The sequence below is a fragment of the Mesoplodon densirostris genome, chromosome 1, assembly GCF_025265405.1.
Source record: "Mesoplodon densirostris isolate mMesDen1 chromosome 1, mMesDen1 primary haplotype, whole genome shotgun sequence".
Lineage (NCBI taxonomy): Eukaryota > Metazoa > Chordata > Mammalia > Artiodactyla > Ziphiidae > Mesoplodon > Mesoplodon densirostris.
In genome coordinates this window covers 27,612,308-27,831,617 of record NC_082661.1, presented here as the reverse complement: position 1 = coordinate 27,831,617, position 219,310 = coordinate 27,612,308, and the positions used below count along the sequence as shown (strand labels likewise).

The following is a 219,310-nucleotide window of genomic DNA, read 5'->3' as shown; positions in this document are numbered from 1 at the left end:
AGCACCTAAGAAGGTGCCTAGAACCTGATATGTGTCCTATAACATTTACTACATGATTATAAGAATTCTGATAGGATTTATCTTTCCCTGCTCCAACACGTGACTCCTTCCCTTCTTGTCCATTTACCATCACCATCACCATTTACCATTACCATCCCTCTCTCTGCCAAATCAGTTTGGCAGATTTGGTCAAATAAATATGTAGAAGGCCCCATCCTCGTGTGGAGGAAACATTACGTCTGGAGGAAAGGGATCTAGAAATCTGCATTTTTTTTTTTTTTTTTTTTTTTTGCGGTACGTGGGCCTCCCACTGCCGTGGCCTCTCCCACCACGGAGCACAGGCTCCAGACGCACAGGCTCAGAGGCCATGGCCCACGGGCCCCGCTGCTCCGCGGCACGTGGGATCCTCCCGGACCGGGGCACGAACCCGTGTCCCCTGCATCGGCAGGCGGACTCCCAACCACTGCGCCACCAGGGAAGCCCAGGAATCTGCATTTTAAAGAAGTGCCTCAGTTGGTTCTTACACATGCCAATATTGGGGAATAGTTCCTTCTAAAAGGGTCCATGCCCCTTCAGAGCATTGCCACCAAATGGGATGAAACCTATTCATTCATTCCATAAGCAACTGCTTAGTACAGTGGAGGATACACTACTAAGAACAGAGGAACCAAAGAAAACATAGTCTACTCTATTCACTGTGTGCCCCTGGGCATATTGTTTAACCCTCCCTTAGCCTCAATTTCTTCCTCAGTAGAATGTGGACAATAACCCCTACTTTTCTAATTCTTCCAGGGATATTGCAAGGAGACAGCAAGCTGAAGACTGTAAACCATTCCTCAAATGTGGGTTGTTTGGGGCTAAAAATAAAGCACTAAAAGGAATATTGCCTGAAAGTTTGCATCTCCCTGAAAGAATAACTGTAAACCAGGTATATTAATTATCTATTACTATGCAACAAGATACCCTCAAATTCAGCATCTTAGACAACAAACTTTTGTTATCTCCCTTGGTTTCTTTTTTTCTTTTTTTTTTTAAATCTTTTTTCCCTCAGTTTCTGAGGGTCAGGAATCCAGGAGTGGATAAGCTGTTGGTTCTGGCTCAGAGTCTCTCACAAGGTTGCAGTCAAACTGTTGTCCAGGTCTTCAGTCATCTTGACGTTTGACTGGGGCTAGAGAATATGCTGCCATGTTCACTCTAGTGCTTACTGGCAGGCCTTAGTTCTTCAACGGCTGTTGGACAGAGGCTTCAATTTTTTGCCACATGGGACTCTCCATGGGGCTGCTCACAACATGGCATGCTGCTGTCACTAGAGTAAGAGATGAGAGAGCGAGAGAAACAAAAATACCTGGGCTGAAGCCTCAGTCGTTTTATCATCTAATCTTGGAAGTGACATATCATCACTTCTGCCTTATCTTATTAGTTACACAGACCAACCCTGGTACAAATGGGGAGAGAACTACATAAGAGTGTGAATAACAGGAGGCAGAGGTTATTGGGAGCCATCCTGGGGGTTTTCAATGACAACAGGTCTCGTCCTTAGTGTTGCAGTTCTGGAGGTTTAATTTAGGAGGTTAATCAGAATTCATCAGATTCAGGAGACTGATTCACACAAATTAAATACACATGAAACATTATCTTGGTACTACTCTGCCTCTTTTCTAGAACTCCTTAGTTAAACTAGTCTTCCTTTTGAAAACAAAAAAAGTGTTGTTGGACTTCCCTGGTGGCACGGTGGTTAAGAATCCACACAGGTTTGAGCCCTGGTCCGGGAAGATCCCACATGCCACGGAGCAACTAAGCCCGTGAGCCACAACTACTGAGCCAGCTCACCTAGAGCCTGTGCTCTACAACAAGAGAAGCCACCGCAGTGAGAAGCCTGCACACCACAACAAAGAGTAGCCCCCGCTCACCGCAGCTAGAGAAAGCCAGCAACGAAGACCCAACGCCGCCAAAAAATAAATAATAAATAAATAAAATAAATTTATTTAAAAAAATGTGTTGTCACTTGAGAGCCCATGCACTGGCTGTTCTTCTTACCATAGAATGCTCTTTGAATGGCTAGGTCTTCCTTGTGATTCAGGTCTTAGTTCAAATATCTCCTCCTCCTTACCTGATCCCACCATATGAGATAAAATTGTCCCCTCTTACCTTTTAGTCTCCATCCCATTTATTTTCTTTTTTTTCCCCATGCAGGATTTTAGTTCCCCAACCAGGGATTGAACCCATGCCCCCTGAATTGGGAGCACAGTCTTAACCACTGGACCGCCAGGGAAGTCCCATCCCATTTCTTTTTTTAAAATTAATTAATTCATTTATTTTTGGCTGCGTTGGGTCTTCGTTGCTGCATGTGGCTTTCTCTAGTTGCGGCGCGCAGACTTATTGCGGTGGCTTCTTGTTGCACAGCACAGGTTCTAGGCGCGCAGCCTTCCATAGTTGCAGCACACAGGCTCAGTAGTTGTGACATGCGGGCTCAGTAATTGTGGCATGCGAGCAGGCGGATTCTTAACCACTGTGCCACCAGGGAAGTCCCCCATTTATTTTCTGATAGCCATTCTGGTGCTCTGAAATTATTTTGACTCTTTGTTTACTTGGAGATTGTCTCCCCACTAGAATGTGAGCTCTGTTAGGGAGGGTTTTTTTTGTTTTTGTGTGTTTGTTGGTCTGTTTTGCCATTGCTGTATCTCCAGTGCCTAAAACATTGCCTGGCGCATAGTAGGCACTCAATAAATAAACCAGAATGTTGATTTGTTAATTCACACTGAGAAATATATGTCATGTGAACTGGGCATTTTGTCTCACTTGATCATCTCACTCTCCCCATAGAAAATGATATGGGAAATCAGTTATTATAATAAGATGAGTCTTTGGTGAATGTGGAGTCAGGCAAAGATGTGATTGATACCCAATATTTGGTGGCCTGTGTCTCTGAGGTTTTCCTTCCTAGCCCTTAGGAATGCACCAGCCAAGGGGACTAGTAGCCACAGCACTCCTGTCTAGGTGGCAGTGGAGACCTAGAGATATATTCTTTTCTTTTTTAGTAGATTCCATGCAGACACCACATGTAGGTGAATATTGTTTTGTCATATGCTGAATAAAGAAAAAAGGGCACAGCTTTCTGCTTTCTTTAACATTACTCTTCTTCCCAGAGCCTAATCCTTATAATAATGACCATAATTAGTGTCCAAATCACCAGCATTTACAGAGCATCTCTTAGAGAATGTTTCTTCAACAGAGGAAGAATTGTGCCACCCTGTATTGGTTCTTACTGATTTCTCACTGGCAAATTATTTCTAAGTTTATTGGAAATAAACTTTATTGTTGCCCTCTCTATTTTATAGGGAAAATTGTGAACAGATTCACTTCACCCAAAAGGTTAGTACGGGACTTCCCTGGTGGTCCAGAGGTTAACACCCTGTGCTTCCACTGCAAGGGGCATGGGTTTGATCCTTGGTCAGGGAACTAAGATCCCACATGCCTCGGGGCAAGTAAGCCAGGGTGCCACAACTACTGAGCTCGCGGGCCTCAACTAGAGAGCCTGTGTGCCGCAAACTAGAGAGCCCACGCACTCTGGAAGCTGCACGCCACAACTACAGAGCCCATGCGTGCTGCACCACAACTAGAGAGAAGCCCTCACACCATAACGAAGGGCCAGGGTGCCTCAATGAAAGATCCCGCATGCCTCAACAAAGATCCCACGTGCTGCAACTAAGACCCAACACAGCCCAAAAAATTAATTAAATAAATAAATAAATAATAAAATTTTTTTAAAATTAAAAAAAAAAGAAACTAACTAAAAGGAAGTTGTATTAGTCTTCCCAGGCTTCCATAACAGGATACCACAGACTAAGTGGCTTAAAGAACAGAAATTTATTTTCTCACAGCTCTGGAGTTTGGAAGATTAAGATCAAGGAGCTGGCAGGGCTGGTTTCTAGTGAGACCTCTTTCCTTGGCTTGCAGGTGTCTCTTCCTCTTCTGCAGCCAGTCCTAGTGGATTAGACCCCCTGCCTTTATTATGTCATTTACCCTTAATTACCTTTTTTTTTTTTTTTTTGCGGTACACAGGCCTCTCACTGCCGTGGCCTCTCCCGTTTTGGAGCACGGGCTCCGGACACGCAGGCTCAGTGGCCATGGCCCACGGGCCCAGCCGCTCCGCGGCACGTGGGATCTTCCCAGACCGGGGCACAAACCCGTGTCCCCTGCATCGGCAGGCGGACCCTCAACCACTGCGCCACCAGGAAAGCCCCCTTAATTACCTTTTTAAAGGCTCTATCTCCAAATATTGTCATATTGGGTGTGGAACCCTTCAACATATGAATTTTGCCCATGGTGAGGGGGGGATGACACACACAATTCAGTCCATAACAAGAGGTCCTCTCCTCTCGTGAATTTTTTGTGGGAATGTGTATGATTTTTTATTTTTTTAATACTTTGTGCCCCATGGCATGTAAAATCTTAGTTCCCTGACCAGGGATTGAACCTGTGTCCCTTGCAGTGGAAGCGCAGAGTTCCAACCACTGGACCACCAGGGAATTCCCTGGGAATGTGTATTAATACAACCTTCCTGAAGGGCAATTTGGCATTGTCCACCGGAATTTCAAATGTACATACATATATACCCTTTAACTCAGCAATCTCCTTTCAAGGAAACTATTCCATAGAAAGAGTGTACAAAAACGCAAAGATTAAAAAAAAAAAAGGGAATTCCTTGGGAGTCCAGTGCCTAGGACTCAGCGTTTCCACTGCAGGGGGTGTGGGTTCCATTCCTGGTCAGGGAACTAAGATCCCACGGCAAAAAAAAGGAAAGATACATGTACAAGAATGTTCACTGTAACTTAATTTGTAATAGTGAAAAACTAGAAATCACAGATATAATTTAAATAATGATAATGATATTAAATTATATATTCAAATAATGATATATTCTTTTAATGGAACTGGTACTCACCAAGATCTCAGTATATATTGGTTAACGAATGGACAAACATATTGTTATATGAAAAAAAAGCAAGTTATAGAACCATACACGTGGAATGGTCCCATTTTTGAACAAAGGTCAATATGTGTCCCTATACATTTTTTTTAAGGTTAAAAAAAACACTTTTGGGCATTCCCTGGTGGTCCAGTGGTTAGGACTCCACGCTCTCACTGCCGAGGGCCTGGGTTCAAACCCTGGTCAGGGAACTAAAATCCCACAAGTCACGCAGAGCAGCCAAAAGAAAAACAAAATAAAACAAAACCTTTTTATTTAGAGGGGCTGAAATGATTGTACGCTAATTAGAACAGCTAGGTTGTATAACAAATTACTTGAAAATTCCCTATTGATATTCTCCAAGAGTTAGATTCCATTACACGTGACTTGTTCTTTCTTTGGGCCTGGAAAAAATATACACAACTGCTCCCGTTGCGGAGCATAGGCTCCGGACGCGCAAGCTCAGAGGCCATGGCTCACGGGCCTAGCTGCTCCGCGGCATGTGGGATCTTCCCGGACCGGGGCACGAACCCGTGTCCCCTGCATCGGCAGGCAGACTCTCAACCACTGCGCCACCAGGGAAGCCCTACACAACTGATTTTTGACGAATAATTTATTCCTCCCTTTCCCATGTTTAGAAATCCTTATGATCCCTCAGTTCCTTCTGGAACAAACTTTCCTCTTCTTCTCCGGCCAGCCCCAGTGGGTTCACCTATACAGGCTCTGGGACTAGGACAGGAAGTAATGTTTGAATGTTTCTTCACTGGGACCTATACGTTTTTATATACATAGAAAAAGTGTGGCTGAATACACACCAAAGGTGACAAGGGTTAAATCTGGGGACTGGAATTTGTAGGCCAAGTATATTTCTTACTTAAATAGTTTTGTACTCTTTGAAGTGATTTTTAAACTTTTGTAATACAAAACTTTTTTTAAAAATAAGAAAACAGGGACTTCCCTGGTGGCACAGTGGTTAAGACTCTGCACTCCCAATTCAGGGGGCCTGGGTTCCATCCCTGCTCAGGGAACTAGATCCCACATGCATGCCGCAACCAAGAGTTCGCATGCCACAACTAAGAAGCCCGTGTGCCACAACTAAGGAGCCCACAAGCTGCAACTAAGGAGCCTGCCTGCTGCAACAAAGACCCGGCACAAGCACATAAACAAATAAATATTTAAAAAAAAGAAAACAATATGAAGTAGCTTCTAAAAGGCAAATGAGTAAATAATAGACATAGTGATGGACTGTAGAAATACAGAGAGGGATCAAGGTTGGCTGGGATGACCAAAAAGTCTTTCCAGGATAAAATAGGGCATCAAAGATGTTTTGAGGCTAAAGTTTTCCACAAGGCAGGAAAACACCTGTTGTATTTGGAAGATAGCAAGATAATCTGCAGTAGCAGGAAGTAAATTTGGTAATGAGACACCAACGTGGGTTTCTGAGTAGCTCAGAGAGACACCGATAATGCTGTGTTCTAAGATTAAACTCACGGTAGTGCTGCAGTGTAGCGGGTGAGGCTTAGCTCCTGGAGTGCGGGTGCCCACGAGGGGGTGCTGTTTCAAAACACAGGCCCACTTGGACCAAGGAGAAAGGAACGTGTAGCAGGTAAAACGTCAGACAAAGAGGGAGTTCTGACAGTTGGACAAATTGGGAAAATAAAAAGATACGCAAAAGGTAATTATCCCCTTATTACCTCGCGCTCCCCAACTAGGTCCCCCCGCGCAACACAAAATTATGCATTACAGTATGCCTATACCACGTGCCACTCAGGCTCTGCTGAATGCGACTACTACTCCCAGGCTCCCTCGTGAGGCCAGTGCGCTCTTCCTGGGTCAAATGGGTATCGGCGCTCAGTCTTCTGGGATCCGTAGTCTTGCAGTGTCTCTCGGGAGTTGTAGTTCCCCTCCCACAATCGGTTGGGCGAGGCGGCGCCGGCGGTCAGAGCTGCGCCGGGTGTTCAGGGGCCAAGATGGCGGCGCGCCGGGGACTGAGAGACGGAGTCGCGCCGCCTCTGAGTGGGGGCTCCGGCCCCGACCCTGGCGGTGGAGTGCGCAGCAGCGGTTGGGGGAGTCGGAGCCAAGCGCCGTATGGCAGTGTGGGCGCTGTGAGTGGCGGAGAGCAGGTGAGACTGGCGGGCGGCCCGCGGCTGGCAGCAAAGCGGCGTGTGCCGGGTGGTGACACGTGGACGCCACAGGAAAGGGAAGAAGCGTTCGGGAGTCGATGCCGGGTGGCTGCGGAAGACGGATTGGACCGAGCGGACCTGGGTCGTTTGCTGGGGGGATGCGGGCAAAGGCGGGTCCTTATGGCCATTCCTCCGGAACGCCGGAGGGGCAGAGCAGGGTGTCGGAAACCTGGTCCCTGTGAGGGGGGGGACTCGGACTTAGAGTAATAGAGTAAGACCTCCCTCTAAGGATGCCGAGTGGGGACTGCCTGTAGCCCAGCGCCGCAGTGCCTTTTCGGAGCCACGTGGGGTGGGGGGAGCGATTTTCCCGGGATAATTTGTCTGCTTCCCCTCCCCCTCTAGGCGGCCCCGGCACCCACGTGGGTTGGGCGGGGGGGTGGAGGCCCTCGGGTCCACGTGGGGGCGGGGAGGGGATGTCCACGTGGCTCCCGCTCCAGGCTGCCGGGCATCTCGTATCGGCGTTGGAGCCGCACTGCCGGGAACTGGGTGTGTCTCAGCCGGTCCCGCCATCTCCGATCGGCGCTGGGGGCCCCAGGCTGGGAAGGAAGGAAGGTAGGGGCTGCTAGAATCAACTTTGCCCAGAGCCTTGGAGGAGTTTTTTTCTTTTTTCTTTGGTCCGCATCGCCTCTCGACAACGGATGGTAAAGGACTTTACAGGTGTGCGGGTAGTCTGTTCCCTGCGGATGGCGGAGTGTGTTGGGGAGGGTAGGGGGCTGAGGTTGAAGGGCTGTGGAGTGGCGGCCTCTGTCCGACCGGCTTGGGGTGGGTTGTGAGGCATGGGCACTGGCGTTTTTGTTGCCTGCAGTCCTGCCTCGTTCGTGATTCAAGGGGCATGGGAGGTGTCAACATTTACATGGCACAGGCTTAAGTCAGGAAAGGGAATCCTCTCCTTCCCTCACTTTTCCTCAAGCATCTTTTTTGAGGAGGCAGCTAAGGCCTGCTCCTGTGAATTGATACAGACAAATTTGAGATGGTCTGTGTTTAAGCTTCTCTGGAATTTGTGCTGGGGATGGCAAAAGTTGGAGGCGATCTGAGAACTACTCAACACTAGTTGAACGTTTACTAAATGGTTGGGGGGGACATTCTTTGTCATACTCTTTTTTTCCTGGTCTTCAGTTCTCCATACTTGAAAGTGTTATCGTCCCACTCCTCACCAGGGCTTCTTAAAAGTTCCCACCCAGAGTGGAGGTCGGCAAGACTTAGTTTGAACTGTTATCTCTCTTAAGCAATTAAGCTGAGTCCTTGAAAGCTTTTTTTTTTTTTTTTCTTTTTTGGTTTCTAGGTGGGAGTTGGGCTGCAGGCTGCCAGGTAATATCAGTTCTAGCAGACCAATCCAGGCCCTGGGGGTGGGGGTGGGGAGTGGCTTCTGGGGCTCTAACTTGGGAGCTGCCCACCTGCTCTTCCCTTATTTTCTCAGAGGCCACATCTTGTGGGGTTGGTGCTGCCCACCCTTTGGGGGAGAGGCAGGAAGCATCCATGATCCAGCTGCAGTCCAAGTTAGGTAGTCATTTGGGGTTGGAGAGGGTCTTATGGAGAGATTGTTCACCACAGACACACACACACAAAGATGAGTATGTGGAAGCTAGTCAATCAGCCAGCAACTTACTGAAATTCTGTTATGTTTAGACATAGGGGGATTCTGTGGTAAACCACACATGGTCCCTGTCCTCCAGGATCTTATGTTTTAGATAGACAATAAATAATGATGAGGGGGACAGAAGAAAGTGCAGCATATTATATAATCAGCAGTAGTAATCTACCTTGCAGGGTCTGGGAAGAGACATTTTAAGGTGAGATTGTGGGGGGCGGAGGGAAGGGGGAGCTTTCCTCAGAGGGAACAGTATGTGAAGGCCTTGAGGTGGGAGAGAACATGGCTTATTGGAGAAACCCCTATGGCTGGTGTATACAGAGACAGAGTGGTGAGAGAAGACATGCTGGAGGAGTCTGGTGGGGAATACCAGGACCACTGTAAGCCATTTAAGGACTTTAAACCTAGTGCTAAGAGCAGGAAGATGCCCTTGGAGGGGATTAGAGAGTGTCTCAAGAGGTGATCAAATGTGTATTTTCAGGTTTGTAGCTGGTTTTGAACCCTGCAGGGACAAGCCGGATATGGGAAAGCCAGTTGGGAAGTTGTTAAAGTTAAGAGATGCTGGTGGCTGGCACACTCTTAGCCTGGGCTTATCCTCTCCATGATCTTGGTACTCTGGGAGCTGTGCTGTTTGGGGTTTGAGGGGAGGGATGGGTGAGGTCAGGTAAAGAGGGGCTTCTCTGACTGGGGCTCCAGTACCTGCCTGATGGAAGTGGTGATGAGTGGTTCATAAAGCTGGACATTGTCTTGAGATTCTGGCCTAGTAGCTGGGTCAGGTAGGTGGCAGGGCAAGAGATGCAGCCTCTTTGCTCACCTGGGAGTGTTTGCTGAGCGAGGTGCTATTCAGCTGCTAGTTGTAATTACAGGATTGTGAAGGCTTGGGAGGAATTAGTGCCTAAAACCTGCCACCTTTTACTTCATCTCTGGGCCTGGTCTCCTAAAGTGTCTCTATCCATCCTTTTCTCTCGTTGGGCATTGTTACTCTTCAGCTTGATTAGGAGGGTGGGGGGGTGCAATCACACCTGTTGCTTTTTTTTTTTTCTTTTGGAAGAGGTACAGAGTTTCCCTTTGCTGCCAAAGGAGAGGTAAGACTGGCTTGTCCGTGTTTGTTCCTGTTCTCTGGCCTTTGCATCATCTATAATTTCGTATAGTGGAGATACCCCTGCCAGCGCTTCCAGCCACTTCTGGTCCTGCCCACGCCCACACTCTTGACAGGCCTGGGCGGATGACTCCCTACCTGACAAGGCTGAAGATGTTAGTTCTCAGGGAAGAGGTGGGGTGGGGCGGGGCTTTTCCATCCACAGAATCAAGCTTTCTCTTCTTTTGCTCTAACCTGGTTGGGGTAGGGAAGAGACTTTTCCCTTGGGACTACCTTTGAGAGGTTGGGTGGCACACTGTAGAGCCTTCAAAATAGAAGTTCAAAATAAGTGTGACTCTCAGCTGTGTATACTGTGATGCACTGTGCCAGGCATGGTGGGTGACCAGGAAGTATAAGCACAGTTTAAACCCTCCCAAGAGCGAAAAAAAATATAAGCTAATAGAATACAAAGGGTTATTTGCCCCAAAGGAACTTGGAATATTGTTTTAGTAATGATGCAAGGAATGTCATGGGGTAGGGAAGGGGGTAGGATGTGATTGCCAGAAAGGTGGGCGGTATAGGAACACGTATGAATTTGGGGTGTGAGGAGAGATGCATTGGGGAAGCCTGAGGTGTCTTCTTGAAGAAGGTGGGATTTGAGCTAAGCAGAGAAGAGAGGCCTAAGTGGGATTTGAGGGAGGTAAGGTGGTTGTAATTGGAATTGCCTGCTTGCTGACCTCCTCTCCTTTGGTGTGCCCCTCAGAATGTCTGTCTTCATCACTGCCAGCAGATAACTCTTCTGAACAATCTTGGTCTTTTTGATGTTTTTATTCCCCAGTTTATCAATCTCTTGTGGTTCCAAGTGTTTCTGGATGGAGTCTAAACTTTTTTTTTCCCAGAAGGTTCTTGAACACTGCCATCTGGTTGTGGCTGTGGCTCATAGTTTGTACTTCTCTCTGCCCAGCAAGTCCAGAGTGTGTTGGGGCTCCTGCTGAGTCTGAGGCCATTGGTGGAGGGCGTGGTACCTGGTTTACAGAGTGTATAAATCAGCTGCCCCCGAGGGCCCATGCCCTGCAGCCTTCACTGTGCCTTTCTGACCTTATCCCCTTTTGCCCCAGGTGCTGCTGCATGAGGAGGGGGATGATTCTGGCTTTGTCAGTCTATCTCGGCTGGGCCCCTGTTTGAGGGACAAGGACTTAGAGATGGAGGAGCTGATACTGCAGGATGGGACACTGCTGGGGACCATGCACAGCTATATGGATGCCTCCCTCATCTCCCTCATTGAAGATTTTGGTGGCCTTGGAGAGGTGAGCTGGGGCTGAGCTTGGAGGTCTTCAGGCAGGAGCTTTGGCTCAGTGGCTCTGTTCTCCTAGCACCTTGGTTCCTAGATACTCAGCCTGAGCCCTTGAAGTGTGTTTTTGTTTCTCAGTGAGAGTTGGGCTGCATCCCATGTAAGAGGATGCCCTGGCAGACTTGGATTATCATCCAAGGCCTTTCACCCTGCCTGGGCCCCTGACTTACATGTTCAGAGGGTTCTGATCTTTGTTTTGAGTCCAAGTCCAGCTTACCCAAGGGTTGTCTGCTGAGCATCCCACATCTTACCTGAGGGTGTAGGGAGTATGAAACATAAGTTCAAGACTCAATTTTGACAGGTCTCTGTTGACACTAGAGAGATGGTGGATGGTAGTAAATGAGATTGGAACCCATGCCTCCTGGTACTAACATCTCTCTCTGGCAAATTGAGCTGAACTGAGCCTGGGAGAGGGATTCTCTTGGCATCCAGTCCTTCTCAGTGGCCTGGTAGGTCATAGGGATGGTGGTGGGACCTTCCTGTTGTCTTTCCTGAGCAGAGCAGGTTATCTCTGGAGGACCAGAATGAAGTGTCACTGCTCACAGCTCTAACAGAGATCTTGGACAATGCAGACTCCGAGAACCTGTCTCCATTTGACAGCATTCCTGACTCAGAACTGCTTGTGTCACCTCGGGAGGGCTCCTCTGTAAGTGTGGGATGAGGGGAAGGGGGTGTGTGGTTGGTGCAAAGGTTAGAACCACATCCACGAGCCTACTCATAAAGTTCTGAAGCACAAGCACATTTCAGGTCTTTTTCTCCCTTTTAGCTGCACAGGCTGCTCAGCCTCTCTCGGACACCCCCAGAACGTGACCTCATCACCCCGACTGACCCACTGGGGCCCAGCACAGGCAGTAGTAGAGTGAATGGGGTAAGCCTCACCTAGGGAACCTCATGGACTCCCAGGGGGGAGGAGTATATGGGGACAGGTCTGGAAAAAGATATTCCTGGAGAAAACTCCTGTCTTATCTTCTCTCCTGTAGGTTGAGATGTCTCTCACAGATCCTCCTTGGGACTTCTCTCCACCCTCTTTCTTGGAGACCTCCTCCCCCAAGCTTCCTAGCTGGAGACCCCCAAGGTCAAGACCCAGATGGGGCCAGTCCCCACCTCCTCAGCAGCGTAGTGATGGGGAAGAAGAGGAGGAGGTGGCCGGCTTCAGCAGCGAGATGCTTGCTGGGGAGCTCAACAACTCTGTGAGCAGCATCGCAGACTTCCCCATGCACCTGGCCTGTCCCGAGGAGGAAGATAAAACAGCAGTAGCAGCAGAGATGGCAGTGCAGGCAGCTGGCGATGAGAGCATCTCCTCCCTGAGTGAGCTGGTGCGGGCCATGCACCCATACTGCCTGCCTAACCTCACCCACCTGACGGCACTTGAGGATGAGCTTCAGGAGCAGCCAGATGATTTGACGCTGCCTGAGGATTGTGTGGTGCTGGAGATTGTGGGCCAGGCGGCCACAGCTGGCAACGAGCTGGAGATCCCAGTTGTGGTGCGACAGATCCCTCCTGGACCCCAGCCTGTCCTCCTGGATGACTCGCTAGAGGCCAGTCCAGCCTTGCAGCTGCTCATGCCTACACTAGAGGCAGAGACAGAGGCTGCTGTGCCCAGGGAAGCCCTCTGCCCCGAGAAAGAGGGGTTGTCACTGGACTCAAAGGAAGAGCTGGAGTCAGCCTGCTTGCTGGAGCCCAGGGAGGTCATGGAGCCAATGGCACCCAAGGGGCCTCAGAACCCACCAGCCAACGCAGTGCTAGGTTCCCAGAGAGCTCGGAAGGGCAGGAAGAAGAAGAGCAAGGAGCAGCCAGCTGCCTGTGCAGAAGGCTATGCCAGGAGGCTGAGGTCAGCCTCTCGTGGGCAGTCTACAGCAGTTACAGAGCTGACCTCTCAGGGAGGCAGCTTGCCTCAGGAGGACCTTCAAAGAGAGGTTGTGCCTCCCCGTGGCAGAGGGAAGCCCCGGGCTTGGGCTCGGGCCTGGGCAGCTGCCTTGGAGAAGCCTGGCTCTGGGAACTTGGAGAGTAGTGCTGGACAAGCTAGTCCTGCTAAAGAAGCTCCTCTAGACCTCTACCCCAGCCTGGTTGACCCCATCCAAGCCAACCCTGTTTCAACCCATCTCTCACTGGTTGACTCTGCTGAAGCTGACCCCATGCCACTTGACTCTGTGGAAGCTGATCCCACTGCGGTTGACCCTGATCCCACTGTGGCTGACCCTGTACCTGTTGACCCTAAACTGGTTGACCGTGCTTTAGTGAACTCAGAGCTGGTTGACCCTCTCCCAGCTGACCCAGTGCTGATTGACCCAGTTCTGGCTGACTCAGCAGCAGTTGACCGTGCAGTGGTTGTTTCCATCTCAGATGACTTGCCTCCAGTTGACCCTGTCCTAGCCAGGACAGTACAAGTTGACTCTCTTCCCAATGACCTGGCTCCAGTTGACCCTGTACTAGTTAAGTCTAGGCCAACTGATCCCAGACGTGGTGCAGTGTCATCAGCCCAGGGGAGTCCAGCCCCCCAGCTCCTCCTGGAGTCAGAGTCCTCAGACCCCCCAAAGGCCATCAGTCCTGAAGTCAAGGAGGTCATGGGTCCTCTGAAGGGGGAAAGTGGTACTAGTGCCACAACCCAGGAAGCCAGGCCTCGGCCTCTTAGCCTATCTGAGTACCGGCGACGCAGGCAGCAGCGCCAAGCAGAGGCAGAAGAGAGGAACCCCCAGCCCCCAGCTGGGAAGTGGCCCAGCCTCCCAGAAACTCCCACAGGGCTGGCAGACATCCCTTGTCTTGTCCCACCAGCCCCAGCCAAGAAGACAACTCTGCAGAGAAGCCCTGAGGCTCCTTCTGAGGCTTGCTTTGCTCCTGTGGGTCCCAGCCCTGCCTCTCCTAGTCCTGAGCCACCTGCAAGCAAACCTATGGCCTCAACTCCCACTGAGCAGGTGCCATCCCAAGAGATGCTACTGCCAGCAAGACCTCCACCTCCTGCTGTGCAGTCCAAGCCCCCCACAATGCCCACTTCCCTGCCTTTTCCCACAGGTGGGCTGGGCATGACCCCCATGCTGCCCCTTCCCACAAATGGGCAAAGTGTCCCCAGTCTGCCCCCACCACCCTTGCAGCCTCCTAGTGTTCCGATGCCTGCGGGGCCAGTGCCACCTGATCCCTTTACTCACTATGCCCCTGTGCCACCCTGGCCTTGTTATCCCCCCTTGTCCCCTTCTGGCTATCCGTGCTTGCCCCCTCCACCGACGGTGCCCCTAGTGTCTGGTACTCCAGGTGCCTATGCTGTGCCCTCCACTTGCAATGTGCCTTGGGTACCTCCTGCCCCAGTCCCACCTTATAGCTCCAGCTGTACCTATGGGCCCTTGGGATGGGGCCCAGGGCTGCAACACCCTCCATTCTGGCCTGCTGTTCCCCCACCTCCTTTGCCTCTAACCTCTGTTGGAAGAGCTGTTCCCTCACCCAAGGTGGAGCCCAGTGGCATCCCACCTGGCCCTCCTGATAGTGTACTGACTGTGCCGATGGCTCCTCCCCTCAGTCTTGGGGCAACTGGCCAGGGAGCTCCACAGATAGAGCCCACCAAGGTGGAGGTCAAGCCAGTGCCTGCATCTCCCCATCTGAAACACAAGGTGTCCTCCCCGGTGCACAGCCCTCGGATCAAGGCTCCACCGTGTCTGTCTGCTGAGAGTGTGGCTGTTGAGGAGCCTGCATCAGAGAGGCTGAAGCCTGAGCCCCAGGAAGCTAGGCCCAGGGAGAAGGCACCCTCTCCTGTTGCCAAGGCTGTTCCCACATCTGCACCAAGGCAGAGCACTACCACCAAGCTGCCTGCTGTCCACCCCGCCCGTCTAAGGACACTGTCCTTTCTGCCTACGCCACGTACCCAGGGTCCTGAGGATGTGGTACAGGCTTTCATCAGTGAGATTGGTGAGTGCCACACAGTTCTGTTGGTGTGAAGAATGGCATGGGGGTTGTGTGAGGAGTGTCCTCCATAAAACAGGATAAACTACCTTGATGGGGCTGGCCTATGTTGGATTTCTTTGGAGAGTTCTTGAGAGGTAGAAGTCTGGGTTGGTTTGATTCTTCTTTGTGTTGCTGCCTTGGTTTACTTAGTACAGTGGGCATGGGGAGCCTAGGGGAAGAAGTGAGGTGATTTGAGACTTCTGGGACCTGTGTACTCAGTTGATAGGGGCTGTGTTGTATGCTTCCACAGGAATTGAGGCATCAGACCTGTCCAGTCTGCTGGAGCAATTTGAGAAATCAGAAGGTGAGGAAACCTGGGTAGCTTTGCTCCAACCCTTTTTTGTTGATGTTTCCTTTGGTCCTAGCCCTGTAGTTGCTTAAACTGGGGGGAGGGAGAAGGGGAGTCTCAGCCACTAGAGCAGCCCCCTAATTGGAATGGGAAGACAAGATTTACCTGTGACACAATCTAAGCCAGGGAGAGTGCTGGGTACAGCATGGCAAGAACTATAAAGAGTAGATGGAGGGGGAGATTCAAGTGGGTTGGGTTATTTGGGGAGGTAGCTCTCCAGGTGAGCCTTGGAAGACAGGAATTCAGAGACTGGTGAGTAAAGGCAGAGATGTAGGAAAGATTGCATGTGGTATATTTGAAAGGCAATGGATAGCTCAGCTTCTCAGTACAAGGAATGGATCTAGGTGCTGCGGGAGATATTACGTCCTGTTCTCAGATGCGCTTATGGTCTGACTGGGGAGAAGAATTTGCAGAAATGACTGCTGAATTAGTAACAGGTATCTGTAGTACAAGGCAAAATAGATAATATAAGTGTAGATCAAGAGTAGGTTATAAGACTAGGAAGTTAGTTAGGTGGGTTATGTAGAGCCTGGAATGCTAGGCTTAGAAGTTTGGACTCCCCAGATTCAGTGGGGAGTGTGCTTGTTTCTGAGCAGAGGAGACATGATTAAAAATACACCTGGATACCCACTGGAGGAGAATGGATCTCTCTGGGGAGACCCAAATGGAGTATGTAGGCAAAATGGATTTTCCTCCTTTGGGTCTCAAAGCCAGCCCTTCTGCACCTCCTCAGTATGGAACATCTGGTTGGGCTTTTAACTAGTATGGTTTCTTTGCAGCCAAAAAGGAGTGCCCTCCCCTGGCTCCTGCTGACAGCTTGGCTGTAGGAAACTCAGGGTAAGTATGGGGACATGAGTGAGTTACCCTAGAGCTGTTGGTCAGCAGCTGGCCGGTACTCCAGGACTGTCAACTGGATGCCTCTGTTACAGGGACATTTAGTCCGCTCTAGTCTTTCCCTGTTCCCCACCCCTGGCTCAGCCCATCACTACAGGGTACCGTCTTGAGTGGTGAAGTAGGAGGATATATATGTACCATTCTCTGGCTGATTCCAGTCTGGGGTTCCAAATGGTGATGCCTTTTATCTTCTGGCAAGTCGTGCTTTTGGGGATTTCTTTCCTTTATTTAACAGGCGTTAAGGTTGCTCAACACTGGTAATGGTGTAAGAAAAAATGGGGGAGGATATTCATGGCTAGGGCTCCCCTGACTCCTTGGAGGGCACAGGCATCCTGGGCCTCCTTGTTCCCCATTCTTCCAGCACCAAGAGGCCTTTTTTTTTTCCCCATGTTCACGATACCCCATCCTGTTTGGCCAAGCATTTTTTCCTCCACGTTGATTTTGGGTTGGTTTGAGCTGGGCACGAGAGGCTCCTGGCTTGGAGGAGGTGGGGGGTATTCAAGGTCATCCAGGAATTGGGCAGAGCTGAGTTGAGACCCAACCTACATAAAGTTCAGTCACTAAGACCCCTTTTGTGCTGAAGGAGAATGATTGGGGCAGTTTGTGCCTCCCATTCCTCTCTGCACGCACCCCTCTCCCATTGCTTTGTGAGCAAAGCAGATGTACAAGATGTTGAGGAGGCAATGAACCAGGCTTTCCCTTTTCCCCCCCGCCAGCAGCGTTGACACTCCCCAGGAGAAGAGGCCCCTAGACCGGTTACAAGCCCCAGAACTGGCCAACGTGGCAGGTGGGTTCAGGGTGGGGAACTCTGCCTTTGATTAGTTTATGCAGCAAATGTTTTTAGAGCCTGCTCTGCACCAAGTGTGTGTAGGTGTTGGGGATACAGAGATCTGATCCTCGTCCTTGATGTTCTCACAGTCCAGTGGGCAGATGTCAGATGTGTAAACAAATGAGCATGTTGAGTATCAGATGTTGTGTGTTAAAGAAGCCTGTGTGGCTTATAGTGGGGTCTGAAGAGGGACAGTCAGGGCAGGGTTATATAGAAGGTAATCCTCCAAGCGGAGGCTTGAGAAAATCACTGATACCAATCAGGTGGATTTATGGGCATTCTAGGTAGATGGAATGGCTTGAGTGAGCTGGAGAAGCAAAGCCAGCCCGGTATGTTTTGGGAAATTGTGAGTGGTTCATTTTGGCTGGAGTGTAGTGGTTGATCAGGGTGCTGGGCAGAGCTAAAGGAAGAGAGAAAGCTGGAGTGGAAAGCAGGAGGTCAGGTTATGGGAACTTTGAATGCCATGTTAAGCTGGTTGGACTTTATACTGTACATTGAAGAAGCAATTGAAAAAACTTTACCAGTTTGGTTTTTGGGTGCTCCCACCAGCAGGAATGTAGAAGACAGGTGGACAGGTGTGATGCCCGAGGTAGGAGGTTATTAGGAGACGATTACATGAGTTCAGGCGCGATGCAGCCCAGAAGTCAGGCAGTTCTGAGGGCGGGGGTGAGTCTAAGAATGAAGAGGTAGGACAGACAGGACCTGGCCACCAGCTAGGTTTGGGCAGTGAGAGGTTGAACAGTTCAGGAGGACTGTAGCTGGTTGGGTTTCTACTGCTGGTCTCGAAGATGGGGAACTCAGGGGAAGGAGCAGTTGTAACAGTGGGAGAAGTTGGGCTGTTGATCATTGTTAGTATACTCTGTGAGATGCAGTGGGGATCTCTGGAGCCTATGTTCACAGGGTTTGGAAGTGTAGAATCGGATCTCATCCTGCTGTCTCCATCCTCCCTCCCCTCACAGGGCTCACCCCTCCAGCTACCCCTCCCCATCAGTTATGGAAGCCCCTGGCTGCCGTCTCACTGCTGGCCAAAGCCAAATCTCCTAAGTCCACCGTCCAGGAGGGAACCTTGAAGCCTGAAGGAGTTACAGAGGCCAAACATCCAGCTGCAGCCTGCCTCCAAGAAGGGGTCCATGGCCCTAGTCCAGTCCATGTGGGCTCTGGGGACCATGACTATTGTGTCCGGAGCAGGACGCCCCCCAAAAAGACACCTGCCCTAGTCATTCCAGAGGTGGGCTCCCGATGGAATGTCAAACGCCATCAGGATATCACCATCAAACCTGTCTTGTCCCTGGGCCCAGCCACCCCACTGCCCCCATGCACAGCTGCCTCCCAGAAGCCACTTGATCACAGGACTAGCAATGATCAGGCAGATCCTCCAGCCCCTTGCCTTGCCCCATCCACCTTGCTGTCCCCTGAGGCCTCACCCTGCCGGAATGACATGAACACTAGGACTCTCCCTGATCCCTCAGCCAAGCAGCAGTCAATGCGCTGTTATCGAAAAGCCTGCAGGTCAGCCAGCCCCCCAAGCCGGGGCTGGCAAGGCCGCCGTGGCCGCAGCAGCCGTTCTGTCAGCTCTGGGTCCAACCGGACCAGCGAAGCATCTTCCTCCTCATCCTCATCGTCGTCTTCCTCATCCCGGTCCCGGTCCCGGTCCCTCTCCCCGCCACACAAGAGGTGGCGAAGGTGAGCTCTGATGGCCTGTTAGGTTCTCTGCACTTTGGAAGTTCTCTCCTCTGGTTTACTCTGAAAGCTTTAGCACATCGAATTTGATACTTTCAGGCAGTAAGGCTTCTATTTCTGTCTTTGGCTTTTGTCTTCTCCCCCTTTACTGGATTTGAAGGAGGCAAGCTGTGAGAAGATAGCTTCTATCCCCTGTTGGAGATTGGGATATCTCTGAGGTCTCCTCCTTCCTGGAGACCTGCCTTGGGGAGACAGTTAGGGTTTGATCTTAACCACGTTGATTCCTTTGCATACTGTATCAATCCTTATTTCTGCTGTTTTCCTGGTAGTATGTGGGATGGTGGGCTAGTGGGTTGTTAATGGCAAACAGTCCTTCCTTTAATCATCTGTTGAGGAAACAGCCTGGAACAGTTCCTTTGAGTGTCACTGGCCTCAGCTATTTTCTGGCAGTACCTTTTTCTCAGTAATAGACCCAAATTTTTCCACTTCATCAATGAAGAATTCTTGGTTTTTGATGCTGAAGCTTATCTTCAGAAATGTCCCCTACTACAGGTCTAGCGCATCCCCTAAATGCCATGTTCATAGTACTCCTATGAGACATATGAGGGGAGCAGGATCCCAGAGACCCAGGCCTGCCCCCTCCCCACCCGCAGCTAATTGTAAGACCTAGGGCCCAGCCCTTTATCTCCGAGTCTCCATTATTTTTATTCTTTCTGATTTGTTAAATATTTTTCTATTTTTAATTTCATAATTGAAAATAAATATGATCTGTGCCCAAATACTCTAGAACATCTAAAGTTCATGAGGTTCTCGGTTTGGTCATCTGTGAAGAGTTCTTCTAGATCTCCTCTGCTCTGCTTTGCCTTTGGTCCTGAGCTTCCTGACAGGGAGGCAGGGCTGGGGCCCAGGTGAGGTAAGTGGAATATACCTGCACTGCTCCCAGCATTCCTTTGTGCCCCTTTGTTCTCCAGGTCCAGTTGCAGTTCCTCTGGACGTTCCCGAAGATGCTCTTCCTCTTCCTCCTCCTCATCTTCCTCCTCATCTTCCTCATCCTCATCATCTAGTTCCCGAAGTCGGTCCCGCTCTCCATCTCCTCGCCGGAGAAGTGACAGGAGGCGGCGGTGAGCATGTTTTCAGGGAGTCGGTGCATCTGGGGTGCAGGTGCCTAAGAGTTCTGAGACTTGAGTTGCCTAATGTCTGGGGCATTGATGGCACCTTCTTCTCTTGTCAGGTACAGTTCTTATCGTTCACACGACCATTACCAAAGGCAGAGAGTTCTGCAGAAGGAGCGTGCAATAGTGAGTAGAGGAACAGGTCCTGGGAGGAGAGGGCTTGTCCCTGAGCCGTGACATGAGCTCAGAGAGCCGTCTGCAGCTGTGGCCTTGGCTCATGGTGTGTCAATTTTCCTTGACCTAACATAGGAAGAGAGAAGAGTGGTCTTCATTGGGAAGATACCTGGTCGCATGACTAGGTCAGAGCTGAAACAGAGGTTCTCTGTTTTCGGAGAGATTGAGGAGTGCACCATCCACTTCCGTGTCCAAGGGTGAGGTTGGGCCCTAAGGTCAGGATGTCCTGTCTCATTATCTATCTTGATGCTTCTTTGTCTTTCCCCCTTGCTCTGGTGTGCTAGGCAATATAGGCACCTTCATTTCTACAGTTAGAGGGCTGGCAATTTGGGGAATGAGAAGAACCACCCCAGTCCATTACTGTACCCTGGTGAGCTGTCTCTTCTCCATGGCATGTGCCCAAATAGCCATGTCAGCCTCTGTCTCACCCTCCCCACCAGTGACAACTATGGCTTCGTCACTTACCGCTATGCCGAGGAGGCATTTGCAGCCATCGAGAGTGGCCACAAGCTGAGGCAAGCAGATGAACAGCCCTTTGATCTCTGCTTTGGGGGCCGCAGGCAGTTCTGCAAGAGAAGCTATTCTGATCTTGGTGAGTGGAGGGAGGCCCTGAGCCTTTGGTATCATCTCCTCCCTCAAAAGGTCCCCAGCCTTTTGAGAGGGGCGCTAGCTAGGCAGACTTGTCTTCCTCTGACATGTGAAGAGCCTAAGGGGTGGGATGAGAGGAGAAGTGGGTGCTCACCTGTCTTTTGACTTAATATCCAGGTGATTTTAGCTCCATCCATTATAGACATGAGAGGTAGCTAGCCATTTGAGGATGCTGTGGTCGGGAGGTGTACTCAGAGACCTTGATGTTTGTCTCTCTCTACCTTTATAGACTCCAACCGGGAAGACTTTGACCCTGCTCCTGTAAAGAGCAAATTTGATTCTCTTGACTTTGACACATTGTTGAAACAGGCCCAGAAGAACCTCAGGAGGTAACCCTGGGCCCTTCTCCCCCACCCCCTTTTCTTTGGAGGTGCCCAACCTCCTCCATTCCCTCCCCCAGTCTAGGGGAGACAGCTGCTAGTGAGGAGATGACTGTTTTATAAAGAAATGGAAAAAAGTGAAATAAAAATGTGTTAAATCAGATTTTTTTTAAGTGGTATTTTTTTTTTTATAATAGGCGTTGAAACACATTAACTTGCATTCCTATGTAAGATGGATGGGGTTGAGGCGTTCCCCCAGTGTGTGGAAAATCGAAGTCACTATGCAGACTAATAAACATGAACTAGAGGGAACTGCCAAGTGCTGTTGTGCTTCTTTCTATGGTAGTAGTGCCAGACAAGTCACTTTTCCTCTCTGAACACAACAGGGACATGCTTACCTCCATTTAATTCCTAGGACCCCTCTTTGGTCAGGTGTAGAATCCTGTTGTACTTGAAACTGCTCCTCAAGAGTGTTGTCAGTGAAATCAGTCATCTAGGAGTGCCTCCCAAACTTTAAAAAGGGCAGTTGAATCATCTGGAGATCTTTTAAAAATGCAGATTCTGACTTCTGGGATGGGGCCTGAGATTCTGCATTTCCAACAAAGGTGGTGCTACTGGTCCAGGAAGGAATTTTAATATCAAGGACCCAGAGGACGCTCACACTTGTTGCAAATAATGGTTTTTGAAACCGAGGCTTGTGTGTATGTGGACCGTAATAGCTTGAGCACAATGCTTGGCATTCAGCAGGTTCTCAGATGTTTAAAGAATGCATGCAGGTGGATAGACCTTTGGGGAAGAGGGAGATGTAGGAATTATACCAAGGACAGGGGACTGCCTGAGAAAGGCAAAGGAGAGGTGTGTCCCTTGAGAAAGTGGATTCTTACCTCCCTGAGGGGCATGGATGGGAAATAGTCAAGGGGTAGTGCATGGGATTGCTGTTTGCTAATATGAACTGACATAAGACAGAACTTGGAATTAACTTGGCAGGCCTGGGCATTGATTGATAAATTTTGAGTACTCATGACAAAAGGAGGGGCAGTTGAGGGGGTTTCTAGTTCTTCCACAGGGAGGGTTCATAGTGTGGGCTGTGCCCCAGGAGGTAGAAGGGTTATTTTCAGGATTATAGGTTTGAAGAGACGGCTGCTGTCACTCAGGTTTGGTGCACAACCCCTTTTTCCCTTCATGGAGCTGACCTAAGGCTGTGTTATGTAAGAGGAAAGGGTTGTCTCATGGGCACGTCATGATTGAGGTAGGGGCAGTTTAGAAGGTCAGCGCCTCACCACTACCACAGATAATCTGAAGCGTCCTCTGTAATGGAGGTTGGACTGGAGGTTGGGGTGGTATCTTGAGAAAGGGCCTCCCAGGGTGTTGGAGGCAGTGAAGATGAAGAGTGGGAGTCCACGGGCAGCGCGAATAGGGTAGGTTGGGAGATCATGTGACCAAGTTTAGAAGAATTCAAGGTCAGCTCGGGCCCGCCGGCCCACTCATTACTCTGGCATCCAGATGCCAGGGGCGCGGGTAACCGCAGCACTGAGAAAAGGTGGTTCCATCAAAAAGGCAGGGCGCGGGAAGTCCGAAGTTTTCCCGCCGCGGCTGAGGGCGTGACCCCTGACGTCAGGGTTCTGCCTTCACAAAGCAGACCGGCGGGCTCCGCCCTTACCAAGATGGCGAAACTCGCGGCACCGGAAGGCGTTAGTAGATTTCGCCTTTACCCTGCCTCGGGGGTGTGGGCGGGGCTACTCTGCGGAGTGTGCCCGCCCCTTCCGCCGTGTCCCGCGCGGCGCGATGGCGTCACGCGGGTCCGCCCCTACCCCTCCTCTTCCGGGTTCCTGAGTCGCGTGCGTCGGCAACGGTAGTGACGCGTATTACCGAGAGGATGGCTGACGCCGGCTTGCGCCGCGTGGTTCCCAGCGACCTGTATCCCCTCGTGCTCGGCTTTCTGCGCGATAACCAGCTCTCGGATGTGGCCAACAAGTTCGCCAAGGCAACAGGCGCTGTGAGTCCCGGGCATGATTCATGGGCTGGGGTGGGATGACCACAGGGGCTCCGGGCCCTGACATGCTTAGGTTTGCAGGTAGGGAGGTCTGTGGGGTCCGCCAGCCCAGTGTCTGCCAGGCCTTTGTGCCGAGCTCTCGGCGGTGGCCGGAAAGCCTGGAGTCTCAGCGTCTCTTCCACGATGTCTCACTACATGGCGCTGAGCTTTGTTGCTTTTTTTCTGGTGAGTGGGGCGGCGGTGGCAGCGTGGGAACCTCGTGGCCTAGGTCACGTGGCTGGCGGAGTGCGGCGAGGCGGCAGCGTCGTGCCCCACTGGAGGCATTGGAGGCTCCTAGTTCTTTCTTTGGGCTTTATGTTGGCTGATGCCGAGCGTGACTTGACCTCAATCGAATTTACCCGGGACTCAAAAGATAAGTAAAATTGCTTTAGAAATAATGAAGGCTGGGATTTTTGTTATTAAAGAAGAAAATGAACGAGTAAAGGCAGGGTTCTGCTTTTCGTTTTACTGAAGCAGGATTGAGCATCATAGTTCTCTCTACAAAGCAGGCATAGCTGTTGGCTTGAATCTTTGATTTCTGGCATCAGACAAGCCTAGGTTTGGGAACAGCCTCTGCCACTTTTGAAATGTATGATCCAGGCAGCTTGCTTAACGTCCCTGAATCTGTTTCTACTTCTATGGGGATGTCATCATCCACTTTTTGGATTTTTGTGAGTAACATGATATGTACATATACAAAGTGGCAATACCGGTGCCTGGTGCTCAGGAAGCATCAGTGAGTGAAAGCTGTTATCTTAGTTATCGTACCTTAGGATGTTCTAAAAACAAGTAAAAGGAAGATGACCAGGAATGTGAAAGGTTTGGAATCTACATCTCAAGGAAAGCAGACATGACTGCATGAGAAAACACCTTGAGGGTAGAGTGGAGTGGTATGGTAGTCCTTAGCGGTCTTAGTCTTTGACTAAGAAGATAGACTTGTTCTTTGTGGTAGAATCAGGCTACGCAAGTTGAGAGTCAGATCGGCCTCAGAAAGGGCTACCTTAAGCTGGCACAGCCTGCCATGTGATCTGATACAGCTCCTTTCATATTGGAACTGTTTTGACTGTTAGGGAGGCTGCAGAGAGTGGGCTGGATGGAATTGGGCCTTTCAGAATCAGAAATCTTTTTTATGTGACAAAAACTAATCTCTGTGGAGGGTTTACTAAGGGCAAGATGCTATTTCCAGATGCTAAGCCCCTTATATGCATTATTTCTTATCTTCTCAACAAGTTAATAAGATGTGTAGTGTCGTCAATCTTACAGAGAAGGAAACAGTCTCAGAAAGATTAAATGATTTATTTTTTTTTAATGTTTCTTTATTTTTTGCTGCATTGGGTCTTTGTTGCGGTGCGTGGGCTTCTCATTGCGGTGGCTTCTCTTGTGGAGCACGGGCTCTGGGTGCGCGGGCTTCAGTAGTTGTGGTATGCAGGCTCAGCAGTTGTGGCTCGAGGGCTCTAGAGCACAGGTTCAGTAATTGTGGCACACGGGTTTAGTTGCTCCGCGGCATGTGGAACCTTCCTGGACCAGGGCTCGAACCCGTGTCCCCTGCATTGGCAGGCGGATTCCCAACCACTGCGCCACCAGAGAAGTCCCAGATTAAGTGATTTGCTCAGGGTCACACATTAATAATTGGCAGAGGTGAGTTTCACATCTACTCATTTAACTTTGAGCCTGTATTTTTGTATATACTCTAATGCCTTGCCATTTTTTTGGACACCAATTCATAATCTATAATCAGTGTAATAGTTGAATGCAATTATGTACTGAATATGTAACATAGATTTTTACTAATCTTCTCTTGGAGAATGGTTTCCAGTGATTGGGAATTATAAACCACGTTGCCACAAACATCCTCCTGTGTAGATGTTTGTTTCATGGGTGAGGATAAATTCTTAGTACACTGCTAGAGTAAAGGGAATGTACGTTTTTAAAGGCTTTGATAAATAGGATTGACAGGTGGGGGAATAGATAGATGGTGCTAGAGACTACAGGGATAGCCCAAGTTTTTGATACCAAAAACTGGGAAATACTTAAATAGAATATTTTTCTCCTAATTTATGCAAGTAGGAGAAGTCTTACAGAGATGTAACGTTTATATCAAATTAAAACTTTCGTACCCTGCTCTCTCTCTTTTCTCTTACAGACCCAGCAGGATGCCAACGCCTCTTCCCTCTTGGACATCTATAGTTTCTGGCTCAAGTAAGTCTTCTATGTGCTAGTGTGGCTGTTTTCTCCCCCCAAGTAGGCTGGACTGTGTTCTTTGGTTTGGGAAGGTCCTGATTCCCCAGGAGTTAGCCTAGTCTACCTCAGCAGGTCCACCAAGGCCCCAAAGCGGAAGTTACAGGCAAATGGACCAGTGACTAAGAAGGCTAAGAAGAAGACTTCATCCAGTGACAGCAGTGAGGACAGCAGCGAGGAGGAAAAAGCCCAAGGACCTCCCGCTAAGAAAGCTGGTAAGACCCAGCAGGGAGTTGTGGTTCCAGGAAAAGGATTTGGAGCCTGTCTGTGCTCCAAATGGCTGGTTCTTACTGGGACCTGTACTTTTGTTCAGCTGTACCTGCCAAACGGGCCAGTCTGCTTCAGCATCCTGGAAAGGCTGCAGTCAAGAAATCAGAGAGCAGCAGCAGCAGTGAAGAATCCAGTGATGATGATGAGGAGGACAAAAAGAAAAAGCCTGTCCAGGTTTGCAACTTTGAGAAAGAAAGGGATTGCTAAGGGATTGGAAAAGAAGAAACTAATCTTGGCTTTTAGCTTGATGGTGTTAGGTATACAACAGGTGATTACATGGTTTTTCAAGGAGGTTGTAGAAGTATGAGGTTTGGGAAGGATTATGTGAGGTTGAAGTTGAGCCCTGAATCTAGAGGAAATTCAACCCGTCCTGCTTCCCTGGCAGTATTGGGTTTCTCTGGGATACTGTCAGGGACTCCAAGAGTAAGAGAATATGTTTTATGGACAGGTACAGAGAACTCTGGACAGGGAATGGCAGGGACAAGGCCTAAAAAGAGGGGCACCTAGGAAGCTTTCTACCTTAGGATGTCCTTTGGGTGCCCTGAAACTCTTGCTGATTCTCCTGGTTGTGTGTTTTCTCACAGAAGGGAGTTAAGCCCCAAGCCAAGACAGTCAAAGCTCCTCCTAAGAAGGCCAAGAGCTCTGATTCTGATTCTGACTCAAGCTCAGAGGATGAGGTGCCAAAGAACCAGAAGCCAAAGACAACACCCATGGCAGCTAAAGTTCAGGCTAAAGCCCTAGCCAAACCAGGTATTATTTATGTTCCTAGGAGGCTGGACTGGGGACCAGGTTGCCCTGGGGACTGATGTGAAAATTCCTTAATTCAGCACAGGAGTGAAATGGCACTGGTTGTTGAACTAGAGGTATTGACTGGTGTCGTTTTTTTTTTTTAAAAGAAACATTTTCCTAGTAAGTAAAAAGTTTTATAGTTAGGGACTACTAACTACAGAAATAGTCTGCAGTGAGGGAAAACATGTTTTAAAAACTTCAGAGGGCATATTCAAATAATTTGCATCATTTTTTTGGAAGACAGGTTTATTCCTGAAATTGGGCAAGAAATTCATCCTTTGATGTAGTAAACCACAGCATTCTCCTTCATGCTTCCTCCAAAGGCAAGAGAATTGACAGACTCCTAAGTTCCACGCTAATAGGAAGGTTTTTATGGCCTTTTAATGTCTTGATACTCCTTTTTATTATTGTTCATTAGTTCATGTCTTTTATTAACCAGTATACGGTTACTTGTCTTTTGGTTTCTTGAAACAATAGATCAGACAACATTTGCCACAACAGTGTCTGTCAAAGTGGCTGGCTTTGGAAACTCCAGCACCACATTCATCTGAAGGGCACTCCTGACGCAGGCGACTGATTTTGCCATTTTCATCCACCTTACAGTATTCCAAGACAGATAGCTTAGCCTTCTTTCTCTTATGCTTGTTCTTCTTGGGAGCGGTGTAAGACTTCTTCCTTTTCTTAGCACCACCACGAAGTCTCCACACAGATGAAGAATGGACTCCTTTTTTTTTTTTTTTTTTTAATTTATTTAGTTTATTTTTGGCTGAGTTGGGTCTCCATTGCTGCGTACGGGCTTTCTCTAGTTGCGGCGAGTGGGGGCTACTCTTCGTTGTGTGCGGGCTTCTCATGGCAGTGGCTTCTCTTGTTGCGGAGCATGGACTCTAGGTGAGCGGGCACATAGTTGTGGCACACGGGGTTAGTTGCTCTGCAGCATGTGGGATCTTCCCGGACCAGAGCTCGAACCCGTGTCCCCTGCATTGGCAGGTGGATTCTTAATCAATGTGCCACCAGGGAAGCCCGTGGACTCCTTTTGAATGTTGTAGTCAGACAAAGTATGGCCATCCTCCAGTTGCTTGCCAGCAAAGATCAGTCTTTGCTGGTCAGGAGGGATTCCTTCTTTATCCTGAATCTTGGCCTTTACATTTTCTATTGTATCTGAAGGTTCAACCTTGAGAGTGACGGCCTTCATGAAAATCTGCATCTTGGCGGCGGCGCCACTGCAGATGGCAGATCCGAAAGCTGTCTTTATACTCGCTTACATTATTTCTTTTTTCTTAGGTACACCAGCTCGTCCAGCACCTAAAGTAGTCAATGGCAAAGCAGCTGGTAGTAATAGCAGCAGCAGCAGTAGCAGCAGCAGCAGTGATGATGACTCAGAGGAGGAGAAGGCAGCAACCGTATCTAAGAAGGTATGGGCCTTAATTTCTAGCAGGAAAGAAGGGACTGGGGATGGAGGTGATTGGGGGGTCTCCATTGCATGGCAGGATTGGTTGGGTCAGTATTTTCCTGTGGTAATTGATTTTCTCTGTGTGATGCAGACTGTACCTAAAAAGCAAGTTGTGGCCAAGGCCCCAGTGAAAGCAGCTGCCACTCCTGCCCAAAAGAGTTCTAGCAGTGAGGACTCCTCCAGTGAGGAGGAGGAGGAGGAAGAGCAGAAGAAAAAACCCATGAAGAAAAAACCAGGTGACTGGACACGGGGAGTCAAGCTGCACGACTGTGACCAGGGCCCAATGGCAGGAGGACCTCTGCAGTCACCACGTGGACCTTGGCATGTGTCAGCCAGCTTCTCCCAGAGAAGGGAGAAAGCCACGTTGCCTTTTATAACCTAGACTCAGAAATGGCATGCCATCATCTCTGCCGTAGTCTATTTGTTAGAAATGAGTCACTAATCCTAGCCCACCCTCAAGGGATAGGGAATTAGGCTCCATTTATAGAAGGAAGCAGTATCAAAGAATGTGTGTACATATTTTAAAACCACACTGTCCCTTTTAAACAGGTCCCTATAGTTCAGTTCCCCCGCCTTCTGTTCCCCCACCCAAGAAGTCCCTGGGAATTCAGGCTCCCAAGAAAGCTGCAGAGAAGCAGCAGCCTGTGGAGAGCAGTGAGGACAGCAGCGACGAGTCTGGTGAGTCATCACCTGTGGTGAGTGGGTCTGGGGAGTGTATGAGGAGTAGGGAGGGAAATGCTGCTGTCCCTTGTGCTTTTTTTTTTTTTTTTTTGGCTGTGCCACGCACCTTTTGGGATCTCAGTTCCCTCGCCAGGGATTGAACCCAGGCCACAGCACTGAAAGCCTGGAATCCTGACCACTAGGCCACCAGGGAACTCCCTGCATCCTTCTTTTCGTTGCCCCTGGTTGGACTGGGACTCTGGACCCAGCCTAATGCCATAGGTTCTCTCCAGATTCAAGTTCTGAGGAAGAAAAGAGACCCCCAGCTAAGGCAGTCATCTCCAAAGCAACTACTAAACCAGCTCCAGCAAAGAAGGCAGCAGAGAGCTCTTCAGACAGCTCAGGTAAGGCATAGGAGGCCCTCAGGGCAGTGGGAGCTCCAAGGGCTCCCCTCAGTCTGATTTGGGGAGAAATTCACTCCATTCTCTCTGTCTAGACTCCGACAGTTCTGAGGATGAAGCTCCTGCTAAGCCAGCCAGTACCACCAAGAATTCCTCAGGTAAGCCAGCTGCCACTCCCAAGCAGTCTGTGGTTAAGCCAGCTACGACTCCCAAGCAGCCTGCAGCCAGTGGCCAGAAGCCTCTGACCAGAAAGGCTGATAGCACCTCCAGCGAGGAGGAGAGCAGTTCTAGTGAGGAGGAGAAGACGAAGAAGAATGTAGCCACCCCTAAGTCCAAGGTGATGGCCAAAGCAGCTCCATCTTTGCCTGCCAAGCGGGCCTCTCAGGGTGGTGGGGACAGCAGCTCTGATTCAGACAGCTCCAGCAGCGAGGAAGACGAGGAAGAGAAGACGCCTAAACCCCCAGCCAAAAAGAAGCCACAGAAGGCAGGGGGAACTGTAGCCCCTTCCAAACCAGCCTGTGTGAAGAAAGCAAAGGCCGAGAGCAGCAGCACTTCTTCCTCTGAGGACTCCAGTGAGCAGGAGGAAGAGGAGAAGCCCAAGGGCAAGGGCACTCCAAGACCACAAGCCACCAAGGCCAATGGCACCTCTGCACTGACTGCCCAGAATGGAAAAGCAGACAAGGACAGCAACGAGGAGGAGGAGGGCAAGAAAAAGACAGCAGTGGCAGTTGCTAAGCCAGGTCTGTATCCAAAGAACCTGCCTCCTGGGTTTGTCCCCCAAATCAGGATGTGCTCTACTCTTGGGGGTGGGATAGGGAGCTGAGGCCCATGACTGGCTTCCAGTTAGTTGGGGGCCCTCAGTGTGGGACCCTGGGACGAGGGACAAGAAACTGATCTCCTGAGTCTGGCTTTTTGTTTTGTAGGTTCAGGAAAGAAGTGGAAGCAGAATGAGGTTGCTAAGGAGGCAGAGACTCCTCCAGCCAAGAAGATAAAGCCCCAGACCCCCAACACATTTCCTAAAAGGAATAAAGTAAGTTGTCTTATTTTCCTCTCAAGAGCCAGCGTTTAGAGTAGAAAGAAAAATTGCAAAGCACCTTGACAGCTCTTTGCCTGGCCTGGCATACGTGCTGTGGGTGTAGCTCAGTAGGGCCTTCCTGTTACATGACCACTCCATCCTGAATTTCCTACTTCATTCTTCTCCAGGCAGAACGAAGGGGATCCTCCCCATTCCGAAGGATCAGGGAGGAGGAAATTCAGGTGGATGCTCGAGTGGCAGACAATTCCTTTGACGCCAAGGTGAGGAGAGAGAGGGTCTTCACCATTCTTGAGGGGGTGGGGTGAGAGAGGGGGTAGCTTTTGGTTCTGGTTGGTAGGAGGTTCTCTGGGTTCGGGTTGCCTGGAGCAGGGAGAAGAAACTGACAGGGCCCTGGCCTTGTCCTTCTGCGTGCTAACCACCTGTCTCTACTTACCAGCGGGGTGCAACCGGAGACTGGGGGGAGCGAGCCAATCAAGTTCTGAAGTTCACCAAAGGCAAATCCTTCCGGCACGAGAAAACCAAGAAGAAGCGGGGCAGTTACCGGGGAGGCTCCATCTCTGTCCAAGTCAATTCTGTTAAGTTTGACAGCGAGTGACCTTGGACCATCTGTAGCACAGCAGGGGTGATGATCTGAGACCACTCACTTTCCCCAGTGGACCTGGGAACCCTTAGCTCTATCGGGGGAGGGTCTCGGTGAGGAGAGCAGTTTAGATTACTTCTGAAGGCTTTGCGTTGTAACATCCTCTAAGGTCCTTTTCTGTGTTTGTGGTTTTGTACAGATTTGTTTTTGAGTGTTGGGTAGCAAGGACAAGGTAAGGGGAGTGTTCTTTTTTAAGAAAAATTGTTTTAGTTGTCATTCTCCCTGTTTTGTGGACGTTCTCATACTGAGAAATTTGTATATTTTACATTAAATCATTTCTTATTGATTTTTGTTGTGGTTTTCAGAGGTGGGTTCACAGATTAAAATCTCGGCTATCTTCCTAGATGTGGTAAAGGTCACATGTATGAATTTTTATAATTGGAGAATTCTGTCTATGGGAGTGCTTGTGACCACATTTCATCCTTCCTACCCGTCAGGGCCCTGGTGAGGGGTGGTTAAGAATGGTTAATGTATGTATCTGTTAAGCATGAACTATGTGCCTCATTCGTGGGGTCTAGGACTGAAGTGTTCAACCAGCATGGACCTACCTACTTGGGGGGATAAAATTTACTGTTTTGTTTCAGGCAAAATTCTGGTGTGGTGTGAATGCCGTGGGGTCAGTCTGAATATTTCATTTGCTGTAATTTTATTATTACATAATGTTTGCAATATGTGTTTTTTAATTTGAAAGCATAAACCTTTTTATTGTTCAAAGACAATTTTTGATTGGCTTGACCTTTAAGAGTGTCGATTACTAAATTGAGGGCTACATCTTATTTTTTTACATTTTAGAGAACAAAATAGCGTTAATTTAATCTGAAAAGCACATATCACTTGGTATTTCTGTCTTGGTAGCAGTGGTGACACAAAATTAGTTTCTTGGTTTCATTAACTCCTACATGGTTGGGAATCACTGATCAAGAAAGTGAAAGAAGAAAACCTATAATTAAAAACCTTAATCCTCAGTAGGAATTGTTACATTATTCAAGTGAATTTATAGGTAACCTGTAAATGGAGGATGAGAAGAATCGTTACAAAGCATTTTATCTGGTAATACTTGAGTTAGAGTGGTGTTGCGAGAGCATCCTAACAGGATTATTGTGTCTTGTAGTTGGTGCACGGGAGCAACTGATGTGCCCCCCTTCAGAACCTTGACTCTCAGAAATGGTGGAGGTAACAGTAAAAAACAGTGAGCAGAGAGATGACCCTTAGGCCAAGCAGGCTGATGATAAAGCTGTAGGAGATGACTGTTGGCAGTGCTCAGCCAGAGTAAGACGGGGAGGAACGTCAACGAGTTCTCCAAGTTCTCTGGGCCTGGTCTGTCCCTGTGTTGGGAAAGTGTGCCCTAGCTTTATGGATGAGGTGTAACTGAAGGTTAGCTTCCCCTTGTTTGGGTTCCACAGATAACCTGGTTTTCTGTGTCACTACCTCTAGGAAGAAAATGTGCTCTTCATGCTGACATACATATGCAGTCTGCATGGTAAAAGTTCTACATCTTACTAAAAAGTAATAAGCTGGCTGGTTTATAATGTATCTTGGGAGTTTTATTAATGTGAGTCCAAAGCTCTCCCACCTCCACTCAAAACAGAACAACTTGGGTGCCAGTTGGAGGGCTGGGGCCCAGACCTGTGGGTTCACTGTGGAGCCTTCTTGACTATTCCTTATCTCATGGTACCTTGTCTCATGGTGCCTTGTCCAGGCAATAGACCAGCCTGTGCGTAGTCTAAATTGGGGATTGGCAAAATGGCCCATGGACCAGATCCAGTCCATGGCTTGTTTTTGTGTTGCTCAGGAGCTAAGAGTGCTTTTACATTTTTTTAAAGGCTTTAAAAAAAAAATGACAGACTTTATGTGACCACAAAGGATATAATGTTTACTATCTGGCCTTTTACAGTTTGCAAAACCCTGGCCTAAATCAGCGATTTAACAACACTGGCTGAAAATTAGAATTATCTGGGGATCTTTTAAAAACATTGATACCCAGGGACCCATCTGCTGATCGGTTGAGTCAGATCCTGGTGCTCTCTGGTGGATTCTGGGAGTTAAGATTTTTTAAAGCTCCTAAAGATTCCAAAGAGCAACCAGAGCTGAAAACCACTAATCTAAGAGTATTTGAAAAGAAATTAGTTGGTAATTTTTCTTTCCTCCCCTTATGTTTTCATTTTCAAATGTACTTGTTAAATCTAATAGTATAAAGTAAAAATTAAATTTCCGTTTTATCCCCGTTTTCTGGGACTTGATTCTTTTGTCTCTTTCCAGAGAGTTTCTCTGTGTGTACTACTACATGCATCCTCTCTCCTTTCTCCTCACACATATGGAGTAGTTTGCTATATGCAGTGTTTCATAACTTTGGAGCTCATATTTTTTTAATGACCCCATTGCATGGAAGTAGCATAAATTATTTTAAGTAGTACCTTATTGGTAGCTGTTCAGGTTGTTTTAGTGTTTTGTTATTATAAATAGTGCCATAGTGGATATTTTATATGTGAGACATTGAGTATTTGTGTGGGCATTTTGATAGGAAATAGTCTAAGTGATTGTTGGGTCAGAGGATGTGTACATTTAACGTTTGTTCATCATTGCTCTCCAAAACCATTATACCAACTTGCAGTTCCAACAATACTTTATGACAAAGTACCTCTTTGCTTGCCCTCTTGCCAACAGTTAACCAAGTTGATCTTTGCCACTTGGATAAATGAAAATGCTCAGTTTTTTAAAATTGTGGTAAAAAATATAACATTAAAGTTGCCATCTTAACCACTTTTAAGTGTATAGTTCATTAGTGTTAGTACTGACATTGTTGTGCAACAGATTGCTATGATTTTGACTACTTTAGATATTTCATATGAGTGGAATCAGACTTCATTTGTCCTTTTGTGACTGGCTTATTTCACTTAGCATAATGTCCTCAAGGTTTACTCATGTTGTAACATGTGGCAGGATCTCCTTTTTCAAGGCTGCATGATATTCCATTGTATGTATATACCACATTTAATTTATCCATTTCATTGTTTAGTTTCAGGGACCTGAATTCCTACCTATGCTTATGGGTTCTGGCAGTGTTGCTGAAATCCACACGTTAAGTGAATCACACACATGATGGCTCATGCCCATCTCTAGTGTACCTCATATGGACACAAAGCAGGAGACTTTCCAGTATCCTTTTGTGGCTTTATGTTTCACAAGTTATATCCTCACTACCACCCAACCCTGTTAGGTGGATATTAACTAGATCATGGTGTCTCAGCCTTAGTATTTGGGGGCTCTGAAATACTAAGAGTGTTTGAATGCCTACTGTGTACCAGCCATAGAACTCCCTGAGAGCTCAGTGTCTAATAGGGGAAGTCAGAGATGGGAACAGTTCTGTACACCATGCTGAGTCCTGTCACCAAGGGCCAGAGTAGCACCCCCAAGGGGACAGCAACAAAAGACTGACCTTGGCCCAGGATTCTGAGGAGAGTAGCAGTTGCCAGGTATGAAGAAGGCACATACCATGCAAGGAAGAGGAAATGTTTCCAGTGGGAGAAGAGAGCCTTTAGGATGGATCAGGTGGAGGGTGTGTGGTAAGTAGGGGCAGGATAATACTGTCTGAGGATTCAATAGCAATGGCCTTTTGTACCCAAGTGAGGAGTTAATACTTTATTTTGTTCTCCTGAGTGTGTTAGGGGATTGCTAGTCCAATGCAGTGCTCCTGGCACTAAATACAGCTGCAGGGAAAGCAAAGCCCCTACTGACAACTGAGTTCTCATCCCCTGCCTCATGCCAAGCTGGTTTAAGCTGTCTGCAATTACTGAAGAGGCCAGTAGGTGGGGCCCTTGCACACTGCAGGGAGCTGGACTCTAGTTGAAGCTTGGCATTGTCTTACCCCGCTTAACTTTAAACGAATTCGGAGCACCTGCTATGAGCCTTTGGATACAGAGATGAATAAGACATAGGCCCTCATTTGAGGACCCTTGGTTCTGGAGAGTGGAGAGGAGAGTCTGTCATCTATGAGAGGTCATCTGTTACCTGAAAACCAGCAACAGGCAACATGGCTCATAGAGGAACCCTGATGTTCATGTGGAACTCCCAACTTTCCCCTCAGGTCCAACAGGGCACTGGAGCTCCCATAAGGGGGGCCAGCCACAGGTCCCACTGCTTATGGAAACTGCAGACCTGTGTCCTGCCTATGCCTGGGAGCTCAGAGGCCCTGGTGCTCTCTCGACTCTCTCCCCTCCTCTCCCAGCAGGATTGAGGAGAACATATGCCAGGCTTCCATCTTCGAAGTGTGTTGGAGGGTAGGTAGGGTACAGAGTATTTCAGTAAATTAGCCTATCAGACACAGAAGTTCATTCAGCAAATATGAGTGTTTACTATATGCCAGGCACATAATTTGTGAGAGATGTTGCAGACACAATCATGAATGAACAAAAAACCAGACCCAGTCCCAGCAACCAAAGTTTACCCAGTCTAATGAGGGGCAAAGATATTAATCCACACAAATAAATGTATAAATATAAACTTCAGTACAATGAGGGCAAGGTACAAAGAGCTATGAGCACGTGTGACAGGGAAAAGTAGCCCACATAGTGGTGAGACTTCCTCACGGACTGGGTAGCCATGTAATTTATCATCTAAACAGGGATGCTTTTTTTTTTTTAAGATTTTTTTTTTGATGTGGACCATTTTTAAAGTCTTTACTGAGTTTGTTACAATATTGCTTCTGTTTTATGTTTTGGTTTTATGGCCTGGAGGCATGTGGGATCCTAGCTCCCTGATCGGGGATCGAACCTGCACCCCCTGCACTGGAAGGCGAAGTCTTAACCACTGGACAGCCAGGAAGTCCCTAAACTGGGATGTTTTTGAGAATGAAGGGAGAGAGATTGATAATTAGGCTGAGAGGAACAGGTGTGGATTGAGACTTTCCCAGGCAAGTCAGGACATAGGGTCACTGTGGTAATAGATGTCTTCACTGAGGAAGTGATGTTTCAGCCCAGACTTGAAGGTGAGAGTTAATTAGGTGAAAGTGTTGATGTTACTGACTTGGGTCCTTGGACTCTTTAATCAATAGAAGTTGATAAGAGGCCATACGAGGTATTCAGGCAAGGCTTTATTGGGACTCAAGCTGTAGCACAAGGGAAGGAAAACAAGTAACAGGTTCCCTTGCTCACTCTCCGAGGAGAGTGGGCTTGTTCCTTAAGCTGTGTGAGGGTGGGGGCGGATGGGTGGGTTAGGCTGAAGGGGTGGCTTAGGTGGTCTGCCCACCCGCTTGGCAGTGCTGGGATCATGCACAGTACCCTGCTTTTGCTCCCGGCTCCTCAGAAGTGGCAGTTGGTTTGTCATCTTTTAGTGTCTTATTGTTCATAGTCCCTTATAGTTTCTTGGTATTCTGTGGCTTGTCTAGGTGCAAGCACTCCAGTAAAGGGTCCCAGGTCCCAGCCTATCTCAGTGGTGCAAGATGAGCAGGGCTGTGTGTTTTTTTTTGTTTGTTTGTTTGTTTGTTTGTTTGTTTTTTGCGGTATGCGGGCCTCTCACTGTTGTGGCCTCCCCCGTTGCGGAGCACAGGCTCCGGACGCGCAGGCTCTGGACGCGCAGGCCCAGCGGCCATGGCTCACGGGCCCAGCCGCTCCGCGGCATATGGGATCCTCCCAGACCGGGGCACGAACCCGCATCCCCTGCATCGGCAGGCGGACTCTCAACCACTTGCGCCACCAGGGAGGCCCAGGGCTGTGTGTTTTTTTCAGTGAGAAGGCACAGCATGTGCAAAGGCCTTTTGGTGAGAGGGAACATGATGGAGACCCCAGAATGAAAGAAGGCCTATGCAGCTGAAAGGCAAAGGAAGGAGGAGAGCAATATAAGATGAGGCTTGAGAGGGAGGCAGGGACCGGGGCATGTAGAGCCTTGTAAGGCATGTTTAAGGTTTTATTCTGAAGGCAATGGGAAGCTGTTGAAGAGTGTGTGCGTGTCTTAGTCATCTGGGGCTGCCATAGCAAAATACCGTAGCCTGGGTGCCTTAAACAACAGAAATGTGTTTCTCATAGTTCTTGAGACTGGGAAGTCCAAGATCAAGATGCAGGCCTGTTTGGTTTCTGGTGAGAACTCTCTTCCTGGCTTGCAGAAGGCTTCTTGCTGTGTCCTCACATGGCAGGGAGAGACAGAGCCAGCTCTCTGATCTCTTTTTTACAAGGACACTAATCCTATCACGGGGCTGTACCCTCCTTACCTCTTCTAAACCTAATTACCTCCCAAAGGCCCTGCTTACTGTTACCATCACGTTGGGAGTTAGGGCTTCAACATATAAATTCTGGGGGGCAGAGGAACACAAACATTCAGTCCGTAACAGTGAGTGTATGTGTGGGTATCATTTTTTTTTATTAGGGAAAATTTCAAATATATAAAAGAATTACCAATACAGACAGTAATCAACTAACATTAAATATTCCGTCAGTATCACTGCATATGTTAAAGGCTGGTGACAGATTTGCATGCTGAAAAGCCAAATGTGGTTAGCATGAGAATAGACGGAAGGGATTTGTAGTGAATATTTTGAGACCAGTTAGGCTACTACAGTAGGCCAGGAGAGAGATCATTTTGGTGACCTGAATTAAAGTGGTGCCAAGATAGAGAAGATGGAGAGAGGTGGATAGATTTGAGAAATATTTAGGAAAAAAACTAGAACTTCGTTGGTGGGGTGGAGATAGGGGAGCAGTGAGGAAGAGTAAGGCATTAAGAGTGACTCTCATACAAATAATAAATGCTGGAGAGGGTGTGGAGAAAATGGAACCCTCATACACTATTGGTGGGAATGTAAATCGGTACAGCCACTAGAAAACAGTAGGGAGATTCCTTAAAAAACTAAAAATAGAGTTACCATGTGATCCAGCAATCCCATTCCTAGGCATATATGCAGAGAAAATTCTAATTCAAAAACAGGACTTCCTTGGGGGTGCAGTGGTTAAGACACCGCGCTTCCATTGCAGGGGACGCGGGTTCGATCCCTGGTCGGGGAACTAAGATCCCACAAGCCATGTGCATGTGGCAAAAAAAAAAAAAAAAAAAAAAAAGATACAATGTACCCCAGTGTTCATAGCACTATTTACAATAGCCAAGACATGGAAGCAACCTAAGTGTCCATCAATAGATGAATGGATGAAGAAGATGTGGTGTATATATATAGTGGAATACTACTCAGCCATAAAAAAGGATGAAATAATGCTATTTTCAGCAATGTGGGTGGACCTAGAGATGATCATACTAAGCGAAGTAAGAAAGAAAGACAAATACCATATGATATCACTTATATGTGGAATCTAAAACACAACACAAACATATCTATGAAACAGAAACAGACTCACAGACATAGAGAACAGACTTGTGGTTGCCAAGGGGGAGAGGGGGTAGGGGAGGGAAGGATTGGGAGCTTGGGATTAGCAGATGCAAACTAGTATATACAAGATGGATAAACAACAACTTTGTACTGTATAGCACAGGGAACTATATTCAATAGCCTGTGATAAACCAGAATGAAAAAGTATATATAGTATAACTGAGTCACTTTGCTGTACAGCATAAATTAAACCCAGCATTGTAAATCAACTATTCTTCAATTTTAAAAAATGTTGGAACTATAAAAGTACTGGCTAAGATGTCAAGAAGCTTAAGAAGATCAAATTGGTGATTAGGTCTCTATTGCCAAGAGATTGACACTTTCTTAGCACTTGATGATTTGCTTCACTCAAGGATAAGAAATAGATGACCTTTTTTTTTTTTTTTTTTTTTTCTTTTTGCGGTATGTGGGCCTCTCACTGTTGTGGCCTCTCCCGTTGCGGAGCACAGGCTCCGGATGCGCAGGCCCAGCAGCCATGGCTCACGGGCCCAGCCGCTCCGCGGCATATGGGATCCTCCCAGACCGGGGCACGAACCCGTATCCCCTGCATCGGCAGGCGGACTCTCAACCACTGTGCCACCAGGGAGGCCCTAGATGACCTTTTTTGTGTGTTTAAAAACTATAGTCAAATGCTGTACCAGAACATTAAAAAACACTCTTCCAGTTATTCATTTGTTTTTCGTCTCCCAAACTGAAATATTCAACCTTAGAATTTAGGATATGCTCATCAACATACTAAGGAACTCAAAGTAGTCTTTCCTTTTTTTTTTTAAATAAATAAATTTATTTATCTATCTTTGGCTGTGTTGTGTCTTCGTTGCTGTGCACTTCGTTGCTGTGCTTTCTCTAGTTGCAGCGAGTGGAGGCTACTCTTCATTGCAGTGTGCGGACTTCTCATTGTAGTGGCTTCTCTTGTTGTGGAGCATGGGCTCTAGGCACGCAGGCTTCAGTAGTTGTGGCACACGGGCTCAGTAGTTGTGGCTCGCGGGCTCTAGAGCATAGGCTCAGTAGTTGTGGCGCATGGGCTTAGTTGCTCCGCAGCCTGTGGGATCTTCCCGGACCAGGGCTCAAACCCCTGTCTCCTGCATTGACAGGAGGATTCTTAACCACTGCGCCACCAGGGAAGTCCCAAGGTAGTCTTTCATCATTGATAAATTAGTCTATAATTTCTGAGTCTCATTTAACCAGAGAGAATCATCTGACAGCCACTCAACACTTGCTGTCTTTCCAGATGCCTTATTCTTGTGAGTTAGAATTTTTGTGATTAGGAAGAAATAAAGTGCTTAAAAAAAAAACCTAACTTAAACTGGAGCTCAAATTCTGTTTTCAAGCTAGATCTCAACTTGACGAACGAGTACAAAGCACATAATTCCTCACTAACATGATGCAATTAATAATATTCTTAAATTTTAAACTGTGTCTTGGGAGTTCCCTGGTGGCCTAGTGGTTAGAATTCTGGGTTTTCACTGCCATGGCCCAGGTTCAATCCCTGGTTGGGGAAATGAGATCCCGCAAGCCGTGCAAAGCATCTTATTTTTACTACTGTAAACTGTGACATATATTTTAAGTGAAATTAAAATGTATTAGTTAATATTTAAGAAATGCAAAAAGGTATAAACAATAATTTATTGAAAAATTGCATACCCATCTCTCAGCCTAATAAGCAGAATGTTGCCAGCACAGTTAAATTCCCTTTCTGTATGTATGTTAAGGCTGAATGTTAAGCCAGTATTAACATTAATAAGTACCAATTGTTAAAATATTGAAATATATTAATACTGGTTGGGAAATAGTTGCTGGCCTGTACCCTCTGAATATCTCCTCTCATTTCCAAATCCTTGACCTCTTCCTAAGACACACACACCACCTCCCTTGAACTGTTCTATAATCCAACAAATAAAGGGTTAATGCCTGGCACAGAGGGGCCTTTTCCCTAAGGAATATATAGTCTTGTTTTTAAACTTTATGTAAATTGTACCACACTGTATTCTCCTATGACTTGCTTATTTCTCTGATGTGTTCTAGTTCACTATACTTCCATTTCTTTACTAATTCACTTATTAACAGGCATTCAAGTTGTGATGCTGCTGTGAACAGTCTTGTATCTATTGGTGTACATGTGCAAGAGTTCCCTGAATTTACACCTAGAAGGGAAAGTGCTGGTCATAGGGTAAGTGCATCTTCAATCTTCCATATAATGCCAATTTTCCAAAGGTATTTACTAATTTACATTCCCACCAGCAGCTCAAGAGAGTTCCCTTTGTTCCATAGTTTCCCCAGCACTAGGTAAGTCACGTCAAATCAAAATTTTCTCCAGTCTTCTGGGTGTGGAGTGATATCTTATTGTGGTTTTAATTTGAATTTCCCTGACTACTAATGAGGTTGAACACCTTTTCATATATTTAGTGACTGTTTGGAGTTCCTTTTCTGAAGGTGTCTACTTAAGTCTTTCATCCATTTTTCTGTTGGGTTTTCTGTTTTTCTCTTATTGATTTTTGGGAGTTTTTAAAATATATTTTGGATATAGTTCCTTTGTTGGTTTTATGCTGTATAGATATTTTCTCCAGTTCTGTGTCTTGCCTTACTTTCTTTATTGTATCTTTTTTTTTTGATGATTACTTTTTATTTAGTCATATATGCCAGATATCTTGCATTTGTCTCTCTATATACACTATCCACATTTCTCCACTGGCTCTTTGCCTAGGGAGGTTGACCTCTAGGAATTGCATCATTGGGCTCTCTGCTCTTTGGCTCCTGATTGGGTTTTGGCCAATGGGGTCCCCCTGCAGGAAATCAGAAGAAAGTGGAGAATGAGAGTAGGTATTTATTTTTCCTAGCCCCAAACTGCCGTGTTCTCAAATGAAAAGTCACTGCTGGGCTTCCCTGGTGGCGCAGTGGTTGAGAGTCCGCCTGCCGATACAGGGGACACGGGTTCGTGCCCCGGTCCGGGAAGATCCCACATTCCGCGGAGCGGCTGGGCCCGTGAGCCATGGCTGCTGAGCCTGCGCATCCGGAGCCTGTGCTCCGCAACAGGAGAGGCCACAGCGGTGAGAGTCCTGCGTACCGCAAAAAAAAAAAAAGTCATAAATTCTCACTATGAAATCACAACAGAATCTGATATATTCAGAGAATCTGTGAGTGGGAGAGAGCCTCAGAAATCATGTTGTGTATCCCCTCACTGGACAGATGAGGTCACTGAGGCCCAGGAAGGTCAAGTGTGGGACTCTGGGGTCTAACCGCAGGGGGAGAAGGCAGGCCTCCTGAAACTAGTTCAGGGTGCCCTTCACTTCCTTCCTCTTTTAAAGACTCTCAAAGGTAAAACGTGAAATACACCACACGATAAAGCACACATGCTGATGCAAGTCAGCGATTTGGTCTGGCAATGGCGTTCCTTTGGCCATCGGGCAGGCATGTAACCCACCTCGGGGCGGGAATTCTTCACACGAGATTGTTCAGCGTTCTGATGGAAGCCGTGTGCAGGTTACACACGACTTCTCGGATTCGGGAAGGCTCTTCTTGGCTTTTAGCCGGTGGTGGGCGGTCGGCTGCACAGCGGAATCTCGGATTCCAAGCGGAGCTGTCGGGTGTGTTCTGGCTTCGAGCAGCACAGCGACACCTATAGGCAGTAGGATTTATGGCGCACGTAGGATCCACCTTTCTTCAACTCGTCTTTCCCAGAAGGGGAAAGCCTTTTGGGTTAATCGTTTCTTCAACAGAATGGTAAACGGTCCACCAGTCTGAAGTCCACTTTCAGGCGTCCCTACTATATTGCATAAGCCATAACCATTGGGAGGAAAGGCGTCAACAGGCGCGGTTCCTCGGAAAGCCGTCCGCTCCGGTGTTCGTCACAGGAAACTCACCCTGCCAAAAGTTGGTATAATGTTGGCTTTTCGGCTGCAGTTTGTTGCCTCAGGGGAAAAGTCTATTTTTCAGGCCTCGTCGACAGCTGTATTCTCACTCAGCTTCCATGCGCAACCGCTTCCCCATCCACGTGCAGTAGGAGACGTGATGATCTGGCCCGTGTAGAACAGTAGGGTCGGCCCCTTCTGGGTGTCTCCAGTTAGCGCCTTTAACAGGTAACTAGGGAGCAGGTGCAACTGCCTGTTGGATATCAGACTTCACTTGCTCACTCAACATTTCTTCAAAGACAAAGGAGTCACCGAACTTCTCAGCCTCTGTCAGATAGACAGAGCTGAGTTCACAAATTCTCAAATTCAGCATTACTGACTTCATAGCCATCCATGTAAAAGACATCAATAGCAACTCTCCTCGCAAGTGCTTCCCCATCCTACTTTATCTGAGGATCATTGGTGCCCACTGTAAATACTCCGGCAGGGATGGGGATCACCTTGGTGCGTAGGAACGGCGGCTCTCCGGGGACCGGGCCCCGGGCATTCGCCTCGCGGTGCGCGGCCGCCGAGCTGCCATGGGCCCCGGGCTGCTGGGGAGTGCCAGAACCCCAGGAGCCTGCGAGGGAAGCCGCGCCCACAGCCTCTCCCTGGCCTCTTCGTCCCCCTCCCCCACGCGCCGCCCGGCCCAAGAGCAGCGGCAGGAGGACGACCTAGATACAGTTTTAAATATTGTTTTTCTTTCACGTTATTTTACAAACATGGTTTCACGTTTCTCCATGTTCTGGTAGCTGCAAGCTGTTTTGTAATCTTAGTATGTAATATAGTATTTAATAATTTAAGCATTCATTAGTGGATTGTTTGAAGCTCTTTTAAGTCCCAGTGACGTAAGTATTTTAGTACACATAGATATTTTTTTCTTTTGTTCTATTTCACTGGGTTTTCAATTCCTAGGTGAGAGACTGCGTCAAGGCAAACTAGTTGGCTCTTGCTAAGTGTGACCTAAGTGTGTCTCTAGAAGGATTATGGCAGTTTACCTGGCCACTAGCCAGGTGTGAATGTATCTGTTACCCAAAGCTTGGACCAGCGCTGGGTATTTAATTTTTACTTGGTTTAATGGCTGTTAATTGGAACCATACTATGCTTACAGTCTTTAATTTGCATTTCCCTAATTACTAAGGAATTGAGCCTTTTTTAAAATACACATGTTTATTGTTTGTTTTTCCTCTTAGGTGCCTACTCAATTCAAAGCAACAGACATATTTTGAGTGCCCACTCTGTGCCAAGAGCTGTGTGCATCCCTCAGAGGGGGAGTGACCTAACAAAAATGACCCTTTGAGATAGGGTGTGGGAGCCAGGATAGTATAGGAAATATATGGTTAACTGTACTCCCTCAGTAGAAGCACAATCTTGGAAGGCTGTTTGGGCAAAGTCCTGTGGGTGGAAGACAAAGAAGAGAAGGATTGACCCTGTCTGAAAGAGATTAGGCTTTTGCAGGATAAGTGACTTCAGAGCTAGGGCGGAACAATAAGATTTGTCCAGGTGAGAAAATGATGTGTGGGGAGAGGGAACAATATGGAGAGAGGTAAAGGAGCTGAAAAGTCTGAAAATATGGTGCTGTGTTATGGGGTTGCGACTCTTCCATTATAGCTAAAATGTAGAACGCTGGGGCTGAAGAATGGTGGGACATTGGCTAGAAAGGAAGTCAGGGCTAACCTCAGGAATCTGACTTTTTCCTGAAGATTTTTTTGTTCTTAAAGAAGAATGACATGATCAAATGTATGTTTTAGAAAGACCTGTTAGCTAATGAGAGGTAGACATATTCCTTGCATTTATGGAGCTCAAGGACTAGTAGGGGAAACAAGTATTAATCAAGAAATCATAATTATAAACTCTCATTGAACGAAAGAAATGCCATGCTATGAGAGCAATTTATATATAACAGGGGTAGCAGACCAGTCCAAATGTCAGGGAAGGTTTCCCCTAGGAAATAATTTCTGGAGGTTTTTCTTCTTCTTCCCTTCTTACACACACCCCTCCCTCAAGCCTCACCATTAAACTTCACAGGGAAAGGCAATGTAAAATATCTTTATTTGAGAGAAACCCAGGACTGTGTATACATACTCATATGCATTTGTAAACCTCCCCAAATGTTTCACCCTGACATTTCCATGTGTCTAGTCCATAATATCCTTTCATTGATATTATATGACCTGTATACTGACCCCAGCCTTGTGAGGTAGGCAGGCAAATATGACTATCTACATTTTATTGAATCTGTGTCTCAGAGAAGTTAGGTAATTTGCCTAAAATCGCATGACTAATGGTAGAGCTGATATTTGAATCCAGGTCTTGTAACACCTAGGTGGAATTATTTTTTTTAAGCTGTTTTGTTTTGTTTTTCTTTTTTCAATTAGTAAAGATCCCAACAGGTGGCCACACCTATGTTTTTAATTTTTTTAATTTAATTTAATTTTTTTGACTGTACTGTGCAGCATGCAGGATCTTAGTTCCCCAGCCAGGGATCAAACCTGTGCCCCTTGCATTACAAGCACAGAGTCTTAACCACTGGATCGCCAGGGAAGTCCCTAGCTGGTATTATTCTTGCAATGTTCATTCTTTAATTTGTTCATTGATCCATCAAACGTGTGCTGATCACCTTCTGAGTGTCAGGCTATGTGTGAAGCAATCGAGAGCCAGTAAGTTTTTAAGCAGGAAAGCAGCTTGATCCAATTTACGTTTGAGAACCCTCTTTTGGCTGAGAGGACAGAAAGTGGTGGTTTTCAAAGTATGGTCCGAGACCACATACTGGGTCAGAGGCTCTGGGGTTGGGGCTCAGGAATGCTATGATCAGCCAGGTTTGGGTATTCTTTTTTGATTCTAATGCAATAGAAAGCGCTATATTAGAGAAGGCGGTGGTGCAACCAGTTATCGTGACTAAGGTAGTGGCTGTAGTAACCAGGTGAGAAATGATGAGGAACAGAGACAAAGGGATGCACTTGAGAGTCATTTAGATAGAATGGGCAGGACTTCTCACTCTACCCTCAGCTCAGACAGTAGCTGAGAAGTGGAGCTGGAATTCCTACCTGGGTCCTCTGGCTACAGAGCCTGTGGGCTTTACTGCACATAGCCATTTATAGCCACTTTGTGGTTTTAAATATTTTATATTTAATTATCTTAGCATTTGTTTTGCAAATCTCCATCTTATCTCAAACTGCCTTCAAGCCTTGTATTTCTCCCTCACTCTCATAAAGACTAGGAGAGAAATAAGTAAGGCCTTAAAAGTTTAAAAATATTTATTTGCTCGGGGCTGGATATACAGGCAAGGAAAAAGTAGATTTGATTAGATAAGCACAGACTAGGGGAGAACACAGGACACTGGGAGATTCACTGCATCTCCTCTTCTATAAATCCCAGGAGGTCTCCAGGAAACCTGAAGACAATAATCCCAGAAGCCCAGAGGGTGACCCCATTCCCTCCCCAGGGTTATTACTGGGTGTCAGGCTGGAGCAGTTCAGGAATTCAGGAAACTGTAAAGAAACCACAACAGCCCCAACAAACATCAACTACCTCCACAATAAAACTCGTTATAATTCATCTCCCTCCCACCCACAACTACAGACCTGAGCGAGGCAGGTGGGACTACGGGAGGGGCTCTTTGCTGCTCCTTCTCCAGCCTGACCCAGCCTCATCCCAGGCCTGGTTTTCCCAGCGTCTCGGGGAGGTGGGAAACTGACACCCCTATGTCTGGCACCAGAGACTGAGGACACCTCCATTCTCTGCTCACTGCCAGGTAGGTCAGGATTAAAGCAAACTGAGGCCAAAGTTATAGTCGGCAGTGCCAGGTGAAGCCTGGCAACTAGCAAGGCCACAATGGCTAAGCCAAGCAGGTGGGAGTGGAAGTGTTGGGGGAGAAAAAGATGGGGAGGTGGGCGCGGCGAAGGCCAACTGTAGTGCGAGGCTTCTGGGGAAGGCTCATCCATTGAATGACCAATCAGAGAGCGGGCTGAGGCCCAGGGGTGGGACAGGGGCGTATCTTGGTCGGGATTGGATAATGGCCGGGCTCAGGGAGGGGGCCGCGAGCCTCCGAGGCCTGGCTTTTGGCAATTCCGCGTTATACCGCAGTGGCGGCGGTGGTGGAAGCCGGCTGGACTGCAGCGCACGTTCCTGGATCTGACGCTCTTCGGCTTAACGCGTAGTTCCTTGGGTTCTGGATCTGGTCAGTCCTGCCCCAAGGTTCGCTCCATCCTCGGTCCCCTAACTCTTGTCCAGCTCCCTAAGCTCCCGACCTCAGCATCTGCAGAACGAAATGGTCACAGCCATGAATATCTCAGATGAAGTTGAGCAGATGTTCCAGCCCTACAACTTCGAGCTGTTCCAGGACATAAGGCCCGTTTTGGAGGAGTACTGGTGAGACCTGGAGAAGGGGAAGAGCCGTGTCAGGGGCCCAACTCTGATGACTGCTATTTGGGGGGATTGGCGGAAGAGGGGGAGGGCGATACACAGAATACCCACAGTGATTTTGCTAAAGAGCAAAGGTATCGGGCTCCCCAGTACTGGCTTTACGTACCCGTTGTCCAAGGTGCAGGTAGTGTGGCACCTCAAAGAGGTTAGGTCTGGAAGAAAGGAAGGCAGAAAGAAGAGGATGGGGTGAGGAATGTGAGAGAAGATAGAAACCAAGAGGAAAGAGTGTAGTGAGAACTGGTCTCTGAAGAATGGAGCTGATCTGAACTTCTACTCGCACCCACCTTATAGATGACTCTCCATCCTTTGTGGCCGCATGTGTGCGCATGCGTGCATAGTGCTGGTACCCGGGGACAGCCTGCCCCTTCACAGTTATCATCTTGTTCCTCAAATGCTCCATCATACCTGCTGTGGAGAAGGAGACAAAATCTAGATACTCTTCCAAAATTTCCTCAGGCTTTGCCCAAGAGCTCCCCAGAGGTGTTTGTGGGTTGACTTTGTGCTCCAGCCAATTTGCCATGACCCAACCAGGCAGAAACTGTTGCCACATTCTTCTTACACCACAGTCCTGGGTTGCTTCTAGGCATGGGTCAGCAGCTGTCACCCACTCCCAACCCCACTGAGAGAGCAGTAATCACAGAAAACTTGGACATAGCCCCTGCCCTGTGCTAGGTACTTTATATATATTAACACTGTCAGGAGAGGAGTGGTATTCCCCTCTTACAAAATAAGGGGAATACTAATGCTCAGAAAACTAAGTAGTTTTTCCAATGTCACACAGCTAGTAAATGGCAGAAGTAGGACTCCAACCCAGAGCACTCACCTAGAGATATGAGTGGGCATTCCTCTAACCAGCATCTACCCATAAGCCCATCCCCTCTCCCTTCTGCCTGCCAGGGCAACCTCATTCACCATAGCTCTGATCTACCTGCTGCTCGTCTTTGTGGGGCAGAACTACATGAAGGCACGGAAGAGTTTCAACCCGCAGGGACCTCTCATCCTTTGGTCATTCTGCCTTGCAATCTTCAGGTAAGACCCCCCCCCAACCCATCTTATAGACCCTAGACCCACATTCTATCCCTAAAAACTTTCTAGAAACCTCAATTGTATCAACTCCCCAAGTTGCCCCCTAACTCTCCCTATCCCATTCTCTCAGCTCTAACTTCTCTCCTCAGGTTCCACCCTCCTCCCATATTCCCGTTTTCCTTCTCCAGTCCCCAGACTGGCCGTCTCTGCTCCTCTCACAAGTCCTCCTGTGCTCATGGAGTCTTGGTGCTTCCAACAGTTTCCCCAGCCTCTAATACTCTCTGCATCTAATACCCTCTCCCAAGACCTTCCAATAGCTTCCCCAGCCCCTTCTTTCCATATTCCACCCCTCCAAACTCCTTCGATCACCCCCCATCCTGCCACCCATGTCCTCCCATCCCATGAGCCCTATTCCCTAACTCAACTTTCAGTCCCAACCTCCAGCACTCCCTGGTCCTTCCCTAGCCTTCATGTCTTCTAGATTACTGGTTGGCTCTACCAGGTTGGCCACAGGATCTCAGAAGCTGTGACCCATCCCCTATGGAGGGTGGGGAGGTGGTGGAAGTTGACCAGGGGAAGCGTAGATTGATGCCTGGGAATGACCCTTATACCCTTTTCCTCTGTCCCATTTCAGTATCCTTGGGGCAGTGAGGACATGGAGCTATATGGGGACCGTGCTACTTAGGGGGAGCCTAAAGAAAACTGTATGCTTCTTCATCTTCACCGATAATCCCATAATCAAATTCTGATCCTGCCTCTTTGTTCTCAGCAAGATCATTGAACTTGGTGAGTGGCAAGGCTTTGTCTCTCTGGTGTCCAGTCAACTGCACCCCTCCTCAGGGCCCCCCCTTACCCATCACATGGAAAGTCCCTTCCCCACCCCTGGGTCCTAACAACACCTCTCACCCAAACCCATCCTTAGATTCTCTGCCACAAAGACCCCTCTCCCTGCCCTGATAATTCCCCATATGCCCCCACGTCCTGTGCGGAGGGTGGTCCCAACACTGGGTGGTATGCCAGCTATGACTCCCCATCTCCCAGGAGACACGGCCTTCATCATCCTGTGTAAGCAGCCACTCATCTTTGTGCACTGGCACCACCACAGCACAGAGCTAGTGTACAAGAGCTTTGGATACAAGAACAAGGTGGCTGCAGGCGGCTGGTTCATGACCATGAACTACGATGTACGTGCCATTATGTACACCTACTATACTCTGAAGGCTGCCAAAGTAAAGCCCCCCAGGTGGTTTCCCATGCTCATCACCAGCCTGCAAATCCTGCAGATGTTTATGGGAGCTACTGTCGGTATCCTGACTTAAATCTGGAGACAGGAACAGGGATGCCATACCACAAAGGAACACCTCTTCTGGTCCTTCATCTTGTATACAACCTATTTCCTCCTCTTTGTCCAGTTCTTCCACCAAAACTATGTAATTACCAAGGTCAAGGCCAAGACCAAGAGCCAGTGAAGGGCTGCAGAAAAGAAGGAGCCCCAAGCTCTCTCCTCCCCAGGGCATTGAGGGGCTGGGCTTAGGTTTGGGAAAATAATTAAGATGCCTTTTCTGCATGGTTTCCCCACGGGATGTGTACCCCAAGGTGGCAGGAGGTTATGACAGTCAAGAAGTGTCACCCCTGGGGTGGGGGTGTGATCTAGTACTTTGCTGTTTCTGTTTTTAATGTGAAGGCCAAACAGTCCCTGGGATGGAGTGGGACTGAGGAGGCTCCCCAGAGCTGAGTGATCTATATTTCCAGAAATCTTTCTTCTTCTTGCTCTATTTTTTAAATTAAAGATTTCAACAAGGTTTTGGAGGTTTGGGGATTTGGAGGAATAAGGGGACTGCTGTGATGGAGGAGGGCTGCTGGCAGTGGGTGAGAAGCTTAAGAGGGTGTGGTGTGTGGAAGGATGAGTCACACACAGACACTCAATAAGAATACTAGGCCTGGTAGGCACTTAATAAATGTCTGTTACAGACCAGAAGTTTATTGCTATTAGAGGCCCAAGCCCCTCATAGGAACAGTGAGAAACAGGTGAAGAAAGGTGGAGTAACTTTTTCTAAAGTCATAGGCTTCCTAAGCTGCAGAATTGACATCTTTAAGTAAGCATTCGAGATCAGACCTTCCAGTTATCCTCCATGAGACCACGAGGTGGCGCTGCAGTACCAGCTTTGTCCAAGCCATACACACCTACACACGCACGCACGCATGCATGCGTGCGCCGCTCAGCTCCAGGAATCCCCAGGCTTCCCCATCTTGGTGATGGTGGCCTGGGGAGGACTGAAGCCCTAGAAGCCTGGACCCCTATCTCTTTCCTGTACACCCAGCTCTCCTTTAGACATGGGGAAGGATAAGGGGAGAAGGCTCAACCGCAACTCCGAATCATCAGGCCTTTGACAGTCCGCGCACGTTTATTTCATTTATCTTTGAAAACCGGGGAAAGGGAGTCTGGAGAAGGTGGGGTGGACCACGGGTGAGTTGGCACCCCGGGGAACTGGTCCCTGTTCCTGGCCTCAGTTCCAGGGGCGCGGACTAAGGGCCCAGTCCACCCCTCAGGCCTGGGAGGGGGAAGGCTCTCTCCTAAGCCGGCCGCCTCCCCAAGCCCGACTGCCCCAGCACCCCTCTCAGACCCCGGGGCGGGGGCAAGCCAGGCAAGACGACCCCAGTCCGTAGAGGCCGTAAATTATCGCCCCCGCCCTCAGGGATGATCGACGGGCGGGGCCCTTCACACAGGCCGTTCCACTGCGTACTGGCACGGACTGAGGTTGGCGGCCGGGGGCGGCCCGGGCACGGCAGGGTAGCTGAAAGTGGCGTGCTGTTTGGCCTTGAGCCTCAGGCTGGCCAGACTCGAGTTACACGGGTCCCGATATACGTAGGGGGAGGAGGCGGCTGCTGCTGCGGCTGCTGCGGCCGAGGCGTAAGGGCAGGATACTGCCCCGGAGGACACTGCGGCCGGAGCCAGCCCGGGGGGCCCCCCACCTAGGCCCTGCAGGGCCCCAGGCCCTGGCACAGTGCCCGGGGCAGTCGCGGCCGAGGGGACCATGGAGGCGGCGATGGAGCTGGGTGGCGAGAAGACGGGCTGTGACGCCAGAGGCCCCACGTTGACCGAGTTGAAGGCGAACGGGAAGGTCTTGGCGGCGAGCGGCGGGCCCAGCGCCTTGGGTGGCCAATTGCCGTACGAGTAACCGGGGTACACCTCCTCGTAGGGCGGCACCAGCCCCCCGAGCGGCGCCGCGAAGCCGCCCTTGCACAGCTCCGCCTGCTGGCTGCGCTCGCGCTTTCGCCACTTGGCGCGCCGGTTCTTGAACCACACCTGTGGGCGTGGGAGAAAGGCTGTCAGGGCCCGGCCCCCGCAAGCGGCTGGTGGGTGGGTCGCCCAGGCAGGGGACCAAGCGGGGGCTGGGGCCGGGCGGAGCATAAGCGAGAGGAGGTGGTGGAGCATAACCACCGCAGAAACGGGAATGGGGTGGTGGAGCAGCCGGTCGGGGTGAGGGAAGAGCTCACGGAGTCAGCGAGCTGAGAAAGAAGCAGTCTGCCACAGAACTGAGTCGGGGGCGACAGGGCTGCGGGGGTGGGCAGCAGGATCGGGTCTAGGAGAAGTGGAGAACCAGAGACAGTGCCAGGGGAGAGGGAGCGCGCCGTCTGGAGTGAAGGGGTGCAGGAAGAGCAGAGATTGGAGGCTGGTGGAAAGAAGGCCGTGTGGGCATGGGCCGGGGCCGGGGGACGTCGGGTGTTGGGTCCGAGGATGGGGCAGGCAGGGCAGAACTACAGGATGATGGTTCCGAAGCTACTTGCTGAGCGGCCCGCGAGAGGGAGGCCCGGGATGGAGTGAGGGTGGCGGCTCTAGGGGTGGGGGGCGGCGTACCCGCACGCGGGCCTCGGTGAGGTTGGTCCACACGGCGATCTCTTCCCGCGTACTCATGTCGGGGTAGCGGTTCCTCTGGAAGGTCGCCTCCAGCTCCTGCAGCTGCTGGCTGGTGAAGTGCGTGCGCTGCCGCCTCTGCTTCTTCTTCAGCGAGCTGTCTTCGGGGGAGCCGCCGGGCAGCGAAACCGAGGCCTTCTCCGAGTCTGGGGGCCGGGGTGGGGTCGGTCACAGCGCGTTCTTGCCTTGCGGATTCCCGGGCTCGGGGACTTCCTCGGCGGGGCCCCTCACTCCCACCTGGGCTTGCACTCCCGGGTCCCACCCTCGTTAGGGATGGAGCTGTTATTTCCCCCACCCCCAGAAGGGGGCGCGCTCACCGCTGTGCTCTTGGCCCTTGCAGCCGTGTTCCGGGATTGGGGGGTGGGGGGTGCCCGCATCTGACAGCGAGAGGGCGGGGCTCCGGGCCTCTGCCTCGCTGAGCAGGCCGAACTCCATGGGGGGAGGACTCTGGAGGGAAGCGAAGACACAGACCTGGTTAATGGGAAGAAAATCTCCGGGTTATTCGGTTCCCAGTAGCTTTTCCCCACTAGTTCTCTGCCCCCTTTCTCTGCCACCGACATAAAGCTACCCCTGTGTAGGGTGCCCTAGGATAGAATGGGGAAACAGCAGCCTAAGCCGGGGATAGGTGTATACTCAAGAGATTTTATACACAGTTATACACACTAGACTTTGATTTCTTCAGTGTTGGGCACCTAGAACCCTGCCTGGTGCACTGTTGGTGTTCAACAGATATTTATTGAATTAATGAAAACCACACTGTTGCACACCGCATACCATACACACCACAAACTCAGAAATTAAATTCCCTCTCACACGAGTGCCCAATATCCCCTTAAACTCAAACATGCCTCTCAGCCAGTCACACCTGAGACGCAGTCTGAACCTGTGTTATTCACTCTCCAGTGGGACAGATTTGATTTTGAACCAGGCCTGATATGTCTCCCATAAGGAGAATCACTGCTATCATTTATGAGTACTTACTATGTGTCTTCACCTCATTATCTCTCCCCTCACAAGAAGGAATCAATATTAGGTATGATCACCCTTTTTCAGGTGAGGAAACTGAGACTTGAAGTAATGATTAAGGTTAAAGAGCTTGTAAGCAGTGGAGCTGGGATGTGAACCAGGTCTGGGAGATTCCTAAACTGTGCTTTTCTTTGTTTGCTTTTTCAGACTGTGTTCTTTGGGGCCCTCCTCACAAACCCCCTCAGGGACTGGAACTTAGGGTTAACCTCAGGGATAGAGATCTAGCCTGATCTTACTTGGGTCTACTTCAACTAGGGCAGCCCTGCTTTTGTCCGTTTTGTTTATGCTTTCTGGAGAGATTTCATTTGAAGAAAGTCTTCCAGGATCAAAAACAAGTTTGAAAATCACTCTCTTCTATACGTGCCCAGACACACACTGCACCCTACCAGTCACCATTGTCACGCATGGCTTCTTGCTGGCCCACCCCAGGCTGTGGATGTGGGCTTCTTAAAACCCCCTTCCTACCCTTACTCCCTATGCCAAACCTTACCTGACATTGCCCAGGAGCCTGCCTGTGTCCCCCTCCAAGTGTCCCCTGCAGGGTCCCCTTTCCTTCTGGCTCTCCCAGGCCCCCTCTGGTCGGGGGAAGGGAAAAGGGCACTAGTGGGGCTCAAGACTCCAGATGCCTCTTGGTCAGAGGAGAACCAAAGGAGGCTGGGGACAGAGAAACAGGGATGAAAAGCTGGGTAGGAGGGGTCCATCTGCCTCCCCATTAACAGGGACTTAATGCAGGCTGTGCAAGGTGGCATTAATGTGGAGGATTAGCCTAGATTGAGACGTGTGTCACTTGGCTGCTCTGAATTTATTAGGAGCCTTTCTCAGGGAGGCGCAGATGGGCAGCGGCCTGTATTTGCACATGGTAATGCCCCCTTCAACCAGCTCAGAGATGACAGCTGTCCCCCCACCTCTCCACCTCTCAAGCTAGATTGGGGATGGGTCAGAGGTCAAGGCAGGAGGTTGAGAAACAGTCCCTGTTCTTTCCACAGGCAGAGAGGACTAGACCTTGGACCCTCTCCTAGGGTTGGAGAAGCAGGGCTGAATGGAACCCCGGGAAGGAAGAAGAGAAGTCAGGCCAGGGGTGGGGCTGCACTGCTTCCCTCCCCTTCCAGATCTGAGGACTGGAGCGAGAGGCTTAGGGCTGGCCCAATGATGCTCCAATAGAAGGGAGAGGCCATTGGGAGGGACCTGGAGCAGCCTTGACTAGTAGCTCTTCCCAAGTAGCTGGGGAGGCTTAGAACTGAGAGCTGGGAAAAGGGGTGCTCTGAAGTCTCTTCATACCTAAGATGCCCTCAAAATTGCAAACCATGCCCCTGACCTCTCCAGATGCCCACAGGAGCAAGGCAGACCTGGGAAAAGAGGGACAGTTGGGTTTCCCTGTAGGGAAAGCTGAGTCCCACCATTGCCGTTCATCCTTCCAGTCTGCTTTGCCTCCAGACTTCCCATTTTCCAAACTCCCGTTCCCCCAGCATTCCATACCTGTGTCTTGGTTTCACCCTTTATTTCAGCAGAGGGAGGCAGGGTGAGGAGAGATAAGGGCCAGAATAAAAGACGAGGCTGAGAAAGCAGAGTTCAGGCTGTGTGTTCTCAGAGACAGACAGACACACATGCAGACACACACGGGCCCCCACTCAGACAAAATAAGCACTAGGACTTGGAGCTAGAGGCCTACAAACACACACTCTCCCACACGCGCTCCCACATTCAGGCAGACAGACACACCGTCACACAGTCTCCTCTCTCTGTGACAGGGACAGCTGCCTCGGCTGTTTTGGAGCTAGCCATTATCCTCCCCCTTCCCCTTCCTGGCCCCTTTGAACCTCAGCTCTCAGTCCCAGGAACTAAGGACTCTGTGGGGGAGGAGGAAGCCAAAGGAGCCACGGGAGGGAGTGGTCTACACTCAGTGGCTGCTGGAGAGAGCCTGTTTGGCTGAGTGGGGAGAAGGTATGAGGATGCTGGAAAAAGAGGATGGGGTAGCGGTGGGGGGCAGAAACTGATGAGGCCCCTCCTGGGAAAGTAATCTGGTATACCCCAAAGAAACTAGGATTGGAGTCAAAAGATCTGGGTTCACGTCCTGGCTTCCCAACTTACTAGCTGTGTGTCCTTGGCAAATTACCTATCTAGGCATATTTTTTCATCTGTAAAAGTGAGATTATAACCCCTTCCCTATCTACCTTCAGTATTGTTACAAGGTTACAATAAAACATAACATTTAAAAATGGGTATGGGGCTTCCCTGGTGGCGCAGTGGCTAAGAATCCACCTGACAATGCAGGGGACACAGATTCGAGCCCTGATCTGGGAAGATCCCATGTGCCGGGGAGCAACTAAGCCCGTGCTCCACAACTACTGAGGCCACGTGCCACAACTACTGAAGCCTGTGCGCCTCGAGCCCGTGCTCCACAACAAGACAAGCCACTGCAATGAGAAGCCCGCGCACTGCAACAAAGACCCAACACAGCCATAAATAAATAAAATTATTTTTAGAAATGGGTAGGGGTCAAACTCTATCCAAGTTGCTGTTGTTCATGTTGTTGTTTTCCCCCTCATTCATTGAAATGATGTTTGTTTGGCACCTTCTGTGAGCTGGGCGTTGAGTAAGGCACTCAGGATAGAGTGGTAAATTAGATCTCATTCTTGTCTCTGCCATTGCTTGAGTGGTTCACCTCCCTAGATCCTGTGTCTCCCAGTGAAAAGTTGCTCTGAATAAAGGGAAGCATGCTGCATTTTAGAGAGGGATGCAAGTGTGTGTTGTGAGCACTCTGTTCTAAACATAAAGGAGGGTCCAGTCAATAAGGAAACAGCCAAATGGGCAGAGTAGCCCAAGCTGGGAGCCATTTTGGGCACCAGTGACTGGTGGTAGAGGAAAGAATAAAGGCTTCAGGCTCTTGGCTGGGTTAGTCATAGCAGAAAGAGGGGGTGTGGCTGAGAAGGGCCCTGCCTGTGGAGCTGAAAAAGCAGGAACACTAATACCAGGCAGGCAACAGAGAGAGCGGGTGGGAGCAGAGGCCTCTAGCAGACTCGTGTCCGGTGGGCTAGTCAGGCAGAGGCTGGGGGCGCCAAGCTGTTGTCTGAGCTGGAGACAGGCTGGCTGAGGATTAAGCTACCCCAAACTGCTGGAGGTCGGGAAGCTGGGGAGTTGGGACTGCGGCCAGGGACTTCGCCTCACTCAGTGGACAGGGACAGGCAGTAGGTCTGGAAGCCACAGGTTTGGTTGATGCTGGTAGGAAATACCAGGAAGGGCCAAAGAGAGTCAAGAGCTAACAGTGGTGCTGAGTCCAGCTCTTGGGGGGGCCTCCTGCCCCACCCCAGCCTTTCCGACACACCCTGCAGGGGGTGCATGGCCCAGGCCCCACTGGTGTCAGGGTGGCAATCCCAGCCCTAGGGAGAATAGAGGGCCTGCAGGTGACCTCTGACTCTGAAGTACAGCATGGAATTACAGGAAGCTGTCATGGACTGCAGCAAGAACAAAATATCCAAGATAATTAAGGAGGAGATCAGAGACTGTCACAGACCAGCGAGGCCATAGTGGGGAGGCCATGGTTTCCAAGGGACACAACTCATGACAAGAAGGCAACTGCCATGTGCACCCACTTTTGTCCTGAAGCCAAAGGGGTAGACCAGGTTCACAGCCAAAGAGCCCCCAAGTAGTTGCAATAATAATACCCAAGGCAGGAGGCACACCCTGGAACTGAAATGGGAGAAAACCTTTTCTTGCATGGGCTGAATGAAAAAGAAGATAAGAGGGGATGGAGTTGTGATGCTGTGGCTCAGCTCAGCAAGCAGCAAGTTGGCAAACAGGTGTAAACCAGGGCCCTAAACTAGGACGGAGCCATCCTATAAACCTAAAACTAAAGTGAGGCCCTTAAGTGCACACAGCCTCATGCTCATTAGGGATGCCGAGCACCCACACTGTCTGTCTGAGCTGCAGTGAGCAAATGAGGGCAAATGAAGACAGCTGTAGACAAGGCTCACAGCCCCAAGAGGAAAACCTAAGACTCAGGTAGAGGCAACAATGATTTGATGCACTTAATTTATCAAGGGGTAAATCAGGGATCAGAGAAATGGGCCTCCACACCCTTTCCCTCCTTCCCTTCTTCTTTCCTTCAACAAGCATTAGGTGCTAAGACAGATACCCAGGAATGGTAAGGCACAGACCCTAACTTCTAGGAGCCTACAGTCTAGGGGGGCAAACAGAGCACAGGATGGAATGGTGGTCTGCATGGGCCTGATTCTCAGATCGTGGAAGATCAGAAAGACGGTAGCGCATGTAAGGTGGTATCAAGTTTTGGGGCTCAGAGAATGTAGCACCTGGCTGATCTGGAAATTAGGGAGGCAGAGAAGGGGGCAGAGGCTTCTAAATAACAGAGCAGTAGGTTCAGAGGGTAGCAGGGAGCCTAGCTTGGCCAGGGTCTCAGTGTGGGCAATGGGAGATCATCAGAGAAGAATGGTCAGACTGAGAGGGTGTCCAATGAGGGGCAAGAGGTGGGGGTCCAGGCTTGATACAGTGTAGGCTAGAGCAACTCCAGCTTTTCCACCAAAACAACCCTAAGACTAAGTAAGAGAGAAGATAGTACAGGACACTAGGGGCACAACCTGAAACAGTGGCCGCCAGTATGAAATTTCTTTGAGATCTTCAGCCTTATATTAAAAATCAAAGCAAATTTTGCGTTCCATTCCATACTTATGTTTGTTTTAATATAAAAAATAATGTTTTCTCTCCAAATCTCCAAGAGACATCTTCAAGTGACATCACCACACCAGGAAGATGGGGTTGGCTTAGCCTGCAGAGTCATGCCACTCCCACTCCTATACTGCCCTCTCCCACCTCACCCCCCACTGAGAAGCATTGCTCCCAGCAGTGGGAGTCACTGGAGGCTTGTAGGCGAGGGAGTGACATCAAAGCAGTGTCTTTGGGATCTTTATTTGGCTGTGGTGAGCAGAATGGATTGGGCAAGGGAGAGATAAGAAAGGGGAAACTATGAGAGGTGAAAAGAAGGCCCCAGGGAAGCAAGAGGAGTGGAGAGAGCTCTGAAAGCAGCTTTCTCACCCCACTGCCTTTTCTTTTCTTTCCCTATCACTCTTATCATGGGTCCCTGTCAGTGACTAGGGACTAGACACTCTAGATAGTCCCAAAGCTCAGGACCTAGTGGACCCTTCAGATTAGCTGCCATCTCCCTCCCTCACACTCTAGGAAGCATCATTTAGAGTAAATGGAGAAGAAAAGATTTGGGTGGTGTCTTTCTCTTGTGCTCATCCCCAACTCAGCTCCAGCTTGCCTCCTCTGCCCTCCCTTCCTGGACCTGGGTTCTGGGTCCATATTCACATCCTTGAGCAGGAGGCAGGCAGGGATCAGATCAGGATATTTGGTCTGGTAGAGGAGCTAAGCATTTGGGGAGCTCCCTAGAACTCTTCTTGGGGAGGGATAGTGGCTGGCATCTGAAGCCTAGGATAGGGTGTCTCATCTGTCATTGAGAATCTTCCCATGACTGGATCACGGATGCTAGCAGGCTGATCTAAGGCTTGAGACACCACCCTTCCAAACGAAGATTCTGTGCTTACAGGGGACCTACAGCTTGGGCATAATAATAGCAATAATGTTTCTTATTTCTGTGGTGCTTCTCCATTTGCAAAGGGCTTTCAAATATATGATTTCATTTAACTCTTAAAACCACTTTGAATGGCAGGAATGACCATCCCTATTTCACCTCTAAGAAGACGAATTTGTCCACGGTTACACAGATTGAAGAGATTCTAATCCAGTTCTCCTAAGACCAGGGACTGAGCTCTTTCCACTCCTCGCCCCCTTCACTCCAGCAACCATTTGTAGCTCTGACATGCATTGATCCTTCCAAGCCCTTAAGGATTCCTTTTCTACTTCCTGCCTCTACCACCTCTCTGGAAAAGAGCTCTGGAAGTTTGCTGCCCACAGTGTGCCAAGGAACATTTTTCTATTCATCATGTGCTTGCATCATTCCAGTTCTAAGAGGCCCCCTCGTCTCTGGTTTCAGGATTTGGGGAGCAAACAAATCTGCTTATCTAGGCCTTTCCTTATTTTGTGAATTTCCATCCTATCTCCCTTTCCAGAGGCCTAAACCTTCAAGTTTGCTCTCTCCAGCAGCCCCTGGCTCCCCCTTCTGCCACCATTCTCTGACCCTTCTCTAGGTCCATGACATTCTCCCTAAGAGCCAGTGACCAGGCATGCACTCAGCTAAATGGCTTTATGCAGGGGCAGGAGGTCTGCCTTTTGTTTCTAGTCATCTTTCTTATAATGCCATTGCTTTTTGGCCTTTTTGGCAAAAGTAGAACTTAGGGCTATGGTTTTCAGGTAATGCCTTCCCTATTCCTTTCCTGACTCAGCCTTTAATTTCACCCATAATTTCAGTGGTTTTCAAAGGTAATGGGAGCACAAGCCCCTTGAAAAGGGTATCAGAATGTGATGGGGGTAACTGGGATATGACTCTATATTTATCAAAAAGGGGAGAGGGACAGAAGAGTTTGGAAAACAATGTTCTAGCTGATGATAAGTGAATTTAAAAGTAAGGAGTGGAGGTGGGAGTGTGGGGAGGACGTATTATATATCATTCATGGTTGGAGGGTGAGAAAGGTTGAAACCCACTTGTTTAGATTAGTCATTGCTAAACATATTACCCTGCACTTGTCCCCATGAAACTCAGTCGCCAAATGGGCTGTTTTGCTTACTTACATAGACTGGGAGAGTTCTCTCTACTCTGTTCCCTTCAGCTTAACTGGGCTCTGGTTAAAGAGTTGGAGTCAGGATGGGCGGTCATTGTACGGGTCCAAAGAAATCAGGGCCCTATCCCAGCTGTAGAAAAAGCAAACAGGGTAGTTGGGTAGGGCTGAGACATCCTTCCCAACCAGAGATGGAGGGCAATAAAGTCCCATGTTGGATCCCAGTGTCTGGATTCTGTGTCTCCTTCCTACCTCCTCTCAGCCGCCAGAGTGGTGTGGGGATTGGTGGGACTGAGGAAGCAAAAAGGGAAACAAGACCACAGGGTTTGCTTTGCTAAAAGGCTTCAGTTTTCTCTTTGGGCCTGGGCTCCTGCCCACTGTGGGAAAGGAGACTTTAGCCTGCTGACACCCAGGCAGAGTCTGGGGTGGGGTACCTGGTCAGCTGTATTGGAATTAGGGGTTGACTCTGAGTTTGTGAGGGAACTGAAGCTGTCAGGGGCTTGTGCTAGGGTCTTCTTTGCCCTCCCATTACCCTTTGTGGTTCATTCCTTCCTTTCCTGGTCTTGGTTCCCACTAGCAGTCCCACCATTGGCTCTCCCTCCACAAATTTGGATTCTGGAAGTCCGGGGTGATGCTCAGATCGCATCTAGTCTGGGTTAGAGAGGGAATGTCTCCCGGGCCACTCCAACCCAAGGCCAGGCTTCAGCCTTTACTCTCACTCCCTGCTCCATGTCCCACAGCCCCTAGGAGCAGAGACAAGTTTGAAAAGTGTGAGCTGCGATTCTAGGCAACCCACCACAGCAAACACCACCGTACACGCAGCAGCTGGGCAGGCGCTGCGGGGTAAATGGACATGCCACTCGGCCAGGGACATTCTGTCCACCACTGCCCGACACAGCGCCTGCTCCGGAGAGACCAACCTCGCTGCGCCGGACATTCTGTCAGCCCTGAGCCCCGCGCGCCGCGGACATTCCGTCCAATTCCGTGGCTGCCCCAGGTAGGGACCCATCGGGGTCCTGACACCCCAAGCAGACACACCAGACCCGCCGCCTGGTCACTCGGACTACCCAACCTCGGCCTTGCAGCCCACACAGCGGCCATCTGACCCGGTCGCTGTCGTGTTCTCACAACACGGTTCCTATCCCAACTGCAAAGCAGCTGGGAAGAGAAGCTTGTGCGACTAAGGCACCCCTGCTCCCGGTCCCTGGAGTCTGAGACCCAGCCGAGGGGTGTTGGGCAGTGCCAACTGCCGCCTTGCTGGGCGCCCGCCGCCAGCTGCCCCCACTGGCCAGGGCCTCGCCAACCCCTTTGGCTCCCTGGCTGTCGGCCCCGCGCCCCCGGATTCCAGGGCGCTTTCTGGTAATGGTTTCCCGACTCTACTCCCTGCTTCGCGGAGCCCCTGTCCTGACCTCATGTCTCCGACTTCTCTTCGGATCCCTCGAGTCTTCCCCTTCTCTGTCCCCCGAGTCCTGGCGCTAAGTTTCCCTTTTTCTAAGTCCTGGCCCCAGGTCTGCAGTCCGCCCTCCCTGTCTCGACCCGTTCCCCAGGCACCTTTCTCCAGTTCAGCAGCCCTAGGTCCCGTTTTAGGGATCCCGAAGTCCGGTCATGGCCCCTCGGCCCCGTGAGCCCCTGTCCCCCGCATGGTCAAGCACTCACAGTGAGTCCCGCAGCAGGCAGACTCCCGGCAGCGGCGGCGGCGGCCGCAGTCTGGAGGGCAAGCAGGGGCCAGAGGCCGGGCACCCGGCCGGGGTGGGGGCCGCCCCCCTGCGCCCGGGCCGCCGCTCCGCTCCGGCGCTCCCGGACTCGCTGGGAGAGAGTAAGCCTCGCCGCGGACTGCCACCCCCCGCTGGCGCCCATTCACTTTATGGCAGCCCAGGGCGCCCCCAGCCCGCCGCTGCAAGCCTCGCGCGTCGGGCCCCGCCCCCTTCCAGCTGCGCTACCGGGGCTCCACCCTTTCCAGCTGTGAATTTTCTGGCCCCGCCTTCAGGGGGGTGGTCCGGCCGGCGCGCCGCCAGGAACCCCGCCCCCTAGCCAATCGGAGGCGCTCCTCAGCAACTGGACCACGCCCCTCCCCACGTGGCTGATACGGCTCTGCTGAAGAGCATTTTGGCCGAACCGAGCGGGCGAGCGTAGAGTGGACCGGGTATCCCCGCGGAGCCGGGGCCGGTTGGCGGCGAGGTGGGACCAGGCCGCCACCCTGAGCGAATTGGAACGGTGCTGGGGGATAGGACCAGGTGGGAGGGCGTACGGGCCGGGAGAGGCCGTGGGGTTTCAGCGCTCAGACTTCGTTGCCGCTCAAGTTTCGGCGCTTTTCTCCACTTGTCGCTGTCTGTCTCTCTGCCCTTTTGTCTGCTCCAATCCTCCCACGTCTCGCCTTTCTTTCCTCTTTTATTTTCTCCGCCACCACTCTGCTCCTGCTGTTTGTCTCACTCCTCCATCCCTTGCCACTTCGAAAGACTAATTTCGCTTTCTGATCCTCTTTTTCCTTTTTTCCTTGCATTTTTCTCTCTTCCTTTTCTCGGCTGCGCCCTCCACCCCCCCATCCCCACCCCCACCCCAGCCCTTTTTTCCTCTCCCCCAAGGAAGGTAGCTTCGTGGAGAAAGCAGAGTTTGGAGTGCGACAAACGAAAACAGCATTCTAACCCTGCCACCAGCTGCAACATCACTGAGTGACCTTGGACAAGTAACTTAACTATGACTCCCTTACTCCCCCTTCCCCCGCAAAATTAAAAGAGGTTCTAGCTGGTTCTCAGGGCTTGGGCTGGGCACTCCTCAGAGGCCTGGGCAAGTTCCCTGTCAGTCTGCACTCTTGTCTCACACAAGCTACGTTCTCCCAGCCTTACCAGGGTTACCTGCTCCTTGGTGATACCAAGTTCAGTTCTGTGGGCAAGGTGTGGCCTTGGTGCTTGCAGGTTAGGGAGTTGCAAGGGATAGGACAGATGTCCCAAGCAACATGTAGAGTCAGGCTGGGTTTCTAGGGTGTCCCTGAGGGCCCTAAGCCCTATTATGTAATATACTCCTAAGGTGAATCTGACCAGTCATGTCTCTGCTTAAAACCCTTCAGTGGCTCCTGTTTGCCCTCAGGATAAAGGCTAAGCTCCCTCGCGTGGCACAGCAGACTTTCAGGACCTGACCCTGGCTTAATCTCCAGTCTCCTAGTGGTTTTCTGCACACCTCTGACAGTAACATATTTCTAACCGGTCTTCATTTTGTCAACTCCTACTCATCCCCCTAAGCTCCACTCAGGCCTCATTCTCTCTGGGAAGCCTTTCCTGAATTCCCACGTTAGCCAGATGTGTAGTCTCTTGCTCCCCCAGCCCTGCTGTGTGTGCCTCTATTACCCCACCCATGATATGGAAGAGATCAGCTTATGTGTTGTCCCCTATGATGCTAAGATTTGGGAGGGCAAGGACCATGTTTTCCTCATCTTTCTATTCCTAGGCATGATGTAGACACTCAGTACTAAAATCTGAGAGGGAGATGTTTTGTCTAAGATGATGGAGGTTAGAAGGGGCTGGGACATTGTCGTCTCTCTCCTCCTTATCTCTAACACACAATTCCATTCATACTTTTAGGTTGATTGACTTCTGGAGGTATGTAGGAGTGAAGATAGGGTAGTAGGGAGTTTTGTCCCACTTAGAAGATTTTTCAGTTGGTTATGCAGGACCTCTCAATCTGAGATAAGCCCAGGAGACCAAATCCCAGTTTTCAAGTGAAGGTGGAAAATGGCTCAGAGGTGGGCTGGAAAGACATGCTATGGTGGTTGTATCCTTTGCCCCTGACTCTCGTTGGGTGAAAAAGGCAAGATCCTCAGCTGGACCCAGAGATCAGGAGCCCAACATGTAGGTACAGGAAGCTGTCAAGGAGTTCTTCAATTCTGATGTCAGGCCTGATGGTTTATTGGTATTAGAGCATTCTAGCACAAGGATGGTCTTTGGATGTCTGGTTTTGAGACCACAGTCCTATGGGGTTAGGAATGGAGCTTCCCTGGACTTGAGTCATCCATAAATGGGAGGGAATGGGGAGAGAGTTGGTATCTTTTTTCATTGTCTCCTAGCAGTCTTTTCAGGTCTGCAGGGACACTGGGATTTATTCCAGCAGATGGGCTGGGAATTCCACCATTCAGTCTGCAAGGAGAAAACTCATCCTTCTGTCCTCTTTCTACACACTCTCACTTCTAGGTAATTCTAAATATCCTAGCAACCTCTATCATCTCTTGCCAGGGGAGAGGCAGCTGGGGGCAGAAGAGTGAAGACTGCGGTGGGTGTCTTGCCCTCAGGCCTCTCAGCATTTCTAAGGCTTCAGGAAAGCCTTCAGTTTCCTGTCATTGGTGATGTGGACTACTAACCTGTGTGATTAGTTTTTTTCTAGGTAGGTAAAGAGTGTCCAAGGCTTAGGATGAGGGTCAGAGCTGGGAGTCACAATCTGATAAACTAAAGCAAAAGAGGTATCGATGGGCAGTGAAAAAGAGAGCTGGACTGGGGGTGAGGACACCTAGGTTTGTTTCTCTGCTCTGTCATTAACTAGCTATACAAACGTGGGGGCCATCTTTCCATCCTGGGATTCAATTTCCTGCTCTGTAAAATGAAAGGACCTGGATTAGATATCCAAGCTTCCTGTCACCTCCCATTGTCTCTATTTCAGGATGATAGGAATGGGGCACAAGACATAGAAACAAAGTTGGGATGGGACAGACTCATTTATGAGAAGCCAAACAGGGCAAGCAGACGCGAAGGTGGGGGAAGGGAGGTTGGAATAGATTGCTCCCTCCATCCTGGAAGGAGCTCAGAACTGCCTAGAAAGGCAATGATCCCTCAAGGGTCACAGTATTGGCCCAGGTGACTTTAATAGGGAGTGGCGGCGGGCTTGCGCGTAGGGGTACTAGGGTCGTCCACTCAGGCTCTTAGAAAGGACTCCGCCCCCTTTCCTGCAAGTCGTAGCTTTCTTCCCCATAATGCCCAGCAGCCACTGCCAAGTCGTGCACTGCAACCGAACTCTACCTAACTCCACCTCTCCACTGCCCAGCGCACTTTCTTCTTTTTTATTGGCTTCTCAGTACTGTCACTCAGAGAGTCCTCATATCCGTTGGTTATTCCCTGCCTACCCTTTTCTTTCTCTTGTAATCTCGCCTCTTTAGGCACTACCCGCCTCCCGAAGCCAATTTCCTTTCTTCGATTGGATTGCTGGAATGCCACTTTTCACGATGCAAACCTATGATTGGCTGTGCGCGGCAGGGCTCGCGCAGTGACCAGGCAGCGGGCTAGACTGAGGCTAGTTACCACGTCAGTGAGCTGACAGGGAAGGTACCCGGCTCCACCGCCCGTTCCGGCCGACTCTTCCTGACCGACTCTGCGGGCCTTGACTTCGGCCTCAACTCCCAGAAACGGGCTCCTTCCCTGCTCCCATCTGCCACCAGAGCCGGGAGAGCCGCTCGGAGACGCCTTCGGGGCCCGGGCTGGACATGAGCAGCGGCTGCCGTTCCTGGGACTAGGCCCCGCCATTTTGGATCCGCTGACAGGTCAGCGAAGTCTCTTCTTAGAGTTCCAGTGTCGTGAAGGCCGCCCTGACATCGCGAGAGGGAATAAGAGGAGGAGGGCCCTTAAACTGAATGAGCCGGGGTGGGTTAAGGATGCAGGGGCAGGAACGAGACGAGGGAGAGATTGCTGTGGGAGGGAACTGGGAGAGGTGTAGGGGGCAAAGGTCAGGCCCCTGCCGCCGGAGGGACGATTTCAACTCTGGCTTTTCAACCCTTGCGGGTACCGGAATCCTCCCTGTGTTTCCAGGCTTAACCTAGCTGTCAGTTCCTCTCTTCTGGAGCTTTTTGCATCCTAAAGACTCCAGTCCTCAGAAGCTGAAAGCAAATCTGAAGAGTATTGTATCTACTTTTCAGGGTTGATTTTTAGACCTTAGATATGAGAGTCTCTCCAGATTTTGTGCAGCGCCCACTTCTGTGTGACTGCCTCATTAATTCAGCTGAACTGCTTCATTAATGATGATGAACTAATGCAACCTAGACCAGGTAGTGAGAAAAGGTGTGGAAGGACTGAGGCCAGCCTCCTGGGGACCTGGGCTAAGAGAAGGCTTTCCTTTTATGGGACTGCTCACCTGCCAGTCTGGGACTGTATGTAAACACTGGATTTATCTTCTGAGCCTGTTTTTTCTTTTACACAGTCTTTTATATTGTGTAATATTCTCTTCTGGTGTATGTTCTTGGTTGGCATTTCCTCCCCAGGTCTTCATTGGCCTAAGGAGATGAAGTTCAGTCACAAGGAAGCCACTCTGTTATGACATATTTGGCCGAGAGCAGAGAGGGATTTGAATACCTGTGAAGTTAGTACTTTGGCCTGTTATTTTTAGTGGGTAAGAAGAGTCATGAGAGGTGTTCAGTCAAATAAAAAGTGGTAGGGTCAGGGCTGCAGAGTGAATGATGGAACAGAACCCCAAAGAGTATAGTTTATGGCACTGTGATGATCTTTGATAAACTGCTGTATTGTAAAGCTATAAAAGTCCCTCAAGGGTAAAGAATGCCTTTAAAAATGAGGAGGAGTGTAGGTACAGTGTCTTTTAATACACGACATAGAAATTTGTATGCCTTTAAATTAGGTACACAAGGCACTCCTCTGAGCCCTGTGGAGGACGCAAATGGAAAGGTCCATTTGGGGATTACTCTGCTCAGTTTATGCGTTTCTTAAAAGCAGTAGCAATGTATGTGCACCAGTCTAGCTAGAGCATGTCAACCTAAATGCTTTTCAGCATGTAGTGGACACTCAATAAGTGTTACCTGTGCCTATTTATTTTATTTTTGGCTGCACTGGGTCTTTGTTGTGCGTGGGCTTTTCTCTAGCTGTGGCGAGCGGGGGCTACTCTTTGTTGCGGTGCGCGGGCTTCTCATTGCGGTGGCTTCTCTTGCTGTGGAGCACAGGCTCTAGGCTCACAGGCTTCAGTAGTTGCGGCACGTGGGCTCAGTAGTTGTGGCTCGTGGGCTGTAGAGTGCAGCCTCAGTAGTTGTGGCGCACGGACTTAGTTGCTCCGCAGCATGTGGGATCTTCCTGGGCCAGAGCTTGAACCCATGTCCCCTGCATTGGCAGGCAGACTCTTAACCACTACACCACCAGGGAAGCCCCCTTAGGATTAGTTTTAGTATGTGATCCTGACTTGTGGCCTGATTCTAGCCCTGGCAGTCAGGACCTTTGCATGGTGAGCTAGTAATAAGGAGGATCAAAACCTCATTGTGTTAGAAGGGAAAACTATCTAGGTTCTAGAGTGACTAAACTCTGCTCTCCTGAAAGTGTGTGTGTGTGTGTGTGTGTGTGTGTGTGCGCGCACACGTTGGTAGGGGAGATAGCATTGTTTATATATATATATTTTTAAATTGGGGTATAGTTGCTCTACAGTGTTGTGTTAGTTTCTGCTGTACAAGGAAGTGAATCAGCTATATGTATACATATATCCCCTCCCTCTTGGGCCTCCCTCCCACCCCCCCATCCCACCCATCTAGGTCAAGACAGAGCACCCAACTGAGCTCCCTGCGCTGTACAGCAGGTTCCCACTAGCTATCTCTTTTACACATGGTAGTGCATATATGTCAATCCCAATCTCCCAATTCATCCCACCCCCCTTCCCCCACCCCGTGTCCACACATTAGTTCTCTACATCTGTGTCTCTATTCCTGCCTTGCAAATAGGTTCATCTGTACCATTTTTCTAGATTCCACATATATGTGTTAATATACGATATTTGTTTTTCTCTTTCTGACTTACTTCACTCTGTATGATAGTCTCTAGGTCCATCCACGTCTCTGCAAATGACCCAATTTTGTTGCTTTTTATGGCTGAGTAATATTCCATTGTATATATGTACCACATCTTCTTTATCCATTCATCTGTTTATGGACATTTATGTTGCTGTATTGATACTTACTGATTTAAAATAAGTGGGGTGGGACTTCCCTGGTGGTGCAGTGGTTGAGAATCCGCCTGCCAGTGCAGGGGACACAGGTTTGATCCCTAGTCCAGGAAGATCCCACATGCTGTGGAGCGGCTAAGCCCATGGGCCACAACTGCTGAGCCTGCACTGTAGAGCACGCAAGCCATAGTTGCTGAGCCCACGCACCACAACTACTGAAGCCTGCACAGTCTAGGGCCTGCGTGCTGCAACTACTGAGCCTGAGTGCTGTAACTAATGAAACCCGCGTGCCTAGAGCCTGTGCTCTTTAACAAGAGAGGCCACACGACGAGAGGCCTGTGCACCGCAACGAAGAAGAGCCTCTGCTCGCTGCAACTAGAGAGAGCCCGTGCGCAGCATCGAAGACCCAACACAACCATAAATAAATAAATAAATAAGAAAGTAAGTAAATAAATAAAATAAGTGAGGTGGAAATGGTATAGGAAACTGTTTGCATTTTAACTTGCTGATCTATATTGTAGAATTTCCAAAAAAGTAATTTAGAATGGCTAATGAAATGACATAGTCACCTCAGGAAGTATCCAGGTTTGATGGGTCTGCCTTTCTCATCTGGGTTGATATGCCCTGTTGAGCCCTGTTGAGTTGATAATGCTTTGCATAATAGGCAGTCTAGTCTTTGGGTAAATAGTGTGACCAGTTCAGCATCTTTTCAGTTGGGCCTGGAGGTTAAGTGAGGCAACAAGATTTTACCTTTTCTTACTTTAAAAAGTCATTTTCTGGATAGGAATAGTTCTTTACTCCCAGCCCCCATCCCAGATCAGAAAATTTGTTTTTCCTTCAAGACTTGTATTTGAGCTTCTTTTTTTTTTTTTTAGCTTCTTTTTAAAGGTGGCGGTAGACAGTATGTTCTAACCTTGACATTGATGCTCATTGGCACAGTCGGAACTCAGGTTGTAGGCACATCTCCTCATGGGTAGCTGGGCACCAATCCCAGTTGAACTCGAAGTTCTCAGAGTTACACTACTAGTTCACTTCCCCATGTTCCAGAAGGCAGAATGATTGCTACTTTTAGATAATAACTTCATTGGTAGGGTACTTAGACTGGCTAGTGTGAGCAGCTGGAGAGGAAAAAGACGCAGCTCCTGCTTTTGAGGAGACCCATTGTATTTATACAGTACTCACTGGAAGGATCAGCCTAGGCTATTTACACCACTTCTGTTGATTGATCACAGTCTGTCCCTGTGGTTCAAGGTGACTAATTAGAGTGATTCTGCTGTTGGGGTAATTGTGGAGTTGAGTTGAAGGGAGAAAGGGAGGTTCATTTTATCTCTGGCTGCAAGAGCTTTGTAAATGTAATTGGCAGGTGTTTAGCTTTTATTGTTCCTCTTTTTCTGTATTTCAGTATGTTCCACAGCAGTTGTTTAATTAAATGAAAATGTAATAGGGTACTGTGGTGATTTGGAGCCCCAGTTGCAGTGGATGTGATCGTGGAAGTAATGATTTGTTGCCATCATGTAAATAAAGCAGGGATTACAAGCTCAAATGCCTGAGTATCAGGCAGGTAATGTAAATGAGGGAAGTGAGCCAGGAGGGAATGTATTAGGATGTAGTAGTGACTGTAGTGTACTGGAATGTGGGCACAGTATGACCATTCTTCCTATTTTTCAAGAGAAACTGGGAATTCAGATCATTGTGTTTTAAACCGTTGGCAACTAGTTAAATTATTTAAAAACCTTTTACAGGAGGAAAAATGTATGTCTGTGGACTAGATTCTGCCTGATGACAGTGGAGGATGACCCCTGATATACAAAACGGGCAGGCCTTATGAGACGTAATCACTGCAATTCTTTACGTATAATCATACAGACTCACTTTTTTTTTCCTTTTTATTTATTTATTTATTTATTTATGGCTTCGTTGGGTCTTTGTTGCTGCATGCGGGCTTTCTCTAGCTGCGGCGAGTGGGGGGCTACTCCTTGTTGCAGTGTGTAGGCTTCTCATTGCGGAGCATGGGCTCTAGGCGCACGGACTTCAGTAGTTGTGGCATGAGGGCCTAGTAGTTGTGGCTTGCGGACTCTAGAGCACAGGCTCAGTAGTTCTGGTGCACGGGCTTAGTTGCTCCGTGCCACGTGGGATCTTCCTGGACCAGGGCTCGAACTTGTGTCCCCTGCATTGGCAGGCAGATTCTTAACCACTGCACCACCAGGGAAGCCCACAGGTGGATTCTTAACCACTGCGCCACCAGGGAAGTCCTCCAGACTCACTTCTTTTTTTTAGAGAACGATATGGGGGTGTTCTTTTTATTTATTTATTTATTTATTTATTTATTTATTTATTTATTTAGCTGTGTTGGGTCTTAGTTGCAGCACGTAGGCTCTTTCGTTGCGGTGCGCGGGCTCTTCATTGTGTGCAGGCTTCTCTCTAATTTTGGCATGTAGGCTGCAGAGTGTGCAGGCTCAGTAGTTGCAGTGCACAGGCTCTCTCATTGTGGCGCACGGGCTCTCCAGTTGTGGCACGCAGGCTCTAGAGCACATGGGCTTAGTTGCCCTGCAGCATGTGGGATCTTAGTTCCCCGACCAGGAATCGAACCCATGTTCCCTGAATTGGAAGGCGGATTCTTAACTACTGGGCCATGAGGGAAGTCCCCAGGCTCACTTTAAAAAAAAAAATAGATTTATTTATTTATTTATGGCTGCGTTGGGTCTTCGTTGCTGCCCCCAGGCTTTCTCTAGTTGGAGCGAACGGGGGCTGCTCTTCTTTGCAGTGCACGGGCTTCTCATTGCGGTGGCCTCTCTTGTTGCAGAGCACGGGCTCTAGGCATGTGGGCTTCAATAGTTGCGGTGTGTGGGCTCAGTAGTTGTAGCTCATGGGCTCTAGAGCATAGGCTAAGTAGTTGTGGCACACGGGCTTAGTTGCTCTGCGGCATGTGGAATCTTTCTGGACCAGGGCTTGAACCCGTGTCCCCTGCATTGGCAGGCGGATTCTTAACCACTGCGCCATCAGGGAAGCCCACCAGGCTCACTTTTTAACCTTTGTTCTACTCTGCCAACTTTCACCATTAGTTGTCATGTTGGGTGCCCTGAGTGGTTAAAAGATGAGTGGGGGAAAGATGTCTTGTTTCATTTTTCATCTCCAAGCTGGCAGAAACGGCATCTTTGGACAACTTTGAGCTTATCTCAGTAGCTCACCTTGCATATAATTCTTGGGATAACATCAGAATCTCCATAGAGGGAGTAGGGAGAGTGGCAGAGCTGAGGTACCTGGTCACCTGATTATCAGGTTGGGAGAATTTTCCAGTTGTATCCTGTCAGGGCACCAGCTTTTTTCTTGGTTTGATTTTCTCTTACCTCTACCCTTTGAGTAAATTTCTTGAGTCCAGCAAGTTGTTTACTAGTTTAGTAATTTTGTGTCACTCTCAACAAAACACAGGAACTATGGCGCGTTCCTTGGCTAGCTCTGGAAACCTTAAAAACTCGGCGTCTTTGGTGCTTCTCTGGGATGTTTGAGAGATAGAGTGAAAATAAACCTCAGAAGGGCCAGCTGATGGTTGTTCAGCTCCCTGGTACCTTCTGCCCTCTCAGAAAGCCCATCAGGGTTTTCGTGGTTTACATAGCTCTGTATTAGACATCAAAGCACCATGAAAAAGAAAAAAAACCTGAGTCTTTGCCTTTGGAGAATCTAATTTCTAATTGAATAAGGACAACTTTTAAGCAATGAAGAAAAAAATAACTTAATGGTCTACTAATGACCTATTTAGAACCAAAGAAAATAAGACACATATATACATATGTGAAGAATGGACAATTACATAAAGAATTGTATATTTCACAGAAGAAATGTGAACATGCAAATAGCATATGAGGAGACTTCAGGAAGATACATGTGAAAACAGAAGCATTATGATTTGACTGGTGGATAAATAAATGTGGGTTCTTTTTGTCCATAGAGTGGCTAATATGGAAGATTTGTAACTTCTAGTACAGAAACAAACATGGGATACAGAAAGAAGGTTTGCCTGCCTGGCTCAGAGTCCTTGTCTTCTATGAAGTAATTGTTCTCACAAGAGGTGGATGTGAGCTGCACCAATACCGAAGAGTCAGTCTTGATATTCTTTAAGTTATTCATTTGTTCATTCAGTATTTATCATTTTTCTTACTATATGTTAGGCATTGGGGATAAAAAGGTGATAAATTATGGTCTCTTTCTGAGATGCTCATAGACTCATGGGAGAGACAGATTAAATAAATAATTATAAGTGAGTATAAGATATGTTTAAATAAAGGTATGTACTGTGCCATGGGGTGACAAAAAAGGAGTACTAATACTCTCTGGGGGAGTGGGTTAGCCAGGGAAGACTTAACAGAGCAGGCATTATCATAATAACAGCCAACCTTTTTTTGGGTTTTAATATTCCTAATAGCATGCCAGGCCTTACAACAAATGGGTGAGGAGGTACTGTCTCCATTATGCAATGCAGAACTGTAAACTGGGAATCAGAGAGGCTAAGAAACTTGGCTAAGATCATATAGGTAATAACAGTCAGGAATACCACTGTGGTATTCTGATTCTCTCATTGACTTTTGGATGGAATGAGTAGGGGTTTGGGTTTATACAGCATATAAGGGACATCAGTGTCCCCAACCCAGCTTAAAAACAGAACATTACCGGGCTTCCCTGGTGGCGCAGTCGTTGGACCTGCCGATGCAGGGGACGCGGGTTCGTGCCCCGGTCTGGGAAGATCCCACATGCCGCGGAGCGGCTGGACTCGTGAGCCATGGCCGCTGAGCCTGCGCGTCCGGAGCCTGTGCTCCGCAACGGGAGAGGCCACGGCAGTGAGAGGCCCGCGTACCGAAAAAAAAAACCCCCAAAAACCCAGAACATTACCAAAACAGGGGCAGCGGTTATGCCCTTCCCTATTAGTCACATCTCCCCTCCCCTTAGCCAACTGTTGTAAATTTTTTGTGCATTTCCCTGGGGTATAGTCTTAGCAGTGGAATTGCTGAGGTATAGCATGTGAAGTTCTTCAACTTTGCAAGATAATGCCAAATTGTTATCCAAATGAGTTGCATCAATTTACAGACTCAACAGCCACTTGGTCTGTATTTTTACCAACTTTTGGTATTGTCAAATTAAAATTTTGTGCTATTTTGGAGGTAAAATGGTTTCTCATTATAATCTTATTTTGTAATTTTATTGACTATTAATGAAGCTCATAATCTTTTCATATATATATTTACTGTTTGTATTTTCCTTATTCTGGGAAATGCCTGTTCATGTCTGTTGCCAGTTTTGGGGAGGGTTTATATGTCTATCCTTATAGTTTTGTAGCAGTTATATTATGGAATCTGCTTCTTTTTTTAAAAATTTTTATTGGATTATAGTTGCTTTACAATATTGTGTTAGTTTCTACTGTACAGCAAAGTGAATTAGCTATACGTATACACATATCCCCTCTTTTTGGATTTCCTTCCCATTTAGGTCACCACAGAGCATTGATAGAGTTCTCTGTACTATACAGTAGGTTCTCAGAAGTTATCTATTTGATACATAGTATCAACAATGTATATATGGCAATCCCAATCTTCCAGCTCATCCCTGCCTCCCAACCCCCAGCCCCTTTCCCCCTTGGTATCCATACGTTTTTTTCTCTATGTCTGTGTCTCTATTTCTGCTTTGTAAATAAGATCGTCTATACCATTTTTTTCAGATTCCACATATATGCGTTAATATACGATATTTGTTTTTCTCTTTCTGACTTACTTCACTCTGTATGACAGTCTCTAGGTCCATCCATGTCTCTACAAATGACCCAATTTCATTCCTTTTTATGGCTGAGTAATATTCCATTGTATATATGTACCACATCTTCTTTATCCATTCTTCTTTGCTTCTTTATTATATGTGTTACATATATTTTCTCCCAGTTTGTGATTTATCTTTTCCTCTTTTTTATGGTGTCTTTTGAATAAATGTCTTTAATTTTAACATGGTTTAATTTACCAATTTTTTTAATGGGTTCTGCTCTTTGTTTCCTATTTAGGTACGTCTCCCCTATGCTGAGATTATAAAAATACTCTCATATATTTTTTTGGCCACGCCACGTGGCTTGTGGGATCTCAGTTCCCCAACCAGGGTTTAAACCCGAACCACGGCAGTGAAAGCGCTAAATCCTAACCACTAGACCACCAGGGAACACCCTCTTATATTCTAAAAGTTTTTAGGTTTTGCTTTTTTACATTTAAGTCTTTAACTCATTCTAAAGAGAATTTTTGGTATTCTGTGAAGGATCCAATTTATTGTTTCTGTTTCTCCTGCTTTTGTTTAGATCTAGAGGGAGTTGCCAGTTATGGGATGCCACAAAGCACCATTGTAATCCTATAGGCCCAGCTTTAAACAGATCGTGCTTTCAAAGAATATATGTTGCTCACAGTCTCTGAGCAGATAAGCCACTAGCTTATTTGGCTGGGGGATATTCATTGGTGTGTATTTGGTCGTTCCTTCTCATATTATTTCTGATAAAAGGTAAACTTTTAAGTTCTTCTCTACTCTACTCATGAGGTCTCTGCTGGCCTTTGTGACCTTATGGCAAGGGGCTCTAGGCCATTGGCTACCAGACAGCAAGTGGTTCATCGGAGCTTCCCATTTGAGCATCAAGGGCAAATTCCCTTGGGAGATTCTTGGGTGAGGAGACATGCTCAGAGGCTTGGAGGGAGATTAGGCAACTCTGCATAGTCCTTGAAAATAATTCCTCTTTATTCCTGAGATGTTTCTTTTTTACTAAGAAACTTAAGACAATGATTTTTTTTGCTTAGATCTTTGCTATCTTAGAAAATTGTTAGCTTTTGATGCCTAATGAATTTTGATTGAGTGTTAGGTTGATTATTTCAGTTAGTATCCCAGTTCAAAATTTATTTCCTCCAGAAAGCCTTCCAGATAGCATGTAGATCCTATTAGGTCTCAGTTAAGTCCTGTTGACACTTTTGTTTGCAATTTGTAGTGTAGTGTTGTTGTTATTCACTTGTTGCTGTGTTGTTCTCAGTATAGGTGTTTTCTCTCATTCTCTTAGTTCTTTTTTTTTTTTTTTTTTTGCGGTATGCGGGCCTCTCACTGTTGTGGCCTCTCCCGCTGCGGAGCACAGGCTCCGGATGCGCAGGCTCAGCAGCCATGGCCCACGGGCCTAGCCGCTCCGTGGCATGTGGGATCCTCCCGGACCAGGGAACAAACCCGTGTCCCCTGCATCGGCAGGCGGACTCTCAACCACTGCGCCACCAGGGAAGCCCTCATTCTCTTAGTTCTTTAAAAGAGAAATTAAACGGACTTCCCCGGTGGTCCAGTGGTTAAGACTCTGGACTTCCACTGCAGGGGGCGCGGGTTCGATTCCTGGTTGGGAAACTAAGATCCCACATGCCACGCAGCGTGGCCAAAAAAAAAAAAGAGAAATTAAATATTCTTATTTTATAATGGCCCCCTCCAGGCCCCCCAAAGTATTTTTTACAATGATAGGTAGTCTGTATATGTACTATATATGTTGAAAGCCCTCCATGATACGCTCACCCTGCAAATTGCTTTTCTAGCTTTACACGCTATTATTCTCCTAGGAATAATGTTCCAACAAGTCTGGAATAATCATGACCCCCTAAATACATACTGCATTTTCCTACCAATAAGCCTTTACTCTTGCCATTCTCTCCTTGTGTTTTTGACTGTTTGAATCCTGTCTTTCATTTGCCTTTCCTGGGCCCTCTGCCAGAAATAATTTTCTTTGCTTCACTACTGTGACACTGTGTATCACTTATGTATTGGAGATATGTATGGGTTTGTGTGTAGATGTATGTGTTTAATCTACTAGATTATAAATTTCTTATGGGTGGGTAGGGACAATTCTGTATGACTCTGTCTAGCATTTTGCTTAGCATGTGCTAAGTAATATCTGGTTGACTGAAATAAATGTTTGTTAGTTAATTAACTTTGATTGCTGCTCTTAATCATTTATACATGGAATAATACAACTACTTTTCGGTAGTGCCTGTTCATTAAAAAAAATCCATTAATTAAAATTTAAAAATAGGTAATATATGTATGTGACACAGAATTCAAAAAGTACAAAAGAATATGCAGAGAAAAATAAGTCTTCCTCTCACCACTGTTTCCCAGTTCCTTTCTCTGGAGGCAACCTCTCTTAGGAGTTTCTTTCTTTTTTTAAAAATAATTAATTAATTAATTTTTGGCTGTGTTGGGTCTTCATTGCTGCACGGGCTTTCTCTAGTTGCAGCGAGCGGGGGCTACTCTTCCTTGCGGTACGCGGGCTTCTCATTGCAGTGGCTTCTCTTGCTGCGGAACACAGGCTCTAGGCGTGTGGGCTTCAGTAGTTGTGGCACGCAGCTCAGTAGTTGTGGCGCACGGGCTTAGTTGCTCCGTGGCATGTGGGATCTTCCCAGACCAGGACTCGAACACGCCCTGCAATGTGTCCCCTGCGATGGTAGGCGGACTCCCAACCTCTGCGCCACCAGGGAAGTCCCTTAACATCTTTATTGGAGTATAATTGCTTTACAACGGTGTGTTAGTTTCTGCTTTATAACAAAGTGAATCAGCTATACATATACATATATCCCATATCTCCTCCCTCTTGCGTCTCTCTCCCACTCTCCCTATCCCACCCCTCTAGGAGGTCACAAAGCACCGAACTGATCTCCTTGTGCTATGTGGCTGCTTCCCACTAGCTACCTATTTTACATTTGGTAGTATATATAAGTCCATGCCACTCTCTCACTTTGTCCCAGCTTACCCTTCCCCCTCCCCGTGTTGTTAGGAGTTTCTTAAAAAAACCTTCCAGGAACTTCCCTGGTGGTCCAGTGGTGAAGAATCTGCCTTCCAGTGCAGGAGACATGTGTTTGATCCCTGGTTGGGGAACTAGGATCCCACACGCCACAGGGCAGCTAAATCTGTGTGCCTTAACTACTGAGCCTGCACGCCTCAACTAGAGAGCCTGTGTGCCGCAAACTACAGAGCCCACGTGCTGTAGAGCCTGCGTGTCACAACTAGAGCGAAGCCTGCACGCCACAACAAAAGATCATGCGTGCTGCAACGAAGATCTCGCGTGCTGCAACTAAGACCCGACGCAGCCAAAATAAATATATAAAAATAAATAAATAAAATAAAATGTAACGTGTTAAAAAAAAATCCAGAGATCTAGAGCATATTCATCTTGCCTAAATAATTTAAGGAAGGAGAGATACTAGAGATTTTATCTTTTCTTTTCTGATACTTTTTTTTTTTTTTTTTTTTTTTTGCGGTACGCGGGCCTCTCACTGTTGTGGCCTCTCCCGTTGCGGAGCACAGGCTCCGGACGTGCAGGCTCAGCGGCCGTGGCTCATGGGCCTAGCCACTCCGCGGCATGTGGGATCTTCCCGGACTGGGGCACGAGCCCGTGTCCCCTGCATTGGCAGGCGGACTCTCAACCACTGCGCCACCAGGGAAGCCCCTGATACTTTATTTTCGAATTTGTTTATCTTTCTTCTACTTCTTGGTTCTCCTCCTCTTTGTGGTATGCTCTCATCATTGATTCTTATCTATTCATTGAAGAGAACATTGTTGTGTGTCTAGAGCATTTAGTCTTCTGAGAGTAACCTAGTTGTTTCTTTAAATTGTCTTTAAAATAAGTGTTGTCTTTTGTTGGGTTCCCTTGTAGATTGGGAGAGGTGTTATGGGCCTGGACAAAATTTGTACCAGTTCTTTTTTCCTTTATCATAGTGGTTTTCATTCTTCTCACTTTCTTGTGTAAAAAATATGCAAATAGAGCTACTTGCAGGGTGCTTTTTTTCCCTCCATATCTCTGGCTCAGTTTTCTTTTAGATCCTGCTGAACTCTATAAATGTCTCAAGGGCAGAAATCGTATCTCATTTCTTTCATAATTATTAATTTTTAATAATATTGATGGTACAGTAATATGTTCTCCTTGTAAAAAATTAAAACATAGATAAGGCTAAGTATCCTCTGATTACATCCTGATTTCATAGTACCTTCTCTAGAGATAACTATGGTTGTTGAGTTTGGGGTACATCTGCCCAGACCTTTTATTCTGTGTTTTTGTATCGCTCTATATGCCTGTACAAAATACATTAAGTATACTTAACAACGTAGATGACTCACAAACATAATGTTTCAAGGGAAAAGGGCAAATTGCAGAAGAATACATACAAAATGATATTAATTATACAAAATATAAAAATATGCAGAATGATACATATTGTCTAGAGATACATATCAATGAAGTAAAAGTATAAAGCAACATAAAAGTTTAATAAACATCAGATTAAGAGTAGTGGGACCAGGGCTTCTCTGGTGGCGCAGTGGTTAAGAATCCGCCTGCCAATGCAGGGGACACAGGTTCAGGCCCTGGTCCGGGAAGATCCCACATGCTGCAGAGCAACTAAGCCTGTGTGCCACAACTATTGAGCCTGCGCTCTAGAGCCCGCGAGCCACAACTGCTGAGCCTGACTGCCACAACTACTGAAGCTCGCGTGCCTAGAGCCTGTGCTCTGCAACAAGAGAAGCCACCCAGTGAGAAGCCTGCACACCACAACGAAGAGTAGGCGCCACTTGCCGCAACTAGAGAAAAGCCCGTGTGCAGTGACAAAGACCCAACGCAGCCAAAAAAAATAAATAAATAAGTAAACAAATTTATAAAAAAAAAAGAATAGTGGGACCTATAGATGAAAGAGGGATGTAATTAAGGAGGACACACAGAGATTTGAGTTGTACTGTTCTTAATCTGGATACTGGTTGTTATATTCTCTTTATATCTTACTGTATGTTAAATACTGTATATTTTTGAAAACAAAAATCTAGTATTTTATGTAAGGTGGGTTGGTTGGTTGGTTTTTACTAGTTGGCAACATAAAGTCATGCATTACAATTTTTTTTTCATTCCACAGTATGCCTGAAGCTCTTTCCATGTCTTATTTGCTTTGTATCCTTAGAACTCTGAAAGATGCCTTATGCATAGTAGGTGCTTATTAAGTAAATATTTTTGGAATTCCTTTCCTTACTCTGTTAGCCTTACTGTTTTAATTTTCCTTGAGCCTGATATAAATGTTTGTCTAACTGTATGTCTCCCCTACCCTGCTTTCTTTTTTTTTTTTTTTTTTTTTTTGCGGCACGCGGGCCTCTCACTGTTGCGGCCTCTCCCGTCGTGGAGCACAGGCTCCGGCTGCGCAGGCTCAGCGGCCACGGCTCACGGGCCCAGCCGCTCCGCAGCATGTGGGATCTTCCCGGACTGGGGCACGAACCCGCGTCCCCTGCATCGGCAGGCGGACTCTCAACCACTGCGCCACCAGGGAAGCCCTACCCTGCTTTCTATCCCTTTCATTTTTAAAAATTTTATCTTTTCTCAGGAGGATTTCTAAACAATGGGAAGTGATTAGGTTGATTTTACATGCTCCTAGGGTTTTCTCTATGCCAAGAAGAGTCTACTTTTCAGTCTGCTTATTAGCGATTTCCTGCTATAAGCAAGTGAACTTGACTTTTCAGAACTTTTCAAAGGTTGCATCACTGCCACTGTCCAATTTTCTGGAGCTGACTTGGCAGAATGGATGCAGTCTATAAATTGACATTGTAACTGTGGTTCCAAACCAGGGCTATTTTTCTAATAGCCTTCATTCTTTTCTTTTAACTTAAACCTTCATTATTTATTGAGTTGATAAAAAAGGAAGAACAAAAGGAAGATCTGAAATATTTCTTTAACAAACTAGCAACATGGATGTATCTGCATATCTATATGATTCGTAGGAGAGATTTGGGGGACAATTGACTTTGAAGAATTTAACATGCTTGTTAGAGATTGTTGAGGTGCCTTTGAAAAGTTTCTGGTGTGATGCTTTTTGAGTTGTATCTTGAACTTGCAGAGACCTCTAGAAGAGCCAGGTAGTTGGATTCATCACATAAGAAGGGCTTCATCCCATCTTAGTATTACAGGTGGGAAATCTTGGTACTGAAAAGTTAAATCGTAGTTCTGACCTTATCAGTTACTGATTTAAGCATGGGTATGCTCTTGGGTAACCAAATATTAACTGACTTTTCTCTTCACTGTTTCAGTAGGTTTGCCAGGATGGTGGATAAAAATATTTACATCATTCAAGGGGAAATTAGCATTGTGGTTGGGGCCATCAAACGAAATGCGCGATGGAGCACCCATACTCCACTGGTAAGTGGGCAGTGGGTAGAGAACCTGGTCACTGAGTTGCTGTAGGGGATCTGGTGCGTGGTTAAAACAGTAATCAACTTCCTGGTAATAATGATAATAGTAGGAATTCAGCGTTTTTCAGAAGGGTTTTGAGGACCCTTTTGTTTTATTTCAACTAGAGTCAAATTTATAAGCTGCGTTTTTTTCTCTGGAAGCCAAAAGATGATACCATTTTTCTCTAGCTGTTTTCATAAACAACTTAAGCTAACACTTGAGATCTTTTTAATGTGCCTAAAAATGTCAGAAAGATTCCTTATCTTCTAATTCCCAGGAACTATAATTAGCTATCAAATTCATTTCAGTTAGTTTAGTTATTGATACATGGAGTATGGCTTGGTAATGGTACTCCTTGGGAATTCAGCAACTTTTCTTATATAGAGCAGACCAATATCTTGCCAATCAGATGAGTAAGGTTACCTGTTGTAAAGCTGACTTTCTTTATTGCATTTGTATGTTCAAGGATATTTTTTGTACAGTCGTGTAAGACAGTTTTTGGTACAATTGTAAAATCAAGTTTAGACATTTCCAACTTGGTGAATATGTATATGTGTGTTTAGAAATTTCTTATGTTCATTTATAAAAGTGGATTGTAGGGCTTCCCTGGTGGCGCAGTGGTTGAGAGTCCACCTGCCGATGCAGGGGACACGGGTTTGTGCCCCGGTCTGGGAAGATCCCACATGCCGCGGAGCGGCTGGGCCCGTGAGCCATGGCCGCTGAGCCTGCGCGTCCGGAGCCTGTGCTCCGCAACGGGAGAGGCCACAACAGTGAGAGGCCCGTGTACAGCACACACACACACACACAAAAAGTGGATTATATTAGAAGTACGAGTGGAGTCAGGAACGTCTTAGAAATGAATATGTGTGATTATAATGACTATGAAGAAAGAGAGAAGATAGAATAATACATACATCTTAGTCTGTATGTCTCAGTCTGTTTGGGATGCTCCAACCAAAACCAAATACCAAAGACTGGGTAGCTTATAAACAACAGGTTTTTTTTTTTCTTTAAACAACAGATATTTATTTCTGGGGGCTGGAAGTTCAAGATCAGGATGTCAGCATGCTCGGGTGGGGGACTTCTTCTGGGTCTCAGACTTCTCGTCGTATCCTCACATGGTAGAAGGGCAAGGGAGCACTCTTGGGCCTCTTGTATAAAGGGCATTAATTCCATTCATGAGGAATCTGCCCTCATGACCTAATCAACCACCTTAGGATTTCAACACAGAAGTTCTTTTTTTGTGTGTGTGGCTGCGCCATGTGGCATGTGGGATCTTAGTTCCCCAACCAGGGATCAAACCTGCACCCCCTGAAGTGGAAGCACAGAGTCTTAACCACTGGGAAGTCGCCAGGGAGTTCCCAATGTAGCAGTTTTGAGGGGACACAAACATTCAGACCATAGCACATATAAAGGACCTAGCAATCTATGGTAGCTTGAGTGCTGTGGTCACGGTGTAGATTAAGTTTAGTATTTCAGGATGTACTGTTTTAGGTAAGCCCAGAGTACTTCTATGAGATAAGAGATTAGGGAACTGGAAAAATGAACTATAGCTAACTTTCTTTTCTTCAGAAGGAAAACTGAATTTTCTGGTTGGCTTCAGAGAAAGAGCTCTTGATCTGTCCTTTATTTCCTCTTTCCTCTTAGCCTGATAATGAATTTTTTTTTTTTTTAATTTATGTGTTACAGGATGAAGAACGGGATCCTCTGCTGCATAGTTTCAGTCATCTAAAGGAGGTTTTAAACAATGTGACAGGTAAGTGTGTTTGATTTATTGCAGGGGTGGACAGACTTTTTGCCTAAAAGACTATATAATAAATATTTTAGGCTTTGCAGGCTGTAGCAACTGTGCAGCTACTCAACTCTGCCATTGTAGCTCAAATGCAGACTCAGATAATACTTAAATGAATGAGGGATAAATAAAATTTTCTTTTAAAAAACAGGCTGCAGGCCAGGTTTGGCCCATGGGTGTAGTTTGCTCTGGTTTACTTTATTGCTGATCCTTCCTAGAGTTCCTAGTAGAGTGTCCCATTTTAGTGGGGAATCAGCGTTCATACAATTATAAACTTCCTTCATTGCTTGAGTTATAAATAAGTTATTTTTGGCTATTTTTGGGGTTTGTTTTGTTTTGCTTTAACTACTTTCTTTCTCTAACTTACGTACTCCATAAGATAGGAAGTTGGTGGCACAAGTGAAGTTTTTAATACTTGCAGCAAAACCCTTTTATTACAGAAAATCATTGTTGGTTTTAAGGCCTTAGCTCTCTGTCATGCAGATCTTTTAGTCTTCTCTTGTTCCCAGAATCTTTTGTGTCACACACTCTGCCCCTGTTTTCCTAATCATAATTATGTTACATAATATTCATGTGTTTAGAATTTTCAAAGCCACTTTCACATTTATTACTGTATTGAACTTTTTTTCACTTATTTATTCATTTATTTTTTGTATGGGGAACTTCACTTTTTCTTCTAGTTTCATTGAGATGTAATTGACATACAGCACTCTGTAAGTTTAAGGTGTACATATGCTTTGACTTACATACATTATGAAATGATTACCACAGTAAGTTTAGTGAACATCTATCATCTCATATAGATTCAAAATTAAAGAAATAGAAAAAAAAATTTTTTTTCCTTGTGATGTAAAACTCTTAGGATTTACTCTCTTAACAACTTTCGTATATAACATACAGCTGTGTTAATTATATTTATAATGTTGTACATTACATTCCTAGTACTTACTTATCTTGTAACTGGAAGTTTGTACTTTTTGGCTGCTTTCATCCAGTTCCTCCTTCCCCCACCCCCTGCCTCTAGTAATCACAAACCTGATCTCTTTTTCTGTGAGTTGTTTGTTTTTGAAATAGAATTGACCTATAATACTATATTAGTTCCTGTTATACAACATTGTGATTTGATATTTCTGTACATTTCAAAACGATCACCATGGTAAGTCTAGTTACCATACCTTATTGAACTTTTACACAACCCTGTTGGGGAGGCATGTTAGATATTGTCTCCTTTTTATGAATGAAGTTGAAGCCCAGAGATATTTTAAGTGATTTAGCTGAGGTCACACTGATCCTAAGAAGCAGAGTCAAAACTCCATCAGAGTTTCCATCAGAATTCAGGCCCTTGATGCCTGGTTTAGTGCCCTGTTCTGCATTGCTTCTGTTCTTACAGTTAGAGGAGAAAGGTACACAGGAAGTGCCTTATATTATGTATAAAAACATGTCAAGGGAGGAGGCAAGTCTCAACACTTCAGGTTTTTCAAGGGGGTATACGTAGACCTAAAGGGAAAGCCTCCGAGCCGTGTTCCTCTGTTGACTATAAAGGGCTTTTGCAGTGTATAACCCTGGAATGGTTTTAGCTAGTAACATATCTAAGACCACAAATGAAATAGTTTTTAAAGCTTTTGAAAATTAAATAAATAATAGATGAACAAATAAATTTTTCCTTTCATGAGAAATGTATCAATAGGAGAATATCTGGAGAAAAATTCCTTTTTACTTTCCTAAACATGGGCAGAAGTTATCTAAGGATTCTCTACATGTTTCTTTAAAGGAGCAAATTCTACTCAGTTAAAAAGTGTTGGCGGGCTTTCCTGGTGGCGCAGTGGTTGAGAGTCCGCCTGCCGATGCAGGGGACACGGGTTTGTGGCCCGGTCCGGGAGGATCCCACGTGCCACGGAGCGGCTGGGCCCGTGAGCCATGGCAGCTGAGCCTGCGCATCCAGAGCCTGTGCTCCACAACGGGAGAGGCCACAACAGTGAGAGGCCCGCGTACCGCAAAAAAAAAAAAAAGTGTTGGCAGTATTAGCCAAGAGCGATCAAGTAGTATAGAGGTGGTTGTTGTTAGCTGGTTAGCAGGGCTAATGCAACTAGGTGGCATGTTCCCATTTTATGGCCTGTACTGTAAGTGATTTGGCTGCTTTAGAAAGTTGGTGGCTTGCACAGAATTTTTTTTTTTAATTGAAGTATGGTTGATTTACAATGTTGTGTTAATTTCTGCTGTACAGCAAAGTGACTCGGTTATACATGTATACATTCTTTTTTATATTCTTTTCCATTATGGTTTATCCCAGGATACTGAATATAGTTCTCTGTGCTGTACTGTACAGTAAGACCTTGTTGTTCATCCATTCTATATGTAATAGTTTGCATTTACTAACTCCCAACTCCCACTCCATCTCTCCCCTCCCCCCACACCCTGAAACCACAGGTCTGTTCTGTGAGTCTGTTTCTGCTTCTTAGGTAGGTTAATTTGTGTCATATTTTAGACTCCACATACAAGTGATACCATATGTTATTTGTCTTTCTCTTTCTGACTTACTTCACTTAGTATGATAATCTCTAGTTGCATCCATGCTGCTGCCAGATCTTTTCAACTTTTCAATAAAGCGTACACATCCCAATTAAAAAGAAAACGTAGTGAGTAGATATTTACAACTCTTTTTGGTGGGTCAGAGTTCAGAATATTGTCTTTCTAAGAGAGTTAGGAGATTAAACAAGTTAATACATTTGGAAACTTTTGGCAAGCATTTTATAGACAGCTAGGAATTGTTGCTATAAGTGGCTGGGGACACCTTAAAATGGCTGAGGTCAGACTGGAGTAGTCTTGTAGGCTTTTTGGGCAAGCTGCAGACCTTGAGGAGCTGAGGTGGTGCTGCTATCCTGACAGAGCCACATTTCCTACTTGCCATCCAATCCATATCCCACACTTGTTTTCTCCATTCTGACACATCCCAGGACTTCAGTTCAGAGACTGTATCTGTGGTGAATAGTGCAGTCCAGGATTTGAAGTCTAGACCATCTAAGAGCTACCAAAGTTGAGTCTGCTGCCTAATTTTCTTACATCTTTGGGTTAAGAATCCAGATTATCTTCTGCTTGAAACTATTAAAACCAGAATGCGCTGAGGAGCCAGTTCTATCAGTGGTACTAGGAACATAGCCGGGTGTTGCCAGGCTTTCCCTCAGAGCAAGGAAGAAGGTTGTAGTATTTTCCAGGGGCCAACAGCTGTGGCAGGTGTTGAAATGGTGCCTGCCAAGGTTGCCCCATTGTTCTTGGGTTTTAGCATATTACCTGCCTGAGAAAATAACAGAGTGGACCCAAAATAGAGCATTTCATGGTCTTCTGATTGGTTCTGACCCCCCACATAGTGCTGGCCTCCAGGAACAGGTTTATGGGTCAACTGCCCCTGTGGTCCTGGACTCTGCAATCCATGACCAATTTCTTGTTTCTTTTACCAAAACAAACAGATTTTTCTGATTGGCAGTGTCAGGAGGACCACTTTCTTGGAAGCCTGTTAACGGTTGGAGGCTGGGAAAGGGTTTTGAACTTGGAGAGAGAGACTGAAGGGACTGCCTGTGCTTTGTGACTGGGAATGTACCACTTAGTTTGGAGGAAGTATGGCAGGAATTCTAAGACTCTATTCAGTTTAACTCATGAAAATGACTTGGGCTTGGTCTCTCTTTTTTTTTTTTGCGGTATGCGGGCCTCTCACTGCTGTGGCCTCTCCCGTTGCGGAGCACAGGCTCCGGATGCGCAGGCCCAGAGGCCATGGCTCACGGGCCCAGCCGCTCCACGGCACATGGGATCCTCCCAGATCGGGGCACGAACCCGTATCCCCTGCATCGGCAGGCGGACTCTCAACCACTGCGCCACCAGGGAGGCCCGGGCTTGGTCTCTTTTTACAGAGGCTTTCTATTTGCAGTTTTCTAGGTTATTTGCTGGCTGGGTTGTTTAAGAATATTACTAATGGAAATAGGTGGTTCATTGGACATTGTCAGTCAACCTAAATGATTTTGTCTCTTTTCTTGTAAGCAGTCAGAGAATCTTTTACGGACATAAGCGCTACCTACTCCTCCAGGAACATTATCTGAGCATTGTGAAGGAAATAAGTTCACTGTCTCTAGTAAGTTTAGCAAGTCCATATCAGTTATTCTCACAGGTATGTCTCTGGACTACATTTGCAGTCAGTATTTGCCTAAAATGCATGACAACTGGATGCTCTGTAACATCTAGAGTAATAGAACATTCTAATACCAAATCTAAAGAGAGGGTTGCACTTGGAAGGTATGGAGTGCCTAAGAGCAAAGTTTGCTTATTGGTACTTTGGATAAAGCCATAGCTCACCACCAGTGAGACTTGACTCCTGCCCCTCATTTGGTCTTTCAATTCTCTTAGGAATCCTTTAGGAGGTTATTCTGAAGGAGTTAAAGCAGATGTGTGGTTGCCAGGAGCTGGGAGTGGGCATGGGGAGTAACTGCTAATGGTTATAGGGTTTCCTTTTGGGGTGATGAAAATGTTCTGGAATTAGATAATAATGATGGTTGTACAGCTTTGTGAATATACTAAAAACCATTGAAGTGTATACTTTAGAAGGCTGAATTTTATGGCATATGAATTATATCTTAATTTTTAAAAATAGCAAACGTACACTGGAAAAGTAATGGGATTTGCCAGTTCTTTCTCAAGGCTCAGAGCCATGAAGGGAAGCCTCTGACTATAGTTGCTGCTGTGCTTTGAACCCATTGCCCAGCAAAGGCAGCATAAGGCTCTGTTCAGCCTCCTAGCCCAGTTTGTCCTTTTATGTCTCTCTCATTAACTCAAGAAGCACATGGCTTTTATATTTAAATTTATTCAAGCTGTAATCTTTGACATTTGAGTTAGCTTTTAGTACAGTTTTGCATTTATAGTAATATATATTATGTATTTTCTCTATCCCCAAAGAATCCATTTTAATCTTTTCCGGATGCAAATTTCAGGCTCTCTTGTCCCATCTCCCCTCTCTTGCTCTCTTTCCCCTCCCCCAACGGAGTGTGTTTGATCAGGTGTGGCAGGAATATCCACTGTCAAGCTGCGCCCTTTATATTAGTCAATATTATCCTTCTCCCCCCTTCCCTGTCTGTCTGCCCCTTTGGGCTTTCCCAGTTGATTTATAATTTTGGAATTCTCATCGGAGTCTGTAATACAGTTTGTTCATTATTTAACCAAAACCTGTTTAATGAGCAGAGAGAGGCAATGTAAATGTTAGGCATGTTGCAGTGATGTACCTTTGTGCTTCTCAAAGCGGGTGGGTAGTTAACTCTGTGCTGCCTGCAGGGCTGGGTTGTCCTGGCCTTAGGGGCAGAAGGACAAATGCCTCTCCCTTGCATCTGCCCAAGCCCTACCATGGGCTTAGATTCCAAAGACACATTTCCTTTTATCCTTTTAGAGATCTTGTTGGGGCTCTTGCTTATTGGAGTTATCTCCAATCTCACAGTTAGACTGGGTGGTAAGATCTGTGGCATGGGATAGGGGGATGAAAGGGCAAGTGAAATATTAGGATACTTGATACTGCTCTTGGTTTTAGGTCTGTGGAGAGTAGACAGTTTATTTTTATTTTTTTAGCCACGCAGCACGGGATGTGAGATCTTAGTTCCCCAACCAGGGATCACACCCGTGCCCCCTGCCATGGAAGCACGGAGTCTTAAACATTGGACCGCCAGGGAAGTCCCCCCAGAGTAGACAGTTTAGAAGAATACTTCTAGCCAGCATTGTCTCTGGTCTTTGATCTCTTTGTTCCCAGATTAGGCAGGTCCTTGCAAGCCTTAGTACCCTTCATTCAGTATAACTTCATGGACAGGGCTCTAATCAGTTGTGATTTGTGGTGTTTGGCTGTGGTCATTTGCCTCAAGATTGAAGCTGCCTTTGTCCTTGGTCTTCAAACTTAGATCATTACAAGGAGATTCTTTTCCAGAAAATTTTTGATTTAAAGCACAGAGAGAAGAACAGTCTAAAAGTATCACAAACAGAATCTTCTCTTAGGGAATCACCTGTTAATGACTTTAAAGCCTTCAAGGCCGGAGCTTGAGGAAGACCTCTTAGTGTTGTGTGTCAGGGGTGGTGGTGGTGGGGAGGGTAGTGAGTTTGCCTTTGGAGATATAACCCCTGGCTGGCCTTTTTAATTCTGAGGACCTATGGGGTTTGGGGGTATTTAGCATAAGACTAATATGGTCTTGAGGCTCAGTATAAGCACCTGTATTAACTATGGAACTGTTGTAGCTGCTTGGACCTTTTCTTTCTGACATTCACCAAGTTTTGGATTTCTTCTGGGTCTAGCTTGTTGAATTGCTTCTGACCAATATTTAATGAATATCTGCTATGTGCTAGACATTTTGCTTAGGCACTTAGGCACTGGATCTATAATGGTAAACAAACTTCCTGCCCTCGTAACCACTGGTTTTTAAGACTAGTGGCTCTAGCTGACCATTCCAAGGCTAACCTTTGTAGCCTCTACTCTGTGCCATATGGTTCCCTATCAGGTATGGAATAGGTGAGAGTGAATGAGAAAAATCTATTGCCATCTTTTCTTACTCCCACTCTTTCCCTTGCTAACACATAAGCCAAACAAATGAACAAAAATTTAGCTCATATATTTGCTTATTTGGCTTTCTCATGTAAAGCTGTTCTGGCCAGAGTTTAGGTATTCCCAAAGACACTGGTGGGTTTGCATATTGTAACTCTGAGGGATAAGATATTTGAGGGATAGGATATTTCTTTACTGTACTTACCTGGACAGCAAGGCATGGTGTGCTTGAGTTTAAGAGGGAGAAGCAGGTGCCTGGAGAGAGTGGATGTATCAGGAGTTTATTTAAATATAGTTTATCCTGGACAAACACACCTGTAGGGTACTGTCTGTCTCAAGCTTTGTGAATTCAGAATCTGAGCTAGGAGGTTTGAATCCATGTAACCTCCAGAGGTTTACAGAGAACATTTAAACAGAGTCTGAAAACCAACCTGGGAGGAACTATGACTTAACACCTGTTTGGCTTAAGCCTCATAGAAATAGCCTTCTAAGTTGAAGCAAAACTCTTCCAGTGCCTCATACCTCAAGTTAATCTGTTTCAGTTGGAACATGGGAAAGTGTAGTGAAGAGATTTTAGTAGTCACTGTCAGGAAAAAGATTGAGTAAGGGTAATATTTGAAAAAAAAATTGCTGTTAGAGCTACCATCTCCCTAGAGTAAGCAATATATCATCATTAATCATCATGAGAAGCCATGAGAAGAAGGTTGAATGAGTCACTAACTTTTTTTTGATTTGGGCCGTGCTGCGGCTTGTGGGATCTTAGTTCCCCAACCAGGGATTGAACCCGGGCCCCTGGCAGTGGAAGCTCAGAGTCCTAACTGCTGGACCACCAGGAAATTCCCCGAGTCATTAGCTTTGACCCACTTGGAAATGAGCTGGTGAATTGTTCAAGGCCTAAGTGGAGGCTGAAAGAACCAAGTATGATAAACTTTGGCAGACAAATTTATGTAATGGGCTAAGTATTAGAAGAGGCAAGGTTGGGCACACTTATATAAGTATCTCTTTCCTGTGCCTTTTTTCTTTTTTTTTTTGGCCACGCTATGCAACACGTGGGATCTTAGTTCCCTGACCACTGTGTCCCCGCAGTGTAAGTGTGGAGTCTTAACCACTGAACTGCCAGGGAAGTCCCTCCTGTGCCCTTTTTGTGTTCCTTGTTGTATAATAAAATAAATGACTATATTAGTTTGGAGATTGTTGAGTAGCACATTAGGGTGTGACTTGAATTTGAGTCAGGCTGACTTTGACAATTTGGAATCTTGGTAGCTTGAGTAGCCTCAGTCTTGCGGGCATTTGAGCACAGTTAGGGAAAATAAAGGTACTGTGATTCTTTTTCCCCTAGGGAATATTCATATCAATAAGATGGCTTCCAGAGGCCTGTATTTTGATGACTTAACTTTGTCATTTCTTTTTACTGGGGCTTTCCCCAAATGATCTGAACCTTCTTCATTTGACACTTCTAAACCAAGAAGTTCTTCTAAACATTTATTTGTCCTCAGGATTATAAAATGAAGACTTTCTTGAGAAGAAGCACTTCTGTGTATTCTGGCTTCTTATTGGTCCAGCTCTCCCTTTTTCTCTCCCTAGTGCTCAATCACACTTAGCCATTAGAACTAGTCTCCTGGCACATTTTCCACTACTTGTATCTGAAAGGAAGTTGTGAAAAAAAGGGCTTTTTCTGGCTGTGCTGTGCAGCTTGTGGGATCTTAGTTCCCCTATTAGGGATTGAACCTGCACCCTTGGCAGTGAAAGCATAGAGTCCTAACCAGTGGACCCTCAGGGAAGTCCCAAAAAGGGCATTCTTAATAGCTCGGCTCTCAAAATCAGAAGCAAAGAATGTAATTTCTAGTAGAGTTTGGGGGACAGGGTAACAGTGAGGTGTGTGGTGGGTGTCTTTGTTGCCGGTATTGCTCTCATTGACATTGTCCTCTTTAGCACAGCCACCTCTCGAGGCCTGAAATTTCTCTCTGGGTATGTGCTCAACTTGCCATGACAGCAGTCAGATGAGTTAAAAGAGGGAAAGCCAGCTGCTGCTTTGTTTTTAACAAGGAGGCAGGCAGAGTCCCTTTCTTCTTTTCCACCCACTCAAACTCAGGGCAAGTGCCAAGAGGGTTTCAGAAGAAGCCAGGTGTTTGAAATTCAGTGTGCAGTTTTGATTAGGAGAGATAGTATAGAGTTATTTGTCTCAGCTTTACCTTCTCTAACCACCTCTCTATGCTCATAGATGCTGAGTTGGTCACCCCAGTTTCTAAAATGATATTGGATATGTTTATGGAAAGGGTGAGTGCATTTGTCTTTGTTTCTTTACTTTGGTCTTTGGAAGTCTGAAGGACTTAGATGGACAAGCACTCCTGGCTGCCTGTTGGCTGGCTTCTCAGTGCATGCCTCTTCTGTAACACCAGCCTTCTGTTACCACTGTAGTTTGAGTTGTGAAGGGCTGCCACATGTGCACATATCACAACTGACCTTTCCTTGTTCCACGCTTGTTGAGCAATTACTTGCCCGTTTGTAGAACTCACATTATTGCTTTGGGTTTCTGGCCCAGTGTGAAGTGGGGCCGTCCAGGAAGTGGACTGATAGACTGTACATCAGAAGGCAATAAATTGGCATTTGATTTGGTGGAAAGACAGGGCCAGATGTAGTGTGGGAGCAAGGGTTTTTCTGCAGTCAGCCATGTAGCTTGCTTCCAGGTGTCCTGGAAAGCAGCTTGGGAACTGGTGGCTAAGGGTAGTTGGGGACATTAATTGGTGAGGAAGAGGATCAAAAGGACTTTAATGTTATCTGTGATGGGCCCTGAATTAGGAAAAATCATCTAAAAGTAGAGGGACAAAATGAAGTTTTCCTGACACTAGTAGGAATTTTTCAACTGATTATTCTTCCTTTTCAAGTAAAGCGAGTTATTAATTGGCAGAAAAATATAAAACTTGGGAGACTCTTGACAAAGGGTTGAAGAATAAGAAAGCCTCATTCCATGTGAGCTTTTTCATGAAGGTTCATTCTTCTCTTTGGGCCACAGGTTTAAGAAAACTGCCTCCATACTGGTAATAAAGTGAGAGCTAAGATAACACTATTTTAAAAATATTTATTTATTTATTTATTTATTTATTTATTTATTTATTTATTTAGGCTGCTCCTGGTCTTAGTTGCAGCATGAGGACTCTTAGTTGTGGCATGAGGTCTTCTTAGTTGTGACATGTGAACTCTTAGTTGTGGCATGCATGCAGGATCTAGTTTCCCAACCAGGGATTGAATGCCGGCCCCCTGCACTGGGAGCACGGCGTCTTACCCCCTGGACCACCAAGGAAGTCCCAGAGAGCTAAGATAATATGATGACTACCCTACTGTGGGCTAGAGTGGTATCTTCAGACTACAGGTTGCATTCTATTAATGAATTGTAATATCATTTTAAAGGGTTGCACAGCATTTTTTCCTCAAATTTTAGTATGAAAAATTTCAAACACAGCAAAATTATAATAATACAACAGTGACCACCTACGTCCCACACTTGAGTAAAAATTTTTTTTTTTTTTTTTTTTGCGGTACGTGGGCCTCTCACTGTTGTGGCCTCTCCTGTTGCGGAGCACAGGCTCCGGACGCGCAGGCTCAGCGGCCATGGCTCACGGGCCTAGCCGCTCCGTGGCATGTGGGATCCTCCTGGACGGGGACATGAACCCGTGTCCCCTGCATCGGCAGGCGGACTCTCAACCACTGCACCACCAGGGAAGCCCTTGAGTCAAAATTATTAATATTTAGCCATAATTTGCTTTATCAATATATATGTGTGTATATTTTTCATACACCATTAGAAAATAAGTTGCAGATGTGTTGGTATTTCAGCATGTATCCTAAATAAGGACATTCTCCTACATAATCATAGTACCATTGTACACCTAAGAAACTTAACAGTAATTTACCAATATTAGCTAATATCCAGTCCATGTATTAAAATTTCCTTTTTGTTCCCAAACTGCCTTTTATAGCTATAGCTGGTTTTACAAACCAAAATCCAAGCAGAATTCTCATTTCATTAGGTAGTTATACCTCTTTAGACTTTAAAAATCTAATACAGTTTTCTCCACCCTATTGTTTTTTTTCTTGGCATTGACTTTTTGAAGAGACCAGGCCATTTATCTTTAGAATGTTCTATATTCTGGGTTTGTCTGTGTCCTTGTGGTGTCATTTAACTTGTGACTCTATCTCATATATTTCTATTCTAGAAGTTAGGATTAAAAGCTTAATTTGATTCAGGTTAAACATTTTTGGCAAGAGTATTTCATAGATGATACTGTGTACTTCATATTCTGTCGCCACAGGAAGCACATACTGTCAAGTTGTCCCACTGTTGGTGGTGTTAAATTTGATTACTTGCTTCTGGTGGTGACTGCCATATCTCCTCACTGTAAAATAAATTTATTTTTCTCTTTGCAATTGGTAGATAATCTGTGAAGTAGTAATTTGGCACCTTGTGAATATCCTGTCTCTAATATCTTTTTACCTAATGATCACCCACTGGTGAATTTTTGCCAGAATCACTTATTTCACTGGGGGGAGAGGGTTTGCAGAATGATGATTTTCTGGTTCTGTCATTCTTTCTACATTATTAGCTGGCAGTGTCTAGAATAGCTTTCCTTCAAAACTGGAGGATGAACCACAGTTTCTCCTGAAAAGGCAAGGAAAATGCTTAATTCTTTCCCTTAAACTGCCAATTTTCAGGTAAGGAGTTTGTGTAATAATGACCACTGACGGTGGCAAGTAAGTTTTCTCCCTTTTGGGGGGCTTGTGAATTTTTATTTATTCAGTGTTTACAGTTAATTTCATTTATGATTATTTTGGTGCTCAAGTAATTCCAAATTTGATCAGTGAGAGCCCCTTCAAACTAGTTCCTTTGATATGAACCCTTTGAGCACTTCCTTGCTTTCTGGTACAAGCTGTGGGCATTAAGAGGAATAGAATAGAAGGTATCAGTGTGTCACACATAGTAAGGCTAAATATTGTTTGGGGAAACTTTTGTTTTCAGTTAGAGACGTGTATGGTCTGGGTTACAGTGCAAACTGTATTTCTTTCTGTAGGTCATGGTAAAAAAAAAAACTTTGAAAGCCCTGGTAAAGAGAGCCCTATCTTATCTATCTGTTCATTCCTTTATTTACTTAAAGATCTCTTTTCTCCCCCCAGCTTTATTGAGATACAATTGACATATAACATTATGTAAGTTTAAGATGTACAGCGTGATGATTTGAATCACGTATATTTTGCAAAATGATTACCACAATAATGTTAGTTAACACATCCATCACCTCACATAATTACAGTTTGTGTGTGTGTGTGTGTGTTAAGAACATTTAAGATCTATTCTCTTAGCAACTTTCAAGTATATAATACATTATTTTTAACTATAGTCACCATGCTATATATTAGATCCTCAGAACTTATTCATCTTATAACTAGAAGTTTATACCCTTTGACCAACATCTCCCCATTCCCTACAACACACAGCCCCTTGGCAACCACAATTCTACTTTCTGTTTATATGAATTTGTTTTTTTTAGATTTCACATGTAAATGAGATTATACATTATTTATCTTCCTCTGTCTGATGTATTCAATTAGCATAATGTCCTCAAGGTTCATCTGTGTTGTTATGAATGACAGGATTTCCTTTTTTTTGTTTATGGCTGAAGCAGTTCTATTTATATTGTCGTTTCTCTCTGGATGAATCAGCTTTTGCAAGGCAGAGGTTAATTTGAGACCATTTGAATCATAACAGTCCTGGAGAATGTTATGATTTCCCCCAAGGAAATAATGATTGTGGATGTAATCGTGACTAACTAGTCACTTTGCACCTTGTACCTTATCTGTTTTATGTGATGTTAAGCTGATTGTTCAGGAAAGGGGGATAGCACATCGTGTTAGACATGGCCTGGCCTGGCCATCCTTTTAGTTCTTTTTTTTTTTAAACCTTTTAGTTCTTTTGGTGGGTCAAGGAGGGAGTAATTTGTGCTGGAAAGACTCCAGAACAGCATCTTTTCCAGAACTTTGCTCTTGGCAGAAATTCATTTATCTACTAAGTCAACAAGTATTTCTCGAGCACATAATGTGTGCCAGACACTGAATTAGGTATTAAGAACCTAGTTTTCAAGGAGACCAACACAGTTCCTGTCCTCATAAAGTATATGGTCTAGTGGGCTGTTGATTTGAGAAGCTCTGGAATTTGAGTGGACAGCTGGGCCCTGGTTTGAAGTCTTCCCAGCTTCCACATGTGACCTCAGGAAATTGTTGTATGCCCTGGTGTGCTGAAAGAGGTTCTAGGGTGGTCGAAGAACAGCACTTGTGTTTGTCTGCATTATCTCTCCCACCCCCACTCTCTCCCCTAGCCTTGGCTACTTGGCAGTAACTATGTGCATGGCAGCTTCATTAGTTGCTTTAGGGCTTTGAATGTCTTAGGGCTCGACTAGTCCATTTATATTCATCTTTGATTAATCAGTCTGTGCATCTCAGAGCTGAACTGACTAAAATTGTACCACAGGATAAGATATCAATGGCTGGAGACTTCCCTGGTGGCACAGTGGTTAAGAATCTGCCTGCCAATGCAGGGGACATGGGTTCGAGCCCTGGTCCGAGAAGATCCCACATGCTGCGGAGCAACTAAGCCCATGCGCCACAACTACTGAGCCTGCACTCTAGAGCCCATGAGCCACAACTACTGAGCCTGAGTGCCGCAACTACTGAGCCCCCACATGCCATAACTACTGAAGCCCGAGTGCCTAGAGCCCGTGCTCCGCAACAAGAGAACCACCGCAATGAGAAGCCCGCGCACTGCAAAGAAGAGTAACCCCAGCTCACCGCAACTAGAGAAAACCCGCATGCAGCAATGAACCCAACACAGCCAAAAATAAATAATAAATAAATAAAATTATTTTTTTAAAAAGATATCAATGGCTGATTGTCTTTTCTAATAAAAATCAGCTTCTAGGGCTTCCCTGGTGGCTCAATGGTTGAGAGTCTGCCTGCTGATGCAGGGGACACGGGTTCGTGCCCCGGTCCGGGAAGATCCCACATGCCGCAGAGCGGCTAGGCCTGTGAGCCACGGACGCTGAGCCTGCGTGTCCGGAACCTGTGCTCCGCAACGGGAGAGGCCACAACAGTGAGAGGCCCGCGTACCGCAAAAAAAAAACAAACAAAAAAACCACATCAGCTTCTAATAAAATTCAGCTCTCAGGCTTGGGGCTTCTAACACAATTGTTAAGATTCTACGGTCTAGGGGCACAAAACGAAGATATTAATAGCTATTTAGCTAAGGTGCCGAAAGAATGAGGGGAATTCCCTGGCGGTCCAGTGGTTAGGACTCTGTGCTTTCACTGCTGAGGGCCCAGGTCGGGGAACCAAGATCCCTCAAGCTGCGGGGCATGGCCAAAGAAATAAAATAAAATAAAAATTCATAACTTAATCGGGCCAACACTGTAAAAAAATAAAGAATGAGGGGCTTCCCTGGTGGCGCAGTGGTGAAGAATCCGCCTGCCAATGCAAGGGGACACAGGTTTGAGCCCTGGTCCAGGAAGATCCCACATGCCGCAGAGCAACTAAGTCCGTGCGCCACAACTACTGAGCCCGCGAGCCTAGAGCCCATTCTCTGCAACAAGAGAAGCCACCACAATGAGAAGCCCACCCACCACAACGAAGAGTAGCCCCCACTCACCGCAACTAGAGAAAGCCCGGGCGCAGCAATGAAGACCCAGCACAGCCAAAAATAAATAAATAAATAAAGAATGAGGAAAGTCCTTTTCTATAGCTCGAATCGGACAATCCCATTTCAAAAATAACATGAGCATTTTTTAGTAGCAACCCATTGTCTTTAGCCCAGCAGCCTCATATGAGGAAAAAAGTATCAAAACCCATGTGATTTTGGATAGGATTTGGCTTCAAATTAATAGAACATACCATCATATATTTATCTTGTGAATCCCAGAGAAAAGCACCCTTATTTAGAAGTAACCCTTAAGAAACTTGGGTCCTTAGGGAGAATGTCCTTTAGAAATGTCCTTTTTCCTTAGGAAAAAAAAATGTATTCCTAGGATTTTCAAGGGTGGAAAGAGATAGTAAGGCAGTGAAGCAATTAAACAGTGGTTAAGAGCTTCTCTGGTGGCACAGTGGTTAAGAATCCTCCTGCCAATGCAAGGGGACACGGGTTCAAGCCCTGGTCCAGGAAGATCCCACATGCCGTGGAGCAACTAAGCACATGCGCCACAACTACTGAGCCTGCACACCTAGAGCCCATGCTCCACGACAAGAGAAGCCACTACAGTGAGAAGCCCGCGCACCACAACGAAGAGTAGCCCCCGCTCGCCACAACTAGCGAAAGCCTGCGCACAGTTACGAAGACCCAATGCAGCCAAAAAAACCCCCCCCAAAAAACAGTGGTTAAGATCTTTCTAAAAGAGCAAGTTGGAGGGACTTCCGTGATGGCGCAGTGGTTAAGAATCTGCCTGCCAGTGCAGGGAACACAGGTTTGAGACCTGGTCCGGGAAGATCCCACATGCTGCGGAGCACCTAAGCCTGTAAGCCACAACTACTGAGTCTGTACTCTAGAGCCCATGAGCCACAACTACTGAGCCCTCATGCCGCACCTGCTGAAGCCTGCACGCTCTAGAACCCGTGCTCCGCAGCAAGAGAAGCCACCGCAATGAGAAGCCTGCACACCACAATGAAGAGTAGCCCCCGCTCTCTGCAGCTAGAGAAAGCCCATGTGCAGCAACAAAGACCCAACACAGCCAAAAAAGAAAAAAGAAGGTTGGAGTGGCTGTTGGAGTATAAATGTATTCCACAAAAAGACCTGTGCCCTATCATTTGCTTGATAGCTTATTATGTTTTTTTTAAAGTTTATTTATTTATTTATTTTTTTCCTTTTGCGGTATGCGGGCCTCTCACTGTTGTGGCCTCCCCCGTCGCGGAGCACAGGCTCCAGACGCGCAGGCTCCGGACGCGCAGGCTCAGCGGCCATGGCTCACGGGCCCAGCCGCTCCGCGGCATATGGGATCCTCCCAGACCGGGGCACGAACCCGTATCCCCTGCATCGGCAGGCGGACTCTCAACCACTTGCGCCACCAGGGAGGCCCTTAAAGTTTATTTTATTTATTTATTTTTGGCTGCATTAGGTCTTCGTTGCTCTGCGCGGGCTTTCTCTAGCTGCGGTGAGTGGAGGCTACTCTTCGTTGCGGTGCAGGGGCTTGTCATTGCGGTGGCTTCTCTTGTTGTGGAGAATGGGCTCTAGGCTCCCGGGCTGAGTAGTTGTGACTCGTGGGTTCTAGAGCGCAGGCTCAGCAGTTGTGGCACACGAGCTTAGTTGCTCTGCGGCATGTGGGATATTCCCGGACCAGGGCTCGAACCCGTGTCCCCTGCATTGGCAGGCGGATTCTTAACCACTGTGCCACCACGGAAACCCGCTTATTATGTTTAAAGTGCAGTTCTTTCTCCTTTGCCTTTTTTCTGGGATGAGTGTACATCCAAGGTACATTGTTAATACCTACTATAGCCAAATACTTTTTGTGACCAGAGCCCAGTGACTCTGGCAGAGGATCCTGGTTCCCTCTGGCCCAGGAAGAGAAGTTTTCTTTTGGTTCAGCCCACCTGGAAAGAAGCATTGTGGGGAAAGTAGTCAAGGGAAGTGGATTTCTGTTGCCAGAATCCAAATATGGCTCATTAATCCTCCCAAGTGAGCCCAAGATTAGCATCTTAATCAGTCTCATTTCAGAGGTTTTAAAGACTTATTCTGTTCTCTAGGTTCTTTATAAAGAAGGAAATGAGCAGTGGCTGCATTTGGTAGAACTCTTTGGTATTTAGAGAATGGGAGCTGTTACCAGGATGCTAAGTGGTCCTAGGTAGGCTACAGTCTCAAGAGTCAGCAAAACTGGGTTGTGTGCATGCAGTAACAGAAGGCAGAGAGCGGGAAATATTTATGTTGGTAATAGTTTTCCTCTGAAAGCTCCAAAGGGAAGGAAAAAGTTGGCTTGCTCCCCTACCATAGATGGTTTTATTGTTATCTAGAATGTGAGTCCAGCCCCATTTCCTCCTTACCTAATTGGTGTCAGGACACTTAATCAGGTCAACTGATGGTGAATTCTTTTGAATTTTTATTTTGAAATAATTTCAAACTTACAGAAATGTTGCAAAGATAATACAGAGGTCTCCTATATACCCTTCTGCTACTTGTTTTATTATTCTCTTTCTGTACACACACACATACATATGTATATAAACTTTATTCTAAACCATTTGAGAGTAGATTATATATATCACGACCTTTTATCCCATAATACTTCAGTGTATATTTCCTAAGAACAAGGATATTCTCTTACGTAATCTTTAGTACAGTTATCAAATTCAAGAAATTTAGCATTGGCCCATCTGGGACCCCTACACTGAGAGTGGCCTGAAGAGTGGACAAGTATGAGGCAAAGTCTGGAAACCAGGCAGATCTTTACCATGGCTGAGGAGTCAATGGCTACTTGGTGTAGAGAAGAAGAGAGAGGGGAGGCATGGAAACTTTCTTAAAATGGATCTACAGAAAAAGGCAGAACCAACCTCAATGAAGGGAAAACGTCATGTTAGTATCAGGCAATAGTTTCTAAGGGTTGCCGCAAAACTTCAATTTGTAAAAAAGCACAACATCTGTGAAGTGTGATAAAGAAAAGTGCAATAAAGTGTAGTATACCTTATCAGCTTGTTAGGTTCTCTAAAAAATAAGTATCATTTTGGTGCTTTGGCTGAGAGTGAACTGAATGTAGAGATCAGTGTGTGGAAGAACTGCCATCAATACGGATTCTCTGTGCATCTCTGGGTCCTGTGAAATCCATTGGCATGGACTTGGCAGGACCTATTACTGCAAAATATACTTGAAGACTGGCAAATTTGTCTTGTTCCTGACTTTTATATGACTACTTCTAATGTTTTTCCATTCAGTATAATGCTTGTTTTAAGTTACCTGTAGAAATTTTATTTTATTTTTTTAGATTAAGGGAGCTTTTTTGTACTATTAGCTGACCATAGTTTGCAGGTAGTTGTGTGACGTGTGCAGGGCATATTTTAGATCAGAGACAAGTGTTGAATTTTCCCAAGAGCCTTTTCTATATTGCATCAGTCAGTATTGTCATAATAATATTGCATAACAACCACCACTAGATTCAATGGCTTAATAAAACAAATATATTTCTCATTCACACACACACACACACAAAAAAAGAAATTTAGCATTGATACAGTACTATTCATATTCCAATTCTGTCAGTTGTCCCAATAATAAACTTTTTAGTTTTTTCCCTTCAGTCAAGGATCACATATTGCATTTAGTTGTCATGTTTCTTTAGTCTCCTTTAATCTGAAACAGTTCTTCAGCCTGCCTTGGTCTTTTATGACATTGAAATTTTTTATGAATACCAGCCAGTTTTTTTCTTTCTTTCTTTTCCTTTCTTTCTTTCTTTCTTTCCCTTTCTTTCTTTCTTTCTTTCTCTCCTTCTTTCTCTCTCTCTCCCTCCCTCCCTCCCTCTCTTTCTCTCTTTCTCTTTCTTTCTTTCTTTTTCTTTCTTTCGAGAATGTTCCTCATTTGGGTTAGTCTGGTGTTTTCGTCATGATGATTCAGGTTATATGTATCTGGCATGAATCTGTACATCACTACTGATAATAGTGTCCTTTTCAGGATATCATATGTGGAGGTGCCCCTCATTGGTGATATTAATTTTGATCACTTCATCAAGGTGTTACTTTGTTTCTCCACTGGATAGATACTGTTATCCCCTTGGAACTCATAAGGAGTCTGTGGGGAGACACATTAAGACCTTGTTTTGCTCCTCATTAAACTTTTCCCCCCACGATTTATCATACATTGATGATTTTTGCCTGAACCATTTTCAGATTGCAGTGACAGAAAATTTTGAGTGGTTGCTTAAAATACCTGTTCTTAAAGGACTTGTTCTTAGGTATGGAAAGAAAATGTGAATTTTCTTCTTAGCTTGCTTGTGTTTGTTTCTTTCTAAGAAATACAGTCACATGTCCTGAAGGCCTGTATTTCTTTATGGCTTCTGTGATGCTGTTTTTTAAAAATATCCAGTAACTTGAGGAATTCCCTGGCAGTCCAGTGGTTAGGACTCTGCGCTGTCATGGCCAAGGGCCCGGGTTAGATTCCTGGTCAGGGAACTAAGATCCCATAAGCTGTGTGGCACAGCCAAAAAAAAAAAAAAAAAAATCCAGTAACTTAAAAGAGTTTTGAAAATTGGGAAAAGGTTTATCTCAATGAGGCTTGACTGAGGGTTTGGTGATTTCCTAGAATATGGCAACATAACCCAGTGGAATTTGTTCTCCACTCAACCAACAGCATAAATGTTTCTCCTCTAAGCCAGACTGGAAACAGCCATGTGAAGCTGATTCCCTTCTCTTTTTTTCTTTCCCCCTTCTTTTAATAAGTGGGATAGCAATATGAATGCATCATATTTCAACTTTTCTCATATCTGTTTTAAAAGCCTGGTTGGGCTCATTAAGAACTTCTACTTCAGCTTTTTAAAATGAATAAAGTTTTGAAATGCCCATCAGGAGCTTTAAGAGAGAAAAATGGTTTGAGAAAAGTACTCCCCATTCTTATTTACTATCACCCTTTTCTCTCCTTCCCTCTTTTTTCTCTACATTTTTCCTTTTGCTTCTACTTTCCTTTTATTCCTTTGAAGGATCTGATCAATATGCGTGAATGAGCTTCCCTAAGTAAAGAAAAGGCAGAGAGAGGTATTGCTCTTGAGTCTCAGGTCCTTTGCTGTTATTACGGTGAAGAGTAGGCTGATGATATGACATTACTACTGAAAGCCTTACTAGCTATCAGTTATGTTTTGTGGAGGAAACCTTGCCCATGATAAATTTAAAAAGAGAGAGAAAAGTAGGGAAAGAAAATAAATGGAACTAGAGAGGCAGAAAGTAAGGAAGAATGAACAGAAAGGAGGAGAAGAAAAGGACTTGGAGGGAAGGACCAAGAATACAGAGCTGCTAAATAGGAAAATGGGAATTAGCTCTAACATTTACCTTTACCCGGTCTACTGTTTGGGCTTTCCCCTTTCAGTAGAGTGGGTTGCAAGGTAGGATGAGGTTGGGTTGAATGAAATGGTCCCATCTTTGACTCCTTGGATCCATCCACTCAGAACTGAAGGGCTTACCCTGTAATAGGGTGACTTGATAGCCTGATCCTAGTAGGTTGGGGTGGAAGAGTCTATTAAGTGATGCCTTTTGGAGAGCTAGCATTAACAGTTATTTTTAACCTTCCATTTCAATCCCTTCATTCTTTAGGCTCCTCCACTGGCTACTGTGAGAGCAGTCAAAATTAGCAACTATACAAAATGAAGTACATCTTGTCTCCCCAGTCACTTCCAAAATAAACAGGGAGTAATACTGTCCGTATTTTGTCTCACTTTACTCTGAAGGCTACCAATAGAGGAAGCATGGATTAGTGTGTAGTGATTTCTAGGCTCTGCCCTCTGGACAGATTCCCCTCTGAGTGTTGTGGCTGAGTGACAGGACCATGTGGCAGGAGTGCAGCTGGAAGTATATCATCGGCAGATTTGGGTTGGGTAAATATAGCAGGAGCAGGATGTCAGTGTGGGAGATGGATTGTTCTGGGAAAGGAAGTGTTGTCTTTCGTCTGAGAAACAATTTCCTGCACTTCTGGGACTCTTGCTTTCTTCTTTTTTTTTTTTTTTTTTCAGGGCAGAACAGGAGTTGGCAGGAGTTGGGTACACTTGCTGTATTCTATCTCTGGGTGTCTGTCTGTTCCTATATTTGAAGTTGGGAATAGAAATCAGATCTGTTTGAGCAGTTAGGAAATGGACCCAATAAACAGCCATACCCTTGCCTTACAGTTCACTTTTTGTAGTCTTAAATTAAAGCACATACCTGGATAGAGCCTCTTTTTAAAAAGTAACCGTTTTTTTTTAGTAAAACAGACAAGTTGAAAGACAAATATAATTATACAACGAAAATCAACTCTATTGAAAGTCAGACATGAGGCACCAGCTGGCAGGAAACAGCTGGGATGTTTCTGGGGGCTAGACTCTTCCACACCGGAACTTAACTCTTTAAGCTATCTCCGTTATCTGAGCTGCTTAAGATGGCTGCCCACCTACCAACAATCTCTATGAAAGACTAAATCTACTAAATTATGTGATACTTTACAATTGACTAGAAATTTACAGTTTGTAAAGTGATTTTGCATATTTTTAAAACTTTTTTTTTTTTTTTTTTTGGCTGCGTTGGGTCTTCATTGCTGCGTGCGGGCTTTCTCTAGTTGCAGGGAGTGGGAGCTACTCTTCGTTGTGGTGCACAGGCTTCTCATTGTGGTGGCTTCTCTTATTGCGGAGCATGGGCTCTAGGTGCGCGGGCTTCAGTAGTTGCAGCACACGGGCTCAGTAGTTGTGGCATGTGGGCTCTAGGGCGCGAGGGCTCAGTAGTTGTGGCTCACAGGCTCTAGAGCGCAGGCTCAGTACTTGTGACTTGCGGGCTCTAGAGCGCAGGCTCAGTAGTTGTGGCGCATGGGCTTAGTTGACCCACGGCATGTGGGATCTTCCCAGACCAGGGATTGAACCTGTGTCCCCTGCATTGGCAGGCGGATTCTTAACCACTGCGCCACCAGGGAAGTACCTAAAACTTTTTAAAAAGCCTTTTTATTTTAGAATAGATTTAGATCTATGGAAAAGTTGTAAAGAAGTTCCCATATACCCTACACCAAATTTCCCCTGTTATTAACCTCTAACATTAGTATGGTACATTTGTCACAATTAATGAACCAATACTAGTATATTATATTAACTGAAGTCCGTACTTCATTCAGATTTCCTTGGTTTTAACCTAGTGGTCTTTTTCTGTTCCAGGATCTCATCCAGGATGCCACATTACATTTAGTTGTCATGTCTCCTTAGGCTCCTCTTGACTGTGATAGTCTGCATATATTTTTTTTCATTTACATCTCATAACAACGCACAAAATAGACTGAGCCTTTATTAGTATCCTCCTTTTACAGGTAAAATTCAGGCTCCAGAGAGATTAAGTAACATGTTCAAGGTTACACAATTAGTAAAAGCTTCTATTAAAATGTGATTATGGGGCTTCCCTGGTGGCGCAGTGGTTGGGAGTCCGCCTGCCGATGCAGGGGGTGCTGGCTCGTGCCCTGGTCTGGGAGGATCCCGCGTGCCGTGGGGTGGCTGGGCCCGTGGGCCGTGGAGGCTGGGCCTGCGCGTCCGGAGCCTGTGCTCCGCGACGGGAGAGGCCACAGCAGTGAGAGGCCCGCGTACCGCAAAAAAAAAAAAAAAAAAAATGTGATTATGATTTGGAAAAAGACAATGACCTAACTATTTATTTGCTTTTTATGTGGATGAGGGCAGAACTATAGCTAACTTTCAGGTGGGCCATTTGTAAAAGAGGATCAAGAGACAGGTGAATAAGTATTACTTGTTTCTGGACCTTTCTGTCTTACCTGGATGCAAATTAACATTATTATTTTAATCACAACTCCATGGGAAATGCCCTTTTTCTTTGTGATTCTGCTCTATCAAAGGAGCTGATTCCAGAGAATCCTGGACTGCCTGACGAGTCGACCTTGTTCTCTAGCAGCAGGCTTGCTGCTCGCTGGTCCCTGTTGTTAGACATCCAGGTTCAATAAGAAGGTTCACTGAAAAGCATGGCATACACGCTAACAGAACCAGGCTGTTTCTGGTAGTGTGTGGAAGTAACTTTCTGGGAATAAAGCACATGAATTTTTTAGTTCCAGGGTCTAATTGAGCAGGCTGAAGTTCTGGCTTGGGGTTAGGAGAGTCACCAAACTGTAGTGCTGAGAGGTGGTAGAAAAATTTAAAATTTACCAAGACATGGCAGTTACTGGCTCTGAATGCTTTACTCAGCGGGATAAGGTTGGAGGGGCAGGGAGAGGAGGTAAAGTGTAGTACGTTACTGATGACACTAGATACTATTAAAAGATCATATCACGGTGATAGAAACTAGGGGGATACAAACCACTAGCTCTTAAGGGAGGGAATAGCACCCCTTGCCTAGGGAAGTAGTCATAGGATTGTACCTGTGTATTAAAGGGCAATTTTTTGTTTGTTTTACCACATTTTCTTTATTAAAAAATTTTTTTTTACATCTTTATTGGATTATAATTGCTTTACAGTGTTGTGTTAGTTTCCACTGTACAACAAAGTGAATCAGCTATATGTATACATCTGTCCCCTCCCTCTTGAGCCTCCCTCCCACCCTCCTCATCTCACCCCTCTAGGTTGTCACAAAGCACCGAGCTGATCTCCCTGTGCTATACAGCAGCTTCCCACTAGCTATTTTACACGTGGTAGCATATATCTGTCAGTGCTCCTGTCTCAATTCGTCCTAGCCTCCCCTTACCCGCTGTGTCCACAAGTCCATTCTCTACATCTGCGTCTCTATTCCTGCCCTGCCACTAAGTTCATCAGTACCATTTTTCTAGATTCCATATATATGCATTAATATACGATATTTGTTTTTCTCTTTCTGACTTACTTCACTCTGTATGACAGACTCTAGGTCCATCCACCTCACTACAAATGACTCAGTTTCATTTCTTTTTATGGCCGAGTAATATTACATTGTATATATGTACCACATCTTCTTTATCCTTTCGTCTGTCAGTGAACACTTAGGTTGCTTCCGTGTCCTGGCTATTGTAAATAGTGCTGCAGTGAACATTGGGGTACATGTATCTTTTTGAATTATGGGTTTCTCAGGGTATATGCCCAGTAGTGGGAGTGCTGGGTCATATGGTAGTTCTATTTTTAGTTTTTTAAGGAACCTCCATACTGTTCTCCGTAGTGGCTGTACCAATTTACATTCCCACCAACAGTGCAGGAGGGTTCCCTTTTCTCCACACTCTCTCCAGCATTTCTTGTTAGCTTTTTTGATGATGGCCATTCTGACTGGTGTGAGGTGATACCTCATTTTGGTTTTGATTTGCATTTCTCGAATGATAGTGGTGTTGAGCATCTTTTCATGTGTTTGTTGGCCACCTGTATGTCTTCTTTGGAGAAATGTCTCCTTAGGTCTTCTGCCCATTTTTGGATTGGGTTGTTTGTTTTTTTGGTATTGAGCTGCATGAGCTGCTTGTATACTTTGGAGATGAAGGTCAACTTTTAAAGTTCTCCAAATTAAGCTGATAGGGTAAGCAGTTTATTGATGCCATTAACAACCACTTTCATTTTTTTATTTTATTTTTAAAAATTTTATTTATTTATTTATTTATTTATTTATTGGCTGCGCTGGGTCTTTGTTGCTGCGCACGGGCTTTCTCCAGTTGCAGCGAGCTGGGGCCACTCTGCGTTGCGGTGTGCGGGCTTCTTATTGCAGTGGCTTCTCTTGTTGCGGAGCACGGGTTCTAGGCGCGTGGGCTTCAGCAGTTGTGGCTCGCGGGCTCTAGAGCGCAGGCTCAGTAGTTGTGGCACACGGGCTTAGTTGCTCCACAGCATGTGGGATCTTTCCGGACCAGGGCTCCAACCTGTGTCCCCTGCATTGGCAGGCGGATTCTTAACCACTGCGCCACCAGGGAAGCCCAAAAACCACTTTTATTAAAGCAGTTTTTGTTGTTGTTTTGGACCACACCGCACAGTTTGTGGGATCTTAGTTCCCCAACCAGGGATTGAACCTGGGCCTTGGCAGTAAGAGCGCTGAGTTCTAACCGCTGTACCACCAGGGAATTCCAAAAGCAGTTGTTTTTTGTTTGTTTTTTTTAAATTAATGAGAAGTGGGATATTTCTCAGTTTGTGCTTTTATGATGTATAGCTGTGAGCCTAGAGGCTGGTTTAGCACCCCTTTGTAGTGACTATTGCTCTTTGGTTATTAGCTCCGATTTTTTTTCTCCAAAAGGAAGCTATGAAAATAGCAATGAATAAAACAATGAGGAAGAACTTCAGGAAGTTTGTGTATGTTGTGTGTCTTCATGGCATCATGGAGTAGGTTGGGGACAAAGTAGATGTTATAAACCACCAATTTTAGGAGTCTTTAAGGGCATGGGTGACTAAGGCCTTGTGCCAGGAGGGTGGGAGGTTATCGATGGGAGCAAAGATTACAACAGGTATTAAACATTACAGGATGGACCTCATACTCTGAAAATGCTTTTGCTTTACCAATTTGAATGAGAAAATGTGAAAGACAGAGTGACAATATGAAAAATGACTGTTCAAACTAGAAAATCTTGTCTATTGGTGAAATTTAAACTGTCATTAGATAGAGGAAAAGTCTTGTTCAGAATGCAAGACAGGAAACAATGAAGTACCTGTGTCTCCAGAGAACTCAGCATTGAACTGTGATGGAGGAAGGGGAAATTCTTTACTGTGGTCTTACATAGTGTGAAATCCTCATGAGGTCTCAGCACATGTAGAGTCTCTAAGGATTTGTGGCTGGCTGAAGAAGCTTGGATTCAGTGAGCCTCCAGTGGGGAGTGCAAGACAGAGATGGCTCACCAACATTTCTGCTTCAGAACAATAAGTTTTGGTGAGTGGAAAGCCACCAGTTGTACTTTACTTTTGCAAGAATCCAAAATGATCCCTTTGTACTGTGGCCTGAGCTGACTGCTTGTCTCTACAAAAGGTACAGAGGAGATACCACAGGCTCTAACTGGAACTTGCTTATGGTTTCCCAGAAGGGAAGCTCATATCCTGTTAAAATACTGTAGAAAAATTAAGTAGAACTAGTGATAAGAGAATCGTTACTTTTGGGACTTCCCTGGTAGCACCATGGTTAAGAATCTGCCTGACAGTGCAGGGGACGTGGGTTCGATCCCTGGTCCGGGAAGATCCCACATGCGGTGGAGCAGCTAAAGCTGAATAGTGCTGTGAGGAATATGTGTGTACATGTATTTGAGTACCTGTTTTCATTCTTTTGAATTATATACCCAGGAGTGGAATTACTGGCTCATGCGGTAACTCTATGTTTAACTTTTTGAGGAAATGTCAAACTGTTTTTCACAGCAGCTGAATCATTTTACAGTCCCAGCAGCACTGTATGAGGGTTCCAGTTTCTCCACATCCTCACCAGCACCAGGTAAAACTCCTTCCAGTCCTTATGGATCTCCTGGCATGCTTCCCTGAAGTCGCTGGAAGGCTCTTCTGGTCAGATAAAGTATTGAGGTTCTACCTTTTGTGCTAAAGAATTACTTTCTTCTAAAATCTGTAGGAGATAGTGATCACAGCTGATGTGGGTTGCCTAGACAGGGTTGAAATCTGACTTGCCAGAAAGAGAGTGTCAGTTACTCTGGGTCTTGACAGTAGATGGTAGTATTTCTGGTTTCATATGCCATCAGAATCCTGCACCAGGCAATGAACTGGGTCTTGCTGACTATACAGGAGGCTCAGTTTGCTTGCAGATTGCCAGCTTACTTTCCTGCTTGCTGAATAACCTTCTGGAGACAGAGTTAGCTCTAATTCCGTCTAATGAGTGACTGGTTCTTTTTAAGGTGCTACATAAATTGATTTCAGTTGTTATTCCATTACTACTTATATGGACATTAATACTCTAATGTTCCCATTTCTTTTCTATCTGGCAAGATGGTTTCTTATCTTGATGTCTTCTGCATGAAATTATTGGGTTCCTAAATACCTTTTTCTTACCTTTTTTAAGCCATCAATTTCTACTTCTTATGTCTATATATTTTGTGATTTGTATAATAATAGTCACTATGGTTAATGTTTTAGTGTGTCTTATCTAAATTTTTCTGTTGTGGAAGTTACTTTCTTCTTTTGAAAGGAGAAAATTGATGCTGGGAACTAGGAAGCTTGACCTTCTAGTTCTCTTGCTTTTCTCTTTAAGTCCAGCTTTCCTTTTTTTTTTTTTTTTTTTGTAGCACTGCTTTCTCCAGTTTATATGTTGGGTGGTAGATTTTTCTAACTTTCAGAAAAATTATTTTTTCTAGTGTAATGTGTTTGCTGTGTTTTAAATCTCAATAAATCAGAATACATTTCAGTGTTTATTGCTTCCATTGGTTGCTTTTTTTTTTTTTTTTTTAAATGAGTTTGGACCAGTTTTCAAAGCAAACAGAAAATTGTAGTCTCTAACCTCCCTCCCTCCCCTCCCCCACCTGCCACTCTGGTGTTAGGTTTACAAATGCATCCTAACCATTTGATCAAAGTCATGCTTTGAATAAGGCTTTATAGTCAGGTATGGTTGAATGACAGGTATGTCTGGATTTGGTCTTGAGAGATTTGGGGATGGTTTTTTTCCCTCCCTCTTCCAATAATGTACTGTGGTCTGTAATAGGTTGAGTTGTAACATTCATTAAACCACTCCTCACATTCCCTGTTTTCAAAGCTTATCAGGATGACTTTGATTTAGTTATTTGGAACCAAAAAGGCATTTGTGGAGCCTGATCTGGAGTTGTGGAGCAGTAATATATCTGAGATCAGACTTAGGTCCCAGTGGTATTATTCCTCTGGATTTACTTGCCTGGAAGTACACACAGGAGCCAAACGGTATGTATGGAAAGCTTTGCTGGAATGCAAATTGGACACATTTTGTTGGGACCTGTAGGGGATTTTCACTGCTTTATAATTTTTCAAAGGTTTGTTATACATCAGACAGTCACTGCCTCTTCTTTAAATCTTTAAATCCCCCCTCTTTTTCCTCTTGTAAAGGTCAGATTTTTTTTGACAACTGTGTGCAGGAACAAGATTTGCTAAATCCCTTCATTTTTATTCATACAAATATCGGCATTCAGTGAGCATCAGTTATCCCAGCATTTAGAGGTAAGGAAAACTCAGGGAGAATCTTATGAATCTCAACTTAGTACCAGGCATATATCTCTGGGGATAAGTTTGCTGCCTCAATTTTAACCGTGACTCCTCTGTATGGGATGACACCCTCACAGTGGCTTGTACGTGAAACGTACCCTTCATTAACTCCATGTCTATGGCTGTAGGATAGATAATATGACTAGTGGGAGGAAACTGTGTTGGACGCTTCTGATGGGGCCTCTTTGTGACAATCCTTAGATTAGTGTTGGAAAAGAAGGACAATTCATTCTCTCCAATGGAGTCCCATTTTTAGCCTTATTTAGCTTTTAATGGTATCTTGGGCAGCACACCACTTTTAATTTGACGATGATTCTTTTTCTCACTCAGTAGATGGAATCATGATATTATTACCATATGGTACAGTTCCCCATCAAACTTGTTTAGTTTGATGTTATGTTATCATGTTATCTATTGCTATGTAGCAAATTACCCTGAAACTTAAGCAGCTTAAATTTTTTAAATTTCACAATAGTTTCTGAGGGTCAGGACTCTGGGAGCCGCTTAGCTAGTGGTTCTGGCTTAGCATCTCTCACGATGATCAGCCAGAGCTGCAGTCATTTGAAGGTTTGGCTGGGCTGGAGGATCCATATCGAAGCTTACTCATGTGGTTATTGGTAAGGTGCCCCAGTTTCTTGCAGGCTGTTGTCCAGAGGCCTCAGTTTCTCACAATGTGGCTCTTTCCATAGGATGGCTAGCAACATGGCAGCTGGCTTACCCCTAAGCAAATGATCTGAGAGAGAGCAGAAACCACACTAATGTTCCTTACCTAGTCTCAGAACTTCTGTCATATAATATTGATCACCCAGACCAACCCTGACATGATCTGGGGGAGGATTGCACAAAAGTATGTAATCATTGTCATGGGGGGTCATCTTGGAGGCTAGCTACACAAGAATTTAATTGGAAAATTTGAGAAGTTTACTTGGACTTAAATACTAATTTTTTCCCCCTGAAAAATTGTGTTCTTCCTACTCAGCCCTCTCTTTCTGTCTTTTCTCAAACTCTCCTGTCTCTAAATTATCCAGGGTGTATATGGCAAATATATATGTGAAATATATGTGCTTCACCATGTGAATCTTTCTCTCCCATTACCATCTCAGCCTTAAGCATTAATAAAAACCCTCTCTTTTTCTAAAGCAAACCAGTAAGCATGATCCATCCCTCTCCTGCTGCTTCCTTCCTCTCTTCCCTCTGTCTTCTCTCTTTCTTTCTTTCTTTTTTTTTTTTTTTTTTGGTGGTACGCGGGCCTCTCACTGTTGTGGCCTCTCCCATTGCGGAGCACAGACTCTGGACGTGCAGGCCCAGCGGCCATGGCTCACGGGCCCAGCCGCTCCGTGGCATGTGGTATCTTCCCGGACTGGGGCACGAACCCGTGTCCCCTGCATCGGCAGACGGACTCTCAACCACTGTGCCACCAGGGAAGCCCTGTCTTCTCTCTTTTAAGGGAAACATCTGTGGCAACTGGTCCAAGGAACTCTCTCCTCATGAGAGCCCCTCAGTTGGATTCAGGTAATCCTTTGTGCTTCCTCAACTCACTTACCGCTGATCCTATAAAATTTGTTGCAAATAGACTGGAGTGACCAGAGTTATGGGACCACTATGGATCTTCTAGACTGAGATACATAATGATGTGAGCTCTTCTTAGATTCTATCCAGAACTCTGAAATGGAGATAAAGGCCTTGCACGTGGGAGATATTTAAAAACTAAATTACTTGTCTGTTACTTGATGGGTTCATCTGGTCCTTCGTATAGTAGTCAGAAAAGAGCCTGAAGAGTGATTTGCTATTCTTTTTTTTTTTTTTTTTTTTTTTGCGGTACACAGGCCTCTCACTGTTGTGGCCTCTCCCATTGCGGAGCACAGGCTCCTGACGCGCAGGTTCAGCGGCCATGGCTCACGGGCCCAGACGCTCCACGGCATGTGGGATCTTCCCGGACCGGGACACGAACGCGTGTCCCATGCATTGGCAGGCGGACTCTCAACCACTGCGCCACCAGGGAAGCCCAGTGATTTTTCTATTCTTCACCTTTCTAGGACAAGCAGATCTATAGTCACAGTGATGAAGAATGCACAGGCTGGGCTTCCCCGGTGGCGCAGTGGTTGAGAGTCCGCCTGCCGATGCAGGGGACACGGGTTCGTGCCCCGGTCCGGGAGGATCCCGCATGCCGCGGAGCGGCTGGGCTCGTGGGCCATGGCCGCTGAGCCTGCGCGTCCAGTGCCTGTGCTCCGCAACGGGAGAGGCCACAACAGTGAGAGGCCCGCGTACCACAAAAAAAAAAAAAAAAAAAAAAAGAATGCACAGGCTGATCTTGAAGCTAACCAGGGATACTGTCCTGCCTATTTGATGACCATGCAAGCCATGCTGTTACATTGACATTTTTCCCCAACCTTGGTAGAGTTTCCTCCACCAAACACTATACCTGATAACAGATAACCTCTGTTGTGAAATTGAACTTGTTCAGCTCTTGGCGGAGTGGGTGTGTGTGTAAAATGGAGAATTAGCTTACTTTCTCAAAAATCCCAGAGCATCTTTGGCTTCCTAGGAACAGCCTGAAGCTGTGAATGAATCTGGCCTAATATTCCTGTTGCTGTTGACTGGCCTAGTAGAAAATTCATACCTGGGAAAATGTACTGGATGCTTTTTTTGACTTAGGGTATATAGAAGCAGAGAGGATCCAAAATTGTGTTTTAACTCTATGGAAGATCATAAACAAAGGTAACAAAGCAGGCAAACAAGAACAAAAAACCTTTTCACCTTAAAATCACTCTATACCTAACTCTCTGACCTTCTCTAATCCTTATCATTATATACACATACTATAAATTGTTTAATCAATATGCCATATTATTTTTGTTCCTTTTATTTATTTAGCATAATTTAATACAGAAGTTTCCGTGCATTTACCTGTGTATCATTTTTAATGTTACTGTAAAAATACATTGAATTAGAATGTCATAGGTTAACTATTCTTTAAAAATTTTTAATTTGTTGTATGTAGTGCAACTTTAATCATCTTTGTACTGATAAAATTGTTTTCCTTTCCAATTATCTTCGTGAAATAATAGTCCCATTAGTAGAATGACTGAATTTTATGGCTGTGCTGTCCTATTTTGAGTTTTCTAACTTCTTTTTATTTTTGCTAATTTAGTTGACAGATGATACCTTTATAATTTGTTTCACATTTCTTTAATTACTAGCATTTTCTCAAGTGTTTTACTGTTAGAGGTTTTTCCTATGTGAATTATCTGTTCTTAAGTCTTGGCCACTTATTTGACAGAAATTGTTTAGTATCCATTCGGATTTGTATCACCTCCTTTTATATCTGGATAATGCTTTTTTATCTTTTCATATTTATTTCCAGTGTCTTTTTTTCCCCAATTATTGTGGGCTGTTTGAAACCTAGGTTAGTAGTGGTATTTTTGATCCTTACAGAGAGGTTATTGGGCATCAGCTGATTTATTTGCATTTGAAGTGTAGAAACGAGAGGTCCTGTGAGAGCCTTTGACTCAGAGTGTGCATGGGAGCCTCCCTGTGTGGAGAGCAGGCAATCCAAGGAGTAAGGAGGGGAGGTGAGGACAAGGCTGACAACAGACCTATAAATAACCTAAGGTTTAGCTTTGTGCTTTGAAATAGGAATTAGGTCACTTTTATTGTCTTCCCCAAGTTATTTACTGTTTGGCCATGAAGAGGAGGCATTAGGATTTTTGAAGAAAATGTTACTGTTTTCACCTCTTAGAAAAATAAGAAGTGCTGATACTGTTCAGCTCTGCCTTGTTTTCTTGTTTCTCTTAGAGTGAGATGACTAAGTGCAAAGTGTGGGTTTGGGGATTTATTTGACTAGACATGATATCCAGCTTCCTAAGAAAGTGGAATTCTAAACAGTGAAAGGCCCTGTATCTCTTTGCCATGGCACCATGCCGAGGACAGATTGACCATGTGAAAGGGGAGCTGGTAACCCAGCATGTGTCAGTCTCCACACCATTGAACAAGGTCTTTTTTTACCTCTATTATAGACTGCTGTGCCCAATCATTCTCACTGGTCTCTACAGGGAGTTAAAGGCCCAGACTCTTAGAACCTTTTCTGAGGTCTAGTTCCTAGCGTTCTCTCTGGGCCCTCATTTTTTTCTCTAAATTGAGAAAGGTGGACCGAACAATCTCTGATGTCTGTAAAGTACTCAGCTTCTTTAGGTCCATTGTCCTCTCATACAAGGTTGAAAATACTTTCAGAGAGATGCTATTCTATATGAATGTCATTACCCTTTATTTGTAATGAAAATTTTGATGTTGGAATATTACAGAGTGTAATTTTAAAAAGAAAGTACACATAATCTTTGCTTCCATGTATTTTGAGGTAGTCTCACTTTACAATTTCCCTTTGCCTTTCCATTGTCCAGTTGGGTTGCTTTGCAGGTGAACTGCTTCAGATTGTTATATAATTCCATAACAGCCATTTAGTTCCAAATGAATGATGCTAAGATTTTTGTATCTCTTAAAATTTTCAATAATTCTTGAAAATGAATATTGCATGAGTGTCCTATTTTGATTTAAAACTTTACTCATATTAAATACCTTATATTTTATATATTAATATGTATGAAGATAAAGAAATATATCTCAATTAAGACTCACAACAATCCTGTGAGGTAGGCATGAGGATGTGGAATAGTAATCCCCAATACCAACTCTTCTCCATCATGTGCTACTCCCAGGAGGCAACTCCTTTCATCTCTTTTAGCAGATTCTTACGGAGTATACGTCAACATTTCTAAGTAACAAGCTTAGGGACTTCCCTGGTGGTCCAGTGGTTAAGACTCTGCGCTCCCCATGCAGGGGGCCTGGATTTGATCTCTGGTCAGGGAACTAGATCCCGCATGCTGCAACTAAGACCCGGCGCAGCCAAATAAATAAATAAATATTACAAAAAACCCCAAAAAACAAGCTTATATTGCTACTTCTTGGTTTTTTCAGTTTTAAGCATGAAGTTCTGCTTGTTCGTTTTATGTCTCTGCTAATGTTTACAAGAATCAAGCTATCTTAGAACGGGAAGAGACTTCAGATCTTCCAGAGACCCAAACTCAAAAAACTTCAAGGGCCTAGCAGGTAACTTAAATGAGTATGAGAATAGAGAGCATTGTGGACTGTAGCAAACTGAAAGGTTACCCCATCTAAAGAAGTTCAGTTCTGTTTTTACTGCACGTAACAAACAGTTATGATATATGGGTCTTACTTGGGTCCTGATTCATACAAACAAACGTAACAGAAGTTTATGAGGATTATAGAAATTGAATAGTTGCAAATTGAACACTAACACTTTGATACTAAAGCAATATTGCTTTTTCACATTTCTTTTTTTTTTTTTTTTTTTTTTTTTTTGCGGTACGCAGGCCTCTCACCGCTGTGGCCTCTCCTGTTGCGGAGCACAGGCTCTGGATGCGTAGGCTCAGTGGCCATGGCTCACGGGCCCAGCCGCTCCGCAGCATGTGGGATCCTCCCAGACCAGGGCACGATCCCGTGTCCCCTGCATCGGCAGGCAGACTCTCAACCACTGCGCCACCAGGGAAGCCCCAATATTGCTTTTTTAGATGTGATGATAATGATATTATGGTTATGATCAAGATGAATGAAACTATATGATGTACAGGATTTGCTTCAAGATAATAGGGGAGGGGGAAGGGATAATGAAAAAAGATTAGCCCTGAGGTGCTAATTTTTGAGGCTGGATTTGGAGTACATGGGAGTTCATTACACTAGTCTGTTTACTTGTACATAATTTTGAAATTTTTCATAATAAATGTTAAAGAAATTTTATGGTTCAGAACCTGGTCCCCTTAGCAGAGGAGTAATAGAATAGGGAGGAAAGGAATCCAGAATAGACTAGAAAAAAGGCAGTTCTTTTAACTGTACTGTCACAGGACCCTTAACAGTATATTCAGTCAAATAACTATTTGTTATTATAAATGTTCATTTGTCTAGTCTATTCTTTTTTCTTTTAAAAAAAATTTATCCATTTTTGGCTGCATTGGGTCGTCGTTGCTGCGTGCGGGCTTTATCTAGTGGCGAGCGGGGGCTACTCTTCCTTGCAGTGCGCAGGCTTCTCACTGCGGTGGCTTCTCGTTGCGGAGCACAGGCTCTCGGCGCGCGGGCTTCAGTAGTTGTGGCACGCGGGCTCAGTAGTTGTGGCTCTCGGGCTCTAGAGCACAGGCTCAGTAATTGTAGCACGCGGGCTTAGTTGCTCCATGGCATGTGGGATCTTCCTAGACCAGGGCTCGAACCCATGTCCCCAGCATTGGCAGGTGGATTCTTAACCACTTTGCCACCAGGGAAGCCCCTAGTCTGTTCTTTTAAATATTTATTTGTATTCTTAAGTAGTAGATGATAACATGTCATTTCAAAATGTGGTTTCAGTTATGCTTATTAAATTCATTCATTGCTATAAAAAATAAAACTTGTAGCACACACCAAACAAAACATATTTATGGACCAGCCCAAATTTTTTACCTGGCCTTCAGTTTGTGATTCCTCATTTTGCTCCAGCCTTCTCATTTTACAGAAGAAGAAACTAAAGCACAGAGCGGTTGTGATTTGACCAAGGTCACACAGCTTATTAGTGGGGAAAGCTAGAACTTGGGTCTCCTGATTCTATATTCATTGTTTCTTATGAGAAAATTGCCCCATTGATTTATATAAGAAAAAAGCGTTATGGTTTTGCCTGGCAGTTTTCTTCTGTGTGTGTTTTGTTTTGTTTTTAACCTTAACTATTTGTTTTTAGAACACTGGCTAGAGATTTGACTTCTCTCTTTTCGTAAGGTGTTAGGGATAAGAGAAGAGATTCAGCCTGAAAGTCTGGTGGAAATCCAGGCCTAGTGATGGTTCTGTTTCTTAGAATGATAAGAAATTGTAGAGCTTAGGCAAGTTATAAGCATAAAACTTTTGCTGATGCAGGACTGGAAAAATGAACCCCTTGGTTCTGTTTGATCCTCAAGTGAGATTTTGTTCCCACTAAAAACTACTTCTGTGTGTACTTAAAAATTTTTTTAAACTATTTTAACTATTTTCTCCAAGTCCAAAGCACTAAGCCAGCAGAATAGATGTACGGACTTGCCAAGTGTGGGAAATGTGATGCTAAGTAACTGTGACAGAGCCTTGGTAAGACGCTTTGCTATGGAGCTGTTACTAGGTTTTTGCTCCGAGGACAAATTGGGAAATAAGGATTTGGAGAGTTTTATTTTATATATGTTTTATTTTCATGCTTAATTTAAAAGCCTAATAAACCTGGGCTGACTTTCAAAGAGTTATTGCTACACTGGCAAAGAATCATATAGTAAACATCAGTTGAGGGAAGATTTATAGAAAGCACCAGAAGAAAGTAGAATGACTCTTGTAGATAGATTCTAGTAGTCTTTCCACCATTATAGGTTATTCACCTCTTTTTTACTGTCCTTTCCTATGCCTATTTATTTATATATTTTCCCACCAAGACCAAACAGAGGCAAGATGGAAGGAAATGATCTTACAAAATTCCTTTGGGCAGAGAATTTGACTCTTTCAGACTTTAGTTAAATAACCCTTTTGAAGTATACCCTGTTCTCCTAAAGAACCCCAAAATTTTATTAAATAGTCACTCACCAAGTGTCACAGAACTCAGGCCCTTACGTATTTTTCTTCCTCTCAGGTGTCAAAAATTATTAGGACAAGTACTTATCACTTTGAAATTGATGCAGATACCTGGAATGAGAGAGCTGGAACCGGTAGTTCTTAGAATACGTACTATATGTTGACTAGTAAAGACTTTGCCCTTACCAATGCCTAGGGAATTTTCTAGACTCGAAGACAGATAGATTCCACACCTGAGACTTGATTTGGATTTTTTAAAAAATTAAATAGAAAGTTAAAGCTAGGGCTCCCCTGGTGGTGCAGTGGTTGAGAGTCCGCCTGCCGATGCAGGGGACACGGGTTCGTGCCCAGGTCTGGGAAGATCCCACATGCTGTGGAGTGGCTGGGCCCGTGAGCCATGGCCGCTGAGCCTCTGCGTCTGGAGCCTGTGCTCCACAATGGGAGAGGCCACAACAGTGAGAGGCCCGTGTACCACAAAAAAAAAAAAGAAAAAGCTATTGGCTAAAATTAAATTGAATTTATCTCTGTATTTTATTTATAGATCCAGCCACACAATTTAACATCATATTATATAATAGCATCTATTCTATTTTTAGGAAAGTGTTTGTCTCTTTAGCTAGAATGTGTGTTCATTGTAGTCAGGGGCCATGCCTTCTACATCTTTCAGAGCTTAATAAATACTGACTTTTGTATTTAGTAGGTATTTGTTTGGCATAGCCTTATTGGCTCTGTTCAGTACAGGTGGCAGTAATATTACTGTGTGTCATATATCATCTCATTTAGTTCTTCCAAGAATATTTCAACATAATATTATCCTCATTTTATAGAAGAGGAAACTGAGGTTCTAAAAAGTGAAGAACTTGTAGAAGTTCACATACTTAGTAAGAGGCAGAACTGGGATTTTAAACCTAGGCCTGTTTCCCTGATGATAGCTCCTGCTCTTTCCTCCATATCATGCTCCCTTAAGAGCTTCAGAATCATTGCTAGAAGTCTTGACAAACTATTCTCAGCTTCCATTTTGGTAAATATGATTCGCATTTATTCTCTTGTTCCAGAAGAACCCTTCATGTTTAAATCAGGATCATGGCATGCTCTTCTGAGAGTCTAAGCTAATAAGGGGCAGTATAGCATAATGGTTAACGGTATGGGTTCTAGAACTACACAGACCTGGGTTTGAATATTGGCCTCACATTGGTGACCTTCAGCAGGTTACTTAACTTTCCTGAGCTGCCTTATCTATAAAAATGAGGCAGTATGGACTACTACTCAGCAATTAGAAGAACTAGAAGAACTAAACTGTTGATACACACAAGAACTTGGATGGATCTCAAAGCTGTTATTCTGAGTAAACGATTCCAGTTATATGATATTCTGGAAAAGGCAAAACTATGGAGACAAGGAACAGATTATGATTGTCAAGTTTAGAGGTGGGGAGATGGTGCAACTATAAAGAAAGGTGGTAGAGGGAATATTTGAGGTGGTGAAACTGTTCTGTGTCCTCATTGTGGTGGTGATTACATGACTCTGTTTATATGTTAAAGACACATAGGGCAGTACACCAAAAAAACTATTTACTGTATGTTAATTTTAGACAATAAATGTAAAAAATGGGGATAGTTATGAAACTCTTCTCGTAACGTCATTGTGAAAATTAAAAATAAGATAATGTAACTAAAGTGTTTATCACAGTACCTGGTATGTAGTACACAAGGACTAAATGGTTGTTTTATCATTAAAATATGATATTAAATATAGTGACATTCATTGAAAGGAAGGTGGAATAAACTTTCACATCATTTACATGGGTACAGTCAGTGAACAAACAATGAGAAAAATGAGCAACGGTGAGTCAGATGGATTATGTATTTTCATGTGACTTTGCAAGGGACTTGAGATCTTCTGGAAGGTAGGGGAAGATAAGGCAGAGCATTTCTGGAGTATCTTGCATCTGGCTTCTTTTCTGGCTGCATGAACAGTTCCCTTGATATTATTCTTCAACAAAATGGCTTTGGTGGGCTTCCCTGGTGGCACAGTGGTTGAGAGTCCGCCTGCCGATGCAGGGGACACGGGTTCGTGCCCTGGTCCGGGAAGATCCCACGTGCCGCGGAGCAACTAAGCCTGTGTGCCACAACTACTGAGCCTGCGCTCTAGAGCCCGTGAGCCACAACTACTGAAGCCTGCGTGCTTAGAGCCAGTGCTTCACAAGAGAAGCCACCACAATGAGAAGCCCGCGCACCACAACGAAGAATAGCCCCCACTCGCCACAACTAGAGAAAGCCCACGTGTGGCAATGAAGAACCAATGTAGCCAAAAATAAATAAATAAAATTATTTTTTAAAAAAATCAATTGACCATACAAATCTATGGAGATAGTAAAATGATCAGGAATTGCCAGGAGTTAGGGAGGAGGAAGGGATGAGTAAATACGTGGTGCACAGACGATTTTTAGGGCAGTGAAACTACTCTAGTTACTATAATGGTGGATATATGTCATTATACATTTGTCATAACTCATAGAAGGTACAACACCAAGAGTGAACCCTAATGTAAAACATGGACTTTGGTTGATAATGATGTGTCATTGCAGTTTCATCAGTTGTAACAAATGCACCACTCTGGTGGGGGATGTTGATTGTGGGGGAGGCTCTGAATGAGCAGGGCAGGGGATATATGGGAACTCTCGACTTCCTTCTCAGTTTTGCTGCAAACCTAAAACTGCTCTTAAAAATAAAGTCTCATTTTTTAAAAAATCAATTGACCATAAATGACCCTGGTATAAAATGACTGATATCTGTACAGATTTCTCCTAGAAAAGCCTTACATAGCTTCCCTGAGGTCTTAGATAATCTTGATGACTGTATTACTTCAAAATAACGCAGGGTGTTTCTATATGGACGTTGCTATACTTGAGTGAGAACGGACACCATTGTTGTGGTGTGGCTAAGCCTCCTCCTGTCATATATTCAGGCAACTCACACTGTGCAGCCGCAGGGTTCCCCAGGCTAAGGTGTGACATTAAAATTGTAGAGGACCCTAATGATCATTTAATCCAACCCTCTACCAAGTACTCGGAATTCTGTCAGTAATGTAATATTGTTGTTTATGATAATTTTAATAGGCAGGGTGAGTACCCTTTCAGGACCTAGTTTTTTCAAAAATTTTCTTAGCTATTCTTATCTGAATGCTTTATATACATTATTTCATTTAATTCTCAAACTGAGCCTATGAGTAAGGTTTTTATTTATTTATTTATATTTTAAATTTTATTTATTTATTTATTTTTGGCTGCGTTGGTCTTCGTTGCTGCGCACAGGCTTTCTCTAGTTGTGGCGAGCGGGGGCTACTCTTCTTTGTGGTGTGAGGGCTTCTCATTGCAGTGGCTTCTTGTTGCGGAGCACGGGCTCTAGGTGCGTGGGCTGAGTAGTTGTGGCTCACAGGCTCTAGAGCGCAGGCTCAGTAGTTGTGGCGCATGGGCTTACTTGCTCCGTGGCATGTGGGATCTTCCCAGACCAGGGCTTGAACCTGTGTCCCCTGCATTGGCAGGCGGATTCTTAACCACTGCACCACTAGGGAAGTCCGAGGTAAGGTTTTTAAAATCTCCATTTTACAGATGTGGAAACTGAGGCTTAGAGAAGTTTGCCATGGTTGCACTGGAGCTGAAATTTGAATCTAGGTCTTTTTGATTCCAAAGCTACTGTCTTCAGAGAGTATATAATGAGGTTTCCATCTTCACATAAAATTGAGTTCTAATAGGAATAATAACTATAAAAATGTATTCAAACAGAAAAATGGTACATGAGACTTAAGTTTAAGCCAATATATACTTAGGGGGAAATCTAAACTATATTTAAGATTCATTGACCTTTTGTAGTCTGTATTCTGACCCAGAAAGGGAATGTAGACTGCTTTCTGAATACATTGGCTTCTTATTTGCTCCATAGCCAAAGTGGTCCTTACAATGGTGGGCCTCATCCTGCAGGATTTTAAAAACAAAATTATAGCATGCCAACACCTTGAATACCATTTGTGGTTCTAGTTGCAGCATCTAAGAAATATATATATATATATATATATGAAAAAGTATTCAGAGAAGAGTAAAATATAATGAAGAAAGGACTTCCAGATCTTGGAATATTAGAATTCAGGAACATAATCTTCAAATTAGAATTAGGTATAAGAGAAAGTTCTACCTTGTGTGGTTGTTAGTAAATTTATAAAGTTTTATACAAGAAGTTGATTCAAGAAGGATTGAGATCAAGCATTCTGATCTGGGGTCTAGGAACGGGATTCAGGAGATTAATAGAACTCCTGAAATTATATGCAGACTTGTGTGTGTGTGTGCATGCACACACACACACACACACACACTTTTCTGGGGAGAAGATTGATATCTCATCAGAATCTCAAAGTGAGCTATTACATTCTAAATCTCCATGAACTTGGGCAAGTAACTTTAACTTTCTGTGCTTCATCTTCTTTCACCTGTAAGATGATGGAACTGTCCTGTGATCACTAGTTTCCTTCCAACTCTGGTGTTAAGACTTCCTTTTCTCTATGAGTTTGCATTCTTGGTTCCACATGCCTAAGGAAGTGTTAGCTTTTAAACTTGGTCACCTTGGTGAAATAATATTAAGAGGTACCGCTCTACTTCTAATTCTAGCCAATATTTGTCTCCTAGCTGTAGAAGTCGAAGTCCTTTCAACTGTTTCTCTCCTAAAGAGTCATTTCACTATATATATATATATTTTGCAGTATGCAGGCCTCTCACTGCTGTGGCCTCTCCCGTTGCGGAGCACAGGCTCCGGACGCGCAGGCTCAGCGGCCATGGCTCATGGGCCCAGCCACTCCGTGGCATGTGGGATCCTCCTGGACCCAGGCACGAACCCGTGTCCCCTGCATCGGCAGGCGGACTCTCAACCACTGCGCCACCAGGGAAGCCCCTCACTATATTTCTATTGAATGTCTTCTGTATGCCAGATACTTTTGGGTGCTTTGTGGAATACAAAAATAACCACATTTTATGAGTTTCACATACTGTTCTGGACAGGTTAAGGGCATTCTTGCCAGAAGGATGGAGGTAGGACAATCCAGGGTTTGGGGAAGAGCAAGGAATCCAGTGGGAGAGAAGGATGATAGGTAGGTTGGATTCATGTTATGGAGGGCCTTAACTGCCAACTGAGGAAAGCCACTAGGTATAGTGAAAAGAGACCTAACTGGAAATCTGAATACTTGAGATATAGACTGGGCTTTGTCATAATTGTGTGTGATCTTGGGTAAGTGACTTAATCTCTCTTGACTTCACTTTCTTTACACATACACACACACAATGGGATAGGAAATGGGCTGGATGAGTGCTTTCCTTATAGTTCTAAAATTCTATGATTCTCCTTAATTCAGTTAGAAGTAGGAAATCACTGAAGGTTTCTGAGCACAGGAGTTTTTTCGTCAGCAGAATTACTGCTGTTTTGTTGCTTGGATACTCCTATTTATTAATGCTGCTTCTTCACCCTTATGTGATTGCTCTAGAGGGACTGTCACTTTAGATAATTCTTCATGTAATCAGGTTGACCATCATTATCATTATTAGGTTATATTATCAAGAACATGGGAATTGGGGCTTCCTGGTGGCACAGTGGTTAAGAATCTGCCTGCCAATGCAAGGGACATGGGTTCGAGCCCTGCCCTGGGAAGATCCCACATGCCACGGAGCAGCTAAGCCTGTGCGCCACAACTACTGAGCCTGTGCTCAAAAGCCTGCAAGCCACAACTACTGAGCCCACATGCCACAACTACTGAAGCCCGCACGCCTAGAGCCTGTGCTCCGCAACAAGAGAAGCCACCTCAATGAGAAGCCCGCGCACTACAACTAGAGAAAGCTGGTGCACAGCAATGACAACCCAACACAGCCAAAAATAAAAACAAACAAACAAACAAACAAAGAACATGGGAACTACTAGGTGTCTGTTCTTGAATCAGATCTGAAGCTAGCCTTGTTTCCTCATGTTGTCAGTTACTGACCTGAGAGTTGGATCATGTGTCCAGAGTGTGGGCAACAGGTAAGTGCTGACATTTTGATGGCCACATCATATGTCAGGGATCTGTGAGAGGGCCTGTAATGACCATGGCAAGCCAGCCAACAATCTCCTTGCCATGGACAAATGGGAGAAGTTACTAAGTTTAGCTGACATTAAGCTGTAAATTATTTGAAAGGTAGAAAAGGATTCTATTCAGAGGCTATCTAGAATTTCCATTTACTAATCAGGTCTGTGTCTGTAGGGGCTTCCATCCCAGGAAAAGTATTGCTTTCTTGTTCCTCTTTCCCCACACTTTGTCCCTTTTATATTGGGAAGATAATTTGCAGCTCTTATTGGGACCTGACACTTAGTGCTTCCTGCTATTCTTAGATTCCAAGGGCCTCAGGATGATAAAATCAGAGGTTGGAACTGCTGGTTAAAAATTGGAATATGAGCTTAGTTGGAGTTGAGCTTTATCCAGAGAACAATAGAGACATGTATGAAATAACAGTAAACTGATTTTTGAGAGGAATATTTCTAACAATATTTACAAATCACCAAACCTGGCAAATAAAAAAGTCTCTATAAGAATTTGTATAAATCAGTAAGAAAAAGGCAGATTTTGCAACAGAAAAATGGGCTAAAGACTTGAACAGACACCTCACAAAAGAGGATATCTCAGTAGTCAGTAAACAAAAATAGGTGTTCATTAGTCATTAGAGAAATTCAAAGGCACTATGGAATACTACTACACATAGAGCAGAACGACTAAAATGAATTGGTATGCCAATATTCTGTGAGCCAGCAATTTCTTCTTATTTTATTTTATTTATTTATTTTTTTTTTGCGGTACGCGGGCCTCCCACCGCTGTGGCCTCTCCCGTTGCGGAGCACAGGCTCCGGACCCGCAGGCTCAGCGGCCATGGCTCACGGGCCCAGCGGCTCCGCGGCATGTGGGATCCCAGACTGGGGCACGAACCCGCGTCCCCTGCATCGGCAGGCGGACTCCCAACCACTGCGCCACCAGGGAAGCCCCAGCAATTTCTTATCTAGAGATGTACCCAATAGAAATTCATACATATGTTCACCAAAAGATGTATACAGGAATGTTTATAGCAGCGCTATTCATAGAAGGCAAAAAAAGGGGGAGGGCTTCCCTGGTGGCACGGTGGTTGAGAGTCTGCCTGCCGATGCAGGGGACACGGGTTCGTGCCCTGGTCCCGGAAGATCCCACATGCCACAGAGCGGCTGGGCCTGTGAGCCATGGCCACTGAGCCTGCGCATCCGGAGCCTGTGCTCTGCAACGGGAGAGGCCACAACAGTGAGAGGCCCGCATACCGCAAAAAAAAGGGGGGGGCAAACTACCCAAATGTCCGTAATAAATAAAATGGATAAGTAAAATGTGGCATAGTCTCACAATGAAATATTATACGACAAGGAGAATTAGTGAACTACAACATATAGCAACATAGATTAATTTTTCCTTGAGCAAAAGAAGCCAAACACAAAGGAGTTCATACTACACAATACCACAAGCTTTGCATTGATTGTGCAGAGCAAATCAGTGGTATTAGACCTCAAGATAATGGTTACCTTTGGAGTTGTAACTGGAAGAAGTCATGATAGTGACTTCTGCATCCTGGTAATGTTCATGTCTTGATCTGGGTGCTGGTTATTTGGGTGATTAAATTTGTGAAAATTCATTGAGCTTAATGATGTTATGTGCTTTAATTTAAAAGTTTCCTAAAAGGGGAGGGAGGGCTTAAGTTTGTAGTTGCTGAGCAGTCAGCCAGACTCACTCACTACCTAAATAACTTGCTGTTACAAATTACTTAGAGCAGGATTCAAACTTTTGTCTCAGAAAAGTTATTATGATTTGTCTTGGATCTTTAAAGTCATTTTAAAATAGTTGAGATAGTAAACGTTAAATTTATGGATGCAAGGGTATATACTCTTTTGGTCATCAATATTAATAAGATGGCCTCTGGGGAAATGAGTGTAATATAACTAAAAGGAAATGGCAAGAAGAGGTCTACTCTTTCCCCTTATAGAATACTGAATTTTCCCCCTGTCAGAGTCAGTCTCCAGAAGTTGTAAGTGTGAAGCTTACTCTTTCTCTCTGGGCAGCTCAGTTTGTGAAATTTCTTACTTTTGCCTCAGTATCTTCATTTGTAAGTAAGATATTGCTTATCTACCTTCCATGGCTGATAAGCATATCTTGTCTACTACATCTATTCAGATTAGGCTCCTTTTTTGTTTTTGTTTTTTTGAGAACTTTTGGTCTTTCTAGTTATGATTTTTATGTGTTCTTGTTTGTGGATCTGGAACTTGATTCATTATTAGTTGTGGAATGAAAGGCAAGACATATTTTGTTCTCCTGAATTTTCTCCCTATTCTAGATCTGCTGTTATCAGGCTTTAATCAGAAGCTAATTTAGTGCTGAGTTAGTCCTAGAAATTGCCTTCAATTCTAGTTTCAATTTATTCTGAGTTTCTGGGTTATCAAAAAATCTCATTTTATGATTCTTGGTTTACATTTGTATAACTTAAGAAAATTATTTCTTTTCTTAATTTAATTATTAAAATTACCTGTATTTTAAATATATATAGGCTTCATCTCTTCTTTTGGGCTTAAAGAGCTGTGTTGGATATTGTGGAATTGGAAATAGGCCATATGGATAGTTGTGGGATTTAGGTGGATTTACAGTGAATGTGGTGAATTGGAAAAGTGGTAGGGTGCACTTGTTTCTCGTTCAGGGGTCGTCTCTTCTGATTGTTTGATGTCAGTAAAAAGTGTCAGTAGCTCAGAAACGCAGAAGCATCTTGACAGAGTTGAAAAAGTTGTGCTTTGTGTTCTATTGACCAAGAGGAGGTTATATTTTTGAACTAGCTTCCTGAGATGAAATTGAACTTGTATATTTGCCCTGCTTATTCTTCTTAGCCCTGATTTTGGCTTTTCACATCTTTCCTATTAAATAAGATATGTTATATTAGCATTAAATATTTCAGAGTCTGCTATGCCTGTATTGGTTGAGATTCTATTAATCTGTGTTAGATTTCTGGTCTCTGTTAGGTACCTCATTTCTATTACTGGCATCGCCTAGAATAGAGGCATGTGTACATGTTTGTATTCTGATGATTATAAGCACTAAGGTTTTTTTTCTGGAACTGTTAGAAAATTTTGCAGCAGCATTAACCTAGGAGAGATTTTGGGATTTGCAGGTAACTATGAGGGGTTGGTCAGTTTGTGGCTTCTACACCAAGAGTGGTCTTTATCAGCCCTAAACCACAGGGGTTTGAGCAGGGTTGAGGAAGGGGTTGATTTTCTCTTTATTAGAGGTGACATGAGCAGTGGGGCAGCGGCAAAGAGGCCATGTTGCTCTTGCTAAATATACATCCCTGACAGTTGGATAATAGGTTCCAGGAAGTTCAGTGGAAAATTAAAACAAAGCAACATTTATAGCTGATTGAACTTGAAAAGCCATTTTGGTGTTGAATGGCAAATATGTAGACTTCAGCATTCCTGGAGCCTGATGCATCCCACTGGATGGCCCTGTTCCTGTGTACATGATGGCCTGGGGACTCAGCATTGTGCAGAGTGCTCTCCTTTAGAGAGTGCTTTGAGGAAAGAAAGTTTCCTGGTGCTTACAGAAGTCCCCTTCCCACAGACTTATGTAACATAGGTTCCTTATGTCTGGGGAGCATCTTTCCTCTGATGATTTGAGGACTTATTTGTTAGAAGGACAGGAATGTCTGGCAAGAGGCAGAGGAGCTCTTAAGTGCTATAAATACTCCTGGTCACTCTGTATTGGGGCTGAAGCTCTAAGCAGACTGCTGTGGTGTATACACGTGATCTTAGCATGGTACCACTTCTGATTAATGTCCGTAGTTGTCTTAAGGCCACTTACTTGAGCCTTAATTTGGGCTGACTCAGCTATGAAGAAAGGGTTTTGGACTCCATGTGTGGGGTGGTTAATTTTCTTAGAACCAGGAGAGGGGCTGCAAGGGATAGGAAGGTGAAGAAATGGGACAGGGAATATAAGTGGAGAGAGAGGATTGAGCCTTTTGCAACTATCAAGAAAAGTTGCTGCACATACCCATCTTTTTCTCCAGGATGATCTCATGCTGGTCTTCCTTTGTGTCTATCTTGTGGAGAACAAAACTTGGATGTCTGATGAAAGCTTATGAACTTTGGTTTGGTAAGAGTGATGAGAAAGCCCCTGTCATTTTACTCCATCAGTCCATTGGGAACTTTATGCTAACCAGCCTGGCTGTCAGGAAAACATGAATTGTGGATATGGGCATAATTTTCTTTTGTTCTCACTCACTAGTTGCTTTTGCTGGCTGTAGAACCAGCCATTCCTGTGCCCTGTGCATTTCCCCAAAGTTGAACTACTCTGGTAGAACTGAGAATTTATAGGTTCCCTAGCTTATCAGGGCATTTTCCCAACAAATGAGAGTTCTCTTCCCTTTCATCTTAACTGGAAAACAGACCTAGCCTTAACAATTCCCTCAGGTCATCCTTTACTGAATGAAGAGCTTGAGTGGGCCCCGTTTTAGACATATCTCCTATAAGAATGGTGGAATGTTTACAAACTTAGAAAATGTTAAATCTCTCACTGCCCCCACTCTGCTGTGGGGTTGAGGCATAATGCACTTAATGGATCTTTTTCCTTCCCAACTGCAACCATGTCAGCTCTATGCTTATGTTGCTTAGCAAAACATTTATAAACTTTGGATAACCTGGCATCAGGCCCTCGGTTCACTTTTATTTTAATGCTTTTGAAGTTCAGCTTTTAGTTCAGTAACCTTTGTTGGTGCCTAACTATTCTAGTTAGCAGTCTCATCCATTACAGCGGAATCTTGGCAGCTGATCCATTGTTGTCTATGCAGTTTAAAGGGTCTTTAGTTGGAGTAAACCCATGCTTTTGGTGTTCCCAAACTGTGAAACTGTGATGCTGCAAGGTAGAAATAGCTGTTTCAGTTTGTCTTCTCCAGCAGAAACAACTCTGCTCATGAAATTCGCCTCCAGGTGTTTTCCTTAAGTGCCTGTAGAATCACTGAGGAAGAAACAAGTTTCCAGTGAATTGGATTTAATTGTGGCCTGTTGCTTTCTCTGTCTGCATCTCACAGTGGCACTATTAGTTTGCTTTCTGAGCTACTTAAAGCAAAGATGTGCCTTGTCCTGTAGAAATCCGAGGTTTGCCTAGGCTCATCTTCGTGGTCTCCTAGTGGTGAAATTAGGGCCAAGGCACAAGAAAATGCTGGTTCTTACGGTGTTTTGTGGATATAGTTCCTCCTAGTGAGTGCTTACTTTGGCAGGGCCAAGAAAGTAGTTCTGAATGTGCACTCCAGAGTCCCCTGCAAGGGTAGCAATACTGTGGGGGCTAATGAAGAGGAATTGTGCTGCTGGGCAAAGGAAAAATTTCATGACTTGAAAGCAGGCTCTTTGTATTGCGGAGGCCAGGTTATGTTCCCAACTTCAGGGAAGTGACACTACAACAAGAAGCTTCATGTTCTTCTGAGTACACACAAGTCCAAACTGCAGTTAGTACTCTTCTTTTCCTGAAATAAGGAAGTGATTTACGAGGTGTGGGCCCTTATGTGAACGAAAACAAAACCGGCTGCTGTGTGGGCCTGTAAAATTCTTGTGCCATCTCAGTGGTGTAAGTTACAGGAGGAGAAGATGGAGTGGGCTGGCTGGCCCTCCTTTGCTGGGGCTCAGCTGCCCCAAATACTTGTGATATTGTGGGTTATTTATGAGCTCTTCTGGGCTGGGATTCACTACCCCACACCCTGGTAGGTGAAGATTTGCAGGCAGAATGTAGAAGCCCTCATTAATCTTCCTGGTCTTGCTGAGGATTTCTTGCCGGCCCGGAGCTCCTGTTGGTCAACGGACTGGCCTTCCCACTGAACTGCAGTGGCTCAGATTAATGTTAATCCCTTTAATGCTGCAGTTCATGATATAGTCATTAGGTGACTTGGAACTAATCCTGTCCACCTAACTACTGTGATTTATTAAATACACATGGAGATCGAGTCTGAATACAGCCAGGCAGAATCAGCAGCGAATAAATACCTCTGTGTATCTGTATTAATGCTGGTTGATTGGGACACAATTGCAGGCTGGGCTGGGGAGAAACAGAAGCAAAAGGAGGCTGAGCTCTCTAATCAACAGCACTTGCCCACCCCTAACCTTCAATTTAAGTGACAGAAACTCTAAAGATATAGGCCCAAACTAAGGAGGAAGAAGTCCCTTAAACATATCAGTTATTTTATTGACTTTCCTCCTATACTTTTTCTTCCTTTAAGTTTTAAGAGTAATTATTCAGATAAAACTTCCTCTATGACTTAACTTGCTTAGATTCTTTGAGTTCTTAATTGTTAGACACCCTAGGCAGGGCACTGGGTGCACTGATGTATCTTCTCTCCTGGCTTCAGGGCTTACATTTTTCTTCTTGAAAGGGGCAAGGAGGTGGAGCAGCCACACCTGCCAGATAACAGTTCTCTTCTTTTATATCCTTGCCCAAGTTAGCAGAAGCATAATTTCTTCTGTAAATAATTGACATTTATCATTTTCCTTTCTCAAACCTCCTTTTCTTCCCCCCTTTGCTCTTTTAGCAGAGATGGCATTAATATGAAAAACATCTACCTAGCTGGCTTCGTTTAATCAGGCAAGTCTGACATTTGTGAAACCTCTCATTAACATTTTCCCCAAAGAGCACGAAATGGCTTCTCTCCCATCTCCCCTCCCAGTACAGCCACCTCAAAGTTTAAGCTGCTTTCCACCTCCATTGGCAGGCTGTTCTCAGAGATGTTACTTCTCTAAACTCTCACTTTTGGCCAACGGCCACTGGTCACGTACGGGGGGACCTTCTGTTCCAGGTGCTCCCTATTCCTTGTAAACATTACTTTTCACCAGTTTTTCCTGGAAATGACAAGAAATCTTGGATAGGAAAATTGGGATATGGAGTTCATTAGTACTTCCCCATGACGTTTTTCAACTAAATCAAAAACATTGGTTGAGCACTACATTCATGAACCCTCTCTGCCTTCCAGGAGCTTAGAGACTACCATTAGCTATTCCATAACCTGGAATATGCTATACTAAAGCAACAGCAATCTAGAAGTACCAAGAAGGAAGAGATTAATTCTGATAGCAAGAAATTAAGGATAGTTACTTTTGCTGAAATCAAGAAAGTAAGTAGTGAGAGAGCCAGGCCTAAACTCTTGGGAAGATCTTGGTTTTGTTACTGCCATCAAAGTGGAGACCTGTATACCCTGAGTCAATGGATAAGAACTAACCCAGAATATGAATCTTGACACGTATGGTGGCAATAATGCTTCCTACTTTTATTGCAAGTTGGGCAGTGGTAATCCTCTTTATTGTTTGTACTCAGTTTTCTTTGCCATTCCCTTTATCTGCTTTATTTCAAAGTGACATACCAGTTCATATCCAGATGAGGACAATAGTCTCTTGTCAGTTACCTCTATGTTTAGATCACACTCATTTAAAAAAAAATAAATTTATTTATTTATTTTGGCTGCGTTGGGTTTTCATTGCTGGGCACGGGCTTTCTCTAGTTGTGGTGAGCAGGGGCCCCTTTTTGTTGCGGTGTGCAGGCTTCTCATTGCGGTGGCTTCTCTTGTTGTGGAGCATGGGCTCTAGGCGCGCAGGCTTCAGTAGTTGTGGCACGCAGGCTCAGTAGTTGTAGCTTGCGGGCTTTAGAGTGCAGGGTCAGTAGTTTTGACACATGGGCTTAGTTGCTCCACAGCATGTGGGATCTTCCCAGACCAGGACTCGAACCCATGTCCCCTGCATTGGCAGGCGGATTCTTAACCACTGCGCCACCAGGGAAGTCCCTAGATCATACTCTTGAGAGGCTCTACCTCTTTGTTTTTTTTTTGTTTTTTTTTTTCTTTTTGCTGTATGCGGGCCTCTCACTGTTGTGGCCCCTCCCGTTGCGGAGCACAGGCTCCGGACGCGCAGGCCCAGCGGCCATGGCTCACGGGCCCAGCCGCTCCGCGGCATATGGGATCCTCCCAGACCGGGGCACGAACCCGTATCCCCTGCATCGGCAGGCGGACTCTTAACCACTGCGCCACCAGGGAGGCCCCCTCTTTGTTTTTTGACTGAGTATAGTTTAGGTGAGGACACAGACTGCTTATATTTCTTGATAATTTCAGTTGTCCTCTTCCCCTTCCCCTTTCTTCATACTCTGTGTCATCCAGTATTAGTGACTATTCAACAAGCATTAGGAACAGAACCACCATTTAGGTCCTATGTGAGCTACAGATTTAAAACTGTGCCTCAGTTAACAAGTAGGAACACTTGCCATGCCTGATAATTAGAAGTCATAATCATTAATTTCAGAGCTGTATAGTCATTTTCGGTTTCTTTCCTTTTAGATAGATAGACAGACAGAAAAGCTAATAAGTTAAGACCTAGAAAATTTGAAGTTTGGATATGATCATACAGCTAGTGTAGTCTATAGTCTGTAGTCTATAGTCTATAAGTCTATAGGTTATTAATTTTTGTATCTCCAAAGTCTAACATAGGGCCAGGCCTGTGGGAGATGCAAACTAGTATTTATTGAAGGAGAGGGTGAGGGACTTGGATCCAGAAAGACTAGTATTGTTTCAATGATCTTATAAGTGCCAAGTTTTTATGATTATTTTTAATTTTCTAAAAACAGAATATTATAGTAAAAAATAATTCTTAGGATACATGAACAACAAAATATTCATATTAAGTTTTGGGTAAGTGTCATTTTCACTAAAACTTAGCGATAGTATTTCCTTGGACTCCTATGATTTAGGCTGCCTAGTTCTCCCTTTTTTTGAGCTAGCTTTAAATTAAAAAAAAAATAATATTCAATAATTATGTAATAATATACTATTCCATGTAGAAAACATTGGAAAATACAGGGGAGTATAAGATGGAAATAAAAACCACCCATAGCCCAATCACCTAGAAATAACTATTTTTTTTTATGCACACACACATGCAATAAAACCCTTTAGCAAAATTCGAATCATATTCTATATATTTCTGCCTTTTCCTTTTTTCTGTTATCCTATATTATGGGCATTTTCCCACATTATTACGCATTCTTCAAAAATAAGATCTAATGATATTCACTGTATGAATGTTTAAGAATTTTTATTTAAAGTTCGCTATCATTGGGGAACTTCCCTGGTGGCGCAGTGGTTAAGAATCCGCCTGCCAGTGCAGGGGACACGGGTTCGAACCCTGGTCCAGGAAGATCCCACATGCTGCGGAGCAACTAAGCCTGCGGGCCACAACTACTGAAGCCTGTGCGCCTAGAGCCCATGCTCCGTGATTAGAGAAGCCACCGCAATGAGAAGCCTGTGCACCACAATGAAGAGTAGCACCCACTCGCCACAACTAGAGAAGGCCCGCACGCAGCAATGAGACCCAACGCAGCCAAAAATAAATAAATTTATTTTTTAAAAAATGAAGTTCCCTGTCATTGGTTATTTAGACTATTTTCAGTTTTCGGTATTATAAGCAGTGTAGTATAAATTTCTTTGTACAAAATTCTTGGCCTATCACTCTTATTTCCTTATAATAGATTTCCTTTATTATTTTTATTTCTATTTACATAACACATAGTTTTAGAAAGTCAAGTAGTGGGAGTTCCCAGGTGGCATAGTGGTTAGGATTTCAGACTTTCACTGCCATGGCCTAGGTTCAGTTCCTGGTCGGGGAACTGAGATTCCACAAGCCGCCTGGCACAGCCAAAAAAGAAAAAAAAAAAAAAGTCAGTGCTGCAAGGCATATAACTCCCCCACACCAACAACTTTTAGCTGTTTGTTCAGGTATCTACTTTTATATTTCTAAATAATATGCTGATACTATCTTTTTAAAAAAAATAGATTTTTAACATTTGAACCAATATCTGTCGACTTCCTACTCCTAGATGTAGAGATAACACTTTTGCAGTACTACTTGATACCCAATTTCCTTTCCTCCATTCTCCCAATATAGTTGTCTCCAATTGGTTAAATCAATATTCAGTCTTTACCTTATTAAGATATTATTATTTACTACCAAGTCAAGTATTTCTCCCTTTTTGAAAAATGTGCTTAGTTTTCTATGTTAGTATTACTATTTCTTCTCAAGCTCTACAGTATAGTTTTTAAAACTCTTTTTTTTTTTTTTTTTTTTTTTTTGCGGTATGCGGACCTCCCACTGCCGTGGCCTCCCCCGTTGCGGAGCACAGGCTCCGGACGCGCAGGCTCCGGACGCGCAGGCCCAGCGGCCATGGCTCACGGGCCCAGCCGCTCCGCGGCATATGGGATCCTCCCAGACCGGGGCACGAACCCGTATCCCCTGCACCGGCAGGCGGACTCCCAACCACTTGCGCCACCAGGGAGGCCCTTAAAACTCTTTGAATACTGTTTTCCCACATGATCAAACACACTCTTAGCTCTTCTATTCCATTTTTACCTCTTCCTAGAGAACCTTTCTCAGTGCCTGCTAGCCTCTTCTTCCACTCTGCATTGGTTGCTCTCTAGGCATTAGGCACAACTGTCATCCTGGAACTTCTCTTCACTTTTCTCTGGACTCCTTTTTCCTGGATCCCATGTCCATTTCTTTTTTGGTTTTGGTTTTTCTCGTTTTGGTTTAAAAATTCTCCAAACTCTCTTAAAAAAAGACACCTGGGATATAAACTTTTTGTAGACTGTATATCTGAAACTATTTATATTCTATACTGACACTTGAGTGAAGGTCTGACAGGATATAGAATTCTAGTTTGAAAATTATTTTCTTTCAGAATATGGTGGCTTTGCTCCTTTTTTTCTATTTTTGGGTTTTTTTTTTTAAATTGAAGTGTAGTTGCTTTACAATGTTGTGTTAGTTTCTGCTGTACAACAAAGTGAGTCAGCTATATGTGTATATATATCCCCTCCCTCTTGGACTTCCCTCCCACCGCACCCCCCCCCATCCCACCCATCCAGGTCATCACAGAGCACCGAGCTGAGCTGCCTGTGCTATACAGCAGGTTCCAACTAGGTATCAATTTTATGCATAGTAGTGTGTATATGAAATCCTAATCTCCCAATTCGTCCCACCCCCCCTTTCCCCCACTCTGTGTCCACACATCTGTTCTCTATGTCTGCATCTCTATTCCTGCCCTGCAAATAGGTTCATCTGTAGCATTTTTCTAGATTCCACGTATATGCGCTAATATATGATATTTTTTTCTTTCTGACTTACTTCACTTTGTATGACAGACTCTAGGTCCATCCACATCTCTACAAATGACCCAATTTCATTCCTTTTTATGGCTGAGTAATATTCCATTGTATATATGTACCACATCTTTATCCATTCATCTGTCGATGGACATTCAGGTTGCTTCCATGTCCTGGCTATTGTAAATAGTGCTGCAGTGAACATTGGGATACATGTGTTTTTTTGAATTACGGTTTTCTCAGGGTATATGCCCAGTAGTGGGAGTGCTGGGTCATATGGTAGTTCTATTTTTAGTTTTTTAAGGAACCTCCATACTGTTCTCCATAGTGGCTGTACCAATTTACATTCCCACCAACAGTGCAGGAGGGTTCCCTTTTCTCCACACTCTCTCCAGCATTTCTTGTTAGCTTTTTTTTTTTTTTTTTTTTGCTGTACGCGGGCCTCTCACTGCTGTGGCCTCTCCCGTTGCGGAGCACAGGCTCCGGACACACAGGCTCCGCGGCCATGGCTCGCGGGCCCAGCCGCTCCGCGGCATGTGGGATCTTCCGGGATCGGGGCACGAACCCGTGTCCCCTGCATCGGCAGGCGGACTCTCAACCACTGCGCCACCAGGGAAGCCCTCTTGTTAGCTTTTATGATGGCCATTCTGACTGGTGTGAGGTGATACCTCATTTTGTTTTTGATTTGCATTTCTCGAATGATAGTGGTGTTGAGCATCTTTTCATGTGTTTGTTGGCCACCTGTATGTCTTCTTCGGAGAAATGTGTATTTAGATCTTCCACCCATTTTTTGATTGTGTTGTTTTTTTTTTTTTTTTTTTGATATTGAGCTGCCAGAGCTGTTTGTATATTTTGGAGGTTAATTCTTTGTCACTTGCTTCGTTTGCAAATATTTTCTCCCATTCTCAGGGTTGTCTTTTCATCTTGTTCATGGTTTCCTTTGCTGTGCAAAAGCGCTTTTAAGTTTCATTAGGTCCCATTTGGGGTTTTTTGTTTTTATTTTCATTACTCTAGGGGGTGAGTCAAAAAAAGATCTTGCTGTGATTGATGTCAGAGTGTTCTTCCTGTGTTTTCCTCTAAGGGTTTTGTAGTGTTCAGTCTTACATTTAGGTCTTTAACCCATCTTGAGTTTATTTTTCTGTATGGTGTTAGGGAGTGTTCTAATTTCATTCTTTTACATGTAGCTGTCCAGTTTTCCCAGCACTACTTATTGAAGAGACTGTCTTTTCTCCATTGTGTATTCTTGCCTCCTTTGTCACAGATGAGGTGACCATAGGTGCGTGGGTTTATCTCTCGGCTTTCTATCCTGTACCATTGATCTATATTTCTGTTCTTGTGCCAGTACCATACTGTCTTCATTGCTGTAGCTTTGTAGTATAGCCTGAAGTCAGGGAGCCTGATTCCTCCAGCTCCGTTTTTCTTTCTCAAGATTGATTGCCTATTAGTGGTCTTTTGTGCTTCCAAACAAATTGTAAATTTTTTTGTTCTAATTCTGTGAAAAATGCCATTGGTAATTTGATAGGGATTACATTGATAGGGATAACATTGCTTTGGGTAGTAGAGTCATTTTCACAATATTGATTCTTCCAATCCAAGAACATGGTATATCTCTCCATCTGTTTGTGTCATCTTTGATTTCTTTCATCAGTGTCTTGTAGTTTTTGGAGTACAGGTCTTTTACCTCAGGTAGGTTTATTCCTAGGTATTTTATTCTTTTTGTTGCAATGGTGAATGGGATTGTTTCCTTAATTTCTCTTTCTGATCTTTCATTTTTGGAATATAGGAATGCAAGAGATTTCTGTGCATTAATTTTGTGTACTGCAACTTTACCAAATTCATTGATTAGCTCTAGTAGTTTTCTGGTGGAATCTTTTGGATTTTCTATGTATAGTATCATGTCATCTACAAACAGTGACAGTTTTACTTCTTCTTTTCCAATTTGTATTCCTTTTATTTCTTCTTCTTCTCTGATTGCTATGGCTAGGACTTCCAAAACTATGTTGAATAATAGTTCAACATAGAGAGAGAGGCATCCTTGTCTTATTCCTGATCTTAGAGGAAATGCGTTCAGTTTTTCACCATTGAGAATGATGTTTGGTGTGGTTTGTCATATATGGCCTTTATTATGTTGAGGTAGGTTCCCTCTATGCCCATATTCTGGAGAGCTTTTATCATAAATGGGTGTTCAATTTTGTCAAAAGCTTTTTCTGCATCTACTGAGGTGATCATATGGTTTTTATTCTTTAATTTGTTAATATGGTGTATCACATTAATTGATATGCATATATTGAAGAATCCTTGCATCCCTGGGATAAATCCCACTTGATCGTGGTCTATGATCCTTTTTTTTTTTTTTTTTTTTTTTTTTTTTTTTTTTTTTTGTGGTACGTGGGCCTCTCACTGTTGTGGCCTCTCCCATTGCGGAGCACAGGCTCCGGACGCGCAGGCTCAGCGGCCATGGCTCACGGGCCCAGCTGCTCCGCGGCATGTGGGATCTTCCCAGACCGGGGCACGAACCCATGTCCCCTGCATCGGCAGGCGGATTCTCAACCACTGCGCCACCAGGGAAGCCCTATGATCCTTTTAATGTGTTCTTGGATTTGGTTTCCTAGTATTTTGTTGAGGATTTTTGCATCTATGTTCATCAGTGATACTGGCCTGTAATTTTCTTTTTTCTCTTTTTTTGTGTGTGACATATTTGACTGCTTTTGGTATCAGGGTGATGGTGGCCTCATAGAATGTGTTTGGGAGTGTTGTTCCCTCTGCAATTTTTTGGAAGAGTTTGACAAGGATAGGTGTTAGCTCTTCTCTAAATGTTTAATGGAATTTGCCTGTGAAGCTTTCTGGTCCTGGACTTTTGTTTGTTGGAAGATTTTTAATTACAATTTCAATTTCATTACTCGTGATTGGTCTGTTTATATCTTCTATTTCTTCCTGGTTCAGTTTTGGAAGGTTGTACCTTTCTAAGAATTTGTCCATTTCTTCCAGGTTGTCCATTTTATTGGCATATAGTTGCTTGTAGTAGTGTCTTATGGTCCTTTGTATTTCTGCAGTGTCAGTTGTAATTTCTCCTTTTTTCATTTCTAATTCTATTGATTTGAATCCTCTCCCTTTTTTTCTTGATGAGTCTGGCTGAAGTTTTATCAATTTTGTTTATCTTCTCAAAGAACCAACTTTTAGTTTATTGATCTTTGCTATTATTTTCTTTGTTTCTGTTTCATTTATTTCTGCTCTGATCTTTATGATTTCTTTCCTTCTCATTTTGGGTTTGGCTTGTTCTTTCTCTAGTTCCTTTAGGTATGAGGTTAGATTGTTTACTTGAGATTTTTCTTGTTTCTTGAGGGGAGATTGAATTGCTTTAAACTTCCCTCTTAGAACTGCTTTTGCTGCATCTCATAGGTTTGCAGGAAAATCACCATAGGGTGGTGTGTTTTCATTGTCATTTGTTTCTATGTATTTTTTGATTTCCTCTTTGATTTCTTCAATGATCTCTTGGTTATTTAGTAACTTATTGTTTAACCTCCATGTCTTTGTGTTTTTTACATTTTTTTTCCTGTGTTGGTTTCTAATCTCATAGCATTGTGGTCGGAAAAGATGCTTGACATGATTTCAATTTTCTTACATTTACTGAGGCTTGATTTGTGATCCAAGATATGATCTGTCCTGGAGACTGTTCCGTGTGCACTTGAGAAGAAAGTGTGCTCTACCACTTTCAGATGGAATGTCCTATAAATATCAGTTAACTCTATCTGCTCTACTGTGTCATTTAAAGCTTGTGTTCCCTTGTTTATTTTCTGGGTGGATGATCTGTCCATTGGTGTAAGTGGGGTGTTAAAGTCCCCCACTATTATTATGTTACTGTTGGTTTCTCCCCTTTTATGGCTGTTAGCATTTGCTTTATGTATTGAGTTGCTCCTATGTTGGGTGCATAAATATTTATAATTGTTATAATTTCTTCTTGGATTGATCCCTTGATCATTATGTAGTGTCTTTCCTTGTCTCTTGTAACATTCTTTATTTTAAAGTCTATTTTATCTGATATGAGTATTGCTGCTCCAGCTTTCTTTTGATTTTCATTTGCATGGAATATCTTTTTCTATCCCCTCACTTTCAGTCTGTATGTGTCCCTAAGTCTGAAGTGGGTCTCTCTCTCTTTTTTTAAAATTTATTTATTTCATTTATTTATTTTTGGCTGTGTTGGGTCTTCGTTGCTGTGTGCAGGCTTTCTCTTGTTGCAGTGAGCGGGGGCTACTCTTCGTTGTGGTGCACAGGCTTCTCATTGCAGTGGCTTCTCTTGTCGCGGAGCATGGGCTCTAGGTGCACGGGCTTCAGTAGTTGCAGCATGTGGGCTCAGTAGTTGTGGCTCGTGGGCTCTAGAGCACAGGGTCTGCAGTTGCGGCACAAGGGCTTAGTGGCTCCGCAGCATGTGGGATCTTCCTGGACCAGGGCTCAAACCCGTGTCCCCTGCACTGGCAGGCGGATTCTCAACCCATTGCACCAAGGGAAGCTGAAGTGGGTCTCTTGTAGACAGCATATATACGGGTCTTGTTTTCATATCCATTCAGCCAGTATATGTCTTTTGGTTGGAGCTTTTAATCCATTTACATTCAAGGGAATTATCAATATGTATGTTCCTATTACCATTCTCTTAATTGTTTTGGGTTTGTTTTTGTGGTTCTTTTTCTTCTCTTGTGTTTCCCACCTAGATAAGTTCCTTTAGCATTTGTTGTAAAGGTGGTTTGGTGGTGCTGAATTCTCTTCCCTTTTGCTTGTCTGTAAAGCTTTTTATTTCTCCATTGAATCTGAATGAGATCCTTGCTGAGTAGAGTAATCTTTGTTGTAGGTTTTTCCCTTTCATCACTTTAAATATATCCTGCCACTCCTTTCTGGCCTGCAGAGTTTTTGCTGAAAAATCAGCTGATAACCTTATGGGGATCCTCTTGTATGTTATTTGTTTCTTTTCCCTTGCTGCTTTTAATATTTTTTCCTTGAATTTAATTTTTGTTAGTTTGATTAATATGTGTCTCTGTGTGTTTCTCCTTAGTTTTATTCTATATGGGACTCTCTGTGCTTCCTGGACCTGGGTGGCTATTTCCTTTCCCATGTCAGGGACGTTTTTGACCATGATCTCTTCAAACATTTTCTCAGACCCTTTCTCTTTCTCTTCTTCTGGGACTCCTATAATTCGAATGTTGGTGCGTTTAATGTTGTCCCAGAGGTCTCTGAGACTGTTGTCATTTCTTTTCATTCTTTTTTCTTTATTCTGCTCCTCAGCAGTTATTTCCACCATTGTATTTTCCAGCTCACTTATTCGTTCTTCTGCCTCATTTATTCTGCTTTTGATTTCTTCTAGTGTATTTTTCATTTCAGTTATTGTGTTGTTCACCACTGTTTGTTCTTTGGTTCTTCTAGGTCCTTGTTAAACATTTCTTGTATTTTCTTGCTCCATGCCTCCATTCTGTTTCCAAGATTTTGGATCATCTTTACTATTATTACTCTGAATTCTTTTTCAGGTAGGTTGCCTATTTCCTCTTCATTTATTTGGTCCTGTAAGGTATTTTTTTGTCATCTCATTGTTTTTGATGGGTGGGGCTGTGTTCCTATCTTGCTGGTTGTTTGGCCTGAGGCATCCAGCACTAGAGTTGGCAGGCAGTTGGTTGGAGGTGGGTCTTGAGCACCTTTGGGAGAGCTCACATCGATTAATATTCCCTGGGGGTAGGGCTTCCCCGCTGGCACAGCGGTTGAGAGTCCGCCTGCGAGTCCGCCTGCTGATGCAGGGGACACAGGTTCGTGCCCCGGTCCGGGAAGATCCCACATGCCGCAGAGCAACTAAGCCCGTGAGCCATAACTACTGAGCCCGCGCGTCCGGAGCCTATGCTCCGCAACGGGAGAGGCCACAACAGTGAGAGGCCCGTGTACTGCAAAATATATATTCATTCCCTGGGGCCTAAGGTTCTCTGTTAGTCCAGAGGTTTGGACTCAACACTCCCACCACAGGAGCTCAGGCCTGATCCCTGGCCTGGGAACCAAGACCCCACAAGCCACACAGCATGGCAAAAAAAAAAAAAAAAGGCAACAAACAAAAAGGAGCAGAACAGTAACAAAGAATAAAAAATAAAATAAGATTAGAAAAATAAAAAATATGTTAGAAAAAATAAAAATGAAATAACAACAAAGCAAAAGAGAGCCACAACAGAAAAAAGAAAAAAAAAAAAAGCCTGGAAACGGCCCTGGCCTGGGGTTTTGTGGGGAGCTTAGACTTACGGCCCAGAGCGGGCCCCAGAAGGCAGAGTTTCAGGCCTGGGGTCCGAGTGGGAAAGGAGAGATGCTGACTTCATTCCCCTCTGATTCCCCGATCCCCTGAAGGTCCCTCCCCGTCCCTGCTGATTGCCTCGCCATGAGTGGGCCCCTCTGATCATGGGAGCTCCTCCTCTCCCCCGTTTGCCCCTCAGGGGCACCAGTCCCATCCTGCCTGCATGTTTCCTCCCCCACTCCTTCCCTCACAGCGTCCTACCCGGGTGTGTGGGGAATCCTCCCGTCCTCTTAGGTGTCCGAGGTCCCTCTCCAGCACCTAGTAGGTGCCCTGGTTGCAAGGAGTCATGAACTCCGTGTCCTTCTACTCCGCCATCTTGACTCCACCCCTGCTTTGCTTGTTTGTCTCCTCATTTCCAGTGTTGCTCTTGAGTAGTCTGTTGCCATGTTGAGTCTCAGTCCTTTGTGTTTGAATTGGAAGTTTTTTGCAATCTCTTTGTTCCATTGTTCTAAAACACTTGATGTGGATGTCTTTCTATTCATTGTGCTAGGTTCTTAGTGAGGGTCCTTTTGATCTAGGAAAATTGTATCATTTAGGAGATGATCTTATATTAGTTCTTCAGTGATTTCCTCTTCTTCCATTTTTTTCTGTTCTTCCCTCCTTTTTTCTCACCCTCCACCTGGTGCTTCCATTTCAGAACTTGTTTCTCATTGGTGCTTCCCTCTAAAGGCACTTGGTATTCAGCCTTTTCAGCTCTACTTCCATTTCCTTTTCTTCTGCTAAGAATATGTTGATGAATCTTATAACTACTTACCTTTCCCTTCATATAAGTTCACTTTATTCTACCTATTATATGTTTCAGTTTTTTTTTTTTTTTTTTTTTTTTTTGCGGTATGCGGGCCTCTCACTGTTGTGGCCTCCCCCGTTGCGGAGCACAGGCTCCAGACGCGCAGGCTCCGGACGCGCAGGCTCAGCGGCCATGGCCCACGGGCCCAGCCGCTCCGCGGCATATGGGATCCTCCCAGACCGGGGCACGAACCCGTATCCCCTGCATCGGCAGGCGGACTCTCAACCACTTGCGCCACCAGGGAGGCCCTGTTTCAGTTTTTATATTTAACTCTTGAACAGTCTTTAGCACCTGGCTTCATAATACTTATGTGAGCCCTAATGTTTTTCTGTTCCACTACACAGGAAACCCCATGAGGGCATTTCTATTATTTAGCCCAGTGACTGCCACACAGTTGGTGCTTATAAATATTTGTTCAGTGAATTAATTATTGTCTTCCTTTAATCAGATAGAATTTATTTTGTCAAGTGGAATGAAACAGGAATTTAACTTTTACTCTCTGATAATTAACCATATGTTACAGGACCATTTATTGAATATTCTTTTATCATATATCATGTACTACATATTGTCCTACCTATTCTTTTGCTAGTATTATACTTGTTTATATGTTATAGCTTTATAATTCATTTTAAAATGATACTGCATATTTTCTGGCATTAGTTGTTTTTAAAAATATTCTGGCTATCCTTATCTGGTTATTCTTTCACAGGAAGTGCAGGGTCACTTACTCAAGTTCTTTAAAAAATTCCCATTGGGATTTTGATTTAAAACTGTAAATTAATATGGGGAGGGACTTCCCTGGTGGTGCAGTGGTTAAGAATCCACCTGCCAATGCAGGGGACATGGGTTTGAGCCCTAGTCCAGGAAGATCCCACATGCCGCAGAGCAACTAAGCCCGTGCACCGTAACTGCTGAGCCTGCACTCTAGAGCCCGCGAGCCACAACTACTGAAGCCCACGAACCTAGAGCCCAAGCTCTGCAACAAGAGAAGACACCACAATGCGAAGCCCACCCACCACAACGAAGAGTAGCCTCCACTCGCTGCAACTAGAGAAAGCCCGCACAGCAATGAAGACCCAATGCAGCCCAAAATAAATAAATTAATTAATTAATAAATTAAAATAATAATAATAATATGGAGAGACTTGACATTTTTATAATATATTTGGCCTCCCTATCCAGGAATATGTTTTGTCTTCCACATTTATTCGAGACTTCTTTTGTGACTCTAGTAAAATTTGTAGGTTCTTCTTTCCCCCATTTATGTAAATTTCTTAAGTTTATTCTTAGGTATTTTTTATTTTCAATTGCTAGTGGAATGAGATTTCCCCCCCGTATAAATTCCTTTTAACTAAAACCGGCTAGATTTTCCTTATTTCTGCAATACAGTTTATGTTATATACCCAGGACAAAAGAACTACTAGCTTCATTTTTTTTTTTTTTTTCTTTTTGCGGTATGCGGGCCTCTCACTGTTGTGGCCTCTCCCGTTGCGGAGCACAGGCTCCGGATGCGCAGGCCCAGCGGCCATGGCTCACGGGCCCAGCCGCTCCGCGGCATATGGGATCCTCCCAGACCGGGGCACGAACCCGTATCCCCTGCATCGGCAGGCGGACTCTCAACCACTGCGCCACCAGGGAGGCCCTTAGCTTCATTTTTTAACAAAAGCCAGCTAGCTGTTTCAGTTATCTGTTGCTATATTACAGACCACTCCAAAATTTCATGGCTTAAAGCAACAACCATTTTATTATATCTCATAATTCCATGGGTTGACTAGGGCTCAGCTGGGCAGTTCTTCTAATGGTCTCACTTGGGGTCTCTCCTGAGGTTTCAGTCAGCTATGACTGTGGCTCGGATGTTTGGTGCCACGTGGCTTCTTTTGACATGATGCCTCAGTCTCCAGGGCTTTCCCTCATGACTTCTCTCTCTTGCAGAGTAGCTTAGACTTTGTACAATACATGGCAGTTCACATCACCAAAATGGAAGAAATAGAAGCTTCAAAGCCTTTTTAGTGCCTGGGCACAGAAGTCCCAGATTGTCACTTCCCCTGCATTGTATCTGTTAAAGCAGTCACAGACCAGATTCAAGGGGAACAGACATAAGCTCTACCTTTTGATTGGAGGAAGGGCATGTGAGGGGTGGCATTGTATGGGACTATCTTTGGAGATTATCATAATGGCATTTGTTCACTTGTCCTTACCTTTCTTTTCTTCCTTCTTTTATACCAAGTAGCTACCCTAGGCTCTTACATTCCCACAAGTATCTTATATCCAGTCAAATTCCAGTACCAAATAACTATACCCATTGTTATTTGGTACTGGAAGTAGGAATCTGGTTGAAGGGGGTAGCAGAGGGAAAAAAATTGTTTCCACCTTCCCATTTGCTCCCCTGGGTGAGGCATAACTCTCATGGACAGAAATTCAGTGTTCACTTGAGCATGAAATACCAGATAAGGGGACAGGTGTAAATTGGCCTTGTTCTCCTGAATTCTGCCTGCTCTCCAGGAAGAACAGCCTCCCCTTTCCTCCCCAGCAGAAGTCCAACCCCTTTCTTCATTATGGCCTATCATAAGAGCTCCCTCCTATGCTAGTCCAAGTAGAAGTGAGAAAGTGTTTTTCCTTTTCTTTTTTCACACAGTACTCCTTCCTACCCTGGGTTTACTAACCTCTGGCTTAAATATGCACCAAGCAAAGATATATAGTCTTCCTCCCTTCCTCCCCCTCAGCTTAGTCTGAAGGAAGGCAGCAGGTGATAGAATGAATAAAGAATGGGGTCGGGGTGAGGGGGAAGGAATCTTTTCTCACACAGTATGGATGTTGCTCAACAGAACGGGTGTGAAATTTAGTCAGAGCCACAGCATGTGTTTCAATTTTCCAGGGAATTTCCTCTTCCTAACTGTAGGTTTAACCCTTTCTTCTGCATAGTGCCAAGGGCTATGTGAGATGTGTGAAATGTGTTATTTACAAGAAGGAGAAAGTGATAGGGCCCCTTGGAGATGTAGGATCTCCAACTTATTTCCTGCCAAATGGTTGTGGAAAAAAGCATAACTTTTGGAGCTGAATAGACCTGGGTTCAAATCCCATCTCTACCATTGGGTTGTCTTGGCAGTTACCTGACCTATTTGAACCTCTATTTCTCATCTGTAAAATGGAGATTAAAAACTTGTCTTACAGGGTTCTTGTGAGGATTAAACAAGATGATGTATGCAAGGAGTCTAGTACAATGCATACCTTGCATATAAGAGGCACTTGATATATGTTCGTTTTCTTCTTCAATCTTCCCACTGGATTTTGAGGATACCTACTCTTCTTTTATCCTGTGCCACCTTGGGTTTGCCGTGTAAGCAGTGCCTCACATCCTAAGCTGTAAGCTGTTCTCTTTGAGTCTAACTCTGTGTGTTAGAGGGGCGAAATCATTTCACATGAAATGCAGAATCCCTCTGGGGGCGTCCTCATTAAAATAAAGGATGAGTCTCTATAACAATGCTGAGAAGGGTTACAAGGCTTGCCTTCCCCATCTGATCCTGGAGGTCATATGAACTTATAAGTGTATTAAAATCATACAGTGGCAGAGCTAAAGTGAAACATAGAGGTCATCCAGGCCCATTTTATTGAGAAGGATCTGTGGCTTAGAGGTCATGTCTTGTGTAAGGTGTCATGACAGAGTGGTGACATTTCTGGAACTAGAGCTCTGACTTGTCTATTACTATGGTTATAATGAAATGGTTTTTTAAGACTGTCTGAATGGTTTTTTTTGTTCGTTTTTTGTTTTTTGGGTTTTTTTGGCTGCACCCTTGCAGCCTGCGGGATCTTAGTTCCCCAACCAGGGATTGAACCCGTGCCCCCTGCAGTGGAAGCGCGGAGCCTTAACCACTGGACCACCAAGGAAGTCCCTGAATTTTAAGTACTGAGGGCCTAACTTTTGTTACATGTGAACTTTCTTCTAAATTGAACCCTGATTATACTTTTAGCAATGGGGAAGTAAACACTGTTGAAGACATTTCAGTGACACCCCTTTGGGGAACAACAGGGCCCCATTAAGCGTATATCAGTTACCACCTGAAAATCTCTTCTTTCCCAAAAGGTTGCCCAAGGGTTACTGAGGTGGCAGCTCAGCTGGCTGTTGAGCCTCTGCTCCCAGAATGGTGAGTTGGGAAGCAAATTTGTTTCTTCTCTTCTATATCTTCATTTTCCTAAATAATGCCAAGTAGGAGAGGCTGACCCCAGGCCCCCTCAGTTCTCCTTTTTTTTTTTAAATTGAGGTATAATTAACATACAGTGAAATACACAGACCTTAGGTGTTCAGTTGATAAATTCTGATGATTGTGTAAATTCAGTAACCACCTTAAAAAAAAAAGATATAGAACATTTTCATCATCCCAGAGAGTTTCCTCATGCCCCATTTAAGTTAACCCACACACACATACACAAAATGACTTTCTGTGTTCTATTACCATGCATTAGTTTTGGTTTTGGATTTCCTATAAATGGAATCACATAGGATATTCTCTTTTGTTCCTAGCTTCTTTTCAATTAGCATGTTTTTGGAATTCATCCATGTTGCATGTATCACTGGTTTTTTTGGTTTTGATTCATTCTGTTTTACTGAGTAATATTGAACTGTATGGTAAACCATAAGAGAATTTACTCATTTTCTTATTGAAGAACATTTGGAGTGTTTCCAGTTTTTGTCTGTTATGAATAGGCTGCTATAAACATAATACACGTCTATTTGTGAACGTATATTTTAGTTTCTCTTGGATAAATACTTGAGTGAAATTGCTGGATCATAGCATAGATGTGTGTTTAACTTTAAAAGAAACATTTCTTCAAAGTGGCTGTAACCCCCGCACCAGTCTATCTTTTCCTCCTCTGGGGGGCTAGGCTCTTTAAATTGACGATTTGGCAGGAGAAGAGAACCCACATCATCAGGGTCCCTGCTGCCAGAGCACAGTGGCCTGAATCGGACACTTAAAAGGCTGAAACAGGTGTTTGAAACCCTACTCCAGCCTCCCTATTTGATGCCAGCCCCCTGAGAGGCTGGGGCTTGGCCAGCAGAATTCAGACCTAATTTAATGATGCTGGATTAGAGATTTTTCAGGACATGGCTATGTAATAATGTATGTACTGTGACTTGATACATTTTGATACATTTGAAGCAGGTAAATGAACATCGTCATGTAGGAGAGGGGCCTTTGGTGGCCCAAATGCTTCTTGAGCATGGGGTAATTAGTCTTTGTGGCAGATGAAAGTCCCTTCCCATCCTTGCTTTTTATCCCCATCTCTCCTCCTTGAAGCTGAATGCAGGAGAAATCAGCACTTCCCTTAGTAACATTAATATTGCCAAGGGCCTTTAGCCAGGTAGGATTTGGTATCCTGTGTGTCAAATATTATGGGAAATAAAGTATGCCCTGGTAAAATTCTTTCTCTATATTTTTAATGCCTCTATCTTACCTAGGTCTTAGGGAACTAATTCTCATGGGCCAAGGGTTAAAAGCAAGGAACGGAAGGTTAGGGTGTGGGTTCCCAAAGCCAAATGACTTAATGTACCAAAGCAGTAGTTTCTCTACTGTGTTCAGTGGGCTTGAAATTGATGGAAGTGTGATCTGTCTCTGCACGGCTGCTTCAACTGAAGATTTCTTTCTTTCTTTTTAAATAAATCTATTTATTTATTTATGGCTGCGTTGGGTATTTGTTGCTGTGTGCGGGCTTTCTCTAGTTGGGGCAAGCTGGGCCTACTCTTCGTTGCAGTGCGTGGGCTTCTCATTGTGGTGGCTTCTCTTGTTGCAGAGCACGGGCTCTAGGTGTGCGGGCTTCAGTAGTTGTGGCACGTGGGCTCAGTAGTTGTGGCTCGCGGGATCTGGAGTGCAGGCTCAGTGTTGTGGCACATGGGCTTAGTTGATCCACAGCATGTGGCATCTCCCTGGACCAGGGGTCGAACCCGTGTCCCCTGCATTGGCAGGTGGATTCTTTTTTTAAATTTAATTAACTAATTTATTTATTTATTTTTGGCTGTGTTGGGTCTTCGTTGCTGCGCACGGGCTTTCTCAAGTTGAGGCGAGTGGGGACTACTCTTCATTGTGGTGCACGGGCTTCTCACTGCGGTGGCTTCTCTTGTTGCAGAACACAGGCTCTAGGCACAGGGGCTTCAGTAGTTGTGGCACACAGGCTCAGTAGTTGTGGCTCGCGGCTTCTAGAGCGCAGGCTCAGTAGTTGTGGCGCACGGGCTTAGCTGCTCCGCGGCATGTGGGATCTTCCCAGACCAGGGCTCGAACCTGTGTCCCCTGCACTGGCAGGTGGATTCTTAACCACTGCGCCACCAGGGAAGCCCCTGGCAGGTGGATTCTTAACCATTGCGCCACCAGGGAAGTCCTCAACTCAAGATTTCAAAGAACAAGTTCCAATAACAAATTCTTTCTACTATTGGTTAGAAGGGCCCAGGGAGAGAAGAAATGGACTCCTCATGCCAGTCTAGCCTTTCCACAACCCTTGAGGGGAAAGGGCGTTTCTGAATTCAGGTCCACATTCATAGGTGGACATTCCCTTAAACATAATCTCAGTATCTTCAGACCTCAGTCTTAGAAGGCAGGGCCTGCTATTGGGCTGCATGATGTGAATGCCATTCTTGGTGTGAACTAGGCTGAGATTTGTATATTAAGATTCAATACTTAAATTTTTTCATTATCATATAGTAAAATTGACTTTTTTTAGTATACAGTTCTGTGAATTTTAACACACACATAGATCCATGTAACCACTGTGGCAATTGGAATACAGAACAGTCTCACCACCCCAGAAAACTCCCTCTATTATCCCTTTGTGGTCACACCATCCCTCTACCCCTAACTCCCGTCAACCACTGATCTATTCTCTCACCATAGTTTTATCAAGAAGGTCATATAAATGGAATCATACAGTATGTAACCTTTTGAGACTGATTTGTTTCACTCAGCATGATGCCTTTGAGATTCATCTAACTGCTGCCTAGATCAATAGTTTTTTCCCTTTCTATTGCCAAGTAGTATTCCATTGCATGTCTGTACCACAGTTTGCTTATCCATCCACTAGCTGAAGGACGTTTGGCTTCTCCATTTTGGGGCCATTATGAATAGAGCTGCTACAGACATTTGTGTACAGGTTTTTGTGTGAAGAACATTGGTTTTCATCTTTCTGGGATAAACACCCAGGAGTGGGATTTCTGGGTCAAAGAGTAAGTGTATGTTTAGCTTTTTAAGAAACTGCCAAACTGTTATCCAGAGTCCCATACCACATTACATTCCCAGAAATGAGAATTCTAGTTTCTCCACATCCTCTCCAGTGCTTGGTATTTTCAGTACTTTTATTTAAGCCATCCTAGTAGGTAGGTAGTGGTACCTCAAGTGGTTTAAATTTGCATTTCCCTAATGGCCAGTGACATCGAACACCATTTGGTGATGCATCTGTTCAAGTCTTTTGCCCATTTTTTAATGGAGTTGTTTGTTTTCCTACTGTTGAGTTTAGAAACTTAAAGAAGTGTATTCTGGATTCAAGTCCTTTCTTACAATCACAATTATAATTATACAATTTTTATGGCTTGTTTTTTCAGTAGCTTGTTTTTTCAGTCTCTTAACAGTATCTCTCTAGAGATAGACATCTCTCTAGTATGTCTCTAGAGCAGACATTTTATTATTTATTTATTTGTTTATTTATTTAGTTTTTGCGGTACGCGGGCCTCCCACTGCTGTGGCCTCTCCCATTGCGGAGCACAGGCTCCGGACGTGCAGGCTCAGCGACCATGGCTCACCGGCCCAGCCGCTCCGCAGCACGTGGGATCCTCCCGGACCGGGGCACAAACCCGCGTCCCCTGCATCAGCAGGCGGACTCTCAACCACTGTGCCACCAGGGAAGCCCCGACATTTTTATTTTTATTTTTTATTTATTTATTTTTTGTGTGTGTGTGGTATGCGGGCCTCTCACTGCTGTGGCCTCCCCCGCTGCGGAGCACAGGCTCCGGATGCGCAGGCCCAGCGGCCATGGCTCACGGGCCCAGCCGCTCTGCGGCATATGGGATCCTCCCAGACCGGGGCACGAACCCGTATCCCCTGCATCGGCAGGCGGACTCTCAACCACTGCGCCACCAGGGAGGCCCGACATTTTTATTTTTGATGAAGTCCAGTGTACCAATTTTTTTCTTTTGTGCACTGTGCTTTTGGTGTCATATCTAAGTACTCTTTGCCTAATCCCAGGTCACAAAGATTTCTCCTATATTTTCTTCTAAAAGGTATGCAGATTTATGCTTTTCATTTACATCTATGATCTATTTTTAGTTAATTTTTATGTAACGTGAGGTTTAGATGAAAGTAGAGGGGTTTTTTGGCATATGGATGTTCAGTTGTCCCAACAGCATTTGTTGAAATTAATGCCTTTTTTGATACCAAATTCTCCTTAGGACTGTATCTTCTTTAGGATTGAAGGAGTTACAGAGAATTCTCTCGAGTTCCTCCTCACTTTCCAGCAATCACCTTTGTTCCTATTCCTTGTTTCTTTCTGGGTCTTTCTGATTTGGGGTTTGTTTTTAATGCAATGTAATGGAACACTCATTATTTGTAAGTTGATTGAGCATAAAGTTTTTCATTATAAAATGGCCATCCATCACAAGGAGGCATGTGGGCTGTAAAAAACATTAACTGCGCATTCTGGGCTGGAATGCAACTTTACAAGAATAATACAGCTTTTGTATTGTGTGTGGTTGGGATAAAATGAGAGACAGAGAGAGACAGATATTGTTGGGGAAACAGGTGTTGGCTGAACCCGGGTTCTGTCCTATGTTTTCTAAAGTTGTTTCCCAACCCTTTCAGGATTGCTCCTCTAGATTCAGCTGTTTTGAAGGTTCTCTGGGCACCTTTAAGAGCAAATAACATATGACTTCTTAGAGTACTGCTGCTCCTATAAACTTTATTTGTTCATTCTCCAGCTTACAGTCATGTGTTTAGAGGCAGCAGTGGCAAGTGGTTAGGGTACTTGTCCTGGCCCTTTTACTGGTTATATTTTTGATGCCTTTGTTTCCTCATCAGTAAGATGGGAAATGTCTCTTATCATAAACTTCTTGAGCTTGTTAACACAAAGGGTGTCTGAGGCTGAATAAGATTCCTCAGACTTAATTGTCACTAAGAATTTGTGATATGCTGCTGTAAAAAAGCATTTCCAGCTTCTGGATAAATGTGAATAAATAGGATTCTGTACACTTAAGGAACAGGGAGAGTTGCTTACTAGTCCCATAATTGATATTCTTTAGGGATTCTCTTACTCGTCTCTAAAAGCTTTGGCTATTAACCCTTCAGTCTTTTCCATCATCTGTAGACTTTGTTAATGTCAATTCAGAAATTAGTTCTTTTTTATTTCCTTTTACTTCCCTTCAGGGCCCTAAAGGAGACCTGACAGGGTGGTAATTGGTGATAAACCTATAATTGTCTTCTTGCTGCCATCGAACAGTGAAATATTTTACTAGACTATGAGGGGAATTTGGATTGAAAAAGTTGCTCCAAGTGTAATAATGACTGCATAAAGCTGGGGTGAATGTCCTGTTTTAAAAAGTATAGCAACAGGAGTTTTTAATTTCTCCTGGGCTTTCAAATTGCCTGCTTAAGTTTGATCTTGGTCTTTTTTTTTTTTAATGTATTTATTATTTATTTTTGGCTGCATCGGGCCTTTGTTTCTGCGCGGCTTTCTCTAGTTGCATCAAGCGGGGGCTACTCTTCGTTGTGCAGCTCAGGCTGCAGGTGCACGGGCTTCAGTACTTGTGGCTTGTGGGCTCCAGAGCGCAGGCTCAGTAATTGTGGCACATTGGCCCAGTTGCTCTGTGGCATGTGGGATCCTCCTGGACCAGGGCTCGAACCCGTGTCCTCTGCATTGGCAGGCTGACTCCTAACCACTGCGCCACCAGGGAAGCCCCCTGGTCTTGGTCTTATACAATGAATGCAGAAAACGGCAAGGTAGAGTAAAGGACCACAGCAGCTCTGGTTTGCCTGTATGTTACAGCCTAATTGCTTTCCTTTCAATATGTGCCAGTTTCCTCTAGAAGGAAGAGAACTGGTGTTTAGAGTTGATACGCATCAAACTTGTGCTCTCAGTAAGACAGATGGATCAGTCTATCCTCGGGCTTCTGCGATATGTTTGAGGTCCCTATGGGCCTCATTTAGCCCTGCCAGCCTTGTTAAAGGGGCCTCATTCTTCCCTCTTGGATTAGGAAGGAACGTGGGCAAACCTGAAGCTTAATTTGTATGGCAGTACTAAAATCAGTAACTAATAGTGTTTAGTCATTGGCTAGGAAGAGGATGGGTGCAGAAGAAACTTTAATTCTAGGATAGTTAAGTCTTAAATTTTTATTTGCCATCCATGTCATGCAGTTAATATATCTAATAGTAAACCCATAGCAATAGCATAGTATAATATTTAAGAACATAATCCAGAACAGACCCAGATTTAAATTCTACCTCTTCCACTTACTGCATGACCTTGGGCAAGTCACTTACCTCATAGAGCCTTGGTGTTCTTACCTATAAAATGGGAACCGTAATACTATTTCTCAGGGTTACTGGAAGATAAAATAAATAACCTACATATGATAATTAGTTTAGTATGTAGCTGTTGCTGATGTCAGAGGCCAATTAAGGTTGTTGTCCTGAGCAATGGAATGGGATTCTTGTAGGGTGGTTGATAGCAGCTCCTAGCAGCAAGCTAAACTGGCTGTTAGCAGAAATGCCCATGTTTTCTAGAGCCCGCGAGCCCAAGGTGGGAAGCTCATTTCTCTTCCAATCAGGATTATGTATCATATTGGAGAAAGTCATGCAGTAAACAAACTATTTTCCCACGTGTATGCTGCCTTTAAGTCCCTGTCTTATCTTCTGAAAGTGTAGGCTAAATCTGATACCAGGCAGACTAGGGTGGTCCTACTCAACAAGGAGGAGATTATAAAAGTGAGGATTTCAGGGCTTCCCTGGTGGCGCAGTGGTTGAGAGTCTGCCTGCTGATGCAGGGGACACGGGTTCATCCCCTGGTCCAGGAAGATCCCACATGCCGCAGAGCGGCTAGGCCCGTGAGCCATGGCCGCTGAGCCTGCGCATCCGGAGCCTGTGCTCCGCAACGGGAGAGGCCACAACAGTGTACCACAAAAAAAAAAGTGAGAATTTCAGGAGCAGCCTGAAGGCAGCCTGCTATGGGCTCTATACGATATCAGAGATTTCAATCTGAAAAAAATACATCTTCTTTCTATCCTCTCTCTTAGGAGAGACGGACCTGCTATAGGGACAGAGGTAGCCCAGGTCCTGAAAAGGTGTTTGAGCCAGAGAACATATGTAAATGCCGAAAACCTTTTTCTTTCTGGTCATCTTGAACATTTGGGGGCCAGATATCTACGGAGGAGGAGAGGAGTTTTTATGTCATCTCTGGCTTAGGTTGGGACCTCATGAACATGACCTTCTACAAATTACTTATCTAAGACAGCTCAGGGAAGATATAAAATTATGATTTCTAATCCTTGGGATTTTCAGACTTTCAGTAAGACCCCAAGATGTGTAAGTTCAGGATTTGCTTATGTTTAATTAGAGTAAAAGTTAAGGTTTGGTTTTTTGATTCATAAGAACAGGTTGGGTTGGCCTTTGAGGGAGAAATCAGCCTGAAAAATGAATACTTCTCAAAGGGTTTTTTTTTTTTTTTTTTTTTTTTTTTTTTTTGCGGTACGTGGGCCTCTCACTGTTGTGGCCTCTCCCGTTGCGGAGCACAGGCTCCAGACGCGCAGGCTCAGCGGCCATGACTCACGGGCCCAGCCGCTCCGCGCCATGTGGGATCTTCCCGGACTGGGGCACGAACCCGCGTCCCCTGCATCGGCAGGCGGACTCTCAACCACTGTGCCACCAGGGAAGCCCCTCAAAGGGTTTTTAAAGGACCAAGTGTTAGAAAATAATTTGCCTTCTTGGTGTAAGGTGGTTTGTATCATTATCTCCTACTGCAGGCCCTAGGTGGACCCATGAACTCACCTTGTACCTGGGTGTGGTAGTGATTAAGTTATCACCATACTTTGTTTCTTAAAGGGTCATAATATCAAAGATAATCCCCCTCCTCATCCCCACTGCAGTCTAAAGGCACTTTGAGAAACTAAGCATTTGTTTGAGAATAGGAAACAGATCTGGGAAACTATTGGGTGATAGCTGAAAAAAGAGGATCCACTGTCAGGAGCTTAGACAAACAAACTGGGCTTGCTTTTCCCCCAGGCTACCTTTGTAACAGACTGTCTGCATTCATGCTTATTTACTCCCAAACTGTACTTTGCGTTTAGAATAAATTTGGGGGATCTAAAGGGAGCCTTAAAGAATTTTATTAAACTGTGTACTACCACCACCATCTTCCCCAGGAAAACCCTGTGGATGAGGAAACTATGGCCCAAAGAACGGAAGTGTTTGCCCAAGGTCGCATAATTAGTGACAGACCAAGACTGGGCATAGTGCATTTCTTTTTTCATTTCTCCTGTTGTATAGGGCAGGGTTGCAAAGGCTTGTCTGGGTTTAACCCTTAAGCCTGGACTAGATAATTTTCTGAGAGCTGCCCTTTGGCAGCCATCTCTCAAGCCAGTTCATGAAATCAAGCCTAAATCCCCACCTGACCATTCAAGGCTGGAAATAAAGGTGTGGCAGATATTCCAGAGGCTTCTGGCTACACCAAAGTTTAGTTTGTCTCATCCTTTGGACCACTACTCCTGATGTCCTGTAGTGACCAAGAAGAGCACAGCTCTTTCCTACAGAACAGTATTTCAAAAATTCCATTTGCAGCTCATTCTCAATCTTACTTTGACTTTTACAAGAAGTATTCCTAGATATAGCATAGTCAGAGAAGTAGAATATGAGGACCTGGACTTCCCTGGTGGTCCAGTGGTTAAGGCTCCGAGCTTCCACTGCAGGGGATGCTGGTTCAATCCATGGTTGGGGAACTAAGATCCTGCATGCCCCATGACTCGACCAAAAAAAGGCGGGGGGGAATATGAGGACCTAACACTTTCTCCTAAAATGGAATGTGGAGGCATAGACATAAAAGCCCAAAACCAAAGAGCTTTTTATGCTCAAAAAATTCTGTACTGTGTCTCTGGATACAGAAATGTCAAGTGGGGTAAATGAACTAGACTTATATTTTTATCATGCTCTGATTTATTAGTCTGTTAATACAAGATTTACCTTGTGAATGATGATATTCTGTCTCCAGGAACATGAGCCAATATTTGCAGGATGAAGAGCTAGGATGGGAGCAGGCTGGTGACCCTCTAGAAAGCAAGAAGGGAGAAGTAGCCTCTGAGGGCAAAAGGGTCGAGACAAGCATTTCTGAAGCCAAATGGTGTTGAAATAATATACCACAGGACTTTTTCCTTGTCAGCGTAATCCAATTGAGAATGCCCAACCGCCCCTGATAAGAGTCACTCAGGAGTAAAGAGCTTGCTACCAGGGAAAGCAGCTTATGTGTGCATTTTGGCTCAGGAATGTGCCAGTCCAATGTTGGCCAAATGAGAAAAGGCTGCTGCAGGCTGGAGAACACAAGCCTCCTGGGAGGATGGTGACTGCTCCCCTGTGTGCTGAGAAGAGATTGTTCCCTTTTGTCTAAGGGCAGTGCATGATGCCACATGTTGAGGCCTTTGACATAGATTGTCAGAGAAGGTGGCAGCTCTGATGTGAAAAAAGAAAACATGTCAGTATTCATCTCCTTTTGGACAGGTGACCTCATCATCTGAGAAGATAGGAGACTTGGGGGACATCTGCAGATTCTCAACCTGACTTTAGGCCAAAAGTCACTTTGAGACTTACCTGTTTTAATGTCACAATATAGGGAGTTGAGAGCCCTGTTCACTGATGTTGAGCAGAGTATGAGCAGAACACCACCAAGAAACCTCTGAGGAGCTTCACTTTGCTTTGTGTTGAAGTGACCTACAGCTTCTCCAGAAATCGTTTAATAAGTCTTGTTGTGATTATTCTTATTGGGCACTGACTAGCCAGAAGTTGGACCTGGACTTGATTTTAGCAGCAGGTGGCCTAGTCCTAGAAGGATCCCAAGTGTTCTTTCTCCAGTGGGAGTTGAATTTCCCCTCCTTCTTGTACCCATTCCTTTTTTTTACTTCCCATCTTAGAACATGAATCAGTCACCTTCAGAGCACCCCTCTACCTGATCTGCACTCTCTGTTTACTGAACTGTTTGTGCCTTGAGGTTGAAAGCCTTCCAGGGCGGGAATTTTGGCTGCTTGGCAGGGGTGTCAGATGTCTCCTTGGTTGTGAAATTACTGAGCCTGCTCACTATGAGCAGCATCGTGGCATCTTTTCCCTGAAGGACTCGGGCAGCTCTTCTTACTCTTCCAAAGAAGATCTAGACAGTTGAACCTCTGTCCCCAGGCAGGCTAAGCCAGGAGGTAGAACACCAGAAATTTTTCTTTTCTGGATTCGTAGGAAGCAGTAGAGTTGAATCTGCAGTTGAACCTAGAGGGCAAAACTCCAGTTCTGCCTAGACCAAATTCTCTTGGGAAAGTTAATTTTATATACCATCATCCTCTTTTTTTGGAGGGGTAGGGGAGTGAGGGTGAAAGTGAAGGTTCTTGGTGGGCTCATTAAAAAGTCCAGCCCTTGGGCTTCCCTGGTTGCGCAGCGTTTAAGAATCTGCCTGCCAGTGCAGGGGACACGTGTTCAAGCCCTGGTCCGGGAAGATCCCACATGCCACGGAACAGCTAAGCCTGTGCGCCACAACTACTGAGCCTGTGCTCTAGAGCCCGCGAGCCACAACTACGGCACCCATGTGCCACAACTACTGAAGCCCACGTGCCTAGAGCCCGTGCTCCGCCACAAGAGAAGCCACCGCAATGAGAAGCCCGCGCACCGCAACGAAGAGTAGCCCCCATGCACTGCAACGAAGAGTAGCTCCTGCTTGCTGCAACTAGAGAAAAGCCCACCTGCAGCAACGAAGACCCAACGCAGCCAAAAATAAATAAATTAAATAAATGAATTTTAAAAAAGGAAAAAAAGTCCAGCCCTTCTAGTTTTCCATCCCTAAGTTTCCATAAAGCATTGACTCACAGAATGGAAGTGCTGGAATGAATGTATTTTAACAGTCAGATTCCAACTATCTAATTTGACAGATAAGCTTGGGTATCATATGCCTGGTTATTAGTAGGAGTGAGACTAATGATTCCTTGTCCATTGACTGGATTGTATATTATGTGAGGGTCACATCCAGAGCATCCAGAGAGTTTTCTGTGGGACTTCGTCCAAGCCTCTGTATAGTATCACTCCTGTCCCCTCCAAGTCTCTCAATGCCATGTTGAACTCTTTCCTCTTAAGAAGCAGAAGGTTAGGGGCTTCCTTGGTGGCACAGTGGTTAAGAATCCGTCTGCCAATGCAGGGGACACAGGTTTGAGCCCTGGTCCGGGGAGATGCCACATGCTGTGGAGTAACTAAGCCCGTGTGCCACAACTAGTGAGCCTGCGCTCCAGAGCCTGCAAGCCACAACTACTGAGCCCACGTGCCACAACTACTGAACCCTGCACACCTAGAGCCAGTGCTCCGCAACAAGAGAAGCCACTGCAATAAGCCCGCGCACCACAACGAAGAGTATCCCCAGCTCACCGCAACTAGAGAAAACCCACGTGCAACAACGAAGACCCAACGCAGCCAAAAATAAATAAATTTATTTGAAAAAAAAAAAAGAAAAAGAAATCTTCAGTTGAAGCAGCCCTGCAGAGACAGACCATACTTCCATCAATTTGAAGCCCACTGAACACAGCAGAGAAACTACTGCTTTGGTACATTAAGTCATTTGGCTTTGAGAGCCCACACCCTATGTGTGGGTTAAAATTTATAGGACTCAAAAAGAGTCAGTTTTACCAAATTAAATTTAAAAAACAAAAAGAGGCAGAATGCACTTGGCCCTGGAAGTGTCAAACGGTGGGTGTAAAATTGACCTAGTCTTTGACTATGAAGCAAGTATAGGTAAAGCAACTGGGTGAATGCTCAGAAAATCTGTTCCCTATCCCACCTCTCAAAGATTTGTCTTCCATCTAACACTTTCATATCTCAAATATACCAAACCTGACTATTTTTTAAATGACAGACCAAATCGTATGTAATACAGTTGTGTTCCTAAAGCAACAAGACTAGATGACTTTAGTTTTTTCAATGTGCTTTTTAAAGGTATTTTATTTCAGCTTTCCCAAATATATCTATTCCTTACGTCTCAACCCTTTACCATCTTAAACACACACAAAGGTTTTTCTCTAGGTTTTTTCTGCAGATTGTACATCTCTAGGTGGGGGTAGTGGGGGATGAGAAGCAGGTTTTATACAGCTGATGTGATCACTGTACAGACAAGCTTGGAAAATGCTACCCAATCTGCCAATTAATTAAAGCATTAATCTGAGGAGCAGCGCAGCCAGGGAATGTTTACCCAAAGAGGAGGGTGGTAGGAATTGAGTGGGAAGCTCCCTACATTTGCATGAAAATGAAGGTGCTTAGGAAACCCAGCTTCCTTTTGTCTCTAAAGGTGGGGCAGCCCTTATCCAGTCCCTGAATCTTTCTGGCCTATTTAGGAAGCCTTTTAGGGAGCTAGTGTCTGAGATATGAAAGCACAGCAGAAAAACAAAACTTAAACCCTGGGCATAGTAGGGTACAGAGCAAGTCCAGTATAAAGTAGCTTCTTAGACCTGGAATGAAACCTTCTAAATTTAGGAGTATGTGCTGATTATTAGGTAGAATAGGTATAATGGTTTTACAAGTTTTAGAACCATATGTATAGACCGGGTTCAAATCCCAGCTCTGCTTCTTATTAGCTGTGTGATTTGGAGCCAATCATGTGTCTTATCTTTCTCATCTGTAAAATAAAGATTATGAATTGCCTCTTCATCTCAAGGCAGTTAGCCCTCTGCTTACTGTAGACAGAAAGGAGACAAGAGAGTGGTTAGGACCTTTGCAAGATTATAAACTGTCTCCAACACAGCCTTTTGTTCTTTTTGAGCTTATTTTTCAGCAAGGGACTATAAACCTCAAGTTTCCCCCTCAACTTCCTGTAATGTGCTACATTCTTTATCTCTAAGAGAAGTGACCTTGCCTATAACAACAAAAGACCTAAGACAGCAAGCAGCTCATCCTGGGATCTCTTTGGCCACGTTGGCTGTACTCAAGATGAGGTTTACCTGTGCACCCCTAGGGAAGGTGGTGAAATGGACATGGATAATTGACCCAGCAATATTTGTTGATATTAAAGAATTACTGTTAATTTTTAAATTGTGGTTTAAAAATATGTATACATACATAAGTATATTAAAAGCATAAAATTTACCATCTTAACCATTTTATTGTTAATTTTTAAGCATAGTAATGATACTGTGGGTTTTTTAAGCTTTTTCATCTTTTAGAGGTACAAACTAAAAATTTTGCAGATAAAATGACATAGTGTTTGGGGTTTGATTCAAGATAATCCAGAGGGAGGAAGATTGTCCCAGCAACTAAGAACTCTAGCCTCATGGCACAGTTAAGAAGGGCCTTTTTCTAGGGTTTAGCTTTTTGTAAGATGGCCTCTTTATTCTCATTTCTTTTCTTGCAGAACTCTCAGAAATTGAGCCCAACGTGTTCCTTCGTCCATTTCTGGAAGTAATTCGCTCTGAAGATACCACTGGCCCTATCACTGGACTAGCACTCACCTCTGTCAACAAGTTCCTGTCCTATGCGCTCATAGGTAAGAGCTCAGACTTTGTTGGATGACCACAGCTCTTCATTTCTTGCCTCTCCTGGAGTGGTCAGGCTTTAGGCAATGAGCTGGTGATACTGGAAAGTTTTTCCCAGCCATCCGTTTCCTTGTAGAAGAGAAATAGGATTGTTTATTGGTTACTCATCACACTAATTGACTCAGGTTGTGCAGAGTGGGGAATGAGAGGTTTCCTTGGGACTCTGATTTCTTTGTGCTCTGGAGGCAGTTAAGGGTATAGTGCCCTTGGAGGTTTGATTTATTTTGGTTTATTTTTTAAGTTATTTTTCAAATATAATGCATGCTTATTTTAAGAAGATAAACAATAAAGAGGTGTCTAAAAGAAAAGTTAATGGTCTCTCTCTCTCAATGTTTCTCCTCCTTCTTTAGGTAAATAATATTAACAGGCAGGTTTGAATCTTCCTATACCTTTTTTTTTTTTTTTGCGGTACACGGGCCTCTCACTGTTGTGGCCTCTCCCGTTGCGGAGCATAGGCTCCGGACGTGCAGGCTCAGCGGCCATGCCTCACAGGCCCAGCTGCTCCGTGGCATGTGAGATCTTCCTGGACCGGGGCACGAACTCGTGTCCTCTGCATCGGCAGGCGGACTCTCAACCACTGCGCCACCAGGGAAGCCCTTCCTATACCTTTTTCTACATGTGTATAAATGTATATAAAGTTCCACCTCTTTTAAAAAAGAAATAAAAATAGGATTATGTGCTACGTATTTTCTCATTTAATAGTATTAACTTAGGTGTACATGATATAATTATCCATCTGATTTATTCTTTTCCCTCCAGTTTTTTTGAGGTATATAACATTGTATCAGTTTAAGGTATACAGTGTAAAGATTTGATATGTGCATATGTCACAAGATGATAAACATAATAAGTTTAGTTAAATCCATTGCCTCACATAGAAACAAACTTTTCTGTGTGTGTGATGAGAACTTTTAAGATCTCTCTTAGCAACTTTCAAACATACAATTACAGTATTGTTAACTGTAGTCATCATGCTGTACACTACATCCCCAGAACTTATTAATCTTATACCTGGAAGTTTGTATGTTTTTTTTTTACTGTGATAAAATATACATAATATAAAATTTGTCATTTTAATAATTTTAAAGTGTATAATTCAGTGACATTAATTACATTCACAGTGTTGTGCAACTATTACCACCATCTATTTCTCAAACTTTTTCATCATGCCAAAAAAGAAATTCTAATCATTAAGCAATAATACAGCATTTCCCCTGCCCCTCAGTCCCTAGTAAGATTTTTTTTTTCTTTTTTGTAGCTGTATAATTTCCATAGTATAGATATAATACAGTTCACTCAATCATTCTCTTATTGAGTAATATTTAATATTTAGGTTGTTTCTTATTTTAAGCCATTATTATTTTTTAAATAAATAAATTTATTTATTTATTTATTTATTTTTGGCTGCGTTGGGTCTTCTTTGCTGTGTGTGGGCTTTTTCTAGTTGCGGCGAGTGGCGGTTACTCTTCACTGCGGTGCGCAGGTTCCTCATTGCGGTGCGCGGGCTTCTCATTGCGGTGGCTTCTCTTGTTGCGGAGCACAGGTACTAGGTGCGCGGACTTCAGTAGCTGTGGCTCGAAGACTGTAGAGCGCAGGCTCAGTAGTTGTGGCGCACGGTCTTAGTTGCTCTGCGGCATGTGGGATCTTCCTGGACCAGGGCTCAAACCCGTGTCTCTTGCATTGACAGGCGGATTCTTAACCACTGTGCCACCAGGGAAGCCCCAAGCCATTAGTAATAATGCTGAAATAAGCATCCTTGTTCATATGTCTTTATTATTAATTTTCCTTTTGTATGACAGATTCCTGAACTTGAAATTTCTGGTTTAAAGGCCATGTGCAAATTACATTTTTATATGTACTACCAGTTTGCTTTCCCAAAAGATTAAAATCATTTGCACATCCAACAGTAGGTTTGAGAGTTTCCATTTCCCCACTCTGTCACCAGCCCTGAATATTATCGATATTCTTTATTTGTGCTAATTTGATGGGTGAAAACTGGTATTTTGTTGTTTTTATTTCCTTGAGGCTGAACATTTGAACTTATTCTCCTTTGCCTATTATTTTATTGAGTTGTTTTTGTTTTTCTTATCAATTTGTAGGAGTTCTTTGTATAGTGTGTATTAACCTATTGTCTATCACAGTATTACAAATATTTTCTCCCAATCTAGTCCAGATATTTTATCCAGTCTATTGTTTATCTCTGAATTAGTTTATGGTGTCTTTTTTGGATTCCTTTATAGTTGGTTTTGTCACTTAGAATACCGAATTTTTTTCCCCTATTGTCTGCCCATGTGCAAGGGTTAGGAACATAGAACACAGGCAGCTGTCCTTGTTTCTAAGTAGGGAGATAGGAAAAGAGGAAGCTCAGGCTGTAGCTAGCAAGAAAGGAAAATGACCTTCAGTTCAAGGCAAGAAAACCCTTTATCTTTTCTAGAAAGTTGGATTTGCTTAGTTGAAGCATTCAGGATTGGGAGCACGTATCCTGGGTGCCAACTAGGTTCTCTAGGTGCATGAGCTTCTCCAGGCACCCTAGTCCTAGCTTCATACTTCTCCTAAGCAAAAATCAGGCCCAGCTACTTACAGCCTTGCCCTGAGCACCACCTGCAGGTCATCTCTCTTCACGGCCTCCAGCAGCTGCCCTCTGTGCCGTTTCCCTCTGCTCTTTCGTCAGTGTTACTCTCTCCCCGTTCTGGGGTTGGCAGACAAGCTGGTCATTGGAGACCTCAGGCCAGCTGGTCACTGGAGTTTCCTGTGGTGGGAAAAGAGAGTGCTGGAGGTGGTGATTGCAGTGGGCATGAGAATAGGAACGGGAAGGAGTGTATGAAAGCCAGAAGGCAAAAGAGATGAGATTGGCAGATTTCCCTTCAGTCTTCTCCAGGGTGGCCAGGAAAGGAGGAGATTCTAAAGAAGGGGTCCTGGGGAAGACAAGGTCTGTTAAGTGAGCCAACCTTCTGTTTAGGCTGCCCTTCTGGAAGGAACTGCCCTCCACCTCTCAGCCCTGTGACCCAAGGCATCTAGGGTTATTTTAGATCCTACTCCAAAGACCAGCCTTTTGTTTGGCCCCACACAGCTGCCAGATCAGGATTTGTGCCTCTGATTGCCTGGCTTATGAGGCCCTGCCTGTGATTCTAAGGACCTGTCACTTGTACCTACCTTTTTAGAAAATTAACTTTGCTACTTCATTCAAGCTCAGAGGATAAGAGCTAAAAAGATCAGTAGCGCTTAAACCACTTTACCTAGAGAGACTACTGAAAGAGGAGAAGAAATAGACCCCCAGGAGTTGGGAGCAAGGCTGCCATTCACTAGGAACTCTGAAACACTACACAGCACTGAGAAGGTCCTGGATTTCCCGAACAAGGAAAGGTCCTTCTGTGGACCCTGGAGGCCTGAATAAAGGACCCTGTCCAGCAGGGCTGTGAAAGAGGACTCAGGCAACAGCCCTTGAGAGTATAGGATTTTCCGTGTTGATTGGGAGAAACATGGAGAGTTGGTGTCATAGAAGGAGCTGGGTCACCTTCTATACTGTAGATCATCATGAAATTGGCTTCCTTCTGCATGCATGACCTCTAAAGTAGCCGCTCATGATACTGAGTAGTGGCATGTAGTAAATAGGGCAAAGAGAGTCTGACTAGGTGTCAGAGACTAACTAGGATGGAAGAGAAAAAAGAAAACAAATGAAAACCACTCACAATTGAAGAAAGTTTTCTGGCTTATTGTGGCAAGAGAAATGTTCTGGTTTCTCAGCCATCTGCTGAGCTTCAAACTCAGGAACTCCATTAATTTCAGGTACCAAGAAAGAGAAAATGTAAGAATTTCTTCTAATTCCCACACTTAAAACTAAGAGTTTCTCCTAGCTTACACCATGCCACCTCTGGAGCATTTTTCTCTGTCGCTCACAAAGCTTTGTCACGTCCCTATCTTTTTTTTTTTTTTTTTTTTTGCGGTACGCGGGCCTCTCACTGTTGTGGCCTCTCCCGTTGCGGAGCACAGGCTCCGGACGCGCAGGCTCAACGCCCATGGCTCACGGGCCCAGCCGCTCCGTGGCACGTGGGATCCTCCGGGACCGGGGCACGAACCCGTGTCCCCTGCATCGGCAGGCGGACTCCCAACCACTGCGCCACCAGGGCAGCCCCATGTCCCTATCTTTTTTTCCTACTTTTGCTCCCCTTTCAAGAACAATCCAGGCAGTTCAGCAGGACCCTTGTAAGCCTTGATGGAGGTCACTTCTTTGGCTACTCCTTGTAGATATTTATTATAAATTTATTTATTTTATTTTATTTGTTTATTTTTGGCTACATCGGCTCTTCATTGCTGCACGCAGGCTTTCCCTAGTTGCGGCGAGCGGAGGCTACTCTTTGTTGTGGTGCGTGGGCTTCTTATTGTGGTGGCTTCTCTTGTTGCGGAACACGGGCTCCAGGTGCATGGGCTTCAGTAGTTGTGGCATGCAGGCTCAGTAGTTGTGGCACACGGGCTTAGTTGCTCCACGGCATGTGGGATCTTCCCGGACCAGGGATCAAACCTGTGTCCCCTGCATTGGCAGGCGGAGTCTTAAACACTGCGCCACCAGGGAAGTCCTCTTTGTGGATATTTAAGTCATGAATGGGAGCAGAGTTTCCTCCTTGGCAGCATTTGTGTTAGCTTGCAGCATGGTGCTGATTGTCAGAGCTAGCTTCTCCCCTCTGACAGCTGAAAGTCTCCCTCCCACCTGTTCCCCAGTTTGCCAGCCTCCAGTCCTGTTTCGTTTGTCCCTTAACTCTCCTTAATCTTTAGTTAAGCTAGTTACAGGATTCTTGTCCATGACATACTGTTTTAAATAAGAATGAAACCAAAGCAGGAAGAGTTCTCTGATTTGCTGTAATGGGCACCCAAATATGAGTATTGGCAGCAGTGACTGTCCGTTTCTTCCCCCTACTCCCCTACCTCAGTTGCACCTGAACACAACATTCCAAAAGCAATCAGAGACAGATGTGTTGAAAGTGAACATCTGAAAAGAGAAAGGCTGCAACCTTGGCATTCAAAGCTCTGGCCCTACTCGGCCCTTGCTCTGGGCCAAAACCTCAAATTTCCAGGCCCTTCCTCTATGAAATGAGTAGCTTTACCCCAGTGATTTCCAAAGTGTGGTCCCCTGACCAGCAGCATTAACTTTACCTGGAATCTTGTTAGAAATGCAAATTCTCAGGCCCCACGCTAGACCTACTAAATCAAAAATTCTGGGAGTGGGACCAGCAATTTCTTTTTTTTTTTTTCTTTCTACAAATTTATTATTTATTTTACTTATTCACTCTTGGCTGCGTTGGGTCTTCATTGCTGCATGCAGGCTTTTTCTAGTTGCAGTGAGCGGGGGCCATTCTTCATTGCGGTGCGCATGTTTCTCATTGAGGTGCACATGTTTCTCATTGAGGTGCACGTGCTTCTCATTGCAGTGGCTTCTCTTGTTGAGGAGCATGGGCTCTAGGCGCGTGGGCTTCAGTAGTTGTGGTACGTGGGCTCAGTAGTTGTGGCTCATGGGCTCTAGAGTGCGGGCTTCAGTAGTTGTGGCACACAGGCTTAGTTGCTCCATGGCATGTGGGATCTTCCCAGACCAGAGATTGAACCTGTGTCCCCTGCATTGGCAGGTGGACTCTTAACCACTGCGCCACCAGGGAAGTCCCAGCAATTTCTATTTTTAACAGGCCCTCCAAGTGATTCTGATATATGTTTAAGTTTGAGAACCACTTTTACACAGTGGAGTTTGTGCTGAGATGCTTATTAAAGCCAGTTATGGGCAAAAATTCTCAGGTAGCTCAGGAAGCCATGGGTTAGGGAATTGGGAGAGGAGAAAACCAAAAGTCTCTCAAAACAGTCTCTAGACAGGATGTCTTGACTTTTCTGTCTCTCCTCTACACATCTTTTCTTTTTTGTTGGAGCAGATCCCACCCATGAGGGCACGGCAGAGGGCATGGAGAACATGGCAGATGCTGTCACTCACGCCCGTTTTGTGGGCACAGATCCTGCCAGCGATGAGGTTGTCCTGATGAAAATCCTTCAGGTAAATGGAGGGGAAGAGCAATTAGGCTAATGGCCAGGACCTGGTGCCTTTGGCTCTACCTACCGGAGCCTGATGGCAGCTTGAAGCTATGTTTTGACTCCACTGGGGCTTAGAGAGCTACTTTGTTTCCAAACAAGCAGCTCCAGTACCCAAATTAAAAGCTTTTTCTAAGGAAAATAATTAAAAGCTTTAAATGAATTGATATCAAATACCGGAACCCTTAATGGGCTTGTACCTCTGGCAGACTGTATCTGTGTCATCCATCCATTGGGCTTGTGGGCTAGGGCTGGAATGAGTGCTGAACTATGTTGGGGTCATGCAGAGTAAAGACACAGTTCCTAAGACAAGCTCCTGGGAGACCCCCCACCAAACTGAAGCAAGGTCAGCTCTTGCTAACCTCTTTCTCACCCCTGAGTGCTTCCGTAGGAGACTTAGAGAAACAGGAGGCAGCTTCTCTCCCCTCAGGTACACCCTTCTTCCCCCAGCCTGCCATGTTTATCATGGTCTCTCCTTTTTCTTCCTGATAGGTACTGCGGACTCTGTTGCTGACCCCAGTAGGTGCCCACCTAACCAATGAATCTGTGTGTGAGATTATGCAGTCTTGCTTCCGGATCTGCTTTGAAATGAGGCTCAGTGGTAGGTGCTTGAATACTGGCCCTTCACCATTCCTGGGGCCAGTATCTGTGAGTATGAATACAGGATGCTGTCTCTCAGTCCCAGAGAGATGGAAAACTCATGACTCCTCCACCACCTACCTTGTGGAGCCATAGGGATCTAGGAGTCTCTGTACTTGACAATTTGTTGTGCAGCTAGAATAGAGACCTTAGCTTTTTGTGCCAGGGCAGGAATTGGGCTGGATCCCAGAATGACTCAGCCCAGAACCAAATCTCCCTCCCTTGAGGTTTCTGGGATTGACACCAGCCTGCAACCCCTGAGAACACATCATTGCTCCCCCTTTTTATCCTGACTCAGTAGTGCCATCTAGTGGGCCAGTGATGTTCTGGCTGCCAGGCTGAGCTGGAGCTGGTTTTAATAAGTTTGGTATAATCCTTAGTAAACAAGGTTTGGAGGGGAGTCTGCTCTGAGAAGCCTCCTGATAATAGCACGGCAAGTAATGACACCTGTGTTATTTGTTTTTGCCTGTGCAGAGTTATTGAGAAAATCCGCAGAGCACACTCTCGTAGACATGGTGCAGCTGCTCTTCACAAGGTAAACCTGCTGCTGTTTGCTTCAGCCCGGCTGCCCAGGCCTCTTGAGCCTGCTTACTTCCACACAGCCACTTCAGGGACCTGGCCAACCCCACAGCCACATCAGAGGCCACTGAGATTATGGATGGGCGTGGTTCTCTAGGACCAGGGTTACCAAGCAAGGGAGAAAGAGGAGGGAGCTGGCTTGGCCTCAGGGGGAAGCAGAGGGTTATTTGATCTAGGCTGACAGAACTTCTGCTTCCCAAACTTGTGTCTGTTTCTGTGCAGGTAGCAGCTGGGAAAGGGAACCCAGAGAGGAAGCCAAACACAAGGGAGCCTGGAACAGGTTGCTGAGCTCCCAGAGCTCAGCCTGATTTCTGTAAGGAAGGACCAAGTCTAGGGTGACCAACAATCGTGGTTTGCCCGACTGTCCCAATTTTAGCAGTGAAAGTCCCTCATCCCCACAAACCAAAACAGTTGTTACCTCGTCAAGACCCTCAAATTAGGGCCTAGGAGACCTTTTCATACCATGTCTAACACCCTGTTTTCTGTACTTCCTTTCAGTAGACTAACTTTGAGAAGATCTGAGGCGAGGGCTTTACAGCTTCCCCTAGGGGATATTGATAATGGAAGAGGTTATGCATGTGTTTGGGCAAGGGTTATATGAGAAATCAGTATACTGTGAACCTAAGATTGCTTTAAAAAATAGTCTATTAGGGACTTCCCTGGCGATCCAGTGGTTAACACTCTGTGCTGCCAGTGCAGGGGGCACGGGTAATAATCCATATTATCTACAGACTAGATCTGCCTCTGGACCCTGCTGCAAATTGTTTCTTACTTCTCAGGTTCAAATTTACTAACTTCAAAACTTCCACCTGCCTTTTACTTCTCACCCTATGCCCAGTCTCCTGGGGTTTTGATAGACTGCCCTCTCCCCATATCATGGCTTTCAGCAATACTTGCTGAAAGGAGTACAAGCAGAAAGGAGTCAGTTTAAAGATGAAAAGAGCCTCCACACTCCAAGGGTACTTAGTCACCTTTCCCTCATGACTACCTTCTTTTTTAGAAAGTATCTGTGTCACAGGTCCCTCAATTTCTGTGGCTCTTCAGTGAAGCTCCAAAAAGGGTGAAATAAGCCTGCTTCTTTTCCTAGCTTTTCCTAAGAGATAGCTTGCTCTGGCCCAGAGCATCTTTGGGCAGTGGCTGGCATGGAGGGGAAGGTTTGTTATTATCCTTAATTACAGTCCATGGGATTTTCTATCTTACAGGTTACCTCAGTTTAAAGAAGAACCCAAGAACTATATGGGGACCAACATGAAGAAGGTATGACCTGCTATCCCTCATCCAAACCTCGATCTCCCAAATTCTGTACTATAGAGATCTTCCTGGATACCCTTGCTTAGCAAAAACATACTTTCGCCTAGACAGGTTTGCTTGGAATCTAGAAATAGCTATCGCTCCTTTACCAAGAAATTTATTCTTTCCCAGGTACCTCTCCTTCCCCAACCTTTCCTTTCCAGCCTATATTTGTTGACCCACTATGTAAGCTAGTGAGCCAGTCCTTCATGGAAACTGGGTGAGGCCCATCAGGCTGGGCTGAAAATGTATGTTGATAAAGGTGAAAATCCTGCCATCCCCTCAGGGCCCAGTCTTACCAGCAGATAGGAGGCCTAGAGAGGCTATACCTCAAATCCCATCCTAATACTGGATTAGACTGGGCTCATGCTTGGACTAGCCTCTGTTGACAAGATAAATCAAGTCTGACTCCAGATCAGAAGGTTCTCAAACTGCTAGGAGAAGAAGGGTGTTCAGAAGAATGGCCTCTATCTATCTTGAACTGAAGCCCTGGACTTCACAGGCCTCTGATGAGGATTCTGCTTGCAACCCTAAGAGGTTCTGCCCTTGGAGATGACCCTTGGCTGTTTGGTGCATGCACATAACCTTCCCCTTTCCCCTGCCATCCATCCCCATTCCTGCCCTGTGCCCTGTTGGTGTGTGTTTGAGTTTATTTCACTCTGCTTAAATCGTTCGTTTGCCTGTCTTTCACAGATTTCTCCATGTCTCCTCAACAAACTGGAGCTAAGTAGTGGGGAGCAGACCAAAGCCCTGAACCAGTTAGAGAGGGTACTACTCTTTAAGAACCTCAAGGTCTCTCTCCCTCTCCCTCTTCCTCTCCCTCTCCCTCTCCTTACCCCCTTTTTATTTATTTATTTAAATGTGTATTTTTTATATGTAACATCTGGGTCCCATATCCACTGTGTAGAGCACAATTTACCCCTCCCTTGTAACATAGCACGGCTTTGGAAGAGCTGCATGTGTTTGTAACTTTGCAGTGCTGGGAATTTTCGTGGGGCATCTGGCTGCCTGAAGGCAGAAGGAAGCCTTGAACTGATAATACGTTATGTAGTAAGCCTAGAAAGAGAGCCTGGGTCCTGCTGACGTCTTGTGGGGAAGCTTAATATCTACCATTTCTAGGGGAACTATGAGGAACTGTCAAACAAGACCCTTCCCTTTTCTGCCCTCTCCCTGTCTCAGAGCTGGCATTAGAAAGCTTAAGCACAGTCCTTGATTCTAGCTGGATGCCTGAACTTGGTTTTGAGGGAAAGGATAGTCTGTCTAGTTGGGGCCATTTTTTTCTTGGTTACCATTAAAGGGGTCATTCTAAGGTTTAGGACTCTAGATGGATGAAAAGGACCCAGGTCCCAGGTTAGCCCAGGACACTGGCAATACTTTGGGATCTGCAAAGGTGACTTCTGTCCTTTAGAAGTAAGGGAACTTAGAACGGAGGTGCAAGCTAAAGATTACCCTAATCCCCATATCCCTGCTTTAGGAAGAAGAGGGAGAGAAGGAGGTATGGGCTATCCAAGCTCTCATAACAGTGTGCATGCTAGAGGTGTGGCTGTAGACATCCAGGTCATTGAAGATAAAAAGAACTGTGTGTGTTTTGTGTGTGTGTGTGCACTAGACAGTCCATAGGCCTGTGTTTTCTTTGCATGCCTTGTCTCAAGTTCCACTTGTGTGCTTGCCTAGTCTCAAGTTGCAGCTCTCTTCAGTGGCTACCCACCATTTTGCCATGATTATTAACCTAGGACCTGCCCTTTCTTTATAAAGCTTATATTGTCCTTTGGAAATAAAATGTTATACGGATACGGTGATGTAGAGTTTCATGAACTGCTCACCCCTGCCCCGCCCACCTTAGGATCTTAGAACAGGGAGCACAGCTATACTTTTAAAGGACTGAGACATTTGTAAGAACTGGCAGCCTCTCAACTCCTGTTCCATCCAGGAGGCAGTGAGCATTCATTGAAATGATCAGGTTAGAGCTACCTCTGCACAGGATAGAGAAGGAAACAGGAAGGACTGATCCTAGTATGGGACGGAATCTCAGTGACTGGGCTTCTCCATGGAAGTAGGACTACCTGGAATTCCTGATATTGGTGAGCCACCTGGAGAGAAAAGATAGTTCACACAAGTCAATCCAGATGTGAGTGCTTTTTGGAGCTCAGTGACAGTTTCCAGTTTAAACCAGGAGGTTCTTCTTTTCCCTCGTTGATCTTTTGCACTTCTGGCCTATCTGCATGTTTAACTAACTCTTACCCCCAGAACTTTCTTTTGGGCTTCAGTGGTTTCTGGAGGGAGCATCCTGGTTCCTGCTTAACCACAGTGCTCAGAGCACTTGAAGCTCTATTCTAGGCATATGACTGCCGGCATTTTGGAGATGCAGGGACAAAAAGTGTAAATCCAATGTGAGGCTGTTGCTGTGTTACTAAGAGCTGGAGGTGGGACTCAGCTGTTGGGCCTGTCTCCTTTATGGGTGGAGATATGAGTATGGAAGGAAGAATTATGTGGTTTCTAAGCAAAGGATCAAAGGTTGTCCAGATTCTGGAGGGCTTGGGGGAGGAAGGGGGGCTTATCCTTCAAATAGCAGAAGGAATTGAATAGGCCAAGGATAATATGGGTATTTTCAGCTTTTAGAAGGAGGCAGGGAGAAAAATTGTTTCTACTCTCTTTTAGAGTCATTCTAATGGTTCCTAGAAGAGAATTGCTGTTGCCCATTCCAGGAATGGTCTATCAATCTAGGACTAGTTTGATATAACTGTAGAAGGACTGGATGCAAACAGTAATTGAGAAGGCATCAGGATTAAGAAAATGAAATGGGCTTAAACAAAGTAGCTGTGAACTTAGGGTGGAGAAAATGCATGAAAACTTATACCCTAAAGTAGTCAATAGGTGATAAAGACTTTCCTTTGTGACTAAAAGGAAGCTATAGGAGTAAAGATTTTCCTTTGTGACTAAAAGGAAGCTATAGGAGAGAGAGAAATGCAGCAAGAGGAAGGGAAATGGAATAGAGCAAGAGTCCAAGAAATCAGTAGCCTTACCATCTGAAAGCATGAAGTTGCTTCTAGAAAGACCAACAGTGAGAAGGACAGGAGGTCTCATTTATATACCAAAGTTGGGAGCAGCAGAGAGCAGAGCAGCAGCGTGACGTGATCTTTCATCCTTAACTCCACAGATCAACTGGGATGCCACTCCTTCCTTAATTCCAAGGAATGAACCTTTGACCAATTTGATGTAGACATTCCACAGTAAGGGATATGGTTAGGATCTAGGCCCAGTTCATGAAGTAATAGGAAAGCTAAGAGTTTGTCTGGGAAGGAGTAGACTCTCACAGTTGGATAAGAACTCGGAGTAGGAGGCTACTATGCAGGTAGTTGAGGAGGAAGGCCCAGGGATCCAGGGCCTGAAGATCTGCAGCTTTGGGCGAAGGACCCCCTGCCCTTACGCTTTCTGCAAGAGGGTCAGGCACCATCTACAGGACTGAGGATTGCCACCCAGTATTCAGGGAAGCTGAGTGATGTATGAGGGCAGGCCTTATCAATGACTAGCCTAAAACCAGAATGTCACCTTCCACTTGGAGGCTCTCAGGCTGACCTTTAAAGTGGCAAGAGTAGAAGGCAAGTTAGAGGAGTAGGAATGTGCTCTGATGGTCTAGATTCTAACTGTGGCACAGATGTGGGATATAGACTATTTTCTAGGGACCAGTAGGACTAAAAGAAGAGATTTCTAGGGATACAATCTTAATTTGAATACCAGTGTTAATGAGGTGTGATATTTCCAGCTGAAAATGAGAGCGGGAGGCATGAGTGATTCATCTAAGTGGAAGAAACAGAAGAGATCTCCCCGGCCCCCACGCCATATGACCAGAGTCACACCAGGTTCAGAGCTGCCCACCCCCAGTGGAACCACCTTATCCTCTAACCTCACTGGTCAGTACCCTGAGCTGCTTCTTCTGATTAGGATAGAAGAAAAGTTCCTTCCTCTCTCAGGAATTTTGACATTGAAGACCAACTAATTGAGGGGCTGTGGTCTTTCTACTGAGAGCAAAAAGGGAAAACTCCAGGTCAGATCACACTGTGACCATTTAGCAATCTGCAGTGACTTAAGGTTGTTCTCCTTCCAGTGGGACCCTGACTACTTTAGAGACCAAGCATATGCAGAAATTAATATGCAGTCTAGGAAAAACAAACAAACAAATGGTACCATGGAAGGTATGTGTTTCCCACAGAGTCTCTTTTCTTCAAGCCTCACTCACTTTGCTTGGCAGGTGGCATGCCCTTCATAGATGTACCCACTCCCATCTCCTCTGCAAGTTCAGAAGCTGCCTCAGCAGTGGTCAGCCCCTCTACAGACAGTGGCCTGGAGTTCTCCTCCCAGACCACCTCCAAAGAGGACCTCACTGACCTGGAGCAACCTGGCTCTCCAGGGTACAGCTCAGTTGCAGAGCCTGGCAGCAGCGAGCTAGGGGTTCCTGAGCAACCTGACCCCCAGGTACGACTTTGATTTCTAAAGACCCCTGTCTAGTCTTCTGCTGTGGAATTGGCTTGATCCTTTGGCTCTTTATCCAGGCCTTGGCTCAAAAGAAGGTTGGGGCAGGGGGTTCTTCCCTGTTTCCTAGAATTATGTGCTACCTAGAAAAACCACAGCATGACTCACTGTGAGAGGTAGCTCAAAGGATTTTTAAGCTGTACATACATGCAGTACTTGGCAAAGGTGAGGATGCTGGCCATGGCTTTTTCTGGAAGTTAATGATCTAAATCCAAGCTTCTGAGGGCCTCTGTTGCCTCTGGGGTTCTAGTCACTGTAGGTCACTGATGCCTCAGGTGATGTTTTCTGAGTCCTTCATCATACTCCTTCCCTGAACCATCTTGCATTGATTCACAGCCCACTGAGCTGGCCCTACACCTGCAGTCCATTAGAAACACTTGGAGGACAGATACTTAAGAGAAATAAGTTCCAATTGCTCTTGCCTCATCTCTTTTCCTATATCCTCCCCACTACTGGTCATAGCAGGAAGGGGCCCATGTGGAAAAGGCCCAGTCAGCATCCGTGGAATCTATCCCTGAAGTATTAGAGGAGTGCACATCTCCTGCTGACCACTCTGACTCTGCTTCTGTCCATGACATGGATTACGTCAACCCCCGGGGTGTGCGCTTTACACAGTCCTCTCAGAAAGAAGGTGAGTACTCTCAGGCAGGCTCTTCCCCCATCCTACCCACTAAGCTGTCTGAGCCTAAACCATCTTAGACCCAAGGTGTCTGCTGGTCCAAGTCCTATGCCATTTTGTAGTCAGGAAATGGAATCAAGCAAGAGGACTATTGGATGGAAGCCTTCCCTAACTTACACAGAGAGGGAGTTTGGTGGACAATAGGAAGTGAGAGGGAAGAATAGAAAGCTTGGGACTTTTAACAGAAAGGTGGGATCATCAATTCTGATTCCCTTCAATAAGTGAGACTAGTCTCCTTACTGCCCCAGAAAAAAAACATTTTTTTCCTGAAGAGAATCACTTATCTGAAATTGCCTGTATAATGCAGAGCAGGCTAGGCCAAGTGATCGAGCCAGTTGTTTCTTAGCAGTCCCACTTCCCTCCTGGCCTTTCCCAGGCACAGCTTTGGTCCCCTATGGTCTTCCTTGCATCCGTGAGCTCTTCCGATTCCTCATCTCCCTCACCAACCCACACGACCGCCACAACTCAGAGGTTATGATCCACATGGGACTGCATTTGCTGACAGTGGCTCTTGAGTCAGCCCCTGTAGCCCAGTGCCAAACCCTCTTGGGCCTCATCAAGGATGAGATGTGCCGCCACTTACTCCAGGTAAGACTGAATTTCTAGAGGGACTCCGAACACCTGGCTTTTTTTCAGGGTCTTTCAAGGGCCAGGGGAACACAAGGAGGTTTGGCTGATTCATGTGAAGAGTATAGGACCCAGGAAAGAACCTACCTCCCCTACTGACCAGTAGTCATAGTCAAGAGGACTCCAGTAGTTCCCCGGGGACTCTGGCAACCAAAGGGAAACATAGGAATGGCTAGATACAGAGTTCCCTCAGAGCACATGACCTTAGTGACAACTTCCCACAGTTTGCTGTCCTGCTTCCTCTTGGTTGAGCCATAGTCAGGTTCAGAAACCTAATAGCCCCTCCTACTGTGATCTCCAGCTACTCAGCGTAGAGCGACTGAATCTTTATGCTGCTTCCCTGCGGGTATGCTTCCTACTGTTTGAGAGCATGAGGGAGCACCTCAAGTTCCAATTAGAGGTGAGTTTCTTGAAGTTGGGAAAAAAAAAAGGGAGATGTATGGCACCTTCATTCGGGTCAGCTTTGTCATGCTGCAGGAGTGGGATTTGGTGGCTTCTGAGGAGAGTGCTTTTAGCCTCCATAGTTTGGTTCATTGGCTCTCCTCTTTAGTGGAGAACTTAAAAGGTGCCCAGAGAAACCTGGCTGGCTATAAAATGGGAGAACCCGAATATGAGAACTGGCAGGTAACCTCACCATGAGTGGGTACAACTCTTCTGTCTGCAGTTCTTTTGCAACACAGACAGGCAAGTCAAGCTAGCTTCGCCACTAAATTGCAAAAGGGGACTCTGAATAGGACCAAATCAGGCTCACACAGAGAGCACAAAAAGGGCAATGGGCAACTTGTTTTGGATCAGGTACGAGGTAGAGAGCCAGGCCTCCCCCATCCTGAAGGACAAAGAGGGGGATGTATTTAGGGGATGGAATACCACCATTAAGTGTCTCTTAATGTATACCTTCTGGCTAGGCGTCTGCTTCCTGTTTAATGTTTTTCCTGTCCAATTTGTCTCTTCCTATCTTGAATCCTTTCCCCACCCAAATGGCAATTACTGGATTACTGTCAGATGTACATCAAAAAGCTCATGGATATCATCACTGTGGAGAACCCCAAGATGCCTTATGAGATGAAGGAGATGGCTTTGGAGGCCACTGTGCAGCTCTGGCACATCCCCAGCTTTGTCACTGAGCTCTATATCAACTATGATTGTGACTACTACTGTTCCAACGTCTTTGAAGAGCTCACCAAGCTGCTGTCCAAGGTGCTGAGCATTACTACTGACCTCTAGAAAGATGACTTTATTAAGGAGATCTCTCTGGTGGTAGTGAGGATGCTACATATAGGGAACGGCACACTTGAGAGCTGGGGAACAAGAAGAAGAAGGGTATCTTCTCAAGGCAATGTAGAAGTTATGGGCGGTTTTAGGATTTTTGGAAAAGTATTCTAACCCCAAGTCTCCTGTATCTGTTTACTTTCCAGAATGCCTTCCCTGTGTCTGGTCAGCTCTATACAACACACCTGCTGTCTCTTGATGCCCTGTTGACGGTGATTGACAGCACTGAGGCCCACTGCCAAGCCAAAGTCCTCAACAACCTTACCCAGCAAGAAAAGAAAGAGGCAGCCAGACCTGGCTGTGAGGCAGTAGGTGGCACTCGAGAAGTCAACAATAGTGAGAAGCATTTCTTTCTTTGAGGATCCCAGGGTTCTATGTTTATCCCTTCTCTACTCACTGAATCCTTTCTCCTACCCTTATGTCATTTCCTCCAAAGTACTCCTAATTCTGTGTTTCCAAGGTTTGGTGATGTGAATCATAGACCAGGCTGGCACATTAGCAGGACTCATGGACTTCTCCCTTTCTCCTCTTCCATGCTTTAGCTATTTTTACAAAATTGTTATTTCTTTATGGGGAGAAAAGAGAATATAGATTAAAGGATATAGGACTTCTGTGCCTAAAAGCTCCAGTCCCTACCTTTTCCTACCCCCAGTGCCTGCCTCCACTCTAATTAATCGTCTCTAACTTTTCCTTGAGATTGAGGTTGCAGAAGATCAGGGAAAGTGATTGGGTAATCTCTTTATTAAATTGTAGAATCTAATGCTTGGCTGACCTGGGACAGTGACTACTTACTTGGGCTTGGGTTTGTCCTGTCAGGGCTGGTGACCTATGTGGGAACATGCAGGTCTCCTTGGCCTGAAGCTCGATTCTCCTGCAGCTCTGCTTGGCTTCCTACACCATCAGTCTTCATTTACCTTCTTCTCTCTTACCAGCTGAGAGAGCAGCCAGCGATGGGAAGGCTATAGGCATGGCCCCAGACATCGCAGGCCTGCATGTGCCAGGTGGAGGGCGGCTGCCAGCAGAACATGGGAAACCAGGATGCAGTGATCTGGAGGAAGCTGGTGACTCTGGGGGTGGGTACTGGGTATCCATCATCCTAAGCCCCCTCAACTGGAAGGCCTGTTAGAGCACAGAGGGGAGGGGAGCAGAAATACCCTAGGGTAGTTCCTGAATGAACACTGGCTGCTCACCATGCCTTCAAACCCAGAGAGAGGAAAGAAAACATTTGGAGCCCTAGAAGATAGGACTTCTAAGGAAGTGGAAGACTGATGAGGACAAGAAATTTTCTGAGGCATCCTTTTTTTCACTAGAGAGTATATCAGCATCCTTCCAAAAGTCATTATCCTGGTAAAAGGGGTCTTACTGGTGTTTCCCTCTCTTCCTCCCATTCCTAGCTGACAAAAAGTTTACCCGGAAGCCACCTCGATTTTCCTGTCTCCTGCCAGATCCACGGGAGTTGATTGAAATTAAGAATAAAAAGAAGGTATATATAGATATCCCCAGAGCTCAGCCTCTACCCACTTCTGACTGGGTGTTCTCTGTAGGGTGTCTGTCTCAGAGAATGAGGGAGAGTCTAATCTCACTGAACAGCTTCCCAAGGCTAGTTTTTGAGCTTTTTGGGGCTTCAGCAACCCCCCAATCTCCTTTGAAGCCCTTTCCTTACTCCTAAGCCATGTAATCGGCATCTATTGTGTGCTCCTGGGCAAATGCTGCCCTAGCTGAGAGTCAGGTGTTACTTGTGGTGACAAGAGCCCTGGGTGTTGGTATCGTGTGGGTCACCGAAGGTTATTGGTCATCTCAAGCTCTGGGGTGATGACTGGCAATAAAAGGGAATTGACATTTATTCTGGTGCTTTTTAGTAAAGTTCAAATAACTGTACTTTCTGGTTTTCTAACACAAAGAAGACCTTCTGTTTAACCCTTTCTTCCTTGTAAGGCCAGCCTAAATGACTTTGGTTTATGTGTGCCCTTGATTGCAGGGCTGTGACTAGACAGTCAAAAAGTTATCATCGCAGTTAGTTCACCTTGTCTTTCAAACCCCAGGGCCTTAAGAGCTAGGAAGCCAAAGAAAGAAGGGGAATCCAAGCTAGTCTGTAAACAGATACCAGGAACGGCTCTAATACTGGAGAGAAAAGAAAACCTTCTTTAGTCTCTTTCTTCTATTTTTTTTCTCTGGTTCTCAGGTTGGAGGAGAGTGCTGTGCATCTTTAGCACTCAGAAAAGGAGTAATAAGGAGCTCTTCAGCCACTTCTAGTTAAACATGGAGATTGGGGAAAGCTAGGGGCCAATATGGTTCAGCCTTAGTTCTGGAGTGACTTAGAACCGTGTCCTAGGAGCCCATTAGGTGACCAGCTGTGGACTGTGATGGAGACCTGCCCTTGTCTGGTTTAGGGGCAGAGCAGCTTTTGACACCTCCTGTATTTCTTCTCTAGCTGCTGATCACTGGCACAGAGCAGTTCAACCAGAAACCAAAGAAGGGGATCCAGTTTCTGCAAGAGAAAGGTCTCCTCACCATCCCAATGGACAACACAGAGGTAGCCCAGTGGCTGCGAGAGAACCCTCGGCTGGACAAGAAAATGATTGGAGAGTTTGTGAGTGACCGCAAAAACATTGACCTGTTGGAGAGCTTTGTGAGGTGAGGAAACTGCAAGAAATGTGGGACATAGTTGATGATCAGCCTGGGGGGACAGACAGTTCAAAACAGTACCAGTCAGTTCCTGATGGTGACCCAGGTCATACACTCTTCCTCTTCCCAAGATTTATATCTGTTGGATCTGAAAGAGCCTCCAGCAAGAAAGCTTTGGGCACCATTCCATTCTACATAGAGAACATTGGAAAGGGGTGGAGTAGGATTCCTGAGCACAGGGTAGGTTCTGGGTTCCAGGGATGAGGTTTCTGTGTAGGAGCACACTGATGTGAAGAGTACTAAGCTTAGGGGTTGTCAAATTCTGGTTCTGTGTTAGAGATGACCAGGAGATACCTCCCCTTTGCCAGAGCTCTCAGCCTTTTCTGTTCCAATAGGAGAAGCTTAGTGGGACGGTAGCTAATAGAGCACCCAGCATTTGCAGCTTATACATCTTAAGACTTTCGTCCTTCTTTCTTTCCCTGTAGCACCTTCAGCTTTCAGGGTCTGCGGCTGGACGAAGCTCTCCGTCTCTACCTGGAAGCCTTCCGCTTGCCCGGGGAAGCACCGGTCATCCAGAGGTTGCTAGAGGCATTCACAGAACATTGGAGGGTGAGTTTGAGTGGCAGGGGCTGAGCCCAGCATCCCAAATTAATTTGACTAAGGGTTTCTGTGGCTTCGAATGAAGGACCCAGTTGCTGTCTCCTAAGAAGGCTGAGAGCAATGTCAGTGAGCTTTCCCATAGAGGGGCCAGCTTCCATCAAGGAGTTGGCAAGAGATGGGCCTCTTTCTGGCTGGTACCTTCCCTCTTTATCAGCATTGACCAGTGGGTTGGTAGTGAGGGTTTGATTGGCCAGAGAAGGGCATTGACATAGGTGGGGTCTTTGATTTTTCAGAATTGTAATGGCTCCCCATTTGCCAATAGCGATGCCTGCTTTGCCCTGGCCTATGCTGTCATCATGCTTAATACTGACCAGCACAACCACAATGTTCGCAAGCAAAATGCACCCATGACCCTGGAGGTAAGATTGGATCCCAGCCATGGCAGAGCAGTTCCAGCACAGCTTTGGAGGTAGCAGGAAGGACATGGGTTTTCCAGTGGGCACAGTGGACAAGCTTCTGTCCAAGGGAGTCCGGGGGCACTGGCCAATCCAGAAGAGGAACTGGGGTAGGGAAGTGGATTCTGTCATTTACTGTTTCCTAAAGTCCTATTTACCACAGACCCAGGAGTTCCCTGAGTGGGGCTTCATCATTGACACGTGGTGGGTAAAGCTTATTGCCCTGTCTCTAGGAGTTTCGCAAAAATCTAAAAGGTGTGAATGGAGGCACGGACTTTGAGCAAGACATTCTGGAGGACATGTACCATGCCATCAAGTGAGTACGCGTAGAGAATGGTGTAGCATCTCTGTTAAGGAGAAGCACGCTACTTCCTTCTCCAGATTTTGGAGTCACATCGGACTGCAGTGACTCATACACCCTGGATTTAGCATCGTAATTTATCTGGGCAGCCCCTTCTCCCCCAACTGATTTATTCCTTAAGCCTGAACAGTACTGGAACTTTAGTACCCTGAGCCAGGATCCAAACTGCCCCTGCTAAGTGGAATGTCGTCGCCCCATTTTCCGAACACAGAGAAGCTAGGTTTTCCTGTCTAGCTTGCAAGATGCATTATGGGGCTAGTAGAGAACCCAAGATGGGTACTAGAGGGTGAGGTTTGGGACACTTAGGTTTTTACTGTAAATCAGAAAAGGTAGAATTGTTCATCCTCTCATACCCAGATAGAATATGAGATCTTACTATAGAACTAAAGGCCCACTTAGAGATGGGGCTTGGAGATTATGGAATGCTTCCTTTCTTTCTCCTTGGTGCCACTGGTGGGGAGGGAAGCAGACCACTGAGCTGCAGTTTTGATGACCTCTCATTGAAGGAAAGTGTCAGTAATGGGCAGAAAGCCCCTTGTCCTAGTTTGTAACCAGTCAGGTTCAGAGCAGTGCACCTACTCCTTTTGTTACCTCCTGACAGGAATGAGGAAATTGTGATGCCTGAGGAGCAGACAGGCCTGGTTCGGGAGAATTATGTGTGGAATGTGCTGCTTCATCGAGGTGCCACCCCAGAAGGCATATTCCTACGTGTGCCTGCTGGCAGCTACGATCTTGACCTCTTCACCATGACCTGGGGCCCCACTATTGCTGCTCTTTCTTATGTCTTTGACAAAAGCCTTGAGGAGACAATCATCCAAAAAGCCATCTCAGGCTTCAGGTAGCCAGAGTTTGACTTTGGTCTTGATCTCCTTCCCACCTCTCTGAGTTAACTTGGTTGCCTCCATGCCTCTCTGACTCCTACTCTTATTTTCCTTAGAATGGGTTCCTCCTGAGTTTTTCAGGGAGGCTGAAGCTTGGGAAAGCTCAGTCTTAAACAGACTCAAGAGTAAAAGGTTTCTTCCTGGGACTGATTAGGGAAGAATCCCAAGCAAGCCTCCTTGGGGACTTGGAAGGGCTGCCTGGCCTTTCAGTGACTGTATCTGGTATGTGACGTTACAGGAAGTGCGCCATGATCTCCGCCCACTATGGCCTCAGTGATGTGTTTGACAATCTCATCATCTCTCTATGCAAATTCACAGCTCTCAGCAGTGAGGTGAGCAGGGACAGGAACTGTGTACTTGGAGTTCCAAAGGAAGACCTCTCTTTTAGCCATAGACCTACCCTTATCTGTGGAGCTGGTTTCCATCAGCATATTCTCTCACTACCCCTGGACTACAGTAGAGCTTAGCCATTTCTGTCTGACACACCCTAGGATGAGAATAGCATTACCTTATATAATGGGGATGAGAGAAGAGATGCAATAGTGGAGAAGGCCTTAGCCAGGGTAGCCCTTCCCACCAGTATTATGGGGGATTGAAGCAGAACTAGCAGAAGGACCCTCAGGAACCATAGGTAGAGGCCTAAGAGAATCTCTTTTCAAGACATTTGCCAGGCCCTAAGCCTCATCTCATCTTCCTTTCCAGTCCATTGAGAACCTGCCCACTGTGTTTGGAAGCAACCCTAAAGCCCACATTGCAGCCAAGACAGTATTTCATTTGGCCCATCATCATGGTGACATCCTGCGGGAGGGCTGGAAGAATATCATGGAGGCCATGCTGCAGCTCTTCCGAGCCCAACTGCTGCCCAAGGCTATGGTGGAGGTAATTCTTGGTAGGAGACTAATCAGTAATAACAAGGCAAGAGCTCCAAGATTACATACTGTCTGCATATAGAACTGGTTGAGAGTAGCACTGGGCCTGATGCATGCTGAAACTTACCAGGAACGCCTCAAATGTAAGACCACAGATCTTTGGCCATGGGGATAGCTGTAAAGGAGGGCTGGTAGAAGTCGTTGCCAGTCATCAATTGGAGGGGCCCAGTCAATAGTGTAGGGCAGAGGGCAACAGGAAGAAAGCCAGAAAACTGCATGGCAGAGCAGGAAATGCAGAGGGCATGTCGAAAGAAATTATTCTTGACCTGATTTTCCAGGTAGAAGATTTTGTGGATCCCAATGGCAAGATCTCTCTACAACGGGAAGAGACACCATCAAACCGGTGAGGGGACATCAGAGGCTGGAGACCTTGCAGAGGGAGGATTAGAACTCTGGAGCTCACTAGAGCTTGTACTCTCTTTCTACAGAGGAGAGTCGACAGTGCTGAGCTTCGTGAGCTGGCTGACACTAAGTGGTACTGAGCAGTCTAGCGTGCGAGGCCCATCCACTGAGAACCAAGAGGCCAAGAGAATGGCCTTGGACTGTATCAAGGTAACTGCCCCTGCCTACCCCTGGTGAACAAGCCTAGACCCTTCTCTACTAGGTAGACACTGTCCTGTGAACTGAAGAATAGGGTCATCTAGGGTTTGTGACCAGAGCTGACTCCTTCTGCCCTCTCTCCCTGGCTTCTTGGGAACATTCTCTTCCCTCTAGTCCTTATCAATAACCCCTCTCTTGTGCCCCCTCTAGCAATGTGACCCAGAAAAGATGATCACAGAAAGCAAATTCCTCCAGCTGGAGTCACTGCAGGAGCTCATGAAGGTACAGAGTGAAGAGGGAAGAGGGGTGAAAGGGCTGGCTGGGTCTGGGAGGGGAGACAGGGATAGTGGTGTATGCCTCAGTTTCTGTCAGGGGTGGCCCAGTGGCTGGCTTCTCCTCCATGCCTATTTTCCTGCTATTATTCTCCTCCAGGCTCTGGTTTCAGTGACACCAGATGAAGAGACCTATGATGAAGAGGATGCTGCTTTCTGCCTGGAGATGCTGCTGAGGATTGTGCTGGAGAACAGGTAGAAGGCAGTCTTTAGGCAGGCCTCATACTGGGCTCGTGCCAAAGGGATGGAAGCCTGGAGTAATCTTGCAGAGTGGGCTCTAGGGACAAGAAACACATGAAGCTATAGGCAGTGGAGGAGAAGCTTGCTCATTATAGCTGCCTGCTTAGGGTATACTACCACTGAGCCCTGAAGGACCTAGCCTCAGTCAGAAAAAGAGGCTGGGACTTCCCTGGTGGTGCAGTGGTTAAGAATCCGCCTGCCAATGTGGGGGACACGGGTTCGAGCCTTGGTCTGGGAAGATCCCACATGCCGCGGAGCAGCTAAGCCCGTGCGCCACAACTACTGAGCCTGAGCTCTAGAGCCCTCGAGCCACAACTACTGAGCCCGCGTGCCACAACTACTGAAGCCCAAGCGCCTAGAGCCCATGCTCCGCAGCAAGAGAAGCCACAGCAATGAGAAGCTGCACACTGCAACGAAGAGTAGCCCCCACTTGCCACAACTAGAAAAAGCAGGCGTGCAGCAACGAAGACCCAACACAGCCAAAAATAAATAATAAATAAATAAATTTATAAAAAAAAAAAAAAAAGAAAAAGAGGCTTATTGCCCAGTGGCCTTTACAGCTGAGACTATCCTCATCCCTTATGTTTCTCAGGGACCGTGTGGGCTGTGTGTGGCAGACTGTTCGAGACCATCTATACCACCTATGTGTCCAGGCACAGGACTTCTGCTTCCTTGTGGAGCGGGCGGTGGTGGGGCTGCTGCGCCTAGCCATTAGGCTACTCCGGAGAGAAGAGATCAGTGGCCAGGTAAGCTGAGTGCAGCTGGGAGGGCAGGAAGGTATACAAGGGACTAAAGCCACAGTATCATTATGGATATGGCCTGAGACAGAGACTTCATTTAGTGCCCCATGGCATGAGCCCAGTAACCTACCACAGGGCTAGGGGAGTCTAACAGGGACATTGGGAGTGAATCTGGAATGGCCTCAGGCATGAAGCTAGTACTCAGCACCTCTGCTCAGTAGGGCTGGACGGCTGCTGCCTTGTGGCAGTCCCAGCCCCATACTTGATTTCCCGGCTCTCATGCTTAGGACCCTCCTGAGATCTCTTCACCCAATTTATAAAAGACAAACAGCATAGAAATGAGTTCAGGAAGGTCACAAGATACAAGATCAATACACAAAAATTAATCACATTTCTTTATACTAACAATGAACATATAGAAAATGAAACCATTTACAAATTCTCCAAATGAAATCAAATACTTAGCTATACACCTAACAAAACATGTATAGGATCTGTATGCTGAAACTTACAAATGCTAATGAAAGATATTAAAAAAGACCCAAATAAATGAAGAGGCATACCATATGCGTGGATTGGAAGACTCAACGTAGTGAAGACGTCATTCCTCCCTTAATTGATCTGTAAGTTTAATGCAACTCCTATGAAAATCCCAGCAAGGTTTTTTTGTAGACATAGAGAAGCTTATTCTAAGATGGAAAAGCACAGGCCCTAGAATAGCTGAATATTTTGAGAAAAAACGTGGGAGGAATCACTCCATCTGATATTAAGGCTTACTATACAGCTATAGTAATCAACACTGTGGTATTTTTGGAGGGACGGACACATGCATCAATGTAACAGGAGAAACCAGAAATAGACCCACACAAAGATGCCTAACTAATTTTTTGACAGAGGTGCAAAAACAATTCAGTTGAGGAAGGATAATCCTTTTAATTGCTGGAACAATTGAAATCCATGGTCGGGGGGTGGGGGAGAAATGAACCTTGACCTAAGCCTCATACCTTATAGAAAAATTAACTCAAAATGAATCATAGAATTAAATGTAAAATGTAAAACTTTGAAACCTTAGAAAGAAAAATAAGAGGATATCTTTGGGAGCTAGGCAAAAAGTTCTTAGACTTGACACCAAAAATACAATCCATAAAAGGAAAAACTGGTAGATTTCATCAATATTAAAAATTCTACTCTATGAGAGCCCAGTGTGAAAAGGAGGTAAAGACAAGGAGTGTATGTTTGCAAATCAAATATCTGAAAAAAGACTAATACCTAAAATATAAAAGAACTCAAAACATAACAGTAAAAAAAAAACAGACCAATTAGAAAATGGGTGAAAGATATAAAGAAGATATACAGATGGCAGATAAGCACATGAAGAAGCTTAAGTGATGTTCATCATCATTATCCAACAGGGAAATGCAAATTAAAACCACAGTGAGATACCACTACACACCTGTCAGAATGGCTAAAGTGAAAAACAGTGATAATACCAAATGCAGACAAGGATGTGGGTCACTCATAAATTTCTGGTAGGAATGTAAAATGATAGAGCAGTTTCTTATAAAACTAAACATCCACTTACAACACAGTCCAGCAGTTGCACTCTCGGGCACTTATCCCAGAGAAATGAAAGTTTACTTTTATAAAAACCTATACATGAATGTTCACAGGATCTTTATTTGTAGTAGCCAAAAACTAGAATCAGCCCAGATGGTTTTCAACGTAAAGTGTAGTACATACATACCATGGAATACTATTTAGCAATTAAAAGCAACAAACTATTGATACATGCAGCAACTTGCATGACTGTCCAAGGAACTATGCTAAGTGAAAAAAGCCAATCCCAAATGGTTCTATACTATATCATTCCATTTATATGACATTTTTGAATTGACAAGGTTTTAGAAGTTGTGGACAAATGGCCGGGGGCTAGGGATGGGGGCAAGAAAGAGGCAGGTGTGGTTATAAAAGGGCAACGCAAGGGATCCTGTGGTGTTGGAACTATTCAGCATCTTGGCTAGTGGTGGATACACAAACCTACACAAGTGCTTAAATTCTGTAGAACTTAATACACGTATGAGTACAAGTAAAACGGGGGAAATCTGAATAAGATTAGTGAATTGTATCAATGTCAGTATCCTGGTTATGATATTATGCTGTAGTTTTGCATAATGTTACTGGTCTTTTTTTCAGTTTTTTAAAAATAAAGTTTTTAAACTAGAGATAATTATAGATTCATATGCAGTCTATTTTATAATAAAGTATTGGATATCTCAGGTAATTTATTGAATACTGTACTGAAAGTGGCAAACAGAATGGTTGTCTGGGTAGGGAATGGTTCTAAGTCCATCAGTTGTTTACCCTCATAATGGCATGGCTGACTGGGAGCTGTGGCTCCCTGCCACTGCCCAGCATCACAAGAGAGTATTGTGCTGCATATCAGTAGCCCTGGAAAAAATCAAAACTCTCAGTATGGTTTCTACTGAATGTGTATCACTTTTATACCATTGTGAAGTCAAAAAAATCTAAGTTGAATTATCATAAGTTGGGGGCTGTCTGTACACTTTACCCACTTTACCCCAGTGGTAGCATTGTGCAAAATTATAGTGTAGTATCATAACCAAGATACTGACATGGATACAATTCACTAATCTTATTCAGATTTCCCCAGTTTTACTTGTATTCATACACGTATTAAGTTCTACACAATTTAAGCACTTGCATAGGTTTGTGTATCCACCACTAGCCAAGATGCTGAATAGTTCCAACACCACAGGATCCCTCGTGTTGCCCTTTTATAACCACACCTGCCTCTTTCTTGCCCCCATTCCTAGCCCCTGGCCATCTGTCCACAGAGTACCCTAAATTGGGTCTTAGCCAAAACTATCCTCACTAGCCTAGGGAGGCTGGTGGGGAAGGAGGCTAGACAAGACGCGTGTGCCCACTTTCAACTTCCTGCTCCCTCTCCTGCCCCAGGTACTGCTCTCCCTGCGCATTTTGCTACTAATGAAGCCCAGCGTGTTGTCCCGAGTCAGTCACCAGGTAGCCTATGGGCTCCATGAACTCCTTAAGACTAACGCAGCCAACATCCACTCAAGTGATGACTGGGCCACCCTCTTCACGCTGCTGGAGTGCATTGGCTCAGGTGTAAAGCCTCCAGCTGCCCTGCAGGCCACAGCCAGGGCCGATGCACCTGATGCTGGTAAGCCCTTTCCCAGAGAGACCCACACTGGCAGATAAACAATTATGGCCCCAGTGGTTGAGACAGGAAAACAAAATGCAGGTTGTTGTGTTCAGCAGATTAAATACCCCTGGCTTCTGCCATCTGCTTCCAGAGCTTCCTGTGCCTAACAGGCCTCTCCCCATTACCCACAGATTAAACAGCATAAAGGCAAGTAGGCAATGGAGAAGGCTATGAAGCCAGGCTTCCTACTGTCCTGAGGACTGTTTTCTCAGAAACTCTGTCCTCACTGCCACCTCCCTCCCCAACAGCTGCTACTAGATGCCATCAGGAGCCCAAATTAGCCTGCTGCCCCATTTGGTCAAGAGAGAAGCTCTCCAGGCCATCCTTCAGCCCTCTGGTGACAGGGCTGAAACTAATCCAGACCAAGAGAAAAGAGAGGCCAGGCTTCAGCACCTTTCTTCTGAGAGCTGAAACTATGCCTCATCCCAACTTCCCCATCCCCACCCTGACTCTGCCCCTCTCCCTGCTGGCTCAGGGGCCCAATCAGATAGTGAACTCCCATCCTACCATCAAAATGATGTGAGCCTGGACCGAGGGTACACTTCTGACTCGGAGGTCTACACTGACCATGGCAGGCCTGGCAAGATTCACCGATCAGCCACAGATGCTGATGTGGTCAACAGCGGTTGGTTAGTGGTGAGTGAGCATACGGGCAGCGGGTGAGTCTTTCCCTCTTGGCCTGTGGGAAAGGTTCCTGGCCCTCTGAGAGGGCAGCTAGGGGAAGATCAGGGTCAAGCCTGGATTCTCAGCTCCTCTGTACTTTACAGGTGGGGAAGGATGACATCGATAACTCCAAGCCAGGTCCTGAGACCAGCTGGCCAGGTCCTTCACCCCTGGTCAATCAGTACAGCCTAACAGTGGGGCTGGACCTCGGGCCACATGACACCAAGTCCCTGCTCAAGTGTGTGGAGTCCCTGTCCTTCATCGTGCGTGACGCTGCCCACATCACACCTGACAACTTTGAGCTCTGTGTCAAGACTCTCCGCATCTTTGTGGAGGCCAGTCTGAATGGCGGTGGGTCACCTGATGAAGGGGCAGTTGGGGAGTAGCCATATGAATTACGGGGGAAAGGGAGGAGCAGGCCATCTGTACCCATGGATATGGAAATGTGACCTGGGTCTGGCCCTGCTCAGGGTGCAAGTCCCAGGAGAAACGTGGCAAGAGTCACAAGTATGACAGCAAAGGGAACCGCTTCAAGAAGAAATCCAAGGAAGGCTCAATGCTTCGGCGGCCTCGAACCTCCAGCCAACATGCCACTCGGGGCGGGCATAGTGATGATGATGAGGACGAAGGTGTGCCTGCCAGCTACCATACGGTGTCTTTACAGGTCAGTCAGGACGTAAGTATGGCACCCTTTACTTCCTCTCCTCTCCCGGTACCTGACACTGGGAGTCTTGGTGGGGCCAGGGACAGCCAGGGCAGAAAGGAAGGGCCTGTGTTCCAGCCAGGGCCTCAGCCAGCGTCCCCACAGTGCCCCTCGTCCAGGACCGCCTGTAAATCTTTGTTTGCTTCATTTTTAAATTATAGTTTGTTTTTGAAATAAGTAATTCAAATGCACATAGCACAGAGTTCAAAAGGTACAAAAGGGTAAGCAGATAAAAGTCCCATTCATTTCCTGTCCCCAGCTGCTAAGTTCCCCTTACCAGAGGCAACCACTGCCATCAGTTTCTTGTTTATCCTTCCAGAGTTATTCTGTTGTCTATTCAGGACATATAAAATTTGTTTTATGAGCAGACTTTACATCACTAAATAAATGGAGAATTAATTGCTTTAAATAGAATAACCTTAGAAAAATTACAAAAGAAAAGTTGTTAAATCTGGCCAGACACTGTTGCCTGTCAAAGCCTCTGAGCCTGAGGTTTGCTATTTTTAAAATGATTAACAAGATGAAGCTTTATCTGTCATCAGAAAGTGTGAAAAAGTAGTGAAAAAGTACCTTTCTCACTGTGTAATTGTGTTATTAAATACTTAGTCCACACACCTCCTCAAGTCCCCGCTACTAGGAGTAATACCCATCTTTGGGAAACACTGGTCAGGACTAGGACAACCAGCTCATAAAGTTGAGGAGAAGGAAGTGGTGGAGTATGGTGTGATCGGTACTAGGGACTCCCTTGAGGACTCAGTCAGGGACAGTGGGAGTGGGCTGGTGATGAGGGGATCCACCAGACCTAACTCCATTCATGTCCTGCCCCTCCTGTGACCCCAGTTGCTAGACCTGATGCACACCCTACACACAAGGGCAGCCTCTATCTACAGCTCATGGGCGGAGGAGCAGCGCCACCTGGACACAGGAGGCCGGAAGATCGAAGCGGATTCACGCACCCTCTGGGCCCACTGTTGGTGCCCTTTACTTCAGGGTAAACCTCAGGGGAGCAGGCAGGGCAGGAGCAGAGGTGGAGCTGGCGCTTGGGAAGTACCAGGATCAGGATGCCCAAAGGATCCTAAGCCTGTTCTCATTCTCAGGCATTGCCTGCCTGTGCTGTGATGCCCGGCGCCAGGTGCGGATGCAGGCACTGACCTATCTGCAGCGAGCACTACTGGTACATGATCTGCAAAAGTTAGATGCCCTGGAATGGGAGTCCTGTTTTAACAAGGTAGGACTTCCCTCTGGTCTTAAGGTAAAGTACAAATCCTAAAGACAAGGAGAGCCAAGCAGCTTGAAGAGCCCCTGATGTCAATCCTCAGCCTGTATCAGACCTTCCCTCCTGCTCTGTACCCATCCACCACAGCCCAGGGTCAAGTGGACAAGGCTTCCACCTGACCCTGCTAGGGAGATGTTGGCTTCTTACCCACCAGGTGCTGTTTCCTCTACTGACCAAGCTCTTGGAAAACATCAGCCCTGCAGATGTGGGCGGGATGGAGGAGACCCGGATGAGGGCTTCCACCCTGCTCTCTAAGGTACTGCTCACCACCCTACACCCACCCACTCTCCCCACACCTGCCTTTTCACAAGCAGGGAAGCCAAAGCTGCTGGGAGGACCTAGAGATATAATGTAGGTGCTTAGGACCCCCAGCTATGGAGACTCAGCAGGACGCAGGGACCTGGGAGGATTTTGGAATTCAGAGGAGTCTCTGATCCAGGATTCCCACACAAGATAGGGCAGGCTTGCCTCCCACCCTTGGAGAGGGGTGCAAAAGGCTCCTACCCTACTCTTGGCTGAAAGGGCCTGGGGGGCCATAGGTCTTCCTGCAGCACCTGTCTCCACTGCTGTCGCTCTCTACCTTTGCGGCCCTCTGGCTGACCATCCTGGATTTCATGGACAAGTACATGCACGCAGGCTCCAGTGACTTACTGGTACGTTCTGCCTCAGCCCAACTCCAGCTGCCTACTTCCTCTCCCATCTTCTGGGAAGACTTGCTGTTTCCCCCTTGGTGGCTGCCTTCTCCTTACCATATCCCCCCATGCCCTCTTTCCCATTCTCATGGCCCCACTGCCACCTGCAGTCAGAGGCCATCCCTGAGTCTCTGAAGAACATGCTCCTGGTGATGGACACAGCAGAGATTTTCCACAGTGCGGATGCCCGAGGAGGCAGCCCCTCAGCCCTCTGGGAAATCACCTGGGAGCGCATTGACTGTTTCCTGCCCCGCCTACGAGATGAGCTCTTCAAGCAGACTGTCATCCAGGGTAGGGGGCTCCGACCAACTTCATCAAAGAGAGTCTGGAGCTAATAATTAGTTCTCTGCGCCTGGGGTGGGTGGGAAGTCTAGTGGGTAGCCAGGACTCTACTTGAAAGAAAGCACTGAGAGCCGCCATCTGGATTCTCTACCCTCCCCAGACCCTGTGCCCATGGAGCCTCATGCCCCGAAACCTCTGGCCTCAGCCCACCTGACTCTTGCTGCTAGTGACACCAGGACACCTGGCCATCCACCTCCCCCAGAGATGCCCTCTGAGCTGGGGACCTGTGGTGAGTCCCTCTGAGCGAGTTTGCTGGATGTCAAACAGGAAGTCAAGGAGGCCCGGGGTACTTTGAGATTGCTGCTGAGCATGGGCTGTGAACCAGGGGAAGGAAAGAACCAGAAGATCCTGTTCACCTGCTTTTCTTATTGGAAATGGCAGGGCCAGGTCAGCTATGATGAGCTAGCTGCCTGGGATTTTTAGGCTTCAGAGAAGGAGGCTGGATCAGGGACTTGGAATGAATATGCAGAGGTTGCCCTTCAGGAATTCTAATGAAGACCAGACCAAAATTAACCTACTGGAGGTACAGCAAAGGAGATAAAGGGTAGATAGAAGGCAGCTGGACACTGGAATAAGTTTTGAGCAGAGACTCTCAACTGTGTAGACTGGGAGGAGGGAGTGGGAGGAGCGGAAGTTTGGTAAACTAGCTGCAGAATGTGAGCGAGTCTGACTGCAGCCACCTTGCTTTCCTTCTAGACTTTGAGAAGCCTGAGGGCCCCCGACCTGCCAACAGCAGCTCCTCTGGATCACCAGTGGCATCCAGCCCCAGCAGACTGAGCCCTACCCCGGATGGGCCTCCACCCCTGGCTCAGCCCCCACTGATCCTGCAGCCCTTGGCCTCCCCACTGCAGGTGGGCGTGCCCCCCATGACTCTGCCTATCATACTCAACCCCGCTCTCATCGAGGCCACCTCACCTGTGCCCCTCCTGGCCACACCCCGCCCCACAGACCCCCTGCCCACCTCTGAGGTCAACTAAGGCAGGCCCCTCAGCGATCAGGACCAGTGCTTCCTACCAGGCTGTCCCTGGCCCACCTCTCAGCTGTCCCAGGGCCCGCAAATTCTTCAGTCCCAGCCCAAGCTGCTATCACTGCTACTTGGATGGGGACCTGAAAAAGAACTTTTATAGCCCCTCCTGGGACCCACAGTCAGTCTGTGGGACCTTCCTCCTCTGCTCTCCATTCCTGGGAGTCCAACCTGAGAGCACACTCAGGTATCACCTGCAGCCTGGCAGCTCGGGGAGGCATCACTGTACCAACCCTGCAGTGCCCGCCCTTGTGCTCCTCCTGCCCGTGGTCAGGCATTGAGAGCCAAGCCAACCACTCTGCACTTTGTTTCCCTCTCCCAACCCCACTCCCATCAGCCCTGGGCAACCTCCTCTAGTTCTTCCTCTTCTATTAATTAGTTGGTCAGTTTGGAGAGTTGATTGGCACCATGGAGGGTGGGCAGGTGGGGCTGGACAGAGGGACTGCCCACAGGAGCATGTACATATGGAAAAAAAGGACAACAATGGATTTTTTATGATGTAATAAATGTCTTAGTACCAACATCATTGCCTTTCCCTCTGGTTTCCTTCTTGAGCTTGTGGGTACCATGTTTTGGGATACCCAGGCCATCACATGAACAGAAATGAGACCGAGCCTACCAACAGTCTGGCCACGTGGCCCCAGGTCACCAGCCAGCCAGACGCCAGGATGCAGTGAGGATTCCTTCACTGCTGCTGCCCCACCACCACCATCACAGCAGTGCCCCCTTAGCACCAGGGATGCGCTAGGGGGTTGGCAGTTGTCCTCTTCCCTAACTGCTCCATCAGAGATAACCGTGACCATCTAGGCTGGGGTCAAAGGGAAGGTGAACCAGAGCTGAGCTGTAGTTATTCAGAAGTCTTCCCTCAGATGTGCCTCATAGTCCCAGGTGCACAGAGGAGCCCATGAGGCTTAGGGGGTGGGAGGCTATCTTGCCCATAGCTGTGATCATGTGTTTCTGGACACAGGGCATTCATTTTCGCCCAGAACTGAGGAGGGAAAATTTCTTCCCATCCCACAGCCTCCATCTATCCCAGTCACTGCAGCATGATTGGAGAACCCCTCCCCTTCTTTACCTTTGCGTCAGGGTAAGACAAGTGGGAGTGTGTATGGGGTAGGGCAGTGTGGCCCCTACAGGGGTCAGGTACTGTGGGTGTGATGCAGAATACTATTAAGCTTTCCCAAGTGAAGCATCTCCATCATCTTGGCATCCTCCTTCACCATGGTCTCTTCCCCTGGGGGAAGGGAGGGCAGAGAGTGGTACCTGCTGTACTACCAGCTGGCCTCCCTCATGGAGAGTTAGGGGCACTCACCTCTTCATTGGGCCCAGATGTCTATGTAATAGTTCAGCACCTTGGGCTTCCCTTTGCTCAGCACAACCACGTGGATGTTGCTGGGTCTGGATGTCTGTAAGTGCCTCCCTCGGGTGCTTTGGAAATAGAAACAGCCTGATGTGGAACAATACTGACATGAGTCCTGCAGCTCTTACACTAGTTTCTCCCTCTTCCCTTCCTTCTGCAAGTAGTCGAGAACATGCCTGCTTTCCACACTAACTAGAAGCCTTGCCCCTGGGAATATTAGGAGTAAGACTGCACTCCTCCTTTGCACATTTCTGTATGAGTGCAGAAAAGCCCAGAACTACAGTCAGGTTAACACTAGGGCCGTTGGCTTCAGCTATAACATCTCTGTTCTCCCTTCTGAGCCTCACAGCTCTGCCTTCAGAAGCTTCTGTTTCCCTATGGGGGAAACAACATTGACGACTGTATAGAAATCTGAAGGCCATCCTATGAACAAAGGAATATGAAAAGTCTGTATCCCTCGGTCTGCAAATACTAGGAAAGAAGCTGGAGTAATTGCAAACTGAACCCTCCCCGCTGGCAAGCAAAGAAAAACACTTGTCGGAAGTCTCATTCTGTTATAGAAAAAGATCAACTCACACATACGTGACCTGTGTTGTTGACAGTGTTGTCTCTGTCAGGCAAGGGAAACTACAAGAAGAACTAATATTCAGGCCTTAATTCTGACCAACAAAGAATGGCTGATGATGTGGAAGTGACAGAACTTGTGGGAAAGTAATAGAATAATCTGAAGGGAAATGCTGGTCTTAATGATGTCTCCTATAAGAACTCTAGGATAGCAGGTTTCAAAAAGTCCAGAGGAAAGCTAGAGACTTGTAAGACCCTAACATGGAGAAGTGACATTGTTGGAGCACCAATATATGTCAGTATTAAGTGCACTGCTTACCCAACCTTGTAGAGGTATTTACTCCTCTTACAGATGAGGCAACAGGTTCAGAGAGGCCAAATTCCTGGGAAGTTAGGGAGCTGGGATTCAAACCCAGGTCTGTCTCACTCTAAACCCCATGGTCTTTTCCTATGATACTTCCTCAGCTCAAAAGTAGTAGTGGTGGGGCACAGTGGTTAAGAATCCGCCTGCCAATGCAGGGGATACAGGTCCGAGCCCTGGTCCTGGAAGATCCCACATGCTGCAGAGCAACTAAGCCCGCGAGCCACAACTACTGAGCCTGTGAGCCACAACTACAGAGCCTGCATGCTACAACTGTTGAGCCCATGAGCCACAACTACTGAAGCCCCTGCATCTAGAGCCCGTGCTCCTCAAGAAGAGAAGCCACCGCAATGATAAGCCAGTGCACCACAACGAAGAGTAGAGAAAGCCCGCGCGCAGCAGCGAAGACCCAACGCTGCCAAAAAAAAAAAAAAAAAAAAATGCCCCAGGGCTCAGTGCTTGTCAACTTCTTTTCTCCACATTCAATCGTGGGGTGATGTCCACTGTCGAAACTTTAAATACCATCCATCACTCTGACTTTATGTACAACTACCCCTCTTCTCTTCTAGGTTCTTACACCAATGCCCACACCCCACCACCCATATCCCACACCCAATCCCTCAGCAAGTCTTGTTGCTTCTGTCTTTCAAATCTATCTAGAATGTGACTACTTCTCCCACCCTCACCCACTACCACCCAAGTCTAAGCCACCATCTATTGGACTACTGGTCTCCCTCCTTCATTCTAGTCCCATACTCTCTACCCTTTACCCTCCACACAGCAGCCCAATAGGTACTTTTAACACCTGTCATATCATTTTCACTCCACTGCCCAAAACCCTCAAATGGATTTCCATCTCATTCAGCATAAAATCCAAAGTTCTTACTTTTCTCACCTACCTAACTAAACTCCTTGCTGGTCCTCAAATACACCAAACGCATTTGTATCAGACCTTTACACTACTGGTGCCTCCACCTGGCATGCTCTTCCCTCAGATATCCACATAACACCCCCTCACTTCTTTCAAGTCACTGTTCAAATGTTACCTCATCAGAGGAGACTTCCCTGACTGCTACACAGAAAACACTTGTCACTCTCTATACTCTTACTACTTTATTTTTCTCTGTAGCACTTATCACCAACTGACATATTATACAACCATTTGATTTTTGTCTTCAAATAGGGACACTGATTTCTAGAATAGGCCCTCCCTATTTATTGTTGAATGAATGAAGTGAATCTATGGTGCCTCTCTTCTGGGCCAGCAGTAGTGCTAGGCCTGGGTACAGAAACAGAGATAATCATTAGGTTGGAAATTAGTGAAAACAAACAATGAAGAGGTTTCTTAAGTCCAGATAGATGAGGCTATAGCAACTAACAATGAACTTCGAGTCAGTTAAAATCTCCAGGACAACACTGGGAATTGTTGGAGCTGACGAGTACATGGGGATTCATTATGCTATTTTCTCCACTATATATGTTTGAAACTTTCTATGATAAAGGTTTTTCTTTTTTTAAATCTTCAGATAAACTACAGCTTCCTTGGTGGCACAGTGGTTAAGAATCCACCTGCCAGTGCAGGGGACATGGGTTCAAGCCCTGGTCCGGGAAGATCCCACATACCGCGGAGCAGCTAAGTCCATGCACCACAACTACTGAAGCCTGTGCACCTAGAGCCCATGCTCCACAAGAGAAGCCACTGCAATGAGAAGCCTGCGCACTGCAATGAAGAGTAGCCCCGCTCGCTGCAACTAGAGAAAGCCTGCATGCAGCAATGAAGACCCAATGCAGCCAAAAATAAACAAATAAATAAATAAATAGAAAGAAATTACAGCTCAGAATCTTAGAATTAGAATAGCTCAACCCCTTGGGCTTCCCTGGTGGCGCAGTGGTTAGGAATCCGCCTGCCAATGCAGGGGACATGGGTTCGAGCCCTGGTCCGGGAAGACCCCACATGCCGTGGAGCAACTAAGTCCGTGTGCCACAACTACTGAGCCTGTGCTCTTGAACCCGTGAGCCACAACTACTGAAGCCCATGTGCCACAACTACTGAAGCCTGTGTGCCTAGAGCCTGTGCTCCACAACAAGAGAAATCACTGCATTGAGAAGCCCTTGCACCGCAACGAAGAGTAGCCCCCGCTTGCTGCAACTAGAGAAAGCCCGCGCACAGCAACGGAAGACCCAATGCAGCCAATCAATCAATCAATCAATCAATCAAAATAAAAAAGAATAGTTCAACCCCTAGGGTTGCTTTTAGAGAAATTTTGGAGACTAGAAGTGTTCATGCCAATTTCAGCTGTTGGTTTATGAGCACTTTGAAAGGACAGTTGTAATCAATGGTAACTAGCACAGGTTCACTAAGTTGTAGTACACCAATCTAACCTCATTCCATTTTAATTTAACGGTTTTGGGTCTGATTTACCAGGGGAAGGTAGTAGACAATATTCCTGGATTTTGACAAATTATTTGGAGTCCCACAGTGCGGTGGAAAGGCCTGCTTTGTTTTATACAAATTTAGGGGAAAGAGCTTTGTCCTAGAGTTAAGAGACTGGGTTTGATTCTCACTCTGTCCCTTTCTAGCTGTGTATTTGGTTGTTACTTCACCTCTCTGAGCCTTAATTTATCAGTAAAGGTAATATTTACCTCCTAGTGCTGCTGGGAGGAAGAATAAGAATTTATTTAGTATAAATAAAGTATAAAATATCTTTTTTTTGTTTTTTGTTTGTTTTTTCGGTACGCAGGCCTCTCACTGTTGTGGCCCCTCCCATTGCGGAGCACAGGCTCCAGACACGCAGGCTCAGCGGCCATGGCTCACGGGCCCAGCCGCTCCGCGGCATGTGGGATCCTCCCGGACCAGGGCACGAACCCGTGTCCCCTGCATCAGCAGGCGGACTCTCAACCACTGCGCCACCAGGGAAGCCCTACACTAAAGTATCTTACACAGTATCTGGCACATTCCATTTGCAGGCAACATGAAGAGGGGGAAGTGACAGGAAATAGCCCAAATCAAGGGCCATAATAGTCTCCCTTTATGCAGAGCTACTGCAGGCCTGTAATTCCATTATTAAGGTCAGGGGCAAGTTGCAGGAAAGATCTGAAACAACAGCCTGTGTTCTACCTCGGTGAGCAGAAGGGAGGACGCCTCCAAGAATGGAGATTACTCATGGCACCTCCTAAAAAGAAGTTCTACCAACCAGAAATGTCCAGCCTCGGAGTTCAGTACTTTGTGAAATTCTGTACTGACCTTGCTGCCACTAGAAGGGTCGAAGCGGACATTGGAAACTGTATAAAAGGCAATTTCCTACATCGGAGGAAGTTTGAACTATTAATTTTGGATGCCTTTTCCATTCTAATATTCCAAATCTCCGTGATCGATGAGCAAGGCCTGAGTCTCCCAAATAAACAACTCATTTCTCTTACGCGGCGCAGACCTGAGTTCAGGTCTGAAAGTCTGGCCAGCTGTTAACCTGCCATTTATAGAACAAGTTTTAGGTACAGATCGTCTCTTCCAGGGAAGACTGATTAAGAGAAGATTACAGAGTCTCCTCGCGGCTCCAGAGGGGCCACCAGATGGCACTCTGGAACCGACTGCAAGATCAACTTCCTTCCTCTTCCCCTAAGTCTTCCCGGCAGCGGGGCCCCGCTCCGGGCGGGGGACCAGAGGGCTGAGGCAAACCAGCTTCCCCTTGGGGTTCCCCGGCTTCAGAAGTGGCCAAGCATTAGGCGCACCATAAAGCCGAGCAGCAGCGGGGGCTGCCAGCCGGCTGGGACAGGCCTGGGTGTGTGAGGAGACAGGAGCGGGTCCTTCGACTGGGGAATGGCACTCGGTCAGCGGATCCCGCAGCGGACTTGTCCCCAGGCCAGAGCCAGCGCCTGAGAGTCATTCTCACTCCTGCTTCCCGCGCTGCGCGAATATTTCTCCCCTAAGGGGCTGCCTGACTCACTCCTGATTGGTTGCGCGAGTCCGGGACTTAAACTTTCAGCCAATAAAAAAGGGCATGGAGAGTGACGCACGGAAACGTCACGGGAATTCCCCCCTCCCGGGGGCCGAAAAGGGGCTTTCCCGGCTGGAGTCCTGGTTGTTAGAGAGGTGCCGCGACCCGTCCGAGGTGGGTCGGGCAAGGAGAGATTCCGGAACCGGAGCCGCCGCCGCGGTGAGTGGCTGGGTTCAGACCCCTGGGTGGCGGGACGCAGGAAAGGGCAGGAGGAGGGCCCTTAGCTGACCGAGCCCCAGAGCTTAAGAGTGGCATCTGCACACTCCAGAGAGAACGCACACGAACAAGACACGCGGATACACATCAATATCCCTGTACAAAGACGCGGGCCGTACGTACATCTACACATATGCCGGCGGGTGCACAGGGTCGTCCGTGCACTCAGACTCGCACACACATGCACACGCAAAACACACTCACCCGTGCACAGGTGCCTGGACCCATATCCTTCACGCAGAAACTCAAAGATATGTTCACCTGTGCCCTTACATACATGCTCAGACATGTGTCCATACTGATTAGTTTAAGGACGCTCACCTGTACACGCATGTTCACACCATGCACACACAAACACATGGGCCGAAACACACTTGTAAACCTGTGATGCAGACATATACATGTATTACACACGGCTATGGGACTGGGGGGGGGCGTGGGCCCCCAAAGCAGGTGCGGTGTGGGAATCAACAGCTGTACAGATGTTTCGAGGAGAGGGAATAGAGGAACCCATCCCAAGGAGGAGACACCTTTCCTCCCGTGGCCCCAGAGACCGGTTCTCGGGGCAGAACCCCGGGGCCCCCGACTGGGAACAGCCCCCGCCTACAGACCTTCGGGGAGAAGGCCTTCTTACAGTAGGAATATCCCCCCAAAACCCCCCGGGGTGAATCAGCCGTGGCCTCTCTCGGAGTAGAAAATCCCGAGGTTGCTCCAGGACGGGGGAGGGGAAGGGGACGGGAGGCGGGCCTGGCCCCGGACTAGTAGCCTCCCCCGGCCTTGAAAGACCCTCCAGTCCCTGACGCCTGCTCTGGAGGGAGGAGGTGGCCCCCAACCCCGCGGGGCCTTCTTTGGGTCTGGCCGCTCCTCAGCTTGTAGAGATGCTGCGGGGGCCCGCAGGCCAGCGAGAAGACCTCGCGCCCCTCCCGCCTCGGGGGCGTGGCCAGTGGCGTCATTTCCAGGCCCGCCCCCTCCGGCCCCGCCTCCCCGTGGTATTTTCGGGACTTTCCTAAGCTGTTCTAACTTTCCTGCCCCTTCCCCGGGCCGGCCCAGCCCAGCCCAGCTCCAGATTTCGCCCTCCACCGGATCTTGCCCGCCACACCCGGACGGGTAGCTGGAGGAGATCGGACCCTCCCCCAAATTTGGGCCCCCCTCTTCCCCCAACTCCTGTCCTGATCTGTCTCTCCCTACCCCCGCCACTCCTCCCCACCTAAGGCGGGCGCCTGAAACTCTGGGGAACAGGACCCGCCGAAGCCACCGGACAGAGCCGGGCCTAGCCCAGAGACATGGACAGTTGCTACGACCCAGTGAGTCACGCCGCCTGGCCCCAAAGCCGGCCGTCTGCCCGCCCCGTGCCTGTCTGCTTGTCTGCCCGTCTTTCGGAGTGCCATCTACTCCCCGACACCTGTAATGTCCTCAGATTATCTCACCCTGCCTGTCAGTCAGTCTGTCTACAAACTGCTTACAGTAGGAGCTTTCATATGGGCCTGGGGAGGAGAGGGAGTCATTCCTGAGGGCTTACAGAGCTGAGAGGTGGAGGGTTCTGGGGGTGGCTCAGAATCAGCTGCCACCCCAGTCTGTCTCCAAACCAGGGTCTGGATGGCATCATTGAATATGATGATTTCAAATTCAACCCGTCCACTGTGGAGCCCAAGGAGCCAGCCCCAGAGACAGGTTAGTAAGTCCCCTGACCTCCCCTTGTCTTGGAGGGAGGGGAAGGGAGGAGCATGTGCCCTCTGCCTTGGGAATGGGCTCAGAGATCCTGGCTCAGCAAGGCCCCTCTGTCCCCAGCTGATGGCCCCTACCTCGTGATCGTGGAACAGCCTAAGCAGGTGAGCGAGTAGAAGGGATAGTGTGGGATGGCTTCAGCTTTGGGGGCGAGTGGGGTAGTTGCAGCTGGGTGGCCACAGGTAGGGTAACTGACACAGACCAACTTAGGGTTGGGATGGGTAGCTGCTGCTGATCACAGTGGTGTGGTGGTGATTCAGGATACACACATCCAGTCATTATGGTCACTGCTGGCTCGGGGGGACGGGGGTGGTGGTGTCTCTCCTGGTCACAATGTCACTGTGCCCTGGCACCTTCAGCGAGGCTTCCGATTTCGATATGGCTGTGAAGGCCCTTCCCACGGAGGACTGCCAGGTGCCTCCAGCGAGAAGGGTCGGAAGACTTATCCCACTGTCAAGGTGAGCCAGGATAGCGCTGGAGGGTGGGCTAGTGGACAGTGTTCATGGGCATTACTGACAGCCCTCACCCCTCACAGATCTGTAACTACGAGGGACCGGCCAAGATCGAGGTGGACCTGGTAACACACAGTGACCCGCCTCGTGCTCACGCCCACAGTTTGGTGGGCAAGCAATGCTCGGAGCTGGGGGTCTGCGCAGTGTCTGTGGGGCCCAAGGACATGACTGCCCAGTAGGTGCCCCCTACCCCTGGTCCCCACTGGCGTGCCCCCTCATTGCTTGCCAGTTCTAGGCCCCAGCCCACCTCTGTGAGCTTAGCATCTGACCAAGGGGAGAGACCCTGGTTGGCCCTAGAACCCAAGGCCCCAAGTGAAAACTAGAAAAGCTTCCTAGAGGAAGTAGGGCTGAGCTGAGCCCTGGCAGTGGGGAGGGTGCCTCAGGAGAAAAGAACTGCCTGCAAGGCCTCTGACTCCTCCCCTCCCCTACCCAGATTTAACAACCTGGGTGTCCTGCATGTGACCAAGAAGAACATGATGGAGATTATGATACAAAAACTTCAAAGACAGCGGCTTCGCTCCAGGCCCCAGGGCCTTACGGGTATGGAGGAGATGGAGGGAGTCATGGGAGGTGGTCATGGAAGGAGTAGAGAAGGAGGAGGAGTCCAGGGGTCACATGTGTGCCCGCTGCCCAGAGGCCGAGCGTCGGGAGCTGGAGCAGGAGGCCAAGGAGCTAAAGAAGGTGATGGATCTGAGCATTGTGCGGCTGCGTTTTTCTGCCTTCCTTCGAGCCAGTGATGGCTCCTTCTCTCTGCCCCTGAAGCCAGTTATCTCTCAGCCCATCCATGACAGCAGTGAGTATCCTGATCACCTGGGGCCTGGGCGCCAGAGGGAGCATGGAGGGCAACCTTGAACTGTGGAGTCAGATAGGCCTAGGTTTGAACTTGGCCTCACCATGTATGAGCTGAGTGATCTTGAGCAAGTCATTTCCCCTCTCTGAGTATGGCTTCCATCTTGAGTAAATGAAGATACTAGCAGTTCCTGTACCTCTTGGGGTTGTTCAGATAATACAAAGCCCCTGGCTCCATAATTGGGACCATGGCTATTATATCCTCTCAAGTAATTGATATCCCATCTCCATAGAGTCCCCTGGAGCCTCAAACCTGAAGATTTCTCGAATGGACAAGACAGCTGGCTCTGTGCGGGGTGGAGATGAGGTTTATCTGCTTTGTGACAAGGTGCAGAAAGGTGAGGCTGGAGCCTAGGCTGGGAGCTAGGGATGTTGGGTATCAAGCTTGGGGACCAGGACAGCTTCAGGACAAATGGCCCTGGAGATTCTACTAGGAGCTGTGGCCAAACTTCAATTTCCCCTGTAGATGACATTGAGGTTCGGTTCTACGAGGATGATGAGAATGGATGGCAGGCCTTTGGGGACTTCTCTCCTACAGATGTTCACAAACAGGTACCCTAGGGCCAGGGCTGGGCCCGAGCCCAAACTAGGCCAAGGCCTTAATACACCTTATGTTCTCCTTCCCCATAGTATGCCATTGTGTTCCGGACACCTCCCTATCACAAGATGAAGATTGAGCGTCCTGTAACTGTGTTCCTGCAACTGAAACGCAAGCGTGGGGGGGATGTCTCTGACTCCAAACAGTTCACCTATTATCCTCTGGTGGAAGGTGGAGCTGGGCTGAAGATCCCACGGGGGCTGGAGGGTGGGGGCTTGGCTGGAGGGTCCCAAGCACTAGATCAGGGGACCCATGAGTCAAATCAGCAGTAGGGAAGGTCCCAGGAAGAGGTGACACTGGGAGCCAGCCTGAGGGCTTTCAGGGGAAAGGCCATTACCAAACATGGGACAGGGCTCTTGAGGCAAGGCGTGAGTTGGGGTTTTAACATCTCATTTGCCTCTCCCCCCAGACAAGGAGGAGGTGCAGCGGAAGCGGAGGAAAGCCTTGCCCACCTTCTCCCAGCCCTTTGGGGGTGGCTCCCACATGGGTGGAGGCTCTGGGGGCCCGGCTGGGGGTTATGGAGGAGCTGGAGGAGGAGGTGAGTGCTGGTGGCAGGAAGGGGAATGGATGAGGGAGGGGTAAAGGGGAGAAAAGTTGTGGGGGAAGAAATCTGGAAGAGTCCTCCTGGTGCCCCCTCCCCACAGTCCTGCCTGTGTCCACAGGTGGCAGCCTCGGCTTTTTCTCCTCCTCCTTGGCCTACAGCCCCTACCAGTCCGGTGCGGCCCCAATGGGCTGCTACCCGGGAGGCGGGGGCGGGGCGCAGATGGCCTCCGAGGCGCCTAGCGTGGATGCTGGGGAGGAAGCAGCAGAGCCGAGCTCCCCCGCCGGGACCCTCCAGCGCGAACAGCAGGCCCCGGAGCTGCTGCATCGAGGTATGGCCTCGGGAATCCGGGCGGTCGGGACGCTGCGGGTGGGGACCTAGCCCACGCCCACACCCCCTGTCGCCCCCAGCCCGGGAATACAACGCGCGCCTGTTCGGCCTGGCGCAGCGCAGCGCCCGAGCCCTGCTCGACTACGGCGTCACGGCAGACGCGCGCGCGCTGCTGGCGGGACAGCGCCACCTGCTGACCGCGCAGGACGAGAACGGAGACACGTAGGTGGGAGGGCGGGCGGCCGGGCGGGCGGAGTCCTGGGCTTGGCGCGGGTGGAAGGCCGTGAGGTGCGGGGCGGGAAAGGGACTTAAAAAGAGCCAGGGCTCTAGAGTTGGACACACCCGGTTTCAAGCCTGGCCTCGCTATGCTCTAGTTCTGTCCAAGATACTTAATCTCTGCACACTTCAGTTTTAAAGGGGCACAATAATAGTACGTACTTAGCGCAAAAGGTGCTCGGAAGTATTAAGTTCAGGTGCAGCGATGTCCTTGGAGATGTCTGGGCCGGACGGGGCCGAGGGAGAGAGGTTGTGGAGGTGGCGGGGTTTTGAGAGTGAAGGATGCCGAGTTGCTGGGCTTGCTAGGCCAGAGTCTCACTCCCCAACCCCCAGGCCGCTGCATTTGGCCATCATCCACGGGCAGACCAGCGTCATTGAGCAAATAGCACACGTCATCTACCACGCCCCTCACCTCGGCGTTGTTAATCTCACCAACCACCTGCACCAGGTGAGGGGCATCTATTGGTGAGGGGGTAGGGGCTGGAAGTCAGGTGGGTCTAGGCCAGGAGCAGGCCTGGCTCACTCTGCCTGCCTCCCCAGACGCCCCTGCATCTGGCAGTGATCACCGGGCAGACCAGCGTGGTGAGCTTCCTGCTGCAGGTGGGCGCAGATCCAGCACTGCTGGACCGGCATGGAGACTCAGCCGTGCACCTGGCACTTCGGGCACGTGCCAGTGCCCCTGACCTGCTGCGCACCCTGCTGCGGAGTGGGGTTCCCAGCATGCCCCAACTATTGCATGTGCCAGACTTCGAAGGTGAGTTCATCACCTGGACCAGCGGGCAAGGGTGGGGACCAGGGAGGGTACCTGGTGAGTGCCTGTAGTGGACATGAGGCATCGAGGTCATATGGTCAAGGGGTCACATTGGGGGCACAGCTGCAGGCTGAGCATCCTGTGTCACTAGGGCTGTACCCAGTACACCTGGCGGTCCGTGCCCGAAGCCCCGAGTGCCTGGATCTGCTGGTGGACCACGGGGCTGAGGTGGAGGCTGCAGAGCGGCAGGGGGGCCGAACAGCCCTGCATCTAGCCACAGAAATGGAGGAGCTGGGGTTGGTCACCCATCTGGTCACCAAGGTGGGACTGAGGATTGTGGAAGGCATGGAGCCAAGGGTGTGGAGGGACTAGGGATGGGGAGGGTGTGGCGGAGGGACAGCCCATCAGTCGGTGCTGTGATCAACCACTCCTTTGCACCCCACAGCTCCGGGCCAACGTGAATGCCCGTACCTTTGCGGGAAACACACCCCTACACCTGGCAGCTGGACTGGGATCCCCGACCCTCACCCGCCTCCTTCTGAAGGCTGGTCAGTCTCACTCTCAGGGGCATATGAACAGGGCTGGGGGGAAGGAAAGGGGGGCCTCCCAGTCCCCCCACTTTGCATCCTTAATGTGGGCTCCTGTTATACCTCTCCATGACTACCCCCTCACCCAGGTGCCGACATCCACGCAGAGAACGAGGAGCCCCTGTGCCCACTGCCTTCGCCCCCTACCTCTGGTAGTGACTCAGATTCTGAGGGCCCTGAGAGGGACACCCGAGGCAGCTTTCGGGGCCACACACCTCTTGACCTCACTCGCAGCAGCAAGGTGAGGCCAGCCTGGGACTAGAAGTACCAGGGGATGGGGCAGCTGGGCTTATAGATGTGTCCTGAGTATCTGGTACCTGGGCTTAAGGACTGCGATGGGAGGTAGTCAAGGCTGAGGCTGTCTCCCCAGGTGAAGACCTTGCTGCTAAACGCTGCTCAGGACACCATGGCGCCCCCCCTGACCCCACCTAGCCCTGCAGGTGAGATCTCCCCACCCATTGCCAGACCCCAGACCCCTGCTCACAGAGGTCTCTTCTTCAGGGCCACTCAAGGAGGTCTCCCTTCCTCCATCCCTGTCCTCCGTCCATTGCCCCCAGTGGCCCTTCCTGCCTTATCTGTCAGGTTACCATGTGAGAAAGGTGGCATTCAGCTGTGTTTTTGCCCATCTCCAGGGGGTAACTAACACGTTATGTGTGTGTCCCCCTCAGGGCCAGAGATGCCACTCGAGGATACAGTCCTACAGAACCTGGAGCATCTGCTAGATGGGCCAGGAGCCCAGGGCAGCTGGGCAGAGCTGGCAGAACGGCTGGGTCTGCGCAGTCTGGTGGACACGTATCGAAAGACAGCCTCACCCAGCGGCAGTCTCCTACGCAGTTACAAGGTCAGTTGGTCCCCGTCCCGTGCTCCATGCCCCAATCTCAGATCTCTGGTGCTTCTTTGGGGACACCAAACCCTAACTATAACTCAAGTCTCATGCCTCTTCCTTCTTCTCAGCTGGCTGGTGGGGACTTGGCGGGCCTGCTGGATGCCCTGTCTGACATGGGCCTGGAGGAGGGAGTGAGGCTGCTGAGGGGTCCTGAGACCCGAGAAAAGCTGCCTAGCACAGGTAAAGGGGCCCTACCTGAAAGGTGGATCTGGGCTTGGAGGGTGGGAGGCCTGAGGCCTTGACTCTTCCCTATGCCCTTCCCTGTGTCCACTCGCCCAGCAGAGGTGAAGGAGGACAGTGCATACGGGAGCCAGTCGGTGGAACAGGAAGCAGAGAAGCTGGGCCCCCCTCCTGAGCCACCAGGAGGGCTCTGCCACGGACATCCCCAGCCTCAGGTGCACTGAACTGCTGCCCACCCACCAGCCCCCTTCCTGGGCCCCTCTGTACAGTGTCCCCACCTATTCCAGCTCTTATTTAACACCCCGTGCCCACCCTTCAGTTGGGGCAAATAAAAGATTCTCATGAGAAAGGGAGGGGGCGTGGCCTCCTCCCCAACTTAGAGCAGCCCCTGATGTGTGTGACTTTTGTTCCTGGGAACCAAATGCCTATCCTGGCCTCAGGCCAGGCACTGGAGAGAAGAGGCGGCCCAGCCAGCAAGTCTAGAGCAGTTTTAATGGAGGTGGAGGCTATACAAAGGGCAGGGCCCACTGAAGGAGGGAAAGCAAGGCCATGCTGCCCCCGGCCTGTGCATAGGGCCTCAGCGTGGACACCCTTCCGCCACCTCTGGAAAGAGCGGGTGAGCCCTCATGGAAGAGGGAGGGAAAACCAGCTCAGCCCCAACTCCTGGCTTCTGTCTGAGCCAGGCCCCAGGGTGGAGGGCGATTGCTGGTGTCAGGGGTGGGGTGTCTCAGCAGAAACGTCAGGTCTCCCCCACAAAAAAAAAAGCATCAAAAGTCTAGGGGCCCGGGCCCCTCCCATCCCAGTCCCCTGTACGAAAAAGTGCAAAACATTATCACAAAAAGGGGGTCTCAGAGGGGCCCTTAGCCTAAGGCTCCTGAGGCCCATGCCCTAGCCCTGCCCTGCCCCGGACACCGCGTCCGGCGCGGTCAGGCCCTGGACCGAGGGGCCCTCCCCGGTGGCCCGAGGCCGGCCCGGGCTCAGGCAGGGCCCTGTCATGCAGGTGCCTGGTGGGCACCGCCCCCCCCCAACTCCCACCCGCAACTCAGGGCTTCCACCGCCCACTGCCTGCCCCTGCGCGAGACTCTGGGCCAGGACACTGAGCCCGGGGCTGGCTGGAGGTGTTGGGCTGCGAGGAGGGACTGGAGGGAGGAGGGGGGAGTCCGTCTTCCACGCTCCCAGCCTGGGCCAGTGCTGCCTCTACCGCATCCAGCTCTTCACTGCCCGCCTTCAGCTTGACCCGAAGCAGCGCTGCGTATGTGCCATAGCGAGATTTCTGAGGCAGAGGGGCAGGGGTGAGCCTGCTGTCCGCTGTCTGCCCAGCCCACCCCCATCTGGAGCAGGGAGGGACCGCCAAAGAAGGCTAGGAGATGCCACATTCTTGCCTACCTCTGAAGCCCCCAAAGCCCCCAAGGACTGACTGTGACATGATCCCTGGGTGGTTTGGTGACCTTCTCTGGGCTCTCTCTAGACTGTCAACTGTAACAGCTAATGTTTCTTGAGCCTTTACCAGAGTTGGCAAAACTGAGCACTTAACAGACACCATCTCATTTTATTTCCCTAGTGGGGACGGAATGCTGTCCCTGTCCCACAGAAGAGGAAACTGCAGCTCAGAGGGATTAAGCAGTCTGCCCAGGGTCACTCAGCTAGTCCCACTCTTAGAGTCCATGCCATGAATCACTGGTCTGAGCCTCTGTATGGGGACACAGAGGTCCCACCAGTGGAGCAAGGAGCCACGGAGGTGCCCGGGCCGGGAGGCTCACCTCAAACTCCAGATAGGCCTCCTTCTGCCGCTGTTCCTCAGCCTCCTTGCCCCGGGCCTTCTTGCCCAGATGGGCAGCCCGGTGCTGCCGCAACTCACTTGCCATGGCCTTCAGCTTGGCCTCGTGGGTCCGCATCTGCTCCTCCTAGAGGCCAGGGGAGCATGGTCACTCTGGCAGAGACAGTGCCTTTGTGCAAGTTTTTAGAAAAGGTGCCCCATCCTTTGGATGAACAAAGCACCATGTCTGGGTTACCCAACAGTATTTCAGCCTCTGCACGCCCCCCCGTGGCCCATGTCCTGGTGCACTGGACATCTACGTGTATCATTCACAGCGGCCTGGAGTGCAGTCGGCCTAGGCCTGCCTCACTCCGTCCCGCTGGCATCAAGTGGACAGAGCTGGGGGTACCTGGGGGAGGCGGGTGGCAGCACTGGGCAGCAGAGGGCGGCTGAACTTCTTCTGGGAACTGACAGCAGCTGGGAAGGGGGGTGCGGAGAGCATAGCAGCCACCACATTGATGCGAGTGATCCAGGACTGCATCTGCTCCAGGCTCCTGGGGAGACAGCACAGCCATCTGGGCCCAGGGTTCCGTCCAGGGATGCCAGTCCTGGCCTGAGAAGGAATGAGGCAATCCAGGGACAAGGGATGGGAGCAAGCTGGGAGTGGAGTGAAGGGGTCTGGGATGGGCAGGAGGAGGGCACTCACGGGGCCTGGAAGAGGAAGACCCGCCAGTCAGCGGTGCGCAAGTAGAAGACGTGGGGCCTCTTGCTGTAGTCACTGGCACGCGTGGCCAGTGCGTGGTGGATGCTGATGGCATTCTTTAGCTCAGCCTCCGACGGGGCCTCCCCAGGCTGGTACTCCTCCTGTGGGGTGCCCATCTCGTCCTGGCTACAGTCCCAGCCCAGCCCGCCCCGCCCCCACTCCCTCCCCTGAGCCAGCTCAGCCCCAGCCCCTTGAGCTGGCCCCGCACCTTCTGCAGGTAGAGGATCATGCCCTTGAGGATCCCGTGGAAGTTCTTCCAGCCCCGCTTGCCCCGAGGTGCTGGGGGGAAGGAAGACAACTCAGGGGGGCCTGAGACAGGCCCACTCCCTTCCATCCCCCAGGCCTCCCCACCTGGCCACGTACTCTTCCTGCAGTCAGGGTCTGCGTGCACCTTTCGCACCAAGGCCCCGTGCTTGTAGACTGCGGCCCCAGGCTCGGGAGTCAGGTCCAGGAAAGGGCTGGAGCCGCTGCCACTGCCCCCGCTGACTCTCTTGATGACCTTGGGGTTGGGGTCGGCCAACTCAGACAGAGAGCGTCTCAGCTCCTCCTCGTCTCTGCAGGTGTGATCACCTCAGAGGGGGCTGGCCGTGGAGCCACGACCCCCCCTTCAGGCCCGGCCTCTGCCACCCAGGAAAGCTCCTCCAGTGTCTGTGAAGAAGGGGCTGGGGGGACTGCCCCTCTCATAGGGCGTGGCTCCCCTCAGCCTGAGGCTCCTGGAGCCACATTTCCGGGCTCAGACCAGGTTGCACCAGGGTGTAGCTGTACCTCCCCACTCAGATCAGGGGTCCTTGAGGCAGCATGTCTCTGCCCCCAGATTAGAGTTCCCAAGGGTAGGGCCACGTCTGTCCCTTCCTCCCCTCACGTGTACGGCGCCCCATCCTCTCCATTTCTGCACACACACACACCCCTCACTCCCTTCTCCACCAGAGCAGACACATGTCTGAATCAGCTTCTCAACCACACCCAGCACCAGGCTTTACTCGTAGCTTGCTGGCTAAATGGCGGCAGAAGGAGCTTCCTAGTACCTCCTGGTCTGCAGGCTCTGTCAGCTATCATCTAAAGAATCTGATTCTATTTTGTCACTCCCTCGTCAAAAACCTGCAGTAGCTCCCTACTGCCTTCCAGCTGGAGCCTACACTACCTCCTCACCAACACTGTCTCTCTCCTGCCGCTCTCCATTCCAGCTAGCCTGCCTCCTCTTGGTCTCCTCACCCCACACTCGTTTCAGCCATCACACATTGGCCTCCCAAATACCAACTTCCCTCTTTCTCTGCCCAAACAATGCTTCCTCTCTGTCAAGGCTTGCCCTGAGACCAATCCTCACAGAAGCTTTCCCTGATCCCCCCTGTACCCCAGTCCTGAGCTTTGCCTCCTCTAAGGTCTTCTCTCCTGCAGACTGGGAGCTCCCAGCTAAACTGAGCAGTGGCTGGACTCTCAGCAGATACCAGCAAGTAGGAGTGATCTATTGACCGTTTAGATGAGGGCTCGACCTCAGACTGGGGGACTCAAGACTAAAACTAGACCTCCTCCCTCAGTCTAGACTCTTCCAAGACTTAACTCTGAGTCTTTCTGTTTCCACTGGGGTTGCCAAGAGTAGACAATTCTGTGACACTCTGGGCTCCCTAGGACCCAGGAGGAGGCTCTCCCTCTACTGGTCGGGGCCCTACCTCCAGAGACTTCTACTTTCCCACTTGGGTGCCAAGAGACCTCCCCCCATTTGTTTCAGCACCCTCATCCCCGGCCAGCTGACAGTGGCCACCCACCCCAACCCAGCTTGTCATAACAACCCAGCTAGAGACAAGACACAGAACCCCACGTCCAGGCGGGCACCTCCAAAAAAGGAAGTGAGGCAGCCTCACTGCCTCCCGTGCTCTCACCCGCCTCCCCGGCTCCACAGCGCCAGGATTCACTCGGCCCATCTCAGTGCTCTCAACCTCTCCAGGCAGCCCCTTCCCGACGTCCCATCCCACCCCCTCACATGCCCCAGGACTCACATGGCCCACTGCAACTTTTCATTCTTGATGGAGCTGTACAAGGCCTGCAGAGGAAGGAACAAACCCGGGGGGTGGGGGTCAATCCTGGGGGGGAGGTGCACCAATGCCAGAGCTCAGAGCCCTCCCTCCAAGTTTGGGGGAGGAGACAAAACTGGGGGTGGCGATGGGCAGCAGGGTGTAATGACTGACAGGCTCTAGAACAAGGTACTAGGACCCAGGCCCAGGTTTGCCACTTGAGCTGCATGACTTTGGACAAGTCTCCATGGGAAGAACAAACGTAGCACCACATAGTCGTTTTATTTATTTTTTTGGCCACGCCACGCGGCATGCAGTATCTCAGTTCCCTGACCAGGGATAGAACCAGCACCCCTGCACTGGGAGCTCTTAACCACTGGACCGCCAGGGAAGTCCCGGTACGTGTTTACCATAGGGCAAGCAACTAACACAGGACATCCTGGCGTAAGGTTTACGTACGATAAATAGCAACTGCTATTATCTTTGCTGTTGTTGTTACTGTTAAGAGTCATCCTATTCAGAACCTGGGTGGGGGAAGCACAGTCCCAGAAGGAATGCAAAAGAGCAGCCTAAGAAGCTCTCCCTTCCCCAACCATGTGTTTTGGCCTATTTCGACAGGATAAACCCACACAGGGCATACGGGGAAACTGAGGCCCAGGAACAGGACTCTACCTGTCACCTCCCTCCTTGGCTAACAGAGAACACACTCCCATGGCTCCCATCCCCAGTGCAAGCTGAGATCTTCGCCCAACCCAGAGAGCCCCACCAAGCCAAATGCCAGAGTGGTCCAGCCCCCTGCCCACGCACATACTTCATGTTCCTGCAGAGTGGACACTAGTCTAAAAGACAATAGTTTTAGCTTCCAAACCCTGCACACTCCAAACTCCCTGTGAATTCCCGAACCAGTCACTTGCCTCTGTACAGTTGGCCTGGGGGACCTGCAGGGGCCTTGGGGTGGTCGGAGGAGAGGATGGGTTCCAGTAGTGGCATAGGGGACCCCTCTTCTTGGGAGTAGCCTGCAACGTGGGTTCACACCAGTGCCTCCCACTGTGGGGGCGCTTCCACCAGCCTGTCCGTGAGTGGGTGTGTCCCCAGCACGTGCGGCTAAGCGTGTGGCGTGTGATGCCTGCGTGCGAGGAGTTGGATGCAGTGGTGACGTCGGCACCTTCTCCAAGATGGGACACAGCCCCCCGCTGCCCACACAACACGGTCTCTGACTCTTTCACTGTCCACTGCTATACCCAACCACAAGGCTAGCCAAGCACCCCACATGGGCACACCCTGACCTGGCCGGGGGCAGGTACACCACGACCTCCACCCCACAGCACAACCCAGTCAGGTGCATACACAGCACAACCCAGTCAGGTGCATACTCAGCCCTCCCAGCACCACCCCGACCAAACTCAGCAAGGCGCAGACCCTAAGCCCTCACACTCCAACTCTCGGGCCAGGACGTGAAGTGGCCACCGAAAGCCAACCTGCGGTCCTTGTCTCCAGCCCTGCAGTTCATCCCCTGCCCCTCTCGGCACTTCCTTTGGCCCACAACGTCTTCCTTCGAAAATTCCTAAACCCCACAGGTGAGCTCCGTCTCATGCTCTCATCTAGAAGGCCCAAAGACCCTTTGGTCTGCGATCCCCAACTTGATCCGAGGGTCTCTGCCCTACCCCCACCCCATGCCCACCCCTGGCTACCCGTGGGCTCTGTCCGTGTCGGGCTCCCTCCTCGGCTTGCGATGCTTTCGGCGCCTCCCTCAAGCCGCCCCCTCAGTCGAGTGCCGCCCTCAGCAACCCCCTCGGTCGCCCCCAAGCCTGGCGTGGGCCGCGGCCCCACCGCCCTCACCGCCTTTTTCTTCTTGCGGCTCTGCAGGCGGCTGACCACCAAGTCGGTGTAGAGCACGGGCTTGAGACTGCGCGACCGCTGCGGCCAGCCATAGCACAGGGTCTCCGCGCCGCGGTGGGTGCGCCCGTAGCGCACGGAGCACAGCGAGCGCGAGCGCAGCCGCCCGGCGCTGCTGTGGATGCTGTTGACACCGATCATGCTGGCCCGGCCGGCACGCCGCGGTCCCCGGCCATGCCCCCGTCCGGCCTCGGCCGCGGACGGCCCGCGGACGGCTTCCCCGACAGCCGGCGCGAGCGGCCCGGCCCGGCCCGGCCCGAGCCCGGCCCGGCTCGGCTCCCACCGACGCGCAGAGCGCTCAGCGGCGGCGGCGGCGACGCGGTCTGCTCTGCAGCTCGGCGAGAGCGGGCGGGGGGGCGTCAACGGAGAGGGGAGGGCGAGGGCGAGGGGCGGGGACGGCGCAAAATGGAGGCGTCCGACCGAGAGGAGGGCCCGCCGCGCGCCGTCACGGGGGAGGCGCCTGGGAGGGCCGGTGGGGCGGGGTGGCCTGCTCTAGAGGTGCTGGGAGGTTAGGGCTGGGAGGTGGGCTGTCCCTGTAGGGTCTGGAGCGCTCTCCTGGCTCGTCAGGGTGCGGTGGTGAGGAGAAAGGTCGGAACGCCTCCTGGCGGCCCTCTTTTACAGAGCCAGGAGGGGCCACGAGGCTAGAGACAGCGGCGCGGGATGGAGACAGCCGTGGAATTACCCAACTCACCGACCCGCAGATACTTCAAATGCCCGAGTATATAATCACCTTCAAACACCCCACTTTACATACACCCCAACCAACCAGATGCACCAATTCACATTCACCTCAACTCACAAACACTACAAATTCAGAGGTACACCTCAAATTTTACAGTCATTAACTCACAGACATACACCCCCTACTCATGGACACCTGTTATAAACCAGATAGTCAATTCGTAGATATACACCCCAACACAGACACACTCTAAATCATAAGCCCTAAAGCACAAACACACTCCAAGTCAGACAAAGCCCTACGATTCACAGACCCTAAGTCACATATACAAGTCAGCATACACCCCAACTCACTGACGCCCCCCCACCTCACAGTGGACGGCCCTACTCAAGATACGTTCCCAAACTCAGAAGCTCAACACACCCCACGTTCACAGACACGCCCCAGGACACTCCTGTACTGTCACATGTATGCGGTGGCCGGGAGACCCCTTTGACAACTCTGGGGGTTTCAAGGGAGTGCAGGCCTTCTCGGATAAAACGCCACCCGATCTGGAAGAGGAGTGAAGCCAAGGTCCAGGCCACCCCCTCCTCCTCCCATCCTACCCGCTCCAGTGTAGCTAACCCCTCAGGATCTGGCGCCTGGGCGCGGGGCCTGCCCACTAAGGAGCCAGAAGCGCAGTGTGTAGTCCCAGCTTGGTGCTAACTGGCTTCAGGACCCCGGAAAGCCTTTGTCCCTCTCAGGGCCCCCATCTCCGGGTCCCTCCAGTGCAGCGGTACCAGAGAGGCCTTTGTGGCTGTACACCGTGGGGCGGGGGCTGGGCGCGGGGAGGGAAGTGGTGTACCTATGCGCGCCCCACCGCCCTTGCAGAGACCCCCCACCCCTTTCCTCAGTGAACACTGAAGGAGGGGCGCTAACGAAGCCAAAATACAGGGTCCAGGGCCTGCTGGTCACGTGTTTTCGAGAACTGTTTCTCCCCCCTCCCCCACTGTGCGCTGGGACTGCGAGTGCGCATGTTCCGGGAAAGCCAGTCTTGTGGGGGCTGGGGGAGGGGGCGGTCCCCAGGCTGAGTCACTAGAGCCCAGGCTTCCACAGCGGGAACTGGGTGGTGGCAGGCCCCTCCCCGCCCCTCCCTCGGAGGCCTGCTGACAGGTCCCCTGTCCCTCCCCTCCAAAGACCTCTGCCCCGCCCCGCCCCACCCCACCCCCCACCTTGAGCAGCTCTTTGGGGAAGTCGCCGCCTTCGTTGAGGCCCTCCAGGTTACCAATGAAGTCTCCGCAGGTCATGCGCTTCCCGATGTTCTAATGGAGGGCACAGAGGCCTCTGAGCTTGGGGAGTCCTTCGCCTCCCAGGCCCTGAAGTCTCTGGACGGGGTGTTCCAGGCTCCCTCCCGCCAGCCCCCCTACTCACGTGGCCGTGGAGATCCGTATTGAGTAGCATGAGGGCGCAGGTCAGCGTGTGCGCACCGTCTAGGAGAGAATTGACATTCAGCCTTGGCCACCTCGCAGGGACTCTTCCACATCTATCTTCCTCAATCTTCCAGTTCATCCCCTGCCCCCTTTCAGGAACCCCTTTGGCTCACAACCACACTTTTGTAAGTCCCGGACCCCATTAGCAAACCCCTCTGGAGCAAAGACCTCTCTCTTCCAGTAAATCCCTCAGATGGGACCTCTCCCTCTAGTTAGGTCACCTCACCTAGCTCCCTAAGGTTCTGGGGGCAGCCCACTGCTTGCCCCCAACATCAACATGCCTCTGTGTCTATGCAAGCCATTGGGCCCCACACAGTTATGCAGACCAAATAGAATCCCTACTCAGGCCAAGCACTGTCTTGCACATGTATGCAAACAACGGCATGCAAACACACCTGCCACGTGCCTCTTCACAACACACACTAGACCCTACCTAGCACTATACCTGCCCACATGCACAGTTCCACACCTGTGCAGCCGTGCCAGTACTGTCTGCATACATGTATGCTTGCATGCCTGCAAGCTCATGCATTCGGGTACTTCTGCATACACACTCATGCTGCTTTGCACAGATGCAGTGCCCATCTGCCTCAGTGACCAGCCAGGAATGTCCTGCCCCGGGCCTCCTCACCCTCTGAGGACAGGGCTCCAGGATTGCACTGGAAGTATCTCTGGGAGAAGTGGGCCAGCACGCGCTCCCGTTCCTGGGTCTCACCCATTAAGGCCAGCTCCTTCAGAAACACCCTGGGGAGGGGGGAAGAGGGGACATGTCACCTCTACCCAAGGTCCCCTTACCAGGCAGCCCTGGCTCTTGGCCATACCCAGACAACTTGGGAAAGGGTGACCTCAGGGCAGTTTAGGGGAGTCACAGGGCTCAGAGGAGGCATAACTGAGGCCCTGCACACCAGGCCTGGAGAGTAGGCGCTGCCCTCAAAGGGCTGGACACCCACCTGAGAGCTTGGTCCAGAGTCATGCCCGTGAAGACAAAGAACTTCAGGTACTCGCCAGCCACAAGTTTGCTGAAGTCATTGCTGTGGGCAGGGCAGAGGGACAGGTGGAGTCTCAAGGGGAAGTGTCAAGGGGCCAGGTGGGGTTTACCTAGAGACCTGGGGGTATTAGATACAGGGGATGTGGAGGTGCTGCCCGCAGGATGCATCCCTTTTCCCCCCATTCTCAATCCCAGCCCAGTGCCTTTACTTCTTGCCCAGGTGCCGGGCCACATCCGCCTTCCTGAAGCCGTCTAGTCGGTACAGCCTCTTAGCTAGGCGCTGCGCAGCCTCCAGGTCTGCTTTCTGCCCATTGGACAAGGTGTCTGTGCTTCCCAGGGCCAGTCGCTCTGTGCTGTCCAGCTCTGAGTCCGAATCGGACACGAGCTGGCTCAGGGGCGGTTCACTGCCAGGGTAGAACACCAGCTCAGAGGTGGGGCAAGCCCTTGGGGGCCATCCAGATCCTTTCCTTCCTCTGCCTCCAGACCCAGTAGACAGAGGAGGGAAGACTGGGACATGGGGAAGGCATTTTTCTTTTCTCCAGAGAAGGAGATTCCTTCCATCAGCCTACTCCATCATTACCACCTCTCTGTGGAAGTCCTGCCTCAAATCTAACCCACATCCATGTTGCTGCTTTGGGAGTTCTGGCTGCTTTCCCCAAAGCTCCCTAAGTTTGCTATTAGACATAGATTCCCCATCCCCACACTGGACCTACTCAGGACAGAGTCCTCTGTGTCTGAGACCATGGGCAAAGATAGGATAGATGGACTGGTAGGGAGGAACAGTGGAGGGTCAGACAAAGATGTGAGGGCAGCAGGGACACTCTCCTGCTCCTATGTCTTTCCTCTTCCCGCCTTTTAGGGAGAGGAGCCTCCTCCGGTCCTTCTCTTACACCCTCAAAGAAGCAGGCTCTGGGGTAGAGGGTATTGGGGGTCAGAGTGAATTCCTCATCCCCTGTCTCCTCCTGCCTTCCCCTTCCCACCCCGGCTGCTCTACTCACAAAGCCACCTGTCACCCCAGAGACAGAGGCCGGAAACTCCTAGTTGCTAGGCAACGCTGTCTCCCTGGCCACCCCCTCCTGTTGCCATGGCTTCAGTGACTGAGAGGGTAGCTGGCAGAGGGGAGAGCAGAAAGGTTAGACTGGTGAAAGGACTTTCTGGAGAAGGGTGAGAGACTCTAGATTGGAAGGGGGAGGAGACATGGGAGGGAAGCAAAAGGAGAAGCTGGTGGCTGCATCTTTGGGAGAAACCTCCAGGCTGGCTGAGGGTAAGATCAGAAGAATTCTAAGCAGGTTAGAGGCTCTGTCTGGGGAGGGAAGGGCCCTTCTAGAGAAAGAGGAGGGTGTCCTCTAGAGACCCTTCAATCCTAAACCATGGTTTCGCAAGTCACTGGATCTGAGACCAAGGGGGCAGGCTGTGAGGGGCTACCACTCACAGCCAATGGAAGTAGTCCTCCAAATGAGAAAACACATCTGTATCCCCTAACCACCCCTATCAGGGGTCAGGAATATAAACTACATCTTCACACTCAGGCTCTGTCCCTTAGAGCAACTGTTCCTGGGGCCCTGGGCCCTGGGGCCTCAAGTCTGAGGACCCAAAGGAATCACTCACCTGCCCAGGGGAGCTACCCCCAGTCCATAGCTGTCTTCTGAGTGGCAGGGACTAGGGGGCTCCCTCCTTGGGGCCTGCTTGGCTCCAGCCTCTGCCTCCTCTTCCTCCCCTCTCTGTGTCCAAGGCCCATCAGCAGCAGAGCTGGTACCAGAATCCGGTTCAAGAGGGGCAAGTGGGGCAGGAGCAGGTGGGTCAGGCCTGGGGGCAGGGGGCTGCGGAGGCAGCTCAAAGGTGAAGAAGGGGCTCTGGGTTGGGCCAGGTGAGGCCAGGGCCTCCAGCGAGGCGAGGCTGGTGTAGGAGGTGCCCTTGGCCCGGTGTGACTCCAAGATGGCTTCAAACACACAACTGAAAGAGTCGGGCCCATCAGCCAAGGGGCTGGTCCCAGGTAGAAAGGGCAGAGGTGACTTGAGAGGCCCGGAGTGAGGCATTCGGGTGCCTGGCCTGCAGGGGTGGGGAGGAGAATCTCTGATCAGGGGCCTTCAGGACAGCTCTCAGGTAGCATTTCATCGAACTTTCATACCGACTCTGTGAAGGGGATTATCATCCCCTTTTCACAGGCTCCCATCCCCCGAAAAGAGCCACCCGGGTACGGGTACGGGGTCCCCACCACAGGTTTGCCAAGCTATTCAGTGCCCCTGGAGCACCCCAGCCCCACCCATACCCAACACCCAATCCCCTTCCTCTCTCACTCCCTGCTAATCTCCCTTTCTCCTCCTTCTCCCTGATCCTCTCCCCTCCTGCCATCCCATTTCTATTTCTGGCAACATCTTAGGAAAAGAAGATGAGGCTCCAGGCTGCAATGGGGTGTGAGACAGAGAGGAAGGCCCCTACACTCTACGTTCTCCTGCCGGGATCCAGGATCTAGCCTGATGCTCCCGTGCCCCCAGGCTTGATTTTGACCTCAGCCTGTCACTCTGCCCCTGGCCCTCATTAGAACCCCTTTCTTCCTCTATCCTGGCTGCCCCTACCCTCCTGGGCTCTTGCTGATGGTCCCCACACCCCCGACACCCTGCCAGGCCTCAGGCCTCTGTCCGGAATCCCGAGTGCTACAGCGCCCTGTCAGCACACCGCTTTGTCCTGACATTCCCGGCCCCACCCTTGTCTCTATTCCCGTCCCTTTGAGCCCAGCTCTGGCTCTGGGCCAGTGGGAAGGAGCAAGCCACTTTCCTCTCCCACTCCCCCACTCACCGGGCCCCTTCTGAGGCCTCAAACACCTCGTCGTCCACATCCTCTTCCCCACCTGCCTCATCCTCGTCCTCATTGCCACTGCCCAGGCTGGAACGAGGGCCAAGGCATGGGCCGGGACGTGGGGCAGGTGGGCGGGCAGTGCCAGGCGGGCCCTCAGAGCTGGGCTGACTCTCGATGGCCGAGTCAGCCTCTTCCCGCTCAGCCAGCACCTCATCGATGTCGGTCTCGCGGTAGCACCTCAGGGGCACTGTGTCCAGGTCCGTCTCGGAGTACTTGGCTGCTCGCCCCACAGCCACCCCAGAGCCCTGCCCTGAGCCCACCCCAGGTGGAGATGGGGGGGCCTGCTCTGGGGGCTTAGCACCTGCAGTGTGCACAGGCATCCCGGTCAGGAGGTTATTCAGGTCAGCTCCCTGTCCTGATTCTGTTCTCAGAAGGTACTCTCCCCCACTGCCTCAAACTGGCAGGAAGTTCTCTCACTGTCTAGCTGCCATTCCTCCTGCTACAAACTCAGCTTGTTCCTGGTGCCAGTGGAGCTCATTTCAAATCAAGTTCTTATCAAACAGCTTTGAGGGGCCTGAGGGAGACCAGCCTCTTTTCTACTCCAAGGAATGACCCTCGACATCCTGCCACCCCTCCCTCCACTACCCAGCTTCCTCCAAGTGCCCAACCTAGCTGCCATCCCCCAACCCCCTATCATAAAACAGATGGATAGACTGAGGCCTAGAGAGGCATTAGCCAACTCAGAAGCCCAGGAAAGAATAGGGGGAAGTTTAAATGAAGGCTCCCTAGCCCGCCATGGCTGCTGTGGAAAAGGCCCTGTCCTGTTCCCCTTGCCTCAGTCCCAGGCCTTACCTGAGCTGGGGGAGTCCAAAGAGCCATAGAAGAATTCCCATTTGGCTCGCGCGATTCTCTGGGCATGAGAGGAGACTTCTCTGGGTGAGGACCAGGGGTCCCCCTAAGCCAAGGAGGGAGACATAGACACAGGCACCCAGAGATAAAGCCAGACACACAAAGACACAAGAACATGGGACAGAAACACAGAAAGAAAAACATACAGGGACAGAGGTGCAGAGACATAAGGACAAACAAAGAGGGCAAGAAAGAGGGAGATTTAGCACAGATTGAAGGATTCAGAGTGAACAGCTGATAGGCCCAAAACCACCAAGGAGACAAGCCTTGGCCTTTGTTGGGTCTCTGGGGTTCCAGGGAGCCCAAGGGAGATCAAATACCTGGTTAAGGAGCCCAGTGTCAGCAGGTCCTCGGAATAATGTGGCCAGGTGCTCAGAGGGTCCCCCCAGCCCATTGGGGAGAGAGGAGTAAAGACCGTCTGCTCCAACCTGAGGTTGAGCTGGTGGCCCGTGTAAAAGGCCCTGGCTGCCAGGCAGAGCTGAGCCTCCTCCAGCTGGGAGTGGGTCTGATGTGGATGCTTCTAGCCGCAACTTTCGGTTGGAGCCAGGCCCAAGGGCTGGGGTGGGACTGGGAGGAGAGACCCCACCCAGGTCCCAGCTCCGACTCAAGCCTCCGGGAGCAGGTAGCCCATTCAGTGGCCTCACGCTGGCCTTCTCCACAAAGCGGAATATGACCACAGAGCTCCGGGCCCCTGGTGGGGGCTGCCCAATGGGTGAAGAGGGTGCCCAGGGTGAGGGAGCAACACGGGGTGAAGGGGGGCCACGCAGGGGTGTACAGGGTGCTGTCACACGTCCAAGTTCGCGGCCTCGGGGACCTGGACCTGCCACCCGCCGTAGTAGGGAGCCTGTGCTGCCATACATGCTGGCCGGGGGGCTCTGGGGCACTGGGCCTTCGGGGAGCCAGCGGCGTGGGCATCGTGGCGGGGAGATGGCACAGTCGCCTTCCGAGCAGAAGCGCATGGCACCCTGGGCCATGCTGGGGCCGGGGGTCAGGCTGGGGGGGCAGGGATGGCCAGGCCAGGTGGGGAGTGAGGGGGCAGCATACTCTTCAGACAGGCCTGCAAGAGAGGAAGGGGAGGAGGGGGTGAACTGCTGGGGAGTCGGGTGGACAGGAGAGCAGAGACAGGGAAGGGAAAGCTGGCTGGGGTCACTGAGCACCAGGGGTCTAGCCCACGCCGGGAATATGGCATCATTGATCCCACCCCTGGGGTTGGTGATCAGTCTTCCTGCTGGGGCTACTTCCATGGAGGCCCGAAGAGACAAGAATCGTACCCCCAATGGGCCCCTGGCTCCTCTCCTTTCTGCCTGGGGGCTCTAAGCATCACCCTGGGAGGAGAGAGGAAGGTATTTCAGAAGTTGAGTGAGCCCAGAGTTCCTGTGGCATTTTGGAACTACTTCTGGTGGGGGAGGGGGAAGACTGCTACCCCCACCTCAGGACCAGAAGTATCAGCCAGCCATCATCATCGCCCAGCCATGGACCTTCCACACTCTCTCTATAGAAGCCCCTCACTCGGGGAGAGAACTCAGGCCTCCTGGAAGGAGAGGGAGGAAGAATGGGGGTGGTATATAGGGACATGAGGGGCTGAGAGGCATAGGTGAAAGGGAAGAAAAAGGCCTGAACAGAGGCTCCTCCTCTACTACATACATGCTGAATGGGAAAGGGACATCCTTGTTCTCCTTACAGGTACACATACTCATGCACACACACACATAAGGACAAATAATATCGGTACACAGCTAACACATTCATAGACAACATCCTCCAGCAGACACAGACACAGGCACACACACACATTGCTCAAAGACACACCCTCATACACTCTCACAGTCATAACAAATATGTGTGTAATGGAAAGGCACATGCTTGTTTTACACACACACTGCAATCAAACAGGAACACACAAAGAGATACCCAAATATACACACAGGCCCTCATTCTCCAAGGCACATAGAGACACAGGCATATCAGACACTCACAGACACTTACTGGTCACAGTCACACACAGACAGATGCATCCTCACACACATCCGTAAACAGGGACATACACCCTCTCCCCCAACCCCCACCAGTCACTGGTCTCTGTGGGGGGGCAGGGTGAAGGCTGAACCAGACCCTCTCCCCATCTCTCCCCCCACCCCCCAGGCGTATGACAGATCTTGTCCAACCCAGGAAGGACCATAAAGGGGTAAAGGGGCCCCTGGTGGCAATGCAGCGTAGGGGCAAGGGTCAGGAGCAGCAACCTGCCAGGCAGGTTTCTGAAGCTTAATCGGGGCCCAGCGCACCCCCAGTGCAGCCCTGGACTCGAGCCGCCTCAGTACTCACCGCTGCTCGCCTGGAGCTGGGGCCGAGGAGAGGCAGGGGAGAGGCTGGGCCCAGCTCAGCTGTGAAGGCAGCGCGACTCCCGCTTGCTCCCTCTTGCTCCAGGCCCGCCCGCCTCTCAGTCCCTCCTTCCCCCCTACGCGCGGCTCAGAGCTAATCCTCTCCCCCACCCCGCCCTTTCCCGGGGCCCTGAGCCCCGGAGGCTGGCCCCCCTTCTCGACGCTAGGTCCCCGCTGGGCAATCCCGCCAACCTGAGACCCGCCCCTGAGGAGCGGGAGGACGTATGGAACCTCTGGTCTGTTCTTCAGACCCTCACATGACCCACCCCAATCGTGTCCACGTCCCTCTCGTCCACCACCCCGAGCCGCACGCAGGACCCAGCTGCACACGCATGTCCCGCTCCAGACCCCACGCGTGTCCCTAGGAGGTTGCCACATGACCTGTTACATGCCACATGCGCTCCCGCCCCCACGAGCACGCGGCCGCGCCAGCACACGGTACGAGTGTAGACTGGACCCGCCCCCTAAATCCAGGAGACCATCAATTTATGGAAGAAAGATCTAGGGAGCACTGCCTCAAACCCTCCGGATGTTCTAAGACTAGGACTCAGGAGA

The 219,310-nt window shown here is 47.1% G+C and overlaps 8 protein-coding genes, 1 non-coding gene and 1 pseudogene across 28 annotated transcripts; 5 read left to right on the top strand and 5 right to left on the bottom strand.

Moving 5' to 3' along the window:
* Positions 1 to 5,618: 5,618 nt before the first annotated feature.
* Positions 5,619 to 5,738, bottom strand: LOC132501629 (small nucleolar RNA SNORD22). Its single transcript, XR_009534273.1, has one exon. It is a non-coding gene; the product is annotated as a small nucleolar RNA SNORD22 (small nucleolar RNA).
* Positions 5,739 to 6,898: 1,160 nt separating this feature from the next.
* On the top strand, positions 6,899 to 21,459 carry PPRC1 (PPARG related coactivator 1). Of its 4 annotated transcripts, none has more exons than XM_060100425.1 (14): positions 6,899 to 7,092; positions 10,937 to 11,125; positions 11,669 to 11,815; positions 11,936 to 12,037; positions 12,150 to 15,063; positions 15,350 to 15,403; positions 16,228 to 16,285; positions 17,062 to 17,129; positions 18,131 to 18,854; positions 19,823 to 19,972; positions 20,083 to 20,149; positions 20,273 to 20,394; positions 20,638 to 20,789; positions 21,075 to 21,459. In XM_060100425.1, exons 1-14 carry the CDS (start codon positions 6,940 to 6,942, stop codon positions 21,176 to 21,178), a joined length of 5,004 nt encoding a protein of 1,667 aa, XP_059956408.1. In that variant the 5' UTR covers positions 6,899 to 6,939; the 3' UTR covers positions 21,179 to 21,459. The 4 variants fall into 4 exon arrangements, with proteins under 4 accessions (XP_059956408.1, XP_059956407.1, XP_059956409.1 ...); XM_060100424.1 differs by having other exon boundaries at positions 17,059 to 17,129; XM_060100426.1 differs by lacking the exon at positions 6,899 to 7,092 and adding an exon at positions 7,624 to 7,793 and having other exon boundaries at positions 17,059 to 17,129.
* A 1,541-nt stretch (positions 21,460 to 23,000) lies between these two features.
* NOLC1 (nucleolar and coiled-body phosphoprotein 1) lies at positions 23,001 to 33,442 on the top strand. Of its 2 annotated transcripts, none has more exons than XM_060100422.1 (13): positions 23,001 to 23,161; positions 25,341 to 25,396; positions 25,511 to 25,650; positions 25,749 to 25,879; positions 26,290 to 26,455; positions 27,776 to 27,906; positions 28,036 to 28,180; positions 28,494 to 28,622; positions 28,898 to 29,008; positions 29,101 to 29,745; positions 29,929 to 30,035; positions 30,209 to 30,301; positions 30,478 to 33,442. In XM_060100422.1, the coding sequence occupies exons 1-13, from the start codon at positions 23,042 to 23,044 to the stop codon at positions 30,634 to 30,636; spliced, it is 2,133 nt and encodes a 710-aa protein (XP_059956405.1). In that variant the 5' UTR covers positions 23,001 to 23,041; the 3' UTR covers positions 30,637 to 33,442. The 2 variants fall into 2 exon arrangements, with proteins under 2 accessions (XP_059956405.1, XP_059956404.1); XM_060100421.1 differs by having other exon boundaries at positions 25,508 to 25,650.
* Positions 26,941 to 27,698, bottom strand: LOC132491496 (ubiquitin-ribosomal protein eS31 fusion protein-like). Its single transcript, XM_060100423.1, has 2 exons — positions 27,515 to 27,698; positions 26,941 to 27,215 (listed from the first exon to the last, which is right to left on the bottom strand). Exons 1-2 carry the CDS (start codon positions 27,696 to 27,698, stop codon positions 26,941 to 26,943), a joined length of 459 nt encoding a protein of 152 aa, XP_059956406.1.
* An 8,043-nt stretch (positions 33,443 to 41,485) lies between the features above and the next one.
* Positions 41,486 to 45,023, bottom strand: LOC132487840 (formylglycine-generating enzyme-like; annotated as a pseudogene).
* Positions 45,024 to 45,969: 946 nt separating this feature from the next.
* ELOVL3 (ELOVL fatty acid elongase 3) lies at positions 45,970 to 49,180 on the top strand. Its single transcript, XM_060105712.1, is given in 4 exon segments — positions 45,970 to 46,305; positions 47,257 to 47,388; positions 48,020 to 48,171; positions 48,427 to 49,180. Coding segments are annotated over 4 exon segments (813 nt in total). The 5' UTR covers positions 45,970 to 46,204; the 3' UTR covers positions 48,855 to 49,180.
* A 924-nt stretch (positions 49,181 to 50,104) lies between these two features.
* On the bottom strand, positions 50,105 to 51,748 carry PITX3 (paired like homeodomain 3). The gene is made up of 3 exons (XM_060105672.1): positions 51,619 to 51,748; positions 51,245 to 51,447; positions 50,105 to 50,692 (listed from the first exon to the last, which is right to left on the bottom strand). The coding sequence occupies exons 1-3, from the start codon at positions 51,734 to 51,736 to the stop codon at positions 50,105 to 50,107; spliced, it is 909 nt and encodes a 302-aa protein (XP_059961655.1). The 5' UTR covers positions 51,737 to 51,748.
* Positions 51,749 to 64,255: 12,507 nt separating this feature from the next.
* GBF1 (golgi brefeldin A resistant guanine nucleotide exchange factor 1) lies at positions 64,256 to 189,901 on the top strand. Of its 15 annotated transcripts, none has more exons than XM_060100304.1 (41): positions 64,256 to 64,534; positions 79,018 to 79,123; positions 80,846 to 80,912; positions 157,875 to 158,006; positions 163,965 to 164,083; positions 164,611 to 164,719; positions 165,232 to 165,292; positions 166,539 to 166,593; positions 167,320 to 167,418; positions 170,390 to 170,537; positions 170,876 to 171,099; positions 171,619 to 171,787; positions 172,212 to 172,423; positions 172,764 to 172,862; positions 173,465 to 173,659; positions 173,878 to 174,067; positions 174,664 to 174,804; positions 175,126 to 175,214; positions 176,163 to 176,365; positions 176,842 to 176,965; positions 177,250 to 177,375; positions 177,645 to 177,727; positions 178,374 to 178,610; positions 178,892 to 178,985; positions 179,356 to 179,532; positions 179,861 to 179,925; positions 180,011 to 180,134; positions 180,333 to 180,404; positions 180,555 to 180,649; positions 181,287 to 181,440; positions 184,411 to 184,636; positions 185,154 to 185,314; positions 185,446 to 185,692; positions 185,812 to 186,017; positions 186,885 to 187,035; positions 187,142 to 187,272; positions 187,475 to 187,576; positions 187,860 to 187,973; positions 188,123 to 188,303; positions 188,455 to 188,583; positions 189,051 to 189,901. In XM_060100304.1, the coding sequence occupies exons 2-41, from the start codon at positions 79,028 to 79,030 to the stop codon at positions 189,329 to 189,331; spliced, it is 5,688 nt and encodes a 1,895-aa protein (XP_059956287.1). In that variant the 5' UTR covers positions 64,256 to 64,534; positions 79,018 to 79,027; the 3' UTR covers positions 189,332 to 189,901. The 15 variants fall into 15 exon arrangements, with proteins under 15 accessions (XP_059956287.1, XP_059956309.1, XP_059956386.1 ...); XM_060100326.1 differs by having other exon boundaries at positions 79,015 to 79,123; positions 174,664 to 174,792; XM_060100356.1 differs by having other exon boundaries at positions 64,257 to 64,534; positions 79,015 to 79,123; positions 167,320 to 167,394; positions 171,622 to 171,787.
* A 5,827-nt stretch (positions 189,902 to 195,728) lies between these two features.
* On the top strand, positions 195,729 to 203,459 carry NFKB2 (nuclear factor kappa B subunit 2). 2 transcript variants are annotated; one of them, XM_060105541.1, is made up of 23 exons: positions 195,729 to 195,817; positions 197,087 to 197,178; positions 197,464 to 197,545; positions 197,663 to 197,703; positions 197,959 to 198,057; positions 198,135 to 198,286; positions 198,545 to 198,651; positions 198,746 to 198,904; positions 199,194 to 199,298; positions 199,427 to 199,512; positions 199,591 to 199,729; positions 199,968 to 200,096; positions 200,221 to 200,430; positions 200,510 to 200,651; positions 201,039 to 201,153; positions 201,246 to 201,459; positions 201,608 to 201,777; positions 201,902 to 202,004; positions 202,133 to 202,284; positions 202,414 to 202,483; positions 202,712 to 202,884; positions 202,998 to 203,109; positions 203,212 to 203,459. In XM_060105541.1, the coding sequence occupies exons 2-23, from the start codon at positions 197,158 to 197,160 to the stop codon at positions 203,331 to 203,333; spliced, it is 2,703 nt and encodes a 900-aa protein (XP_059961524.1). In that variant the 5' UTR covers positions 195,729 to 195,817; positions 197,087 to 197,157; the 3' UTR covers positions 203,334 to 203,459. The 2 variants fall into 2 exon arrangements, with proteins under 2 accessions (XP_059961524.1, XP_059961452.1); XM_060105469.1 differs by lacking the exon at positions 195,729 to 195,817 and having other exon boundaries at positions 196,890 to 197,178.
* Positions 203,460 to 203,592: 133 nt separating this feature from the next.
* On the bottom strand, positions 203,593 to 217,351 carry PSD (pleckstrin and Sec7 domain containing). The gene is made up of 16 exons (XM_060105362.1): positions 216,698 to 217,351; positions 216,321 to 216,423; positions 215,469 to 215,829; positions 214,281 to 214,721; positions 212,882 to 213,076; positions 212,635 to 212,715; positions 212,316 to 212,428; positions 211,626 to 211,684; positions 211,427 to 211,516; positions 207,623 to 207,666; positions 205,992 to 206,182; positions 205,837 to 205,907; positions 205,572 to 205,729; positions 205,275 to 205,419; positions 204,870 to 205,013; positions 203,593 to 204,382 (listed from the first exon to the last, which is right to left on the bottom strand). Exons 1-16 carry the CDS (start codon positions 217,349 to 217,351, stop codon positions 204,152 to 204,154), a joined length of 3,081 nt encoding a protein of 1,026 aa, XP_059961345.1. The 3' UTR covers positions 203,593 to 204,151.
* Between the last annotated feature and the right edge of the window lie 1,959 nt (positions 217,352 to 219,310).

Bases quoted from the DNA above. Each gene is read 5' to 3' on its own strand.
- PPRC1 (XM_060100424.1), top strand. From the start codon at position 6,940: ATGGCGGCGCGCCGGGGACTGAGAGACGGAGTCGCGCCGCCTCTGAGT. The intron at 15,404-16,227 runs GTGAGGAAACCT...GTTTCTTTGCAG, and splicing joins GCAATTTGAGAAATCAGAAG to CCAAAAAGGAGTGCCCTCCC. The intron at 16,286-17,058 runs GTAAGTATGGGG...CCCCCCCGCCAG, and splicing joins TTGGCTGTAGGAAACTCAGG to CAGCGTTGACACTCCCCAGG.
- NOLC1 (XM_060100421.1), top strand. From the start codon at position 23,042: ATGGCTGACGCCGGCTTGCGCCGCGTGGTTCCCAGCGACCTGTATCCC. The intron at 26,456-27,775 runs GTATTATTTATG...CTTTTTTCTTAG, and splicing joins TAAAGCCCTAGCCAAACCAG to GTACACCAGCTCGTCCAGCA. The intron at 29,009-29,100 runs GTAAGGCATAGG...CTCTCTGTCTAG, and splicing joins GAGCTCTTCAGACAGCTCAG to ACTCCGACAGTTCTGAGGAT.
- LOC132491496 (XM_060100423.1), bottom strand. From the start codon at position 27,698: ATGCAGATTTTCATGAAGGCCGTCACTCTCAAGGTTGAACCTTCAGAT. The intron at 27,216-27,514 runs GCTTCCCTGGTG...AAAAAAAAGGAG, and splicing joins CATTCAAAAGGAGTCCACGG to TCCATTCTTCATCTGTGTGG.
- PITX3 (XM_060105672.1), bottom strand. From the start codon at position 51,736: ATGGAGTTCGGCCTGCTCAGCGAGGCAGAGGCCCGGAGCCCCGCCCTC. The intron at 51,448-51,618 runs GTGAGCGCGCCC...CCCGGCCCCCAG, and splicing joins CAAGGGCCAAGAGCACAGCG to ACTCGGAGAAGGCCTCGGTT. The intron at 50,693-51,244 runs GTACGCCGCCCC...CCACGCCCACAG, and splicing joins TCACCGAGGCCCGCGTGCGG to GTGTGGTTCAAGAACCGGCG.
- GBF1 (XM_060100304.1), top strand. From the start codon at position 79,028: ATGGTGGATAAAAATATTTACATCATTCAAGGGGAAATTAGCATTGTG. The intron at 173,660-173,877 runs GTGCTGAGCATT...TTTACTTTCCAG, and splicing joins TCACCAAGCTGCTGTCCAAG to AATGCCTTCCCTGTGTCTGG. The intron at 185,315-185,445 runs GTGAGTGAGCAT...TGTACTTTACAG, and splicing joins TCAACAGCGGTTGGTTAGTG to GTGGGGAAGGATGACATCGA.
- NFKB2 (XM_060105541.1), top strand. From the start codon at position 197,158: ATGGACAGTTGCTACGACCCA. The intron at 198,905-199,193 runs GTGAGTATCCTG...CCATCTCCATAG, and splicing joins TCAGCCCATCCATGACAGCA to AGTCCCCTGGAGCCTCAAAC. The intron at 202,005-202,132 runs GTCAGTCTCACT...CCCCTCACCCAG, and splicing joins CCGCCTCCTTCTGAAGGCTG to GTGCCGACATCCACGCAGAG.
- PSD (XM_060105362.1), bottom strand. From the start codon at position 217,351: ATGGCCCAGGGTGCCATGCGCTTCTGCTCGGAAGGCGACTGTGCCATC. The intron at 205,908-205,991 runs GTACGTGGCCAG...CCTTCCCCCCAG, and splicing joins AGACCCTGACTGCAGGAAGA to CACCTCGGGGCAAGCGGGGC. The intron at 205,730-205,836 runs GTGCGGGGCCAG...GGCACCCCACAG, and splicing joins TGATCCTCTACCTGCAGAAG to GAGGAGTACCAGCCTGGGGA.